The following is a 278,305-nucleotide window of genomic DNA, read 5'->3' on the forward strand; positions in this document are numbered from 1 at the left end:
ATGTGATATTATAATTATATAATTTTTTTCTGCATTTCATGTTTTATTATTTCTACTAATTTTAAAATCTTCACATTTTTATGTATTCTCATTTTTGTAGATTTTCTCATTTTATGTTTGAAACAGTTTATAGACATTACATATTGTTTCTGTCTTATATATTTCAGGACATGAACACAATTTTCATATTGGAAGATAACCTATATAAAAAAAATTGTTTTCAAATTATTATTTTACTTAGGGGAAACTATGAAGAGATCCACAATTGCCCTCCTTTAAACACTATATGCACTATAACAGCTTTATGAAGGAGTGGCAAAAATCATGGCATTACTGGAAGAAAGCCAAAAGAAGTCTAGTTTAAAGTTTGCCATCAGCCATGTAGGGGACACAATAAATTGTGGAAGAAGTTGCTCTTGTCAAATGCAAACAAAACTGAACTTGACACACGCTATGTCTGGTAGGAACTAACTCTGCAAAATACATCATCTCTGCAGTGAAACATGGTGGTGGCGTTATCATGCTGTGGTGATGTTTTTCATCAGCAGAGACAGGAAAGCCAATAATTAACAACCTCTAATGGCTTTACTGAACAGCTGTATATATACTGAGATAAAAATACATACCGATAAAAACAAACATAAGGACAACCAGGTGGACTCATTTGCACTGAATTTCATTTAGAAGTATCAGATTCAAGCGGGCTAAATAAATATTAACACATGAGGTTTTTGTGAAAAATATTAAAAGCCATCATTATTTCCCCTCCACTTCAGATTTACACACATGTTTGTCTATTATGTAACATGGTAAATTTGGTAATATGGGACAAAATTTGAAATCCCAGTAATATATTATTAATACAATAGGCCTGAAAAATCTGCAGTTTAACAATTTTTGTTTTTCTAGTCCAAAAGATATCAGCTAAGTCAAATGATCAGTTTACTGAGAATCTTCCTTCACATGTTGGAGATCATACAACAGGGAGAGAATGGAGCAACAAGTTTTGATGCTGAAGCATCAGCAAGGAGTTCCTGCTTGGCCGTTAGGTTTTAGCTCAGATATTCACCACAGTAGGAGGACATAGGGTTTCTAGCAGACCCACTGAAATCTTTGAATTGCAGGTGTACATAAAAATATGACCAAACAGATGAGATAACGTAAGTAAATACAAAATGCAGCTTTAAAAAACACAGACAAACAGACTGAGAGACAAGTTTTACAACAAGGCCACAGCCCTGCTAAATACAAACAGGTATACAACCCATAGCTGAAACGATACATGATCTTGTCATGTGTCGTTTCAGCTGCGGGTCATGTGCAATAAATAGATGTGCAGTTTTCAATTTATATAACAGTGCAATAGTTTTCTTACAATATTCGACAGGTATGTAGTCTTCATATTCATTTTTTTTTTATTTTCCCAATATGTCTCTGTTTAGTCTTGTCTGTTGTTTCTTCATTTGTATATAGTGTTGTTTTTTTATTTATTTATCTGGTTTTTATCTTTTTATAAATGCATGTCTAATGCAGTTTATTATTATTTAACATGTCTTGGACTGAGGAGAGTACTGTGCCACAATGTCATTGTGCTTGTGTACATTGTTCGCCTGTTCAATGAAAATAAAAACACTTCTTCTTCAAATGATGATTTCATGTGTTAAAGGAAAAAACGCTATTCAAACCAACTTGGCCTATGTGAAAAAATCTTTGCCCCCTTGTTCAATTTAACCGTGATTAACCACACTTCTTTTTTTTTCAGAAAGCAAAGTTTAATTTTAATAGCCACACCTGCAGAATCAAGAAACCAATTTCATAGAACCTGTCTGACAACATAAAGTAGGTATAAAGTATGTATAACAGAAGCAAAACATCATCCACAGATCATTGCCAACCTCTGTTAAGATCAGTGTTCATGTTTCAACAACAACAACAAAAAAAACCAAAAACTAAACTGGACAGAAATGCATAAATGGGAGAAATTCATGGTCAAAACCACTGGTGACCAAATTGGTCAATATTTGAGTAAAAACCGAACATCCACAGGTCTGCCTAAGATTTGCCAAAATGCAAATCTTGATGATTCAGAGTTAGACGGTGGGATACATGTTACTGCTTGGGTGACGGGCTTACCTCTACCCATGTCCATTTCTTTTTGCTTTGTTGATGTGTTGTTCAAATCCATGTCATATGGATGTCAAAAAATCCATGTTGTTAGTATTGCAAAAGATTAACAATACTGCTGAGAGCAGAGCAGGTATGATTTAACAGGATTTCACTTCCAGTCTCCTGTTCTAAATCTACAACAAAGGTCAGAGGAGGCTAAAGAGCTCCCAACAATTTAAAAGCATAAAAACACCAGGTCAATATCAAATAAAAGTTTAGATTTATATCGCCATTCTCCACCCATAGCAGTGACGTTCACAAGGCAGATGAATATGCTGGTATACATAATCACAAACCATTTGTTCAAGTCATCCTTCCCACTCTTTGAAACATGAAGGTGAAAGTGTTATAGTTGATTTTCTAACATGTTTCAATGTCTGCCATATTTATATTTGTTTACATGCTGGTCATGAAGTCTAGAATACAATTCACATGACAATAAAAGGTTATAGGAATAAGGTGAATCCACAACTGGGCAAATCAATAGCAAAATACATACTTCATTGTCCTGTCAGATTTGACATGAAATGTCTTTGATTTATTTACTATTTTAGATAAGCCAACATACAGTCATGTGAAAAGTAGGACACCTCATGACAACATAAATAAATGAATATTTATTATCAGGTTTACACCATAGAGAAATAGAAAAACATGTGTTATACCTTCAGAAAAGCAGGCTGTAACAGTCTGGTAAATTGATTAAAGAGAGAATTTAGGATCAATTATTCTACTGTATGGAAAAGAGTCTATAATAGGAGGATGTCCACATGCCATGGTCTGACCAGCCAAGCAGGTTAACACTGAAAGCAGACCACAGGATGCTGAAAGAGGTCTCCAAAACCCTCCAGAAGAGAAGGACTTCTCGACTATTGTTCTTTGGCCCGATGATTGAAACATCTAATCATTTAAACACCAGAACAGAGGACATGTTTGACATAAATCAAATACAGCATTCCAGGAAAAGAAACTCATACCAGCTGTGACGCATGGAGGTGGAAGTGTCAGGGTTTGTGGATGCTTTGATTCAGCAGGACCTGGTCAGCATAGCATCATAGAATCCACCAAGAACTGGCTGATAAATATCATAATAAAAATCTTCATTCTTTTTAATTGATATGGGGTGACTTGGAACAGGCTGTACAAGCAAGATACTGTTTAAATATCTCACATCTGAAAGACAGGAATGGGGCAAACCTTTCTCAAGTTATTCTGTGTTGCTAAATTTGTCTTTCTTACTGACCCCTACTGAAGCATTACTTCTTAAAGAAGCATATACAATTGTAGAGCAGTTGACAGTTTGTGTCACATTTTTAATTAGTTCTTCAATGCTTGTAAAAATGTCTTTGTGTATGGTTCAAAATAATTATAGGAAGCTTTTAAGGGTTGCCTTAAGCCCAAACTTGTTTAAACATCCTTGGCAATCAATTCCAAGTCACAAAAACTAACCTAGCCTAGTTTCCAAGTACTAGTTGTAAAATTTGGGAAGTAAGCAGCTGTTAACAGATGTGACCATAGTAATTTGGCTGACTGCGAGGCGTGTCCTTCCCGACATCACTTTAATTTTGATTCTTTAGCGATCCTGTTCAGTGTAAATAATACTCGTCAGCTTAAGAAGATCCGGACCTGTTAGATGGGAGCTGGTTTAAGCAATCCTATCAAAATTAGGGAGTAGGGGGGAGGAATTTAGCTCACTGGATAGCAAGAACGGCTACGAGACTGTCTGAGTAAAATTATTTCAACCAAAGGGGTTGAGAGTAGATAATAGGGTTGTTTGATGTACCTGTTTCCTTAGCTGCAAAACATTATTTTGTTAAATGAGTAAAACAACATAAATGTTTGTTTTTGAGTGCAATTGTCTGTTGCCTTGCAGCAAGAAGGTCCTGGGTTCAACTCCCAGCCGGGGGTCGTTCTGCATGGAGCTTGCATTTTCTCCCGAGTACCCCGGCTTTCTCCCACAGTCCAAAAACATGATGTTTTGGTTACTTGGTCTCTCTAAATTGCCCTTAGGTGTGAATGTGTGTGTGCATGGTTGGGACCTGTCCAGTTGGACGCCGCCTCTCATCTGTAGACCGCTGGAGGCACCAGCTCCCCCGGGACCCTCTATGAAAGAAGCAGGTGTAAAACAGGGATGGATGGATGGATGGAGTGCAATTGTCTTTGATGGGGTGTACTGATATTTTCACACAATTGTATGTGGCAAGATTTAAAACAGTATGGCAAAAGGTTTAGTTGACCCTGTAAATAGCCCATGCAGCAGCAGATCATGGGTTAACAGTCCCAAACATCTCTGCATGAAAAGCACAAAATCCCCTGTCGACAGCAGTGTGCATCACAGCATTCACTTCCTGCCTTTTTTATTCAGCTGTCTTGTATTCCTCAGAACCAGATGTTGCCTTAACTATTGAAGCTTTCTTCGTCTGTCCATTAAAAGCTTTCTTAGCCACTCGGGCGAAACACATCTGCCCTGCAGCTAACAGTTTCACGCTAAACTAGGCCAAGACTGGTCTGTGAGAGGGTGGATTGTATGTTTTAGAGGAGGGAAAGCGTACATTTGGTTTCCCTGCAAGTTGACTGAGGCTGCTGAGGAACAAGAATCACATGAACTGAATGAGCCATATGAAATAAAACTACATTCTTCAACATGCTTGATTACACTGATCCTGCAGCGTTGTGATTAACAACGAAGAAAATTGACTCATTCTGGCTAATCTTCTGGCCACATTGTGTGTTAAAGCACACATAGCACATCTGGATGGTGTCAAACAAACATGGATTTTTTTTGCCCTCTGCTTCCACAGCCCTCTTTCTTCCTTGATCCTGAGGCCTCCTGTCATCTGTTAGCAGCAGCAGGGGAGTTGACAAGCTGTGTGTGTGTGTATTCCATGTGTGAGTGTATATCCCCTGTGTGCAAATGCATGCTAAATTTGGCTGAGTGAGAGCAAAAGGTGCTGTGTAGCTGCTGAAGTGAGGACATGTCAGAGGGAGAATATAGACCTGTGCACAGCTCGGGGAAGCCTCTTGAGAAACAGAAGGATTTGTCATTAGGGGAACAGACGGCTTTTTGAATTATTTTGTCTGTAATTTTGCTATGTATATGCATTCATGCGTTTTAGGGTAACTTAAGAGGAAGGTACTTGCTGATGTGAGAATAATGTCATAATGTCAGCCTTGTGTTGCCTTTAAGCTGCAGTTTGTGTCTACACTTTTTTGAACTGAATAATATTTAAATTATACATTGCCCTTTTTAAGAGCTTGCCGTAGATGTGTTTAACACAAAGCTTTTCACAGCATGTTTCCAGTTCATTGCACAGCTCATGGAAGGTTGTTCTCAGGAACTTGTGCGAGGCTGCCATCTATTGAGTTAAAAATGAATTGCAGGAGTCGCATTCGGTCCAAACCTCGAACCAATTCCATGAATAGGCTAAGACTATTGTATGAAACGGTACAACTAATGCAAGCTTCGTAATTTCCTAAAGCACCAGTGCACTGTGGTATTTAGTATGCATTACTCTAAGTAAGATATATTTTTAGCTTTGGATTAACATACATGAGGCACAATTAATGTATTAATAAGTCACCCACAATTCATGTTTCAGTGAAAGGAAGAGGTAAATGACACATTTTGTCATTTATATGTCATGATCTGAAATGTATTTAAGATCAATTTGATGCAATCACCTACTTCCAGTTGTGTGTTTGATTCAATAATTTGCTCTTGCAATCATTTTAGGCTCATGTGCTTTTCTGTGGTATTTAGTTGCTTGAACCTTTTTTTTGTCAAAATGTTTTGCAGTTGTGTGTAACCCAAAGAAGCTACCAAAAACAGTTTTACGAATTTCTCATAATTATTTTTATTATCAAAAAGATTGCATGCAAGCTGTTTCTTCTTTGTAACTTTTTTTTTCTCTGACATGCTGTACAGTTGTAAACAGATATTTACATGCACTGTATAAAAAGACACAACATATATTTTTTACAAGCAAAAAAATTGAATTTTTATATGCAATATTATTTGGCAGAAATGCGTTTTAGTCCGTATGACTTTGACCAGATTTCTGGGTATCCTTCCACTTGCTCCTCACAATAGTTCTCCTGATAGAACTAGTATAACCAAGTCAATGTTTTGATCAGCTTAGGTGAAATAATGAAAATATTGACTTCATTGTCCTTTAACTACAGTAATTTGTTGGAATGTATAGGGTCATTGTCCAATTGGAAGATCCATTTTTACCTAAGCTTTTACTTCTTGAGATGTTGCTGCTTTTGTATAATGCATCTATAGCAAAAAAAAAAACACCTGTTGGGGTGGGATGTTGTTCTCAGGTTTGAGATCCCCCTTTAGATTCCCACACTTCAATTTTTCGAACACAGCTCCAAAACCTATGTTGCTTTTGAAGTCATGGCTTCTCCTGTCTGAGTGACCGGTCAGTTCCTCTTGGTATGTGACTCATGGATGTTTCTGTCTTCCTAGATTTGGCCACAAATCTTCACAATGCCTTTAGCTTTTTTCTTTGTGCTTTTGTTCTGGGTTTGTTACCCAAATTTTGTTCGAGAACACGTTCATTTCTGGGACACAGATCCATTGTCCTTGTGGAATGGAATGAAATTTGGACATTCCCATTGTGTTTATCGTTGGATAAAACTTTTTAAACAAAAAACAATGCACCTGCAAGTATCTGTTAATTGTACCCAAGGATGAACTAGACTTGTGGAACTCCACAGTTATCCACCTCATCTCTTGGGTGATTTCTTCTGCTTTTTCCATCAAGTCCTAGAAGGAAGCAGTGTGTTTAAAGTGTTGCCTTAAAATCAGTCTGACAGAGAGAGGTACCCCCAATCTTTGTGGTTTTTAGTAAAACAATGGCCACCAGTGGGCTCTAGATGAACAAACTTTATCAGTTTATTATTTTAATTAGTACCCCTACACATAGCCCATTCTAAAATGGCCAAACTCTCACACTCAGTAGTTTATTCTAACTTCCCCACCAACATTCCAAAACACTTTGTGAAGTGCCTCGAGACATGTGTTGTGAATTGACGCTATATAAATACAAAACTGAAACTTAAAATACATCCACAGTTGTGTTGTAATTATGAATATATTATTTAATATTTAATATTAATATTTTAATATTTTATTACATAATTTTTCGGTCTGTTAAGGGTTGTCCTGTGAATACCAGCCCAATAAGGCAATGGTATTAGGACAAAATTAAAAGGGATGAGCCAAGCTGTGACATTATTGAACAGCAAAACTCTGCACACACATGGAATGAATTCACACAATTTCTTCAAATACAAGAATTTATTAACATAAATAAGTCAACTCAAAGTCAAACATATTTAAATCAACAAACTCTTCATCATGCTAAAACAATCCAACTAAACTACCAAGCAGAATTAAAGAATAATGAAGACTAATGGGCTATTTACAATATAAACAAGTTGATTAAAGATGATTGGAAATCATGACCAAAAGAGTGATGCAACATTACCATGCAACGTTTATGTTTGAGAACCAAGGATTATCTTGAAGAACCTGGAAGTGAAGTTAAGTTAGTCTTGGAACCAACTTAGGCAATAATTGGCATATCTTTAGACAACCATTCACAATGTAAGATCAGATACAATATTATTTTAATAAAATAATATTTTAAGAATGATTTGCTGAATAAAACCAACTCTCTGGATGACCAATGCTCAACTGTGTTTAATTAGCTCCCTTTATTTATTAAAATAATATTTAGATAAATATTATTTTGACTAAGAACCAAATCTTTGAGGAATGGGCTTAATTGTGTTACTTAGTTATCAAGTTTAGTAAAATAATATTTAAGGAAATATTATTTTGAATAAGAACCAAAGCTTTCAGGAGAAATGGGGCTTAATGGTGTTTAGTTAGTTTTCAAATTTGGTGAAATAATATTTAGGGAAATATTATTTTACTGGATTGAAAACGAACAACCTTTTTGGGTAAATGATCTTTAGCAGGCAAGCACATGTTCTCAGCTGTTAGCAGTTAAAGCTAACAAAAGAAGCTTATAGCTTATCATCAGACTCGTACATATACCTTTAAAATACCACTAATGAAAGGGTTAAAATGCATAAGCGCAGATGGCATGTTATGGCCGATCTTCTGTGTTTAATATCACCCTTTAAATAAAGTTTGTCTTAACTTAGATTATTTCATTTTAAATTACTTCTCTCTGCCCAAACCTAGCCTCTTACGTGAACCGTGCTGAGTAAAAGTTGTCCAGGGCGACAAAGTTTGAAGAAAACATCCACAGTGAACAAAGGGTTAGTTGCAGCTAACCTCCGTAGCTGTGGGGTGGGGCCAAAACTGCACGTTGCAGCTGTAACCATGGTGATGCGGTCCCATTGTCCCTCTTTCAGACCAGGAAAACTGCTCCACTCGGCGTCGTAGAGACAGGGTCTCTGCTGGGAACTCTCTGGAACACAGTTTGTTTCTGTAGACCTCAGAGAGAAAGGTCAAGCCATGCTTGTACCTTAATTACCCCCGTTCATGAATGAATACCGGATACACTAACAGCAATTCATTCGTACTTAACTTAGTGCATATGATCGTATGACACTTGGATCCAGTTTGAAGAGTTATGTCTGTTTGCCAGCAAAGAGACATTAGCGTGCTGTGTCTCTCTGTCCAGTTCCTCTGGGGACCTGCATGGAAGAGATCAGCTTGTTGCAAAGCAGTGATTTTATTTGGACAGTGATGCGATTTATTTTGAAAGTTCCAGAAAAGTTCATACTGGCCTTTCATTTTGTAACCATGGCTGGGGTCCCAACAGTTGAGCCTCCAGTTATTGTAAATTTACCAATCAGAAGTTAAAAAGCAATAACAGCATTAGCTTGGATTTCCTAAAATGTTAAATGGCACAGTCTTACCATAACTTAGTTTATGACTTTTAAACCCCAAAATAAATGTATTTCTCTCATTATTCTGGCATTTAATAGATAGATATAATTCTGGGGGAGCAGCATGGTAGAGCATACAACCCTCATACAGAGGTGAACAGTCCTCAACGCAGTTGTTCCAGATTCAAGTCCTGACCCCAGAGACTTGTCCTGCATGTCTTTCCCCTCTCTCCACCCCACTTCCTGTCTGCTTACTTTTGAAAAAGGAAAAAAAATGAAGGCCACTAGTGCCGTTAAAAAATATTTTAAAACAAACCAAATAATTCTGATAATCTGACCTAAACTGACCTAAAGCAGGAAAACTTTAGCCTTATATAATGTCAGACAGTGAGCAAATAAGCCTTTTTATACAGTATATGTGGTTTCAATTGTATATAAATTTCTGGGTCAAAACCTGACTGATGGTGACCCATTCCTGTCATACAGGTCTTTCTCAAAATATTAGCATATTGTAATAAAGTTCATTATTTTCCATAATGTCATGATGAAAATTTAACATTCATATATTTTAGATTCATTGCACACTAACTGAAATATTTCAGGTCCTTTATTGTCTTAATACGGATGATTTTGGCATACAGCTCATGAAAACCCAAAATTCCTATCTCACAAAATTAGCATATTTCATCCGACCAATAAAAGAAAAGTGTTTTTAATACAAAAAACGTCAACCTTCAAATAATCATGTACAGTTATGCACTCAATACTTGGTCGGGAATCCTTTTGCAGAAATGACTGCTTCAATGCGGCGTGGCATGGAGGCAATCAGCCTGTGGCACTGCTGAGGTCTTATGGAGGCCCAGGATGCTTCGATAGCGGCCTTTAGCTCATCCAGAGTGTTGGGTCTTGAGTCTCTCAACGTTCTCTTCACAATATCCCACAGATTCTCTATGGGGTTCAGGTCAGGAGAGTTGGCAGGCCAATTGAGCACAGTGATACCATGGTCAGTAAACCATTTACCAGTGGTTTTGGCACTGTGAGCAGGTGCCAGGTCGTGCTGAAAAATGAAATCTTCATCTCCATAAAGCTTTTCAGCAGATGGAAGCATGAAGTGCTCCAAAATCTCCTGATAGCTAGCTGCATTGACCCTGCCCTTGATAAAACACAGTGGACCAACACCAGCAGCTGACACGGCACCCCAGACCATCACTGACTGTGGGTACTTGACACTGGACTTCTGGCATTTTGGCATTTCCTTCTCCCCAGTCTTCCTCCAGACTCTAGCACATTGATTTCTGAATGACATGCAAAATTTTCTTTCATTCGAAAAAAGTACTTTGGACCACTGAGCAACAGTCCAGTGCTGCTTCTCTGTAGCCCAGGTCAGGGGAATGCGGCACCTGTAGCCCATTTCCTGCACACGCCTGTGCACGGTGGCTCTGGATGTTTCTACTCCAGACTCAGTCCACTGCTTCCGCAGGTCCCCCAAGGTCTGGAATCGGCCCTTCTCCACAATCTTCCTCAGGGTCTGGTCACCTCTTCTCGTTGTGCAGCGTTTTATGACACACTTTTTCCTTCCCACAGACTTCCCACTGAGGAGCCTTGATACAGCACTCTGGGAACAGCCTATTCGTTCTGAAATGTCTTTCTGTGTCTTACCCTCTTGCTTGAGGGTGTCAATAGTGGCCTTCTGGACAGCAGTCAGGTCGGCAGTCTTACCCATGATTGGGGTTTTGAGTGATGAACCAGGCTGGGAGTTTTAAAGGCCCCAAGAATCTTTTGCAGGTGTTTAGAGTTAACTCATTGATTCAGATGATTAGGTTCATAGCTCGTTTAGAGACCCTTTTAATGATATGCTAATTTTGTGAGATAGGAATTTTGGGTTTTCATGAGCTGTATGCCAAAATCATCTGTATTAAGACGATAAAAGACCTGAAATATTTCAGTTAGTCAATGAATCTAAAATATATGAATGTTAAATTTTCATCATTATATTATGGAAAATAATTAACTTTATCACAATATGCTAATATTTTGAGAAGCACCTGTATTACTGTGTGGAACTGATCCCTGTTCTTGACTTTTGTTTTCTCCACATGCTTTTTTCAAACAGAGCGCAAGTTCTCAGCAGGGTTAGGATCTGGAAAGCTTCCTGGCTACAGGTCAGACATTTCATTGTTCTGAAATTGGGTCACTGCATTATAGCATTGGCTTTGTGACACAGGGCTCCATCACGGTGGAAAATTGATCATCATCAAAATCCACCAAGGTCTTTTGGAAAAGTTTAAATTCTGCTCTTCAGTGTACTGTTAGGTAGAATTGTGATTAAGCTTACACCTTTGGATGGGAAGCAACCCACATGTAGATTGTAGCAGCTTTCCATCACTGCTGGCTCAACCCAGACTTGGAAGTCCTTACTGTTTTTTCTCCGCTCAAATGATTTTCAGATGTCCCAAACAATCTAAAACATTTTTTGAGAAAAAAATGACATTGTACTTCCTGCTGGTTTTCAGGTTATCCTTTATTTCTTGGGGAAAACTTGTTTATTTGCTCCTTTCACAGGACACTTTGTTCACTGCAGCTGAACATCTCATCTTAAAGCTCTTTTCTGATCCTTCCATTATTGTACAGTTTTCTTAGCAGTATGTGAGGCCATATTGATGCAAGGTGACCATGACTACATGCTTCTGTTTAGAGGTACTTGCTGCTAACCCTAAAAGACAATTATTTAAATCACATCTCCTCCTCTTTTAGAACCAGCAATCTTTGATAACCATCCATAATTGTCCTTCTATTTCACAGTATACCTTATGTTGGTCCACACAAAATGTCACATTAAATACATTAAGGTTTGTGTGTGTAGTGTGAAAAAATTTGAAAAGTACCAACACTCTCCCAGGCTTTATTTGGCTAAATACAACGCCACATGCAAAAAGCTATTCAGAATTTAAAATTGTGTTATTGTTCTTTAAGGCCTAAATACATCTCAGAGATTCTGGTCAGAATGAACCATGTAGACCACTCATGTCTACATGATGCTTTTGATGTATTTTGTGTTATTTATGTAATTCTTATATCTTGGTACTTGCATTTCCTCATAAAACATTTTGCATTACCCTGTGTATTATGAAGGGAATATGCAAATAAAAGTACCCCGCCTTGCTTAACTGTTTTGTCTAACATTCATCTCTAAGATGCCGATTTCAAATGCTATACATCTGGTAAAACATACTCCGTTTACTTAGGTTTAATTCAGGCTTTGTACTTTTTGGTGCTGTGTTCAATGTTAGCCACCAGATGGCACTGTACTTCTTCTATTTTAGGTGATCTAGAACAGGGAGACGAAACTCCATGTTAAAAAGCCGTCTAATATCCCTTTAAGGTAGCTATATCCCCCCTCCCATCTACAGCAGGGCAAAAACGGTTCAGGCCAACATTCAACCAATCAAAACAACATGTGTTATAGATGCTGATGTGTCATTCCAGAGATTAATCATCAGGCTGTCGAGCTTGGCTGGGATTATAAATATCTTGTCTCTGCATTTAATGACACGTTGACCTTTGGATGTCAGGTGGATGCTGTGAGAAGGGAAGCCCATGAGTGAATCTGGGATTTTTACTGCAAGCTTGATAATGTTACTGTTGGCTCTTCCTCTTTTAGAATATTTTATGTTTCCTCTTAGATTTTGTGCTCCTTTCGTCCTTCATCACTTGAATTGAAAGAGAAATTGAGACTTAAGCCATTGTCAGAACCAATTTGAAAATGTCTTTTCTCATCACAGTAGGATTAGAAGATTGAAAAAGGTCAAGCCAATGTCAGGCATCTCCTGGTTTAATGTTGATTCATCAAACAAATACAAGAAAAACACAAAATTTGGGAAATAAAAAAATAAAAAAACTGTCTTTTGTCTTGTAAAAATACTTTTTAGGTAAACTCCAAAGAAGTGTTTTTGTTCATTTCTGATCTGTTCATTTCAAATTGTATAATTTTTTAACTTAAGCATTACACAATTACTGTAGTGCAGTCTTTCTCAGCTTGTGGGTCCTGATGCAAAAGTTAATCGCAGACCCGTTTTCAGTGGGATGCCAGCCTTTGTCTGGACAAAACAAAAAAGCCAGGAAAAAAAAGTCAAAGGAGTCTTGTCTATCCACGTTCTTTACAGTAGGAGGTGGTAAAATCATGTAAAGTGATTTGACAATCCTGGTTTTACGCCATAGAAGAAGACACTCAAAATTTGCTTAGTGAAACTTAGTAAAATGCTAAGTGTATGAGATGCTATTTTCCTAAGACACAAGGTGATGATGCCTTCAGGCTTAATATGGAAGTTGTTGTGTTGCCAAGCAACAAAGACTCGTGTGGTGTGGCTGCACACTGAAATTAAGAGATAAGCCTCTCTAAGTTCTGGTACCACACTGTGTTGATGTGTCCTCCCCTTACCCCTCAACCAGTAAAACTATACAACTGAAAAACAATACATTCAGCACGACCGATCTCTGTGGTTGTAGTGTCTCAAAGTTGGTTCAGCTAAGGATCCAGACACAGACTGGATGTTGAGCTTTTTGTCAACTATAACTCCAGGCTTTGAGCCTCGACAAGAGCAAGAAACATAGAATACAATACAATACAATACAAATAGATATTCACCCAATACAAAGTTAATTTCACTATTTAACTGTGTATTTCTATTTTTTGCTCTTCACTGCATATATTTTTACTGATTGTTAGATTTAGCTTTGTATGTTCTACTTTGTTTTCTTTTTACTTAAGTATTAAGCTTCTAAACCGGGACCTGAGTCTGAATTTCGTACCTTAACAGGTAAATGTGAGGCGGCATGACAATAAAAATCCTTAAATCCTCGAATCCTTAAATATTTTTTATTGTCTAGCAATGGCGAAATTCAGGTGTGTCAGCAGCAAAGTAAAACGCAAATGGAAGTTACAAGTACAGGTTTTGGAAAAAACTTGAAATATCAAAAATATTAAGAGTAGGCTGATCTGGAAAAAACCTATTAATGTATTCATGCAAATCCAAGATTGAACTTAGGTCTGCTTAATACTTCTTAGTATTTAGTACTACTTTACTACTGAGGCCTGGAAAAAAGAAACGTAAGTGCTTTTGGATTTGTACGGAACCCGGGAACAGACATGGGGAAAAAAAAAAAAAAAAAAAAGAAAATATATATATATATATATATATGTATATATATATATATATATATATATATATATATATATATATGTATATATATATATATATACATATATATAGTGTGCCCATGAAATACTAAAACAGTGAACTTTCTCAAACATACAAAGAAACAAAACAACTGGATGGACAGGGATAGTCTGATCGAGTTTTATTTTAGGCTGGGGAGGAGCTACAATGAGATTCTGAAAAGCCTGGGATCGCAAAGAATTCTCATTATTTGAGAGACTTCTTCCTCGGGCGCCGTCATGCATACTTTTAAAACACAACCAAACGCACACTCTTCTTCGTGGTCCCAGTGTGACAGCGCACAGCGTCACCGCACGTATGCACGCATACACATTTGCAACCCACCGTACACTGAGCTCCATCACTTACGAGTTACACATCTCCTGCAACACAGATCACTTGATGCCTTCTTCGTGGGAACGAACCAATACTTCGTGGGCACAAATTAGTATTTTGTGGGAACGAATTAGTATTTCGTGCGCACGCTATATATTTTTTTTTCCGCCATGTCAGTTCCCGGGGGCGTTTTTCATTTATTTTTATTTAGTATGTAGAATATAATTCCACAGAGAAAACTGATTTTTTTTTCTATGGTGCAGTATTGGTTTTACTTTTAGTGAGAGGGTTCTCTGGGTTTTTAAAAAATATTTCTCAGCGGTTGCACTGTTTTATTTAATGTATTATTGCCTATTTTGTGTATTATACATACTTATTGCTGTGATTTTTTTGTCAGGCTTATGGATTGATGAAAAAGGGGTGATGGTGGGTTCTAAACCCTAACTTGTTGACAGCCACTGGTGTTGTTTATAGTATAACCTAACAGGGTTGGGTAATGGGTTTGACCAGATGTACAGGGTTAGGTTTTCAAGCCAGAAATTGGTTAAAGTGACTAATGTTAAACCAACCAAACAATGGATCAAAAATATTAACACATAACACGAATCACCAAACAACTAAAAAAATTGTGCCAGCTCATTTCAAACATACTGTTGTGAGGCCTCTTAAGAAACCTTGACCCCTTGATTTTATCTAATTTTAGGCCAATCTCCCACTTGCCCTTCTTATCTAAGGTTTTAGAAAAGCTACAACCACAAAGAAAATGATACCAATGAGAAATTCCACTCTAGCTTTAGATCGCGACATAACACAGAGTTTGCCCTTTTAAAGGTGCACAACAACATTGCTATGTCTGTCAACGAAAGGTGTCCAGTTGTCCTGGTGCTGCTGGATCTCAGAGCAGCCTTTGATATTGTGGATCGCTCTGTCCTCTTTTCTCTTTTAAAAACTATGTTGGTATCCATGGCTCAGCTCTCAAGTGGTTCACATCTTATCTTACTGATAGAACTTTCTCAGTTATGATTAACAACTTGGCATCCTCCAGCATGCCTCTGTCGTGTGGGGTGCCACAGGGCTTCATCCTTGGCCCCCTTCTTTTCTCCCTCTATAAGTTGCTCAGACCTTGAGACAGCTATACACGCTTTTATCAGTTCAAGAATTGACTAAAGTAATGCTCTCTATGCTGGTGTCGGTCAGTCATTACTCCGTCGTCTGCAACTAGTCCAAAATTTAGCTGCCCGGCTTATTACGGGTTCCACCAAAAGAGAGCACATCACTCCTGTTTTATTTTGCTTGCATTGGCGTCCTGTCCGTTTAAGAATAGATTTTAATTTCTACTGTTTGTTCTTAAGGTTTTAAATGGTTTGGCCCCGTATTTATCTCATTTGCTGTGTCTTTGTGTGCATGGTAGATCCCTGTGGTCTTCATCCCAGTTATTATTAAATGTACCAAGGACTAAGCACGTGCATTGGGATGACAGGTCTCAGTAGCAGCTCCTAGACTGTGGAACCAGCTCCCTCCAGACCTGTGCTCTATCTCTGACGTGGGCTGTTTTAAATTGAAACTTAAAACTCTATTATTTAGAAAAGCTTTTAATTTCCAGTAGTTTGGTGGCACACAATTCCAGCGTTTGTATTGTTTATTGCTGTTTCTGTTGTTGGCTGTTTGCTAATTTATCTTTTATGCAATGTTTTTTTATTTTTATATATGCATTGTAAAGCACTTTGGTTGCCTAGTCGGCAGTTTTGAAAAGGGATACAAATAAATAAATAAAAATAATAATAATTAACAACCAATATTTTGGTTAGAAAAGAAATGATAACGGTAAAAAACACACTATGTCTTCTAAGACTTTTACTGACAAAACAACTTAATTTGGATTAAAAAAAATCATAGTGTATACACAAGCTTCAGTGAAATGTATCCTTTTTTTGCTTTCAGTGCAGCATGACGATGATTGAAAATATACCACCAAGCCAACTAAAGAATAATCCCATTAAAGTCATGAAGAGGCCTAGTCATGATCCAGACCTTAATCCTACAGTAAATCTTAAAGAGCAGAAGCTTCAGGCTGCTTATCACCAGGCAAGACAACTAAAGGATTTGGAGAGATTCTGGGCCCAAATCACTCCTTAGATATGTGGAAAACTGGTGACCAACTACAAGAGGTTCTGTCACTGTCACCATCTGCCTGCACATTTTAATCTCTGTCTTGTGGGAACCAATCCTTATTTTCTAATTTTCTGCAAAAAAGAGGGACCCCCAAAAATACAGCTTTGCCAGTGTGGTTCCTTATCATAACCTATAAATATGGCCAAAATATTCCCTGTTGAGACAGCCTTAAAATCCTTTTGGAGGACAGAAAAGCTTTTGAGGAACCTGCCAAGGCAGAAGTTTATTAAAGAACATGTAGAGTCTGACAGTGAATTTGAAGAAAAGGATGAGATTAAGGCTCAGCTAGTTCTATACTGATGAGAAGCCAAGTGACCAAACTGTCCCGTGCAGATGATTCCAGGACCAGAATAATCCCAGTAGCAGCTAGTGCATAAAGAAAGAAGTTGTAGAAGTGCAGAAGTGTTGCAGAAATATTAAAACATACATAAAAAATGGTAAATCTGAACAGTATTTTTGCCCAAGAAATAAGCCACCCCACATGGCAGCCTATCTGATAAGCACACAACTGTCTCCACCATTGATGGCAGCTACTCACATACAGGACATAAAGTCTTTCATCCCAGATTCCTTCTAAAAAAAAGTGGAAAGAGATGAATAGGCTGGTAGGACAATGTCCAGCAGTGTTGATGTGTTGCCTAGAATGTCATGGTTACAGTATGTATTCATCTTGTCTAAACTGACCTTAGTGGGCTAAATATCAAATGAAATTCAAATGAAAAAAAAAGAATAGATATGCTTCGTTTGCTTTGTTTATATTTCTGTATTTGTCACACACATCATCGAGTGAATTGTAAAAATATGAACAGCATTTAAGAGTTAATAGAGTTCAGTATGTGGAAAAAATATCACGATAGTGACACAGAAACAGCATCCAATATGGAGCTATGCTATTCTCTTTTCATGCTTCATGTTACTCTTTTATGTGATTTATTGAAGAGCCAGTGGTGAGATGATGTTCCTTTTATCCTCCCTCTGTACAGGAAGGTTCAGATGATCACAGGCTCCATGTTGGCAGTGACTTTGCCGACTGTGGGCCATCCGGACACAGGCCTTGTGATTTCAAATATACTCTCACAACATCAAAGACGTTTTAAAACTGGGCTTTGTGTTGAAATACAGGAGATATTCCCAGTGAGCAGGAAAAATACAAGCAAAACAATAGAGGTTGCCCATTAATGTATCTACGTCACACCACCTGAATGCGTACTTCTTTTTAGCATCGATTTCCTAAAGCTCTCAAACTATGAACGACAGAGTGGGTTATTAAGTGTACCAGCTTGCCTTGCTATAATCAACATGTTCTTGTGTGAATTAGTAGGTAGTTATCTTAGCTGGAGCTATGAAGCATCTCATTTAGTATCGTCAGACAGGCTTATTGATTCCCAATCAGAGACAACTGTGAATGTAGCAGTAATGAGAAGGCTTGTGGTTTTTGCATTTAAGCAGTTTTGAGTTGATTTGGCAGAAGATACAAAAAAGATTAAACTGGTTAAACTGCAACAAAAAATAAATAAATCTCTGGAAACATACTAGATGTAGAAAATGTATAGGATATACTGGTTGCAAGAATGATTGAATAAATTGGTTGCATTGTATTTTCCCAGGAACATATTGGTTAGACATCTAAGGCAATTCATTTGATCCAGACTGTGTCTTGCAGCAGAGCTTCAGCGTGTTTTATTTAGACTTTAAGAGATAGATCAATACAAAGTAGCACATTATAAAAAAATAAAAAAATTGGTATTAGATTAAAATCTGAACAGCATGGCATGCATTTGTATTCAGTACCCCTTTGAGTCAATGTTTCGTAGAACAACTTTTTGCAGCAATTAAAGCTGCAGATCGTTTGGGGTATAACTCTAGTTAACTCTATCTAAAAATATTCAGTCAGGCTGGTTTTAGAGAGTCTGTGAATAGCAATTTTCAGGTCTTGTCAAAGGCTGTCAACAGGATTTACCTTCAGACTTTGGGCCATTCCACTGTAGCACTGTCATGTTCACGGTTGTTGTTTTGTTGAAAGGTGAACATCTGCCCCTGTCTCAAGGCTTTTGCAAATTGTGTTCTGCAGTTCACATTTATTCAGCTGTATCCATCTTCCCATCATCTCTGACAGCTTTCTGTACCTGCTAAAGAAAATACTCCACAGCATAATGCTGCCACCACCATGGGTCACAGAGCAGATGTTATGTTTAGAAGTGAAGTCTTATACCCACATTAGGCTATTGTGTTTCTTACATGCCCTTCATTTGTGTAGAAAGATACACTGCCTTAGGTAAATAATGACTTTGACTATTGCTGATCTTTTTAAAACTGACACTCTCAAGTGTTATAAAGGTAACAATACACCTTCCATGTTCCAATCTTATTTTACTGAAAAACATTAAACAACACCTGAGAAACAATACTAACTTGTCTTAACTGCACATGTTACCCTGCTAAAAATCCAGGATTTTCTGACTTGAAAAAATGGCAAGATGATAAATTAACTGAAATGTTTTCAGTTGTGTCATGTATGAGATGAATTGTAACTCAGAAGCAAAAGTCAGAGACAACTGCAATAAATGTGTAAACTCAAATGGTTTCATTCTGAGGTTCCATTGATTGAACATGAGGTTGTTTACAGCTTGGTGGAATGGTGTGGAGGCAGGCAGAAGATTCCAGAGACCCAGGGCTGGTTCTTGGCATAGGCCACATAGGCAGTTGCCTAGAGCACCAGCTGCAGAAGAGGGCATCACTGAAAAAATAAAAAAAGAAGAAAACATTGTTGCTGAAATAAATAACAGCATGTGCAGTCCTGATTGTGTGTTTTTCTAATGCTGGGTATAGAAAATAAAAATTCAGAAAATACAACCCGCCCCCAAGCCGCTGTTGCTCCTCATTCTGATGGACCTCCTCCACTGTCAATCAAATGCTCCAAAAATAGAAAATTAAACCTCCCTGTCGATGCGACTGTTGCTACAAATCACAGGCTACCTTCCGTCTTATTTTCCACCTGAAACAGCTGTTTTATTACATATCAGCCCCAGTTTTTATTTATAGATTGCTTCCTGTTGTTGCCCAAAAAAGCTAAACATTTTATTATTTTAACTTTTAGTTTATGTGAGCAAGATGAAAGTCTCTGCTGAGTGTTAATTTCCTATATTTGCTCCTTTAACAAAGAAATCTGTTCCACTAGAAAAACCAAGAACACAGTTGGAATTGATTAGAAAAAGATAAGATGCTTAAGATGAGGCATTTCTTCTCTTGTATCTGTTTAGCTTAAATATATTTCACCAAATAATCTGATTGTTTGTCACATTCTTAGTATCAACAGAACAGGACAATTTAGCTTTGAATGAAATAGTGAAGAATATTTTTTGTTGTCAAAATATAAATATTATTAAAAAAATAGTCAACAGAATAAATTATTGGCTGCCTAATAATGCTACAGTAGATAGTGTAGCTGCTACGTAATCAAATAAATGTAGGGCAGCCTCTTGATTTTCTAAATCCATAATCTACACCAAATAATGTTACTTTAAAGACATCAAGTAACCTGTCTGCTGCAGTGGTATGTTTTGATTGTACTATTCAGCAACAGGTAAATGTAATCCAGATCTGTCCTGGAAAGATGCACTGGGGACATTTTTGCAACATCTCTCCCTACGATTGCTTTAAAAGTCTATTTTTATTGTGCCAAGAGCATCAATAAACCTTTAAACCTTTCTAAACCTACATAGAGATGGGAAACATTGTAAACTCCATCTTCCATGCTGATTTAATTTTCTTTTTATTACCGTTTCACCACATATTTGATCTTCTCCAAAGACCAATATTATGGAAAACCTTCAATATCTACTATTAAAAATGATCTTATAACCTTCTATTAATGTGCTAAAAGTTGTGAAATGATGGTAAATGTAGTTTACAAAGGAAATAGACTGCTAATATTAATACTTAACCACGATCTCGCCTATAGCACCAAAATGGCTGGAGCTGGCTCCAGGTACTTGGAGGGTGGACAGGTGATTCCTTTCTCTCTTCATGCAGGCATACAGTTAGTAACAATTGGTAATCTTTTAGTATGACCAGAGACTTCTGTGATAGTATAGATAAGTACTCGTAGTTCCAGGAACTCACAAAAAGAAATGAGAACTTAACAGGTAAAGCTGTACAAAGATTGGGTTCTTAATGCTGGGGTCATTTTCACTGATGCTACGTTACTGCAACCCTAATGGACAGCCTAACACTGAAATCTTCTTCTTAAGGTGTTTTATGGCAGTTGGCAGACCAACTATGTAAGTGCATTACCACCACCAACTGGACTGGAATGTGGGCGGGAAATTAACAAAAAATATAACCCTAGATTCTTTCTAATAGATGTGTTTTTACAAAAATGTTGCTTTAAGCCTTTATTTCAATTATATTATTTCAGAAAAGATTTTTAATTATATAGTAAATAATTTGTTTATTCAGTGCTCCTTTGAGCTGTCTCTTTTCTGGTTTATATCCATTGCACTCCATGAAAACATGCTGTACAGATTCAGGCGAATTGCAATCATCGCATAATGTTTCACAGTAACTTTAAATGTTTCGTTAAGACTTGTGTGATCTGTTCTGAGACGTGTAACAACTGACTCTGATTTTCTACTCTTTCCTTTTTTCCCCACATCTCTTGCAAATTTTTGAACGCTTTAGGATTTATTTCCCAATAATACTGATAATTTTTGGAACATAATTATTAGTGATTATTTTGCATTCAGCCTTTTTGCAGTGATTATTTGGAGAGAATTTCTGCATCTTTATTTCTCTCCCCTCTCACAAGCACTAACATCGAGCAGCGCGGTTTCCTAAATACCTGACCAGGTAATCAGCTGAAGAGCTTCAGCTGTGAGTGATCAGTGGCGCCAGATCCACCCACAGAATAACTACTGCAAAGGAAAGAAGGGAAGACAACACACGACAGGAACAGACATCCAAGAATCATACAAAAACAACAAAATGATCTTATTGTATAAGGGCAGCAATCAGGAATTGCATAACCAAAATCCACAACATTTTGTACAGTGAAGACAGTAACAAATAACTGAGAGAAATCTAGGAAAACAGTGACAATACAGAAGTTCAATGTTTTTCCAGAATGAAAACACAAAATGAAAACTGTTCAGAGAGGTTGCCAAGATGCTGACAGCAATAATGAAATAGTTCTGGTTATGCTCTGTGTGTGACAAAAAATCTCCAGTTTTCTCTACATGTCTGGACTGAGGACTAGAGTTGCAAAACAAATACACTTTGTTCCAAAGAAAAACTGCAGGCCTGACTACAATCTCCCAAAACTATTTGGAAGAATATGATTTGTTCTGATGAAACTAGACTTGAACCATAGGATAGTGAATGATGTGACTGAATAGAAATCTGCTTCAACAAAGCATTAGTTTAAGGGTGTACTCTAGTGCACAATATTAGAAAGTCATGCAATGCCATTATTATTGGGAAATATTGCAACAATGAAATCAGTTTTATTTTGTATAGGCTTCGCCCTTTAAGGCTATCGCTAGTGGGTTTATCCCCTCGCGCGCCAATTCTCGATCTGTCCCTGTTCAACAAAGTGATCATGGAGAGACGTTTCCACATGCTGACAGTCAGACAGGTGATGGAGAACGTTCACCAGAACGACTGGTTCACCTCCATAGATCTGAAGGATGCTTATTTTCACATCCCCATCATCCCGAAACACAGCAAATATCTGTGTTTCGCTTATCAACAGATCTAATATCAATACAACCGCCTGCCGTTCGGTTACTCTCTCGCCCCACACACGTTCTCCAAATGTGTGGAGATGGCGTTGCAGCCGCTGCACTTGGCAGGCATGAGAATCCTCTTTTATCTGGACGACCTGCTTTTGCTGGCTCGGTCCAGAGAGGAAGCGGCGGTACATACAAAGAAGCTGGCCGCACATCTGACAGTCCTGGGGTTTTTAATAAACTGGTAAAAAAGTTCTGTTCTCCCATCCCAGATGATCGTTTATCTGGGGATGGAGCTAAACTCAACCACAATGAGAGCCCGGCTCTCTCAGCCGAGAACAGACATGCTGTCGGCGCTTCTCCTCCGTGTCAAACCTCACAGCATAGTGGCAGCTCTGTCACTGGGAATGATGTTAGCGGCTCACGTGGTTGCTCCGCTGGGTGTGCTTCATATGAGACGTCTTCAGAGATGGTTCATCCGCCTGCGCATAGATCCTGTGCGTCAGAAGAGGCGGATGATCTCAGTCCCGCCTTCAATGGGACCCGACCTGGCCCACTGGGGAAATCCCCGCATCCTGTCAGATGGAGTTCCCCTCAGCACACCGGCGTCACACGTCTCGGTGTTCACAGACGCATCCCTGTCGGGATGGGGAGGAACATGTCAGTGTCGGGCGGTGGGTGCACAGTGGCCAGACCACATGTCTCTCCACATTAACGTGCCGGAGCTTCTCACAGTGTGGAAGGTGACACAGCATTTTGCTCCTCTGCTGCGGGATCAGCATGTTCTGATCCACACAGACAACAGAGTGGCAGCAGCCTACATAAATCGCCAGGGAGGTGTGTGCTCGGCTCAGCTGCTAAACATTTCCAGGCGGCTGCTGTGCTGGGCGTGCATGAACCTGCTCTCCATCAGAGCAGTGTACATCCCCGGCATCTTGAACAGAGGAGCGGACATCATGTCCAGAGGTGGTCCTCATCCACTGGAGTCTCCACCCTGAGCTGATTGTTCAGATCTGGAGCAGATTCAGGAAAGCAGCAGTGGATCTTTTCGCCACATGGGAGAATGCACATTGCCAGTTGTGGTTCTCACTGAGCCCACGGTAGGATCCACCGTTAGGAGTGGATGCCTTTGCTCACAGCCCGTGGCCGAAAACGCTCCTTTATGCTTTTCCACCAGTTCCGCTGATCCCGCGGCTCCTGGATCGAGTCTGAGAGGAACAGCTCTCAGTGATTCTTGTAGCCCCTGAGCGCAAAAGCGCGCCATGGTTTCCAAGCCTGCAGCAGCTGGTGTCAGGTCGCTCATGGCAGCTGCCGTGGAGAGAGGATGCACTTCTCCAGGCGGGAGGGGCGATCAGGAGCGTGCCAGAGTTAGGTCAACGTCTCTGGGTCTGGCTGCTGAACGGGAGCGCTTAGAAAGGCTGGGCCTCCCGCAAGATGTGGTGCGCACGATTCAGTGCGCACGAGCCGCCTCTACCTCTATCAATACACACAAGATGTAAACTAGGACACCCACTGAAGCTAACTCTGAAGAAGATCGTCCAGGATTTTCTAAATTCTGTTAAAGAGACACTAGAGACACTGGCACACTAAATAAGGCCAGAAGACATGTAATAATCCGAATCAGACATTCACAAAATGAACCTCCACAATGCATTAAACACCTGGTGATGCTATACCTATATCCTGTTCAAGTAAGTAATTTGAACCTCTGATTTTGAGAGCCAGTAGTTTTGAACAGCTTTCAACCAATGAATAAGAATGTAAGTAACCCTCTTTAAATCCTCCTGACCTCAGACTACATACCAGATGTAATAATGTATGTAGAATGAGCAAATAAATCAAGGAAACATTTAAAAATGAAAAATTCGTACTCGTCGTCTTCCACTTTATCCGGGACCGGGTCGCGGGGACAGCAGACTCAGCAGAGACGCCCAGACATCCCTCTCCCCAGATACCTCCTCCAGGTCCTCCGGGGGGAGCCCAAGGCGATCCCAGGCCAGCCAAGAGACATAGTCCCTCCAGTGTGTCCTGGGCCATCCCCTGGACCTCCTCCCGGTTGGACGTGCCTGGAACACCTCCCGAGGAAGGCATCCAGGAGGCATCCGGTTTACAGGTCCTTCTCACAATATTAGCATATTGTGATAAAGTTCATTATTTTCCATAATGTCATGATGAAAATTTAACATTCATATATTTTAGATTCATTGCACACTAACTGAAATATTTCAGGTCTTTTATTGTCTTAATACGGATAATTTTGGCATACAGCTCATGAAAACCCAAAATTCCTATCTCACAAAATTAGCATATCATTAAAAGGGTCTCTAAACGAGCTATGAACCTAATCATCTGAATCAACGAGTTAACTCTAAACACCTGCAAAAGATTCCTGAGGCCTTTAAAACTCCCAGCGTGGTTCATTACTCAAAACCCCAATCATGGGTAAGACTGCCGACCTGACTGCTGTCCAGAAGGACACTATTGACACCCTCAAGCAAGAGGGTAAGACACAGAAAGAAATTTCTGAACGAATAGGCTGTTCCCAGAGTGCTGTATCAAGGCACCTCAATGGGAAGTCTGTGGGAAGGAAAAAGTGTGGCAGAAAACGCTGCACAACGAGAAGAGGTGACCGGACCCTGAGGAAGATTGTGGAGAAGGGCCGATTCCAGACCTTGGGGGACCTGCGGAAGCAGTGGACTTAGTCTGGAGTAGAAACATCCAGAGCCACCGTGCACAGGCGTGTGCAGGAAATGGGCTACAGGTGCCGCATTCCCCAGGTCAAGCCACTTTTGAACCAGAAACAGCGACAGAAGCGCCTGACCTGGACTACAGAGAAGCAGCACTGGACTGTTGCTCAGTGGTCCAAAGTACGTTTTTCGGATGAAAGCAAATTCTGCATGTCATTCGGAAATCAAGGTGCCAAAGTCTGGAGGAAGACTGGGGAGACGGAAATGCCAAAATGCCAGAAGTCCAGTGTCAAGTACCCACAGTCAGTGATGGTCTGGGGTGCCGTGTCAGCTGCTGGTGTTGGTCCACTGTGTTTTATCAAGGGCAGGGTCAATGCAGCTAGCTATCAGGAGATTTTGGAGCACTTCATGCTTCCATCTGCTGAAAAGCTTTATGGAGATGAAGATTTCATTTTTCAGCACGACCTGGCACCTGCTCACAGTGCCAAAACCACTGGTAAATGGTTTACTGACCATGGTTTCACTGTGCTCAATTGGCCTGCCAACTCTCCTGACCTGAACCCCATAGAGAATCTGTGGGATATTGTGAAGAGAACGTTGAGAGACTCAAGACCCAACACTCTGGATGAGCTAAAGGCCGCTATCGAAGCATCCTGGGCCTCCATAAGACCTCAGCAGTGCCACAGGCTGATTGCCTCCATGCCACGCCGCATTGAAGCAGTCATTTCTGCAAAAGGATTCCCGACCAAGTATTGAGTGCATAACTGTACATGATTATTTGAAGGTTGACGTTTTTTGTATTAAAAACACTTTTCTTTTATTGGTCGGATGAAATATGCTAATTTTGTGAGATAGGAATTTTGGGTTTTCATGAGCTGTATGCCAAAATCATCCATATTAAGACAATAAAAGACCTGAAATATTTCAGTTAGTGTGCAATGAATCTAAAATATATGAATGTTAAATTTTCATCATGACATTATGGAAAATAATGAACTTTATCACAATATGCTAATATTTTGAGAAGGACCTGTAGATGCCCGAGCCACCTCAACTGGCTCCTCTCGATGTGGAGGAGCAGTGGCTCTACTCCGAGCCCCTCCCGGATGGCCGAGCTCCTCACCCTATCTCTAAGGGAGTGCCCGGCCACCCTACGGAGGAAGCTCATTTCAGCCGCTTGTATCCGCGATCTCGTTCTTTCGGTCATGACCCAAAGTTTATGGCCATAGGTGAGGGTAGGAACGTAGACCGACCGGTAAATCGAGAGCTTCGCTTTTCGGCTCAGCTCTCTCTTCACCATGATGGACCAGCACAGTGCCCCCATTACTGTGGCAGCCGCACAGATCCGTCTGTCGATCTCCCGCTCCATTCTTCCCTCACTCGTGAACAAGACCCCGAGATACTTAAACTCCTCAACTTGAGGCAGGAACTCCCCTCCAAACTGAAGAGGACAAGCCACCCTTTTCCGGTCGAGAACTATGGCCTCGGACTTGGAGGAGCTGATTTTCGTCCCTGCCGCTTCACACTCAGCTGCGAACCGCCCCAGTGTGTGCTGTAGGTCTTGGCTAGAGGGGGCCAGCAGGACCACGTCATCTGCAAAAAGAAGAGACAAAATCCTCTGGTCCCCAAACCAGACCCCCCTCCAGCCCTTGGCTGCGCCTAGAAATCCTGTCCATAAAAGTTATGAACACCAAACTCCTGCTCCGCTTGTACAGAGACCAGATGGCCCCTAGTGAAGGGCCCCCGATTCCATACTCCTGGAGCACCCCCCACAGGGCATCACGAGGGACACAGTCGAATGTTTTCTCCAGGTCCATAAAACACATGTGGACCGGTTGGGCAAACTCCCATGAATCCTCGAGTACTCTGTAGAGGGTATAGAGCTGGTCCAGTGTTCCACGGCCGGGACGAAAACCACACTGCTCCTCCTTAAGCCGGGGTTCGACTATCGGCCGGACTCTCCTCTCCAATCCCCTGGAGTAGGCCTTACCAGGGAGGCTGAGGAGTGTGATCCCCCTGTAGTTGGAACACACCCTCCGGTCACCCTTCTTATGTAGGGGGACTACCACCCCAGTCTGCCAATCCAGAGGCACTGTCCCCGTTCGCCACGCAATGTTGAAGAGGCGTGTCAACCATGACAGCCCCACAACATCCAAAGACTTGAGGTACTCAGGGCGGATCTCATCCACCCCCGAAGCCCTGCCACCGCTGAGCTTTTTAAACACCTCGGTGACTTCAGCCTGGGTGATGAAAGAGTCCAACCCCGAGTCCCCAGCCTCTGTTTCCACCAGGGAATGCGTTATGGCAGGATTGAGAAGATCTTGGGGAAAAATTAGGAAACTATTTTTTTACCACTGCAGGAGAATACCAGTATGGGTCAGACCTGCTTTCCATTGGACATTGAGATGGAAACTAAACAGGAATTCCCCCTGCTTGAATAATTAGCTGCCACTCCACTGACTCAGAGAGTCCCTCAGACCCAGTGTCCCCTTTATCATGCAATTAATTGTCCCTGCTATAGACAATCCAGAGACAGCAGCGGGAAAATTGGGTAAATAACATGGCTTTCTTCTGTCTCCTCTGGCTTTTCTCTTCATCCCACTCCAATTGCCCCCTTCATCTTCCTTTCTCCTCATCTCTGTCCTACTTTCTATTTTCTCTCTCTGCTGTCTTCTTGACCCATGAAAATTGTCAATTTCTGCCTGATCAGCTTCAAAATTGAATGGATCTGCAGCCAAACATCCAAGGACATGCAGCTGAGAGTAACATCTATTTATCATTATCGTTGTGCAACAAGGCTGGGGGAAACTTGATATAGTCACTTTCCCTCTCTGTTACTCGTGAACCATCCATAAATGTTTTGGACAATGATTTGACCGGAATCTTCTTCAGGTTATTGAGCTTCCCACTGCTTTTTTTTTTTTTACCCCATTTGTTTTTTTTTCTTTCATTTTAAACTTAACCCCCTACCGGTCTGTGTGACAGTAAACATCACCATTTCCTGTTCACACTTGCTTTTCTTCAATTTCTCTCTGTATGTTTTGGCAGGCTTCTTATGATTGTTAAAGAGCTGTGAGGCGTGGCTTTCCAAAAATATGCGGTTTCAAAGCGCAGCTTTGTTTCGCAATTGATGGGATGATGAGGTCTTCATGGGAGGCTTTAAAGAGGTTTCATGATACTTACAGGAGACCTGATTAATGGAAAATTGCTAAGTGAAGCAGCCTGTCCAAATTTAGAAGCTCAAACATCTCATTAGATGATGACAGCTTGGGTTTTCTTTGGTGCTAATTGACAGTGGGTGTGGAGGCTCAATTCTCTGTTCCAGTAAATATATACAGAAGGGCTATGTGTCCTTGTTTATCAAAGGCTAGTATTTTATACCCCAGGCTTATTTGCAATGTCTTGAACAACTATTCACACCCCCTTGAACTACAGACTCCAATGTGTTTTATTGGGGTTTTACCTGATACACCAACTTAAAGTAGAGCATAATTGTATGGTGGAAGGAAAATGATACATGATTTTCAAATAAACATCTGCATGGTGTGGCATGCATTGTTTTTGGCCCTGCCTGAAGAACCATCTTCTGCTGCATCTATACCTGTAGGTTTTATGGTGTATGTCTCTACCAGGTTTCTCTACAGATTGAAATGTTTGTCCATCCTCTGAAAAATATCTCAAGCTTTGTCCCATTTGATGGACAGCATTTGTGGACATCCGCTTTCAAGTCTAACAAGTATTTTCTTTGATCTAAAATAATCTGACTATATGTTTAGGGTTGCTGATCAACTAAAAGGAGAACCTCCTACTTCAATCACAAGTCTTTCACAATGTAATGAATTGTGTGGGTTGAAATTGATCAGCCGGATGTTCAAGACCTTATCTAGCTGTTCCGCAGCAAATACTGCGACGTAACAGTTGGAAAAATGTTATGGATGATAGAGAAACCTTAACCGATTGAAAAATATGACCCAAACAGAATTAAAAAATATATCTCCCAACATCTGGAGAGACTAAATTCAACTTTTCTGCACTCCTACACACTCCTAGTACACAACAAAATATATTTGGAGGCTACAAAAGTAGATTTTGCATGATATGTATCCTTTAACAGACCAAAATATTATTTAAATAAATGTTAAATAATATAACCATAATAATAATCACTAGAGCTCCATCCACATTTCCATGATCTCCTAACAGGCTTTCCGGTCTCTGCTGAAGAAAACAAACATTCCCACATTGCTGCCACTAACCTGCATTACCGTGGGGTCATTGTCTTCAGGGTGGTAGTTTTCCCAGATAAACTTTGTTTTGCATGTTTGCCAAGAAAGTCAAATTTTGGTCTCATTTGAGCAGAACATCTTCTTCCACATATTTGCTGTGTCCCCAACAAGGCTTGTGAAAAACTGCTAACAGGTTTCTGTTGGCTTGATTTAAACAATGAATTTCTTTTTTTGCCACTCTTCTTTTAAGATTAGATTTCCTCAACTATATATTTTTCTTTTAATCTCTGCAGCTCTTCCAGAGCAGGCCTTTTGTCTGCTATCTGATAAACGTTTTCCTTCCTACCATCTTTATCTTTTCTTTAGATAGCCATGTCTTGGGTTTGCAGTTCTGCCATACTCTTTCCCTTGTTGGATGATGGACTGTACTGTGCTCCATGGGATATTGTTTTATAACCTAACTCTGCTTTATATGTCTCCATTACTTCATCACTGACTTGTCTACTGTGTTCCTTGGTCTTTATGATGCTGTTTGTTCACTAATGTTCTCAAAAAACCTCCATGGCCATCACAGAACAGATGAGAATATCCCAATCACACAAAGAAAATGTATTCTAAAGATATTTGGTTTATTAAAGGACATTTAAAAAAAAAAAAAATACACGTGGAGCTTATTGTTTTTATTCGTAAAATGTTGTAAACCATTTATCATTTTTTATTCCAGTTCAAAATGATGTTCTGTTTTGTATTGGTAGATAGAAAAAAATCCAATAAAACACGTTGGAGTTTGTGGTTGTGCCGTGAGAGACTGTGAAAAAGCTCAAGGTCTATGAATACTTTTACAATTCAATTCAATTCAGTTTATTTATATAGCACCAATTCACAACACATGTCGCCTCCAGGCACTTCACAAAGTCAGGTACATACATTCCAATTAATCCTAACCATTGAACAGTGCAGTCAGCTTTCAACCAGTGAATAACAAGGCACTGTTGTTCTTAAAGCTTTTAATAAACTTCTAATAAATGTTTAAAATGACCTAATTTAGAATACCATCGACTAGTACCTAAAGCTGTGACAGTGGCATTGTCCCAGTTTTCACTTTTTTTTAGGTTTTGATCACATTTTTATTTTTATCCCTGTATTTATGGTTATCTTTCAAGATTTTTGTCTAATTCATCATTTTCTAAGACCTTTTGAAACACAGAATGCCCAGAAACATGGGTAAGCAGCTAAATGTGTATGTATATACATGAGCTTGTAAATATAGTTAATAAGAAAAATTGTTGCTCTTTGTGGAAGAAGACTGATTTTCTCCAATGTTCCAGAACAGTTATAAAGCAAACATTGATGAAATTTATAGTCAGTCTATAATAGCTAGCTTTCATGTGACGTCACATAGCTATGCCGCGAGAGCGTGGAATGCAGACGGAGGGCAGGAAGTGAAGTCTATACAATAAAGTATCCTTGGCAAAGGTAGTGGCTTTATCAAACACAGAGAAACTCCATAATGAAATCACATTTACAAAAAAAAAAGGAAAATCAATCAAGTAACAAGCACATAATCTCAGTGAAGTGCAGAGGATGAATTCAGTCGTCTCATAGAAGGATGAAAGAAACTACTGTGAAGTCTGCTGCTGCAGATACGTTTCTAATTTTCTTCCTGAAAGACGCAGGATGAACAGGCTGCTCAGCAGCTGTGAACCAATCATGTTCTGGGCACAGCCTCATGGTCCTGGATGATGCACCTCCATCTCTAGTTTGTGATGTTTCTAGTTGAGATCACGCCACAGAGAAAGTTAAGAAAAACTCCATCTTCAGTTCTTGAATGTTTTACTTTTGTTTTTGTACTTTCTTTACAAGAACATGTCTGCTGAGGTTAGGGCAAAGTGAAGATGTACTTGAAAGCAATCATTTTATAGAACAGGGATCATGATCATTCAAAGGAATTCACCAAATAGTAGATGAGTCAGAAAATAATTAACCCAGTTTTAATCTAAATAAAAGGCTTCGGGAAGCTTTGTTGAAGCAAATTTACCATAAAAACTTTAATAGGCTTATGTTAGAGACAGTCAGACATTCAGGGGAAAATGGGGCAAGATTGGTTTAGGATGTAAAACTGTTGAATTGACTGATTGCATTCTAGAGTGAGATCTTCAGTAAAATAATTTTCCTACAGCTTTATCATTGTTAGAGGTTGATGTGCAACACATGAAATGTTCTCTTCAAATCAGAAGGTCTGAACTAGGAAGGACACTGAATCCACACATTACCTAACATACATAAACTAAAGTACTGGTATATTCAGGCTCTGATTCACTAAAAGTCTGCTTGGCTTCTGCATGTGCAAAACTGTCACAAGCTACAGGTCCTTCTCAAAATATTAGCATATTGTGATAAAGTTCATTATTTTCCATAATGTCATGATGAAAATTTAACATTCATATATTTTAGATTCATTGCACACTAACTGAAATATTTTAGGTCTTTTATTGTCTTAATACGGATGATTGTGGCATACAGCTCATGAAAACCCAAAATTCCTATCTCACAAAATTAGCATATTTCATCCGACCAATAAAAGAAAAGTGTTTTTAATACAAAAAACGTCAACCTTCAAATAATCATGTACAGTTATGCACTCAATACTTGGTCGGGAATCCTTTTGCAGAAATGACTGCTTCAATGCGGCGTGGCATGGAGGCAATCAGCCTGTGGCACTGCTGAGGTCTTATGGAAGCCCAGGATGCTTCGATAGCGGCCTTTAGGTCATCCAGAGTGTTGGGTCTTGAGTCTCTCAACGTTCTCTTCACAATATCCCACAGATTCTCTATGGGGTTCAGGTCAGGAGAGTTGGCAGGCCAATTGAACACAGTGATACCATGGTCAGTAAACCATTTACCAGTGGTTTTGGCACTGTGAGCAGGTGCCAGGTCGTGCTGAAAAATGAAATCTTCATCTCCATAAAGCTTTTCAGCAGATGGAAGCATGAAGTGCTCCAAAATCTCCTGATAGCTAGCTGCATTGACCCTGCCCTTGATAAAACACAGTGGACCAACACCAGCAGCTGACACGGCACCCCAGACCATCACTGACTGTGGGTACTTGACACTGGACTTCTGGCATTTTGGCATTTCCTTCTCCCCAGTCTTCCTCCAGACTCTAGCACCTTGATTTCCGAATGACATGCAGAATTTACTTTCATCCGCAAAAAGTACTTTGGACCACTGAGCAACAGTCCTGTGCTGCTTCTCTGTAGCCCAGGTCAGGCGCTTCTGCCGCTGTTTCTGGTTCAAAAGTGGCTTGACCTGGGGAATGCGGCACCTGTAGCCCATTTCCTGCACACGCCTGTGCACGGTGGCTCTGGATGTTTCTACTCCAGACTCAGTCCACTGCTTCCGCAGGTCCCCCAAGGTCTGGAATCGGCCCTTCTCCACAATCTTCCTCAGGGTCCGGTCACCTCTTCTCGTTGTGCAGCGTTTTCTGCCACACTTTTTCCTTCCCACAGACTTCCCACTGAGGTGCCTTGATACAGCACTCTGGGAACAGCCTATTCGTTCAGAAATTTCTTTCTGTGTCTTACCCTCTTGCTTGAGGGTGTCAATAGTGGCCTTCTGGACAGCAGTCAGGTCGGCAGTCTTACCCATGATTGGGGTTTTGAGCGATGAACCAGGCTGGGAGTTTTAAAGGCCTCAGGAATCTTTTGCAGGTGTTTAGAGTTAACTCGTTGATTCAGATGATTAGGTTCATAGCTCGTTTAGAGACCCTTTTAATGATATGCTAATTTTGTGAGATAGGAATTTTGGGTTTTCATGAGCTGTATGCCACAATCATCCGTATTAAGACAATAAAAGACCTGAAATATTTCAGTTAGTGTGCAATGAATCTAAAATATATGAATGTTAAATTTTCATCATGACATTATGGAAAATAATGAACTTTATCACAATATGCTAATATTTTGGGAAGGACCTGTAGAGTTTATGTCTGTCTAACCTAGAAAGGCCTCGCAAAGGGAGATTTGCACCTCAAGCTGGACTGCCAGCAAACCATTTCTCTGCTATCTCCGTTTACAATCTTTAATCACACAAATTGTATTGTGTGAACAAGTTTTTGCTTATTGGTGTAAATTACAGCCATGACAAAAACAGCATGTACTGTCCATCCATCCATAATCCTGTCAGGGTAGTTGTGTCAGAATAGAAAACAGGAAATAAAGCAGCCTCCTTCTGTGCTGGTACCCAGCAATGTGAAATGCTACAGAAGGTAAAGAACAAACTTTCTTTTAGTGGTGTATGCCTAATATTGTTGCACGAGTTCGGTTTTCTGCAAATATTTTTTTTTCACACGGTCTCACATCAAAGCAGACTAAGCTTTCCCTGTGTTAGGTCACAATTATTTTTTTTTAGCTAAATACCAGAACGATAGGAGATTTGTAGATTTTTGCATTATTGGTTAGGGTTTCATTTGCACACTGCAACTGCTACAGTGCAGAATAAGCAAATTAGATTTTGACACAGAAGGGAAATCCCTCAGTAGATGATGACAGACACAGAGGGGAGAGATGGAAAAGGTCAAGTGAGTGTTTGAGTAAACACAGAAAATAAGTTACTGCTAGATGTGGTTCACAACTATACCGACCATCAACTTTGAGGTGTAATCAGCATAAGGAAGGCGTTTTAACGTGTGGAAAAAAAGGACACAAACGCGCCTGGAAATGAGAAACGAGGTGCACCTCGCCGTTGCTTCTGCAAGCCACCGGCGGGCGGCGCTCTCCTCCTTCCGAGCCAGCGCTGGGACAGACCCCGGGAGCGCAGCGTGGCCGCACATGACAGAGGGCTGAATGAACTTTAAATCTGCCTCCCAACTTTCAGCCTGTCTCCTCCTGTCGGTCTCCCCCACCCCAGCGCAACCCCCTCTTTCTCTCCCTCCTCCGCTGCACCGCAGGTGAAAACCCAGAGGCAGATCTCAGCCATGGATTTACTGCGATCACGATCCGAGTGCTGAACCGTCACATCTTTCCATTCGTCCAGATTTCCAGGCGGTTTCGCGGATGATCATTAGCACCGTGAGGCGAGATGATGGCTTCAATAGGGGAGTTCGACCCTCTGAACACCAGAGTTCCTGCAACTAAAATAGAAGTTACAGTATCCTGCAGGTGAGAGCAAATGTATTATTATCATAGAAGTCTGCTGTTGTTCTACCTATCTATCTATCTATCTATCTATCTACCTATCTATCTATCTATCTATCTATCTATCTATCTATCTATCTATCTATCTATCTATCTATCTATCTATCTATCTATCTATCTATCTATCTATCTATCTATCTATCTATCTATCTATCTATCTATCTATCTATCTATCTATCTATCTATCTATCTATCTATCTATCTATCTATCTATCTATCTATCTATCTATTTCCAGCTGCCTACTGTATGAACATCAAAGTGATTCAAAACCTTTTACTTTCTTCATCATATTGCATGGAGTCTGGCCGCTGAGTGGATTCCCACTGCTCTCCACAGCATCAGGCTGATCACTGAAAATATTGCCAATGTAATTTGGTCCACAATTATCTCAGATTTGGGATTATCGAGTAAAAAAAAAAATCAGCACTTGATTTCCTGCTTCAGTTGAAGGGTTGGAAGACTGAATGACAGACTGATCGATCTGTAAAACTCAGCGGGGGTTTTTTTTTTTTTTCCTGCCAGCCTGCTTGCCTGCCCAGTGGTGTGCTCACTGTCTTTCCAGCTTGCTCCTGAATTATGAATTGCTGCTGCTCCTGTGGAGAATCCTCCTGAGATTGATGAGATTGGAGATGGCCAGACACCTGAGGTAGATGGCCCCGGCCTGGAAGCCTAAACGGAGCTCCAAATAAGAGAACATTTCCGATTAGATTTTGCTGTGTTTGACACTGGGGTTTTCTCTACAGTGTGTATGTTAAATGCCTGGCTGTATTTCCCCTTCTTTACTTTCCAAGCACGAAATAACCAATGTGTGTTATATGATCAAGAATATGATATCAGGAAAGTAGTTCTTTGCTCTGAGAAGCAGATATGAAGTCATAATATATATCTGCCATTATAAGTGTATTTTTCCCAGTTGCAGATTTCATCTGCTTTTGCTTTTTTTGTCAGACTTAAATGTTTCAGATCAACAAATTAATTTTAATATCACACAAATACAAAAAGCAGTTTTCAAATTAAGATATAATTTCTTAGGGGATAAAACTATCCAAACTTACTTTTAAAAAGCAATTCCTCCTCATTTTAATAACTGGTCGTGCCATCTTTGTTGTGCCATAACCTGCAATGAGTCTTTTCCATCTCTGTGGAGATATTTTGGGCCACTCTTCTTTGTAGAATTGTTTTAATTCAGACACATTGGATTGTTATTGAGCAAGAATGTGCTATTTAGGGTCATGCCACAGCATTTAAATCAGATTAAAGTCTGGACTTTGACTAGGCCACTCCTAAACCATTATTTCAGCTCTTGCTGGTGTGCTTTGAATTATTGACCTGCTGTGTAACCAAAATAAGCTGGATTTTAAGATCCCAAACTGATGGCTGGAAATTCTCCTTAAGGATTTCCCGGTTAAAAACAGAATTTGGGGTTCCACTAAATTACGTGAGGTTGTCCAGGTTCTGATGGACCAAATCTGTCCCAAAGCATCACACTACCACCATCATGTTTGTTGTCAGTATGAAGAAACACTTGGTGTGTTTTTTCGCCATCTTTTGAAAACTGCATTTTTGTTTTTACTCTGGTTGTGTGATCTTAACATTTATGTGTTGATCTGAAACATTTAGGAGTAAAAAAAAATCAAAAACACAAAAACAATCTGTAAGCAGGCAAATAACTTTTTTTTCGAGCGATATTTTTCAATTAATCTCTTTCAAACAGCCCTAAATATATTCTTCACAACCACAGTTTTATCCATATTTCAAATTGATGTCAGTGACCACGCTACTATTGCTACTGCAAGGAATTTGTAGAAAAGATTAACAATGATGCCTTGTGGTTATAAATATTAAAGAGGACATACAAATATTTCTCACTGTTAATATAATAGTTTTTTTATATGCACAGAATGAAGTTTTATTTAGAATTCACAACACCCACTGTCATTTCTTTCTAATTTCAAGAACAATTGAGATCAGTGTGATGTCAAATCAAAATAAACAACACAGATCTTTGCATTTTCATAATTCTGCAAAAGCTAAAACCAGTCATCACCTAGAAATATAGCAGGTATTAAGCTACGCTCATGCACTGTGAAATATATACAAGAACCTCTGGTAAAGATAAGATTCTGTTTTAATGAACACTTTAATGCGTCTTGTTACTTGCGCACATCTCTCAGGACCAGTAATGAGAACTTCCTCAATGCTCACTGTAGTAATTTCCAGACAGAGTGTTAGAAGTGCATTAACACCTCGAAGTTTTAAACATCAGAAAACCAGCCAGTTGAGATCATTTGATGCCATGCTTTATAAAGACGGTGGCTAATTTTATTGTAGGTGGGAAGCCAAGTTTCTTTTGTCACCCACATCCCCCATTACTGTAAAAAGGGCAGTACAACTAGAGCACATTCAAAGTAATGAAGAGTTTAATTAAAGATGTTTAAAAAAATGAACGTACATTTTTTAAAAGTCTTTCCGACCCAGCAGAAAGCAAACCTATCTGGTTTTTGTAGTATTGTTCTATTCATTTTATTTAAAAAAATATCTGACAAAGGTCATTTTTATTTTTCATACTGCAGCTGTTAAAACCCATATAACGTAAGACCCCTAATGGACGTCACTTGTAAAAAGTTAATAGTATAAATAACTGCAGTTTCTTTTGAACGCTATTTTTTCATGTCAAACAGTGATGGCTGATGCAATGAAAAGGACTTAAAATTCCTCAAAATAGCTTTGGATTCCCCAGGATTCGGAACATTGCTAAGATGATTAAACTACAAACATTGTGAACAAAATGTCTCCTATTTCAGTTCTGAGGTTTGATGTACAAGGCAGAATAAAACTGATCTGGTCTTTACCACGTTCCTAAATTATTTAAATCTGGCCTGAAGTGTACAAAAACCCCAAATGATTCCACGGAGGCATTTGTTTCTGCATTGACCTCTTAGGGTCATAACACAGCGTTTTTGTCAGGTTCATCTAGACTTTGACTGGGCCATTGAAATTCTTTAGACCTGCTGCTGTGACCAAGCTACAGCCAAGCTTTAGCTTTCAGATAGATTTCTGCACATTTGATTCTGGAATACTTTGGTATACAGAGGTGTTCATGTTTGATGCTGTGACTGCAAGGTACCCCAGTCCTTTGGCTTTAAAAATAAACCCAGAACATTACCCCTCCTTCACCATGCTTGACAATTTGAGTAACATGTTTTTGCTCAAATACTGTTTGGCTTACACCAAGCATGCTGCTGTCCATCCATCCATCCGTCTGTCCGTCCATCCATCCATTGTCTTCCACCTTTCTAAGATTGGGTGACAAGGAAACAGGTCCACGAGTAAAAACCCGACAATCGTCTTCCCAGCAACATTCTCGAGCTCATTTTGAGAGATCCTAGGAATACCCAGACATGAAGGGAAATGAAATCCCTCCAGCTCGTTCTGGGTCTGCCCCGGGTCACCTCCTTTTGGTATATGTCCAGAAAACCTTTTAAAGAGGTTCCCAGAAGACATCCTGATCAGATACTTAAACCACATCAATCGAGTCCTTTCGACGGCTCTATGTCAAGCTGGATGAAAAGCTACTCACCTTATGTGTAAGGCTAAATCCAGACTTCCTGCTAGGGAAGCTTGTTTCACTTGTCTGTATCCAGGATTGTATTTCTTTTCAGAAAAAAGACGCTTTCCTCTGGCAACCAAGCCAAACAAGCCATGCTTGTTGGGTGATTTATTTCCGATTTTTATTAAGTTATTGAGTTCTTTGCCATTTCTCTGAGAAGAAAAAATGTACTATATAAGCATATAACGGGGTTGTCAAAATGAGGAATATTTTGATATAATCAATACTAAATGTTGAAGTCTTTGTAGATACTCCTTTGTGTCAAAACTGATATAAACTGAAGCATTTTCATCTCCCCAAGTGGACACACAACTTTACACAGTGGAACTGCAAACACAGCCTCCACCCTCCCCTGCAGAGGCTTTCCTGAACTATCATAATTGAGGATCAAAACAGCAAGCGGCTACTGAAAGTTTAAAATCTGTTAACATGGCAAGCACCTCTGGACAAGAGCCTTGGTTATTCATCTGTAGTTCAAAGGGCCAAGCCAAATCCCGGGCAAAGACATTTTCAGAGTTGTTCTGCCTATGAGGGAGCTGAACAGGAAAAGCCGAAAGATGCCTAGATGGAACTTTTACTTTTGTTTTAAATCATGTATGTGTTTAAATGCAACCAAATTGCAGAATTCATTGGAGTTAAACTGGTGCTAAGGTTCTTTTTATTCAAGCTTTTTGGTTTCAATACAGTTAACTCCACTGCATGATTGGCATTCACTTGCTTTGTGCTAAGGGACAAAGCCAATTTCATCACCTCCTTCCTGAGTGTATTATTGGGCCTTCATGATAGCCACGTTTTATTTTGTTCAATACTGCACTCATTTCATGGAAACACATTACATATTCTTTTTGATGGTTGGTTTCACTCATTTTGTGTCATTTTGTGGAAACATTTAAATGCGCTCATGAGTTCACTTTGGATGCTTAGCTATATGCAATACTGAAACTGTTAATAGATGAATCCATTGTCAGAACACAGTGAAGAACTTCCCATTTTTACTTTGTTTTGTGTTTGTTTACAGGAGTCTGCTGGATGTAGATACGTTCTCCAAGTCAGATCCTGGTATGTTTGAACCTTTTTACTCTCTAAAATGCTTGTTTTAATTTTCTATGTTTGCAGATCTTTTACCCTATAAACTAATAGGCTCAATTGTTCACCTTAGATGTGTCTGGATAAAACATTATGAATGGTTCTCCTCTCCCTAGTGAATCACAGACTTTTAAACAACCCCAGAGGTCAGCTTTTCATTAGGTGAGACAGTAGAAAATCCCAAATTTGGGGCAAGATATAAAAAATGTCAGGATGTAAAGCTTGATGGGCCTTAGTATGTAGGGCAGAACACAAATGAGCCAGGACTCAAACCTGAATTAAAGAGGCACTTGAGCAGAGATGTTTCTTTCATACAGGGCTGAACACCTGCAGTTATCCAACTGATATTAAACATTTGAACAAACAATTAAGTAGGCAATGCTGGACACAGAGTTCAAATGAAAACATACACTAATGCCCCTTTTCCACTAGTAATGGTTATGTGGAATTGTTACTATTTTTCATACTTGCTTTATGTGGTTCTAACCGTGCCAACCTTTGGAAAAACGTGAGGTCAGTCACTGATTGGGTAGGAGGCTGCGTCACTAGTCATAGCGCATTTCAATTTCTAATATTTTCCAGTGTTAAATTGTTTTATGCGGGGCTTATTGTGTATATGAGCACTTTTATAGCAAGCTAGCATTAGATAGCGTTATCTTATCCTCCTCTAGTTCGTATTCTTCTGTTTGATAAGGCATGGCTTCCCTCTCTTTTCTGTACTTATCCACAGTGCTTCAGTTCTCGCTGCCCAGAACCTTCTCTGGCCCTTTTCTGTCACTCTGAGTCTGACTACAGCTATAAACAGAGCAGCAGTCCAGGCTGTTGTTGTGTTTTTTGTGTCGTTATCACATCAGTTCGGACCGTGGGGCCGCCTTTCTAACAATCTAACTCTAATTCTATCTAATCTAATTCTAACCCTGTTAAACTGACCCAACACTGATAGATTAGGTACTAATGGAAAAGGGGCATAAGCATCAGCATAAGTGCTCAATTTTGGGCTTCGATTTGATGTATCTGAACTGTTGTTTTATCGGGGTTACCATATAATACAACATGAATAAAAAAAAACAACTAGATGAACAAATTTGAATTTTTTGTTAATTTTCTTCACAATTATACGAGCAGATTCAAAAAACTTATAAATCCTCAGTAATATTTAATTAATGATACCCAGTAAACAACACCTAAACCACAGGCTTTTTGTAATTATTAAGAAGCTTCTGGCACATTGCTTACTGGATAGTGGACCACTCTTGTTGGGAGAATCTGTTGATGTCGTGTTGAGGACTTGGTTGAAAAATTGTGCATTTCTAAACAGTTGGATCAGGGATTTGGGAAGATAATTCCAGAAGCTTATTGTTAGCTCATTTTATCCATTCTAAAACTAGTTTGGATGAGTTTTTTTATTTCCTTTTTTTTTCTTTTAAATTTTGGATCAGTATCCTGTTGGAACACCCAATTTTGTCTAAGTTCCCACCATCTAGCTATTAAGTTAATGAAAAATTGAAGAACTTAAATAGTAGTCATAGTTCTATGTTATTCTGACCAATGACTGTATGGCTCACCACCCAGGGACAATTCTGTTGGGTTGCAGACACAAAGGATGTTTCTCATGTTTATTTGCATGTGCAATTATTGTGACTGGTTAATGATGCTGAAGTTGGTAGCAGATTCACAGTTTCTGATTCAGAGTTAAGCAATATGGCTTTTTGCACTCTTTTTTCTGTTTCCAGATCAAAATCTGAAAAATGCTGAACATAGATGATTTTACACTGAATGGAGCTTCTTTAAAACATGGTTTGAGATTCGTGAAAGCACTCCAGTTTTACTGCTGTTTTGCATTAAAACTGGAGAGATAATGTGTGAAATTTGCAGAAATATAATTTGAGATGAACCTCTCTATATTAGGATTCTCAGGAGCCAGACACTCCAGGGTTTTATCTGATTTAAGAATAGACTTTAAGTGTACTTTCAGGACCAGCTTCTACACAGCTAAGTAATGCTGCTTACTCTGAAAATAAAAGGATAATACATTTTTTATCATTTTGAACATATAAGCTCCTCGACTTATTTTTTTTGTCTTACACTGGTAAAAGTTGAGTTTGCCGTTCTGCTGTTGTCCAATAACTGACAATAATGCGTAACCATACTGGTTTTCATCATCAAGAGATTCAGCCAGTCGATTCAGTGGGTTAAACTCCAGCTTCCTCCCCTGTTACTTGTTAATGTTACTTTTGGCAAGGCCCTTAACCCCACATTTTCTACCGATCTGCATCTCGATGTGAGACAGTGTATGGTGGGGGAAATCTAGCGTAAAGCGTTAGTCGGTCTGACTAGAAAAGTGCTATATAAAATTCAGTCCAATTATAATGCATACAGATACTTGCTTTCATCACTGTTGCTTACAAAAAATTCAGGCACTCATTAATCTGCTGCCTGTATTCAGTGGAATTAGCTTTATAATCCATCAGTGTGGCAGTCTGCAGCTGTGTTTCAACTAATTTATTCACAAAAATAATAAAAATGATGGACTTAAGAACTTGTTTAAGGATCGCTGTTGTGTTCAATATCAGTTAATTTAGAAATAATGATTTACAGGTCCTTCTCAAAATATTAGCATATTGTGATAAAGTTCATTATTTTCCATAATGTAATGATAAAAATTTAACATTCATATATTTTAGATTCATTGCACACTAACTGAAATATTTCAGGTCTTTTATTGTCTTAATACGGATGATTTTGGCATACAGCTCATGAAAACCCAAAATTCCTATCTCACAAAATTAGCATATTTCATCCGACCAATAAAAGAAAAGTGTTTTTAATACAAAATAACCATTAAGCACTTGCTCTGTGCTTAATGGTTATTTTAAACTCAAAACTCTGAAGAGAAAAGTGAAAACAGAATGCTGTGTTTTTTTTAGGGAAATTTGGTAATTCTGCGCATCTCAGTGGTTCTTTTCTGAATAAAGCCATGTGCATATAAATGCAGATGATGATCGGATTGATTGATTGAGTGTGTGCCCATGCATCTGATTATTTTTTAGTTTTTAGTCCAAATACATTTAAATCCAATTGTGAAATTTTGTGCATGTAAACATAGCTACTGTTTATCAGAAAAAGTCAGATTTGGACCCCAATGAGTCTTTCCACTGTAAAAAGATTTTTACTTATTCCTTAATTTAATTTGTTTGTTGTGGATCAGGCTAAGTGGTGAGAGGGGGGGTCTGATCTTGAAGATTTTCTCCTAAAAAGTTTTAAAATATATACTGTAGTTGGCTGAATTTTGGGCCCACCTTTATTTTTAGGTAAGAAGACACCAAGAGCTGTGTACAGAAAGTCACAGGGAGGGGATATTCTCTGTACCTGCCAATCTAAATGGCTTTATTTCAAGTTTTATGTGTTTATCCCTTTTAGCCTCTTGACATCAAAGCTTTCAGCTGACTAAATAAAGCCCAGCGGCATCTGCGCAAATAAGTAGTGCTCTCAGCCCAAAGGGTGCAAATTTGCTCAGAGAAACGATGCACAGGAATCAGACAGACAGTCGAGATTGAGTTGAGTTTCACAAATCACAGCTGGAGAGCACAGCTGTTAAAACCCTTGGTCTTGAGGCTTGGCTGATAATGTGTGTGACGGATCACAGATGTGAGGTCTGCCTGAGGAGCTACTGGGCTCCAACAAGTACAGACAGGAAGAAGTGATGCACCCGTTTCATAGTCAGTAGAACTTCAGCAGATGTGAGGTTTTGCTGGTTGTTCTCTCCAGTACAATAATGCGATTCAGTTGGAAGACTTCACAAAGTCTGAGTTAACAGACCTCACAGGCTGAGACAAACAGTTTAATCCTTTTTTAGACAATAAAATGTATTAAATTAAATTCAAATTCAATTCAAAAATACTTTATTAATCCCAAAGGGAAATTTAAAAAATTCTAAATCTGAAATTAGATTTGTGGCTGAGTCCTCTGATTTATGACCTGCTGAACTGGTTTTAGAAAATTACGATTTTACTGTAAGAACTAAATGAAACAGCATTAAAAACAATTGTTCTAATCCTCTACACAATCTCTATTGTGTGAGGAAAGGATCTGGGTGAGAGCAGAGTCTCTCTAAAATGGGACTCATTCAAATCAGAGCCAAAATTATTTGGACTTCATGTTTTGTAGTGTCTTTGTTGTGTTTTATTAGCAATAAGGCCATATAGCATGGTTAGCATGCTATATGGCTGTCTTAGTCGTCTGATAAATTACAAATTTTTATCTAACAAATAAGGCGGAACAATATAAGTACATAACACACGGTAAGGTCAGACAAAAGACCAATATAATTAAAGAAGTAAAACAGATCCTTATCTTATAAAATACCCTTTTAATATTTCAGTTAGATCTTTTGCTGAGATGCTTGCTAAGCACATTCCACAGCTAACTAGACTTAGACAACCCCCTAATGAGTTTTCATTTAAATAAGGTGAAAGCCTAACATCTGTTCTGAGTAAAGAGGGTGGAAAACAAATGTACACCCTACTTTTTTATCTGTAAAAAAATAATTTTTTGTCATAAGCAAAATCATGTACTATTTTGCGTTGGACTGTCACAAAGCATTTCAATAGAATACACAGAAAGGAGTGGGCAAGATGGCGCCTGTGTTTGGCCACGCCACTGCCGCTGCTCGTCTCCTTTGCAAGTTTTTATGTACTGTTACAGCAATATTTGTGGTTATATCAGCACGATTTTCACCTGGATATGTTTCTGCTCTACTGTTCTATGATCGTAGCTCTCTTTTTGGTATAAAGGAGTCTATGGAATCTCTTTTTGGTGATTGGGGAAAGTACAATCAAACTTTTCCTCCTTTTGTTGTTTTGCCCGACTCACCTGAGTACGTGTTCCTGTTTCGGGCACCTGGGAGGAAACGCAGGAAACGTGGCTCCAGGTCCGGCGTCCAGGTAAAATGCAGACATGCTTTACGACTATTTAGTCCCGGTCCCTACCAAGGTGTCAGGTGGATGCGGTGGATTCCTCTCCTCGATGTGTGTTGCGGTGGCACACCCCCACCGCTGTCATCTGTCAGCAGCTGATGCTCAGGAGCCAGTGAAATGCTGGGATTGCGACTGGTGGGATGCTCCGGGGACGTGCTTTCCCGTATCCACGGCAGCCATACAACAGCTGTTTTCCCGACCCAGCTGGAGACTGCGTGACAGTGCCGCGTGCCTTCGACTGATCCAGCTGTCCTGTTGATGCGAAGATTGTGACGTCATCATCGCCTCGCATTGGTTTTCTAAATGTCCGTTCAGTTGCAAATAAATCATTTTTATTGAATGCATTTTTTAGCAGACGAGACCTTGATTTCTTGTTTTCTTACGGAGACTTGGCAGAGAGAAGGGGAGTTCTCTGTCCTGATGGATGCTCAGTCTTCGGGTTACCCCGGCCCTCGCGCCGTGGAGGGGTCTTGCGGTGGTATTCAGAGACAGTTTCACCTGTAAGATGATGAATATGCAGTCCTTTTCTACGTTTGAATTCATGATGGTCAAAGTGGGCTCCAAAGACTCTTGCCACTGTGTGCTGGTCTATCGCCCTCCTGGCCATGCAGCTGTCTTTTAAAAGGATTTTAGTGACTTTTTATCCTCGATAATTAAGTTGGATAATGTTGTATTAATTGGTGATTTTAATATTCATATTGATAATAGTGCTTCTAGTGAAGCATTGGAATTTTTAACATTGACTGAAACGTTTAATTTTGTGCAACATGTCTCTGGTCCCACCCACCAAAAAGGCCATACCCGTGATTTAGTTTTTTCTCTTGGCCTAAATATTGCCAATCTATCTGTGGAGGATGTCCTTATAAGTGATCATTGTTGTGTTTTGTTTGATGTATTTTTTTCTCCAGATCCTAAGCCTACTTTAATTAGGTTGCAGAGGCGTATTATCTCTGACAATTCAGCTACTAGGTTTTATTCTATATTTGATCCAAAATTGTTTGTGGAATGTCATGATGTGGACAGTTTCCTTCTTACCTTTAACAGTCATTGTGAGGCCATTTTGGATCAAGTTGCTCCTGTTAGATCTAATTTGGTGACTAGGAAGACCATACGCCCTTGGATCAATGACACCATTCGGGAGCTAAAACGTTTATGAACAATTTATTGTATTCTTAGAAAATTTTGAGATTTTTGACCATTTTCAATCTGGTTTCCGTAAGCACCATTCTACGGAAACTGCCCTGATCAAAGTTTCAAGTGACATTATGATGGCTGCGGATGCTGGGAAATGCACTGTTTTGGTCTTGCTGGACCTCTCTTCAGCATTTGACACTGTAGTTCATGAAATCCTGTTGAGAAGATTGTGTGATCTGGTTGGTCTAACAGGATCTGTACTAGCATGGTTCTCATCTTATTTGTCCGGTGGGAGCTTTAGTGTCTCGGCTAATCAGTTTATTTCTGACTCTGCAGATTTGGTGTGCGGAGTGCCCCAGGGTTCTGTGTTGGGACCTATTCTATTTTTGTTATATGTTCTTCCCCTGGGTAATATTTTCCAAGAGTTTGTTGATGTCTCCTATCATCTTTATGCAGATGATATCTAGCTATATTGCTCCTTTAAGCCCACTGAGATTCATAAACTGGACTCTTTAAAGAACTGCCTTGTGAAAATTAAACAGTGGCTTGGCGATAATTCTCTGCAGTTAAACTCCGATAAGACTGAGGTGCTGGTGATTGCTCCAGACGATGTCGTTCCTGGAATCAACCAGTATTTGGGTGACTTGAGCTTGTCTGCTAAACCAAGCCTAAGAAATCTGGGTGTGATTTTTGATAGAGAGTTGTCACTTGAGCATCATTCAAAGCAGCTCACTAAGAACTGTTTTTTCCAGCTCAGGAATATTTCAAAACTAAGAAGATTTGTTTCCAAAGATAATCTTGAGCTGATCATTCATGCTTTTGTGTCTTCTCATTTAGACTATTGTAATAGCCTTTTTTCTTGTCTTAACAAAAAGAAGCTGTCTCGTCTGCAGCAGGTCCAAAATGCGGCGGCTAGGGTGCTGACTCGCACCAATAGAAGGGCTCATATTACCCCCAATGTTAAAATCTCTCCATTGGCTTCCAGTGGTTTTTCGCTTTAATTTCAAAATCCTGGTTCTGACTTTTAGAGCTCTCCATGGTCAGGCTCCCCGATACATTAGAGCCCTGTTGTGTCCGTATATCCCTTCTCGAAGGCTAAGGTCATTGGATCAGAATCTTCTTAAGGTCTCTTACACCCGTTATAAGACTAGGGGAGATCATTCCTTCCAGGCCGTTGCGCCAAAGCTTTGGAACGATCTCCCGCTCTCGTTACGTTCTCTTGATTCTGTGGAAGTTTTTAAGAGCAAACTTAAAACGTATCTTTTTGCAAATCTTTTTAACAGTTCCAGTTCGTTGGATGTAGTTATGCTACTATAGGCTTGTGACTATTATATTTACCACTACCCTCATAGTGATGGTTTTTATTACGTTTTTTGTGCCTTTATTGTTTTATCTTAATGTATAATTTTGCACTTCTGTAAAGCACCTTGTGACATTTAATTTCTGTGAAAGGCGCTATATAAATAAACTTTTACTTACTTACTTACTTACTTACACAGAAAACAAATGTAAAGACGTTGGAATACCATTGCTAGGCACTTTATCTGAATCTAAATGTGTCCTGTCTCATGTATTGCAGTTTTCATTTTAATTGGTGCAATTTTATTGTAATTCTACACTTCCTGACAAGCTTTCATCTGATAATATACCCAACAGGCTCCTAACAATTGTTAAAACTGAGCTAATCTCTTTCTGGAACTACCACTTAACACATCCTCTCTATTATAATGGGTTGAAATCCGCTGTTTGGGTGTTTTTGACTGCACTCAGAAATATGTCACAGGTGGTTTCCCAAGTCAAACCAGTTAACTGATTTATTTTCCATGTACAGCTGCTCCCTCTGTCAGGTCTGTCCAGCTTCCTGCCACTGCCAACTCTCAGGTGTTTGATATTTGGCTGCAAAGATGAGTGAGAGCAAATGCCCTGGCAGTGAGAAGAAAACAGTTTCGGGGAGAAAAAGAGGAGACTGCACTCAGCTCTCAATCAGTCATCTTCTTCTCCAGCCCTCACACAAATGTTTTAATCAAAGTAATCAGAGGTACATCTGTGGCAGCTATGCTGATTGTGAAAATGCTAAATATAGAGACTTGAATAGTCAGAGAGCCAAAATAAGAGTCTGCAATCAGGTCAAATAGTGTCTTATCATGACAAAATTGCAGGTGATTTAATCACTCTTAATTTAATTCAGAGCTAATAGGAGGCCCTGAGTAAATGGGTCAGCTGCGCTGCAGAAGGATCTAAGGAATTAGGAAGATGTTTTTGCTGTTTCTATTTTTGTGACATTTGCTAACAAAAAACAACTACTTTGATGAAAAGAAGGGTTGAGAATAATAATAGAAAGGCATGAAAAACACAGCCTGAATTTGCAAAATCCAAAACCCATTTCAGCGCATGAATTAATCAGCTAAATTCATGTCTCCATAGTTGTATCATCAGCAGTGGTGAAGCTGTGAAAATGTCCTGGTGAAATCAGTCTGTCAATCTAATTAGCAGACTGAGTGCTATAAAAGAGGAGCAGATGTGCTTGAGATCATTAGGAAAACCACATGGTCATCATCACATAGCACTCAAATTACCTTACCTATGAGGAAACTGCTGCTGAGAATATTGCACCTGATAGAACAATTTCTTGAAACATTAATTACTTCAGGATAAGAGGTTCAGTTTTAGTGAAGAAGGCTTCTGGACATCCACAATTGTCCAGCAGGAGGCTGGACTGTATGCTCCTGAGGAATTTGCAACTGAATCACGTTGCCACCAGTGCAGAACGTGGTCGTCATTGGCAGCATGGTGGTATGAGTGTATCTCGAAGCATAGCAAGCCGAAGGTCTTTGAACATGGCAGAAACACATCAAAGACAGACTGAAACTCTTCAGGAAGTACAAGAATGGACAGCAGAGCACTGGTGCGAGTTGGTTTTTTTTCAAAGCAATTGTTTGGGACATCTGGAAAATCCTTTGTCTGGAGAAAAAAAAAAGGTGCACACTACTATGAGTCCTGTGTGGCACCAGCAGGGAAGCATGCAATCTATGCTTGTAATCCAAAGAATTGAGCTTCCACACAATTTGGCCCAGGAACACTACCATGGACAGAGTGGAGTTCAAATGTTCCACAAGAGAAACTTCTTCCAACAATCCAGACATAATGTGGTGATGATCTTTGTATTTTCTAACAGGAGTTGCTTAAAAAGCATAACACTGAAGTTTTGGACCTTTAAACGTAACCATGCTGTGTTATGATTTGGGGTTGTTTGGTTTTTGGTTTCGGGTTTTTTCTTTATATGTTTTTCACAGTTGAAGTTTTGAATCGTTCTTCTGTTTATTATTATTATTGTTCTTGTTAGATTTTTTTAATCGTGTGTCTGTTTGTTTTCCTGGTCATATTCATGTTTTGCTAAGTTGTTTTCTTGGATTGGGTTTCTGGTTATGCTTTGGTTTCATGTTTTTCTAGTTTGATTTCTATTAGCTTGTATTCTTGAATTCCTGTTTTGCTCAGTCACGTTTGTTCTCTCTTGTCAATTAAGTTTATTCGGTTCACCTGCACCTAGTTAATCTGTGTTGCTTCACCTGGTTCAATCTCCATATATACACACCTGTTCTGTTTATTCTTTGCGGAAACATTCTCAGATCATGCCATGCGTGTCTCTCCTGCCCGTTTGTTGTTTTGTTCTTGCCTCCTGCTGTGAGTGACTTTAGTTTTTTTTGTCATTAAATCCTTTTTCACTTACCATCACGCTGCCTGCTCGTTTGCATTCTGGGGTCCCGTTGCTCAAAGCCTTAACATGCTGAGAATCTGTGGTTTGATCTCATAAAGAAGTTGGATAAACAGAAGCACAAATTGTGATCAACTCAAAGGACTAATAAGACAAGAATGAATCACCATAAGTCAGGATTAGGTTCAGAAGTTTGTATCCAACCTGTTGGATAGAATTCCAGAAGTTATTATGTATAAGGATAAACATTGTAAATCTTGCTTCTTTGTGTAAATGTAGAAGATTTCCAGATGTCTTAATTATTTTTTGTGTGTTATAAAAAACACACTTGTACATACTGTTTCTTGTCCTTATTTATTTAAGTGTTCATTGTGGTCGTTGTTTGGATTGATGTTGATATACAGTGTGAGCAATGAAAACAAAAATACATAATGAATAAAATACATACTAATACAGGTCAAATCATATACATAGATTATACTCAAAGACACTTATTCCAATCTGATCCTAGCTGGATTAGAATACCATTCAATTCAGATAATGATACCATTTGGTCAAACGTTATCTACTGTATGTAGGGAGGCCCAATTAAGTGCATTGAGTCACTGAGTTTGAAGCAATCCTTAATTTTGAGCAAGCATGTGGCAACAGTGGAAAGGAACTAGTTTTTTTTTTTTTTTTCTGATCACTCTCAAAAAAAACAAACACTGGTCCAGGAGCTCTTTTTATGTGAAAGAATTTTGTCTTAAAATCCAATTATTTATTCCAATTCACATCCAAATCCTTAGAAAAAACCTTCCAATTTACCAGTATGTAATCTGCTTCCTAATGAAACATCTAACATCAAACATGTAAAAGGCCAGTTTGGTTTAATAAACATTTCCTTAAACCATCTTTTTCAGATCAGTTGAACGGGTTTTGTGTGTGTGTTTTTTTTGCATTTGTAACTTCTATGTTAGAGATCTCTGTAACATATAAGAGATCCAAATCCAAGTGTCCAAGTAATACATTTTTGATGGTTAAATTTATATTTTGACCATTTATTTGACCTTCTGATGGAGGTTTAAAGCTAGAAACGAAATGGAAAAATTTAGAGACTTCAAATTGCTTTGTTCACATTTTGAAAGTTCAAAGTTAGCATAGACTAAATTTAATAACTATCCATCCCTCATCGTCATCCTACATTTCTTACATGGCTGCTTGTTTTTCATCAGTATCTCAAGGCCTTCTCAGCCTTAGCTGCATCCATCCTCGCTCAATCAAGAGCCTTCTTAGACTGGTGTGTTCTTTCCGCTGACAATTTATCATCATGCAAGCGACCTTCTGATGGCCATCAGAGCACTCTTTGTTCTTCTCTTCCTTTTTTCCAGAAGTTTTGCTCGGTCACAAAAACTGCTGGACTTTCCGCTCCAGTCTTCTTTCGAGCTGGAACGGTATCTCCTTCTCTTCCAGCGTCATCGTTCGCTCGGCTGACTCATTTTAAGTTTTACGGCCTGTCGCGTCCCGGTTTAAAGATGGTCTCTCAGCGGATGGTTCACAATCCTTTTGTTGAAAGAGCCTTGCATGTGATCTCATTGTAAGATTTAAGTAAATATGCAGAATATAAATACCTTTTAATAACTTAACATGCTGCTTTTAACCTCTTTGCCTCATTACTTTTCCATAAAAGACTTATTTATCTTAAATTATTACAACCCTTTTGTCAATGTCAATCTTTCCCTTGAGTGTTTTACCCCATTTCACCATATATACAAAATTGTACTTGAGTGACAAATCTTTGTCCATGATGCAGCTTTTATATGTAAGCACTTAATTTGTCGGAAGCAGCCAAGTTTTAGTTGACATGAAAGGCTTGTCTTAATGTCTAAATACGTTTAGGTGTTTATCATCTCAGTAACAAGTTGAGATGTTTCCTTAGTGCATGGCTAAGAGATCATTGAACATTTCTTCTTTCTTCCTGTCTGTGGCAACTGGCACCATGCTCCACCGTAACCTGCGAACAGGTGGATATGACCTGCCAGGGGTGGAGTTAAACATGTGCCTCTCATTGGCTACCGACCCTTATCTCCTGATGGTGGAACCCCAAGCACCCAGTCATTGATTATTATTTATAATATTTATAATATGTCAACCTTGTTCCCTTATCAACCAGGCGCTAAAACTATTTCCTGTTTCGATATTCATCATGACTATCTTTCCTGTGATGATTGTAAAGCACACTTTCTCTCTGCACATTGTATTGGCGCTGCTCTGTTCAGTGGTTTACAGCATCTCCCCGGACTATGCATTTCAACGTAAGCACTAATCGTGCTGCTGCCGTAGCAGCTTAACAAACTCTTATAAAACAATTTATGAACAGTCAATTTTTAGTAAGGTTATTTACACGGACGTAGCTCCGTCCGTCGGTTTTGGGGGGGGTTTTCTCAGGGTTATTCATTTCCGATATAAGGCCTCCTTACTTTCCCAATCTGAATCCCATGCTTTTTATGTGATCATCTTATCACCACAGCCCACTGCATCTGGGGCATTTCTGGAAGAAGCACATCACCGCTTCATCTCACCATGCCGCAGTGGTTGATCCCGTTAGTCAAAGCCGCTCGGCATCTAGGGCATTATGCCTTACCTCCGGAGCATCCTGGCAAGTCGTAACTCATAACTTCATCGTTCCTGCTCGTCATGTTCCAGGTTATTCTATTTAGTTCCGAGGTCTTCTGTTGTCTCTGCCCATCAGTCTACTCCAATTTCTCCTCTCAAAGTCCTAAGGTCTGATTGATTCCATCTCTTCATCCTTGATAATATCAACCCGCAATCTATTATTTATCAGGTTTAGCTTTTTCTACTTTCAAATGCTTTCCTTCGTATGCCTCCATTTCTCATGCTAGAAGGAGCCCCATGTCCGCACCCTGGTTCCTCAAATATTTTAGGCAGGTCTTAGTTTAATGCATCTTACCCCCAGCCAGTTTTCAGGCCATTCCTTCAGAATAGGAGCAGCCACTACTGCAGCGACCCAATGTCTCTCCCTCAGCCGCTCTCCAGCAGTTGGGTCGTTGGTCTTCTTCATCCTTCTCTTACTATGTTTGCCCGGATTTCCACTTTGTTTTATCTGCTCAATGTTTTATCAGCTCTCAGGTAAGAGCTCCCTTCAATTCCTGGTGGTGGTTGGCCTTTATCCATTATTGGCTTAGTTTAATCGTCATGTTTCCGTTTTGCAGGACTCTTCCCTTCAGCACCTGCCAGTCGTTTTTAATTTTCTCCCTCACTTTAGCTCACCTATGTTCTTCAAAAAGTACTTCTCTATTTGTTTTGCCCTTCTTTAATTGGAGGCTGATTATTCCTTGTCTTTTCATGCTTTCATTCAATTACTTTTATTCTCCTTCCTGCTTTTTACCTTGACGTTCAATTTAATCTCCAACCCCTACTAATTGACATTTATTTTAACTTTATTTCATATCTTCATCTGCATTTCTTTTATGGCATTTTTACCACTCCATAGTTTCCGAAATTTCTTCATCTCATTTTCTTTTTCCTCCTTTATCCAATCCTATTCCCTGTTTCATTTATACTTCTTCCCTCTCATTTCCTGTCTTTAATCCTTCAATACCCGTTCTATCTAGCATGTCACCACAGAAACAGATAGACCCAAGTGAAATCATAGTTAGTGCTTGGGATTGCCTGATGAAGTCTAGAAGCACAGATACAGCAGTGAAAAAGACAGAAAATTAAGAAGGTGTCACGGGTAAGAGGGGGTGAGAAAAATGTATGTTATGAAATATTTGTGTGTGTGTGAGTGTGCATGTTTGTGTGTGACAGAAAGAAAAAAGAGTAACAGAGAGGTGCGGTAGAAAGAGTAAATGAGAGGTAGATGACAGGAGACAAAAGGGAGCAGATACCCAAAATCCCAGCCTTGGCCCTGCCCACATCAAACAATGTAAACGTCATGCTCTGCTGTGCTTTACATTAGATTACATTTGCCAGTTATCTAACCTCTTATCTAACCAGTGTTTTAGATTAACCTGCTGTTGCTCCTAATAAAGCCACGGAGTGATCTCCCGGTCCCTGAACAACTGACCATTGACATAAAGTTTATCTACAGCCACTGTAGCTCTTATACCTTTGGTGATATATTTCCTTCTGATTGGGAAAAAAATTCGCCTTCAATCAAGGATCTCCTTTGGGAACTGGTCATTAACGCTCAAGTTTGTTCCCTTCAGCTCTCTGCCCCAACTTCTGACCTGCTCGTTTTGCTTATAGTGCTTGAATTTTGCTACAATTGCCTGAGTCTGGTTGTGATCGGGCTTCTTACCTCCGAGCCGGAGAACACAATGGAAAGTGATGTTTTTTACTTTGTCACTTGGGAGTTTCAGCTGACATTGGAGAAATTCACGGACCGTGTATTCAGTGTCCCCCTCTGGGATGCCGGAGAAGAAAAGGTTGTCCTGCATGCCCCGAGGATGTATATCCAGGATGTCGATAGAGTCCAGGACATTAGCGTAGCTTTTCTCTGGAGAGATAGTGGAGGTGCAGGCCGAGCACTCTGAACGGGTGTGTTTTGATGTTGGCGTGGCCATGGGTGGAGATTTTTGTGACTTGCCCATTACAATGTTATCAAAACATTCGTCCACATAGCTCTCCAGGCTGTCCAAGGTTTCCTTGTCCAGTTTGTTTTATTGGGAAAATATGAGACAGTGGTTAGTATTTTACACATCTCTATATTCGCCTTGGATTTATTGGCTTGTTTTACCTGAGTTTTGTTGTGTTGGTTTACAAGTATACCGCCATATTACTTACTCTCGTGAGATCTCAGCCGCTTATCACGCCCTCCTCCGCATTACTTCACTTACAAAACAAAACAAACATCCACCTTTGGGGGATGTAACACAGGTACAACAGCAGACTTATAACTTTGAACGGACATTTTTATATTTATAATAGTGAGAAAAATATCAAAGCAGAATTATACCCCTGTGAAATTGCTTATGCCTTTCATTTCAGTGGTTCTGACATCACTTTGCTATGCATTTGACACTATGGTGTTCACAATTTGATAACCAGATGAGCCTGGCTGCATAGAGTTTTTGGATTTGTCAAGAAAATTCAGCCACATGAATGCTGCAGCTCATAAATGTCATATGCATTAAACTTAAAGTGAAATAGATGGCTTGAGTAACTTTCTGATTTATTTGTAAGACAAAATAATCAGACCACCAGGGGGCCCTAAACTAGTATTTAAATTTCCTTCTCAGATGGTTCGCTAATCTTTAAATATGAAAAAAAAGTTCTGATGGTGACATCACGGCAGAAGAAACATAGTGTGTTAGCCCAGGTAACACAGTGAGGTTCACACCCTTGATCCCCGTTCACATGCACTATACAGATTAGAAGCACATTAAAAGACACACATGCTTATTTTCTCATGGTTAGATGCACGTTACATGTTTATCTATTTGCCAACACACAAGGGATCATAGGATCATAGGCAACTTTGGCAACTCACATTTAGTATATTACATGTAAAATAGTCAAAGATTGTCCTTGCATGAATGTGTTCTATTTAGCTTTGCCATCAGTTACTGGTTCACTGTGTGCTGTCTGCTGTTTTATTTTCTGTGTCTTTGTACAAAGCTGTGCTACAAATGTCAAACCTGGACTAATCTCTTCAATATCTCTTTTTATCAGATTTACTGTTGGTATAAAGTTTGTCCTTGGTGCCGTTGTGACACTATTCTTGGTTACTGTATGAATTAACTTTGAGTTTCTCTGACACCGCCATGAAATTACCTCATGCTTCTGTGTATCTGCCCACACATAGATGGAGGATGCACAGCTCCAGTCGATATGTGCTTCTTTGTGAGATGAAGAATAGCTGAGATGATTGTCAAAGGTGTTTTTTTTTCTTTTGCCTTGAATAATTGAACGCAATCTGTCTGCCACGACACATTTAACCTCAGCACATTTTGTCTTTGCAAATGAAGCAACATGTTTTGTTCTCTTTAACCTTCACTTTTGCATTTTTACTGCATTTTTACTTTATATTCTATATAAATACTATACTATATAAATGATGTCTCCCTTTTGATAAGCATAATTGTGTCCCTTTGTAATTCACGTTTTCTAGAAGGACCCTGACCTTCAAAGTAGACAGCAGTGCCATAAAATGAAATTAAAGAGATAGGATGTCTTTAAACGGTCCTGATGGAATAGAGTTAGTTGGATTGGATGCAGAGAAGAATTCCTTTATATTTGTGTTAACTTAAAAGAAACAGCAGTAAATGAGATATTAAAGGTATTGATCAATGTATCCCCAGGCTTTCCCCATTGACTACTGGAGATAGACACCATCCTACAACCCTACAAAGATGGATGGATGGATTTAATTATAGATACTTTATCTGCATTGAAAATATACTTTAAACAAAAAAACAAAAAACAAAAAAAAACTCATCACTAACCCTTTCTGTTTGATCAATTCTCTCTCAAGCTTGGGTCACATAGGAGCTTCACAGTGCTATTATGCACATCTCAACTGTTCCCAGGACTGCCCTTGTCTTGACAGAGGTCTCAGAGGTTTTTCCTGGTATCTGCTGAAGCCACTCTCACAGTTTGGCGTCATAGCCCAATTGACCACTGGCATCACTTATGCATTGATTTTTCACAACTTCAAGTGTTTCTTCTTCTTTTCGTTGGGATCCCTGTGTCTGGCACTACCGCCCCTCTTGTCTATGTTGTCAACCACCACAATGTCCTGCGTGTTAGCTATCAACTTTTTGTATGTCTGGAGTTAGAAGTTCCATGAGACCATAGTTCTGTCATGTTGAAGCAGTTACTGGCATCTTCCACTTTTTCCACTTTGACTGAGGGGCTTCTGGTCCATATTCTGCTTTACTGTACAGTGTTGTGCCAGTTCACCCTTAACAGTAACTACCTCTAAATAAGGTTCATCTAGCTCAAAAGAAATTATTAATGTTCTTAGTTCACCAGCTAAACACTCTTAACTAAGTTTAGTTGTCATCCATTTATGAAATTTTGTCTGAAATGTGTACAGGAGCGAAATTAGTGTTGAACACATCACAACCTTTCTCAGTTTAAATATTTTAGATGGGGGCCCATTGACACAAAGTTATCACCAGATGTTGTCAAGTAATCTACTTATAGAAATACATCAAAGCAAATCAATTTACACATTAAGGTATGGATAGGAAATTGAGATGAGACAAGGAATCAGTATTGAACACACTTAGAAAAATTCACTAAATACTTTATAGAAAAGCCAGTCTTTATAATGACAACCTCAATATGTCTCCTTGATGGAGAAACCAGTCATGTGCATTGCTCAGGTGTAATTTTGACCCACTCTTCCACATAAACTTCAAATCTTGAAGGTTCTGGGGGTCCTTTCTATACACTTTGACTTTCAGTTCTTTCCATAGATTTTCAATTTGATAAAAAACAGGTGTTGACTGGGCCATTCTAGCAGTTTTACTTTCTTTCTCTGAAACCAATTAAGAGTTGTCTTGCTTGTGTGTTCGGGACTATTGTCTTTCTTGGAAATAAACACTCATTTCATCTTCAGATGCTTATCAAGAATGGTACATTTCTCTAATTTGTCCCTCAGTTACATAAAGTGTGACACTACCATATGTTGTAAGACAACCAACACCATGATGTTTTCGTATGGTGTTTTTGGTTGCATGAGCAGAACCATACATCGTCCAAACATGGTGTGTGCAATGACATCCAAAGAGTTCAGCTGTGGCCTCATCTGACCTGACTGTATTCTTTAAGTATTTCTCTGGCTTGTCCAAATCCTCTGCAGCAAACCTTAAACAAGGTTCAGCGTGCTTTTTCCTCAGCAGTAGAGTCTTGTTCCAAGGGCAATTCTAGGCTAATTTTAGCACCCCTTGTCATGCACTCTACCCCTACGCCAAGCACCACGCACAAAACCCAACCAATTATGTGTTTTCAAGGGTGAATAAACAGTAACAGGTCCAAATGAACCTGGAAAATATGACTGTATTATTCAGATCATTCAATGGTCTTAATTCTGCACGCTAACTGTAATGTCCAGCTTTGAGTTTTGAACTAAACTTTTGAAGACTCCCCAAGTGCTTTTCTGTTTTTGGGTAGTTCTGCTCCAAGGCAATTGCCATCAGACTTGCCCACACATGAGTAAACAGGTTCTTCTCAATTACACAAAGTTTATGAGAAATTTGAGTTACTTTTAAGGAATATCACTGCACACTAAGAAGTAAGACTGCACATGAACATCTACGTTTTTATTTCTTGGAGTGAGTCAAAGCTCAAGTGGTCATCTTTTCTTAAAGATTGATGCTTTAACCTAGTTGGTAATAATTAGACTAAACACAGAAAAATGCAACCGCTTGACAAAAAAAGAAGAAATACAGGTCCTTCTCAAAAAATTAGCATATTGTGATAAAGTTAATTATTTTCCATAATGTCATGATGAAAATTTAACATTCATATATTTTAGATTCATTGCACACTAACTGAAATATTTCAGGTCTTTTATTGTCTTAATACGGATGATTTTGGCATACAGCTTATGAAAACCCAAAATTCCTATCTCACAAAATTAGCATATCATTAAAAGGGTCTCTAAACGAGCTATGAACCTAATCTGAATCAACGAGTTAACTCTAAACACCTGCAAAAGATTCCTGAGGCCTTTAAAACTCCCAGCCTGGTTCATCACTCAAAACCCCAATCATGGGTAAGACTGCCGACCTGACTGCTGTCCAGAAGGCCACTATTGACACCCTCAAGCAAGAGGGTAAGACACAGAAAGAAATTTCTGAACGAATAGGCTGTTCCCAGAGTGCTGTATCAAGGCACCTCAGTGGAAAGTCTGTGGGAAGGAAAAAGTGTGGCAGAAAACGCTGCACAACGAGAAGAGGTGACCGGACCCTGAGGAAGATTGTGGAGAAGGGCCGATTCCAGACCTTGGGGGACCTGCGGAAGCAGTGGACTGAGTCTGGAGTAGAAACATCCAGAGCCACCGTGCACAGGCGTGTGCAGGAAATGGGCTACAGGTGCCGCATTCCCCAGGTCAAGCCCCTTTTGAACCAGAAACAGCGGCAGAAGCGCCTGACCTGCGCTACAGAGAAGCAGCACTGGACTGTTGCTCAGTGGTCCAAAGTACTTTTTTCGGATGAAAGCAAATTCTGCATGTCATTCGGAAATCAAGGTGCCAGAGTCTGGAGGAAGACTGGGGAGAAGGAAATGCCAAAATGCCAGAAGTCCAGTGTCAAGTACCCACAGTCAGTGATGGTCTGGGGTGCCGTGTCAGCTGCTGGTGTTGGTCCACTGTGTTTTATCAAGGGCAGGGTCAATGCAGCTAGCTATCAGGAGATTTTGGAGCACTTCATGCTTCCATCTGCTGAAAAGCTTTATGGAGATGAAGATTTCATTTTTCAGCATGACCTGGTACCTGCTCACAGTACCAAAACCACTGGTAAATGGTTTTCTGACCATGGTATTACTGTGCTCAATTGGCCTGCCAACTCTCCTGACCTGAACCCCATAGAGAATCTGTGGGATATTGTGAAGAGAACGTTGAGAGACTCAAGACCCAACACTCTGGATGAGCTAAAGGCCGCTATCGAAGCATCCTGGGCCTCCATAAGACCTCAGCAGTGCCAAAGGCTGATTGCCTCCATGCCACGCCGCATTGAAGCAGTCATTTCTGCAAAAGGATTCCCGACCAAGTATTGAGTGCATAACTGTACATGATTATTTGAAGGTTGACGTTTTTTGCATTAAAAACACTTATCTTTTATTGGTCGAATGAAATATGCTAATTTTGTGAGATAGGAATTTTGGGTTTTCATGAGCTGTATGCCAAAATCATCCGTATTAAGACAATAAAGGACCTGAAATATTTCAGTTAGTGTGCAATGAATCTAAAATATATGAATGTTAAATTTTCATCATGACATTATGAAAAATAATGAACTTTATCACAATATGCTAATTTTTTAAGAAGGACCTGTATATGTTTATTTGAGGCATAGCACACTGCACATTAACACTACTTTTTAAATGCAGTATATGTATGTTTTTAAAACATTATCTCTATTCATTCTTCAAGCATGTCTTTAACTTTTACCATAAAAAAACTGACAAAACGTTTCAAAGAGTATATTGATGGTTTATTCATTTATAGGCTGAGAATAGTGGAAGTTTGTAGTTTTGTGGAAACTGTGAATTAACACATGGAATTATGTAGTAAACAAAAAGTGTGAAATAACTAAATATTTTTACATCTTAGAATTTTACAAAATAGCCACCCATTGCTTTGATGACTGCTTTGATCTCTTGGCATTCTCTCAATGAGCTTCATGAGGTGGTCACCTGAAACGGTTTTCCAAAGAGTCTTGAAAGAACTTGCCAGATGTTCACTGAGAGATGACCAGAGGTTATTTCAGTCAGTACAGCAAGGAGTGGCTGCTTTCAGGAATATAAAATATTACATATTTAAAGTTATTTTGCAATTTTTGGTTTGCTAAATAATTCCATATGTGTTCATTCACTGTTTTGATGCCTTCATTGCGAATCTACATACAATGTAAAAAGTCATAAAGCCAAATAAAACCATTAAATGAGAAAGGAAAGGAAGTCAAGGGAAGTTTTAAAGTCTATTGGTCGACAGTATCCAACGCTTTAGACAAAGCTATACAAATTTTTGTTTCTTTCAAGCACAACCAGAATGTCATTTATCACCTTTATTGCAGCTGTAATTGTGTGATTATTATTTTTTAAACCATTCTAATATTCTGCTAAAATGGTATTAGAATAAAAAAAATATTTTATTAGCTCACTAACAAGAGTTTTCAAAAAATGTAGCCAATGCTGATAGATTGGATTTTGGTCTATAGTTAGTTAAAATTGTTGGCTCAACTGCTTTGATAAAGGCAGAATAAAAAAGATGACTTCCATACAGGGGGAAATTCAAGGTATGCAAAAAGGTATGCAAGAGGCTCAGCTAAAATAATCAACTGCCAATTTGAAAAGTGTGAGTCAAATAAATCAGGGCCAGAGGCTTTTCTATTATCTAAACCTTTAAGGGCTTTTTAAACTGATTGGAGATGAGTACAATTGCTCGAAGGTAATTTATTGGAAAATCTATACAGGGCTTTACAAAAAACAGAACCCAAACAAAGAACCTGAAAATATAAAATGCTTGTTAAAACAATTTAACAGAATCATTTAGAACATTAGGGGGTAGAACCTGAGTGCTTTTACTTGTCAATAGAGATTTATAGCTTTCCTTGTGTGGGTTGATGGAATTTTCAGTAGAAACAGATAAACAAAACTCTGATTTGGCTTTCCTGATAAGAAAATTTATTTCTTAGTTGTCTGAAAACAAGCCAGTTATTGGTGAAACCTGTTTTCCTTGCCTTGGCCCAAGCCAGATTTTAAGGATGGATTATATTTGCCAACTGTATGGAGAACCATGGGTTTTCTTGCCCTCTAATGCTGTATTTCTATTAGTGGAGCATGGTTATTTATAATTTGCACAAAGCCATTCCTTTAAACAACCTTATGCTAACTTCACATGAAAGACCAGTTGTATTTTTTCCCAGTCATAATTTGACAAATCATGATGAAAATCATGTTTGTCAAAATGTTTCAAAATTCTCTTAAAGATTTTAAGAGCCACATCTTATGACTGAATTCCCAAAACAAATGCTGTTTTAATTCAAATGCATTTTAAAAGCTTTTATTTTCAGCTTTTATCAAAACTGAAATTTTGACTAAAAAGCAGCTCAGACCATGTAATTGTGGTCACCCTCCTTTAACTGTCCTGAATATCTGTTGTCTAGCTTAACACCTAACACTTTGTCTATGTTGTATATTATTTGGATGCATGTGAATAGTGTTACTGATATTTTAATGTAGTTGCTGTAAATCCTAGTTAGAGTATTAGTAACTTAATCTCATGTATTTCTTGGCACATAGCTTAATTTCAGCCAAGAACAAGTCAAGTAAAAGGTACAGTCTTGTACAGTCCAAGAAAATGTTTGGAGTGATAATAAAATGACTGGTACTTTCTGTATATGAACAGCCTTACAACAAAATGCAGTGTGACAAATATATAATTTTTGCTTTGTTTGGTTTGAAAACATTTTCATTGATTAAAAAAATAAATGATTTAGAAAAGAGAAGTGTAATAATCCTATCAATCAACCCTCAGCAGATTTGACATTATAACTAGTGCTTTTATGTAATTGTGGAAAAGCATTCAGGCCTATTGTTTGCCAATTTACGTCATCTATCAGTGTTTCAGAAGACATGTTTCTTAATAATTATCAATGCTGTGTTTTATCATAAAGCTCCTTCTGCACACTGCTTTATTAGGCATCTGAATGCACATACTAACCACTGTCGCAGTCTGATTAAGTCCAGTTTTGATTGGATATTAGCATATTCCAGGCATGCATGACCTCGACCATGTATCTGTTGTCCTTGGAAAGAGATACAGAGAACTTCTGTGTGGTTCGCTTAGCAGGTAAAGATTCTATCACTTTGTACAGCAGTGGCTAAGAACTCCTAAAGGGAGCTGAGGAAATTATGGGTTTGAAGAAATAGAAAAAGCTATGGTAATTAGCAAGAGAAAGAAATATTGCTGTGTGATACATTCTTTTGCACAATGACAGTATTGGGATTCATAATACATTTTTCTTTCTCCGGTGTTGCAGAGCTTTTCTGTCCATGACATAACCTTTTAATTTCTCAAAAAGCAGTTTCCCTCTTCCAATCCTATTCAAATGTGACATGTCTTTTGTTCAAAATGTCTCAGAAAACTGCTCACGTCCCCCTGAATCATTACAACTTGGAAAGCTTTAATAATAGGCAGTGTTTTTTGCTGTTCTCATTGTGCAGCCCCTAAAGCAACACATAAGATTGTGCTCGCTCTCTTTTATTTCTGTACACCATCATCCACGCTGCTTTTGGGCCTCCATATGAAACATCCCACTTATCTTATGTAATATCATTTTCTGGGGGAATACTGGAAGTTTCCATCCACACACATGAGTGTTTCACTCTGTTAAAATCTATATGAGAGATGGCTGTCCTATGCCCACCAGTTCAGGATCAGTTAAAAGTAAAATCAATGATTGAATAAACTACAGTATGAGAGCTTATTACTCATACTGTAATTTCAGTATAGTCTCAGTGATTGTTAGTCACTTATATGTCTTATATACAATGTGATATTTCCTGCATAGTCAATAAAGGATTGTGAGTCACAAGCATGTAGGAGTTGCTGTTTTTTGGAAGCGCACCAAATGTGGCATTAGTGTTAAAACTTTGTCCTAAGTTTTGCTTGACAAAAAAACAATGTACACTAGTAAATTTATGACTGCCCATGGATCTGACAATTCCAGTAGAACCTTGAAGGTGTGCTGGGGTAACTGGTACCAAGATGTTAGGAGCAGATCTTTAAAGTCATGTCCAGCACATCTAAGTGATGAATGAGACCAGACTCCCAATTACCCTTACCATTATTCTTTCCTTGGAGCTCCTTGATTCATATTGACCACTGGAGCTTGAGAACAGGCCACAAATGATGCAGCTTTGGAGATGCTCTGACCCTAGCACGGATCTACCGTAAGGGTGGACACTTGGCCTCTGGGCATGAATCCTGCGCTTAAAGGGTCTCTTTGCAATAGACGATTGTGATGATGGTGGTAGGGGTACATCCTGTGTCTTTGGGCAAAACACTTCACCCACCTCGCCTGCTGATGGTTGTCAGAGAGCTCGGTGGCGCCGATTGCAGGGTAGCCTCACATCTTTTGGTCTGGCCCAGGGCAGCTTCGGCTACAATGTAGCCTACCACTGGCAGTGTGTGATTGAGTGGATTCCTTTTAGCTATCGACTTCGCTAGTCTAAGACCAGTTTCATCTTATCAAAAAGAAGTCCATAGAAGAGTTTAGAGACAGCATAGCTGCGTCAATGGTGGTGACTTGATGCCTGATTTGTGAATTTAAATTACATGACTGAGATTAATGCTGAAATTAAATTAAAGGTGGCTGTTGTGTGAGCCATAAATGTTAAAACCTAGAAACTGTATAATTTATCTTATCCTTTAACTGTGCTGTTGGTTCATAGAGCTTATTCCCACCTGGTCAAATATAATTCAATAAATCTGTGATGTTTTAGGTGGAAAAAAGACAAGGCCTGTGTCATACCCTCTGAATAAAGGTCACTGGTCTCTAATTACCTTTGAGGTCTCCTAATGAGATCTGAGAAACATGTGAGCATCACCAGTTGAATCAGAGATTCACAGACCTCTATCAATCTCCCACTCCACTTAATAACCATGACAACTTTAAAAATCCAAAAAGGATATCTGGTTCGATGGTTGTGACAGAAATAGTTCACAGAGCTTAAGCGTTAGATTCCTCCTGCATTATAATCATGGAATTATCTGTATGCATGTTGTAAATGTATCATGAAAAAGAAAATATGATACCCAGTTATACATTATTAAAGACAGCATGAAGACATTTTTATAAATTAGCAATCAATTCATGCATAAGTCATCATACCCTCACTCGTGACTTCTTTCCTGTTTCAATCATCTCATGTATAAAAAAAATTTGACAGGTTGTGGCAAATCTATGAACAAGTCTACCCGGGTTCATTTTGAGTTTATTACAGATCCTGAAATAGTCTTAGCTTTCCAATGATATCACACTTGTGGAAATCTAAAAAGAACTGAAGAAGATATGACCATTTGATTGTTGGAACTCTCCAACTTTGTTCCACTTTAAAGAGGAAAAAGGCTTTAAAATGTTCTTGGAAGCTGGGCAGTAAGAAAAGATGTTAATTTGGATAACTTTGTATAGCTTGCTGCAACACCTCCCCCAAAAACTTTTGTCAGCAGAAGCTCAGTCATTGAACTCACAGCACTATTTTTCACTGCTTAGTTAAAAACCTTTAAATGGTTTTTAAGTAAGCAGTGAGAATCATCAGAAGCTGAGTTTGGATGCAGGTTATGTAGTATCTTTGAGAGTGTGTGTCCATAAGACTGGTGGGTTGTGTAAAATGTTCTATAAGAATAATTCGTTAATTAGGTTTGTCTTTCTGAACATTTTCTGTTAGCTGTTTTTACCTAATAGAGATATGGCTAACGAAGCAAAGTTTTTACCTTGAGTTGCTATTTTCTTACAAGATCTCCACATCATAAGTGATTAAAATACAGGACTGGAGTAATGATAAAACAGTACATTTCATTTGTTACCAAGTATAGTTTAGGCTACAAATAGAGGCCTTTAGGCCTATTAGTTAGACTTACAAGACAGCATGTGACTGTGATATTTTATGTAATCTACTGATATTAAATGTTCTGGTGACATTGACTTATAATTTGTGTTGTTTTTTTTGTGTATTCTGTTGTTGGACTTAGGATTACTGGTTATAAATATTTATCAAAAATTATATGTAAAAAATAATAATTAGAAGAAATAAATTCTAACCAAAAATCATTTCCTACAAATAAAGATCAGAGATACACTCTGGTGGTGTGCCTATTTGGCTCATAACACTTAATAATTACCATTAGTTAAGTATCAATAATAATTAATAATTGTTAACCAAAACCACGCTGTACGTCACTGTGTTATCAACCATTTCACAGAATGGTGTGATTCTAACCTTCTCTTGACAGAGAATCACTCTTACACAAAAAACAAATGCTGTCTCTATCTATATGAACATGTATTAAACCAATAGTCCCTCTTACAATCAAACCATTCTGGTCCAACAATGTTTACCTAATTAAGTATGCACTATTCTACAAAAGGCGTATATTAATAATCAAAAAAATAAGAATATGTGTGGGAGGATAGGTGGAGATCAGACCAGCAGTTTATGGACAAATAAGAACAACACAACAATTTGGATTAATTTGGAAAGATGAACAAAGGCGACTCAACATGTTCCACAGAGGCAGCGCCCCCAGGTGCGGCTTAGCTCCATATAATCATACATTTGTAAACCCCCCCAAAGCGGGAACTCCGTGAAACACGGAGGGCCAACTGTGAGACAATGAGATGAACATGAGGCTCAGTTCGTAGCCACAGTCTGCTTTAAGAATTTACTTTAAACTTAACTGAGTAAGCGCTCAGTTAAGAATACAGTAAATGCTTCTGGGTTCAGCAGTGTTAAACACCAATCAGAAAGTTTGGTAGAACTTCAATGAAGCATTTCATGTCACATACAACTCAAAGCACATTGAGTTAAATGAATGGTGATTCTAAAATTACCCTAATTACCCTACTGTACCCGCCCAGGCAATTTTTTTAGTACCAACAAAACGGAACGGGATTACTTGGTGTCGTCTTCTCTGAGCACCAAGTAGAGAGTGGAGCTTCATGTTTGTCAACTTTTCCAATTTCGGCAGAAAAGGGAAAAAATGATGGACCATGCACAGTAAACTGGAACAAAACAGAAGAGGAAAATTAATCTCCTTTGGAAAACCTTTGTGGGTTTTTCTAGATTTACATGTTACAGACGCGCCTTCGGTAAAGTGAATCTCCTGGTCTTCATATCCCAGTGAGACTTCTCATGAGATTGGCCAGTGATGGAGGATGGAAATGAAACCCGCCGGCGAGTTTTTGATTGTCCAGGGATTGCCCCCTTTTGTCGAAATGGAAAAGTTTGTTTGCTCAGCTTTTTATACCTCAGATAACATCAGCTTTGATGTCCATCACTGCGACAAATGCTGAGCTGTGCACGTCGAACTGTGCAGCCCCGTTGGTCCATCTGACCAAATTGGATGACCCAACACTGTTTTGTAGAACCCCTGGTACCTGAATCTGCTTATTAGAGCAGGTAAAGCATCACCTGGCCTGATCATTGACTTGGGGACATTTAGCCAGTGCATGCTCTGCTATCACCACCATAGTAGATCAGACATTAATCTTAGTTAATAGTTAATTTCAGTTAATGCATTTAGTTATGTTTAAAATTATGTTCATCCATGTATGTTAATTTTGTAGTTTTCACGGTGCTGGAAAGTGTTCTGGAGATGCTAGGTATATCTTGGATGTTAGAAAACGGAGAATAAATATTGGACCAGTCTCTCTTCTGTGATTTTTCTGATTTTAAGGGCGTCTACATGTAGGCTGTGAAACTTTAAATGTTCTTCAGTCTGAAATATAAATTTGTAGAAACAAAACAAAAGACAAATGGTTTTTGTTTTTTTTGTAGTTCTTCTCATCTTGTAATAAGAACTACAAAATCACAGCATTTTTCAAAGTCAGTCATTTGATTTTATTTTGGTGTGTCACCCAGATACTTTTAATGGTCCCATGTGGCCCTCCTTGTGAAAAATGTCTGGGGGTGCCATTGCCCAGGAGGAGTTACTAGGGAGAAGGATATCTTGGTGTCCCACCTTGACTTGTCTGTACAACCTGACCTAACATCAACAGATAAACGTGAGTGTATTGATATAGGAATGGGTGGCCTCAATAAATGCAAAACCAATGTTCTTCTGGAGCATTTCAGATGGCTTCTGGAGTGTTCAGTGTCTCAATTTTTGTTTGCTCTGCTTAATGAAATGTTATTTAATGCATCCAGAAGACTATTGTCTAAGAACAAAGTGGTACGTTACAGTTTAAGAGTTTTCTATTTTTTGTGCTTAAAAAAAAAAAAAAAACAAGTTCTGACATGTCCACTTTTGAGATTTATGGTTTTATTTTTTTTTATTTCAGAGTCAGTTTCTATTTAACCAGTTTCATGTCATGCTTGAAGACTTTTAATTCTCTGTTTCATATTCTTTTTTTTCCATCCCTGTAAAAGTGCCTGAAAGTAATAAAGTAATCTACCACAGGTAAATTTAAAAGAATAAACCTTTTAAAGTTAATTTATATTGGAAATCAAACAAAACAAACAGAGGTGAACTACTCATTTATAAAAAAAATAGATGTGGTTGACATTTACTAATAAGCTTTCAGGTAAATAAGTAATGAGTTGCTGCTTTCTTAACTATAACAGGTCTACTATATTACTGTATCATTTCACAATTTAAACTGTGAATGAGGTTGGAATGCCAGTGAAAAAAAAACAAAAGTGTCTCCTGCAGTAAATTTTCTTCAACCCGATACGGCAGGTTTGCCGTGGCCTTTCCTCTAGGGTTCAAAAATTGGGTTTCTGGTCTACTTTGCCTTATCTCTCTCCTGACAGCTTATCACTGGATTAGGTGGGATGTGACCACCCTCGCTTACCTAATTGCTATGTGAGGGGTGTATTTTAGAAAGCTTTCTGACAATCAGAAACCTTATAACTGCACCTTTACTTCAGATGAAATCTGCCAATGTTTAACTTGGATTTCCACTAATCTAGTACCCAAAACCCCTTCAAAGCCTTCCCTTCATAGCCTTTTTTCTTTTATCTGGCTTGTGACAACCAAGCTTTGGACTATTCTGTTTTTTTATTGCGTCCTGTAAATGTCTTCTTAATAAACCTCTATGTGGTTAATCAGTTCTCCCTCCATCTCCCAGAGCTCCATGTTCTTCCACCACCTGATCACCTTTGTATTTTACCTCACAGTGCACAGCTTGGGCTCTCAGCCTGCACCGGTGCTAAACGCGTCTTGTTAGTCCAAGGAATTGTGGTAGACACAACGATATCCTGAGTTAAAAATATAAACATATGTATTTATCAGGCACTTTATGCAATTCTTTATTCAAATAGTAAATCTAAAAATCCCAGGACAGCAACTCCATACATGATTTTAGATGTGGTGAAAAGACCTGCTAAAGTTCATATTAAGCATCAAAATGGGAGAAAGTAGTTTTAATGACCGAATGTGGCATGGCCATTGCCACAGATGGGATGGTTGGAGTTTTGAAAAAAAAAATAAAATAAAAACTGCTGATCTACTTGGATTTTCACTCACAACCATTTCTCGGTAAGATGTAAGATGTAAGAGGAGAATCAGCAGATTGGTTAAAAATGGTATAAAGGGCAACAGTATCTCAAATAACCACTCGTTACAACCAAGGTACCCGGAATACCATCTGTGAATGTACAGCATGTCAATATTTGAAGTAGATGGTATCTGATTTGTTTCAAGGGTCCACACTGATTGTGTGATGGTGTGGGGGGATATTTTCTGCACTCACTCTGCCTCTTATGGCCCTTTTCCATGAGCTCAACTAAGGCCGGCTCCACTCCACTCAGCCCGCTTTGTGAGCATTTTCATTACTGGCTTTTCCGGCCCCGTACCGGCTTTTTTAGTACGTTCTCCCAAGCAGGTACAATAGGGGCTGAGCAAGGTGCTCACCAGGAATTTTTATGAGCGTGGCGGAGAAGGGGGGACAGACACACCGCATGCGTTATAGCCCACATAAAAACCACACGGAGGGAGACCAGATGTCAAAGTGCCGATACGCTCATAAAAAATTTGCGTATAAGCCTAATTTCAGCGTAGCAGTGACAACTTTCAGCATAGCTGAAATGCGCTGGCCTGTGATGGGCTGACTGGATGTTAGAGTTGGCTTGTTCCTTGGTAGATAATTAAGAGATGAAATACCTCCTGATGTATGCTGGCATGTAAGGTATGTAGATGTTGGGTAGTAATTGATAAGTAAATCTTTTAGAATCCAGTTCTGTGAGATATTCATTTTTGAATAGTAGCACCTGCATTAAGAAATAAGTTGGTTGTCTGCGGATTTGTTTAGTAATTCGCTCTTTGTGAAATAACATTTGCATTTAGCTAAATATAATATGCATGGAGGTTGTAGAAGTAATTTAAGGAAAACATGATGGGAGGCACTGCTGTCTTACCTTGAGGCCCTGGGCTTCATTGCGCCACCACTGCCTATTCCTCTGCCTTGACTAGAACATCAGCAAAATGTACATCTATTTTATGTTTATGTTTATGGTATGCAAATATTCAATGGCAACCCTTAATTTATTTTTTAATTAAATTTATATGAAGGCAGGCAAAGAGAAATCCTTTGTACTGTGAGAAAAGGTGAAAGCCAGACTAGTGTTTGCCAGAGAGAATGTAGAGATAGATCAGGACTTCTAGAATGATGTTCTTTGGACAGATGAGTTTCAAACTATTATTTGGACACTGAAACAAAAGGACAGGAAATGAACCTCATACCACCTCAAGCATGGCAGTGGGATTGTCATGGTTTGGCTATGCTTTGCTGCAGCATGACCTGAATCAGATGGTGCTTAAAGAAAATGTAAGACCCTCTGTAAAAGCATTAAAGCTGAAGCAGAACTGGACCCTGCAACATAAAACACATACCAGTAGATCCACCAAGGACTGGCAGAGAATTAAGAAATAAAACGTCCTGGGCTGAGTTAAAGCCTAGATCTTGATCTCATCGAGATGCTATGGGGTATGTTCAAACAGGCTGTGCTTGCAAGACATCTCACAGTTGAAATTTGGGAGCTGGCCAAACTTTGCTCAGACCCTTGTCAGAGACTCATAGAAAGCTACAAAATGCATCTCACTAAATGTATTTCACCTGAAGGGGGTAAGACTCTCTATTAGGGGCTAGGGTGTCTTAGCCTTTTTCTTATTTTATTAATGGGTAAAAAAAGTTAATGTTTGTTCTTAAATTACAATTAACACCCTGTTTTGTCAGATATAAACAATTGTAAATGTTCTCATTAAGGAATCAGAAATTTAATGGGGTGTCCTTTTATATGACTAGTATTCATTGATGCCAGTCATACAGACAACATTTTATCTAAAAGTTTGTGTGTTTTGACAAATGTGATTTGGAGACTGGGAAAGGCAATGGATCAATAATACATTTGTAATACTTTCAATGAAAAGGGGGAAAAAGAGAGTGCTCTATGGACTATGCTTGTACCTTCCCATTTGATGGAAACCTATCTCCATACGGAAGACCTCCTATGCCATTAAGCCATGGAACAATATTAGAACTTAATATAATTTATGCCCCATTCAGAATCAGTCAAATCCCCTTTTGCAACCATGATGCAGACAGTGTTTCTAGGATTGGTTTCAGAGGGATATGGAATTGCCTTGTCGTTTAGCGGCGCAGATGTGCTCCTTCCTTTTTCTGTCACTTTCCATAAAATGCACAATCAGTCAGGTCCTTTAGGCTTTAACTCAAATGAATCTGAGTCCTCTGTCAGCCTTTACTGCCCAAACTCTGGATGCACCATGCTGTTGTGCTTTGAACTCTTGGAAATGTTTACGTTTTAGTATGGCATTAACAGACTACACCTTCCATGTGTTTTCACATATTTCCTCCTTTGTTCAATTTAAAAGCGAACAAGCAAATGATGAACTGATTAGCCTGTGCTAATCGGTTTTGCAAAACCAATTTAATGTGCCCTGTATGCTGCTTGCCGCATGGTTACCAATGTGACAAAGAAAATATTGTTTTCTAGTAAACACACCGGGCTAAAAGATTCACTCCCTGCTCCCCTATCTTTCTTATCTACCCTCTCTTAATTGCTCATTAAGAGGGCAACATTTGGTTTTAATCACTTCCCAATTTAGATGATCTGAAGTTCAGTATAGCTAATGTCCAAACTTCATACAGGCACAAAGTGGCTGATGGTGTCTAGACACAAATAGCATCACTGGACTTGAATACACACCCCATTAGAGCCTTAGTGATATATATATTTTTTTTGGCTTAAGCACAAATTAACCTATGTTTCAGCTAAACAGGAGTCTTTTCAGTTCGATGTTTTTAAAACATATATATAAAAAAAGCAATAAAAGGTAAGGGATTTTTGTTTTCTTGATTATTTTTTGTTTTAACAATGCTTTTTGATTCTAAATCCTATAACCTTGGAATGTCAGTTTTTTCCATTTAAATCAAACTCTGGTCATGTTTCAACACACCTGAATCACATAATTAGATCTTTAGCAGAACTCTGTAGAACTTGATAACATGCTGAGAAGGTAATTTACCTAACTGATTCAGGTGTTTTGAAACAGGAAAACATCTAAAAGTTGCAGAACACAAAATCTTGATGACTGAAGTTTTAGACGCTTGCTTTAAAAAGTGCCACATTTTTAAGTAATATGCTTTTGCGGACAGCAGAGTACACAGCAGAGTACATGGGCTGTGCCCATAAAGAACTTGCCAAAATCTCTCTGCTAATGCCGAGCAGTTGATTCTTCTAATAACTTATCTGGTGTCATTTATTGATTTGGATGGTTGAAGTTTAAAGATACTAGACTCACTGACAAATAATAACATAGTCATAAAACAAGCCAGGGCTTCAATAGTGTGTGTACACAACCATAGCAACTTCAAAGCTTCGTCTCATACTGGTTACTAGCTTAGTCACACACTGTCGGGGGATGATGTCCCATTTTTGTGGCAAGTCAGCCAATATGGTCTTCTGACTCAAACAGCACACCCAAGCTGATCCTACAAGTGCTCAGTGGAGTGGAGGTCAGTACTGCAGACAGGTCATTTTGTAATTCTGGAGGTAGTCTCTGGTAAATCCCACTTTGTGGGCGTGAGGACATAATGGATTACAGGGTTTGTCTCTAAAGGTGGATAAATGACATTGACACTTGTTGCAGAATTAATAAACCCCTCTTCAGTAAAATTACCTCCTATGGTGACAAGCCATGTCTTTTCTGTGAGTTATCACACCACACCATCATACTTCATCCACCAAAGGTTTTTACCCTATCAATGCAACAGTAGTGTTCTTTCGCAGCCTTTACCATACGCGCAGAATCTGGAAGTTGCCCTATGGCATGCCTGAAGCACTGACTGACCACTGTAGCAGTGTCCATTCTCTGAGTTGCTGCTAGTTAGGTGCACCTTGATTACCAGAAGCTCAAAACAAAAGTCAATAACAGACTAAGTTAGAAAACTGCTCAACCCAAACACTCACCTGTACTGCTGAACCCACAAATGCATTTTCTTACAAATGGGATTAAGGTTAAATGGACAGACTTTTGAAAATAAAATATTTCTTGGAAAGAAGTTTTGTTATTTAAAACAAAACCAAAAAAAAAATGTATCGACCAGACAAAAATGTCCTTTCTCTTTGTTTTCATCCTGATTGTGTTTCATGTTGTCCAAATGGTACCTGCTTCTTTTTGACATGTTATTAGGTAACAGCATATCTTAAAGCTTATTCCTTAAAGTGTGCTAGATTTTAATAAAGAATTGTTTACCCGTCTCCAGCAACATTGAATGTAATGAAATTGGAATTGAAAGCAAAAGGTGCCAACATGCAGAAACCATAACAGGCTTGCTGCCAAAGTTGAAACGTATTATTTTTAATCTATGTTTTCATCTCTCTCTTCTTTCTGTTTCTCTTCTAGTGGTTGTTTTATATGTGCAGGGTGTGGGAACCAAAGAGTGGAGAGAGGTAAGTTAAGAAACCTCACATCAATATCTTATATCATGGAATGCTTTGTATGTGTATAAATAATGCAAAGTAGGTGGGTTATTAAAACAGAGACCAGAGGTTGCCCCTTAAACCAACAGCTTTCTAACTTTAGGCAAAATAAAAAAATGCTCTTAATACCTACCCCGTCCAGGTGAGTTAAAAGCAAAGGTTGACAGATACTAAATAAAAAGGGGCCAATTTTATTGTGGTATACCAATTTAACTGCAATCATGACTTAAACGTAGGAAGAAAAATATAGTTCATTTCAGTCTCATAAATCTTTCCTTTTACTTATAGCTCTTTGTAGTCAGACACTGTTTCTTAGGGTGATGTCTGATTGATTTGTCTAATTTCTTCATCTTTTCTGTCACATATTTTTGTCTTAACTGAATTTAACTTTGCTTAGCCATCTGAAATCCAAAGTCTACCATAGGATGTCATTGCACTGTGAAACTGGACAGCGCAGGTGCGCTGGACTGGACAGTGTGTCTTTACCGTAAAGACACACTTGCGAGACACGGCGGTCTCCGAAAGTACCAGGAAGTTTCAAAACAATGGCATGCACATACAATTCAGAACACATTAGACTCTAAATGGCGACTCTAATCGCACTAAAATTTCCTACTCTATCCTGCACACGCTATTCCTAATAACGAAATAAAAATAAAAGGATGGGTTTTACTTTGTTGAAGTCTTCCTTCTGAGCAGAGGGAGAGAGGAGGAGGGGGGGAAGTTGGAAGTTAACGTGCGTCCACAGTTAACTTCGGGAAGAGTGGTCAATCTTCGTCCTTTGGCCTCCTTGGCGAAAAGGAAAAATATGATCTGACCGTCAGCAGTCGACTAGAACCAAGCAAGGAGGGAAAGTTGCTTCTCCTTGAAACTCCGTGGTTTTGGTTACGTGTTAAACTCACGTCTTCGATCGGCAAAGTGAAATTTCTGTCCTTCTTATTCCAGAAACCTCTTTTATGAATTTTTTGTTGGCCAACGAAGGAGAATAAATAAAATCCACTTGGGACTCTTCTCCAGAAATCGATGCGCTTCAGTTGCTGGTCCGGTTTCCAGCTTGAAACGCAGCTTCGTTCAAATGTTCGCCTTCCTATATTGCCTCCTGTAACGTCAGACCTGGGACGGCCCCGTCATATCAGCCGCAGTGGCTGCTGGATGTTGTAGGACAGACTATCCTGCGGTACAAAATGGCCGATGACGTTGGAAAGGCATAGTGGCGTCCAACAACGTGCAAATAGTCCAATATTCAGCAAACAAGTGGTCCAACAAATGAGTACCATTTCTGAGAGCGTAATGATTTGCTTTATTCAATTCAGTCTTATTTATATAGCGCCAATTCACAACACGTCGTCTCAAGGCACTTCACAAAGTCAATTCAATTGAATCATACAGATTTCAAGTCAAGTACTGTCATAATGGGTTTTCTTAGACTCCGAGATACACAACCACGAGGACAAAAACAGCGTTTTAACAGTTTATTTAGAAACACAGATAAAGGTCGGACTGGAACCAGGGCTGGAGCTGGTGGACAAACGCGGGGTCTCTCTGAAGGAGAAAGACAGAAGCTGGTAAACACTCGGTGGAATCGGAGAAACTGTGAATGTGTTCTTGTAGATGCTGACTTACAGGGGTTGGGTTCTTGGCAAGACCAGGGGAAAATAAGTACTTCTCCACGGTGGCTTGAGGCTGACAGGCTGTGAACAGTTTTCGGAGGATGAAGTGCTTTGTTTTTTCTCTTCCAGGAAACTCCACTGTGGTTGGAGAGTTTTAACATTGGAGGGTGGACAGGCAGGTTGACGGGTGGTTCTCAGGTGACTCCTGAGAAGCTGGGCTTGGAGTTGAAAGCAGAGAGGAGGCTCAGGGCTGAGGTGTCGAGGCTGGAATTCTCAAACTCCTCTGAACATGACACGAGTGAAAACGGAGAGCAGAAAGGTTCCACAACTTCCTTCAGTGAAGGGTGATCCGCAAGGCAGGGGGAGAAAAACAAGGAGCTCAGAAAAACTGCTTGGAAGCAAGACTGCAGAGAAGCAGAGGTCTAGCTGTTACCATGCCAAGTGAGAAAACGAGTTGACGCCTCCCTCTGGGTTTCCACTACATAAGTAGCCCAGCTGATTGTTCTCAGATAAACAACACCTGTGCAGCAGCACCTGCCAGTCAATTAATCCTAACTATCGAACAGTGTAGTCAGATTTAGTTATTTATTGATATTGGTTAAAAAGTTTTTCTATCTAAGGAAACCCAGCACATTGCATCGCGTCAGAGACTTGTAGCAGTCACATGTAGTGACTGTCCACTGTCACATGTAGTGACAGTGGACAGTCCCTGGCATTGACTTTGCAGCAATCCCTCATACTGAGCATGCATGTAGTGACAGTGGAGAGGAAAAAAAGTAATATCTGCAAACTTACTGGAAACATGCTCAGAGTAGAATTTAATTCAAAAGCAGGTTGCAAATAAGCAAGCAGCACACTGCATGATGAAACCCGGAAGGGGTTATGGGGTTGGGACATACCAATTGCGTAAATTGGGGGGTTATCTGTATTTAACACTAAATCAGATAAAAAGTCTGAAAACTGATAAAAAAATTGAGAGTAAGGGCCTGGTGGACAGTACAAAACAACAAACAGAAGTGGTTTTAGTGCTTTGCAATTTGGATGAGGAAAACTAAGGATTAAATAGTCAAATAAGTTGTTGCTACTAATTGTTCTGGGACTAATCAATAAATCAGACTGAAAGATGGTTGCTACTCCTCCTCGCCCAGTATTTCGAGGTATGTGAAAATTTAAATAAATCAGAAGGAGTTGAGTCATTTATAGTCTTTACTACTATAGTCTATTACTATTATGTTTCTATAATTTATAGTAACTACATTTGCTTGGGACATTGGGAACTGTGACCGAGGGGGCGTGGCCATTGATGGATTTGGAAATGAGGGCTTGGACCCCTTTCATAATTACTTGCAAGTCTAGTTTAGCTAAGCTTTTTACATTAACCTTCAATAGATATTTTTAGAAGACAAATATATATCCAATATTTTACAATATCTGTTTATCACTGAAAGCTGCCAATAAAAATAAGGACCCAAAATGTGGTGATTTGTGTGATTTTTTAAAAATTTATAGTTTAGTATTTATTTTCAGCATTTAACTGTTTCATTACATTTCACAGTGTGTAAAAATGTATTCATAATCACAAGTTGTATCACAAGCAATCGGCTTAGATCCCCTACTCAGGCCCACACAGTTTTTGAATGTTAAATACTTCAGGCAAATCTGTCTGTGGGATGTAAAACTCTAGCAAAAGAGCCACAGTGTCATTCTCTGTAATCTTAATATTTTCTAAGATCCGCTGTAGTTAATATGATTACAATCGAATCTTGGGACCAATTTGATTTTTGTTGTACATGCTTTCCTTGGGTACAATTTTACAACAGTTTAGTGATGTGTCTTACCATCTCTTTGCGGATGAAATTAAACTTTATTGTTTTTTTAAGACGTTTGAGACCCATAAAGTGAGCTCCTTGATGAACTACTTTTTACAATTAAAGCAATGGCTGAGTGATAATTGTCTACAACTAAACTCCAATAAAAGACTCTCATTATTGCACTAGATAGTGCTTTCCTGATATTAGAAAGCACCTAGGCAGCCTCAGCCAGGCATCAAGACCTAGCATGAGAAATCTAGGAGTCATATTTGACAAAGCAATGTCTCTAGAACACCATCTAAAACAACTTTTAAAGACCTGCTTCTTCCAGTTGCTCAATATTTTAAAGCTCCAAATAATTGTCTCAAAAAATGAGCTTCAGATGTTGATTCATGCTTTTGTTTCATCATGTTTAGACTACTGCAATAGTGTTAGCTTGTCTAACCTAAAAGGAGGTGGCCCGTTTACAGCTGGTACAGAATTTGGCTGCGAGGATCCTGACGCGCATGAACAGCAGAGCCCACTTTACCCCTGTCTTAAAATCTCTTCACTGGTTCCCTGTAGCATATTGTATACATTATAAAATTCTGGTTTTGACATTCAGAGCATTGCATGGGCAGGCTCCTCCCTACATCTATGACTTGATTCAGCCTTACACTCCAACCCGTAGCCTGAGATCCTGAGAGCAGAATTCAGGGATGCTCCCTAGCAGTTGCTTTAGGACCTAAGGAGACAGATCCTTCCAAGATGTTGGACCAAGATTGTGGAATGAACTCCCACACCACCACTGTCAATGCTTTTGAAAAGCAACTTTGGAAATTATTTGTTAAACAAGCATTTTGTTGCTGTGATGTATTTATAATTTTTATTAGATTTTATTTTTTTGAATGTTGTTTTAACTGTATTTTTACTGTGAAGCACTTTGTGACTGCAGTTTGAGAAAGTGAAACATTTTCTTACTTACTTACCTGGCATCAGCGAGCATATCGAGAGAGCAGCTTAGTTATCCTGACTGAGACATGGTTAACAATGAACACACAAACATGGACTGTGTGCGTGTTCAGAGTTCACGCACGCACAAACATGGACTGTTTTCATTTACTCTGTACTGACAAAACCAAAGAGAGCAGCAATAAGAGAGGAGGGGTCGGGCTGTCCTTCTGAATGATATATGACAATTCTGGGCATTTATATTATAAAGAGACACTCAGCAGTAAGGACATTGAGCTCACAGCTGTTCGCATGAGGTTGTATTATACAGTACCTTGCGAAAGTATTCGGCCCCCTTGAACTTTTCAACCCCTTGCCACATTTCTGGCTTCAAACATAAAGATATAAAATTCAAATTTTTTGTGAAGAATCAACCACAAGTGGGACACAATCGTGAAGTGGAAAAAAATTTATTGGATGTGTCAAACGTTTTTAACAAATAAAAAACTGAAAAGTGGGCGTGCAATATTATTTGGTCCCCTTGCATTAATACTTTGTAGCGCCACCCTTTGCTGCAATTACAGCTGCAATTCGCTTGGGGTATGTCTCTATCAGTTTTACACATCGAGAGACTGAAATTCTTGCCCATTCTTCCTTGCAAAACAGCTGGAGCTCAGTGAGGTTGGATGGAGAACATTCGTGAACAGCAGTCTTCAGCTCTTTCCACAGATTCTCAATTGGATTCAGGTCTGGACTTTGACTTGGCCATTCCAACACCTGGATACGTTCATTTGTGAACCATTCCATTGTAGATTTGTCTTTATGTTTTGGATCAATGTCTTGTTGGAAGATAAATCTCCGTCCCAGTCTCAGGTCTCTTGCAGACTCCAACAGGTTTTCTTCCAGAATGGTCCTGGATTTGGCCCCATCCATCTTCTCATCAATTTTGACCATCTTCCCTGTCCCTGCTGACGAAAAGCAGGCCCAAACCATGATGCTGCCACCACCATGTTTGATAGTGGGGATGGTGTGTTCAGGGTGATGAGCTGTGTTGCTTTTACGCCAAACATATCGTTTTGCATTGTGGCCAAACAGTTTGATTTTGGTTTCATCTGACCAGAGCACCTTCTTCCACATGTTTGGTGTGTCTCCCAGGTGGCTTGTGGCAAACTTTATACGAGACTTTTTATGGATATCTTTGAGAAATGGCTTTCTTCTTGCAACTCTTCCATAAAGGCCAGATTTGTGCAGTGTACGACTGATCGTTGTCCTATGGACAGACTCTCCCACCTCAGCTGTAGATCTCTGCAGTTCATCCAGAGTGATCATGGGCCTCTTGGCTGCATCCCTGATCAGTCTTCTTCTTGTTCGAGATGAAAGTTTAGAGGGAGGGCCGGGTCTTGGTAGATTTGCAGTGGTCTGATACTCCTTCCATTTCAATATGATTGCTTGCACAGTGCTCCTTGGGATGTTTAAAGCTTGGGAAATCTTTTTGTATCCAAATCCGGCTTTAGACTTCTCCACAACAGTATCTCGGACCTGCCTGGTGTGTTCCTTGGTCTTCATGATGCTCTCTGCGCTTTGAACAGAACCCTGAGACTATCACAGAGCAGGTGCATTTATACGGAGACTTGATTACACACAGGTGGATTCTATTTATCATCATCAGTCATTTGGGACAACATTGGATCATTCAGAGATCCTCACTGAACTTCTGCAGTGAGTTTGCTGCACTGAAAGTAAAGCGGCCGAATAATATTGCACGCCCCACTTTTCATTTGTTAAAAACGTTTGAGACATCCAATAAATTTCATTCCACTTCACGATTGTGTCCCACTTGTTGTTGATTCTTCACAAAAAATTTTAATTTTATATCGTTATTTTTGAAGCCTGAAATGTGGAAAAAGGTTGAAAAGTTCAAGGGGGCCGAATACTTTCGCAAGGCACTGTATACCAGAGTTACCGGTGTATGTCCCACCGACTGCTATGTCTCAGCAGCCTGTGATGCTATCCACACTGTCACACAGCATCATGGACTATATTAACTTCTTTGGGGATAACACTGATCCCCTAATCAAGGTACAGTGTTTCTCCAATAACAAGTCCTGGATTAATCCTGAGATAAAGGCTCTCCCCAAGGAGAAGAAGAGAGCCTTTAGATGAGGAAACAAAGAGGAGATGAGAGCTCACCCAGCCCCATGCTCAGCCTCTGCAGCTGCAACCTCTTTATGTTTGACACAAACTTGTTTTTTTTCCCTGGCCATCACCCACCCCCTCCACTTCAGAATACTCCATCCCACAACTTCCCTTCCACTATCTTGTCCCTTTTAAAACTTCAGATAAGGAACAACCTGCGAAAGATTAAGGTGCGAAAGCCTGCAGGTCCGAACGGCATCGGCTCCAGGCTCCTGAGATGCTGCACAGATCAACTGTGTGGCATCTCAGGTTTCTCCTTCAGGTTTCTCCTTCATGGAAAAAACTTGAGCCTGAAGCTGATTAAAGTACGGCTGTGAAAAACACCCTGTGTGTTACCAGTGTTTAAGGCTAGATCTGAAGGACCTCACAGCTACACTGCCTGTACCACTGACCGCATCTGATGAAGACACTCATTGGTCCTCAACCATCTTCACCCCATGTGATTCATTTGTTGGATCGACTGCAGTTCACCTACCAGCCTGGCTTTGAGGTGGATGATACCCTCATCTACCTCTTCCACCTAGCTCTGACCCACCTGGAGATGTCTGGAAGCACTGTAGCACTCATGTTCTTTGATTTTTCCAGTGCCTTTAAAACCATGAACCAAAGAGCTTCTTTAGTGAAAGTTGCATCTTAGTGCTTAGTTATTGCAGGTCCTTCCTCCCAACAGCTGTTAGATATTGTGTGTATCTCCATGCTTTCATTTGCCTTTCACTTTGCTGCTGGTATACCTGAATTTCCACCACTGAGGGACAATGAAGGACATTTCTATTGTATTGTATTGTATTGTATTGTGTTCTAAATACCTCTGTATGTGGGGTATCTGCTCTACCTCTATGTCACATGTCACCCCTCACACTACTGCTTTTACCTGTTAATGTTCTGTCCTTGCATAACAGAATGGATTCATTTTAGCTGTTGTGTTTTCATTCTTGGCTGGCTCCATAGGAACGTCTCTCAATACATAACTTTTTGCTCAGTGTTAACATTTTGCTCGGTGTTCAAAAAGACAATGAAAAGCATTTTCAATGGGGGCTGAAATCTTCAGAAATCCAGGTACCTCATAGAAGCAGTCTCAACGACATGCTCCAATGTCCTGGATCCAGTGTCCTGGTTGTGGGAAACGACATAGGCATAGCAGTGTGTAACATTAATCTGAAGATGTTACTACGAGTGGTGGCTGAATTAACATGACATAGAAGAGTTTGCTAGCCACATCAATTCTTTGTGGCTTCATATAATTATAATCTTACTCATTTCTTTCTTGACCATTATATTTTAAACCTGGAAATGTTCTGTTTAAGGAAAATGTTTGCTACACACGGCATCAAAAGGTAATTGTTCTATTACAACCAATTTTCATGCCCCCCATGGCACTAATACAGTACTTTAGTGTATTACATGAGTTTAATTTATTTGATTGAATTTGGTGTGGCCCATAATAACTCTAAGATGGGTAGGTGCAAACGGCTCCTTCAGCAAACAGCGTTTAGCCAGGTATGTAAGCAAATTTTATGAAATGATGAAATTATTTGCCTATGTTGCGAGACCATTTTTCAACAAATTTGATCCAATCAAATTACACCCACAATCTCTTGAAGCAGAACGGCTTTATAAGCACAACTCTTATTAAAGTGATAATCTAAAGTGTGACAAAAAAGAATAAAACAATTTTTAACTAATATCTTAGCCATAGAAATGGAAACCCATAGAAAGAAATAGAGGATGTGTTGCTATATAGCAACCCCTCTTAGTCTCACATGAATCTTTAAGTACCACAATCAACAAATATTAAGCGCTGGTGGAGTACTATGGCCAATCACGGCGCAAACAGATCAAACTAAGTTGTAAACACAATAGAACTAGTGGTAGCTGTCACTACCCGATCTGTCCCAGAGGCACGATCCGTACTGTCGGCTCATCTACACATGCACAAACAGGATTACTTTCAGGAAGCCATTTTTTCTTTTATCTCATCCTATATTTATTTTTTTTTTATCTTTTATTGAGTAGGATGCTTCTTTTTATATTTCATTGTGTTGGACCACTTGTTTGCTGAATATTGGACCACGTTGATGGACGCCACTATGCCTTTCCAACATCATCGGCCCTTTTGTACCGCAGGATAGTCTGTCGTACAAAACCCAGCGGCCACTGCGGCTGATATGACGGGGCCGTCCCAGGTCTGACGTCACAGGAGGTAATATAGGAAGGCGAACGTTTGAAAGAAGCGCTTTCATGTTGGATACCGGACCAACATCTGAAGCATCTCTCTCTGGAGAAGAAGAGGTCTCACATGGATTCTTCATTTATTCTCCTTCGTTGGCCAACGAAAAATGCATGAAAGAGGTTTCTGGAATGAGAAGGCCAGAAATTTCACTTTGCCGATCGAAGACGTGAGTTTTACACGTAACCAAAAACCACGGAGTTTCAAGGAGACGCAACTTTCCCTCCTCGCTTGGTTCTAGTCGACTGCTGACGGTCAGATCATATTTTTCCTTTTTGCCAAGGAGGCCAAAGGACGGAGATTGATCACTTTCTTGGAGTTTAACTGCGGAGGTGCCTTCAACCCCTTTTTTTTCCTCTCACTCCCCGCGCCAGAAAAAAGACTTTAACAAGTAAAATCCACCTTTTGTTTTTATTTCTTTATTATGAATAGTTCGGGCAGGATAGAGGAGATTTAGTGCGATGTAGAATCGCCACTTAGAGTCTAATGTGTTCTGAATTGTATGTGCATGCCATTGTTATTTTGAAACGTGATTATTGTTGTTGTGTGAGTCCGCCGAGTCTCGCAAGATTGTGCTTTTACTGTGCAAATACCTGAGAGCAGGTGCGCCGTGAAACTGGACTGCTATAATAACCTTATGGTGAAAATCAACCATTTTCATTGTCTTAAAGTTCATGTTTTACTGGTTTGCCGCCAAAAGGGTTTATGATCCTTTGTGTGGGCTGAGTTTTACAACCTTGCTGGGAGAAGGTTTATGACTGCCCGTGTCCTGCTGAGCTACATTTTGGGAGGGGCACACCCAAAGCTTCCTTCAACCATATTCCCCTTTTATTTTGCCATAACTGCCATAACTGCTGGTTTGATCTCATACACACCCACTGCTGTTTTGTTTTATTTTGTTTAGTTAGATATTTTACCCTTTTGTGTAGAACTTTGAGTAGGTGAAGATTATTGGATCGAAGAGCTAATTGTATCAGGCTGATTGGTTTAATAATTTTTCACGCAGATAAAGAGAAGACGTTTTGTGTTTATTTTGTGCAACTGTGATTTGTCAGTCAAAATAAGGTTAAAGTTCCACACGTTTTGGCAGAAACGGTTGATTAAACAGTGACATCTCTGGTAAGAGTTATCAATTATTACTGGGTATTTAACGGTTGTAATTATCAAAGGCGTTGAGCCACAATTACAACACCAGAAGACATCTCTGGTTTCGATTCATAAATGAGGATTTTTGGTTAAGAAATAAATTTTCTCAAATTATGATTTTTAATTATAATTATTGATAAATATTAATTAATCAATAATCATAATCCCAACAATTGTAATTGTATAAATAGTACATGAAAGGAATAACAAAAGTACAAGCAAAAATGGATGAATCGCATTTCGATAGACCGTTTTGACTGCTCTGAGCATGCGCAATGATTACGTTGCACAGAGCGAAAAGTTTAATTTGTTTGAAAATTTGATTCTCTCTGCACTGTACACTGCAACAATGTTGATCACAGAATGGATCCGTATGCAGTCTTCCGTCACCTGAATTTTTCTGGAAAAGAGGACGTTTTTTTTTTCTTTCTTTTTTTTAAAGATGTGGATTTTTATTCCAGGAAGAAAAATTAAAACGAGTGTCCACCAGAGGATGCATAATACGTTACAGTTCAATCAATATGTCTAATAAACAATTTTCTAGTAAAATATATTTTTCATACAAAATAATGACAATTGTTAATAAGTGAATTATAGGATTGTCTTGGAAAGTAGGTCCTTTTAATAGCAAGCAATCATATAATATCATATATATGTTTGCTTTATAGATCTACTTTTTAATAATATCAAAATGTGTACATATGTTATATTAAAGCTATTTACAGGATATAATATAGCACACCGTTATCATTAAGGATGGAAATACTTATTTCCAGTACTGTTTAAACGACTAAAGCACACGCAACAGTAATATGGAAGTAATTCTCTTTGCACATGCACAAATGAGCTGACAGTAAGGATCGTGCTTCAAGGACAGATCAGATAGTGACAGTAGCTTTAGCACTCTGCCGAGACACAACTTCCTACTGTGAACCATTGAACAGTGGGTTCAGCACATCTGATGGGCCAGGGTTCTGTGCAGGGTGACTGAACCCACAGCAGACCATACTTTACATTGGATCCAATGTTTTCTTAAAAGATGCAGTCTTTTGCTCGGCCAGGGAGCTCAAGACTTTAATGCATGTGTCCTTCCCAAAGCAGCCTGTGAAGAGCGAAAGAGAAATGCTGTGGGGAGCAGGGTTTTGCAGCTCTATGACATCACAAGAATTCCAGCTATGACTTCTCCTTCCTGAGAGCTGTCATGAAAAAGGGTTAATACTGTGCATTATGAGATTTTACCAGTTTCTGTGTGTAGTTCAGTCCTTGTCCCCTCCCATGGCTGGGTCCAACAGTGTTGCTCCTCAATTCTGTTAGTGATCGTCATGTTGGTTTTACCAAGTCTCCATAACAACTGTAGATGCTATATGCCAATTGGTTTCTTTTTGGAACGTACCCGAATTTTTTTTTATTTTTGTAGTTTCTTTCTGTTAAACAGTCACAAACATGAAGTGTGGGCTAAACTTTACTAGGATTTAACTGAGATTGTCTGCTTAAGTCATACAAAACTAAAACCAAGCTTTCTATCATAAAAACTTAAGGTGGATTTAGCGTGTAACAAAGGATGAAAATGTGGAAAAGTCCCCCATGTCTACTATTATATATAGTGGAGGATCAGTCATTTTGTGTGCTTGTTGCTCTTGTAAAGGCCAATGTAATTAGGCCCTTCAGTCCTCAGCACAAACCTTTATAAAAATAAAACTGGTGTGAGCTGAGAAGAAGAGAGTATGAGACTCTGAATGATCTGGAGAGATGCACCAACCCTGTGAAATGTTATATAATGTGGGTTGTAAAAAGTATCAACAGCAATGCCAATAATTGTTCCACACATAATCTTATTTAAAAATAGATTTACTAACATGGAATTTTTGTTCCCTCTAAAAAATATTTACAAGTTAGATTTTTCTGCTGTCGAGCTTTGAGGTGCCACTAATTGTGGGTGGAACTGCATTACTGCCAACAATTATTTATTTGATGAATTAAAGAAATACTCTGAGTTATATCCATATTAGAAAACATCTTGAGTTTTTCATACCAAACATGTTTAAAAACATGTTATTTTAATTTGCCTGTGGTATTGTATTCAACATATTATTGCATTTTCACCGTTACCAAGCAATGTAAAGACTCAACTCTACACAAATCCAGATATGATTACATACACATATAGTGGTGTGAAAAAGTGTTTGCCCCTTACAGATTTCTTCTGTTTTTGCTTTATTGTCACTCCTAAATATCAAAAAATAATCATTGGATAAGGTTAATCTGGCTAAATACAAAAAGCAGTTTTCAAATGGTGATTTCATTCAATAAGGGAAAAAAAAGCAATCCAAGTCAACCTAGCCCTAGCCCTCTGGGGAAAAAAATAGTCTCCTTTGTTAAATCATGAATTAACTGTGATTAAACTATATTTTTAGAAAGCTGAGCTCAATTTCACAATTGACCCATTCATAATTATTACTTGACCTACACATAAAACACATACACATGAAAGATTTCAGAAACAGTGGAAAAACTAAGTTTTTGACACCTATCAACCTGGAAAGGGTTACAAAACCAATTCTAAGACTTTGGGATACCAGCTAATCAAAGTGAGAGCCATAATCCACAACTGGCGAAAACATGCAACAGTTGTGATCCTTCCTAGGCGAGGCTGGTCAACCAAAATTACTTTAAGAACACATCAACAATTCAACCAGGAAGTCACAAAACAACCCAGAACAACATCCAAAACTCTGCAGGTCTCACTGTCTCAGTTAAGGTCAGTGTTACATTAACGCTCAGCTTGGACTCCTGCTTTACTTGCACTGCCATACTTGCACACTGATCATCTGCACTGTTGTACTGCTCTCGCACCCAATACTGCTCTATATTTACTCTCACTCACTTAAAACTGTGCACATATAATTATATTATAATGTAGATATGTTTATACTGTTTAATTTGTACTGTATTGCACCGACTATGCCAAAACAAATTTCTTGTATGTCCAAAAACGTACTTGGCAATAAAGCTTTTCTGATTCTGATTCTGATTCTGATTCTGTTCAATAAAGAAGAGAGACTGGGCAAAATGAACCCTATGATAAAATGCAAGGACAAAACCAGCAAAAAAGAAGACAAAGGTCCATTTCTCATTTGCCAAAAAACATATTGATTATCCCCAAGACATTTGGGAAAATATTATTCGCCCTGACAAAACAAAAGTGGAACATTTTGAAATTTGTATGTCATGTTATATCTAACCTAAAACTAAGACAGCCTTTCAGAAACACAACATCATACTGACAGTCAGATATGGTGGTGGTAGGGTGAGAGTTTTGGGCTGCTTTGCTTCTACAAGAACAAGACAACTTGACATATTTGATGGAAGCATACATTTTGCTCTTTACCTGAAAATCCTGCAGGAGAATGTTCAATCTATCTTTGGTTATGCAGCAGAGCAATAATCCAGAGCACAATCACAAGGCCAGCTCTAAATGAAGTTTTAGAGTGGCCTAGTGAAAGTCTGGACCTAAATCCAATTCAAATACAAAATAAATCTGTATGGAGGCAAAATCTTTTCACAGCACAGTATATATGTAGTTTGCATCCCCTGCTGATATTTTGCTGATACAGTAAATGCATTGTGTGTTCAAAAGTACAGGAAAAAAACTCTTTAATTTGTCCCATGTACATAGCCAAAGTAATAAAATATATTTGCCTTTCAGACCAGAATTCCTACCTTTGGATAACAAAAAAGTCTCCAATAGCAACAAATCCATTCCCTAATCTGCCTCAACAAGACACCGATTAACCAACATTGTCTCCGAAATTATTAACCAAAGGCCAAAAATAGACACAAAGCAAGCAAACATCATGGGATTTTCCCGCTGGGTTGATATGGCAGGTACTTCTGAGGTCCAATGCACTCCCCTGCTAGGGTTTGTAATGGATAGGCTGGGGACACAGTTGATAGCACAGATTATGTGTGCTGGCCTCTGAAGACATGAGTCGAGGCACTGAGGCTGTGGCGAGGCAGTGCGAAAATCAATAGCTCATTACATGGTCCTCTCAGGCCAGATCAAAGAAGGCAAAGCCAGTGGCCCACATGAGGATTACCTGTGTGATTGTCAGACTGATAGATAGATAGATAGATAGATGCCATGGCTCAGGAGGGAAGATGGAAGCGGGCCTTGTTGAACACACAAAGGGGGGAAGATGATTGCTCCGATGTACTGCCCCTGATTTCTCTGGGGTTAGAGACTTTTTTACAGACACCTTGGCATGATGCAATTTAGTCCCATTTCTGTAAAATACATTTGAAATGTTTTGATTATATTATCAAAGTTTTGAATCCAGCTTTTTATTTAACTATTTACTCATTTGTCAGTATATTGTCAAATATCAAATATTGGGTCAATGCTGATAATAGTTAATATCTTCTGTCTTTTCCATTGTTATAGTTTGGCAGGACAGAGGTAATCGAAAACACCCGAAATCCAGATTTTGTCCGAAAGTTTGTGCTGGATTTCTTCTTTGAAGAGAAGCAGAACCTAAGGTTTGATGTGTAAGTATATATTTGTTAATTTTGAAAAATTCACATGAAATCATTCACACCTCAAAAATTAAATGTAGCAATTAAGGGTGTAAAGGTACAGTTATGCCCATTATGACTTCTTCTGATTTGCGTTAATATTAATGCTTTGGAGTGGCCCAGTCAGGGTCCCGAATCTGATAGAGAATCTGTGGATGGAGCAAAATATTAGGGTGATGGCTTGAAGGCCTTTCAACCTTAAGGACCTTGAGTTCATAATCAAAGTGGATGATCAAAATACCACTGAAAATATATAAAATCCTGGCCTGCACTTATAAAAAGGGTTTTAAATAAGGCTAATAAAGAATGTTTTATTCACTGTTCGTCAGCTGGCGGAAAATAGGCCACTCAGCTTTTTCTTCACTAACAAGTCAGATAGGTTTTAATGGTTAGAAACATGACAATGTATTTTTTATAAAACACAGTCAGTCATGGTTGGGAAACTGCAGGCTCGCTACTTGAACAGACATCAAACTGAATTATTCGAACTGAAACGGCAAGAACTGAATATAAATGTACCCAATAAGAAGAAAAAACAAGCTAAAGTAGCATTTGAGGAGTCCGATGCTAACAATTCAGACCAGAATAAACTCATGACAGATGCTGTGGAAGTCTTTATAGCAGCAGGAATAGAACCTTGTCTTGATGTTGAAAACAAATTTTAAACATATGTCAAAAGTAATAGAGCCACATTAAGATGTTTGCTCTGTTCAACATCTTAGTTACTAGCTAGCAAACCTCATATATGAGCACAAGCTTCAGTTGGTTAAGACTTATCCAAATCTTCTGCTTTAGAGTATTTTCACATTTTTATCAAATGTCCTGTATGTTGGCCATATTGGAGGCTGTTATTAGTAAAGTGGTTTTATACTAACTGCCGATAATTTCTGATTATGTTTAAGATCTTTTAGGCAAAAAAACAAAACAAAATCTCAGATAAAAACACCAGACTAACTAGTGTTAAGACAAACTACAGTACAGACCAAACGTTTGGACACACCTTCTCATTCAAAGAGTTCTCTTTATTTTCATGACTATGAATATTGTAGCTTCACACTGAAGGCATCAAAACTATGAATTAACACATGTGGAATTATATACTGAACAAAAAAGTGTGAAACAACTGAAAATATGTCTTATATTCTAGGTTCTTCAAAGTAGCCACCTTTTGCTTTGATTACTGCTCCGCACACTCTTGGCATTCTGTTGATGAGCTTCAAGAGGTAGTCACCTGAAATGGTTTTCACTTCACAGGTGTGCCCTGTCAGGTTTAATAAGTGGGATTTCAAGCCTATAAATGGGGTTGGGACCATCAGTTGTGTTGTGCAGGAGGTGGATACAGTACACAGCTGATAGTCCTACTGAATAGACTGTTAGAATTTGTATTATGGCAAGAAAAAAGCAGCTAAGTAAAGAAAAACTAGTGGCCATCATTACTTTAAGAAACGAAGGTCAGTCAGTCCGAACAATTGGGAAAACTTTGAAAGTGTCCCCAAGTGCAGTCGTAAAAACCATCAAGCGCTACAAAGAAACTGGCTCACATGAGGACCGCCCCAGGAAAGGAAGACCAAGAGTCACCTCTGCTGCGGACGATAAGTTCATCCGAGTCACCAGCCTCAGAAATTGCAGGTTAGCTGCAGCTCAGATTAGAGAACAGGTCAATGCCACACAGAGTTCTAGCAGCAGACACATCTCTAGAACAACTGTTAAGAGGAGACTGTGTGAATCAGGCCTTCGTGGTAAAATAGCTGCTAGGAAACCACTGCTGAGGACAGGCAACAAGCAGAAGAGACTTGTTTGGGCTAAAGAACACAAGGAATTGACATTAGACCAGTGGAAATCTGTGCTTTGGTCTGATGAGTCCAAGTTTGAGATCTTTGGTTCCAACCACCGTGTCTTTGTGCGGCGCAGAAGAGGTGAACGGATGGACTCTACATGCCTGGTTCCCACCGTGAAGCATGGAGGAGGAGGTGTGATAGTGTGGGGGTGCTTTGCTTGTGACACTGTTAGGGATTTATTCAAAATTGAAGGCATACTGAACCAGCATGGCTACCACAGCATCTTGCAGCGGCATGCTATCCCATCTGGTTTGTGTTTAGTTGGACCATCATGTATTTTTCAACAGGACAATGACCCCAAATACACCTCCAGGCTGTGTAAGGGGTTTTTGACCAAGAAGGAGAGTGATGGTGTGCTGCGCCAGATGACCTGGCCTCCACAGTCACCGGACCTGAACCCAATCAAGATGGTTTGGGGTGAGCTGGACCGCAGAGTGAAGCCAAAAGGGCCAACAAGTGCTAAGCATCTCTGGGAACTCCTACAAGACTGTTGGAAAACCATTTCAGGTAACTACCTCTTGAAGCTCATCAACAGAATGCCAAGAGTGTGCGGAGCAGTAATCAAAGCAAAAGGTGGCTACTTTGAAGAACCTAGAATATAAGACATATTTTCAGTTGTTTCACACTTTTTTGTTCAGTATATAATTCCACATGTGTTAATTCATAGTTTTGATGCCTTGAGTGTGAAGCTACAATATTCATAGTCATGAAAATAAAGAAAACTCTTTGAATGAGAAGGTGTGTCCAAACATTTGGTCTGTACTGTATATTTAATCATGATTGAAGATACAGATGAAAGGACTGGTGATTGAAATTGAAATGTGGATTGGAATGAGCTTCTTCCCAACATGTCCACGTTCGGTTTTATGAATTCATGTAAAACACTCTACTGTCCTCACTCATTGCTAATCTGAATACAAGAATGGTGTTGGACAGGCAGAGGTCATGTTTCCAGATGTCCACTTTGTCTTATGTCCTACCCTTATGTTCTACCTGTCAGTCAGAAACATTAGTTTCTGACTGATATTTCTGAATAAATATTCTTCAATTATTTATTTTCTTTTAGCTTTTCTACCTAGTAAGAAATGTTCTTTGTTAAATACTTTCTTCAGGGTTATATTAGGTTAAAAAGAAATGTTTCGTTCCTTTAAAGTAAACAACCATGACTTGAAAATCGAGAGATGTACCAAACTCCTAAATAGCAATATCTTTTTTACACTCTAAAAATTAAATGACTTTAAATTATCCATCATTTCCAATTTCTGTTTTATTTCTACAATCCTTCTCTCTAACTGTCCTCAAGTTACTGATTTGTTTTTTGCAGGTACAATGTGGATTCTAGAAGCTGTAACATATCTAAACACGTACGTACAGTATGTCAAACTAGCTTTGAGTAAAAAGACATAGGGTGAGATCTCAATATTTAAAGAATTATCTTCTGTTAAAGTTTATTTCCAGTAAATGAACATAGGAGCAGATAGGGATTTGTTTAAAATTATATTACAAATATGTCCCTTTACACTTTCTCCAGCTGTTTGCTTATTTATATTTCTTCCTTCCAAAATAACTCACTTTGGGAAGCAGAAGGTGAGTATATTCACTTGCAGATTTATGATTTCAAGACACATTGTATTTTGTTCAATTTTGTATGCTAGGTCTATTTACCCATCTTTACCAGGGGTAAAAAATGTTTTTCATTTCTCATTGTATAATTTTGTGATGTGTCTTTTATTGTGGTTACATTGAATTTTCACCCATTCTTTCATCTTACCTATCTAATCATGGACAAACAAAGACACCTGGAAAGCTTCCTCTGTTGTGTTGTACAACATTTTTTCTGTCTGCATTCTCTCACTGGCGAAGGTAAAAGCAACTTTCAGAACTCTGCTTGAAAGCAGCTTTTGTGGTTTCTGGACTGTATACTACAGCATATCGTGCACGTCGGGTCATTCACAGAGGCCGCACACATTTAGTTTGCTGCGACTAACACCTACGATAGACCTTGTGCCCACGCAACACAAAATTCAACACTCTGTTCCTGGTGGTGTGCTGTATGTTTTATTATGCCACGTCAACTCTGCTTTTTATGTTACCACATGTTTTTCTCTGTAATATGCAGTGAGGTTGTAAACTTATAAATCGCTTACTCACTGAAAACACTGAACAAAGGTGACCCATTCTCTCCTGTTTTGATTAAATTTATATGGTGGCCGGGAGGTGCAAACCAACATTACAAAATCTGAAACACTTACAATGCTTGAGACAAATTCACATTTCAGAAAACAATTTAACAAGACATGAAACACTTTTACAAGTCCCGAAACAAATTTACACTTCAGAAAACAATTTAACATTTCAGAAAACACTGTAACAACATGCAAAATACTTTTACAAGTCCGAAAGTGACCCGGAAGTTATAAATGGAGTGCTCATGGTGACCCAAGATGGTAAGCAATCAAGTGGCGTTTGCCACGTTTTCGCAACTACCCCTTCAGTTGTTTAGATGCTGGACTGCATTAGATGTGGCAGGTTCAGATAGCACTTGAAATATGTTTTAAGGATGACTAGATCACAAATGATTGGACTATAAAACATGATTCCATGAATACGTTCGGTAACTTAGTAAAAGATAGATGGGAGATGTGGGACCTTGATGGGATCTTGATGAAATTCGATGAGTGGAATCATTCTCTTGTCATCCTGAAGTGAGAGTTATCATTTGAAACAAACCGTTTTTTTACAATAAACACAGAAACTTGGGGAAAATAAATGTAAAATGGCTTATTTGTAAGACCTTTAATTTGTAAGGCCTATAATATTAGAGGTTGATGAAATTTGATGAGTGAAATGTGGAGGTGTTCTTCTGTCAACCTGAAGTGAGACTTGTCACTCGAAACAATTTTGTTTTAATAAGAGTGGAAGCTTAGGGAATATAAATGGACATTCTCAAATGAAAACACAAATTACTACTTAAAACAGTGACAAAAATAAAAATGTTATATCTATATATTTGCAGGTGGACTTAAATACTTAAATATCTAATATAAATAACAGCAACAATGTAATCAACCACCATGAGTCAGTTCATTTAAAATAAATTGATTTCATTAAGATCTCAGCAAGCATCAAGTCTGTAATTCACGATGTTTTCGCGCACGGTGATTTGACCGTCATTTTCAAAGTGGAGGCGTAGCTTGAGCGCAGTCCAACAGACGCAGGTGCCGTGGCACCATCTTAGTAGCTTTTACCTTTGGTCTGGCACCCTCTGGCATCCTTGTGGCAATCTGTGGCACCCTCGTGACCAGGGATTCTACAGAGTGTCAGCGTGTTTTTCAGTAATTCATTTTATTTTCTATGAGTAACATCACAGTAACCATTCATTAACTATAATAAACAGACTGTTTGTGGAATGTCTCTTCAATATCCTTTCAGCACGTTATACATACACATAATGCTATTTAGGACATAGTTTCCATCTCACGTAAATCCAGCCGCCCTTTATTATAGGTCTAACACTGTTTAATAAATAATAACCCATAATGACATCATCATTTGAAAGTAATTACTAACTAACAGTCAATAGCGAATAACTATAATGACAACCCGTTTGCCAATTATTTTATTTATTTTCTCCTTTTTGTGTATTTATACATTTATGTATTATTCATTCATTTATTTATAAATTTTTTCATTTATACATATATTTATTCATACATTCATTTATTTATACTTTTATTTATTTATTCCTACATTTATTTCTGTATTTCTACATTTCCACATTTATTTATTTCTGCTTTTCTGTCTCCGTATGTTAATGAGGTGGGTGGTTCTAACATTTGTCTTCAGCACCATTGGTTAGAATTGTGCGTATGATCCCAATCCTGCTGCTACTGCCTAGACTCCGGTACCAAAGTTCTTTTGGTAGGCATGACGGAGGGTTCTCTTACAGCCATTGCCAATGATTTAAGGTCATTGGCAAATGATATTGACCAAAATGAACCCAATGACTACCTCCATTTTCGTTTTGCATGGGTCATGGAGGATTTCAATCAGCTCCAAGCTGAGATGGATGTGGAGGTTGACTCCACTATATTAGACAGTCTGGAGGAAGTTGGCCGCCAACTTACTTCGGTAAAGTTAGAAAGATATTCACAGAATCGGCTTTTCCGGATCAATCTGGCCTTTATGGAAGAGTGGCAAGAAGAAAGCCATTTCTCAAAGATATCCATAAAAAGTCATGTTTAAAGTTTGCCACAAGCCACCTGGGAGACACACCAAACATGTGGAAGAAGGTGCTCTGGTCAGATTAAACCAAAATCAAACTGTTTGGCCACAATGCAAAACGATATGTTTGGCGTAAAAGCAACACAGCTCATCACCCTGAACACACCATCCCCACTATCAAACATGGTGGTGGCAGCATCATGGTTTGGGCCTGCTTTTCATCAGCAGGGACAGGGAAGATGGTCAAAATTGATGGGAAGATGGATGGGGCCAATTACAGGACCGTTCTGGAAGAAAACCTGTTGGAGTCTGCAAGAGACCTGAGACTGGGACGGAGATTTATCTTCCAACAAGACAATGATCCAAAACATAAAGCCAAATCTACAATGGAATGGTTCACAAATAAACGTATCCAGGTGTTGAAATGGCCAAGTCAAAGTCCAGACCTGAATCCAATCGAGTATCTGTGGAAAGAGCTGAAGACTGCTGTTCACGAACGCTCTCCATCCAACCTCACTGAGCTCGAGCTGTTTTGCAAGGAAGAATGGGCAAGAATTTCAGTCTCTCGATGTTCAAAACTGATAGAGACATACCCCAAGAGACTTGCAGCTGTAATTGCAGCAAAGGGTGGTGCTACAAAGTATTAACGCAATGGGGCCAAATAATATTGCACGCCCTACTTTTCAGTTTTGTATTTGTTAAAAAAGTTTGACAGATCCAATAAATTTCATTCCACTTGACGATTGTGTCCTACTTGTTGTTGATTCTTCACAAAAAATTTGAATTTTATATCTTTATGTTTGAAGCCTGAAATGTGGCAAGAGGTTGACCAGCTCAAGGGGTCCGAGTACTTTCGCAAGGCACTGTATCTGTTACTGCTTGTTTGCTCCTCAAAATATAACAAATAACACATTGTTAATTTATTTATTAATGTATTATGAATCTACCATACATAAAAGCATAGTTTAATTTAAAATTCTAACTAGAACTAAAATACGTCATTCCAGTTAAATTCTTCTTTTGTCAGTGAGCAAGTTGGAGTGATGTGGAGCCTGCAGGCAATTCCCACTGCAGTCTCCCTCATTATAATGCAAGAAACAAGACAGAAAATGTTATTCAGGTCAACAGGATTTTGTGTGCAGCTGTCAGGGCTTCTTTAATATTGGGATTTTTATTATTCATTGTGGTTTTATTTTATGTCATTTTGCATGAACAAGCTGTAAGACTTTTTTGTGCGCTCATGTAATGGTGTCCGATCTCAGGCTGTGACACAATACAAACAGTAAAGGAAAAGTTTAATATTATTTGGTTGTCATACAGAGTTATTATCAGTATAAGCAAGTCTGCATCAATAAAGGCAATGTTATGTTTATTCAAAAGATTCAAGATGAGGTGCTCTCTGTGTGCTATGAGTTTGATGGCACTACAATATGCTATAGTGAAGTTATTGACCATTTTATACATATTTTATTGGTAAGAAATGACAAAAAAACTATTTAAGTACATTTTCTTAAACTAGGAGTTGTAGGATGGATCAAGATGAGGTGATCTATGTGTGCTATGAGTTTGTTGGCACTACAAAATGCTATAGTGAAGTTATTGACCATTTTATGCATATTTTACTGAATATTTGGCTATTTAGGCTATAGTCTTTGGGAAATTCCAATATTTTTAAGTATTAATTTCCAATCCAAGAAATGTAGTATGAAAAATGTGACATCACATACACATAGAATGATTTTAATGACAATACACCTCTCCTTGGCGACTTTATTGAATATTTCTCCATCATATTTTTTGGGTGTTGCAATTTGCAGATGGTCCCTGCAAATTTGAGGAGCAGCGAGCTCTGCATAGAGGCCAATGCAAGTCTCCCAGCGCGGTGTTAGGCTCATTTTGAGGAAAATACAATTGTAGCTCACTGTCTGCCTTGCTGTGGTTGCAGAGAGGTGTTGGTTTTCTAGAGGCAAAGATCCGCTGATGAGTTATTGATCCGGAAAAGTCGAATCTGTGAATATCTTTCTAACTTTACCGAAATAAGTTGGCGGCCAACTTCCTCCAGACTGTCCAGTATAGTGGAGTCAACAACCACATCCATCTCAGACCCGTGCAAAATGAAAATGGAGGTAGTCATTGGGTTCATTTTGGTCAATATGTTTTGCCAATGACCTTAAATCATTGGCAATGGCTGTAAGAGAACCCTCCGTCATGCCTACCAAAAGAACTTCGGTACCGGAGTCTTGGCAGTAGCAGCATGATCGGGATTATACGCACAATTCTAACCAATGGTGCTGAAGACAAATGTTAGAACCACCCACCTCATTAACATACGGAGACAGAAAAGCAAAAATAAATAAATGTGGAAATGTAGAAATACAGAAATAAATGTAGGAATAAATAAATAAAAGTATAAATAAATGAATGTATGAATAAATAAATGTATAAATGAAAATGTGGAAATGTAGAAATACAGAAATAAATTTAGGAATAAATAAATAAAAGTATCAATAATTGAATGAATAGATACATAAATACATTTATATGTGTATTTATTTATTTTTATATTTATGCATTTGTATATATATATATATTTATTTATTTATACATTTATATGTGTATTTATTTTTCATTTTGTCATTTTTGGTCCCTCATACACCATGAGCGCTCCCATTATAAGTCCTGGGTCAGCTTCAGGGTTGGTACATTCCCTCGCCGTTAGATTTTGTCATTTGTAAATTTGTTTCTGAACTTGTAAAAGTGTTCCGCGTGTTGTTAAAGTGTTTTCTGAGATGTAAAATTTTCTGAAATGTTAATTTGTTTTGTCAATGTAAATTTATTTTCTGAAATGTTCATTTGTTTTCTCAAATGTACGTTTATTTTCTGAAATGCTAATTTGTTTTCGCAAATGTAAATTTGTTTTCGCAAATGTAAATTTGTTTTGGGACTTGTGAATTTGTCTCAACCTTTGTAAAAGTGTTTCAGATTTTAATGTTCAGTAATGTTGGTTTGCCACCCTGCATTTGCCAAAAATTCCAACAGGCAGCTGAATTATGCAGCACTCTATAACATCTTTGAGCTTGACCTTGTTGGGTTAATGCATGCCTATATATATGGTGAACCTAAAAAGTTAATATTCAGTTTAATATTGCTCTTCAGTAAGATAAGATTGAACTTTAATGGCCGTAATATCTCAGTAACAATCTCCATCAATTTTACACTTGTTCATAATTGCTATTGAGCTCTTTATCTCTAGAATAAACCCTAGCGTGTTACTGGGATGATTCTCCTCTTGCTTACATTTTTTAGAAATACCATGGTATTGTGTCAGTGATGGACATTATTGATATTTTGTTTTGATTAGTTTGTTTTTGGCTTTGAACTTGCAAACTTTACTGGGGCTTTATGCGATACATCAACACAATGTAGTGCATATTTATATACAGTGAAGTGAAAGGAAGTGGATAAAAGGTTTTCTGAATAAAAAAAAAAATCTGGTAGGAATTTTGATTTAGCCCCCTGAGTCAATAATGTATTAAAATATTTTTATATCAAAATGCCAATAGCCAAAAATGCCACACTCCACAGAATAAATACTTGATTAAAGTTTTTTTCACATGTGATAATTCATATGTGAATTATTAAAAAGTAATTAAAAGATCATTTCAGTATTGTCATGACGTGTGGGTTAGGAGATGGACCAAAACGCAGACAGAAACGTGAAAGCATCGTGGTGAGTTGATAGATTTATTAATATCAAAAGACAGCAACTTACAGCATGACACAAGAACAGGACATGGAGCATGGAAAGAGCAACAGGCACAACAATGTGGAGGAACAGGCATGGTAACAAAAGGATCCAGCTGAGGAACGAGAAACAAAAAAACAGAGTCCAGACGGGCAATCGGAAGGTCGGTCCCAGAAGGTACAGAGGTCTGGCAGGCAACCGGAAGGTCGTCCAAAAGAGGCACAGAGTTCTGGTGGGAATCAGGTCCTGCAAAGGACCCTCAGAGTCCCACGTAGAAATGGCTGGAGCTTGAGATTGAGGATTCGTAATAGCCGACTTCAACAACAATGGCACAGGAGGTCTGGAGGCTGGCAGCAACAGCACAGAAGGTGAAGGGACAAAAGAGGTCAGGAGGCCACAGGCGGTGAAGAAGGTCTGGAGGCTGACCAAGGGACTGGGAAAACCCACAGAGAATCTTGTTTGGAGGCCCACCTGGGCATAGAGATCCCACGGTGGCGCTCAAGAGACTGGAAACCACAGAGAAGCTCTGAAGATTGGTCTACAGGATGCTGGAACCCACAGATGAGCTCTGGAGACAAGTCCACAGGAAGTTGGAACCCATGGAGGGCACTGGAGAATGGTGCTGGGGCCAGTAGAACCCTGGCTTGAGCCCTGGAGAGCGGCACTGGAGCAGCTGGAACCCTTGGAGGAGCCCTGGAGAGCAGCATGGAAGACAAAGGTTCCTTTGACGGATGGGATCAGGAGACGGAGACAACCCTACTTGGACACCTTTGGAGAACTTGGCAACAGGGACACAAGGTAGGTCCACCTGGACACCCTTGCTGGAGAACTCGGGAATGGCAATAGGAGGTGGGCCATCCCTTTTGAAGAACCCGGGATCAGGAACATAAGGCTTATTTGGAGCTGTAGAAGGCTGGAGAGTGCTCTCAGCAGACAAAGAGCAGAATCTGGTGCTGAAAGTTGAACAGAGGAAGTTGTGGGAAACCCTTTTTGCTGGAAACCACAGGAGAGCACTGAAGAAGCAGTGGAAGGTGCTGGAGAAATCTGGGCTCCCAAACGCTGAGGACTGACCTGTGAAGAAGAGCCGGTTTGGAATCTGAAAGGCCCAAGACCAAGTCACAAATGCTAGGACAGGAATGATGGCATTGCCCAGAACCTCTGGAACAGGAGTGGAGGAATCGGTCAGATCCTCCGGGACGGGAATAGATGCGTCGGCCTTACCTGCTGGAACTAGACCAGAGGCATCTCGATGGTGGTGTCGTCTGCACTATGAGGGAGAGAGAACGAGAGGTGCTGAAATAGGTAATGGAGAAGGTTGGACCAGTGATTGAGGAGTGGAATCTTGCTGATACTGGTGGAGGAAGTGTGAGCACGCGTTCTGACGGAAAATGGAGTGGTTTGCCGGCATCCTCAGTGCTGGGCTGAAGGTTGGTCCAGGGAATATGCTACAAAGTGGGATGCCCTTTGAAAGGATTATTTTGGAGGTAACATGAGGATCCAGCAGAGAACAATGAGAACCAGAGAGATTATATACTGAATTATGTGAAGGGAATGACATTGGATACAGGTGTGTCAATCAGGGGATATGTGGAGCAGCTGGGCAGTAGATAAGCAGGGAGACTGAGTAAAGGAGACTAACATCAATATGGCAAGAATATAAAACATAAATAAACAACAAGAAAATGGTGAGAACACAAACACAAATGAAAACCAAAACACCCAAGGATCATCCCATGCTGGTGCTGGGATGTTCATCAAGGAACATTTTAAACTGACTCTAAGGCTTGTCAATAGATCACAATATTTGACAGGCAAAGCTTTCTTTAATACTATGTATGCAACGGTGTTAGCCTGCCAACAGAGTTTACACTTAAAATTAATTAATTATGTGATGCAACATAGGACTAGGAAGTTAAAATAATTAATCAAATGTATTCTTATAGGTAATCATACAAATCTTGATGTATTTTACAGTTTTTTTTTAAATATTTAAATAATTATATACATTTATGTATTTATTTAATGTGTGTATTTCCAGTTGTATTAAATGTTCACATTTTATTTTGTTTGATATACCCTGTGTAAAATTACATTACTTACAGGTGGACTATTTACTAATTAGAGGAAGCTGAGGTCAATTGAAGATAATTTGGAGGTATTCGAGTAAAAAGTCCTGAAAATAAATTCAAGCCATACTTTTAATTTGTCAAAACAAATAGTAATTAAACCATGTATCATTTTTGTTTACTTCACCATTGTGTGCTATTTTGTGTTGGTCTATGACATGAAGTTCCAGTAAACTAGTAAGAAGGTTGTGGGTCCAATGTGAGTAAATGTGGAAAAATTCGAGAGATATGAATGCATTGGAAGGAAATGTACGTCCCATCTTTTTCTTTAGCTATGCAAGTAAGTCTTCTTTTTAATACCTCTTCTCAAGGACTTTTTGGGCCAGACGTTCTGTACACTTGGAGAAATAATTGGCTCAACAGGAGGACGGCTGGAAAAGACCCTATCGTAAGTCCTGAGCAACCTTGGTAATGTGTCAGTCTGGAAATTCCGGTTTTCCTTTTTTGTTTGAGTGTTTGGTTCATTTATTTTAATGCAAATTATGTACATACATAATCATTCAGTCACTCAGACTGTAATAAATCCCCCATCTGTCTTTTGTTCCATATTTATATTGGGTTACTGGTTACAAAAACCCTTGAGAGTGAGCTTTTTCTCTGCAAAGCAGCCTGAATACACTCAAACCAGGTTAAATAGTCTCATCTATTATAGTATTGCACTATTACGCAGTGTTTTTCTCTGGCCTTGTACAATGTGTTTTGTTTGTTACACCAAAATATTATAAGAAAGAAAGGATTAATGAATAGAACATAACCTTAAATTGTTACTTGCAGCCTTATAATTTTTGGATTTTAGATATAAATGTGGAGGAGTTTAAGTATCTCGGGGTCTTGTTCACGAGTGAGGGAAGAATGGAGCGGGAGATCGACAGACGGATCGGTGCAGCTGCCACAGTAATGGGGGCGCTGTGCCGGTCCATTGTGGTGAAGAGAGAGCTGAGCCGAAAAGCAAAGCTCTCAATTTACTGGTCGGTCTACGTTCCTACCCTCACCTATGGCCATGAACTTTGGGTCATGACCGAAAGAACGAGATCACGGATACAAGCGGCTGAAATGAGCTTCCTCCGTAGGGTGGTCGGGCACTCCCTTAGAGATAGGGTGAGGAGCTCGGCCATCCGGGAGGGGCTCGGAGTAGAGCCGCTGCTCCTCCACATCGAGAGGAGCCAGTTGAGGTGGCTCGGGCATCTATACCGGATGCCTCCTGGACGCCTTCCTCGGGAGGTGTTCCAGGCACGTCCCACCGGGAGGAGGCCCAGGGGACGGCCCAGGACACGCTGGAGGGACTATGTCTCTCGGCTGGCCTGGGAACGCCTTGGGCTCCCCCTGGAGGAACTGGAGGAGGTGTCTGGAGAGAGGGACGTCTGGGCGTCTCTGCTGAGTCTGCTGCCCCCGCGACCCGGTCCTGGATAAGCGGAAGACGACGAACGAACGAGATATAAATGTGAACAGATTGCATTCTTAGTGAGCTGAAACCTTTTGTTACTGCGTATTTTCAGTGTGAGATGGCATTTTGTATTCTCCAGAAAGAAAAGCTGGAATACAGAGAAAAGTGAAGCCAGGGAGGTCAGAAGTTACATTCGAACTCATTTCATTGTACACACAAGACTCTTCCCTCTACATTGTAAGGATTATGATTATTGATTAATTAATATTTATCAAAAATTATAATTATAAATCTTAATTCAGGAAAATAATTTCTTAACCAAAATCATTACTTACAAATAGAAATCAGAGATGTCCTCTGGTGTTGTGATTATGGGCTCAAAGCTCTTAATAATTACAATTAGTTATTTATTCATTAATAATGATTATGTCACTGTTTATTCAACTGCTTCACCGAAGGTGGGGGAACATCGACCTTATTTTGATGGATAAATCACTCCTGCGCAAAATAAACACCAACGCTTCTCTTAATTATATATGTGAAGATTTATTGCCATATGCCATATAAGCCATATAATTCTGATATACTACCATTCTTGTCTACATAAAGGGGACAAAAATTACTACCTAATAATAATAATAAAATAAAATATATATGTGCATTGAGTGTCTATGAAGATCAAACCCACAGTTTTATGGACAAAATGTGCAATTTGGGTTAACTTGAAAAGAGAAGCTTTCCTGGTGAGAAAAAGAAAGGTTTGAGAAAAAGTTTGCCTGCGAGCTTTTGTCTCTCCAGATATGCGCCTCCAAGACACGCTGGAAATGGCAACAAAAGTTTATTTTCCGTGAGTTTTATAATCCCGGGTGACGTCAGAGCTGCAGCGTCTGTTGAGGTCACTTTGCAGAATTCTTCAAAATGTCTACACATTATTGCTAAAGCAGCATAATACTCACAAGTCTTATAATATTAGCTCAATAACCGTAGGTGCTGTTGTTTTGCCCACTGACTGAAAACAGATAATTAGGCTGTTCGCTCTACTGCCCCCTGTTGGCGGTCAGACGCCTCGGAGCCCCACCGGTCCTTTGGAACCCCGAAAACGGTTACACACTCTATCTAAAGACTCTTAAAGGAACGACTCTCAACCAGTTTCTAACTTTTAGCTCTTTTTAATCTAAGTTAAGGCAGAGGAATGATTACAGAGATCAGCGCTGAGGCTCCCGTCTCGGACCGTCGCAGTCTGTTAGAGGATGATGTAGAGCCTCTATAGAAGGTCACATACAGTTTTTATATCTGGCACTCCAATGCAATGGATGTGCTCTCCCTCAGTGATTATCAGTAGACTATGTGTCACCATTGTGGTGTCATCTGTTAGATTGTGTAGTAGCGGGTGTCCATACTTAATCTAAGTGTGCTGTAGCTTTCTAATCAACCCAGTTATACCGGCTGCTCCACTATCTACCCCAGTGCCCCAGCTTCAGGTCATTTATGACAACCCTTGGGCCATTTATCCTTGTATTGTATGTTTATGAGCATTCTTATCCTGTTGTAACAAAAGGGATATGTTAGAACTTATATTTTATTTCACTATGGTATAAATGGGAAAAACAGCTATGAGCATATTAATAAAGGTTATTCCTAACAACCCCCCTGAGGTGTCATCCCCCCACCCCCCCACCCCAAGAAGGAACGCCATCTCTCTGCTAGACCCCTGGTTGTGTCAAGGCAACAGTTGATACACCTAGTGGAGACAAGTCTAACCCCCTCAAATCTGTATGTGTATGATTTAAAGAAAAGAAAGAAAGGACAACAGTTCTGCTGTGCTTCAGCACAGCAGAACATTCTGTCTAACATCATGTGAGTCAGTTAATGTAGACCCTAAGTGTAGATTAACTTCGTCCATCTTCTCTGCCCCCTGAGCGACATCCCTAAGCGTCCTTTGACAGGTTCAGCTACCTGAAAAGGTTAGTCTTCAAATGGAATATAGAATCATATGTTCATGCCGGGCAGATTACGCCCAATTGTAGGTAATTATCAACTATTATTATCATTAAAGCAGGCCACATAGTGGCTTAATCAAATGGATCTTAGTCAAAAATATTTCATCATTATCAAAAACAATGTACCGGTTTAACACAATTAGAAAACTTTTTACTTTAAAGCAGCCTCCATTTATTACTTAACACTTGTACTAAAAATCAATCTATGGAGTGGTGAACACATAACCAAAAATAACCTGTGAGGTCCTATTAATACTTTCATTCATGATATGTGCTTAACTAATTTCACTTAATCAATCTGTCATTAACTTTATCTGATTATCTGTACAGCATTCATACCATTAAATGAAATATTCTGATTCCTTTAATACCAACATTATTCATTAAGTCACAGAAATCACTGTAAAGGATATCGGGTCAGACGGCGGCCCCCCTTTTCACTTATGGGTTATCCTCTGTCAATCCAGTGAGCCTGATCACGGCCCCCTCTTTCATACACCCTTGATTTGAGGGGCCTGCCCTAAGTGTTTGCATCTGACAGGCGGTTTTCACTCTCGGACCCCCTGAGTCCATGGTTGTAGTTATTCCCCTAAGGATGAGAGCCTAAAGGGTGTCACCCTCTTGTATCAGTTTATCTTGTGTTGCATCTTATGTGATATCAACAGTTATGTTGTGTAAGCTGTAGCAGTGAGCGGTGCGGCAGATAAGCAACAAGGGCAGATATATTTAATTAAGGCAGCAAAGAGATAATTAGAAAAAGGATACAGAATCATACATTCATAACAATCCCCCTGTTGAGGTGGGAAAAACCTACCTCACATCAATCAATGTGTCTAGTGCATATGGACCTAAGCTACAATATGGGAGGCAGTTCCTTCCGTCCGTCACGTAACTCCAGCCCCCAAGCGGAGTGCCATTTCTCCGGTAACTGCCTGCAGCCCTCAGTGTGTGTGCCCCTTCTGTTTCCCATAGAACAAACGTATGCTGGTGTGTGTCTGAAATTTAAATGATTAAAACTTTGCAAACAGAAAATAATGCCCTGTTGAAAAATTTAAAACAACAAAAATAATAAAACCCTAGAAGCACAGCGGAAATGAGCAGCACAATGTGTATCAGTATATTGTAGACCCTGAGTTGTAAACCCTGCTCAATTATCTATTGCAGTCGTCTGGTCCTCCTCCTCATAGCACAGTATCATAATTTCTCCAGCACTTTGGTTTGGTTCCATGCGATCCACATCATCACTTGTGCTTAAATATTCAGTGGACAACATCAGTGTGTGCTCTGGCACCACATCCATTTGATATTCTGGTAATCTAAACCTCTGGTATCACTGGACCCAATTGCACGATCAATACACCTGAGGATGAGAGCTCAAATACAGGTTGCACAACAGCATACACAACTTGTGATCACCACAACAGTCAATGAAGTGAATATACTCACCAGTAGGTTTCCCCATTTTCTAAACCACGTCTCAAACATTCTTTGTGAACTGTTCATCGATTCCTGAGTACGATTTTAATTCAATGGAAAGTGATTACAATCATTTTAGGGCCTTTGTTAGAGATCCATCAGATGCTGTAATTGTTGGGAATAAAAGAACAAGCCTCTCCAAAAACACCACAAAACCGTTCTTCTTTGTTTTTTTGTTTTTTTTGTAAGGATCATATCCAAAGCTATTCTATTTTGACAAGAAATAATTTCAACATCCTGTTTACACAGCCTTCAGCTGTCTCTCCTGTTTTGCCGTGGTGTCATTTAAAAGATTAGAATTGGTTCTAACAGGAAGAAGCTTGTATCCTAGCAGGCATATCAAATTCAAAAACACATTTTCTGAAAGGTTCCCCCTGACGAAGTGGGCCAATCGGTGTCAGGGCATCCTGGATGGAGAGGGAAACCAGGGCACATCTTTCCTGTCCAGTCAATAGGTTGTAACCCCCAAAGCAATTATTACCCATAAATCAGTTCTGTTCAGCAGCAAGTAAGAGTTCAAGGCCTTGTATCAAGTTAATTTACAATCTAAGTTGCAAACAACATCATCTATAAATAAATAACTCAGAAGCACATGGGAAGTTATAATTTCTATTCAAGAAGTTATTCGAATTGATTAAATAGTTGAACACTCTTTTAACCCTTCAAGCAAATTATTCCACAATTTTCCACATTCACAGAAGTAAACATTTGTTTGGTGATTATTCACACAGTTTTACCTTAGAAATCCTTCTACCCTCTGTAATTTTTGATTTTGTGAAATTTACCGGGACATACTCCTTCAAGTTTTAACCCAACAAATATAATTTTTATTGTTTAATCTTTATCACGTTCCCTCTGTTGAAGTAACCCAGCCCACTCAACATTTATGAAACAGGTTCCACATAATTATATTTTGTTAGTTGATAGCAAAAAGATGAGTTAATCTTACCTTTTGACGTTATGGTTACTGGAATAAATTGATTTAGTTTCACAAGCACATTTTTCATGTGTTAGCTGAAAATGAAATGTTAAGTCAAAAGATATCCAATCGAACCTATTCATATGTTCTTCCTCAGTGCTTTCTGATTTCTCTGAGGTTTCCTTCGGAGGATGCGTCTCCCTTCCTGCTATATGATCTGCTTACCTTAGTTTTGTCCTCATCCAGAGCTCCATTTGTTTCTCCTGTTGGTTCTTTGGTTAGAGCCTCCTGTGAGTTATGAGACAAAAACTTCACAGCAGATTAAAATCTTTGAACATGTCAGTTTCTCTCTCTGTGAATCCAGACTGGGTGGACAACCCGACTGAAGAGAGGAGGTGAAAGGTCAGGGTATGGTTCTTCCTGTCAGCAGCTGATGGGGAGTTAAACCCATGAGCTCAGTGGGTGATGATCTGATGTAAAACATCACCAAGGGCAGCGCGTATTCAGCACACTTCATTTTTGTATTACTTTAGCCAATCGTTTCTTTGATTGTGTGATTAGCTCTCTCAGCCGACCTGGTGAAAGTGTCAAGCATCTCTACATCCTTTCACTCTGTTGTCAGAACCCATACAATCAATAACAGTTTCCTTTAGGGCTCGTTGGGAACAGGAAATGCTCCAATACCTGTTTTCATGAGAATCTTATATGTAGATAATATAATAGAGTCATCTTCTCACCTTTAACCCAAAATCATATTTATTTTGTAACCCAGTTAGTTGCTACTTTATTGCCTGTTAACTTATAGCCAAAGTTAGATTTGTTCAAACCGTCACTTTCCATGGAAACGTTTGAAATCATCCCCAGAACAAAGGATTCAGCCTACTTTTCAAGCACGTTGATATTTTGATTATATCTACCTAAATTAGACCTTTACGGTCCATCCCCGTAACCTCTACCCCCAATACTAGATAAAAGTAATTTGCATATTCTGTACAACCTTAATCATACCATTATTTAGGTAGTTATTCCTGTTAAACATTTGATCACTATAGCCAGTCATTTTTTCCCCAATATATTCATTTCCATTTTTTCCATCCTATGATTATTATTATTTCTTGTTGTTTTCTCTGAAGTCTAAAGGTTAGTCAGACAAACATTTGAGACAAACATTGAAACAGAAATTTAGACAAACACTTAAGACACACAACACATGCCGGCTTCAGTCTCCCCTCTTAAGGAAGTTTGGACGGCCAATTCTTTTACCATCAAATTATTCAATCAGAACCCTATGGCAGAATGACAGGTTCTATTTGGTTCTGTTCCCATCCCAAAGAGGATTTAGATCCAATTTCACCTCAAGAAAATTCATAAGAAATGTAAGTTTTCATCCTCTAAAACCCAGAAAAGTGTTCCAACTTGCGAGCATCTGAACACATATAGGGAACACCGACATTAGAGAAAAACTAATGAAAAACAAAACTTGGTGCACTCTAAAACGTTCATTAGTTGTCCGAACACAACTAGGAATCAAAACCCAAAACAAAAAATGAGCTCAGAGAAACTAAAACATACCATTCGATTCATGAACCTTTCACTCATGTGGCCCACATCATTCATCATTCATACCTTGGACCTTCATTCATTCCTGTCACACTCTTCTCAACCACACGCTTTCAATCCTCAAACACAATCGTTGGATTCCTATTGTTCCTGAATCCCAGAGATCTCATGTTCTAAGTAATAATGTGTCAATGGATCCATTTGTCAGGCCGGTCCCAGCCACCTTTTCAGGCCTTCTTCACCTAGGAGAAAAATACATGTTTAGGGTTATTGCTCACATCATCAGGCAATATAGTGGGACAACTCTTCATCAACCTTTCCAGAGAAATCATGATTATTGTGACCGGCAATGCCTGAAAATAAACAGTTTGATCATACAGCCATCACAGTACAACAAATTAACACGAACAACAAATCACAGACTTGGGTAGTGAAATCACCATTTTTCTTTCTTTCGCCATCTTCATTTCACCACACATAATCATATTTGTACATTGTTATTTCCATTATTATTGTAGACAAAGAAGACAAAAATAAACAACATTACAGTCTTGCTGTGTACCAGCATATTAAGGAGTAAAAGAAGATAAAAAGCAAATAGATTAGTTATAAACAGAACCCTTTCATTCCGAAAAAGGAAAGTATAGCCTATCTTTGTAGCACCTTGTGGTCTGACACAAAAACTATGGATACTTGGCCTCGTCACCATTTCTTTCTTTTTTTGCAGCATCAAGTAGTGAAAGATGATTAATTTGTACTTCTGCCTATCACAATGAACCTATTTATGCATAAATAATGACTCTGACATCTAAACATTATTAATTACGTTTTCAGTCCAACTTTCCTTTTCATTTTCTTATCAATCCTTCTATTCTTACCTCTGTTATTTGATTTTACATCACCGCAATGCCCCTCATTATGCACAGTGTCCTGAGTGCCTTGTTGCTGAAAAGTGCTATATAAATAAATTTGACTTGACATAAATCCCTATGTACAATACGCCTGGCATTTTATTGTTTTTAATTCCATCAATTAAATCAACTGTATCATTTAATGCAACTACTACTTTTGGTGAAAACCAAGTTTTAATATAGGACATTAATTTGAATCTTGTCAGAAGGCAATGGTAGATTTATTCTTTTCAAATGATATAAAGTTAACAGCCTTTTTCCTCCTGCTATAAGTCTTAAATGAGTGAAGGTTTTTCCATGTTCAATCACTGCAATTATTTGTTGTAAAGTTTTCAACAAATCATCCTTTGGAGTCAGATAAAATCTGAGTCTAACTGGTCAAGTTAAAATCCTAAATTTAATATTGTTTGAAAACCTGTTGCCTTAAATTTGTCACATTATCGTTCTGAGAATGTTTTTTCCTTCCAGCTCGCAAAAGAATTTTCCACAACTGGTGCTGCCAGTCCTAGAACACGCTGATGTTGTTTATTTCCATGCCACAGAAACTAATCTTCATCCCCTCAAACTTTGAAATACTGCATATTTAGAAATACTTAATCCAATTTAATTCACAATATGGCCTGAGAAATACTGATCAGTTATCTTTATGTGTTTTACACCAAGAATTGGGAAAAATCAGACGTTATGCATTTCCGTTGTTGGGACCATACAGCCATGGGTTTCAACACTAAAACTCCGGTACATACTTTCCTGGAACTTTTCAAAATAAAGTGCATTAACCTTCTTCCAGCACAGCCAGGAAAGGGGGTAACTGCGGACTTCCTGTGGCGCCATTACCCAAATAAAAGCCCCCACCTTTGCACAAGTCTTTCTCTTCCACACGGCCTTCCATAGGAACCGGTTAGGAGGGAAACACAGCGCGCTGAGGTCTTTTGCTGGCAAAAAGACATAAATTCAACTGGATCCGAAGCCATACGATCACCGATCATATGCAAAGTTAAGTAGAATGAAATACTGTCTGTGTATCCGGTATTTTCATTCATGAACGGGGAAATTAAGGTGTAAGAGTTGCTTACATTTTCTCTTCGAGGCCCCACAGAAGCAAACGGTGTTCGAGAGAAGCCCCGGTGGAGAAGCTGTTTCGACAAGCCGAGTCTGGAGGAAAGACTACGGCCCGCAACCGTGTTTACGGTAACGAACAGCTGGTCGACGGACCGAACGAGCCGTTTTGCAAGCCTAGCTCAACGGAGCTAACTCTATTGTTCACCTTCTGATCGGGAGAAACTGAGGAAGTTAGCGGGAAGCTAACTCTTTGTTCACGACTGATATCTTCTTCAAACTTCGCCCTTGGACAACATTCCCTCAACAGGTTCAGAGGTTGGGTTTGGGCAGATTAACAGATTAACAGTTAGGATGAAATGATCTAAACGTTTTCATGTTATGAAGTTTGTTTTGTGGAACTCGGCTATCTTGGTGCTAGCATGCTACCTGTAGCACACAGGCCGGTTCGTGTTCTTTGTATGTTTTAAAGCTAAGATAAACTTTATTAAAAGGGTGGTTTTAACCAGAACATTGCTCATAACGCGCCGTCCGCGCTTATGCATTTTAACCGTGGTATTTTAAAGGTATGTGTTGATTCTGGCGCTAAGCTATCTTCTAGCTTAGCACTTTAGCTAGCTTCTTTGTTAGCCCAACGGCCAGCTGGTAAGAACACGTGTGCTAGCATTAAGGCTAGTCAACAGAAAGGTTGTTAGTTTTCAAGCTAGTGAATAATAGTCCCTGAACATCATTTGCTAGAGTTGATAACTAAGTAAACACCATTAAGCCCCTGAGTTCTAGTGTTAAACAAAGTAAAAATAAATTTTTTGGAGCCTCGCCAAAAACCGTGCTAAATAAACATTGCAAAACACTATGAAAATCCTTTTGAAATCCTAGAAGAAGCGTTGTGTTTTCTCCATCAACATCTTGACTATAACTGCAGCAAATGTTTACTGAATCAGTTGAAGCATATTTGTTCCACAAAGATTTTAGTGGGCAATGTGTGAGGCTGTGCTAGGATAGCTGTGCAATTTAGCCAAATGTGCCTAACTGTGTCCAAATGTTTTTTTTTCACCTCTTACAAAGGAATCTGGTCAAATAAAAAAGCTGATTTCCATTGTAGGACTCCTTCTGCATATGACATAGCCTTTGGCCATGACATTTACCCTGCGTATCATCAAAATGTGCCATTTTGCAAAGCACAAAATCAATATAATGAAAATAAATCAAACTAAATTGTATTCTTTTGTCTCCAACTGGAGGAATTGTATTGTAAAAGGACAATCCATGATAAACTATGCAAACTCTGTAAACGTCCTGGTCTTCTTGAAAGGTGCTGGCTTTTTCCAGTATCACTGCTTGAACACAGTCTCTTATAAAAACTGTCAGAAGCTTTGGAAGGTCCAAACACCTCATATTTAATTATACCACCCTATACTAGTGCATCACCTTGCCTATATAAAGATTTGTATTACCAGCTTACATTTACATGTTAAGGCACAAAATTGGGACTCAAGTCCAGGTTAAGAAGCGAAATACTCAAGTAAAAATGAAACCAAGTATAACATACAAAGCTAAATCTAACAATAAATAGTAAACAGTAAAAATATATGCAGCGAAGAGCAAAACATAAATAAATATACACAGTTAAATAGTGAAGCTGAAATTAACTTTGCAAAGTACTAAATACACATGTAAAGCATGAGGTAGTCCTTAATATTGCACCTATAAGTAAGTGAAATATTTCATTCATCTGAGTTGAAGTGGAGTCCTGCACCAATTACTGATCCGGCCAAAGGCCCATCCATTTGGTCCATCAAGAGTTTGTCATCAGTTCATATAATCTTTGAAAAATCCGTCTCAACATATTTTCTTGGCCTGGTTTTGAAATGTCAGCTTATGTGTCTTGCTCAGTGTTGACTGGGTTTTCTGCTTCCTTACATTGGCCATGTCTCTGATCATTGGACACCTTGTACTTCTGGGCTCACTTGGACTCTGACCCTGACTATTTGCAATAAAACATTTGCTAGTTATGTTAATTAAGACCCAGCATCTTGGCATTTTAAAGAGTGCTGAAACCCTCTAAAAGACTTTTTAAAATGTTTGACTGTTTAGAATCAATAAAATTTCCTTTTAGTCTCTTTTACCCGAGGAATACAAGCTGCCTAATATTAATGCACACCTTTATACAGGGTGTGGATTTTCTTAGGCCACACCCTCCGTTATTATAAAGAGTGGGCAGAAGAAGTATTTGATTCACTGCTGATTTTGCAGGTTTTCCATTTGCAAAGCATGTAGATGTCTTTAATTTTTTATCAGATGTACTCTTCAACTGTGAGTGACGGAATCTAAAACAAAAATCCAGAAAATCACATTGTGTGATGTAAGAATTATGATTATTGATTAATTAATATTTATCAAGAATTCTAATTTAAAATCATAATTTGAAAAATATTTATTTGTTAACCAAAAATCATTACTTACAAATAGAAATCAGAAATCAGAGATGTCCTCTGATGTTGTTATTATGGGCTCAAAGCTCTTTAATAATTACAATTAGCTATTCATCATTAATAATTGATAAATTATTAACCAAATCCACAAAATGTCACTGTTTATTCAACAGCTTCACCGAAGGTGGGGGAACTTCGACCTTGTTTTGACAGATAAATCACTCTTGCACGAAATAAACACAAACGCTTCTCTTAATTATATATATGAAGATTTATTGAAGCCAAATAATTCTGATACACCATTATTCTGGTCCAAAAACCTTCACCTAACTAACAAGTACTATTCTACACAAAGGGGATAAAAATGACTACCTAAAATAATAAGAAAGATATATGCGCATTTAGTGTCTATGAAGATCAAACCAGCAATTTTATGGACAAAATGTGCAATTTGGGTTAATTGGCAAGAGAAATCCTCCTGGTGTGCTGATGTCTCGATTGCAGCGATCACCTGGTAAAACGGTGGGGCCATGCCCCTTTAGCTGTACAGCTGATTGCCCCAAATCTTGAACAAAGAGTCATAAAACTCTGAGGCGGGAACTCAGTGGAAAAACTCCAGCAATAAAACTGGAACAAAGGAATGGTAAGGCGAGGCCCAGACCGCAGTTGCTTTGAATGAAAAACCTTTAAAAGTCCAACTTCTAACTCCTGGCTGATTTGGGATCAGCCAGACAAAAACATGAATCGCACAATTCAGCAGCGCTTGCGCAGCAAACCAAAACACAGCTTAGCATAAAACACTTCAATCAGTATTGCATGCAACAAGTTGACACCTTGGATTAACTACTGGTGATTCTAAATCACCTTAACTATGCCTCATCCTGCCCAGACTTCTAAATGTACCTATCCGATTTAATATAAAAATACTGAAATAACTTTCTCTCCACCAGTCGAGGATGGGTCAGGTCTGAAGAAAAAAGAGGGAGGGGATCACGCGTCCACGATCAACTCAAGAACAAAAACGGTAAACTTCTCATCCGTCCAGGAGGGGAAAATATGAAGAACCGTTTAGTTGATTGAATCAACAAAGAGGAAACTCCTCTCCTTGGAAATAAAACCTCTATGGGTTTTCACCTGTGCCGGTTGTCAGTGTGGTCTTCGATCAGTATATGAATCTTCTGACCTTCTTGTATCAGACAGATTTCCAGCTTTCAAGCTCTTCCGGCAATGGCCTTGTGGAGCAAAAGTTCACCTGCAAGCTTTTGTCTCTCCAGATATGCGCCTCTGTTGCATCGTTCCGTGAGACACGTGGGAAAATGGCAACGAAACTTTATTTTCAACGGATTTATAATCCCGGTGACGTCAGAGCTGCGATGTCTGTTGGGCTGCGCATATCCAGCTGTGCGACCAAAATGGATGACTCCAACGGTGATTTTTAAGTAATTAATTAGAATTTTATTGCATGACATAAGTATTTGACAACAGAAAAAACATAATATTTGGTACAGAAACCTTTGTTTGCAATTACAGATATTACAGACGTTTCTTGTAGTTCTTGACGCAGCAAGGATTTTGGACCACTCCTTCATAGAGATCTTATCCAGATCCTTCAGGTTTCAGGGCTGATGCTGGGCAATACAGACTTTCAGCCCCCTTCAAAGATTTTCTGTTGGGTTCAGGTTTGGAGACTGGCTAGGCCACTCCAGGACCTTGAGATTCATCTTAAGGAGCCACTTTTTAGTTGCCCTGGCTGTTTGCTTTGGGTCGTTGTCATGCTGGAAGACCTAGCCAGCCCCATCTTCAATACCCTTACTGATGGAGGGAGGTTGTTGGCTAAGATCTCACATGGCCCCAACCATCCTCCCCTTAATACGCTGTAGTCGCCCTGTCCCCTTTGCAGAAAAGCATCCCCAAAGAATGATGTTTCCACCTCCATGCTTGATGGTAGGGATGAAGTTTTTGGGGTTGTACATATCCTTCTTTTTCCTCCAAACACGCCGAGTTGAGTTTAAACCAAAAAGCTCTATTTTTGTCTCATCAGACCACATGATCTTCTCCGATTCCTCCTCTGGATCACCCAGATGGTCACTGGCAAACTTCAGACGGGCATGGACATGCGGTGGCTTTAGCTGGGGGACCTTGCATGTGCTGCAGGATTTTAATCCATGGCGACATAGTGTGTTACTAATGGTCTTCTTTGAGGCTGTGGTCCTAGCTCTCTTCAGGTCATTGACTAGGTCGTGGAGCCCCAGACCGAGGGAGATTGACCATCACCTTGAACTTCTTCCATTTTCTTATAATTGCGCCAACAGTTGTTGCCTTCTCACCAAGCTGCTTGGCTATTTTCCTGTAGCCCATCCCAGTCTTGTGCAGGTCTACTATTTTATCCTTGATGTCCTTACACAGCTCTCTGGTCTCGGCCATTGTGGAGAGGTTAAAGTTTGAGTGTGGACAGGTGTCTTTATACAGATAACAAGTTCAAACAGGTGCAGTTAATACAGGTAATGATTGGAGAAGGGGAGGGCTTCTGTAAGAAGAACTAACAGGCCTGTGAGAGCCGGGATTCCTACTGGTTGTTAGGCAATCAAATACTTACAGGGGTTGGACAATGAAACTGAAACACCTGTCATTTTAGTGTGGGAGGTTTCATGGCTAAATTGGACCAGCCTGGTAGCCAGTCTTCATTGATTGCACATTGCACCAGTAAGAGCAGAGTATGGAGGTTCAATTAGCAGGGTAAGAGCACAGTTTTGCTCAAAATATTGAAATGCACACAACATTATGGGTGACATACCAGAGTTCAAAAGAGGACAAATTGTTGGTGCACGTCTTGCTGGCGCATCTGTGACCAAGACAGCAAGTCTTTGTGATGTATCAAGAGCCACGGTATCCAGGGTAATGTCAGCATACCACCAAGAAGAACGAACCACATCCAACAGGATTAACTGTGGATGCAAGAGGAAGCTGTCTGAAAGGGATGTTCGGGTGCTAACCCGGATTGTATCCAAAAAACATAAAACCACGGCTGCCCAAATCATGGCAGAATTAAATGTGCACCTCGGCTCTCCTGTTTCCACCAGAACTGTCCGTCGGGAGCTCCACAGGGTCAATATACATGGCCGGGCTGCTATAGCCAAACCTTTGGTCACTCATGCCAATGCCAAACGTTGGTTTCAATGGTGCAAGGAGCGCAAATCTTGGGCTGTGGACAATGTGAAACATGTATTGTTCTCTGATGAGTCTACCTTTACTGTTTTCCCCACATCCGAGAGAGTTACGGTGTGGAGAAGCCCCAAAGAAGCGTACCACCCAGACTGTTGCATGCCCAGAGTGAAGCATGGGGGTGGATCAGTGATGGTTTGGGCTGCCATATCATGGCATTCCCTTGGCCCAATACTTGTGCTGGATGGGCGCGTCACTGCCAAGGACTGCCAAACCATTCTTGAGGACCATGTGCATCCAATGGTTCAAACATTGTATCCTGAAGGCGGTGCCGTGTATCAGGATGACAGTGCACCAATACACACAGCAAGACTGGTGAAAGATTGGTTTGATGAACATGAAAGTGAAGTTGAACATCTCCCATGGCCTGCACAGTCACCAGATCTAAATATTATTGAGCCACTTTGGGGTGTTTTGGAGGAGTGAGTCAGGAAACCTTTTCCTCCACCAGTATCAAGTAGTGACCTGGCCACTATCCTGCATGAAGAATGGCTTAGAATCCCTCTGACCACTGTGCAGGACTTGTATATGTCATTCCCAAGACGAATTGACGCTGTATTGGCCGCAAAAGGAGGCCCTACACCATACTAATAAATTATTGTGGTCTAAAACCAGGAGTTTCAGTTTCATTGTCCAACCCCTGTATATCTTGCAATAGAATGCAAATAGATTACTTAAAAATCACACAATGTGATTTTCTGGATTTTTCTTTTAGATTCTATCACTCACAGTTGTAGAGTACCTATGAGAAAAAAAAAAGACTTCTACATGCTTTGGAAGTAGGAAAACCTGCAAAATCAGCAGTGTATCAAATGCTTGTTCTCTCCACTGTAAATACACATAATCTGATATATTTAAATCCAATAAGCATTTGAGTTTGTGCAGCTTGATCTTGAAGGGTATACATAAAAATGATGATATAATCAAAATACTCACTTGGCCAATAACTATGCACGCAGTATATTTGTATCCTATATGAAAAAGTGAGAGGTAGAATGTGCAGCCTTCTTTTATGTGTCCTGTGTTAACCATCCAATCTCAATTATAAGATAGAGGACCCAAATGAAGCAACTGAGTTATTTTGATGATTCTGTGGGGTGACAATGCCAAGCTCTAGAAAAATATGGAGTAAAATCATGATAATCTAACAGCCACGTGCAATGTTTGTAGTTCCATCAATTGTTGTAGAGCTAAAGTGTTGCTTCTGTTATTACCTCTTTGAAAAGACACTTTAAGTACTTGTATGACATCCTCGAATGACATATTCTAAGAGGGCAAGGAGTACTTTATTGCCTTAAGGTTTTAGCTCTACAATATTAAGGTGGGATTTGGAAAGCTACAAGCTGACATTTTCTCAGAACAAAGGTCTCATCACATAAAAAAAGTTCACCACACACTCCTTATCACTAGAAAGATCTTGTTAAAGTTTTATTTTTTTTTAAGTGACCCAGTCTATGTTATATTAAAAAAAGTCATGTATGCAATGAAGAAAAGATAAACGTTTTTAACAGATTTATGTTTTGGTATCTGCTGTGTGATCCACTAGTATTCATACCCCGATAACTTTTTTACTACCACATTCCAGTTGGAAATAAACACAGTGCATACAGTCCAGACCAAACGTTTGGACACATCTTCTCATTCAAAGAGTTTTCTTTATTTTCATGACTATGAATATTGTAGCTTTACACTGAAGGCATCAAAACTATGAATTAACACATGTGGAATTATATACTTAACAAAAATGTGTGAAACAACTGAAAATATGTCTTATATTCTAGGTTCTTCAAAGTAGCCACCTTTTGGTTTGATTACTGCTCCGCACACTCTTGGCATTCTGTTGATGAGCTTCAAGAGGTAGTCACCTGAAATGGTTTTCCAACAGTCTTGTAGGAGTTCCCAGAGATGCTTAGCACTTGTTGGCCCTTTTGCCTTCACTCTGCGGTCCAGCTCACCCCAAACCATCTCTATTGGGTTCAGGTCTGGTGACTGTGGAGGCCAGGTCATCTGGCGCAGCACCCCATCACTCTCCTTCTTGGTCAAATAGCCCTTACCCAGTCTGGAGGTGTGTTTGGGGTCATTGTCCTGTTGAAAAATACATGATGGTCCAACTAAACGCAAACCGGATGGGATAGCATGCCGCTGCATGATGCTGTGGTAGCCATGCTGGTTCAGTATGCCTTCAATTTTGAATAAATCCCTAACAGTGTCACCAGCAAAGCACCCCCACACTATCACACCCCCTCCTCCATGCTTCACGGTGGGAACCAGGCATGTAGAGTCCATCCGTTCACCTCTTCTGCGCCGCACAAAGACACGGTGGTTGGAACCAAAGATCTCAAACTTGGACTCACCAGACCAAAGCACATATTTCCACTGGTCTAATGTCAATTCCTTGTGTTCTTTAGCCCAAACAAGTCTCTTCTGCTTGTTGCCTGTCCTCAGCAGTGGTTTCCTAGCAGCTATTTTACCATAAAGGCCTGATTCACACAGACTCCTCTTAACAGTTGTTCTAGAGATGTGTCTGCTGCTAGAACTCTGTGTGGCATTGACCTGTTCTCTAATCTGAGCTGCTGTTAACCTGCGATTTCTGAGGCTGGTGACTCGGATGAACTTATCGTCCGCAGCAGAGGTGACTCTTGGTCTTCCTTTTCTAGGGCGGTCCTCATGTGAACCAGTTTCTTTATAGCGCTTGATGGTTTTTACTACTGCACTTTGGGACACTTTCAAAGTTTTCCCAATTGTTCGGACTGACTGACCTTCATTTCTTAAAGTAATGATGACCACTCGTTTTTTCTTTACTTAGCTGCTTTTTTCTTGGCATAATACAAATTCTAACAGTCTATTCAGTAGGACTATCAGCTGTGTACTGTATCCACCTCCTACACAACACAACTGATGGTTCCAACCCCATTTATAAGACTTGAAATCCCACTTATTAAACCTGACAGGGCACACCTGTGAAGTGAAAACCATTTCAGGTGAGTACCTCTTGAAGCTCATCAACAGAATGGCAGAGTGTGCGTAGCAGTAATCAAAGCAAAAGGTGGCTACTTGGAAGAACCTAGAATATAAGACATATTTTCAGTTGTTTCACACTTTTTTGTTCAGTATATAATTCCACATGTGTTAATTCATAGTTTTGATGCCTTCAGTGTGAAGCTACATTATTCATAGTCATGAAAATAAAGAAAACTCTTTGAATGAGAAGGTGTGTCCAAACTTTTGGTCTGTACTGTATATGAAAACATAAGGATGGATGCTTATCAACATCTTTTAAAAAAACTATTTTAAAAGTGTGGAGTGCATTTGTATGTGGCCCCTTTTACTCTGATACCCCTAAATAAAATCCAACATTTAGAAGTCAACTAATTCAGAAGTCAACAAATTAGTAATTTAATCTGTGTGCAATAGAATCTCAGTATAAATTCAAATCTGAATGCCTCAATTTGATTTATTTGATTGATAACCTGATTTATCACATAACATTAGTGAATAAAAAAGCATCATAAAGACTAAGGAACACAGCAGACAGGTCAGTGAGAAAGTTGTGGAGAAATTTAAAGCAGAGTTAGGTTATAAAACAAGGTCACAACATTTAAACTTCTCACAGAGTCACGGAGCATTGTTCATTCCATCGATATCCAGCATAACTGCAAATCTACCAACACCAGTAAAATGCAGTCAGGTTAGGCAGGGAAGGCTCTGCCTTTTCTAGGGTATTTGCACACAGTAATTTTCAACATCAATTTATATATGCCCATTTTATTTATGACATCGAATAATAATTGGATCACTTTAAGACAGCGTGGAAATCCCACAATTATGCATAACGTAATGGAAATAACTCAGCATTAGTTCCTTCTGGTAAAGCAAGCAGCTTGCTGCATATCAGCCCAGCATTTAGCCACTCTCAGAACAGAGACAGGCACTTGCCCTGGCTTAGACTTCTATGCCAACGTAATGCTAAACTTATAGTGTCATTGACATGCTTTTCCCACAAATCCGGAAACTGAACACATTCAGATTCAATATGTTCAGTTCAGAAACAAGCTCAGCATCCTCCTCTCCTGCTCACAGCCAAACAGACATTCCACCCTCCTTTGACCGACAGGACCCACAGCTGTCCAGTAACACCTCAAATGTCTTTTTTTCCACATCAGCCATGGGCCCTGCTGCTTCTACATGTTTGCCTTCAACCATGTCAGAAGATGCTGATGCTCCCTTTGCCTCCCCCGTTCCATCTGTGTCTCAAGAAGTCAGGTGAAGATGCAACTGGAGAGACTGAATCAGAATAAGGCTGCAGGTCCAGATTGTGTCAGCCCTAGAGTCCTGAAGGGCTGTGCAGAGCAGCTCTGTGGGATTCTGCAGCACCTCTTCAATCTTAGCCTGGCCCAGAAGAAGGTTCCAGTGTTGTGGAAGACCTCCTGTCTTGTTCCGGTATCAAAGAAAACTCACCCATCAGTCCTCAATGACTATAGACCTATTGCCCTGACATCCCACATCATGAAGGTCCTAGAGAGACTCCTGTTGGCCCACCTGAGTAATCAACAACAAACTATCAGGACCCCCTTCAGTTTGCTTATTGCTGTGGAGTTGGAGTTGAAGATGCCATCATACACCTGCTTCAACAAACCCACTGTCATCTGGACAAAGCTAGCAGCACTGTGAGGATCGTGTTTTTTGATTTCTCCAATGCATTTAACACAATCCAAACTGATTTGCTTTGTCAGAAACTCCAGAACACTCAGGTGGAGGCCTCAACAATCTCCTGGATCAAAGACTACCTGACAAACAGACCACAGTTTGTGAGACTGAGGGGTTGTGTGTCTAACTAGGTAGTCAGTAGCACCGGAGCACCATTCCTTTTCACTCTGTACACCTCAGACTTCCAGTACAAGACAGACTCCTGTCATCTGCAGAAATACTCAGATGATTCTGCAGTCGTAGGGTGGATCAGAGATGGAAAAGAAGATGAGTACATGAAGGTGGTGGACTGCTTTGTGGCATGGTGTAGAAACAATCATCTCATCTTGAACGTGACTAAAACAAAGGAGATGATTGTAAATTTTAAGAGAAACAGGAATAAGTCAAAAACTATTTCCATCATGGGAGAAGAGGTGGAGGTGGTGGAGGAATATAAATACCGTGTTGTTCACCTGGACAACAGACTGGAGTGGAGATGCAACTGTGAAGCCGTCCACAAAAAGGGACAGAGCAGATTGTACTTCTTGAGGAAGCTTAGGTCCTTCAATGTTTGCAGCAAGATGCTGCAAGTCTTCCATAAGTCTGTTGTGGAGAGTGTGATCTTATCTGCTGGGGAAGCAGCATCAGAGCCAGGGACATAAAAAAGCTTAACAAGCCGATAAAGAAGGTTGGCTCTGTTCAGGGGACTCCTCTGGAACCTCTGGAGATCATTGTGCAAAGAAGGATTCTTCATAAAATGAAGAACATTATAGAGAACCCTGAGCATCGTCTTCATGAGACTGTAGTACAACAACAGAGTGTCTTCAGTCAGAGCCTTCCTCAGATTTGCTGTAAGACAGACCGCTACAGGAGATCCTTCCTGCCCACAGCCATTAGCATCTATAACGGCTCTTTGAAGAAACCTTCATAATATGAGCTACAGTAACATTTAATTTTCCTTTGGGATTAATAAAGTATTTTTGAATTTAATTGACGGCAAGCATTCTGTATGCATGGGCGGTGATGATGTCAACGCATTCCATTGGTCAGAATGCTTTTTTTTAAAATAAAGCTTTACTAATCTGACCAAAAGCTGGACAGCTTCATGTTACACCCACCTTTCATTCCATGGACATAAGCTAGTGCTAAAAACTCCTTCAGCTCATCCACACTCATGGTCCAGGAATCATCTCCTGAAACTCTGTGGGCCTCAGCCACAATGCAGCCCTGAATGTGGATGAGCATTTCGGTATCCAGCAAGCAGACGAATATGGTCTGGGCATCTTGGATCTGGGGTTCAGTCAATGCGTTCTGGCTCTGATGCCTCCCTCTACTTTCTTCCTCCCCTACCATTGTCCACACAGTGCCATCCTTTTCTATCTCCTCCTCCTTCTCAGGAGTGCGCTCGTCTTGTGATGAAAACGCTGTAAAGCGCAGAATAGATCATTGTTTTTAGGCTACTATACCTATCTATGGCCCAACTTAATGTTTATTTCTCTGTCCATTATCAGTACCTTGATTTGTAGTTTCTTTCCTGCCAGTGAGCTGGATTGCTGGGTTTATAGCTGGGCACTGGGGACCTGGCTCGTCTCCCTGTCTCTGAACCTGCGCTGATTGTGGCCCTGTTGCTATAGAAATAGTATATAGATCATTAGTTTACAAATCTGTAAACTATAGCCTAAAATGTTAAAATTCTTACATAAGCTAGTCTTTTACTACCTTGAAATAATGCCTCATCACCTTCTGCTGATGGGACTACTTGTCCTTTTTTAGCCAGGGGAAGCTCACTCACTGACTCGTTGTCACTGGAACTGAATACTGACCAAAAGTCATCAGAATCCCTCTCACCCCCAGAATCAGATTCTTCTAGGAAACATTTGTAGGATGATAGTGATCTCCTTCTCAGACTGCATTCTAGAGTGGTGATTGCTAGGCAACGCTCGAGCGTATACTGAGCTGCAGCTAAAAAAAAATCAATGTCATTAATAGGGCCGTCAAAATATCGGCTGTGGTAGAAATACTTAGATCTTTTATTTACTTTGTTATTTTTTAAAAATGGAGACATAGGAATACACAAGACACAGGTTTAGAAAAAGTCAGGATGCCAGAAAGATAAGTTTTAATAAACCAGAGTTATGGCATGTCAAACTTTCAAAACTGTCACATTGACTGCCCTGGGAGTTCTAGTGTTAACTCAGAAAAGGTGTTATGTTCTTTAGGTGGCCATGGAAAGGGCTTTTTAGTTGAGGTTAGGAACGTGAAAGGAACAGCAACCAGACCAAAATCCCTGATGAAACATGTATAGAAATTGTTGGTACATAGAAAATGCTAGAGCTGTTTTCTTGTATTGGGTGTGGGTCAGTCTTGTACTGCTTTAATTTTTTGCAGATCTGACTGCACCTGTCCACCCTCAAAAACACAGCCCAGAAAGGTTATGGATGGTTTATGTAATTTGCACTTTTCTACCTTTACAAAAAGGCAATTTTCTGAGCCCTGGAGGATGTTGTTGATCAGTGCGTAGAAAATTGCAGGTGTGATGGTGAGACCGAAGGACATAACCAAATATTCGAAGTGGCCTATGTGGTATTTAGAAGTGGTTTTCTACTTGTCACTTTTTCAGAGATGATAAACATTGCAGAGATCCAGTTTAGTAAAAATGGTTGCTCCCTGTACAAGTTCAAAGGCAGAGGAGATGAGTGAAAAAGAGTATTTGTTTTTTATTGTAATCTGATTAAGACCTTTGTAATCAAAACAAGGTCTAAATATCAAGTCTTTTTTCTACACAAAAAGTACGCCGTTCCTACTGGAGAAGATAAAGGCTGTATCATGCCTGTGTTGAAGGACTCACCTATGTACAGAAATCAGCGATGTCCTCTGGTGTTATTATGGGCTCAAAGCCCTTAAATGCAATTATCATTAATAACTGATAATTAACCAAAACTGCACTAAATGTCACTGTTTAACCGCTTCACCGAAGGCGGAGGAACTTTGAGCTTTTTTTGACAGATAAATCAGTCTTGCTCAAAATAAACACAAGCGCTTTCTCTTTTCCTACATGGACATTTTATTAAATTCTACACAAAAAGGGGTAAAATAACTAACCAAACAAAGATAAACACAGAGTGTCTATGAAAGTCAAACCAGCAGTTTATGGGCAAAAATGGTAATGGAACAAAGCTTTAGGTTTACTTGGAATGTGGGGCATGTAATCAGTAGACAGCAAAACGTTCACATAGGCAGCCCCTTTTGGAGCTGCCTCCACCATCCTGCACTTATAAAACCCCCAAAGGGAGAGCTCAGTGAAACACAAAGGGTTGTAAAACCTACTGGTCTTCTTATCCCAGTAAGCATTTAGCTTGTTGAGCTTCTCATGAGTTTGGCCAGTGAGGAGAATGAAAGGAAACTCACGTCTGAATTTCTTCTCCAGAATGATGAGCGCCTCAGTTGCGTGGTTACTTTGTCTCAATTTCCAGAGGGAGAAAAAGCAATGGTGGAGCATCTCATGTGTTCTTATATAGCTCACTGTGACATTAGTGCTGCAATGCATGCCGGTGTAATTTTCATCGAGATAGATCTGACCCACATACAGAAGAACACTCAGAACAACTACTGAATCAGTAAAAGGTGTTTTATTTAGAAGAAGTGAAACTGGAACGTGAACGGTAGAATCGCCAACTGTATGAAAAGAGGGGGAAGAGAACTAGTGAATACAAGAACTATAATGTTGCGGAATAAATGAGAAGTAACTATGATTAACAGTTGAACGGCTTACTTGGTGAGTGTAGTCAGGTCACCAGGGGTAGAGGGAGTCGGGACGCACGTGTGAGAAGCGGAGAAATCCAGATGGTTTTACTTGAGCTGTAGAGTGAGTTCTGGTGAGTTCAGGAATTAATTCAATGTTCAGGTACTTGCGTTGGAGGGTGGACAGGGTACGCTTCTGCCTTGGTTCAGGAGACAGAGGATAACAGGAAGCTGCCAGCTTGGTACTTATAAACGAAATCCAAACGAAATCCACCAAACATAGGTAATCTTGATCATCCAGAAACTTCTGGAACCAAAGTCAAAGTTCAACGAAGAATGATCAGAAGGTTCAGGTTTCTGCCTGCAAAGGAACATAAACGACATCGGCTTAGAGACAAAGAACGACGCACAGTTTAGTAGTAGCTGAGCTTGTTACCACAGAAGGCAAACACTCTAGCATCTAAGTGCTGGCAGCCTCCTGCTTAAATACACCTCCAATGCAATCAGTAGATCAGTTGCACCTGTCACCCAGCACACCTGAGAAACTCCAGCACCATCTGGAAACTGAAAACAAAAGTGCAGACAAAACACAAACACACACACTGAACCTAAAACCCCGACAGCCAGGAGGTGTAGAAGCAGACGATACTGGGAGGCATAGTAGCAAACAATGGTCCACTTACCAGATATACCAGATATATATACTCTGGGGTTGTGATTATTAGGCTAACAGCACTCAAAAATTACAATTAGTTAATTTTCATTAATAACTAAAAATTATTACCCAAAACCACACTAAATGTCACTGTGTTACCAGCTGTTTTTTTGAATGGTGTGGAACACTAACCTTAGTTGACAGCTAATAACTCTTACACAAAATAAACACAAACACTGTCTCTTTATCTGTGTGAAATTAATATTAAATCAATAGTCCCTCTTACAGTCAACTATTCTGGTCTAACAACTTTCACCTAATTAAGCATGCACTATTCTACAAAGGGGTGAGTTAATAATCAAAATAAGGATGCACACTGAGCATAGGTGAAGATCAAACCATCATAATTCCATATTTTAAGCTATCCAATAATCAAACACCTTAATTAAAACGTATCTGACAACAGGGAGTAGTCTAAAAGCTCTCAAAAAGCAACACATCATGCCATGATCTAAAGAAATTCAGGTAGAGATAAGAAAAACGTAATTGACATTTATCAGTCTGGAAAGGGTTACAAAGCCATTTCTAAAACTCTAGCTAACCACTGTTGGAGAAAACTTGGAAATGTGGTGAACCTTACTAAGAATGGCCTACCAACATTAGTCCAAGAACACATCAATGGCTCAACAAGCGCAACACAAAAAAAGCCAGAACAACATCTCAGTTCCTCCAGGGTTGTCTATGGGTTGCACAACCAATTAGTTGGTTAAGGAGGCAATTACTTCTTCACAAAAGTCTATTTTGGTTTAGATAGCTTCCTACCCTCAATACACTATTTTTTCCAAACAGAAGATATCTGTTAGGTGGAAAATACTTTTTCACAGACATCTAAAAAATACAGGCTTAATAGTTTGTTTTCTGATGGCCTGAAACAATAGCGAAAGACAGGAATTATAGAGAGAGAATAACAGAGCCTAAAAATAAAAAGGGAAACAAAACAATAAAAGACCAGCAGAGCTCAATCACTGTTCTTGCCATATGGTCAGCCTCTCTGAAGGCTGCCTACAGGGAATAGACAGCTGTCTGGTTCTTCAGATAGATCAGACACAGCATACGCCCACAGGGGAAGAAATAAGGGGATGATGGGAGATGAAGGTAGACGGGGGATAGTGAGGGGACTGGTGGTGTCTCAGGGTGACAGACAGCATGATCAGTCAGAAAGGAAGAAGAGGGAGGAGAAATACCTTAGTTGAAGGAAAAGTGAAAGGAAGGAAGAGTTGGTGGTGGTAGAGGAGAGGAAGACAAACCTCAGCAAGATACAAGGTGACAGAATTGTGTTTACTATCTAAGCTGAAGCTCCCTGTGTGTGTGTGTTATCATTTAAAAGACCTGATTCACTTATGGAGAAACCAGTGAGACACACACAGAAGGCTTGGACAAAAGCAGTATTTACTTAAAAAAAAGCTTTCAAATATGCATGGATTATTGAATGTTTCTCTCCTGTTGGTGTTCCCGACCACTTGGACACAAATTCTGTACACGCACAACTCCTGCACCTTCCCTACGGTGCTGGGTGTTCATTTTTATAGGTCAACAGTTTTAGAAACGGGCTTCATGCTACACGGCGAACGAAGCACTCTTTTCCACTTACCTGTGTGTTGCCATGGCAACCCAAGGAGGCTTTTAGCAGAGGCGGCGAAAGTATAACAGTGATCTAAAATACACCCCTATATAAAAATGAAATAAAGAAAGAAATGTGAAGCTGAGCGATGTATGTTGTGTGGTTAGCCATCCTAAAAGTATTTTTGAACTGATACTGATGTTTTTCTAAAAAAAACCAACCTGTGATAGACAAATGCACCCACATAATCAATGTGTATCCATGTTTAGGAACTACAGCAACACTGAGCATGAGCTGTAACTTTGAATGTACCTATCATTTTCTCTTAGAGCTGACAAGTGAAGGAAAAAAAAAAACTGACAAATCATTCATTTCTTAACGCAGTCAGGAAAAAAATGAGGTCCATCCATCAACAGTCCCGCCCACTGCCAGATTTCTGGATCTAGAATGATGATGTGGACTCAATAAGCTTTTTATACAGATGCTTACAGCATTGCTAGCTTTGGGATGGCAAACCAGTCTGTGTCATGAAATTGTGCCTTTCTTGGTCTCTGCTGCGAGACAGCGGTTAATAGGTTGGCACAGGGTGTCAGAGGCCAAGTTGTGTTATTGGGGCAGTTAGTGGAATGACCCTCTGCTCACTATCTCGAGCAATAGACACAGGCCAATGGGTAAATATAGAACAACAACCATAATGAATGAATAGATTGTCAGCCAGACAGAATAACACATTTTCTGCTCTGTGAGGGGTAGCAAAAAGCTGCCAGACAACAGCAACTGTTATGTTACTATGACTGATAAGCTGCAAGCAGAGTTGCCTGATGCTCTGATGAAAGGCAATGAATTTTTCAGATTGACTCAAAAAATTAATTTATCCAGAAAGTATTTTATCTTATTACAGTACCATGGAAATGTTTTTTGTTACATTTAGTTATGTAAAAAAACAGAAACTTTGAATGCATTTTATTGGGATTTTATATGATAGACTAATACACAGTAGCTCAGAATTGTGATTAGGAAGATCACAATTGCACCTCGTGTCTGCTTCTTATTAATGCTCTTTTTTGGCTGGCTTTTCAGTTTAGGTGGACGGCTATGTATTGATAGGCTTGTAATTGTGCCATACTCTTTCTATTTTGAGATAATGGCTTAAGCAGCACTGCTTTAAACTTGTATGCAACTTTCTCATTGACCTGTATGCCGTGTTCCCTGGTTTTCATTATGTTTTTGGTCACTAATGTTCTCAAACAAACCTCTGAGGCCTTCACACTAAAGCCCAATTTACTGAATAATGGGATTAAACACAGTCATCTACTAAACTGGTGACTTTTACAGATAATTGGTTGCAGTGGAGCACTTTTGCCTTGCAGTAAGAAGGTCCTGGATTCAAATCCCGGTCTAGGGTCTTTCTGAGTTTGCATATTCTTCTTGTGCATGTGTGGGTGGATGGATGGATGGATTGATGGATGCATGGACGGACAGATGGATATTTATTATTATATTTGTATAGGTGTATAATTTTTGCTCCACTTCAGAATTTTGTGCTACCTTGATATTAAAATACTATCTTGCAAAGTGCTATCAAATTGCTGTTAGCTTGCATCCAAGCCCATGATACAAAACAGCCCAAAATAATACATGGAGAAGTGGTTTAAAAATGAGAAAATAAACAAAAAACATCCTGAAACAGGGAAGGTAGTGTTCGCTTCAAATGGTGGGGACAGAAAAAGTATTCCAAAAAGCACAGACCGTGCCCACAAGACAAGGAGTTCAGAAGAGACGCCTGGAGGCCAACAAAAAGGCTGGAGAGGTCACCAAGGGAGAAAAGGGCTCTGATGGATCCAATGTGGAAGACCATGTAGTTCTGTAGGAGTGGCTAGTTGGACGCAGAACTGGCCAGGATACAAAGCAGAAGAAAGATCATAGATGAGCCAGAACCACTTCAGAAAAACTCCGAAACTGTTTCTGGGTGAAGCAGGTCTTCCTCAAACACTTCCTGGAAAGCAGGAGCTTGAGAAGGCAGGTTTTCCTGGACCCCCTCTTACACAGAAACGGGCTGGAAGAGATGTGTTGATCTCAACCCTCTTTGGGAACACAGGAACAAAAGATGAAATGGGGCAAATGGGTCTTGGTTGGGGCGTCTCGTATTGAATAGAGCAGGTTGTCATGAAGATGATGATGCAAGCATGTGTGCTAATGATAGCTGTGCTGAAGACTGTGAAGAAGATATCTGCATCAGAGATAAAAGAGAACAAGATAGTAATAGACATGGTCAAATGATCCTGCAGATTCTGGTGACATCCCTTGATATTCTCATGATTGCAGAACTGATGAGGATACTGACGATGATGATGGCAGTTCTGATAGAGATGAAGGCTCTAAAGGTTTGAAGATGACACCTCAGATAATAAGTTGGGAGACAATAGAGATGGAGTGGGTGGACATGGTGGAGAGCTGCCATGCAACAGGCGAGAACTGGTAGCAAACAGCCAGAGCAGGGGCCATGGCTCTTATGACTGGAGCCAAGAAAGTGGCTGTGGGAACTGACAGTGCAGCCCAAGAGGTGATGGTGGAGATGTCACAGTAAAGAAGGAGGGTGATGGGTTGGGTTCTGGAAAACCTTGATTCAACTGGTAAATGCTGCTGTGCAGAAACATAGCTGAGTGTTGCTCAGGGTGCTTGAGATACAGCTGAAATAGTGGCAGTTGCTGGAGCTGGGACCTTTGCTGTGGGTGTGAATAGGTAGATCCAGGGTGTTGAATGTGAGCCTCAGTGACTAGAGAGGAACTGTCTGCCTGATCTCCCTGGGAGAGAATGCAGAGCCGGATACATTATCAGGAGTGACGACAGCAGAACTGACAAAAGTAATGGTAAATGGAAAACGGACTGAACTCATATCGCACCTTTCCAGTCATACTGACCGCTCAAAGCGCTTTACACTAGAGCCACATTGACCTAATCGCACTCATTAATGCGCACACATTCATACACCAATACACTGCTCTGTAAGCAACTTGAGGTTTAGTGCCTTGCCGAGGGGCACATTGACATGTGGCGGGAGGAAGTTGGAATCAAACTCATAACTTTCAATATTCAATTCAATTCAATTCAAAAATACTTTATTAATCCCAAAGGGAAATTAAATGTTGTTATAGCTCATATTATGTAGGTTTCTTCAAAGAGCCGTTGTAGATGCTGATGGCTGTGGGCAGGAAGGATCTCCTGTAGCGCTCCGTCTTACAGCAGATCTGAAGAAGCCTCTGACTGAAGACACTCTGTTGCTGTAGGACAGTCTCATGAAGAGGATGCTCAGGGTTCTCCATAATGTTCTTCATTTTATGAAGAATCCGTCTTTCCACAATGATCTCCAGAGGTTCCAGAGGAGTCCCCAGAACAGAGCCAGCCTTTTTTATCAGCTTGTTGAGCTTTTTTAAGTCCCTGGTTCTGATGCTGCTTCCCCAGGAGATGATGGTAGAAGAGATCACACTTTCCACAACAGACTTATAGAAGATATGCAGCATCTTGCTGCAAACACCAAAGGACCTAAGCTTCCTCAAGAAGTACAGTCTGCTCTGTCCCTTCTTGTAGATGGCTTCACAGTTGCATCTCCACTCTAGTCTGTTGTCCAGGTGAACACCGAGGTATTTATACTCCTCCACCACCTCCACTTCTTCTCCCATGATAGAAATAGTGTTTGACTTATTCCTGTTTCTCTTAAAATCTACAATCATCTCCTTTGTTTTAGTCATGTTCAACATGAGATGATTGTTTCCACACCATGCCACAAAGCGGTCCACCACCTTCCTGTACTCAGCTTCTTGTCCATCTCTGATCCACCCCACGACTGCAGAATCATCCGAGTATTTCTGCAGATGACAGGAGTCTGTTTTGTACTGGAAGTCTGAGGTGTACAGAGTGAAAATAATAATTGAGCAGAAGGACTTGCAGCATAAGTCACAAGGTGAGAAAATGAAACCCGGAAGACTGTTATAAGAACCAATACCCTCAGTATATGGGATGCCCACTCTACCACTATGTTATGCAAACTTTTATTAACACAAAGCCTTTTATGGTTTGTTCCAAAAAAAATAATTATTCACTATTTTTTGTATCACCCTGAAGGCATTTTCAGTGTCCCTGAACATCTGTCACCAGCACTAGCCTTTTCCTCTGAATATCATCACTAGGCCAAAACTAAAAAACCCTCTGACTGCAAACCAAAGAAAATGATTGGCTGATCAAAAAGTCAATCAGAATTTGTTTAGTTTAACGACTGTTGAATGACTGTAAGGCACAGATCCCTGACTCAGAATTAAGCTTGTTTTACATTGCTGTATGACTGAAGAGTCTTACTCTGATCAATTTAATTTATTTTAATTAGTGATATATTTTTTCAGAAGGCTGTTGTAATATAACAAAATAGGGAAAATTTCAGGCTACCTTTGCAAGACAATGAATTTGCCACTATCCTCTAACCATCTGCTGTGAAAATATTGTTCTTTGGTTAACTTCTTTGCGTTGGGACTTATTACAGCCTGTCATTTTTTTCAGTTTATCATCTATTTTAAGTTATTATTATTTTTTGCTGGACTCCCAGAAAGAAAGCCTGCGTAAATTTACAATCTGGGCTATAAAACTGCTAAATCTATCTCCTAATATTGTCGCACACCCGTGAACACATCTCCATGTCACCATCTGTCCCCTGTGGTCCTCATCCTCCAGTACTGTAACCTGCCATCTGGTACTGTGGTTCATCTTGCCTGCTCTGCCATGACAAGCAGATAGACCAAACACTTCTGCTGCTTCTCTGCTGGAATGAATGCTAAACTTTAGACCTGATACTAAATGTGTGAAATGTTATGGGGGGCCTGTTATGAATGTGGATCAACAACGTTATCCCATTGGGATGACATCTCCATATATTTTTTTACTGCAGCATTGCTGGCAGATTGTTATATCTTCCAACTGACAGTAATTAGTTACTTTATCTTGGACAGCAAAGACTTGCTTGTGAATGGCTTTGGAAAAGCAATATTTAGCTTTGAATTGGTCTGCTCTGCTTATCAGCTTTGAGAAACTTCGCAAATATTGACAATGTATTTATTCTCATTGATAGGTTTAAACAGTGATAACACTTGTTGAAACAGCAAAGGATTCTCAGTTTCAAGAGTAATTATTTGGACTGAAACTAGACAGTTTCAGTATAAATCCAGCTTCTCTGTGTTTGTTAGAGAACAAATAGTATCATGAAGACCAAGAAAGACAGCAGACTGGTCATGGATAAAGTTGTGGCGAAGTTTATAGAATATTGGAAAATGTTTTATTTCATTCTTATTGCATTTTCATTTTTTGTTGTAAGACATGTTGAACAAAGATGGAAGAAATATGGAATAACTGAGTTTTAAAAATAGGAAGTCTTCTATATATCATGATGTTTAGACAAGTCTGTTTAAGGCCTTGCACTGTTCATGCCACAGAATGACTTAGATCAGTTTGATTAAAACACTCCCCCACCTCACATTCTCTAGTGACCCCAGCATTGGTATTTACAACATAGAGTTTAGAACACACTGTTTTTGACCCTGTTGCTGAGTAGACAAGCTTGTTGCTTTGTGAATAGTGTTAATCGATCCTAGAGCCTTCCCCTAGGTTAGGGAGGGGTGTTTTGTGACCATGTCTTTTAATTCATACCCTATTTACTTTAAAATGACAAGAGAATCCTGCATTCTGCATACACTTTGGTGTTTGGTGGTTCTCCCTCTGCAAAGATGCAGTCAGGGACCGCTAGATAGTCTAAGACTGTAAGAGCTAACTCAGGTAATCTGGTCTAGCATCAGGTGTTAAATTATCTGGTCAAGGACCAGCTGCTATTTTTTTAATATCACAGTTTAAAGCAGGGTTAGGTTATAAAACAATATATCAAGCTTAGAACATAATACAGGGCACTATTTAATCAATCCTCCGATAAGCACATAAATGCAGCTGTTTACCTAAACTGACAGACTAAAGAAGCAGAGTATTAACTCTATAGTAACTCTAAAGGAGCTGTACACATCCACAGCTCAGGTGGAAGAATCTGTGGACAGGACAACTAATCCATAAACCTGACCTTAATGGAAAAGTGGCAAGGAAACAGCCATTTAAAAAAACAGAAGTGACCAGAACTCTTGAGACAGCAAATGAGAAAGAATGTGCTGTGATCAAATAAGATAAAACTGAACTTCTTGGCCTATGTGCAGCATTGTTGAAAACTGACACTGAAAATCCCTCTGAATACACAATCCCCAAGGTAAAATAAGGTGATTGCAGCATCATCCTGGGGATGCTTTTCTTGAGTAAGGACAGGGGAGTAGGTCAGACTTGATGGAAAAATGAATGGCTCTAAATTCAGGGAAATGCTTTAAGAAAACTTGTTAGACTTGACTAAAAATTGCCCAGTCAAACTCAAGCCCTAAATCTATTTGAGAAACTCTAGTAAGACTTGGAAAAACAATTTTCACAGAAAAATTGTTTTCTTTGTTCCAGTGTTATTGCTGGAGTTTTTCCACTAAGTTCCCGCCTCAGAGTTTTATGACTCTTTGTTCGAGATTTGGGCCAATCAGCTGTATGGCTAAAGGGGCGTGGCCCCACCGTTTTACCAGGTGATCGCTGCAATTGACATCAGCACACCAGGAGGATTTCTCTTTCCATTTAACCCAAATTGCACATTTTGTTCATAATACTGCTGGTTTCATCTTCGTAGACACTAAATGCATATATTTCTTTCTTTTATTGTTATTTTTAGGTAGTCATTTTTATCCACTTTGTGTAGAATAGTGCTTGTTAGTTAGGTGAAGGTTTTTGGACCAGAATAATGGTGTATCAGAATTATTTGGCTTCAATACATCTTCATATATATAATTAAGAGAAGCGTTTGTGTTTATTTCGTGCAAGAGTGATTTATCTGTCAAAACAAGGTCGAAGTTCCCCCACCTTTGGTGAAGTGGTTGAATAAACAGTGACATTTTGTGGTTTTGGTTAATAATTTATCAATTATTAATGAATTGCTAATTGTAATTATTAAAGAGCTTTGAGCCCATAATAACAACACCAGAGGACATCTCTGATTTCTATTCGTAAGTAATGATTTTTGGTTAAGAAATTAATATTTTTCAAATTATGATTTTAAATGAGAATTTTTGATAAATATTAATTAATCAATAATCATAATTCTTACACCGAGAAGAATGGCTCAATGGGGCCTTGAACCCATCTTGTCAGCATCCCATCAGATACTTTTTTCTGATGTATTTTTAAAAGCCATGTATCAGTTCCCATCCACTTAAACATTACACTTTGTGTTGGTCTGTCACACAGAAATGTAACAAAAAACATTGAGGTCTGTGGTTGTAACAAGATAAAATGTGAAAAAGTCCAAAGTGTGTGAATCCTCTCAGTTTCAGAAACAGTTTCGTTATGAAATGCTTTCTTGTTATTAGGTCTGTTCCAGTTTTGATGCTATCAGTTTTTGTAATACTTTCAAATTGTGAAAATAACACCTACATACTTGAGCCTTCACTTAACAGTCAATGTGTTGTTAGGTTTTATGCTGCAGGGATCTGTTCAGCACCATTTTAGTCATAGAGGTGAAGGAGATTGAGTAAATGTTTAAAACACAGACAAATTCAGCCTTGAAAGTCCTGAACTCACCCAACAGCCAAAATGAGATGCAAAGAGCCTCCACCAAAGAGTCTTCTACAGGGGTTAGACAATGAAACTGAAACACCTGTCATTTTAGTGTGGGAGGTTTCATGGCTAAATTGGACCAGCCTGGTAGCCAGTCTTCATTGATTGCACATTGCACCAGTAAGAGCAGAGTGTGAAGGTTCAATTAGCAGGGTAAGAGCACAGTTTTGCTCAAAATATTGAAATGCACACAACATTATGGGTGACATACCAGAGTTTAAAAGAGGACAAATTGTTGGTGCACATCTTGCTGGCAAATCTGTGACCAAGACAGCAGGTCTTTGTGATGTATCAAGAGCCACAATATCCAGGGTAATGTCAGCATACCACCAAGAAGGACGAACCACATCCAACAAGATTAACTGTGGACGCAAGAGGAAGCTGTCTGAAAGGGATGTTCGGGTGCTAACCCGGATTGTATCCAAAAAACATAAAACCACGGCTGCCTAAATCACGGCAGAATTAAATGTGCACCTCAACTCTCCTGTTTCCACCAGAACTGTCCGTCGGGAGCTCCACAGGGTCAATATACATGGCCGGGCTGCTATAGCCAAACCTTTGGTCACTCATGCCAATGGCAAACGTTGGCTTCAATGGTGCAAGGAGTGCAAATCTTGGGCTGTGGACAACGTGAAACATGTATTGTTCTCTGATGAGTCCACCTTTACTGTTTTCCCCACAACCGGGAGAGTTACAGTGTGGAGAAACCCCAAAGAAGCGTACCACCCAGACTGTTACATGCCCAGAGTGAAGCATGGGGGTGGATCAGTGATGGTTTGGGCTGCCATATAATGGCATTCCCTTGGCCCAATACTTGTGCTAGATGGGCGCGTCACTGCCAAGGACTACCAAACCATTCTTGAGGACAATGTGCATCCGATGGTTCAAACATTGTATCCTGAATGCGGTGCCGTGAATCAGGATGACAATGCACCAATACACTACACACAGCAAGACTGGTGAAAGATTGGTTTGATGAACATGAAAGTGAAGTTGAACATCTCCCATGGCCTGCACAGTCACCAGATCTAAATATTATTGAGCCGCTTTGGGGTATTTTGGAGGAGCGAGTCAGCCCCTAAGTTGCAGGGTCTTTAGGTGCTTTTATCCTTTCAGACACTCAGCTATATATTGTAATTTACCCTCAGACTGGTGGCTGGTAGCCATGCCTTTAAGTATTTAAATCACATTTAACCTTGTTTCTGTTGTCAACTTTTGTATCTTGTTTTCAGCAGTGCACAGTAAGATATAGCATTCAAAGACTAAAATAAACAACATAATATAAACTAAAGAAATTCCACATAGTTTAGAGGTTTACCTCTTTTTACTCCTTCTGTATTATAACTGGAGTCAATGAAAGCTGTCAACTTCCATCCATCCATCCACCCATCCATTTTCTGTACCTCCTTCTTCCGTACAGGGTCGCAGGGGAGGTGGCGCATATCTCCAGCAGCGCAACCATACACACACCTGTTTAAACCTATGGGCAATTGAGACTGACCAATTGACCTAACATCAACAACTCCATGTTTTTGTACTGTGGGAGGAAGCCAGAGTACCTGTAGAGAACCCACGCATGCAAGAAATGTATGGTACGGTCAGGTCATGCACTGCTCTGAACAGAAGAAAAAAACATAAAATCTCCACCTCAGACATTGCAGATGGTTCCGATACCTTCTTCTCCTGGCCAAGGGGAAAACTGCTTCGATTAGAGACAGTGTCCCTCAGGGCCTCTATGGCACAGCTTCCTTTTCTGCAGAGTCTCAAAAAGAAAGGTTGAAGACAGATTGTCTTAATTGTGCCTTTTTGCATGAATGCTGGAGTATTTGGAACGCATAACTTTGGTCGTGCTCGATCGACCGATTCACTAACATCAGATCATAGTCAGCTCTGGATCCAAGTTTGAAGTATTAGTCCAACTTGCCAGGATGTATGACATTAATGTGCGTTTCCTCCTCGTTGTCTGGAGTGATAAATTATGTCTCTATGTCTGGTTATCCAGTGGATGTGCTGACTGCCCAGCCTCTTTAAGCTCCTCCTGATGAGCAGCAAACAGATTGCGCCTGTCACCCTCTGGCACCGGCAGCTCTGGCGGCATCTAGAGACTAAACAGTGTAGGCTAAACAGTGTAAATAGCAGACAAAAAACACAAAAAAGCAAAATCCAGGCTCTGACATCATCCCCCCCCAATGGCAGCCTCCAGGCGGCCCAGAAGAGGTAGACTGTAAAGATGACAGGTAATCAGAGATCAATGAGGGGTCACAAATAAATGATCGGGGCACCCAAGAACGGTCCTCTGGACCGTAGCCCTCCCGGTCGATCTCGTCTTGAGAACGTTAAAGGCAGCGTGTGCTTTGGGTGTCCACTAAAATTGGATCTTGATAGATGTGAGGGTGGTCAGGGAAGCAGCTACTTGGCTGAAGTTTCTTATGAAACATTTGTAGAACTTTTCAAAGCCCAAAAAGCATTGAAGTTGCTTACGTTAATCCGGTACTGGCCAATCGAGTACTGCCTTGATCTTCTCCGGGTCCGAGCGAACCTGCCCAACCTCTAGGATGTAACCTAGGAAAGTCACAGAGCGCTGATGAAACTCACATTTCTCTGCTTTGATGTAAAGCCTGTTTTCCAGGCTCCTTTGGAGGACAAATCTGTCATGGTTCCGGTGTTCAGAAAGGGTTCTTGAGTAGATCAAAATGTCATCCAGATAGACAAAAACAGAAACATTCAGAAAGTCCCGCAGGGCATCATTAACTAGAGCCTGGAAAATTGCTGGGCCATTGCAGAGACCAAAAGCCATAACTAACTCTACTTACCTAATGTGGCCTCTTTTCCCATCTAGCAAGGGCAGCACCTGTGAGTGGGCAGCAAAGCCTCGGTGACCCGTCCCCCCCTTGTCTTGTGTCATGATGTATGTTTGGATGGGTTGTACTGGAATTCTAATTTCCCCTCGGGGATCAATAAAGTATTTTTGAATTTGAATTGAATTGAATTGAATAAATATTCGAAGTGACCAAGAGGAGTTTTGAACACTGTCTTCCACTCATTTCACTGACGAATGCGTACAAGATGGTAGGCATTTCGGAGGTCAAGTTTAGTGAAGATGGTGAAGCCCTGTACCGGTTCAAAAGCAGAAGTCAACAGAGGAAGAGGATACTTATTCTTTACTGTAATCTGATTCAATCCTCTATAATCAATACAGGGGCATAGCGTGCCATCCTTCTTCCCCACAAAGAAAAACCCCACACCTTGGGGAGAAGATGACGGATGGATTATTCCAGCGTTGAGGGGGTCTGAAATATACTGTTCAAGGGACTGACATTCTGGACGGGATATATTATACAGGCGGCTTGAAGGAAGTGGAGCTCCAGGAAGCAACTCTATGGCGCAATCATATGGGCGGTGAGGCGGAAGAGACAATGCTTTGAACTTACGAAATACTTGTCTTAAGTCATGGTAGTCTTCAGGGACACGAGATAAATCAGGAGGTTCGTGTTCTTCAGCTCCCTCTATAGGTGAGTGTGCAGAAACTGCAGACTGAAGACAAGATGATAAACCCTAAACTCAGCCCAGTTTAAATGGGGGTTATGACGTTGTAACCAGGGGAAACCTAACGCTACTGAGCTCTGTGAGATGGGAAACACATAAAAGGAGGTGTTTTCACAGTGGTTTCCTGAGATGACTATTTTCAGGGGTTTGGTGTTATGAGTGATCTTTTGAATGGTCTTTCCATCAAGAGCTAGTACTTGGTGAGGTCTATTGAGAAGCTTAGTTTCGATCCTGGCCTGTTCTACTAATTTTTCAATCGATCAGGTCTTGTTCACAACCAGAGTCTATGAGAGCCGAGAGACAAAGATGATCCTGGTTAAAAAACAGGGTGGCAGGCAGGGTAAATCGCGGTGGTCTTGGGAGAGATGATTGGTCCGCCCATCTACCCTCTACAGATGGCAGACCCTCCCTTTTGGCCGGATGGGACAGGTGGCAAAAAAATGGTCTGGTGAACCACAACATAGGCACTGATTAGATTATTTGCGACTACGTGGTTCCTCAGGGGTCAGGCATGTTCTACATAGCTGCATAGAAACTGGTTCGGGAGGTTTTGGGCTAGACTTAAGTGGGGGTGGAGATGACTCTTGTAAGGGTACCTGTGGTCTGACAACAACTCCTCTGGCCCGTGATTTCTTTCTTTCTCTCATTCTGTTGTCTATTCTGGTAGCTAAAGAAATGAGATCATTAAGGCTACTAGGTTCATCAATCAAAGTGAGTTCATCTTTTAGTGGTTCATCTAAAGTCTGAAAAAATGCAGTCTTTACGGCACTAGTGTTCCAGTTAGATGCTGCCGCTAATGTTTGAAAATCGATGGCGAAATTAGCAACAGGCCGATTTCTCTGTTTTAAAGCCCAAAGGCTATGAGCCACACTAGTCTGATCTGTGTCCTGAGCAAAAGTCTGGGTAAACTCCTGCACAAACTCATCATAAGCGGAACCAAATTGGTTGTAATCAGAAAACCTTGCTTCTGCTCAGTGGAGTGCTCTACCAGTAAGTAAACCTAGAATAAATGATATTTTTACGTCGTCATGAGGTAAAGACTGTGGAGAACGGTTGAACACTAGGGAGCATTGTAACAACAATCCCTTACAATTACTAACTTCACTGGAGAATTTCTCCGGATTAGGGGAAATAACTTCACAGGAATGCGGAAGCTGTTGTGAGAATGGACTGGCTGCGGGTACTGCGTTTCCGGTGGCACCCTTTGGAGCTTGGAAGGTCTGGGTCTTCATTACATGCTGAAATACAGAGGCTATCTGTTCCAACTGTTGGTTAGTGTGTCTCTGTTGTTCTACTACGGTCTGGAGGGTGGTTCCATGTGATTGGATTTGATGAGTAATCTGCGAGGGTTCTCCTGAGCGCCTCTGCTGGGTCAGATTGGCCTGAGTGTTCTGTCATAGTTTTATTAACACTTTTGACCGACATGCAGAGGAACACTCAGGAGATAGAGAAAAAGTTTAACAGGTTTATTTATGAGATGGTAAATTAATCTGGAACCGGAACCGGGGTCGTCACTCTGCACACAAATAGAGGTTTGATGAATTGAAGAAAACAGAGACTGAGAAGTACTGAGGTCTTGTGTTAGTTTGATGCTTACAGATGGTGGTGAGGAGTCCAGCTCAGGGAGTGAATATTCTGAGCCTGGAGAGAGAGAGGAAGGTTCTGCTGCTTGGTTCGGGGTAGCTCCAAGGTGAGCAGCCAGAATCACTAAGTGAGTCTTGGGTAGATCCAGAATATGAGCCACTAGATGCCGTCCCATGAGGGAAAGCTTTAGGTGCAGATGCCAGGGCGGTTGTTGGAGGGTGGGCAGGATTCGCAAGAGGCTGGTAAGGGTGAGAACCCGGGGCAGTCAGCTGATTCTTGATCTGGAAGGTATTCAGGTTACTTGGTGTGGTACATGGACAGGAACTGGAGAGAGGGCTAGGAATTAACCTGAGAAGGAACACAACAAGAAGTCAGGAACTACACTTTCAGTAGTTTGGCCGGTAAGGAGTTACCACGTTGGCAAAAACACTCAGGCACTGGAGTGCTGACTGCCCAGCGTCTTTAAGCTCTTCCTGATGAGCAGTAAACAGGTTGCACCTGTTGCCCTCTGGCACCGGCAGCTCTGTCTATTGCCTGATGTATTGCATCAAGTGTAAACTTTGGTATAGAGAGTATTATGGTGTTTTTCAAGTGTTGGGCTTGGCTCCATAATTCCAGTGAAAGGAACTCTCATACCCCTTTTCCTTCAACATGGTTCGGAGCCCGTTCCGGTTCCCGAATGTGTTTCGAACAGGTGACGCATGTTTCCACCAATGAAGTTCCAGGGCACGAACTCAGGCGTCACCAATGGGTGGGTTGAAGCTGCAGACAATAGAAACAACAAATACAGCAGCATACCATGTACATACCATTCTTCTTGCACGGAGTTGCCGTCTATTTTTTCCTGTTTACTCTAGTTTATGGATCCTCTCTTTTTGCATTAAAAGGAACATTGTGTGCAGCTCAGCAAGCACCGCTGTCCCCCTGCTTGTCCCCTGTGTTGTGTAATACTCACTGTTGAAGACTCATGCTGGGTTTCAAAAACTTGTGGAAAAGCGTGTCAGTGCTCAACAAAACCACAAAGTGTGAAGGAACGTGAACCAAACTGGTTCAGCAACGAGTGTCCTTTCGGTGGAAAATTGCTATGAAAAACTGCTCAGTTGTGCACAAAGCGAGGTCCATACAGACAAGGATAAGGACATTTGGTGTGGAGGACCTTGATTGGTTTGTACATCAACCTGGCAAAACACCTTTGGTATAAATTAGAGCAGAGACAGTGAGCCAGACCTTGTTGTCCAACATCAGTGTCTGACCTCATACATTTCCATAGACACACTCATAAACCATCCCAGAAGAGTGAAGCTGTTGTTACTGCAAAGATTAGGCCGACTGCATATTAAACCCTATGTTTTAAGATTGGGATGTCAACAAAGTTTATATTTGTGTGAAGGCAGATGAGGAAATACAGTATTTTGACAATATAGAGTGCCTCACAGTGATGTTAGCCAGTCTTTTGTAAATGATTTATTGTGTTCTAGATTACATCACTAAGATCAAATGGCAGCTTTGGTTTGTTGTTTCCTTGTATCTGTTTACAGCGTATGAAATATCTCACATATTCCTTAGTTTCATGCTCTGTTGTATAAGTTCTTACTAAGACTGAAAAAACAAACAAGCTTTGTCAAACCAATCATATTACTCAAGTTAATAGCAATAAAGACATCGGTATATAACAAATCTCAGTGGCCCCAAATGCCTCTCATGATGTCAGTGAATACAGGCAAAAATACAGGTCCTTCTCAAAATATTAGCATATTGTGATAAAGTTCATTATTTTCCATAATGTCATGATGAAAATTTAACATTCATATATTTTAGATTCATTGCACACTAACTGAAATATTTCAGGTCTTTTATTGTCTTAATACGGATGATTTTGGCATACAGCTCATGAAAACCCAAAATTCCTATCTCACAAAATTAGCATATCATTAAAAGGGTCTCTAAACGAGCTATGAACCTAATCATCTGAATCAACGAGTTAACTCTAAACACCTGCAAAAGATTCCTGAGGCCTTTAAAACTCCCATCCTGGTTCATCACTCAAAACCCCAATCATGGGTAAGACTGCCGACCTGACTGCTGTCCAGAAGGCCACTATTGACACCCTCAAGCAAGAGGGTAAGACACAGAAAGACATTTCTGAACGAATAGGCTGTTCCCAGAGTGCTGTATCAAGGCACCTCAGTGGGAAGTCTGTGGGAAGGAAAAAGTGTGGCAGAAAACGCTGCACAACGAGAAGAGGTGACCGGACCCTGAGGAAGATTGTGGAGAAGGGCCGATTCCAGACCTTAGGGGACCTGCGGAAGCAGTGGACTGAGTCTGGAGTAGAAACATCCAGAGCCACCATGCACAGGCATGTGCAGGAAATGGGCTACAGGTGCCGCATTCCCCAGGTCAAGCCACTTTTGAACCAGAAGCAGCACTGGAGTGTTGCTCAGTGGTCCAAAGTACTTTTTTCGGATGAAAGCAAATTCTGCATGTCATTCGGAAATCAAGGTGCCAGAGTCTGGAGGAAGACTGGGGAGAAGGAAATGCCAAACTGCCAGAAGTCCAGTGTCAAGTACCCACAGTCAGTGATGGTCTGGGGTGCCGTGTCAGCTGCTGGTGTTGGTCCACTGTGTTTTATCAAGGGCAGGGTCAATGCTGCAGCTATCAGGAGATTTTGGAGCACTTCATGCTTCCATCTGCTGAAAAGCTTTATGGAGATGAAGATTTCAATTTTCAGCACGACCTGGCACCTGCTCACAATGCCAAAACCACTGGTAAATGGTTTACTGACCATGGTATCACTGTGCTCAATTGGCCTGCCAACTCTCCTGACCTGAACCCCATAGAGAATCTGTGGGATATTGTGAAGAGAACGTTGAGAGACTCAAGACCCAACACTCTGGATGAGCTAAAGGCCGCTATCGAAGCATCCTGGGCCTCCATAAGACCTCAGCAGTGCCACAGGCTGATTGCCTCCATGCCACGCAGCATTGAATCAGTCATTTCTGCAAAAGGATTCCTGACCAAGTATTGAGTGCATAACTGTACATGATTATTTGAAGGTTGACGTTTTTGTATTAAAAACACTTTTCTTTTATTGGTCGAATGAAATATGCTAATTTTGTGAGATAGGAATTTTGGGTTTTCATGAGCTGTATGGCAAAATCATCCGTATTAAGACAATAAAAGACCTGAAATATTTCAGTTAGTGTGCAATGAATCTAAAATATATGAATGTTAAATTTTCATCATGACATTATGGAAAATAATGAACTTTATCACAATATGCTAATATTTTGAGAAGGACCTGTATACTTGAAGTCAAGAAGAACAGCAATATAATTATTATTCTGTACTTATGGAGCAATGAGGGCTCAGACGGATACTCCAGAGTCCAGGCAGTGTGTGTATCCGGTAGGCTGGCTGGCGGGTGTGCAGCTGGAAACATTGAGCAGGTAAATTCATAAATAATTCTCTCACTGTTGCTGCCTGCTACAGCTGGGAGTCAGCGTGAGTGAGAGAATCCATCGATTTGAAAAGTGCGTCATGCAAGGCTAAGGATTTAGGAGGCGAGGCATGAATAGCTAACGCAGTATTCTCCCTCTTTTCTCCATAACCTTAAGTCAGTTTTCCTCTGCATAGACTTCTTGTACCTCCGGCTTTCATCTTTTGTCATGTCGTCTTCTTGCATTGGTTATGCAAGGCTCTTATGTCTCTTATGGCATTGGTAATATAAATCAGTCAAGCTGTACATTATCTTTTGATGAAGGTATTATTTTCCAAACGATTCACATGTTAAACTGAACTGGGGAAAACTAAAATGCATTCAGTGTCAGTGGAAAGCACCTATGTCTTAAATTATTCATGAAAAATTCAGTTTGTCCTAAAATTCTCAACATGTTCCTAGAGGAAGCATTTCATTACAGAAGTACTAAAGGAAATTCTCATGTCCTTAGACCAATGACTTTTTGAAAAGAAAAATGTTAATCTTTAGTTTGAGAGTGAACATTTAATCTGAATGTAATAAATTCAATGAAAATCCACAGTGTTTAAAAATTGTTAACATTTTCTCAGATGAAAATACTTTTCATTTGGTAGACACTTTAGTAGGACCACGCCTGTGGACCAAAGGTTTTTTAAAGAAAAAATACCCCATCCAGTCCAGTGTATTTTAAGCTTATCTACATTGTATACCACCAAAACATCAAAAACAATACTTTTTCAGTTATATTCACTCGTACTCGTACTTGTCGTCTTCCGCTTATCCGGGACCGGGTCGCGGGGGCAGTAGACTCAGCAGAGACACCCAGATGTCCCTCTTCCCAGACACCTCCCCAGACACCTCTCCCCAGACACCAGCTCCTCCGGGGGGAGCCCAAGGCGTTCCCAGGCCAGCCGAGAGACATAGTCCCTCCAGCGTGTCCTGGGCCGTCCCCGGGGCCTCCTCCCGGTGGGCATCCGGTATAGATGCCCCTCCCAGATGGCCGAGCTCCTCACAATATCTCTAAGGGAGTGCCCGGCCACCCTATGGAGGAAGCTCATTTCAGCCGCTTGTATCCGGGATCTCGTTCTTTCGGTCATGACCCAAAGTTTATGGCCATAGGTGAGGGTAGGAACGTAGACCGACCGGTAAATCGAGAGCTTCGCTTTTCGGCTCAGCTCTCTCTTCACCAAAACGGACCGGCCACTTACTGCAGCAGCCGCACCGATCCGTCTGTCAATCTCCCGCTCCATTCTTCCCTCACTCGTGAACAAGACCCCAAGATACTTGAACTCCTCCACTTGAGGCAGGAACTCCCCTCCAACCTGAAGAGGACAAACCACCCTTTTCCAGTCGAGTACCATGGCCTCTGACTTGGAGGAGCTGATCTTCATCCCAGCCGCTTCACACTCAGCTGCAAACCGCCCCAGCGCATGCTGTAGGTCTTGGGTAGAGGGGGACAGCAGGACCACATCATCTGCAAAAAGAAGAGACGAAATCCACTGGTTCCCAAACCAGACCCCCTCCGGCCCTTGGCTGCATCTAGAAATCCTGTCCATAAAAGTTATGAACAGGACCGGTGACAAAGGGCAGCCCTGCCCTTTGCAGTTACCTTCAGTTGAGCCAATTGAAAAACATTTCATACAGAATGTATGCATACGATAGTCTTCCAAAATAAGTATTTTTTTAGTAATTATCTGTGGGTCAAAAAAAAAAAAAATGTTTTTTTTCTGATAACAGTTAATTATGTCATTTTTTTCTTGATGAAGAAGTTTATTTTGTAAGGTAACACATTAATATTGTTATTCCGACACTGACATCAGAACAGTGACGTGGACATCAATTTTAAACTAAAAATCAAAATGGATCCGTCATTGAGAGACACTGATTTCCATTCATATTAGTCTGTATTCTCCTAAAAATGATACCGAACTATGAAACTGGATGTAGCACAAGAAACCAATCATTTTTGCTCCATAATCAATCAGTGTTATTGTGAGACCATTTGTTTTTTAGATATGTTGTTATCCTAGAGAAACACATCAATCATTGAAAATTTGTTTGACGTACTTCCAGTTATGCAACCGAGCCTTGCTCTCTTGTTGCACTGGAGTCCATAGAGTATCATGAAAGACAGGGTCATAAAGGTTTACCAAGCCAAAAAATAAATGAATATATAAATAAATACTGACAGATGTAACTACCGGTTAATTAAAATATCTGGATGTGAGGGAACTATTACCAAGAAATCATCTCCTAAGAAAAACATGTTATAAGTCATTTGCTTGTCAGTTTAGGGTTGTTTATCTTGCCACCATGCACAGTGGGGGAAGGAGGGTACAAAAAAATCTTGTTGTTAGAAGACCGAAGAGTGGTATTTTGGGGTCAACAAGTCTCCATAACAGCACTTAGACGCTACGTACATGCAAACTGATTATTGGGGAGTAACGGCAGTAGAAATACCTTTTTTTAATCCTACCATAACAAACATAACCATGTGGAGTTTGTTAAACTCTGCTCGAACTTTGCCTGGTGCTTTGGTGAGATGAGACTAAGATTGAGCTTTTCAGGCACAAACTGGTAAGCTTAACATAGAGCTATACAATAAATTACATTGCATTCTTCACCACAATATCAATGTGTTCCATATCATCACCCAGCCCAAATTGCTGTGAAGCCAAGTCAAGAGTTAAAAATACCTCATAGGATTGCTATCTTTTTCTCTTGTTTTACTTCTTGCCCTCTTTTTCTGTCTTCTATCAATCCTACATTTATTCCTCCTTCAACTCTTTTAAAAATGATAATAAGGCAGCACTCAGGCTTGGCCCTTTTGTGCCCTGGTGTCTGTGAAATTATCCTCTCATTTTGCTTCTCTCTCTCCTAGTCTGCTTTTACTTCTCCTTCCACCATGTCTGCTCTTAAGGCGTGCACTTTTTCTTTTTAGTTGATGGTGTTGTATTTTGTGCTCTTTCCCACTCTTTGATGGATCAGTCACCTTGTACTTTCACTGCATTCTTTTTAAACTTAAGGCTTTACATTTAGTCTCATTTTAAATGGGACCCAAACAACCAAAAAAAGAAACAATTAAAATCTTGAGCCTGAAACACTTGGTAGAAAAGAAATACACCCTGTTATACAAAGGATGCATGCGTATTTGCACACACCTGAATAAACATATTTGTATTTTTGTGTATGACTCATTCTTCTCAGAAAATATATAAAAAAGCATGGTCCACCAATTTTAATCTGCTGTGCTTATGCAACAGTACCTCATTTGCAATTTTTAAAATATCACATTTACACTTATTCATCAGATAACCTTTTTTTTTTTACCACAAGGTTGCAGTATTTTAGCAGAAACACATGTTTAGGATTAATGCCCTGACATCTGATGCTCATCAGAAATTAAAATCTGGTTGAATTACCTTAGCTTAATGCAAATTATTTCCTTGAACTAGCATTTTGTGACACTGAAATACCCCACTACTAAACCACTAACCACATAAGTATTCTTTACGTGTGTGAGGGGGGGGATCAGTGATACCATGGCCGCAAGTCTTTTTCTTATTACAGCAGGCCATTTTCTTTTTTAAAGTGTGAAAAGCACAGTTGGTACCCTCAGCATTTACCATGTTTCAAACAGCCTACTGTCTCATCAACTGGCTATTAAAATGAGGAGCAGAACAGGAACACTGCCTAGTAAAATTATTTAAACCCATTGAACTTTTCACATTTTGTGTTGTTATGATTTCAGTGATTGAGTAGCTGTGTTACAGACCAACACAAATATAACCCTAACTTGTATGTGAATCTACCAGATTTATACATGTAGACTAGATGGAGACTATGAACATCAGAGGTGATTCTAGGACCCGACCTTTAGGGGCACTCAGCCCCCCAGCAAAAAGCTGGTGATGGCTCTTGATTAGAACAATAACAAAACAAGGTTTAATCTTGTTACAATATCTGTCAGAAAATTTTTTTAGAATAGCATATTTAAACAAACAGGATTCATGATTATTTACCCTGTGCATGCACTGATGTTTAACTGTCCTGATAATTCTGCGATTGCAGTGATTTAGCTTCAACCAGGGATTTGAGGATTGTGAAAATTGTGAACACTTGTGAAGGATTCACAGTGTTATCTTAAGTAACTGGGTATAGAGTAATACTGGATGGGAAATAAAAAGGAAACAAACATCATCACCCCTAACAATACCACAGATTCCTGTGAACATATTAGAGCAGCATTTCATGATGGCCAGGAAGTTAAAGCTTGGACACAAACGGGTTTTCCAAATGGAAAACAAAAAGCAAACTGCCAAATTAGTAACAAAGCAGCTTAAGCAGAACAAAGTCAGTATTTTGGAGTGAACATCACAAAATCCTGATCTCAAACCCAAAGAAGTTGAAAGTTTAATACTTCCTAAACAGATGTGTATTAGAAACCTGACCAATTCTGTCGGAGGAATTGGCCAATATTTTAGAAGACCATTGTGCGCAGCTGGTGAATGGATACCCAATTCATACAGTTTAATACTCAATTCTGCCAAGTACTAAGGAAATGTATGTTAACCTCTGACTTTAAAAAGAGTAATAAAATAATCTCTAAAACTAGACCTTTTTTCTTTGGCAAATGTAAATAATTTTGTAATCATAACTGACCTAAAACACAAATAAAGGTTTAGTCTGATTTCATGTCAGACAGGAAAAAAAAGTTTTTCCAACAATTTATGTGTATATCTGGTTTCAACTGTATGTCTTTGCGTGGTGTGACATGTTGCATGGTGTTGGTTAATTTCAACTTGTAGTCCATTTTTAGAATTGGCTTCCCCATTAGAGAGTAAGTGTGGGTCCCTGTGTGGGTTTCTTTGGAAAACAAGTAGCTACACGCAGGACTGTCTGCTGGCACAATAACAGCTTTTAGCTACAAATGACATCTGCTTTCCACTTTTATTATTCATTCCTCGATACAGTTACGGCATTTTTTTTTTGTCTCTTTCTCTTTATGATCTCAGTGGGATACCAGGGAAGAAGTGTGGAGTCATAATCTTGACTGCAGAGGAGCTCAGTAACTGCAGGGTCAGTACACACACAGACACAAACACACACACGTATCATTATACACACAACCCATATCCTATTGAATATTTTGCATTTTTATCACAAATTTATGATGTCACTGTAGTAGTTTGGTCTCCTCAAACATGCAGTAACAAATCCCAATATGCACAAACCTGGTGAGAAGGAATTTAAATATTTAATGACCAGATCAGATAAACAATGTGTGAAAATCCATCTCAGAATTCCCTAAGCCTCCTATCGCATCCAAGGTTAAACAGATCACATTTTGTTGGCAAGACATCTCCATGTTTCTCTAAATAGGTTTTAGATAAACTATCAAGATGGTTTTCTGCTATGAGGCAATATTCTTCTCCAATTTTGAAGTTTCCCTGACACAGTTATGTATTTACTCCAACCAGCCAGTCAGGTACTTGGAGAATTTCCACTGCTATTTTTGTGTCTGCATGTGTGTGCCTATATGAACTAGCTTATCTGAGTTGTGTTTACCATTGCTACTCTGGGGGATTTTACTCCTAACAAGATCCAACTAATGTCATTAACAAGCTTAGGTTTCCCATGATGCCCTCCCTCAGGAGAAATCAACTAAAAGGTCTAATTATTTATCAGTCTATCTTTAATTCCTTCCTTCCCTACTTCCTTCCTACCTCGGTTGTCCCAGGCATCTCAGCACAGAAGCAGGAAAAACACAGCTCCCCATTAACAGATATTGTCACTCATACATATGTATGAAGCAATCCCTCTCTGCCTTCTTGACTATATTGCAGACAGTGCCTAATATGATTTATTTTCTCTCTAATAAATTGTGTAATTCTTATAAAACAATTCAGAATTATGGCTGTTACAAGCACAGCAATTACCTATCAAAGTGTTCAGAGTATTGCCTTTTGGTGTTTTGGGCCATATTTAAGTCAACGATATGCATGCCTTCTTTACTCTGCCAATTACTTTCCATTAAGAAGGACTTTGAACAGTATTCTACCAAAGTATTGCACCAGGTTTATGCATGAGTTGAAAAAAAATAACTTCCTGAGGAGCAGTAGTTGCTCTGTTCACAAATAAATTGCATCAGAACCATTATATTGAAAACTGCATGTCTTCTCTGTCAGGATATTGCTACAATGCAGTTGTGTGCCAACAAGCTGGATAAGAAAGACTTTTTTGGAAAGTCTGACCCCTTCCTGGTTTTTTACCGCAGTAATGAGGACGGAACGTGAGTATGACTTTTGAGGGTGGTCGGCGCACACATGTGCCTTTTATACACATTTGAACAATGGGATTGCAGCAATTATATACAGTCACTGACAGAAAGAGTTGCGTACCAACTTAATTGCCCAGAAAGGGCTGGTTGAATTGGACACGAACGTGTATGTGTATTGACCAGCCATAGGTATTTAAGTGATTCAGTTTGCAAGGAACTGGCATGTACAGCAGTACCAAAGGGCATCCAGCAGTGGTGGTATTGTGAGTCTAGCGATGAGTTACCGGCAGTTGAGGGAGTGTCCAACAATCTGTGAAAACAGTACATTTTGTCACATACAGAGGAGGCCTCATAGATGCAATTAAAAGCCTTACCTTGAAGGAGTTTGATAGTGTTCATATTGTATGTATTTATTCCACACTTCTGAATCACCCCCACACATGTGGACCCAACAAGAAAACTCACTTGAAAGCCGGATATGCAATGGAAGCCATTAACATAGCCCATTCTGCTTAATGTCCCTGGGCTCTCCTGTAAGAGAAGATAGGATATGTGCGAAAAAGGTCTCCTGAACAGGATCCCCCACTTGATTTTCGTAGTTCCCCCTTACCACTCAGTTGAGTTTCGCAGATCTGTCTAGCAACAGCCCCGCTACACGATCTCACTAGCATGTAGTGACTAGTTGGCAGTTTTACCCTTCTCTCCACCCTTCTCTTTACCCTGGGTCATCTAGGTAGTCCAAGATGGCCAGGTAATCTAAATTGCTGTTTGGTCCATTAGCACAGACAACAGTAACAACCTTCTCTCTTGCAACTTCACAAAGAACTCACAGGGAGAACTCCAGCACAGAGGCTTCGTTGCCTGCCTTTGAAGTAACCCCACGGCTATCCTACGACCCTACAAGGATGCAATCCATGCAGTGCTTTATAAATCAACTTTTAACACTGGGGCCAGCAGGATTCCTTTCACTTTATCCACAACCACTGACTGCTCATCTCGGCTGCCTCTGACATAACTCTGATGGTTTGGCATTGGCCTTGACCTCCAATTCGCAAGTCTTTTGGGAGCCTGATGGTAGTTACTGCTACAAACCATCTGCCCCCCAATTCCAGGATAGACGTCATTGTTCCAGCCATGCTGTTGAGCATCTGCTGCAAGTTTGGCATAGTACAGGTGTTTACATTCATAGACTTCATCCACTAAGTCCTCCCAGGGGACAGTGAGAATGTCTTTTCTCAGAGAAGTAGACCAGGGGCCTCATGTACGAAAGATTGTGCAGCTTTCATACTAAACATTTGCGGTATGGAGAAATTCTGAAACTTGCAATGCACAAAAAAACAGATGTACGAAGCTGCATAGACATGTCACCGCACACATAGCCTTCATACATCCCAATTTGCAGTGGATTTGACATAGCTTTCTATATCAGGGCAACATACGGATGGGGCCAACCCATATGGGTGGCATGGCCCGGCTCAGGGATGACTGTTAAATACCTGACCTGTCAGTCAGCTCCCTCTGAAAAGCTCCGGTTGAATGGACCACAAAGTAGTGAGAACTTAAACTGGCACTGGCAACCTCATGGTTTTTTTCTGTAATACTGAGGCCAACTACGTGCAGCGTTCTAAAATATCTGCCCTGGGTGATCTAAAGTGGCTGATAAGTCATGCATTATTATGTGCCAGCAGGTCAGTATGATCTCTGAAAAAAACACTCTCTTTAACTTCTTCCATTGGCGATGTCCTCCACCTGTGCCAAAGCTGCCATCGTTCCACAATAACGTGCAACTTTACCCAGCTATTTATGGACATGTGTGATTATCTCCAGCTTGTCCACCTTATGAATCATCAAACCTGACTTGTTTGTAATTAATCTGCTGTTCTGACGCAGTTTTCTTCTCAGTGAAAATTAAAGTGCCCCTTAGATGATTCACACCCTCAGCGGATGGACCGATGCGCATTTCCATCTACAGGTGACAGAAACAGAGGAAGTTTCACAGTTCCAACTGAGGTTGTTTCCATCATTTTCTGAGGTGTGTTACGTTATTTTATGAGGCTGTATGTGATTCAGTTACATCTGGTTTAAACCATAAAAGCTCAAACTCATGAAGAAACATAAAATTTGATGCTCCAGGAATTAAATAAAACTGAACAGAGTCATATTTCAGTGTATTTAGGTGAGTTTTATTTCTCTGTGGTTTATTGTCGATTGAAAAAGTTTGCGTGGCTTCCATACGGCAGGTCAAAAGTTTGTGTGGATTTACGCACACTTTCATGTAACTTTAATTTTTGTACATTCCAAGTTGTGCGTAGAACATTGCGCCACAAGATTTTTGTGCATAATTATGCTTCGTACATAAGGCCCCAGAGCTCTATGTCAGGTCTGAGTGTTGTGACTCCAATCTCAATAGGAAAGACAAGCCACTGGCAAACATCTTCCGGCTTTTCCCAGTCACAGGCAGTTCGAACCCAATTGTGCTTCAGTTGTGGTTAGCTATTTATGGTAACGTTTAGCCACTCCTGGACAAAAGTTGTTTGCAAAGCCTTCTGTTTTATTGGTATCAGAGAGTTGGTAGGAGCTTTCCTCTCCTCCAGAGTGGTGGCATGGCTTTTGATGACCTGGTTGTGTTGCTAGGGCTTGGGTGAGGGTGACCTTACACGCGTCATGATGTATTTGAAGGATGCTGACCTGGACCATAAGGCACATCCTGGATCATCATCCAGCCACTGGTGAAGATTTGTTGGTGCTGGGAGGATGTCATATGCTGCTCTAGGAATAAAGCTAAGATTCTTCGCCTCCATGATCCACACCTCCTTCCAGCTAATCTTCCTCCTCTCCATAATGTCCCATCGTGTTCACTGGCCCTGCTTTCTAATTGAGACTGGGTTTGCCCACCTTGTCACCTCCTCCTGACGACACATATCCTCTATCAACATCTTCCTGCACTCTACGAATGTCGCTGAGTTCCAGGTTGACTGTCTGGCTGTTAGTCTAAAGCTTCCTCTTCCTTGGTGAACATGTTCCACCCAAAGTTGCTGCATTGGTGCTCACCACCACATCTGGAGACTCATTCGGTGTCATCTGGAGTCTTGTCTTAGCGCACTTAAATTCCTCTGTGAGACTGCTGAGGGGCTGTTTGAAAATACCATTGCCATAAAGGGCAGTGCTGGACCTCGGTGAGTGTAAGGGGCCACATTACCCAAGGAGTTGGGTTCCAGTGGCCAAAGTGTGTATGTGTTGATTCCAACATTGGAATACAAAACCTGTAACATTTGCTGTAAATATTCTTATGCCAATACAAATGAGCCAACTCCTTGCAAACTGAAACACTCACGGCAACCTCCCTGTTTTTCATGAGGACAAATTAGATCCAAATCCAAACATTCTGTGCCATTACTGGTTTGATCACTATGTATAAAAATGCTTCAAATGCCCTCATGCAGCACATACAATTATTATTGAATAGTTATTTGTAATGGGAACATTGACATAAATTTCACACCAGATGTTGGCAACAAATAAAGAATTAATGGGTAAGTGACACTAACCTACACATAATATCCAAAAAAGGAAAATACACAGGAAACATGTATTTAGTACACTTGCAGAAAGCAGTTAAATACCTTGTCAACATGCCCTTTATGGTGATGACAACTCCAAGATGTCTCCTGTATGGACAAACTAGTCACATGCTTTGCTCAGATGTGATTTTGACCCATTATTCCAAGCAACCTTTTTGTTAAATGTTGAAGGTTTCGGGGGTCTCCTCTTTGAACTCTGACTTTTCATAGATTTTCAATTAGATACACGTCTGGTGATTGGACATTCTAGAAGTTTTACTTTCTTTTTCTGAAACCAATTACATTTTTTCCTGGTTGTGTTTTGGACCATTGTCTTGCTTGGAAATTCACATTTGTTTCATCTTCATATTTTTATCAAGAATGTCTGGCTACATTTTTCCATTTATCCACCCTTCTATTGCATAAAGTCTGTTAGAACTACAGTACAGACCAAAAGTTTGGACACACCTTCTCATTCAAAGAGTTGTCTTTATTTTTATGACTATGAATATTGTAGCTTCACGCTGAAGGCATCAAAACTATGAATTAACAAGCTAAGACTTTTGGTCTGTACTGTATATGCTATAAGACAGCCCATTCCACAATATTCCCAAATGCGAATTTCACTTTTGAAATGGTGTTTTTGGGTGATGTGCAGAACATTTCCACTCCATACTTAGTGTGTGCAACAACATCCAATTCAGCTTTGTCCTCAGCTGACCAAAATATTCTGCAGCAAAGTTAAAATAAGCTTTAGCAAACTTTTTCATCAGTAGTGGAGTCTTGTGCCGTATGTGTGCATAGAGGCCATTGAGGTGAAGTCCCAAAAAACTATTTTTTTTTCTTTTTAGAAAAGCTGAATATTATTTACTGTTTTTTTTTTTTTTCTGATGCTCTCTAAGAGTGTTTGGCTTTTGGACAACCATTTTGATTATTTTTTTTTTTACTCTGAAAAAAGTCTTGGAGTATCCTGGCTATGGCTGGAGATTCAGATGCAACTTTTGCCATTAGTGTACTTTGCAACATTGAGCCTTCATTGTGAAGAAATCTTTGCTTTTACCTGTGGTACCATTCTAAGCAGTACTTAGGTAATGTGGAACCTGTTTTTAAGGCATGTAATATTAAACTGTCTGATATTGATTTGCACATAGCAGCAGGAAGCTTTACAAATTCTGCAAAATTGCAGCTGTTACTTGGCTTTCTAGGCCTCTTTGCACATCATGTTCTTCTTGTCTCCAGTATCTACTCCCTGTACCATTCCACTTTATACCATATAGCTTTGTTTGTGGACTAATCTATTTTGATTTCTGTGTATGTTTAGATTACTTGTGTTGTTGCAGACATTTGGTGTAAATTATATATCAATAGAAAAATAAAAAATATATTTACTAAGAAAAACACTGATGTGTTTAATACTTATCTGCTGAGTATTCATGGCAGTCCAACATTACAAAAGCTTTATGTTCAACATTTCTAAATGCATCCAATCTATCATATTCAGTTCAGCATTATTAACTAAAAGCTGAGGCTTATTCAACTTTAGGGATCACGACTTAGGCTGTTTCTAGAAACCTTTTTAGGCAATTATCCCAAAGTGCCACCATTACTAAAAGAGAACGTTGATGGAAGCACTGAACCTCTGCAGTGACACTGGTGTTCTGTAGTCTATGTTTAAAACTAAGAGGGATGTGCAGTGATTGCACTGGGAAAAGAGAGATTTTACATATAGGACATCCATCCAATGACAATTGGCACATTTGGTTCTTTGTTTACTTTTTGAACATAAATCAACTCAGCCTTCTAATTCAGTTTTTACCATCTACCAAGGCTCTTCTATTTTTTCCAGATTTTTACTTTCTTCAACAGATGTGCCTTTTAGAGATGTTTTGTAGCAATAAATTACATCTGTAAGTGTTCTATGCTTCACAAATATACTTATTCAAAAACAGTCACAAGAGCCTTGGACGCTTTGTGCAGAATTGCAGAGGAAAATACGGAAGACAGGATTATCTGTGCACAGTTTAAACAAGCACTCTTTTTAGGGCCTCATATCTCATATTTGTCTGGCAGGTTCACCATCTGCCACAAGACGGAGGTGATAAAGAATACTCTGAACCCAGTGTGGCAGCCCTTCACCATACCTGTTAGAGCTCTCTGCAACGGTGACTATGACAGGTCGGAAAAAATATTTGCACCACTTTATTAGCCCATATAATGCTGGAATTACTAATCTGTTGATGAATTTCAATGAAGAGAAAAGCAATTAAGTGTTAAAAAAATCTAATTAAGTGGAGACAGGTTGACTATTAAATGGATGACATCACCTGTTACTGGGGCGGTCAGAATAATGCCAGCAGTCGGTCATGGTGTCCCAGGGACCAGCACTGGTGTTATTGAGACCGACTCAGTATACACACCGCATTGTGTCATACATACCAAATCTGGCCCGACCGTGCTCAGTGTTGCAATAGCCACTTGGTGTTACATGCCGTACCATACATATTGCATGGTGCCACTCTTTAAATAATTACACCTCTTATCCACTTCTTATGCTTTTACCATTTAAAACAGGAGATGCATGTAAAATGTTAATTAAGTGATGTGCTTCTAGCCTTTATTGCAGGCTTCCATATGAAACTATTAAATGCTTAAAAAAACCTTGATGCTACAATCTAGGCAATTAAACTCTGCTTTTAGGAGTTTAGGAATGAAAATCATAGCTACACATGTGAATTTCCATTGTGCAATTATGATATAAAACAACACTACATGAATTCATGTTTGACAGTCAGCTTTCACGCAGCACACATTACTGCATTTTAGAATAAATTAAGTCTTCATACAAGTGAAAACCAGACTGCATCAAAGCTGCTCCCAACATTGGTTTATTGGAAGGATCAGGAACAGATGAGTACAGATAAATCCCACTTAGCCCTGCTTCACTAGGGTTCTTTATTAAAGTTATATGTTTCAACATATTTGTCATATTTTCTCATTGATATCAAATCAATCACCATCCACACAGTGTTAACAATCTCATAGCTACAAATAGATTGAAACTTTTGCATAACTGAGATATGGGAAGACATGGTTTTGTATATTACACTATTACCCTACAGTAATTCCTTTTTTTCTGTGAAATGTAGGGTGCTACAACTATAACTATAAGCAGACTTGCAAACCTATGCACACTGCCAGCACATGACTTGTTGTGGCCAGGGAGCTATTTTACTACCTCGGTGACCTCTTCCATGGTGATAGAATTGCCTTCTCTTAAGTCTCTGCATCCTTCACAGAGAACATGGGAATTCTTAAAGTGCTATATCCCCTAAATCCCCACAAAATCCTCAGTAGGCTACATATATAAACCTTTCAATCTGTGGTGATTCAATGGAGGGGTTATTTTAAAGTTCTCTATATATTTAACATGCATCTTTGTCTCTCCAAAACATATTCCTCTCTCCTACTGTGTCCATAACATAGACATGCAAATGGACAACATCCAAGAAATCAGTTAGCAAACTCACATTTATTTCTGACCACTAAGTTTGTATTCCTGGCAAGTGAACCCAAATCCGGTAGGCTGATTCACATTCATAATGCTAATGTAGTTTATAGATTTTCCTAGTACAGCCTCACAGAGCCAATGTTTTGTTGTGTCTTTAACATTTTTTTGCTAGCTAACAAACGTAGGAAAACTAGTAACCTGGAAGCTTTTACTTAAACTGTATCATTGTTGCATTTTATAATATTATCACACTGTGTGAAGTAATTTACATAAGTCCCTTAGATGACACACGGGGCCATACAGTTAGTCTGTACATGGAGAGATTTATGTAAACGTATTCTTGCTGCTATGTATGCAAATGACTTTCAATAACCTGCAATATTTTTGCCAAATAATGTGCTGTTCATATCATACAACTGAACAAATACATTCATATCTGACTGTTAACATGAGGCTGGGATAACTTTTATGGTAATGTATGCTAACTTAACATCATTTCTTCATTATTCCTTCCTACATACACAAATTGTTCTCTGTCTCTGGCTGCCGAATAGTTGGGCCCAGAGTTCAGATAATAACCAGTACCTACTGCGCCAACACTCCTCTTCAGTGTGATTTATCATTTATTCAATGAATGTGTAATTGTTCCATCTGCTGCTGCTATTATGAAGAGATTTTTTTTATTATTATTTTAAACCAGAACCTGCTGTTCTTTTTAACTGACAGGAGGCTGTATGCTAAGGAGAAAATTTACAAAAGTACGTTTTTATAATCGGAGTATTATATTTTCTCCCTTTTTTTAGGACTGTGAAAGTAGACGTGTACGACTGGGATCGAGATGGAAGGTAAAAGTGTTTTTCACTCGAAACACTCTAAAGCCTGATGATTCATACTTATCCCTCCTTAATGCCAGAAAGAAATGATATGCCACATGTACATTTTTGTCTTTGATTCCAATATTTTAAGATAAGCAAACTGTTTAAAAACAAAATGTGAGAGAATGTGGTCAACATCTGTTTGGTAAATTGAAAAGGAAATGTGGATGGAGTGAAAAATACAGCAACTTCTCTTATGTTATAAACACTGTTTTCTCCTGTATGCCTGTCTGAATGGGTATTTGTGTTTTTTGTTTGCAGTCATGACTTCATTGGAGAGTTCACCACAAGCTACAGAGAACTGTCTCGGGGGCAGAATCAATTCAATGTCTATGAGGTGAGAAATACATGTTTCTGTTTATTTTCATTTTATTCACATTGTTAATCCAATTTATTATATTTCTATGCTTGAATTTTTCAAAAACAGATAAATGTGTACAGCCCTTTGAAAGCCGAACAGAAACTGTTTTAGGATGACTGTATTTTAGGTGAAACAACAGCTTGCAAATATATAAATGTTATCCTTACCCCAAAGTTTTCAAAAGAAATGCAAAATCAGGCAAAACCACAAATTGGTAAAACATACTACTGTAGGTTGTCCTTTATAATAGAATTATACCATAGCAAATTGGTTATGTTTACAATGTAGTTTTGGTTTAGTTGTAAAAGCATAACTCTTGGACTAGGCCACACGCCATGAATTAAAACTTCAACCTTACTCCACTATGTTCAGAGTGCACATACAATGCTGTGAAAAAGTATTTGCCAACTTACAGATGATTTCTGTTTAAGCGTGTTTGTCATTCCTAAATGTTTGTTCCTAAACAAAGTTTAATATCAGAAAAAAATAAAATAAGTAAATAGAGAATGAAGTTTTCAAATTTCATTTATTAAAAAAAATATTTAAAGTAAAATAGCTCCCTGGTAAAAATGTATTCAAATTAGGCAACATGAAAAATGATACAATATCTCTAAAAGCAGAACATATTCCTTGATCTAAAGAAATCCCAAAACAAATTAGAAATAGTCACTTACATCTCTTAGCCTCGGAAGCATTACAAAGCTATTTGGACTCCAGTGTAGCACAGTGAGAGCATTATCAACAAATTGAGAAACAAGTCTATGGTGGTCAACCCCATAATTTAGTCTAGAGCAGGCTCTTTTCTGAGCTTTTGTCAAACCAGCTGCAGCTCAACATTTATCTTTCATGTCTTGATTTTAGCTATTAATGGAAGTATACTAACTACCAGCACCTCTGCCAGGGTGCCTCCAGAGGTTTTTAAAGGGGTGGACAGATGGGGGCTTCTGACAATATTAGGCCGGCTTTGGTTTAGGGGCAAGAGTAGTTGGCTTTCAATCAGAAAGTTCTTGGTTAGATTCCAGCTTTCTCCCTCTGGAGGAGCTCAAAATGGGAGAATCGGTTTTCATCTTTCAACTATTAGTTATGATGTAGTCTATGCCTTTGCCACTACCAGGCTTGACTATTGTAATACCCTTTATGCCGGGATCAATGAGTCTGGTGTCACCCGTTTGTAGATGGTGCAAAATGCTGCTGCAAGTCTTCTAACCAGCAAAAGGAAGTTTGACCACATTACACCTGTCTTAAAATCCTTGCATTAGCGCAAATCCATTTTAGAATTAGTTTTAAACATATTCTATTTGTTTTTAAATCTTGAAATAGTCTTGCTCTTCCATACCTTTTGGAGCTGCTACATGTTTACACACCTTCCCGTTCTCTCAGATCTGCTAATCAGTAGATTCTGAATGTTCCCAGAACCAGGTTTAAGCTCAGAGGAGATCAGGCTTTTGCTGTATTGAGGCCTAAGTAATGGAATGACCTCACATTACCTATCAGACAGGCCACCTCATTAGCTGCTTTTAAATCTTCACTTAAAACTAATCTTTTTACTATGGCTTTCTCTGCCTTTTATTAGTTTTTATGTTTTTTTTTTCTTCTTTATTTTATTGTTTGTTTTTATTTGTTGTTTATATTGTTATATTTATGTGTTAATCTTACTTCTACTGTATAGCACCATATTCCCTTTGAGGGCTTTTAAAGGGCTTTATACATAAAATTGGATTAGATTGGATTGGATATTAGTCATACACTCCACAGATTTAGCCATTGTGGAAGAGTGGCGGGAAGGGTCCAATTTGCAGTGCTGCAGGCCATGTAGGGGACACAGCAAACTTGGAAGAAGATCCTCTTGTGATCTGCACAAAAGTGTAGGTTGGTGACGTAAAATGGGAAAGAAATACATATATCTATAAAAAGAACTATAAAGAAAAAAACCTGACAATTTGCATTTGCATATGTATCCACTCTCTTTGCTATGAAGCCTCTACCTTCAAAAGTTACGTAATTAGTGAAAAGAAGTCCACTTGTGTGCAATCTTAGTGTCAGAAGATCTTTCAGTATAAACACACTTTTTCTGAAAGGCCAGAGAGGCTGCAGCACCACTAAGCAGTTCAGGGATGACGTTGTTGAGAAGTATAAGTACGGGTGAGATATAAAAAAGAGACCAAAGGTAACCCTGAAGACCTTGCACACAACAATAAGCCCTACACTCCACAGAGCTGGGCTTTGTGAAAGGGTAGCCAGAAAGAAGCCATTACTTATGGTTAAAATTTAAGAATGCACATTTTGATTTTGCCAAAGGGCATGTGGGCAACTCCCCAAATGGATGGAGGAAGGTGCTCTTGTCAGATGAGACTAACATTGAATGTTTCTGCCATCAAGAAAAATGCTATGTGTGGCGTAAACCTAACACATCCCATCACCCCAAGAACTGCTTGGGATATTTTTCAGGAGTAGGGACTGGGAAACTGGTGCGAGGTGAGGGAAAGATGGATGGTGCTAAATACAGGGATATTCTTGAGCAAAACCTGTCAGTCTGCCTGTGATTTAAGGCTGGGGCCGAGGGACTTACCAGCAACACAATTACCCAAAGCAGACTGCTAAAGCAACACTTGAGTGGTTTAAAGGTAAACATTTAAATGTGTTGGAATGACAGTCAAAGTCCAGACCTCAATTCATTTGGGAATCTGTTGTTAGACTTGAAGATCACTGTTCACAAGCTAAAACCATCCAACGTGAAGAAGCTGGAGCAGTTTTTTCTTGAGGAATCGACAAAAATCCCAGTGGCAAGATGTGGCAAACTCACAGAGACTTATCCAAAGCGACCTGTAGCTGTACTTTCCGCAAAAACTTTCTCTATATAATACTGACTTTAGGAGGGGGTGAACATTTCCGCGCTGAAATATTCTGTTATTTTGTCCTATTGTTTGCCTCACAATAAAGAAATAATACATCTTCAAAGTTGTAGGTATGTTCTGTAAATGAAATGGTGCAACCTCTGAAACAATGTTATTTCCATGTTGTGAGGCAACAAAACATTAAAATGCCAAAGGGGTAAATACTTTTGCAAGGGAGTGTACATATACATACCTCACCTCAGACCTGACCCTTTCTTTAAACATTTTTAAATGAGGATCTGCAGAGCTATATGAGAGTCGGTTACGAGAAAACAAAAGAAGAAACTGAATTATTCATTAAAGAGAACTTGCCTGTTTTGCTGGAATATATGTTACGTACACATGCTGAACAATTAGCTGTTAAACTCTTGAACTGCTAACTCCATTAAGACTCACAGCTCATTAAATTCTGCTCAACAGAAGAATGCTTGGTTCAGAGAAAACACATTTTATTAGGACTGCTGCAAATGAAGAGAGTTGGAGAATAGTCTATAAGAACCCTCCATGTGAAAGGGATGGATGGATGGATGGATGGATGGATGGATGGATGGATGGATTTTGCTCTCCACAGAGTAAAACATCACTTTCAGAATCTGCTGAGTTATTCATGCTCATTCTCTAAGTGCCCTTACAGAGTATAAAGTGTTTTTTACAATCGTTTTGTCAATCAGTAAATTAATTTTCCTTTCATTTGCAGGTTTTACATCCCAAGAAGAAAGGAAAAAAGAAGAAATACATTAACTCTGGGACTGTAAGTGCACCCTTATTGGTTGTAACTCTCTGTCCTTTGTTCTGAACCGCCATGCTCTTACTTCTTAAGAAATATTTTTTGACCTCCTGGATCTGCTCTTCTCATTGACTCTCATGCTGTCTGGCCACCTGTTTTGTCTCTTTACCTCTATCTCTTCCGGCACCCCATCCATTGTCCTCCTCTATTCATCCCTCTGCCTCCTGTGTGATGGCATGCATGTGTGCGTGTGTGTGTGCGCGTGTGTGTGTGTATGTTTGTGTTTGCCAGGTAACTCTGCTGTCCTTCAAAGTGGAGTCGGAGTATACCTTCGTGGATTTCATCCGCGGAGGGTGAGTGGAATGTTAATTAGCTTGTACTCGCAGCACGAGTCAATAGACCCTGTTTTTGGCTGTTTGAGCCTGTGTGAGTGTACATACATGTGCGTGTGTGTATTTGTGTGTTTGACGGAAGGTACTTGTTGGAATTTCTTACCTGTGGGCATAATATTTATTTCATGTTTGTTCAGAAATGATTTTGTTTTGAGGAACGTCTCATTGCTAAATGCAATTTGCAGTTCTCTCATTTATTTAGTTCAGCTTTAATTACTGCTTCCATTAGTTTGATCCAATTAAACCTACAAGATAGTGTAGAGGCTGTTGTCATGCCATACCAATTAGCCACCAACCAGCCAACCAGAAACTGATTGAATTACAGTGTATATTTTTAGTGTACTGTGTGTTGGTCATATAATCTTTGTCAAGTTTACTGAAGCTCATTATGTTCTCTGTTGTTCTCACTCTATACGCAACAGGACACAACTGAACTTCACAGTAGCTATTGACTTTACAGCGTCTAATGGTAAGTCACTGAATTATGTCCTTTCCTAGTGGGCAAAATGTTATTTTCATCCCCTGCTGACTTTGTAATTTTACTCTTATTTTCAAAGCAATAAACAGTGTTTAATGTTCATGGTAGTTTTATTTTAGTAACCATGAAATACCAGTATTTGACGTTTAGCCCAATCATCTTTAAAGAAATTCAAAAACTCTGGAGAGATTTTCTTCTATGTTTTAAGAACATTGATCCCTCTACAACCCATCTTTAGGGTTCTGGTTGAGAGGAGAAGATTATTTTACTGGTAGATGGGTTTGTCCACTAGTCCTTTGATGCAGGAAAGTTGTCCCGGAATCCCAACACACAATGGCTCCTCCGGTTGTTGTTCTTCTGGTCATAGTTTGCATTTTTCTTCCAAACACTGTTAACCCTATTACTTTTAATGCCAAAAAGCCAGATTTTGGTCCCATATCACTTTCTGCAAAGGCTCCTTTGAATCATTTTGATGTTTCCTAGCAAACTTACAATCTGGGCCTTCCATAGCAGGGAGCAGCCAGATTATGCAGTCTATTAAAGTGTGCTGCATTTTTCTAACCAGTTTATTAGGTACCACCCTGCTGACAGACATCTTAAATTATTGGAAAAGAACTTGTGTTAAAGGGGAAAACTATTTTTTGCCATTTTAACTGCATCATTTGATAAAAGATGTAACTAATTTGTCTTTCACTTTTTCTTGTAATATGACATGCTGCTTTTCAGTTTTTCTAAATGTAGAGTAGAATAAAAGTTAAACAGTGATAATGATTTAGATTGCAGCTACATGCAGAAATACTAGCAACTTGCTGCATTCACCAAAATTACTTTAAACAAGGTAAACAAATATTTTGTCTTTAATGAAACATTTCATAAGAGCAATTAAAAAAAGTAATTGGTGGCCCAGTCATATCTTAAGGGGCTGTGACATGTTTCAGTTGACTCAGCTTAGAATAAAAATCCAAAACAAAAATAAAACAGAAGGGTTACTAGTTGACGACAAAATATTTTTAGAAATGCAGACACCCCCTCCCACAAGGCCTATACTACCTCCCTTACCCTGTTCAGTGTAGCGCTGGACATGGAGGACGCACACAACAGTCTGCACGCAGCTGTCCATGCACAGCATTTGAGGTTTTTTATTCATTACAGTTGCAGTTTTGCTGTACAGTCTTGATTCTTTTATTTATTTATTGTATTTTGAATTTAGTTTTGTGTTTGCTGAGAAACTACTCAGTGTGTACTTATCCACAGAACGTATGGATTAAATTATGAAGGGTTATAAAAGGTGCATGAAGCTGTAGTGTAGGATAATTTCATACTGATAGCTATGAAAAAAAACTTTTTTCTCAATTTTTGTCCAGCAGCTACTGGTCACCTATCTCACATGATTTGTCTCCTCCAGACTAAACAGCCTTGTTCTACCCAACCCAAATCCCTGATGTTCTGGAGGGGTGCCAAAACATATTTTTAATTCTTGCTTACCATTTAAAAATCTGCATCAGTCAAACTACAGTCATTATCAATACATTAAAATATTATTTAAAAGTTGACACACATAGGTACCGTACTGGTGAAACACCACTAACCAAACCACAAAATGCAATCACCTTTGACTGCTTTGCAATTCAGGCTAAAAAATGCTACTGTAATAAATTGTTTATTTGCTTTTCTGAGGATTTGAATTTCATTAAATCCTTCAAATACATAACATTATATGACTTCCTTTAGTAAACATGTATAAAATGCAGAGAAATAAATTGTAAATTGCATGCCTTGCTAAAATAATTTATCCTGGTCAATGACCATAGGAAATCGGAGCGCTTTTTGAACATGGGAAAGTTGGGTTTGGTCTAATTTCAAGCACCATGATCTGACTTTAGACCCAAATGGAGCGCACCGTATCTACCTGATGATGTTTGTTCCTGATTTACCGTTATCACTGCAGTTCGTACAGACAGAATTTACTCCACTGCGTTTCCTGTTTAAGAAGCTTCTGATGAAGTCAAGATCAATCTGCTTGAGCAGTTCATAAACCTCTGTTTGGATAACACCAGAACCGTGAAATGCTTCCCAAATTACAATCCCTGAATCACCAGTGACCTGAAGGACCTACTTAACAAGAAAAAAAGAGCCTTCAACGAGAAAGACAGGGAATTATTGAGGAGTATACAGAAGCAAGTCAAGATAAGAGACAACAAGGTGTACAAGAAGAAGCTGGAGAGCAAGCTCCTGCAAAACAATATCAGAGATGTGTGGTCAGGGATGAAGAAGATAATAGGCTTCAAGCAGAAAGAAGGTCGGCTTGATGGAGGTCTGGACAGAACCAATGAACTAAACACATTCTTCAATAGGTTCAGTTTGAAACAAGTTCAGCACCTTCCTCTCATGCTCACAGCCAATCAAACATCCAATCGTGCTTTGACCCAAAGCTTTCCTGTCACACCTCAAATTTATATCTTCCATTTCAGCCATGAACCGTTCTGCTTCTACATGTTTATCTTCAACCATATCAGAAGATGCTTATCCTCCCTTTGCCCCCTCCTCCCACCTGTGTGTCTCAAGAAGTCAGGTCAAGAGACAACTGGAAAGAATAAACAGAACAAGGCAGCAGGTCCAGATCATGTCAACCCTAGAGACCTGAAGGGCTGTGCAGAGCAGCTCTGTGGGATTCCGCAGCACCTCTTCAACCTTAGCCTGGCCCAGAAGAAGGTTCCAGTGTTGTGGAAGACCTCCTGTCTTGTTCCGGTGACCAAAGAAAACTCATCCATCAGTTCTCAATGACTATAGACCTGTTGGCCTGACATACCACATCATGAAGGTCCAAAAGAAACTCCTGTTGGCCCACCTGAGTAAGTGAACAATAAACTATCAGGACCTCCTTCAGTTTGCCTATTGCTGTGGAGGTGGAGTTGAAGATCCCATTATACACCTGGTTCAACAAACCCACTGTCATCTAGACAAAGCCAGGAGCACTGTGAGGATCATGTTCTTTGATTTATCCAGTGCATTTGACACAATTTAGCGTGATTTGCTTTGTCAGAAACTCAAGAAGACTCAGGTGGAGGCCTCAACAATCTCATGGACAACCTGGCAAACAGACCATAGTTTGTAAGATTGAAGGTTTGTGTGTCTAACCAGGTAGTCAGCAGCACAGGGTACTATGGGAAGAAACTTGTGCCATCAGAAACTGAATTTGAATTGCTCTGACTGAATTTGTATTTATGTAATTTGAAATTAAATGCACTGGTTTGAAAATGAATTTCACGAAACTGAAACTGAATTTTATGGTTTGAAACTGAATTCATTTGCTTTTAAAATATATTTCGTTGTATTAAAAATGCAGTTTGACTACATTCACTTTCAGGTCTGTAATTCAATTTCAGTTCAAAAATTTTATTATTTTGTCACACATCCGGGTCCTTGAGGATAGCCACAGATTAATCAAACACAGATTCATCGATTTACGTTTCACATCAGGTTAAACTTCCTTGACGGCATGTTGAGCTGGAGCAGTGCAGCATACATGAGCTTGGCGGATGTCAATCACCAAGTCAAATGAGCATCTATAAGAAGTCATGTAAACAAATGATGGTCAAACACCAACATTTATGCTACCTGTAGCTGTTAGCTAAACATGCCAGATTAGCATAGTGTGCCGCCGGTGTTACGTCGGTCTGCGTTTCTCTTGCCCTTACCTCAGTGTAACTTTTGTTGCCTAGCAACCGTGTTACAGCGAAGCGCTGAGCTGTGAAGCCGAACAAATGGAGCCTGAAGGTTAATAATGCTGTCTCTACTGTAAATAACTACACAGTTTTTATATACCCTTTTACATATAGCTGATGGCTTATAATGCTGTTTTGTTTTAAAATGTTATTGTTTTATGATCTTGTTCATTATTCAGCCATTTAAAATGTTAAAAAAAATTTTGTGTTCATAGATATAAAAATTTAACACTAGATAAAATACATTCATGACAAATATAAACATTTGTTTAATTTATTTGTAAAGCTTTCAACAACTTAAATACTAACATATTAACTTTAGGAACAACGTTTAAATCAGTTTATTTGTAGAGCATAATAATAATTATTATTACTATAGTAAATAAACCAAAAACATTGATTTTAGATTTCATCTGACTGCATTATATCTGTTTAACTTCCACCCATTGGGGAAACCCAGCGGGAGTTTTGAAAACAATGTGCCGGGAGTCAGCTGTTCTCTTGGGGTTTAGCGCACCTGAACCACTGGTCAGCTGGCGAGGCGAGCCGGCAGCGGACGAACACATCGGCGCATTTGTGCAATTAAGCGATATCTTAATAAACTGATCAGATATTTTAGGTTTACACAACTACATTCTCGTCTAAATACATTGTAAAAGTTCAGCTGTTTCACAGAATGTGCAATATATCCAATTTTATTCACAGCTTTTCTCTCTTCTCCGGCCTTTGCTACTTCCGTTTGAACAATCTACTTCGACTCGCAATGAATCATGGTATAGGGTGGGACACGGAAGATACACCGGACCCATCCTTCAAATCTAGGGATAAGAAGGACACATTTGTTGGAACCTTGGAGATTGGACAGCATTCGTCGCCTCATCCAAAACGTTATCGGCCCACAAATGCGTCCTTCAAAAGAATGCAGTCCTGAATTTGGACACAGCAGTAGTGAATGACATCCATGAATCAGTAAATCTGTGTTTGATTAATCTCTGGCTTCAAGAACCCGGATGTGTGACACAAAAACACAGAATTTTGGAACTGAAATTGAATTACAGACCTGAAAGTGAAAGTAGTCAAACTGAATTTTTAATACAACGAAATACATTTTAAAAGCAAATGAATTCAGTTTCAAACCATGAAATTCAGTTTAGTGAAATTCATTTTCAAACCAATGCATTTAATTTCAAATTACACTAATACAGATTCAGTTTGAGCAATTGAAATTCAGTTTCTGATGGCACAAGTTTCTTCCCATAGGGTACTGTACTCTCACCATTCCTTTTCACTCAGTTCATCTCAGACTTCCAGTACAAGACAGACTCCTCATCTGCAGAAATACTCAGATGATTCTGCAGTCATGGGGTGGATCAGAGATGGACATGAAGCTGAGTACAGGTAGCTGGTGGACTACTTTGTGGCATGGTGTAGAAACAATCATCTCATCTTGAACGTGTACAAAACCAACTCGATGAAGATTTTGAGAGAAACAGCAATAAGTATAACACTTCCACACATTTCCATCATTGCAGAAGAAGTGAAGGTGGTGGATGAGTATAAATATCTCGATGTTCACCTGGACAACAGACTGGAGTGGAGATGCAAATGTGAAGTCGTGTACAAGAAGGGACAGAGCAGACTGTACTTCTTGAGGAAGCTTAGGATCTTCTGAGTTTGAAGCAAGATGCTGCATATCTTCTATAGTCTGTTGTGGAGTGTGATCTCTTCTGCCATCATCTGCTGGGGTAGCAGCATCAGAGCCAGGGACTTAAAATGTTCAACAAGCTAATAAAGAAGGCTGGTTCTGTTCTGGGGACTCCTCTAAAACCTCTAGAGATCATTGTTCAAAGAAGGATTCTTCATAAAATGAAGAACATTATGGAGAACCCTGAGCCTCCTCTTCATGAGACTGTGGTACAACAACAGTGTCTTCAGTCAGAGGCTTCTTCAGATCTGCTGTAAGATAGACCTCTACAGGAGATCCTTCCTGCCCATGGCCATCAGAATCTACAACGGGTCTTTGAAGAATCCTGCATAATATGAGCTAAAACAACATTTAATTTACCTTTGGGATTAATAGAATAAAACATTTTTGAATTTGAATTGAATTATCAGGTCAGGTAATACACACCATCCATCTGTAATTACCTTGCTACTAGCATTTCTTCTGAATACCACTAAACACAGCCCAAATACAATCAGTGGTTCTTTAAAATTGTTTGGGAACCATGTATGTAATGTGTTACAGGTGAAGTGTTTGGTCACTGTGGACACAACTGTCTGTTGTGGTCTCATCACTCACCTATCACTAGTTCATCTTCATCAAGCGACATCCAACGACAGTCCTTGCAATGAGCTTTAGACCAAAGGCAACAGATGGTTATTTCATTTTAGTTGTATTTCAGAATTATCACACTTATGGTTGTAAGCATCATGTTGTCCTGTTGATGGTCTTGGAGTCTATTCCCACCCTGCGCAGAACTTTCATCTTTTCACTGATCTCCTTGGGTATCTCTTTGACTTGCCTAAGGTGGTAAACACGTTAAAATTAAAGAAATAGATTCTGTGGACAGATGTGTTTTAGACACACACTGAACTAAAATCAAGAGTATTTCTAAGTGATTTATTGATTGATCTTTGTGCCTCATTGGCCAATAAGGCCTCTTTTCTATTAGTCTCTACACAGTTCGGTACGACTACTCGCTTTTTAGGCTTTTCCATTTGTAACTGTTACAGTTACTAATTTAATACCTGCTTGCTTCCCAGCAAGCCGACCAGTGCTGAAAACACAACTTCAGAAAAATATCGGTCACTTATTATTTAAGGGGCAGCATCACTAGTCACAGCATATTTTAATAACTAATATCTTCAAACATTAAATCGTTGTACGCTGGGCTTATTGTTAATATGACCACTATAGAAAGCTAGCATTAGTTAGCGATAGCTTACCCTCACACGTCCTCTAGCTTGTACTGTGCAGTTTGATACCACTCCATGGCTTCCCTGCACTTATCCATAGTGTTTTGTCTTGCTGCCGGTTCTCTTCTTTGTTGTGTCTGTATCACATACAAGTTACATCACATTAATTTTTTCGATTGTGGGGCTGCCTTGTAATGGATGATCCCACCCACATTCAGATGGTATTCAGTTGTAATGGACAACGAACAACCAGTGTGAACTGAACCAACCCAAGTTGAGAAGAGCAGGTATGAATGGAAAAGGGGCATAGCTGATCTGTTGGAACCAAAACCCTGTTTGGGTTGTCATAGATCAAGACCTTACTTCAACAGATGACAAGGAAATCCCTTAACTTCTATCATTTCTTTCTTGACTTTTAGTTCATATGTTGTTGGCCTTCATAAAATGAAAATTTGGTGAGTTACTTTTGAACAAACCTACAAAACCAGTATCAGAAAAACCATCAAAAAGCAAGGCAGATGAAGAACACAATGGCTGAGATGAAAGAAGCATACATTTTATATTGTTATGCAGTGTTCAGCAACACTACATTGTATTGGACAGCTAGGCATGGGCCCTTTTGAGATTCTCTCAATATGATAATTTAACTTTAAACACAGAATATTTTGCCCATAAATTGAAGTTCTAAATTCCAGACCTAGGTCTAAGGAAAGTTTGGAAGAAAGCAAAGATAGAATCGAACATCCAAGTGAACCAGCCTTAGCCCATTACCTCGGCCACCTTTATTCCACCATGATAAAACTGGTGGGAGGATTCCTCCAAAATCTGTTGTATCCAACCACATCTTAGATTACAATGTGCCTCTTGCTGGCAAAAGTTGTATATACTAAACTTTTTGCCACTAAAATCATTGGTACTAAATCCTAATTAAGTGGATCAAACGTAATAATCCTATTAGGCTTTTTTCTGGTTCTGTGTGTTCAGTACTCTTAGCAAACATTCAAACAGCAGGCCCCTTGTAATGTCATCAGGCACATTACTTTATCAAGTCAGAAATAGGGTCTTCTATTTTTAAGTTTTTAGGGAGAAACCGTGCTAAAACACTAGATACCAATATGTGTCTGGCTGAAGGCAGCAGTCTAATTTAAGTTTTAGATGTCTCTTCTAAGAATGAAAAAGCCCAAAATAGCAGACAAAAATAATTACTTTAAAGAGTATTATTGAACATGTTTTGGCATGCATCTGAATGTACAGTTATCATAACAGCTTCAGGGTCATATGCATTGCACTTGGACATGGTTGAGCCATCAAAACAACATAATCTGTGGAATAAAACGTGGTTTTAATGAAGTTTGGTCCCATAATGAAGCTCTTCTGCTAAGGGCTTGTTAGATGGGGGAGTATTTATTTATTTATTGACTTTATTTGATAGGGACGGATGCACAGTAACATGGACAAACTGAGAAAGCAGCAGTCCTATGTGTGCAACATGGTGCTTATAGCCTCGCTAGATGGGCTTTTGTGAAGAGTATATTTAAAATACTATAGTAAATAGAAAAATGATAAAAGAGTTGATAGTTATACCAGCAGTAATACCAATTAGTTGTAAAAACTTTTAATTGATAAAATTGAGTAAATTGAATGTATTAATACACTCTGTTTTCTTTATATTAAAATATATTTTCTGTAAACTGCAGTTTTTCACTGAATGCAGCTCAACTCTTACCAGACACATGAACATGGAGTCGTCAGGGAGGCAAATAATATACATGCTGAAAAGAATGGGACCTGAGATAGTTCTTTGAGGAATTCCTCTATTGATTTTGTGTTAAGAGGAATTAATATTGTTAATGACGACACATTGTTCACAATCTTTTAAATATGACGGATCAATACACCGACAATTAATTTAGCTAAAACTGTTTGACACTTCAAACAATGGAAAAAAGAACTCAATGTACTGAAGTTTATGTGCAATCAATTGTTAAATGAGATACAGCAAAGTGTTTGGATTTTTAAGGCACCAATTCTTTACATGACAACCAAACAAAAACAGAGATAGGCAAGACCAGACGAAAAAAAAAAAACAGAACTCCGCCCCCCTCACCAGGGGCTGTATTGTAAAGTGTTTTTCACCATGCTGTTCACGAGGTCAAGAACATCATTATAGCATTTTTCCGCATTTTAGTCCTAATCCCATGACTTATACTAGGATGTACGTATGATGTTTTTCTACTCAGACAATGTTTGACCATTAGCAGATAGAACAGTGACATAGGAGCGGACCCTCTGTAACAAGCATGGATATATTTTCTTGCTCATGCCTCTTGTGTTGTGTTTTGGGGTGTGTGTCTTCTAAGGTAATCCATCCCAGCCCACCTCCCTTCACTATATGAGTCCCTACCAGATGAATGCATATGCCATGGCCCTAAAAGCGGTGGGGGAGATTATTCAGGACTACGACAGTGACAAGCTCTTTCCTGCTTATGGTTTTGGAGCTAAAATGCCCCCTGATGGCAAAATCTCCCACGCTTTCCCTCTGGTAAGACACACATGCACATAGACGTACAAATTTACACTTGCAGAGCACGTCCGCACAGTTGGCTTGGACCAGGACGTGTAGCTGTAGTAAAAGCTGGGTACACAAATTGAGATGATGGCTCATCTGCCTGCCAGCAGGAATTTCCCAGCAACCTCTCCACTTCCTCCTCGCTCCCTCCGGGGATGAAGGCAGACTGTCAAAAATTGCTGGAGGATAATCTGAATTGAACTTAAGGGGTTTGTATTGTTAAATACTAGCTAAGCCTTGATAACTATTTCAAACCTTTTAAAAATTGGTGTCTTTGCAATGATAAGTAGACAAATAAACACATAAATCTAAAGGAAATCTTCAAATTCCGCAGAGTATTTTTTTACTTGTGTTACAGATGAATATGTTGTCACCCTGAGTACCACATTTACTTTGTCTCTAAGCTCCATACATGTTAGAAATAATTAACAATATTTCCTTTTAACTGCTCACCACAGGCTTTACAACCAGAGACAGTGGTGTATACATTTCTAGCTATGTGAACAAAAATTCCAAAGGTAAAGCACTCATGGGCCAAAAACATGAGATTTTTAAAAAAATTAAAACTCAAAAATAGTTGGATTTCTCTTAATACCTTAAAGACCCTGACAACTCTCCAGTTCTAAATTAAAAAGTTATGATCCCAACTGATTTTGTCTTACTTGAAATATGCAAAACTATGTTCCAAAAGTCTAAAGCATTTATTTTCCTGTTTTATTTATTTTGTCATATGTTAGGGTGGGGCAGCTGCTGTTGCTGCATCTCCTTTGTGGTGGCCCAAGGAAGCAGTATTTTTGGTATCTTGTGTGGTGCAAACTGATGTGGTGCCACAACACAGCATATGGTTGTCCAGGTTTTTCCTACAGCTTAATAAAACTCAAATAAAATCATCTTAATGTTATCAGACTACAAATTTAGCCCTCCTTATGCTATTTACTACATTGTATTTAGGACCAGCTCTTGGCATATTCCACATAGGCAGTTGCCTAGAGTGCCAACTGCTGAAGGGGTGCTGCTGTGACAACTCACACAAGCAAAAACAAAACTGAATGAAACAAGTAATAGGAACAATGTGCAGCTCTGGCTGGTGCATTTTTCTCATGCTCTATAGAAAATAAAAATTCAGAAAATATAAACATCAAATCTGCCCCTCGAGCTGCTGTTGTTCCTCATTCTGATGGAACTCCCGTTGCTGTCAATCAAATGCGCCACAATCAACTGATCCAACATAATTAGGTAACGAAATTTTTAAATGGATTACTTTGGGTTTAAATGAATTTGCAGAGTATAAGAGAGGGATTGCTAACCTTTCTAACAGGTTCCTTAAAGCTGCATTAGATAACTGTTGTAAAAAATATTTTTTTTATATATTTATTAATAGTGTCACTATGTCCTGACAGTACAAGGAGAAACGTCTTAGCGGTGTCAGTCACACTCGTGTATGCACTGCTCGCGCACCTCCCCCACCACATTGCTGGTGTGATGCAGCTGTGCTAATGGTGCTGTGCTAATAATTTTAGGACAAAGTTTGTAGTTAAAGTATGGGCAAGCCATATTCAATGTATAGCATCGGGTGGATGTTTCGTTCAAACCTGTGAATGTGCCATAGCTGTTTATCCGCCATCATCAGTGGCCCTGTTTACTAGCCTGCACATTTATGTCTGGTTCCACTGTGAATGGAAGGGTGTAGCAAAGCAAAGAGCAACAAAGTGAAAAGAGCAAGGGGGAGGGACCTGTAAGGTTGCCTGTTCAAACCTTCAGGCCAAGTCCACTGCAGCTTTAAGTTACAATGGAATTAAATAGCGTTAGCAGGTTCTTGTTGCAAGCTAAAGTTAGCATATGATTTGTAGATTCTGAAAGAGCTGTTACATAACAGTAGAATTGGAAACTACAATTGACAGGCTACCTTTAGCGTTGTGTTTTCCATCTGAAACAGCTCTGAAGTGATGTTAGAACAGCCTTATATAGGTTTAGCAGCTTGAACAGTATTTCTTCCTATGAATTGACCAAGTAGAGTCTATCAAGTTGAAAATAAATGAATAATTAAAAAAGAAACAACTGGAAAAATAAATTAGAAAAGTTGGATTTTTAAAATCCCATAAGTCATTGCTTTAAGAGTCATGAAGTAGTTTATGATCTGTTTATTGAGGTGGTTAATTTCCACCATGATAACATCAGTTATCCAAACACTGGATCAACATCCACATCCTTTAAAGACTAGTTAAGGTTAACTAAACATTGTCTTCTAATTTATCTTTCAATTTACCCCAAGAAATATGATTAAACTATGTTATTCCTATGTCCTATCCACATTTACTTGCAAAATTAGGCTCAGTTAAAACATTTGATCAAGCCTAAGAACTCATAATACACATTTACATTTAGAGAGAAACTAAAGTTGTTTTTTTTTCTGTAAGAGTAACATTTTTAGAAAATAAACAGAATAACTGCAGACAACCACCCTGCTCCAAATAGTTTCCTTTCTGTGTGCCTGTCTCCATATTGGAGATTTTGTGAATACTGTGTGCTCTCTGTTACAGAATGGCGACAGTGATCATCCAAACTGTGTGGGCATAGAGGGAGTTCTGGAGGCGTATTTCCAGAGCCTGAGGACAGTCCAGCTGTATGGACCCACTAACTTTGCACCAGTTATCAACAAAGTAGCAAAGTAAGTCCAAAACAGAATCTTACATTTTATCCTGAGAATTTACACATTTCTTTAAGATGGATTCCCACCACTTGTAGCTTATGGGTAAGTGTGACCTCAAAGAGCAGGATAGTTTGGGGAATGCTCTTGTTCTTAACATACACCTATGGTAAAACTCGACACATATTCAGTGATGTAGGGATCACCCTCCCCCAGGCCACCCAGCCAGGGTTGATCAGGTCCTGTAGCGTGTGTGTGGTCCACTGATCCCCCGCTTGATCCACATCCATCTTGATGCCTTTCTGGCAGCTTCTGTGGTATTTTTAGTGCTATGATTTATTGATTTAGGAATTAGTTTGTGAAACTTGAAGTATTGGGTTTGTGGGGTGTACCTATTTTTTCACACACTTCTCTACCTTGGCCTGTTCTTGTCTAACAAACGGTGGAATATGTTGTGTGTGGCTTTATGAGACTGTTTTGAATGAATTTCATAACTTTAAAAGTTTAAAACCTAATTCTGAACGAGGGTGTACTTTCTTTTTATGACTGCAAGCAGGATTACAGCAAATTATTGCATTATTTGTTCCTCAAACTGTGCATCAAAATGTGAATATGTACAGAAGAAGAAAACCCAAAGCCCCAAAATCATTCTAGAGACTCAAACGTTTTAAAGTAAAAGAGCTTACTGCCGATATTTAAAGAAACCTTAAACAACCGAGCTAAAGTTCTCCAAAACCTTTTAAAGTGAAAGATGTAAATAACTTTTAGAAACTTAACTGCTTTTTTCCTGCAAAAAATTGTTTGCATCTTAGGTTCATTTTTCACATTTTGTTACTGTTTGAAAAGTTAATTGGAGGCTTCTGAAAAAAATATGGACTTCACAGAGGAAAATAAAATTGTAGAAAGTTGTTTCAACTAGGGTCAGCCAATAAAACGATTACAATATTTGTATGGAGTAACAAAAAATGTCAGTAACAATGATAAAGTTAGGCTTTATATGTCAATAAGACAGAAAATACATGTAGCCTAACAGGCAATATGTGGGGCGCGCTATTTATTTTAAATACATATTTAGGATATTAAACATTACATCAATGGTTTTTTTTTATCAGTTTATAGTCTGTTTTTATTCTTGTTTACTTGTAATCTAAAATGTCCAAGAATGTTTAAGGGATTTGTGTGTTTAGATTATGGGAGTTTTTCAAAAGAAATCTTCTTAGTTATAAATAGTGTTTATTTTAGTTTGTTCCCTTAGTTCGTATTAAAAAAGGTGCTGTCTTAGAAATTGGTTTGGTAATTTAAAACTGTATAATGAAGGGGCGTGGCAGTGGCGGTCACAGGTTGGAGTTTTTTAATTCTCTACAGACCAACACAAAGGAGCACATAAGTCGAAGGAAACGGATACATGGTTTTTTTTTTGTTTTTTTTTTACAAATCGTAATCTGAAAGTGTTTTATACATTTGTCTTCTGTTCCTTTTACTTTGATAGCACTAAATAAAATCCAATGCAACCAGATGCTTTCAGAATTCACCTAATTAATATACAGAGTTCTGTTTCAGGCCTCAATAGTTTGTCAGAGAACATTAGAGAACAAACAGCATCATGAAGACCAAGGAACACTGCAGACAGGTCTGGGAGAAAGTTGTAAAGACATTTAAAGAAAGTGGAGTTATCAAACATTATCACAAGCTTTCAACATCTCACAGAGCTCTGTACAATCCATCATCTCAAAATATATGGCAAAGCAGTAAATCCACTAAGTCATTGCTGTTCACCTAAATTGACAGGCCAGGCAAAGAGAGAATTAATTAGAAGAACAGCTAAAAGGCCTGTGGTAACGCTAGAGGAGCTGCAGAGATTCACAGCATAGATGGCAGAGTCGCTTGACAGGAGTAGCACGTAAAAAGCCATTGTTGAAAGAAAGCCATCCGGAATTCTGTAGTTACAGGAGCTACAACAGAATGGTTTAGTACAAAGTATAGTCATCCTAAATCTCAATGAGAATCCATAGCCATATTTAAAACCTGATGTTCAGCTAGCTCTCCATCCATACTGACTAAGCTGAAGTTGAGAACGAACAAAATCTAAAGTCTCAAGATGTGCAAACCCAGTAGACATACCACAAAATATGTGCAGTGGTAACTGCAGGGAAATGTGACTCCTCAGAGTTTTTAAATTAAAGCCATGTATCATTTTCTATAGACATTAATTTTCAACCGTTTGTGTTGCTCTGTCACATAAGATCCCAATAAAATACATACAATTTTATGGCAGGAATGTAATGAAATGTAAAAAAAAAATGTGTATGTATATATATTATATCTTTAGTAGAAGTTTTGGCAGAGTCTCTTTCGTTGATAAAATCACCCCGAAGCTTGAAGACTGACATCTCAAGACAACATATCACCACTGTGGGTTTTCCTAAGTTTAGATGAAGAGGCAAACAAGACAATCTGTTTAGAGATATGAGTGCATTCTTTAACCTGTACAATTTATGTTTGAGTTGTGTCTAATTTATTTTCTGACTGCAAGGATGGAGTCCAAAATGAATCTAAGTCCCTGATGTTTTCTGTAAATCCTATAACAAATGCTTTTTCTGCATTTAAATCTGGATACAACATTCTCTCCCATTTGGGGAGGAAAGATCTTTTCATTATCCCTGAACATCGGAGAGGAGACTGCTCTGTGATTTGCATTCAAACACTGTTGTGTTGTGTTGTCTCCTAAGCTAGATTCTTGGAGCAAATACCATGTTTATGTCCCACAATCCTCTCTTTCGGAGCTTTGTTTGTTGACTGTTTGTTGATGTGTAGTGGACTATTACAATACAGCACATGAAAAATGTATGTCTTGGTGCAGAGATCTGAGTACAGTTTGGGTACAATATTGTGCAGTCAAACAAACACCCAGCACCTTAAACTCACAAGTCAATATAATATTATTGATAGTTAATTTTTCAAGTGAATAATATTGATAATTAAAAACAGACTGAAGTTTTCGAGTTTTTATTTCTATCAATTCCGATGATTTTCCGCTTATAGCTGATGAAAACACAACATTTAGGAATACAATGTTACATCAGTCTAATAAAAATAAAATGTTTTTAAGACATAAATGTGGAGGCGTGTGGTGTAGCGGTACAGAGGTCTCAACATTTATACAGAGGCTATAGTCCTTGACGCAGCCATTCTGGGTTTGATTCCCGACCTTGAGACCTTTGCTGCATGTCTTCCCCCCTTCTATCTGCCCATTTCCCCTATGGTAACTCAATAAAGGGCACTAGTGCAAAAAAAGCATGTTTAATACCTCCTTAAAGGTTGGTATTTTCAGGTACTGACAAACTACCCTTATTGGAACGGATATTCAAAATAATTGAGATTGACTGTAATCCTGCCAGGGATGTCAGGTTACTTGATGCAAGATTTGTCACAGGAAAGACGTAGAAGTTAGTGAAAGGTAGATGGAAGCACACAATTCGATACAGTAACATCCAAAGCACCAAATGAAATGTTGGGTTGGAGAAATATGTTACAAAAGGTCCTGGATATCAACGAGGGAAGACAGAGAAACAGAATGAGTAGGACTTACGGTTCTGAAGATGAGGCTTGGCTGACACAGAAGAAGGATTAGAGCTTCTGACATGTAGGAACGATGTCTGAGTGATGAATAGGTAAGAGGCACTTCCTTATAAAACCGATTTCCGTGGTCACCTGACCCCCCTCTCCAAGACCTGACCCTTACGGTCCTGGGGGACCACGATAAAAGTCCCTGATCAGGGAGTGATCCAGGATGAAACAGGATGGAATCCTGCAAAGCAAAATGGCCATAGCCAGCCCAGTTTACCAAGCACTGATATCCTCGGCCCTGACAATGTGAATCCAGAATCCATCGAACAGTATAGGCAGGACCTGCGTCAATTATCCTGGGTAGAGGGAAGATGGCGAAGCCAGCAGAGCTGTAACATGAGGCCTGAGCTGAGAGACATGGAAGACCAGGTGAACTCTCATGGAGTGTGGAAGGCACTAACGGTAGGTAACTGAATTGATCCTGGCAACAACCTCGTAAGGACCTATAAACCCGGAAGTGTGTTTCCTTGATTCCATATGGAGTTTGAGGTGAGATGTGGGGAGCCAGATTTGATTCCCGGGCTTAAATTTCCGGGCTGAAATGAGAGGTGGCGGCCTGTGCCTTGATTCAGGCCAACCAACATTGGTGGATAAGTTGTTGAGCCTTCGACACCTGAACCTCAGTCTTCTGATGATTGAAGAAGGAGTGTGGAAACAATGGCAAACTTTGAAAGGGACAGTCCCAGGGATGACGAGACATGGAGGTTATGAGACAGCTCCGCCCAATGTAGGTAGGGAGGCCACTGGGATTGTTGAGTAGAAGCAAAACATCAAGCGACCCAGTTGTTGGTTGGTTCGTTCTGTTTGACCATTCGTCTGCGGATGATAACCAGAGGAAAGGCTGGGAGACACCCCAGTTAGATGACAAAAAGCCGTCCTGAACCTTGTGGTGAATTGGGGTCCTCTGTCTGAGACAATGTCTTTGGGGAAACCATGCAATCGCACAACATGCTCCAGGAGGAGTTCTACAGTCTGTTTGGCTGAACAGAGGCCCCATAAAGCCACCAGGTGGACTGCCTTTAAGAACCGGTCCACAATGGTGAGAGTGGTGTCAAGACCATTCACTGATGGAAGAGCGGTGACAAAGTCAAGCCCAATATGGGACCAAGGCTGCCTAGGGACAGGAAGGGGTTGAAGGTCCCCTGCAGGAAACTGGGTGGAGGATTTAGCTCGAACGCAAATGTCACAGACCGAAACAAACTCACGTACATCATGACTCATAGAGGGCCACCAGAGAGTGCAATTGAGGAGGCAAAGGGTCCTACCCGGACCAGGACAACCCGAGAGCGGGTAAGAGTGGGCCTAAAACAAAGCCTCCAGTCGACACTGGGATAGATCATAAAGATGACCAGCAGGGGTCTCAGTGGGTTGCAGGTTCGGTTGGCAGGGCAGCCCGGATGAAGTCCAGCAATGGCCAGTGAAGGTGTGCCACAAATCGATGGGAGGGCAGGATGGGTTCCGGATCTGAGGTGGGAGTTGAATGGGAAAACTGTCTGGAAAGAGTGTCCGTCTTAGCATTTGTAGAACCAGGGCGATAGACAAGATGGAAATTGTAGGACTCAAAGAAAATGGCCCAACAAGGCTGTCTGGGATTTAGCTGTTGGGCGGTCTGGATGTGTATGAGATTCTGGTGATTGGTCCAGATAAGAAACGGTTCCTCTTCCCTAAACAGCCAGTGCCGCCATTCTTCCAGGGCAACACTATATTTCTGCTGAGTGAGAGAGAACTTCCTTGAAAAGTAACAGCATGGGTGGAGCCTCCCTTCGGTACCACGCTGAGACAGGACAGCACCTGCACCCACATTGGAGATATCAACTTCCACCATGAAAGGTTTAGTGGGGTCGGGGTGGAGCAAGATGGGAGCTGTAATGAACAAATGAACGAGGTGTTGAAAAGCGTGAACAACTTCTGCAAAAAGACAAAACGGTCTAGGCTGGTTAGCAGGTTTGGTGAGAGATGTTAAAGTAGCAACAACAGAGCTAAAGTCCCGGATGAAGCGGTGATAGAAGTTGGCGAATCCTTAAAAGCTCTGCAGTTGTTTAAAGCTGGTGGTTTGAGGTCAATGAGTGACGGCTTGAACCTTCTCCGGGTCCATGGCCAAGCCATCTGAAGAGATGGTGAAGCCGAGGAAGGTGGTGGAGTGCTGGTGGAAGGCATATTTCTCCAGTTTACAAAACAACTGGTGCTCGAGCAGTCTTTTAAGCACTGCTCTGATGTGGCTCACATGATCAACTTCTGATCAGGAGTAGATTAAAATGTCGTCCAAGTAAACGAAGACCCAGCAGCCAAGCATATATCGGAGCAAGCTATTGATAAGATGCTTGAACTGTTTACTGAAAACCTCGGAAAGATCGAGGTAGACAGGAGGGATCTTTTTCAAGTCAACAGGTTTCAGGAGCTGGGTCTCCATGGAGCACGATCTGTTCTTGGGAATGAAACAATGACATGGGCAGTTAGGACCCTAGTTGAGGATTGGACAGTAAGACGAGGAGATGTGGAGGTCTTTTTTAGAGAACCAAGGATAGCCCAAGATGAGAGGGGAAGAAACGGCAGAGACAACGAGAAACTGGATCTCTTCCACATGGTCCCCTATGGACATTTGTATTGCCCGAGTCTGGTGTTGGATGGGGTAGGGTTTAAGAGGATGCCCATCGACAGAGGTAACAGGGATGAGACGATCTACCGAGGTCAAAGAGGGACACCCAGTTAAGAGAATAGAGTCTGATCTATGAAGTTCTTAGCCGCAACAATTTTCAAGAGAGCCTAAACGGAAAATTGTTTAAGTCCCAGGTGAAGAACTAGGGAGGAGTCGTGCCAGGTAGTACTCCCCCAAGGTCTGCCTGGCTTTGCTGTATTCAGCAAATTATTCTTTAAAATATTATTTTATTAAATTGTTTTATCTGATCTTGCATATTGAATGGTGGTTTTGAAGTTGTACCAATTGTCTAAGTTAGTTCCAATACTAACTTAACCTCATTTCCAGATTCCTCAAGGTAATCCCTGGTTCTCCAACATAAATAACATTGAATGTTAATGTTGCATCAGTTTACTGGTCATGGTTTTTAACCATCCTTTGATTCACTTGTTCATATTGTATATAGTCCTTGGTTTTCCTTATTCTTTCATTTTGCTTGGTAGTTTTAGTTGGATTGTTCTGGTATAGTAAAGAGTGTGTTGACTGAAATATGTTTGACTTTGAGTTGACTTATTTTTGTTGATAAGTTCTTGTATTTCAAGAAATTGTGTGAATTTATTCCATGTGTGTGCTTTTTTCACCATTTTCATTATTGTCCTAATTCCACCGCCTTATTGGGCAGGTATTCACAGGACAGTACTTAACAGACTCAATTATAATTTAATAAAATATTAAGATATTAATAATAAATATTAAATAATCATAATCACATCAATGGTTGTGTTTTATATGACACATTACACTTACATTCCAAAAAGGCATGTTTGGCACAAAACATAAAAAGCATCACCAAAAGAACACCATACACAAAGTGAAGGTGGCACTTTGATTCAGACGGAACTAGGGTTTTTGTTCAGGTGAATGGAAACCGGGACAATTTGACATACCAATCAGTTTGACCATAAAATCCCTCTTTTCAAAATGAAGAGGGATTTTATTTTTCAATATCACAGTGAGACAAAGCATACATCTAAGTCAAAAATTATTCTCAAGAGAGAAAATTTTAAGTTTTGGAACTGGCAAGCTAGAGTCGAAAACTAAACCGAAATTCTGTGTGGTCACCTGAAGAGGGCTATTGATAAGAGATGGCCTTCTACTAAAGCCACAAAGAAACCCTTAAAATATAAAATAGTAAAACCAGAGAAATGGAGTAATGACGAAAATTCAATCTGGGAGACTCACCCACTCCTCCAGCTTCATCCAATGGCTTCGCCTTGCGTCTCCGCGCCAACCAATCAGCATCAAGCCTGCAGTAATCGTCAGCCAATGATCCTCCAAGGCTCCGCATTTAAAGTCTCCCATTAATGGATCTCTCAGCTGTCAGCCGAGCTTTGACCCTCCTCCACCCCATCGGCTCCATCGGATTTTCAGTTCCATTACCATCAGGCCTCATCTCCATCACCAGTACCAGATCCGGGGCAAGACAATTCTAATTCTAAGACGTTCATCAAGTTCATGCATTATCAGCATTCATGTCTTCCTCTGGGGTCTGAGCACCAAACACATAAACATCCATTGTGTAACTTCTCTAATCGCATTTTGTGTTTCTTATTGTGAGTCTCTACAGGATTGAATTAAATAAAATACAAACATGGAAGTTGAAAAATGTTTCAACGTGGGGTCTGCTATCCAGTTGATTCTTTTGGCTGCCCACCTTTAGTAAGAAAAACCGATAGATATCGCATTTTCAAATAGAAGATGTTTTTTAGTATGCACGCCACGTTTGTTTGACAATGGCTAGAAGAGCATCTTCTTGTTGAGTTTCCTCTAAGAAAACTGAATTTTGTCAGACAAGTGGTCAGGTGACCACGGAAATCAGCTTTATAAGGAAGTGCCTCTTATCTCTTCATCACTCAGACATTGTCCCAACATGTCATGAGCTCTGATCCTTCCTCTCTGTCAGAGGAGCCTCATCTCCAGAACCGTAAGTCCCACTCGTTCTGTTTCTCTGTCTTCCCAGTTGAAATCCAGGACCTTTTCTAACACTGTTCTCTTACCCGAGATCACATTTAGTGCTTTGGGTGTTACTGTATCGAATTGCGTGCTTCCATCTATCCACCGCTAACGCGGATTTCTGAGCCCATAATGGATCCCGCAGAGTTCAAACTCTTAAAGGTGGAGATTTTGTATCTCTGTGGTTGTTGATTGCCAGAATACCAAGCTGGAAGCCCTAACTGACATGATCATTCAGATTTTTGCATCTGTCACTGCACTGCCCCATCAATCCACAGTGGTGAGTGAAGAACAATGGATCGGATTCCCAGATAAGTGGAATTGAGTTGACAGTCAGCCTGATGGCTTGCTTGCTACTTTGGATATGATGTTTATGTGCCAACCTTCTAAGTATTTCACCTCCCGAGCTTCAGTGCCAATTTTGACCTTCCTGGCTGTGCCCAGGAGTGGGCAGCAGCCCTCTGTAATGCCTGCAGTCATCATACTAGCTTTGTGGAGGAATTGAAGAAAACCTTCGTTCCTCTTATTAGCGAAATGGAGGTGGAGACTCAGTTGCTTCACTTACGTCAGGGAGATTGACCAGTCTGCCATTTTGCTTCCGATTTTTGGACTTTGGAATTATTATTATTTCTAAACTAATCTTCTCTGTCCAAACACTACCTCCTACGTGAACCGTGCTAAGGAAAAGGTTTCCGGGCAACGAGTTGAGGGAAGTGAAGCTGTGTGGACTGAACTGTACAACAAAGGCCACTGAAGTTGCCGCAATGTCTCTAGGCTCTCTAGGGCCCTACCATTCTGCACATTTTAGATGTTTGCTCTTTTCCCCACACAGAGGGTTTTAAATTAATTCATCATTTGCAGGCCTCTACACCACTTTATGGCATGCCATGGAGGTAATGCAATAATTTCAGATTTGCTGATTGTCTAAAGGATGAAGATCAGTTAGCCCTGAGGACATTGGTTGGTGACAAATGTTGTAGAGCAGTGGGGTTTCTGTCTCAGACAGAAACTGCTAAGTTTGTTAGTGTGATTACAGCAGAGAGCTGTAGTCTGCAGAGCGGAGAGCCAACCAAAGGTATGCTGTACCTGCAGCTTGAGGCATGTTCCGCATGTGACAGACATGGTACTGTTTAAAGAAAAAATAGAACATGTTTTATTTATCTTAAATATCAGGTTTATATTTTTTGTCACAAATAGGTCTATTTTGAAATATATATAAAATGTATATTCTTGACTATAATCTTTTGGTTGGAGGGCCCAGTTCTGGAACCCCAACCCCCCCATGTTCCAAGCTTCAATGCTTGAGGTTGTACTTGGGTAACAGTACAAAAACAAGGATTTCAAATGTAATATTACATTATGTTGCTAATCAATCATTAATTTATTTTGTGTCAATTTGGAAATATGGTTGTGTATTGGATGACTAACATTTGCTAAATCTGCTGTACAGCTTTGTCATCATGACATTTTTACAATTCAACACCAATAAAAATACACAACAGAAAAAAAACTGAGTTTTACCGCTCACTATCAATGGGATTATTTTCATATCCTTACTTGAGTTGATGCACTTCATCCCTTTGAATTCTTTGAGACAAGGCCAGTCCAGAATATGTTTTTCTCAGTGTAGCAGAGTACATCTCAATCAAGAAACATTTCTATCACAATTAGGCCTTTTTCCTTTAAAACCTTGTTCCAACTGTAATACATTATTACTAAAGTAACAATCAGAACCATACTGTTAACCACTTCCTTTTCTGTAGATATGTATTCAGTTGACAGCTCACAGACATAACCTCCTGTTATTTCTGCTGGTAACTTGGAACAAAATTACAAACACACTACATTTTAGGATAACCAGGCTTTAAAAAACTAGACAGGCACTGAACAATTAAGCAGAAAACTAATGAGTGTAGGAACAAGTAAAAGAAAATTTGGTTTAATGAGACATGCAGCAACTCTTTCAAATCCCTGCAGCAAAACTGTTTGCTTACTGCTAGATCTATTCTTCAGTTTGGATTAATTTGTCAATAATCTCTATTTAGGTCAACAAAAGATTAATAGTGGTCATTGCCTTTCCTTTTACTGATTTTTTGGCCTTCTGCAAGATCCTCAGTCTCTCCAATTCAGCACAGCCTTGTTTCCCAAGCAGCATTTCCTCCAACCATTTAACCGCCTAAGCTCAATAAGATGAGTATTTCCAGCTGATGTCTTAGAAGAGTCAACAAATACAAGAATGATTTATATATATTATTTATTGCACACGGTGGGGCTGATGGAAGCACTGTTGCCTTGCAGCAAGAAGGCCCTGGGTTTCACTCTTTGCTGGGGGTCTCTCTGCATGGAGTTTGCTTGTTCTACCCGTGCATGAGTGGGTTCTCTCCACGTATTCTTGCTTCCACCTACAGTCCAAAAACACGATTGTTAGGTTAATTGGTCTCTCTCAATTGCCGTTAGGTGTGAATGAGTGTGTGTATGGTTGTTTGTTTTGTGTGCCTCTGTGTTGCCCTGTGATGGACTGGTGACCTGTCCAGGGTGTACCCCGCCTCTCGCCTGTAGAGTCCTGGAGATAGGCCCCAGCTCCCCCACGACCCTGTATGGAAGAAGTGGGTATAGAAAATGGTTGGATGAATGGATTATGTCTTATAAGGAGCTCAGATAATTGCATAACAATTTGATATATCTCTCTTCAGATTCCATTTTCACTATCACGGATATCATGCACAAGCATCTTCATAAACATAAATCATTAGTAGGTCAGCAAGAAGACCCTGAAGCTGTAAGAAACTGCAAAGAAAAGGTTCTTTGGCTAGAGATTCAAATATAATTGGTTAATGTTGCCTATATTTTTGGTCATGCTGTTTCTGTTTGTAAAGTTCCTTTTAGAGCCCTAACTCACAATATCTCTCAGTCCGCTCAACTGGAAAGCCTTTGACACAATCTTTGCTTTGTCATCTGGGCTGCCCAATAGGTCACTCTTGGACTCTCCACAGATGTCTGCATGCAGCCTAGAATATTTGGAATATGTTGCCTGTACATGCCGACAAGGACAATGCAAGTACCATTTAAAGGGTGGCATCAGTTACACAGCAAAAAACTACTTGAAAATGACACTAATCTCTTGCCGACAAAGGACTCTGAAACAAGCTTGTGTTACATCGTGTTATTAATGAAGGATCCCTTTGACTAATTATTCTTAAAGGTTCTAATTGTTGGCCTCTGATACATACTGATCATCTACCAATAAACCATTTTTTTTTATGATGTGAGGTGGAGAAGGCTTTGTCCGGAAAACCACTCAGACTGCGCAAACTCACATTTTAGTAACTTGTCAATCAAAAGGGGGCATGGCATGAAGCATGACCTGCTTCTCCATTATCAGATTCTAAATGGGAACATCATTTAAAAAATGAACATGCTCTATTAAGCATCAACTGTCTTATAATGTCAATGGCATCGCTGTTCAGTAGAAAAATCATTAATATAAAACGTTTTTAGTCATTTCAGTTGTAAATCTCTCCAGATTTTAATCAAAAGAGCCATTCATTTAAATAGAGGACTAACAATTTTCTTTAAATATTTGTGAATAACTGAGTGGCCTGAACCAAATAGGCTGCCTGCTCTGTTATCCATTTTATGATAGGAGAGCTGTCCATGTTCTTCTGTAATAGTAAAATTATCCTGCGTGTGCACAAAACTCAGGTAAGACTCAAATCATTTCCCTTCATGTTTTTTGCATGAATATTTGGAACTATGGAAAACATTGGACTTAACCAGAAGGAAATTTAAATTAAACAATTAAATTGCAATAGACCTTTTTGTGAGTGGACTATGAAAAAGGTTTTTACCATTTGCTTTCCTAAAAGTTATTGAATATCCTATTAAAATTCGTAATGGAAACTCTGAAGAGGAAAACCATCAGCCTTTTAAGTCATGTGGGAAAGCATTAGTTGTGTAGTTCTGCATAGAGGGGAGCAGACAATAGCTGCTGACGTTTGAACAGGACAGTTTTTGAGCTGTAAGTATTTCATGCATGCCCTATTTTTCCTCTCTGTTGTGTACAGTATTTGTTTCCGGCTTACCTTCTACATCAAAATGTGTCCAATCCCTTGATAAAACCAGCATCCTTTCTTTGTTTAACCAGCTTTTGCTGAATTTAAATTAAGCTTAGGAAGTCCTGGTGCATTAATTTGAGGAAGAGAAAAACAACACAATGCAGCTCTATAATAGTCTATTTTGTTCTTTTTACACAGACAGTAACATCTGAGTGGGGTTTTGAACCGGCAACCCACCGGTTACAGGACAAACTCCTGCCACCATCGCAATCTGTTTAATGTTCGTGCATTCCAGCCTGCCCAATATGTTTTCAGGGGGATATATCCTGCAAAATCCGCTTTTTTTCCTTTAAATATATTTTGTTGTGTACTTAGAGTCTGTAGGAGTGCGGAAATGTAAAATTTAGTCTCTCCAGGTGCTGCGGAGATATCTTTATATTCTGTTTGGGTCATATTTTTTAGTCTGTTCAGTTTTCTCTATCAGCTGTTACATTTTTCCAACTGTTAAGTCATAGTATTTGCTGCGGAACAACTAAATGAGGTCATGGACGTCTGGCTGATCAGTTTTGCCTATCTGCCATATTTATTCATCGCTGCTATTTTGAAGTCCAAGTTCAAGTATGCCTATGCTGAAAGTGGATAAGTTCGTTTCGGTAGTTGGGTGAATTAACCCACACAGTTCATTACACTGTCCCCCAGCATCAAAACCTCTTTGAAGTGCCTGCTCAGTTTTTTTTTTTTTCATGGCAATGTTTCTACATATGCGGGGAAAGTCCTATTTCCCCCACTTCCAGGACGAGTGCCTTCAGCAACCTCTGCCAGTATCAAGAAGGATTTGCAGACTTTATCTGATTAAGGGGTTAGTTCTTTCCGTTTATGGAAACTATGGACGCAGCAAAGCAGAAAGCTGCAAATAACGATAAAATGACAACAAACTTTATTTTAGACATGAATTTATTATGTGTTGATATAACATCTTGGCCATTGTTTTGATAGCAGTAGCATCATGCCTTCTGCTTATGTTAGTGCTGTGTGCTGCTTTTAGCTCTTTGAGGACAGAACTGCACTGCGTGTTTTGAATAGTATTATTACATAAAACGTTTTACAATGTTTTTTGCGGTTTTGTCTTGTTTCTGTGGCGCTAGATAATTGTTATCAAACTATAAAAATGGCTGAACGGCTAAAAGTGCAGCGCTTCTTGACCTGGAGGGGGGCGGGATGTGAAGTGCATCAGTAACATTTAAAGAGACAGCACCAAAGCGAGCTACTCTCAAATGCACCTCAGAACAGGGGTAAAAGAGGATCCTGTTGAGCTAAAATAACAAGAAGTTCGGACCAAAGCATTGCAGTTCCACTTTAAATAGACAACTGATTGATTTAATTGTGAAAAGGTAGAATTTAAAACCATGTTTTGCCCACTTTAAACTGAAGGCACATCAGGAACACTGCATCACATGGTGTGTGTTTTGTGCAGCTGGTATGCCTTTTCCTTTGCTCAGTAAGTGAGTGATGTTTGAATGTTGGGTTCGCTTTAAAAAAAAAAAAAAAAAAACACATATGTTTTCGAACAAAACTTGAAATCATCTGTATTGTAAAAAATCAGAAGATTTGATCTTATTGGACGATTTCCAAGCTTTGTACATTTTTCTGTAATTACATTAGATATCTTCATAGCCAAACATCAGCCCAGATGCAGTCTACAGTGTGTTTGATATTTAGAACCTGATTCAACCTCTGTCCTTTTCCAGAAGGCTGGCAGGTGCTCTTTGAGTTTCTGTAGCTCATCAGAATGTTAGCTTAAAGCCGTGTGTGTGTGTGTGTGTGTGTGTCCAGCTGTGCCGCAGAGATTACAGATGGCTCTCAGTACTTTGTCCTGTTGATGATCACAGATGGAGTGATATCTGACATGGTCCAGACCAAAGAGGCTGTGGTCAACGTGAGTAAACAAACACACATATACACTACACCCACACACAGGCAGACACAACAGAAGAAGAAGAAGTAAAAACCCAGATAGAAACTGATGGAGTATAGTCCTTTCCTCTTAGTAAGCATTGATACCTATGTGCATCGCTGCATCCCCTCCTCATGTATTTTGGGGTGATAGAAGAAGAGGCAGTATATCTCCTGATAAAAATGTTTTCTTATTTAGTTTAGATAAAAACTACTGCCTGCCAGGTTATGGGCCCTGCAAGGTAAAACTCCCTGATAATTGCTCTAAACCCCCAAAAGCTTCTGCTGTAAAACATTTGAAATGGAGTGTTGGCATCTCATTAAACCTCTGCAATACGTGTTTTCCAGGATGTTGCATCAGTTTAAAGGTCTTTCCTAAAGTAAGGCTGCAATACGTGCTTTAGAGCACTCACCCTATTTCTGAAAATTCCAAGAATTCTCCCTGATGGGCTGTACCTCAGAGTACAAACATCTCCACCACAAATGCTTGACACTGTTAAGAATCAACCCAACCCAGCTAGCTCCCAGCAGTTGGACTATGCCTGGACTATGTCTAGAAAGTTTGGAATATCTAAGATTTAAAACATCTGCTAAACTGAAAACATTAATAATCTTGATTATTTTTGTCTTTGTAACAGGCAGCATCACTTCCTCTGTCTATCATTATTGTTGGTGTTGGACCTGCTGAGTTTGATGGTAAGCAGAATTCTTTTTTCATTGTGATTAAACATGACAAAAAGAGTTAGGTTGCACCTAGCTTTGTTTTCTTTACTGCAGATAAAATGAGTGTAGCAGTTTTTGTCATTGGTTTCTTAACATTTTAAAATGGGATTTAAACAGTTGAAACTTGGCAAAATACCGTTCGTCTGTTAACTAGGATCTGGTGGAAGGGTCTATGTTCCAATAACAGCACATTTAACATATTTGTAACATGTATCTTTGGCATAGGCTTGGGGGGATATATGATTCTCTGGCAACCAAAAGATTGGTTTGATTAATCCACACATTTAGTGAGCTAGTGTGATGGCTAGTTGTATCTTAATGTCAACAAAAGAAAAGAGCTCTGGAAAGAATTTCCCTCTGCACATTGGCGCCCCCCTTTGGTTAGGGTTCAAAGCACAACATAGCTGGGGGCCTACATCTCTATAGATGTCTTTTGGACCAATACACATACACACTAAACTCTATGGGATGAGTTCCTCAGGAATGTGAGGCTCAGTCCCGTTTTTCTAATAAACATCATGCTGTTTCTGTCTTCTTCTGATGAAGATTCACCAACCTTGACATGCCAGATGATTAGAACTGATTAATTCAGCTAAACAATTTTAGGAACTCCTAGAGCACATATGTCAAAGTCAAGGCCCGCGGGCCGACTCCGGCCCGCAAATTAATTATCTATGGCCCGCTGGATGATATTTAATTACTATTAGAACCGGCCCGCAGGACACAGCTGCCCACTGGCGTTTTGTACGCACCAACACTACATTCCCCACAATGCAACGGTAGTCCGCGAAGTCACTGTAGCACTGTCACTCAACTAATTTCACTTAATCAATCTGTCATTAACTTTATCTGATTATCTGTACAGAATTCATACCATTAAATGAAATATTCTGATTCCTTTAATACCAACATTATTCATTAAGTCACAGAAATCACTGTAAAGGATATCGGGTCAGACGGCGGCCCCCCTTTTCACTTATGGGTTATCCTCTGTCAATCCAGTGAGCCTGATCACGGCCCCCTCTTTCATACACCCTTGATTTGAGGGGCCCGTCCCCTTAACCATTTGCTTCTGACAGGCGGTTGGCACTCCTGGACCCCCTGAGTCCATGGTTGTAGTTATGCCCCTAAGGATCAGAGCCTGAAGGGTGTCATCCTCTTGTATCAGTTTATCTTTGACTATGTGTTGCATCTTATGTGATATCAACAGTTATGTTGTGTAAGCTGTAGCAGTGAGCGGTGCGGCAGATAAGCAACAAGGGCAGCTATATTTTATTAAGGCAGCAAAGAGATAATTACAAAAAGGATACAGAATCATACATTCATAACAATCCCCCTGTTGAGGTGGGAAAAACCTACCTCACATCAATCAATGTGTCTAGTGCATATGGACCTAAGCTAGAATATGGGAGGCAGTTCCTTCCGATCGTCGGATAACTCCGGCCCCCCAAGTGGAGTGCCATTTCTCTGCTAACTGCCTGCAGCCCTCAGTGTGTGTGCCCCTTCTGTTTCCCATAGAACAAACGTATGCTGGTGTGTGTCTGAAATTTAAATGATTAAAACTTTGCAAATAGAAAATAATGCCCTGTTGAAAAATTAAAACAACAAAAATAATAAAAAGCTAGAAGCACAGCGGAATGAGCAGTACAATGTGTATCAGTATATTGTAGACTCTGAGTCGTAAACCCTGTTCAATTATCTATTGAAGTCATTTGGTCCTCCTCCTCATAGCACAGTATCATAATTTCTCCAGCACTTTGGTTTGGTTCCATGAGATCCACATCATCACTTGTGCTTAAATATTCAGTGGACAACATCAGTGTGTGCTCTGGCACCACATCCATTTGATATTCTGATAATCTCAAACCTCTGGTATCACTGGAACCAATCGCACGATCAATACACCTGAGGATGAGAGCTCAAATACACGTTGCACAACAGCATACACTACAGTCAGTCATTTTCTACTGCTTATTCCATAGTGGGTTGCAGGGAAGCTGGTGCCTATCTCAAGCAGTCTATGGGCGAGAGGCAGGGTACACCCTGGACAGGTTGCCAGTCCATCACAGGGCAACACACAAACAACGAAGCACACACCTTAGGGCAATTTAGAATGACCAATTAACCTAACAGGCATGTCTTTAGACTGTGGGAGGAAGCCAGAGTACCCTGTGAGAACCCACGCATGCACGGGGAGAACATGCAAACTCCATGCAGAAAGACCCCCGGTTGGGAATCGAACCCAGGACCTTCTTGCTGCAAGGCAACAGTGCTACCAACTGCACCACCATGCAGCCCACCACAACAGTCAATGAAGTGAAAATACTCACCAGTAGGTTTCCCCATTTTCTAAACCACGTCTCAAACTCCCTTCATGCAAATTATTCCAGAATTTCCCACATTCACAGAAGAAAAACTTTTTTTTTTTTTTTTCATTATTCACACAGTTCTACCTTAAAAATCCTTCTCACCTGTGATTTTTGATTTTGTGTCCTTATTTCAAATTTACCGGGACATACTCCTTCAAGCTTTAACTCAAAAAATAGAATTTTTATTGTTTAATCTTTATCACGTTCCCTCTGTTGAAGTAACCCAGCCCACTCAAAATTTATGAAACAGGTTCCACATAATTATATTTTGTTAGTTGATTGCAAAAAGATGAGTTAATCTTACCTTTTGACGTTATGGTTACTGGAATAAATTGATTTAGTTTCACAAGCACATTTTTCATGTGTTAGCTGGAAATTAAATGTTAAGTCAAAAGATATCCAATCGAACCTATTCATATGTTCTTCCTCAGTGCTTTCTGATTTCTCTGAAGTTTCCTTCGGAGGATGGGTCTCCCTTCCTGCTATATGATCTGCTTACCTTAGTTTTGTCCTCATCCAGAGCTCCATTTGTTTCTCCTGTTGGTTCTTTGGTTAGAGCCTCCTGTGAGTTATGAGACAAAAACTTCTCAGCAGATTAAAATCTTTGAACATGTCAGTTTCTCTCTCTGTGAATCCAGACTGGGTGGACAACCCGATTGAAGAGAGGAGGTGAAAGGTCAGGGTATGGTTCTTTCTGTCAGCAGCTGATGGGGAGTTAAACCCATGAGCTCAGTGGGTGATGATCTGATGTAAAACATCACCAAGGGCAGCGCGTATTCAGCACACTTCATTTTTGTATTACTTTAGCCAATCGTTTCTTTGATTGTGTGATTAGCTCTCTCAGCCGACCTGGTGAAAGTGTCAAGCATCTCTACATCCTTTCACTCTGTTGTCAGAACCCATACAATCAATAACAGTTTCCTTTAGGGCTCGTTGGGAACAGGAAATGCTCCAATACCTGTTTTCATGAGAATCTTATATGTAGATAATATAATAGAGTCATCTTCTCACCTTTAACCCAAAATCATATTTATTTTGTAACCCAGTTAGTTGCTACTTTATTGCCCCGTAGCCTCTACCCCCAATACTAGATAAAAGTAATTTGCATATTCTGTACAACCTTAATCATACCATTATTTAGGTATTTATTCCTGTTAAACATTTGATCACTATAGCCAGTCATTTTTTTCCCAATATATTCATTTCCATTTTTTCCATCCTATGATTATTATTATTTATTGTTGTTTTCTCTGAAGTCTAAAGGTTAGTCAGACAAACATTTGAGACAAACATTGAAACAGAAATTTAGACAAACACTTAAGACACACAACACATGCCGGCTTCAGTCTCCCCTCTTAAGGAAGTTTGGACGGCCAATTCTTTTACCATCAAATTATTCAATCAGAACCCTATGGCAGAATGACAGGTTCTATTTGGTTCTGTTCCCATCCCAAAGAGAATTTAGATCCAATTTCACCTCAAGAAAATTCATAAGAAATGTAAGTTTTCATCCTCTAAAACCCAGAAAATTGTTCCAACTTGCGAGCATCTGAACACATATAGGGAACACCGACATTAGAGAAAAACTAATGAAAAACAAAACTTGGTGCACTCTAAAACGTTCATTAGTTGTCCGAACACAACTAGGAATCAAAACCCAAAAAAAAAATGAGCTCACAGAAACTAAAACATACCATTCAATTCATGAACCTTTCACTCATGTGGCCCACATCATTCATCATTCATACCTTGGACCTTCATTCATTCCTGTCACACTCTTCTCAACCACACGCTTTCAATCCTCAAACACAATCTTTGGATTCCTATTGTTCCTGAATCCCAGAGATCTCATGTTCTAAGTAATAATGTGTCAATGGATCCATTTGTCAGGCCGGTCCCAGCCACCTTTTCAGGCCTTCTTCACCTAGGAGAAAAATACATGTTTAGGGTTATTGCTCACATCATCAGGCAATATAGTGGGACAACTCTTCATCAACCTTTCCAGAGAAATCATGATTATTGTGACCGGCAATGCCTGAAAATAAACAGTTTGATCATACAGCCATCACAGTACAACAAATTAACACGAACAACAAATCACAGACTTGGGTAGTGAAATCACCATTTTTCTTTCTTTCGCCATCTTCATTTCACCACACATAATCATATTTGTACATTGTTATTTCCATTATTATTGTAGACAAAGAAGACAAAAATAAACAACATTACAGTCTTGCTGTGTACCAGCATATTAAGGAGTGAAAGAAGATAAAAAGCAAATAGATTTGTTATAAACACAATCATTTCGTTTAGAAAAAGGAAAGTATAGTCTACCTTTGCAGCACTTTGTGGTCTGACACAAAAACTATGGATACTTGGCCTCTTGTCATCATTTCTTTTTTTTTTTTTTTTGCATCATCAAGTAGTGAAAGTTGAAATTTAATTTGTACTTCTGCCTACCACAATAAAGCTATTTATGTATAAAAAATGGTTGTGACATCTAAACATTTTTAGTTAAGTTTTCAGTCCAACTTTCCTTTCATTTTCTTATCAATCCTTCTATTCTTACCTCTGTTATTTGATTTTACATCACCGCAATGCCCCTCGTTATGCACAGTGTCCTGAGTGCCTTGTTGCTGAAAAGTGCTATATAAATAAATTTGACTTGACATAAATCCCTATGTACAATACGCCTGGCATTTTATTGTTTTTAATTCCATCAATTAAATCAACTGTATCATTTAATGCAACTACTACTTTTGGTGAAAACCAAGTTTTAATATAGGACATTAATTTGAATCTTGTCAGAAGGCAATGGTAGATTTCTTATTCTTTTCAAATGATATAAAGTTAACAGCCTTTTTCCTCCTGCTATAAGTCTTAAATGAGTGAAAGTTTTTCCAAGTTTAATCACTGCAATTATATTTTGTAATATTTTCGACAAATCATCCTTTGGAGTCAGATAAAATCTGAGTCTAACTGGTCAAGCTAAAATCCTAAATTTAATATTGTTTAAAAGCCTGTTGCCTTAAAATTGTCACATTATCGTTCTGCAGAATGTTTTTTCCTTCCAGCTCGTAAAATAATTTTCCACAACTGATGCTGCCAATCTTAGAACACGCTGATGTTTATTTCCATGCCACAGAAACTAATCTTCATCCCCTCAAACTTTGAAATATTCTGTATTTAGAAATACCTAATCCAATTTAATACACAATTTGGCCTGAGAAATACTGATCAGTTATCTTTATGTGTTTTACACAAAGAATTGGGAAAAATTAGACGGTTTGCATTTCCGTTTAAAGCTTCATCAGCTTGAATACTTTGGCTCACTTACTTGCTGTATTATTGTTATTCATAGATCTAAGCTGTCTTTACTTACTTTATTTTAAAACATCTTTTTCTTGCTTTCCGTAAGAATAAAGGTTAATTTATTCTGAACTTAATCCTCACAGAGATGCGGACAGGAACTCTGCATCTGTATGTATTGTCTTATTTTGTGTCTCGATGTTAAGTGTATGTGTCATGCAGTTGCTATGCTGGTGGTTGTGAGAGTGTGTGTTTGTGGGTCCTTGAGAATGTTGTGGGTATTTTTGTGTTATTTGTTTTCTCATTTTATTATACGTATTTCTGTTGTTGATCTTCTGTTCTGCAAGGACCCTCTCAAACATGAGATGGTGCATCTCAAGGAGTTACCCTTGAAATAATCAGTTGTCAGTGCTACCAATTATATTTTTTATTTCTTTCCTTACATAATATGTGTCATGATAGGGTTAAATAAAGTCAAAGTCCTTAATGTGAAGTGCTAATTTCCTTAGTTCTAGTGTTTATTTTAATCTCTTTCCACACCTCGATTGGTCTCTTTTTATGTGTAGTGTAGGCATCAAAAAGGGTCAGAGTATTGTATTCATTTAATTGTGAATATAAGTATTAAATCTGAACCATAGATACCATTTTTTTAAATCTGGTTTAATTACATTTAACTGTAACTGAGTCTTGTGGAAAAACCTATCCGTTTAGAAGGCTTAATGAAATTGATGAACACAGAAATGAAGGGCATGTTATGTCTTATACTCTTAGTTTGTCTTACCCAGTTTTATAAACAACCCATACAGTTTCAGTCAGTTATAAATTACACTTTATATTTATTTCAAGTAACTAAAGTTTGTTCCGGTTAACTCAAGTTTTCTCCATTTCAGTCCAGTCCAGTAATTCTGTTAAGGTGCATTTAATGCACCTTAACAAGTGCATTCTTGTGTTAATTTTGAGTCTAATTTGATCATTCTGATTGGAAAAAGTCAAACCATCTATTAAAATCATGTTTTGAGGGGAGAGATTGTCCCTTTCTGGCACTTCCTTTTCATGTTATCATAAAGAACTGACCTAATATTATTATGGTACTGCTGGATCAGACCTGCTCTTGTAGTCTCTAATTATTATTGTGATACATTATTTATTAAATAACACTGAGCGTCAGATAGTTTAAAATGTTTTTACCTTTCAAGCAGGCGGTCCATGGTCAGGACTGCCTCTCCAGACCTAAAAACTCAATATTCCCATTAGTTTCATATCAGACAACAATTTAAATTAAATGTATCCTGCCACATATACCCTCATTTTTACATAACATGAAACAGACATTCATTTCACAAAAACACAAACAAAATGGACGAACATTGGCCACATGAAAAGTTCGATTACCCTGTAAATACAGCATTTTAGAGTGGAACCACTTTGTGTTACTTGATGGTTAAAAATTGTTTCTTACTCTTTTCTGGTGACTCGACAATTATTTCCGGGACCCAAACAAGCTCCATCAAACTGTTGTTTTAACTTGTTAAAGCATCTTTGTGGTTGAAACTTACTAATATATGTCTCCTCCCCGTCTCCAAGCATTGCTCCTACAGAACAAGCAGGGAGCTCATTTTCTAGTGACGTCTCAGTCATTCTCTCACTTCACACACTCTGGCCAACCAGGCAGTACAGCACCGTTGACTGGTCCACATGAGAGCTTATGTTGTTATCTCTCAAACACCAAATCTCATCAGAGAATAGTTTATTTGTGAGATAGTGTCTGTTAGCTTAGCCTGTTAGCTTAGCATGTTAGCTTAGCATGTAGCAGTCAGTCAGTGTCCGTCAGTGTAATATGTCCCCCGTCACTTCCGTCTGCTCACTTCCGACTCACACACATCCACACTACCACTGGCCAGTTGATGTTATATTTCTATATTTATACAGCTGTTCATTCAAAAAGGAGCCAGCGGCTTTTAAATTGTTCTTATGGAAAAATTAGAGAGCTATCGAAACTCAAGACTCCCTCTCGGTGGTGGCTTTCGTGCTCTTTACGAGAGCAAACAGGAACCATCGAAAACTAAACGCGCATTTATCTCTGCATGTTTTACTCACAAGGACGTAAGCGGCTTTTTGAATCTTTTAAGAAGTTCAAGGAGCTATCAAAACCTAATTCTTCCCCCTTGGCAGCGCTTTCGAATTCCGTTAAGCGGAACTCAGGACCCTATCAAACCTTAACCAAGTATTAGCGTGCCCCATTCAGGGAGGTAGCTTTTATATTGTGTGCGAGGGAAACCGATCTTCCCTTGCATACAATAAAGGAACTCAAAACCTACACCCTTAGATTTTAGCTGTCTTTTAGAAGATTATACAGTTCTTCCCGGGCTGTCACCATTAAAATTGCACCGCTTATTAACACGTCTTATCACATATTAATGTGTACGCAACAATTATTCTGAACCATTTATCTGCCTCCAAGAATTACAAAAACAGCTCACTCAGGACCAACAACACAGGAAAAACACTGGAGATTTTTAATAGGAATATCCTTACCTGTTGCGGCCGCTGCTGTGATGTGTTGTCCTTCCGTGGCAAACCTATCCTATCCAAAAGTGGTTTTTGCTTCCGTGGCGCGAGCAGAAACACCAATTTGTTCGAGCTACCACACCCTGCTGGCGGTCAGACGCCGGAAACAGTCACCACTTCTATCTAAAGACTATTAAAGGAACGACTCTCAACCAGTTTCTAACTTTTAGCTCTTTTTAATCTAAGTTAAGGCAGAGGAATGATTACAGAGATCAGCGCTGAGGCTCCCGTCTCGGACCGTCGCAGTCTGTTAGAGCATGACGAAGAGCCTCGATAGTAGGTCACATACAGTTTTTATATCTGGCATTCCAATGCAATGGATGTGCACTCCCTCAGTGATTATCAGTAGACTTATGTGTCACCATTGTGGTGTCTATCTGTTAGATTGTGTAGTAGTAGGTGTCCATCCTTAATCTAAGTGTGCTGTAGTTTTCTAATCAACCCAGTTATACCAGCTGGTCCACTATCAAACCCAGTGCCCCAGCTTCAGGTCATTTATGACAAATCTTGGGCCATTTATCCTTGTACTGTATGTCTATGAGCATTCATATCCTATTGTAACAAAAGGGAAACATTAGAACTTATATTTTATTTCACTATAGTATAAAAGGGAAAAACAGCTATGAGCATATTAATAAAGGTTATTCCTAACAGTCTCATAAAATCCCAATGAAATACAATGAGATTTGTTGTTTCATACAACTTGAAAAGGCATTGTACAATTGAAATTAGTTAAAGATATCAACAGTGAGCCCTATAGATGAGTTGGAGGAAGAAAAAAGTAAGCCATGAAAAAAACAATAAAATCAAAAAAGGCTTTTAGTTAAAGCCATTTGCGGTCCAGCAACGCTGACTCTGCTAAGACACACATAAGTGATGCTTTATAATAGAAAAGTCATTTAACACTGACTTTGACTTTCACCTGATTCTGAGGGGCTCAAGCAGGGAACTGCTTCTTTTTGTTCACTAATGCTCTGACCCCCCTGCCAGGGAAGGTGCACAAAGTCAAGTGTGGGGCCGTCTCACAGCCTTTAGATCAATTAATTACTTCTCAGAGGGGACTGCTGGAGTGTGGGTGTGCACAATCTGCTACAGATCAACAGGGTGTAACAAGTTCAAAATCCATCACTCGGTTGGAAGCCCTATTATTTTCTACGTGTTTAAGTAATCAAGCAGGGGATGGATTGTGAAAACACCAAGGTATGTTGAAGGTCATGTGGTCAATAATACTTCACAGATTTTGTGTTTTTTCTTATTATTTCTAACCAGAACTTCATGCACTTAGGATGCTGCCAACCGATGTTTTCTGAATCTGTAGGAATCTTTGCCAATGCAGCTCTCCATAATGTATCACCGTCTTTTTATGGTCACACCACACCTTCAGGTCATTCAGTGCCTTTATAATACACACAATCATCTTTTGGGATGGGTACCGAATTCGGTACTTTTATAGGTACCGACCGAATTCCGTCGGTAAAACCGAGTACTGATCCACGTTAAACCAAAGTGTACCATGTTTCGACATCATTGTGACACTGAGGGACTGGAAGATTGGGCGATTTTCCATGCCGGACATGAACACAGCATTGTACGCACAAGAGCGTAATGATGTCAGCAGCCACTGGTACCGTCAACAAAGCAAGCATGGCTGAAAGAAAGCGCTCGGAAGTATAGCTCCACTTTTCAAAATGCAATGCAGATTACGCTCACTGCAATATTTGTGATGCAATGTGCAAGGCCAGTGGCGGGAATACTTCTAATCTGAGGAAGCTCCTGACAGCAGAAACATGCCACTAAAACCTAGAAAGCAGGCAAAGATACCTACGGTTTTAAAAGTGCCAAATTTAGATTTGATGAAAGTGCTTCCTGTCCTGCGAGCAGCAGGAGGCCTAACTCTCCTACTCCTGGTACATATGGCTGTGATACACAAAATAGGCCAAGTGTTTCATGCCCTGACCCTGACACCCAGCAAAAGTCCAGTCACCACCGAAGAAACGTTTTTGACCTGGCTCGGCTGTCGGAGGTGAACTTATCCCCCTGGATCTATAAGACTGAGCTTGGTAATTAAATACATACATGATAGATAGAGAAAGAAAAAAGAAAGAAAGAGACAGAAACAGATAAAAGATGTGATAAAGATACATAAAAATGGAGAAATAATAAGGATGGAGAGACAGTTAAAGATAAAAAATAATGATAGATATATACAGGGGTTGGACAATGAAACTGAAACACCTGGTTTTAGACCACAATAATTTATTAGTATGATGTAGGGCCTCCTTTTGCGGCCAATACAGCATCAATTCGTCTTGGAAATGACATAAACAAGTCCTACACAGTGGTCAGAGGGATTTTAAGCCATTCTTCTTGCAGGATAGTGGCCAGGTCACTACGTGATACTGGTGGAGGAAAACGTTTCCTGACACGCTCTTCCAAAACACCCCAAAGTGGCTCAATAATATTTAGATCTGGTGACTGTGCAGGCCATGGGAGATGTTCAACTTCACTTTCATGTTCATCAAACCAATCTTTCACCAGTCTTGCTGTGTGTATTGGTGCATTGTCATCCTGATACACGGCACCGCCTTCAGGATACAATGTTTGAACAATTGGATGCACATGGTCCTCAAGAATGGTTCGGTAGTCCTTGGCACTGACGCGCCCATCTAGCACAAGTATTGGGCCAAGGGAATGCCATGATATGGCAGCCCAAACCATCACTGATCCACCCCCATGCTTCACTCTGGGTGGTACGCTTCTTTGGGGCTTCTCCACACCGTAACTCTCCCGGATGTGGAGAAAACAGTAAAGGTGGACTCATCAGAGAACAATACATGTTTCACATTGTCCACAGCCCAAGATTTGCGCTCCTTGCACCATTGAAACCAATGTTTGGCATTGGCATGAGTGACCAAAGGTTTGGCTATAGCAGCACGGGTGTGTATATTGACCCTGTGGAGCTCCCGATGGACAGTTCTGGTGGAAACAGGAGAGTTGAGGTGCACATTTAATTCTGCCGTGATTTGGGCAGCCGTGGTTTTATGTTTTTTGGATACAATCTGGGTTAGCACCTGAACATCCCTTTCAGACAGCTTCCGCTTGCGTCCACAGTGGTTCGTCCTTCTTGATGGTATGCTGACATTACCCTGGATACCGTGGTTCTTGATACATCACAAAGACGTGCTATCTTGGTCACAGATGCGCCAGCAAGACGTGCACCAACAATTTGTTGTCTTTTGAACTATGGTATGTCACCCATAATGTGTGCATTTCAATATTTTGAGCAAAACTGTGCTCTTACCCTGCTAATTGAACCTTCACACTCTGCTCTTACTGGTGCAATGTGCAATCAATGAAGACTGGCTACCAGGCTGGTCCAATTTAGCCATGAAACCTCCCACACTAAAATGACAGGTGTTTCAGTTTCATTGTCCAACCACTGTATATCATATATACAAATACAGTTGGTAGAAGATAAACATTTCAGTTTTGTTTTTTTTGTAAGAATGTTCTGTTGAATATGTGGACAGCTTAAACAGACTGCATTCAGAGGAAACCATGGGCCCAGACATTTATATGTTCTTCTGAGTGTGTGAGTATACACACTGACCTGGTTAAGCACAAGATTTTTGTCAAGACGGAAGAGACAATTTTCGTCAGCCTCAGACCTACGGCTAGAACTCCTGCATTCACCACCGTTAGCATGCCTGCATTCGTTAGCGACTAGTTGTCTGCAACCAGCAACATGGCTGGGTTTTGATTTGTGCAACTGTGTAGTCAGTTAAGGGTTTTAATATTGAATAAATGTTTGAAACAACTGAGATGTTACAATACAAACAGCTGGATGTTGTTTTGATATATTTATTAAAGTTTTTATTGAGAAATAAATGTTAAATTGAAAATTTTGGAGATTTTATAATTAAACAAATTAACATTTATTACCACATAATCACGCACAAAAGTACCAAAAACGGGTACCGTTGACTACCGGTATCGATTCTCAGGCACTGAGTGTCGGTACCGTATCGTTTCAAATGTGAAAGGTACCCATCCATAGTCATCTTAGATTTATCTTTTCAGCTACAGTTTTTCTCCAGGTATTCTAGCCAAACTATAGGTTTAACCAAAAAAAACTAACTTTTTTTTTCTTCACAGGTGGCAGCTGAAAATCTCCAAAATATTGCACCTTGACTGTTATGCTCAAAAAAGGTTTTATCTTAATGTCTGTCTGCATATGGCTCTGTTTTTCCAATATTAGATAATCTCATTAAGAAAGTTTTGAAATTACCTACAATTTATTTATGATTAGTTGTAACATTAAATAATGAATAACATTTTAAACTTTTAACCTGCCTTTACAGTGTAACTGTAATCTGAAAACTGTAATCAATTTCAGGCATGAGATTGTATATAGCTTTCTTAATAAACTGCTCACTCTTCTGGTCTCTCTTAAGTGTAAAGAATGTGGCTTTTAAAAAGTCATAAAATATATTTTTTAACTGGCTGTGTAAGGTGACGATATATCTCACATCCGACCCTGATTGGTTGACTGGCCCTTGTGATGACTCCTCCCATGAAAGCAGATGCCTCAGAGAGGAGAGCTGACACTGGGGAGATTCAGAAGGAGGCCTGATCAACCTGCCCGATTCTGCTGTGATAAATGTTATTGTTGGCATTCTACAATTTGCTATGTTCATCTAATTTAGTGTAAAGTTCTTGCAAGATTGAGTCTTACCTTTGGTCCACACCATGTGTTTGCAGGCATCACTAGTCACTTTCTTTAAGTGTATCACCTGAGTGAGCTGACAGAGCAGAAAGATAGACTATCCCTCCAGAAAGAATTTAAGGAGGGGCAAGTGTCTGAGCAGAAACATGAGTTGGTCATGTGAAAGTAAACCCCCCAACTGAACCATCGTAGCACTGTTTTCTGTTCTAATGTGGGATTTTTGTTGTTAAAGCTGGTGAACCAGAGGTTGGCCTCCGACTCTGAAGTTATCCTTCCCTTTACTTTCCTCAGTCAGATAAAAGTGAAATATTAGCACTGAAATTGGAGGAATTGTTAAAGCAAAATTATTAAAAATGCAACTTTTAGAAGGTTAAGTATGCTTCGCAACAGCAATTAACTGCAGATTTTAGCCAACTATTGAAACGTCTGTTTCTAAGTCCAGCCTTGTTGAATATATTATTGCTATATATGACAAAAGAGCTAGAAACAAATAACATAAACAGTTTGGGCGTGACTGTGGGTAAAGCCGAATGTCTTAGGATAAAATTCTTCCGAAATGGCTTATTGCTTCCCTGAGACATGTAGTTTTGTGGTATAGCATAATGACACAGATTTTGAGGGAATGAGGGAACTGAATGATTTTGATAGATTGTAAAACTGATTATTTTATGTCCTGGAAATTCTTCAACTTAGGTTAATTTTGCTACGCCCTTGACAATTCCAAGATAAACTTTTGTGTGGCCCCCTCTGAGAGTAGCCTCTTGAAGATGCCTCTTCCTATATGCAGATGCCCTGAAACTAGCTGTCTGAAAGCACTGCTGCTGCAACAGTCCATAACAATTGAATGTTCCCAATGAGTAGTCAAAATTTTATATTTCCCAACCAGTGTGATTATGCCCCATATTTCCATGAGGAATTGCATTTTGTATGCACAAAGAGCTCTATCTGTTCACAGTCCCCATGATGTGTTCCACTTCAGAAATTATGCATTGACCATGCAAAATCAACATCTCGTAGCTTCTTTTATATTCTCCCCCGGTGGTTCTAGTATTGAGTCATTTTCCCTGTGCCGCTGTCTGTCCTTTCAGCAATGGAGGAGCTTGATGGAGACGAGGTGAGAGTATCCTCCAGAGGACGTCTTGCTGAGAGAGACATTGTTCAGGTACTCCTCAAGATTATATTTAAAATTGCAGATTAGTCACAACCGTTTTTCTGTGAAGAGAATATCCACAGGGGGTACATGCCCTGAAGAGGGTGGGTCACATTTACAACACTCACTCAAACACACAATAAGGACATAAGAACTGGGAAAAAATAAACAGACCTACATTAAGGTGTCAATATAATGTTGACTGTTTTCTCACAACTGATGTCTCAAAAACAGTCGGTATTTTCATTTAATCGTGTCCTTTTAACATATGGGAATACAGTAATTAAAACCCCAAGGTCCTACCATTTTCTCACAAGAAAAGTAAAAAAAAATCATGAACCACATTTTAAACAATATATTATTAGTGTAGAATATATTAGTCTAGGTTTGACTAGTCCATTATTTATTTTGTACTTTATATATATTTATAAAGAAGCCTAAAACAGAGTTATACCTTGGGACTTGAGCAAAGTGGACACATTCCTGTTTACTAACATTAATATACATTCATAAATCAATCTTAAATTTGTTATACAAATCTGATTTCAGTATTTAGTCTAAATTAATAACATCAAACAATATGAAAAGAAAGTGCAACCCCAAATATAAGAGCAGCTTTTGTCTCACTGCATTATGGAAGATGGCTGACTGTATCTCTTGTAGAAGCAAATACATCAGTCCATCAATGAATTGACACCAAGTTACAGGTTATAATGTGGTTATCATCACCCCCAGTTATAGCTGAGTGCTGAAAAGAGAGAGAGAAGGATGAAGGAAAGGAAAAAGTGTTAAAAATGCTAATGGTTGGCCAAAAGAGCACAAGAATCAGATGTTGGATGCAGAGGCATATACATTGCATGATTTTCCCCAAAAACACCTGACACCGCTCTATATTTGTCATAGTTGGATCATAGGAGCACTAAAAAGGTGGTTGGTGCCTCTGTCACACTGAACAACCATAGAACTCAGAAAGTTTGTTTTAGAAAAAGATAAAACCACAAACACATGGATGGCTGAGAAGTAAGGACATCTAAATTAAAGTTTTCTGAACTCTATATAAATGTGCAACTCCTCTTTCTATTAACTAATGCCATTTGCATACATGTTACCTTGATGTAAATTAAGAAGATATTGCAGGGAAAATAACTTTATGAGCACAACTCCACCCTTTAGACCCCCTCTGGTTGGCAAAAGAAAGCTATTCAGTGAAGAGATCTCAGTGACTTGCAAAACTGTGGGAGCCTTCACATTGTGATTTTATGTATCGGCTGCATTTTTTTATAATTTTGGATGAGCCGCAAAGTAAATATCAGTAATTATTTATCCTTGGTTCTAGCCTCATAAGTTGAGGATGTGCCTTGTGTGCACAGATGGATAAATGGAGTTTTAATAGTAGCTGCATAAAAAAAAAAAAACATTAAGAATGAAAACTACTGTCCAAAGGGCTCTGCAGACCAATTTACCAAGCTTTTCATCAACTGTAAACTCTGATTCAAATCCATCCATGCATGCATCATCAACTGTGATAAATTTCATGAATAAGTGCATCTTTATTAGTCGAGTTTGTCAACATAATAGCTACTTCCTGCTCCTTTTCTTACTTCAAAATAAAAGTTGCAAACATACAGTAAATACACGGTATCATGTCAAGTACACACACATCCAGGGCTCATAATGATAGCTTTAACTTACTTCACCTGATCTAGACACATGCTTACAGCAATTAACAAGAAAGATATCAGTTTGAACAAGACCCCGAGATACTTAAACTCCTCCTGTTCACGAGTGAGGGAAGAATGGAGCGGGAGATCGACAGACGGATCGGTGCGGCTGCCACAGTAATGGGGGCACTGTGCCGGTTCGTTGTGGTGAAGAGAGAGCTGAGCCGAAAAGCTCTCTATTTACCGGTATGTCTACGTTCCTACATTCACCTATGGCCATGAACTTTGGGTTATGACCGAAAGAACGAGATCCCGGATACAAGCGGCGGAAATGATCTTCCTCCGTAGGGTGGCCGGGCACTCCCTTAGAGATAGGGTGAGGAGCTCGGCCATCCGGGAGGGGCTCGGAGTAGAGCCGCTACTCCTCCACATCGAGAGGAGCCAGTTGAGGTGGCTCGGGCATCTATACCGGATGCCTCCTGGACGCCTTCCTCGGGAGGTGTTCCAGGCACGTCCCACCGGAAGGAGGTCCAGGGGACGTCTCAGGACACGCTGGAGGAACTATATCTCTCGACTGTCCTGGGATCGCCTTGGGCTCCGCCCGGAGGAGCTGGAGGAGGTGTCTGGGGAGAGGGACTTCTGGGCGTCTCTGCTGAGTCTCCTGCCCCCGCGACCCGGTCCCGGATAAAGCAGAAGACGACGAGTATGAGTACAATATCAGTTTGAAAAGAAATATCGCAAAATATCAAATCTATATGATTTTGTTACACCACTAGAAAATGGTGATAAAAGAGCACAAATTAGTTCAGGTGCATCTTTGGCTCTTTTATGTCCCTCACATAATATGTACCTTCAGTGTGCAACAGTATGGGAGTGGAGATCTGCCAAAGATTTGGCTATAGTAAAATTATGCTATAAAGGTTTACACCCTGAATTGACTTGCTAAGTAAACCACTGCTTGTAAGTAGGCACTGGCAAAGAAGAGATTCTGAGAGAATTAGAACCTTGATCAAGATTACAAAAGTTTTATGGCATTAGTGTTAAAAAAATAAAAACAATATCCATCCATTGTCTTCCAATTATCCAAGATCAGATCATTGGTGTAAAAGGGGCTAGAGAGGAAATCTAGATGTCTTACTCCCGAACGACACACTCAAACACTTATTCTTTGGAAATCCAATTCCCTTAATAGTCCCACCAGTATTTTCTTGGGTCTGGCCGAGAGATTCCTTCTGTCAGGACTTACCTGTAAACTTTCAAAGGGAAGGACTCAGGAGGTATCCTGTTTAGATGTCCGAACAATCTCAACTGACTCCTTTTGATCTGGAAAAGCACCAATTAAGACAATAAGTCAAACTAAAAATGGCAAGACACGGGCATAGCATTTAGAGTCAATATTAGCTAAAACATTAGTAAGGCAGCACACAGTTTAAATAATTATTTATATTTTACAATTGATTAATAAAAAATATATTTTTTTTACCAGAATAACAATGGTGGAAAAGCTAAATGTTATTGCAGTTCTAAATAAATTTGTCTATTGCACAATATGATGTCATTTCAACCTGGAAGGACTCACATAACGGAGAAACAACAAGAAGATGATTAAAGAGTTTATTAATGAAAGATAATTTCTTTGGCGCTCGGACCCCTGAGGAAGACGTAAACGCTGAGGATGAAGTGGTTTGAATAAACATCTTAAGATTATGATTAGGTACATCTTCCCTCCCCTGGGATCCGATCCTGGTGGTGGCATAGGTCTTGGTATGGAAGGAGTTGGGAGCCTATGGTGGAGAAGGGGTGGAGGAGGGTTGAAGCTCAGCAGAAGAGCGGTGTCTTCAATGCAGAAGCTCTTTAAAAGTGATGCCCTGGGAGATGATTGGTCGAGGAGGAGTGCGGATCTGCCATTGATTGGAGCAGCCAGTGAGGAGTGATCGGATGTGGCAGGGTGGTAAGTCTTCTATGTTGAATTTTTGTTTAAACTCCATTTCAACCTGGAAAGACTCACATAACGGAGAAACAACAAGAAGACGGTTAAAGAGTTTATTAATGAAAGATTATTTCTTTGGCGCTCGGACCCCTGAGGAAGACGTAAACGCTGAGGATGAAGTGGTTTGAATAAACATGTTAGGATTATAATTAGGTACGCCTTTCCCCAAAAGGGCCGAGGCCAGGCTGAGGCTGAACTGAAGGAAAAGGAAATTAGTTATGAATGATCTGAGCTGAGCGGGGAGTGAAAACTCAGACCAAAAATTTTTTATGGATTAGGCTCGAATGGGCTTACCTGACTTATGACTGAAGAGGCGTGGATGGCCGATGACAGGTCAGACGAAGGTGGGCTGCACCTGACGGGCGTCAAGGTGGGTAGATGAATGCCTGACAAGGCGTAGGATTGAGATGCCTGCCATGCCTGCCAAGGCATGTTTACAAACGCCTGCCAATGACGTGTGTGAACCCGAGAAGGCTGAATGAAACGTCTGCCAATGGCGTGAGTGAGCCCGACGGCTGAATGAAAAGCCTGCCAATGGCGTGAGTGAGCCCGACGGCTGAATGAAATGCCTGCCAATGGCGTGAGTGAGCCTGACAGGGCTGAATGAACGCCTGTCAATGGCGTGTGTGAGCCCGACGGCTGAATGAAACGCCTGCCAATGGCGTGAGTGAGCCTGACAAGGCTGAATGAAACGCCTGCCAATGGCGTGTGTGAACCCGACTGCTGAATGAAATGCCTGCCAATGGCGTGAGTGAGCCTGACAAGGCTGAATGAAACCCCTGCCAATGGCGTGAGTGAGCCTGACAAGGCTGAATGAATCGCCTGCCAATGGCATAGATAGTGACGAGCCTAAAGAGACTGGATTGCGATGCTGTCCAAGGCATATTTTTATGCACTTGCCAATATCGTAGATGGAGATGAGCCTGAAAAGGATGAATGAGGACCATGACAAGTCTTGGTTGGATAGGCCTGCCAGTGGCAAAGATCCAGGAGCGTCTGAAAGAGAGAAAACTAACAAATAAAACTGTCTAGAAACGTGGTATTTGAATCGGAATGGGAGAATAAAACATAAACATGCAGATTTAAGAGGTTAGATGTGAGAACCAGGAATAGAGAAGGAAGATTAATAATTAATCTAGCTAGAGGAAAGGAATGGATAAGGCCGACCACCACCAGTAAGGGTGAGCGTTCTTACCTAAGAACCGATAAATCGTTGTGCGAATAAGACAGATAGGAGGTCAGGACGGACATACAAAGAGAACGCTGAGGAGGACCAGCGGCCGAGTTGTTGGAGCGAAGTTGTCGAAACTTCTAGTGAGGCGGCTGTAGTGGCCACCCCGATTCGAAATGAGTGACCTGAGAACTGACTTGGGGGAAGATTGCATGAACTAAAATTAGTCTCAGATAGTTGAGGAACCAAGAAGGAGTCATGGGAACTCCTCCGGAGTAAGGAAGAGGGGCAAGGAGGTTGGCAAGAGTTGTGGTGTTTGATGGCGAATTTAAACATGATATGAAAAGGGCAGAATGGACCGAGCAATGAAGATGAAGCAAAGACCTCTTCCTTTGGAATGTTTAAGATACATTTTAAAATGATCGGGATAGAATTTTAGATCAGAAATAGTTAGATCTCTAGCAGGATCGAATGAGCTTGATGGGGTAGTAAATTCCCCTATTCTAAGGAGGCCATAAAAAGCTAAAAGCCAGGCACTGGAGAGAAGAAATGTTAGGTAGGATGAAGAAGGGCCTGAACGGAGCACTAGGAGGAGATCTTTTAAGATGGAAAGAGTGATAGGTCTCCTGGAATCTGGCTCAGGAATGCTATGATTTTTTAGACCTTGAGTAAAAGTTTGATGGATGATTTGAGAAAAGGCTTGGATTGGGTTCAAAAAGTGGCCTTTAGAAAAGAAATTTATGCCGGCTAGAAACTCTTAATATAAGGGAGTTTAAATGCCGGACATCAAAGCAATAAGTAATAAAAGCTAAGACGATAGGAATGCAAACGGGGTAAAGAGGAGTATTATGAGCGACACAAATTTTGAAAAGTTGGCCAAGAAAAGAAATAAGACCTGAGAGTGGAGGAAGCCAAGCCCGAATTACAATAATAATTGGCTGATTGGAGTAAAGGAATGAGGAATGAGTTTAGTCGAGTATCAGGTCTTTGACAGGTGGTAACTGTGTTGGATGAACATTGGCTGAAGGGCAGAGACGACGGAAGACCTGGAATTTTGAACGAGAAAGAGCATTGTAAGTGAGTTATGATGACTGGAAATATTGCGGGCAGTAATGATAAAATTGTGAGTTACAGCTTGCCAGGTGATGCGGCGCATGAAGGGCATGATTGACTTAGAAGAGGAGCGGCCTTTATTTATTACTTCGACTATGGCTGCATTGTCGCATAAAGCACTATGTGTTTTCTTTTCCATTGGTTTCCCCAGACGCATCATGCAGTGGTGATGGGGATTATTTCATAAGGGGCTGATGATTCGGATTGGGGAAAGAAAGGTGGCCGGATGCTAGCGAACCATACACCCTGAAGAAATCCCTCAAAACCCACGGACGAAGCTGCATCCATGAAAACTGAATGGGATCTGCTGACGTGACGACATCATCATAAAAGAAAGATATACCGTTCCAGTTCGGCAGGAGAGACCAGACCAGAAAGACAGGTCAGAGTGGCAACCTCATCTAAAGAAACCGAATCTGGCAGGGAGGGGATGGAATTAGCCAGGCGAGAAATAAAGGAGCAACCTTGGGGAATTATGCACATTGCGGAATGCAATGTTTTGAGATGCCTTTGAGGAGAAGATAATGCGTAATGAGTGAAAAAGCTCAGAGTGGGCTCAGAAAGATGATCTGTCGATGAAAATTGATGCCTGCTAAAAGGCTGCGGCTGTAGGGGAGCTTAAAACGATGGTGTTCAAACAATGAGTAATGAAAGCTAGGACTGAATGTTAACCAGGTACGATGACATGGTAAAATTTTCAAGGTTTTTCAAAGTTTTGCGAGGCGAAGGAACAAGGTTTGAAAGTAGATAGAGCTAGACCTGAGATACAGCAATGTTTGGCAGATTGCGAAAGAGGAAGGAGAGAGGAATAATCGGAGTACGGTAAAAGTAGGCTGATGGACAGAAACGGCAGAAGACCTGAAAATTTTAAACGATACGGGGCATGAGCGACTGATTTAGAAACCTGGAACATGACGGGCAGAAATGATGAAGTTATGACTTACGGCCAGCCAGGATTTGCCGTAGGTAAGAGCTACGTACGTGAAATTAACTTACTAATATTGACTGTACATAGATTGTTTAGTAAGAGTTTGTTATTTTGCTGCGGCAATAATGCAGTTAATCCTTAAATGTGAAAACACTTAGTCTGGGAAGGTGCTGTAAATCGGTGCTGTAAAACTGAATAACACAGCGCCAACCCAATATGCAGAAAGAAAGTGTGCCCCACGATTAGACAGGATAAGATATAGATGAGATGTACATTAAAACAGTAAATGGTTCCTTAGCGCCTGGTTAATAATGGAAGAAGATTGATATAAATGTTCAAATGCTTAAATATTTAGATATTCTATGGAGCAAACAAGTTACTTTTAAAAGTACATCCCCCCAGAAGAGGGAGCTAATACAAAGGTTTACTAGTTTTAATATAATAAGCTAAATAAAGTCACAGACAATTAAAATAATTTACGTTGAATTTAATTTATTGTACGGAGAAAATATAGAAGGCGATGGTTACAAATTTAATAAATATACGTGGTAAAAGCACTCAAGGGAAAGACAGTCAAGGATAAAAGGGGATTGTAAATATTTAAGGTAAACAATGCATTTATGGTAAATAATGAGGCAAAAGATTTAAAGCAGCATATTGTTAGAGTTACTGAAGGTATTTACGTTTTGTATACTTAGCTATTATGATGTGTTCACATGCAAGGCTCTGACAACGAAAGGATTGAGAACCATCCACTTGAGAGACATTCTTTTTAACCGAGATGGTGCGGACCGTAAAGAACTGAAACGAGGCCAACTGAGCCACAGGAATCAGAGGTAGCTTGCGTCATGACAAAATTTCAGTGGCGAGATTAAACCAGTCTAGGCAAACTCCTGATTGAGCGAGTGTGGATGTAGCTTTGGCAGAGAAGGATTTGTGATATGATAGAAAAATTTGGAAGCCATGTTTGAAATGTAGATCGACGATGAGAGGAGAATAGATATCACGCTTATTCTATGCTCAGATAACAGAGCAGAAGATGTCTCTGAAATGCTTAAAGGCAGCGGAAAGCTCGCCAAAGGGGATTCTTAGAAAGGTGGGGAGTAGATCATTTAAACACAGCATTAAAGACATCAGGGAAAACGATACAGTGGTCAACCTCGGGAGATAGTAAAATGAGAGAAACCAGATTAATGAGCTGCCCCTGCAGGATTTGCAGCGGAGCCTGAGTGAGATGTTGGAAGCATGGGAGTATATGATCTACCTGAATGTAAAAGAGGAGTGGGAAACACAGCGTGCTTACAGGGCATATGAATGAGGAAACGGTTGAGAAAAGAGAATGAAGTGATACATCTTACCCTTAGAGACGAGCCTGGACAAGCGTTGCGATGGTGAATGTCAGTGGGAGGGGCCAAGGTGCAGGTTGAACGTTGGCGGAGTGGAGAAGAGGAAATACTGATGTGACAGAATTGGAGGCGAACTCCCGGAGGAGCTGAGTAAAAGAAGATATGAAGCTCTGGACAGAATCCATGGACGAGATGATGGAAGCAGGGAAGATTGTGGGATGACCGGAGTAGAAGAAGACGTCAGAGCCTGGGGAGCGGGAAGATCGGTTTGAGAGACGAGATCGGAGGAGAACCACTGCAGAAGCCGGGCCAGGTGACGCGTCGGCGGGAGCTGGGGTGAAGGCAGGGCGACCTCGGCGATGCTTAGTAGGAGGATTGGAGGAGTTCTTAAGGTGCTTTCCACATGCCCGGAACTGAGACGAGGGGAAAAGGGGCCATCAAGGCAGGAGGCCAGTCGAACGCTCCTACAAGCGGATTTTTATTAACTAACCTTGTAAGTTGGAAAACTTAAACAAATGGATTTTGATTAACCAAGGAACAACTTCTGACTCAGTGTTCTAATGTTCGCAAGAGGACATTATTATCATAAATAGAGATTGATGAGGTACAACAAAAATGCTACGGCAAGGAGGAGCCATGACAATAAGTCAGCGGTAGGGATACAACATCATTCCCACCATCTGAAAATGGATACCAAGCCATGAGAATCCCAGACAGGCTGAATACAAGGTGAGTTGACCTGAGGGAAAAGATCATAGTTAAGTTGGAAACCTTAGAACTACGGCCTTGCTAAGGCTTAGTAATAAAGTACCTTCAGAAGAACTAATGGTAGATTATAATGAAACACTTTGGTTTTGAACCATGACAAAGATTATTAAGATGATGCCACAAAGACAGTGATCCTTGAGTGATACTTGGTTACAAGACCAAACACACCACCAGCCACAAGGGGCAGTGTCTCCCAGGAAAACAGAGGAACAGAGAAATGGACAACAGGCAAGCAAAGCTTTCTGACTCAAGTAGTACACTAGAGAAGCAGAAGGCTTGAGAAGAAACAGGATGTTCTCCGCTGCACTATCAAAGGTGTGCTCTCTGTGGCAGGGCAATAATATTAGACTGGATCCACATACAGATGAGAATGACCAATATTGGTATGGGTAACAGTAGGGAGAAAGAAACATAACTTAACACCCAATTGCCATGGCTAGAAAATCTGAATGGAGACCATAGCAATCTCCTAGGGCAAGACCCAGTACAAATCATTGTGGCAGACATCCAAAACCAAGACTGGACTGCACCAGGCCCTGACATGATCAACATCTACTGACTAAAGAAATTGGCGTCCCTCCCTTAGTGCCTAGCAGCACAGATTCACAGATGAACCATTGATTACACTGGACCCACCCAGAGTGGTTGACCCAAGGTTGGACAGTTCTTACAACATCAATAGGACAGATCCTTAGAGCCTTCATAGTAAGCTCCATGGGAATGTGGAAAACAACTCTGGAGGCCAACACAAAGCCAATTGCTCAAATCACCATCAAGTGCTGGATACCAAGGAGACTGTCACACAAAACCTCCCCATGCACCAACCACCCTCCTCTCCTCAGACCCCCTACCTGGATTTAAGATCTATGAGGACACTATAAATGTACTTCTTCAGCGTCAAAACATCAAGAAAGCTCCAGGACCTGACAATATTTCCCCCTTCATATCTGAGAACTTGGGCTGATCAACTGGAGCTGTGTGAAGTTCCCACATTCTTTAATTGCTCCACTATCATCCCCGTCCCCAAGAAACATACCATCACAGGGTTAAATGACTACAGACCTGTCCCCCTGATGTTTGTGGTCCTTAAATCCTTTGAGTGTTTGGTGTTGAAGCCTCTGGGGGACATTAAAAGCCCCCTGATGGACACCCTGACATATGCTGACCAGGCACACAGGTCCTCAAAGGATGCAGCCAACCTGGGACTACATTGCTACTTGTACCACCCAGGGACGTACACTAGGATCCTGTTTGTAGACTTCATCTCTGCCTTGAACACCATCAACCCAGGGATCCTCCATCAGAAAGTCACCCAGCTCACAGTGCTGGCCTCTACATGTCACCCTCCACACTGTCTCCCCTCACCATCCTCAACAACACTGTGTCTGCTGTGGATCACTTCCAGTTTTTAGGAACCACTCTTTCCTGGGACCTGAGATGATCCTCACACCTAGGCATTGTTTGTAAGAAGTCCATCCAGGACTTGTACAGGTCTAGGGTCAGGAAAAGGGTACCTAACATCTCTGTGGATCCCATACATCCTGCAAACAAACTGTTTAGACTTTTACCTGCAGGGCAATGCTAAAGAGTGCTATTTACAAAAACCCAGCTGCCACAAAGACAGTTTCTTGCCGAACAAATGCCAATCCCATTCCAACCTGTGATTTACATAGGAAACATATATTATGCATTACATATTGTTAAAATGCATACTACCCACACATCGGAAGCAATTAAAATCAAAACCCATTATTGAAAGATAAGTTTATGACAGAATTTCAAATAACTTCTAACCTATCTAATTTATTACTAGAACCATTCAATCATTTAAGCTCCTTAACAGAGGCACAACTGCATATAAATTATATATAAACAATGTATAAAAATATTGCTCAGATATCTTAGTTTATAAAATTATTTGGTTTATATTTGTTTTGGATACATTTGCTCAAGTTTAAACACTTTACGACACATTTCACAAGAAAATAGTACAATATATGAAACTATTTATATAATTTCAGATTCACAAATACTGTCTCTGGCTTCCAACTACTGTATGTGTTAAAAAAACTGGACGTTTATTGATTTTATGAGAACCACACAGTTGGTGATTTTACATGAGCTATAGGGATTGTGAGAGCTTTTTTGAAACATGTTTTTTTCTGTATGGATCATATCCTACCCAATTTATGGTTTTTAAGTACTTCTCCTTTATCTCGTTACCTCATGCATTAAGCATAATACTATTCTGATAAACACTTGAAAATACATTTATCTGAAAAAAATAGAAATCCTTTACAGCTGAATATAAAGAAAGTGGTCGAAAAGCATGTGAAGAAGTGTCCTCAGTACATTCCCCTCAAAGACATATCCATTCATCCATTACCAGTTCTAAAATCAGCCATGCTCTTTTGGAAAAAAATGTTCTGCTGTGTGTTTTATTATGAGAAGACAGTAACCCCCACAGGGTGATAAAACCACATCTGCCAGCAGTTGCTTTGGAGAGCCTTTCAGAGATATGAGAACATAAATAGGAAGCAAATACAGCGTAACAATGTGTTATTAAATATTCAGCTAGGAGTGGTGAAGACTGGCTTGAAAACTTGCATAGAGTACGATACGATGATAAATGAGTACTTACAAGGATGAATGTATGGTGACCAGATAGAGAGAGGAGGAATGCTTGGATTTCATATCGTAAACCATCAGTTCAGGAAGCTTCTTTGATTGCTTTTTGTTAGTATTGAATTCTTATTTTAACAATAATGTCATAACCTGCTCATTTCCATTAAATTTTAAGTTTATATAGAAATTATAAAGTGGTCTACTAATTAATAAAGAATAACAAAATTCTAAAGCTGAATGGATTTAAAGTATGTCATTTTTATTGTCCTGGTGATCAAGACGGTCCTTGAGGCTGTGATAATCACATTTAATCACTCAGGTGGTTTTAACCTCTATCAGTGACTTAAACAGGATATTTAGACTAACAACAAAAGAAAAGAGTGCAATTTCATAACACGTTTCACATGTAATTGTTCCATTTGATTACTGCCTTTCCTTTAGCAACACTTATTCTCAGTTTACATTTTTGGCATGGATGATGGAAAGCTGCCATCTCACGGTTCTTGTTATCAGGTCTCTAATTTCATATTTGATTACGATTTTACCATCTACGAATTAAAGATCACAGTCTATGAGTGCTTTCATGTGTGCTCAAGCCACCTACAGGTGCTGGTCATAAAATTTGAATATCTTGAAAATAATTATTTATTTCAGCAATTCCTTTTAAGAAGTGAAACTTGTATATTATAATTACTCATTACACACAGACTGATATATTTCAGATGTTTATTTCTTTTAATTGTGATGATTACAACTGACAACTAATGAAACCCCAAATTCAGTATCTCAGAAAATTTGAATATTACTTAAAATATATACACATGAAAAGTATGAGCATGTATAGCACTCAGTACTTAGTTGGGGCTCCTTTTGCCTGGATTGCTGCAGCAATGCATCATGGCATGGAGTTGATCAGTCGGTGGCACTGCTCAGGTGTTATGAAAGCCCAGGTTGTTCTGACAGTGGCCTTAGACTCTTCTGAATTGTTGGCATATGGTATCTTCTTCATAATACCCCATAGATTTTCTATGGGGTTAAAGTCAGGCGAGTTTGCTGGCCAATTACGAACAGGGATACCTTGGTCCTTAAACCAGGTACTGGTAGCTTTGGCACTGTGTGCAGGTGCCAAGTCCTGTTGGAAAATGAAATCTGCATCTCCATTACGCTGGTCAGCAGCATGAAGTTGAAACCCCTGTCTTGCATATGTCTGTGCGTGGTGGTTCTTCAAGCACTGACTCCAGCTGCAGCCCACTCTTTGTGAATATCCCCCACATTTTTGAATGAGTTTTGTTTCACAATCCTCTCCAGGGTGCAGTTTTCCATATTGCTTGTACACTTTTTTCTACCACATCTTTTCCTTCCCTCCGCCTCTATTAATGTGCTTGGACACAGAGCTCTGTGAACAGCCAGCCTCTTTAGCAATGACCTTTTGTGTGTTGCCCTCCTTGCACAAGGTATCAATGGTCATCTTTCAAACAGCTCTCAAGTTAGCAGTCTTCCCCTTGATTGTGTAGCCTACAGAACTAGACTGAGAGACCATTTAAAAGCCTTTGTGGGTGTTTTGAGCTGATTAGAGTGTGGCATCATGTGTCTTCAAAATTGAACCTTTTCACAAAATTCAAATTTTCTGAGATGCTGAATTCGGGGTTTTCATTAGTTGGCAGTTATAATCATCACAATTAAAAGAAAAAAACATTTGAAATATATCAGTCTGTGTGTAATGAATGAATATAATATACAAGTTTCACTTTTTGAATGGAATTGCTGAAATAAATACATTTTTTCCTGATATTCAAATTTTATGACCATCACCTATATATAGAGCACTAGTGTATGTCCTACTCTGTACATTTTACTGTATCCCATAGTAAGGTCTAAACAGACTTTGATAAAAAATCAAGTACCATTTTTGTTTTTATATTCCAACACATGCTTAAGATAAAATGTATTAACTGCTAGATACATAATGAATACAGTCACGCCTTTTGGAAGTAGCTGTACAAACATGTTTACATTTCTTCCATCCATAAGAGAGAGAAATTTCTAATAAATTTTAAATATAAGTGTTGGATTACCATGTTTGGGTTCTAAACCTACTGAAGAAAAGAACCAGCATATTATAAATTTAACAAAAAGTCCATATCTCTGCTTGATGCTTCAATAGCTCTGACAAACGCATAAGACAAAAGCAATCACTGAATGAACTGTAAGTGATTGATTTGAATCATGAATAAAGTCTTTGGCAGGTTGTAACAAGGGAATAAACTGCATCAAAGAAACACAGCATTATAAGATTTAAAGTCTACAATGCTTAATTGGTATACCCTTTTTTAGAGAACCCAGTTGGTTCAAACAACCTGATGTGCACAATTCAGGCTAGTCAAAGATTGAGATGCACAGTTTTTCTCTATTTCTGTGGTGGAGATGTTCATATTTTAACCAAATACCAGAAAAAAAAAACTAATTTAGAAGGTTTTGGTAAAAGATATTGGAAATCTAATTTAGAAAGATTGTCATTTTTACATGGCAAACTGTTGGCTTTCTGTCATTAATGTTTACTGTCATCTTACCCCCAGACAGCACTAGAACAAGAACTTCTCATTAAATTATTGCATTCAGCACCAAAGTCTACTTGCTGCTTTCCTTCAGTCATTTGCAAACATTCATAACTCAGCAGTGTTTGTCTCAGTAAGCTGCTTTTTTCCTTAATGGCACCAAATCATGACTTTAATTTACCTTAACTTTATTTTAACATTTTTGTGCAGTCATGCAGTTGAACACTAAACATATTTATTAATCTTCATTTAAATCATTGAATCCATTAATCTTAAACTGCATTAATATGCATAGCACTTCCCTGTTTTGTGGTTGATGCACTGAGACCTTTAAGTATTCAGATGAAATCATTATTTCATAAAAGCTGTAAATGATGAGAGCATTTCTGCTAGGATTAACTGGATGAAGGCCAGAGTTTTCCCTCATCCCCATAGTTGGCCTTAATTAAGTCTTCAGAGGGAAGGGCAGAATTGCAATCCATCACAGACGGGGCCAAACACATTAATTTGTCTGTATCATAATTTTATTTTTCCGCTTACTGTCATGTTTGGGGTTTCCTGTATCACACAGCTTACATAATGTAAGTTGTATGTTTTTGGTTGAGATGGAGAAAGGGAGGCTTAAAATACATTTCTGTCTAAGGATTATGATTATTTATGAGTTAACATTTATCAAAAATTATAGTTAAAAATCATAATTCAGAAAAATAATTTCTTAACCAAAATCATTACTTATGAATAGAAGTCAGAGGTGTGATTATGGGCTCAACGCCCTTAATAATTACAATTGGTAAATTAATAATTGATAATTATTAACCAGAAACCATGTCACTGTTTAATCAACCGCTTCACCGAAGGTGGGGGAACTTTGACCTTATTTTGACAGATAAATCACTCTTGTACATAATAAACACAAAGGCTTCTCTTATTATATATAAGAAGATTTATTGAAGCCATATAATTCTGATATACCACCATTCTGGTCCAAAAACCTTCACCTAACTAACAAGCAATATTCTACACAAAAGGGATAAAAATGACTACTAAACAATAATAATAAAATAAAATATATGCTCATTGAGTGTCTATGAAGATCAAACCAGCAGTGTTATGGACAAAATGTGCAATTTGGGTTAACTTGGAAAGAGAAGCCCTACTGGTGTGCTGATGTCTCGATTGCGGCGGTCAGCTTGTAGACGGTGGGCTGTGTTCTTAGCTTTCCACTTGCTGCTGATTTACCCAAATCTCGAACAAAGAGTAATAAAACTCAGAGGCGGGGGCTCAGTGGAAAAACTCCAGTAATATAACTGGGACAAAGGAGTGGTCAGGCCACGAGACCCAGACTGCAGTTGCTTTGAATGAAAACTTTAAAAGTCCAACTTCTAACTCCTGGCTGATTCTAAATCACCTTAACTACGCCTCATCCTGCCCAGACCTCTAAATGCACCTATCCGATTTGATCTAACAAAAAGAACGCAATTACTTTGACATCAATTTCTTCTCTCCAACGGTTGAGGACGGGTCAGGTCTGAAGGGAAACGGGAGGGGGGGGTCACGCGTCCGTGATCAGCTCAAAAGAAAACTGGAAAACTCATCCGTCCCAAAGGGGAAAATGTGAAGACCCGTTTAGTCAACTTAATTGCAAGGGGAGACTTCCCTTCTTTGGAAATAAAACCTCTGTGGGTTTTCACCTGCGCCGGGTGTCGGCGTGGTCTTCGATCGGTATATCAATCTTCTGACCTTCTTGTATCAGACAGATTTCCAGCTTTCAAGCTCTTCCTGGAATGGCCGTGTGGAGAAAAAAGTTTGCCTGCAAGCTTTTTTCTCTCCAGATATGCACCTCCGATGCGTCATCCCATGAGACAAACAAAAGTTTATTTTCCACGGGTTTTATAATGCCGGGTGACATCAGAGCTACAATCAGTCTGTCCAATAATAAAAATAAAATTTGTAAAATAGAAAAGGCATTCATGGTTTATATAGCTTCCAAAGCACGGTCACATTTACTGCCTCAAATGGTCCCAATAGAATAGACGGGATGTTTTTGGGACTCAAGGGCTAACACATTGTTTAAATCTGCCACGTCTGTTACTATGAAAGGCATCTCGCATCAAAATAGGACAAACTATCACTAGGGGTTTGTGCTCAGTCATTTCGGCCGATCATACCCAACTCCTGTTTACAAGTGTGCACAAATTCTAGAATTGCGCCGCTCAAGGTGTCAGCAGGTTGGAGTAGCTCTGTTACTTTTGATTCTGATTTATTCTTTTTTGGGAACTATTCCACTTGTGGTGGATACAGTTGATTTTTTTTGGGTGCAGCTTGGAAGATTTTTCTTAATACTTTCTATTTTTGGACATTTGTTATGATGCATTGCCATGGCAACGGTGTTGTTTCTTATAACCAGGAGCAGCTGATTAATATCTCAAAAGCTCAAATATTACTTCAACTACAACCCCAAATCCCTGATGAGTTGAAAAGGAGACGCCGTGGATGCAGAGCAGGAGCTAAGAGAAGAGAGAGAAGGAGGAAGTTCAAACCATCTCTTCCGTCGATTATGATGGGCAATGTGAGATCGTTGGGAAACAAGTTGGATGAACTCCAAGCCCTACAAAGGACCCAGCCAGAGTACTGGGCATGCAGTATCATGTGTTTTACTGAGACATGGCTGCAGGATCATATCCCCGACTCCAGTGTCTCTCTGCCGGGCTTTTTAACCATACGAGCAGACAGAGATTTAAAGAGGAGCGGCAAATATAAAGGAGGTGGACTGGCAGTACTTGTGAACAACAGATGGTGTAATCAAGGACATGTTACTCTGAAGTGTCAACTCTGCAGTCCAGAAATTGAACTGTAGGCCGTACGTTTTTGTCCATATTATTTACCCAGAGAGTTTACCAGTGTTATTTTGGCAACAGTTTACGTTCCACCTTCCGCTGTTGCCGACACTGCATGTGATGCCATCAGCTCAGTTGTTGCTAAGCTACAGACACAAAACCCCAATGCTTTTGTGGCAATTTCTGGTGATTTTAACCATGCTTCACTCTCTGCTACACTTCCAACGTTTCAACAGTTTGTCAGCTGCTCTACCAGAGAAAACAAAACATTGGATTTGTTTTATGCAAATGTCAAGGACTCATACATCTCTATAGCAAGACCTCCGCTAGGCAAATCAGATCACAATCTTGTTTTTCTCTGCTCGAAATATAAGCCCCTTGTTCAGAGGCAACCTGTAATAGAGGACTGTGAGAAAATGGTCACAGGAAGCTGAAGAAGCTCTGCAAGGTTGCTTTGTGGCTACAGACTGGGATGCACTGTGCCAGCCACATGGAGAGGACATCAATGCCGTGACTGAGTGTGTAACCGACTATATAAACTTCTGTGTGGATAACATCATCCCCACCAGAACCGTGAGATTCTTCCCCAATAACAAACCTTGGATCACCAGTGACCTGAAGGACCTGCTTAACAAGAAAAAAAGAGCCTTCAGAGAGGGAGACAGAGAATTATTGAGGAGTATACAGAAGCAACTTAAAGTCAAGATAAGAGACAGCAAGGAGGTGTACAAGAAGAAGCTGGAGAGCAAGCTCCAGCAAAACAATATCAGAGATGTGTGGACAGGGATGAAGAAGATCACAGGCTTCAAGCAGAAGGCTGATCAGACCGATGGAGGTCTGGACAGAGCCAATGAACTGAACACATTCTTCAATAGTTTCAATTCAGAAACAAGCTCAGCATCCTCCTCTCCTGCTCACAGCCAAACAGACATCCCACCCTCCTTTGACCCACAGGACGCACAGCTGTCCAGTAACACCTCACATTTTTTATCTTCCACCTCAGCCCTAGACCCTTCTGCTTCTACATGGTTGCCATCAACCATATCAGAAGATGCTGATGCTTCCTTTGCTTTCCCCTTCCACCTGTGTGTCTCAACAAGTCAGGTGAAGAGACAACTGGAGAGATTGAATAGGAATAAGGCTGCAGGTCCAGATCATGTCAGCCCTAGAGTCCTGAAGGCCTGTGCAGAGCAGCTCTGTGGGATTCTGCAGCACCTCTTCAACCTTAGCTTGGCCCAGAAGAAGGTTCCGGTGTTTTGGAAGACCTCCTGTCTTGTTCCGGTACCAAAGACAATTCACCCATCAGTCCTCAATGACTATAGACCTGTTGCCCTGACATTTCACATCATGAAGGTCCTAGAGAGACTCCTGTTGGCACACCTGAGTAAGCAAACAGTAAACCATCAGGACCCCCTTCAGTTTGCTTATCGCTGTGGAGTTGGAGTTGAAAATGCCATCATACACCTGCTTCAACAAAGCCACTGTCATCTGGACAAAGCCAGTAGCACTGTGAGGATCATGTTCTTTGATTTCTCCAGTGCATTTAATACAATCCAACCTGATTTGCTTTGTCAGAAACTCCAGAAGACTCAGGTGGAGGCTTCAACAATCTCCTGGATCAAAGACTACCTGACAAACAGACCACAGTTTGTGAGACTGAATGGTTGTGAGTCTAACCAGGTAGTCAGCAGCACAGGAGCACCACAGGGGACTGTACTCTCACCATTCCTTTTCACTCTGTACACCTCAGACTTCCAGTACAAGACAGACTCCTGTCATCTGCAGAAATACTCAGATGATTCTGCAGTCGTGGGGTGGATCAGAGATGGACAAGAAGCTGAGTACAGGAAGGTGGTGGACCGCTTTGTGGCATGGTGTGGAAACAATCATCTAATTTTGAACGTGACTAAAACAAAGGAGATGATTGTAGATTTTAAGAGAAACGGGAATAAGTCAAAAACTATTTCTATCATGGGAGAAAAAGTGGAGGTGGTGGAGGAGTATAAATACCTCGGTGTTCACCTGGACAACAGACTAGAGTGGAGATGCAACTGTGAAGCCATCTACAAGAAGGGACAGAGCAGACTGTACTTCTTGAGGAAGCTTAGGTCCTTTGGTGTTTGCAGCAAGATGCTGCATATCTTCCATAAGTCTGTTGTGGAAAGTGTGATCTCTTCTGCCATCATCTGCTGGGGAAGCAGCATCAGAGCCAGGGACTTAAAAAAGCTCAACAAGCTGATAAAAAAGGCTGGCTCTGTTCTGGGGACTCCTCTGGAACCTCTAGAGATCATTGTGGAAAGACGGATTCTTCATAAAATGAAGAACATTATGGAGAACCCTGAGCATCCTCTTCATGAGACTGTCCTACAACAACAGAGTGTCTTCAGTCAGAGGCTTCTTCAGATCTGCTGTAAGACGGAGCGCTACAGGAGATCCTTCCTGCCCACAGCCATCAGCATCTACAACGGCTCTTTGAGGAAACCTTCATAATATGAGCTATAACAACATTTAATTTCCCTTTGGGATTAATAAAGTATTTTTTAATTGAATTGAATTGAAATAGCACTTACCATGAAAAAATAAGCGCAAAGGTAAATCCAAACTTTAAGATTAAGTTTTGAGTGATTGTTTTTGAAATACATAAGGAGGTTTAGTTACTAGAATAACTAATGTCTTCAACCATTAAATTATTGTATGCTGGGCTTATTGTGAATATGACCACTATAGCAAGCTAGCATTAGTTAGCGTTAGCTTAACCTCACACCTCCTCTAGCTTGTACCCTTCAGCTAGATGCCGCTCCATGGGTTTCCTCCTTTTTTTTATTGCTTACTTTTAAAGTTTTAAATGGTCTAACCCCATCCTATCTATATGGTCTCCTCAACATCAGCAAATCTTTGAGAGTACTCCAGTCAACCAGCCAGTTTCTCCTTGATGCTTCTAGATCAAAGTTAAAACATAGAGGTGATCGAGCATTTGCTGTGGCCGTCCCAAGACTGTGGAATACTTTACCTGTACATGTCCGCAAAGCTCAGAGCATAGACTCATTTAAATGTCTTTTAAAAACGTATCAAATTTCCCTGGCCTTTGATTGATTGAATACAAGACACGAAATAGTTCTTAGAAATCTTTATTCTTCTGTGGTTTATTTTGTTTTTATTTCAGTTTTATTCTATTTGCTATTTTATAATTGTTGTTCTACTTGTCAAGCACTTTTGTCAACTGTTGTTTTTAAATGTGCTACAGAAATAAATTTGACATTTGACAACAGATTATATTCTTCTCATTCCATAACAAAAATGCAGGATGCCTTGCACCAGCAAGGAAATGTTTTTTTTCCTTCTGATAATTCTGAACTTTGCACATGTAGCAAATGACTGACTTTCTTGTCTGAACATGCTGGATGTTTAGTGACAGATCAGAACTCAATTTATTTAAACCGTCCAGTATTGAAAGTCTGAAGCATTTTTTTTTTATCTAAAAGCAGCTTTTTAGGCCTCTCTAAGACATAGATATTCAGGATACAGACGATTATGCAACCCCAGAGACATCACCGGTGTCAAACAACTTCTTACAGCTGGCTAATAATACACCTGATTTATCTGCTGGAAGCTTTCCTTAGTGTATCTTTATCAGACCAAGCTCATCATTATTATTCCAGGTTTCTCTTTTTGCAGACCTACAGAAACAACTGTCTGTAAAATAAAAAATGTTCTCTTTTAAATACCATCTGCCAAAAAAACAAGACAATTACCACCTCTGTTAAAAGGAGATAACACACTTTCAGTATTAATCCAAAGCATACGTATGTCTTGCTTCAGGTTGTACTGCCTACAGCTGATGAATGTACTCACACCACTTGATTTTTTTGACAATTTTTACCTTTACATCAAGAAACATGAATTAGGATTTTATATCACCAACCCAAAGTAGTACATATTTGGTTTAGAAGCAATGTCATGTATGGATTTCACAACTTTTACACAAAAAAAATATGATAACTGTGGAATGCTTTTGTATTTAGCCAATTTTTACTGTGATACCCCCAAATAGAATGCCATTCCAAATGAATTATCTTAGAAGTAACCCAATTATAAATGTGTGTAATTTTATCTCAGTATTTAATCTCAGTATAAATCCAGCTGTGAAGGCTTTAGAGGTTTGTTAGAGAACATTAGAGAAGAAACAACATCATGAAGACCAAGGACCAGAGCAGACAATTTATAAATAACACTGTGAAGTAGTTTAAAGCAGGGTTAGTAATAAAACAATATCCCAAGCTTTGAACATCTCATAAAGCTGTGTACATATGAAAATAAAAAGAGTATGACACAACTGGAAACCTACCAAGACATGTCCATCCACCTAAACTGACCTTATGGACAAAGAGAATTAGTCCCAGAAGCAGCCCAGATTCCCAACTTTAGAGGAGTAGCAAACATTCTCGGCTCAAGTGGTAGAATCTGTTGACATGACAGCAATTAGTTGTCCTTTCCAAAAATCTGCCCTCTACGGAAAAATGCCCACATAAAGGCCACTGGTGAAAGAAAGCAATGAAAAGTCCCTGTAAACTTTGTCACAAGCCATGCACACTTAAGCCCCAAATTATTCATGCTCGTGACAGATGAATTATTGAGGCAGGTGTATTTCAGTATATAATAAAACACTGTAAAAGGAAGAGGATTTAAAAAAAATCAAAGTATGTATTTTGGCTGCACTGTGGGACAGTTGGTAGCGCTGTTACCTTGCAGCAAGAATGTCTTGGGTTCTAATCAGAGCCTGGGGTTTTTCTGCACTGAGTTTACATGTTCTTGCTGTGCAATGTCTGGTTGCTCTCCAGGTACTCTGGCTTCCCTCTATGGTGCAAACATGACTGTTAGGTTTATTGTTATCTCTAAATTGCCCTTAAAGTAGAACTAAAGCCCAAATTAAATCTTATTGCAGATAAACTATATACATTGGGCCTTCATGGAGGGAAATTTGTCATTTTATTATTCAACCAAACAAAAAAGTTATTTCAACCAAAAATATAATTGAATCAAACAAAAAATAATTCCAATCAAAAATACAATTTGTGAAAAAAAAGCTATATATATATATATATATATATATATATATATATATATATAGGGGTTGGACAATGAAACTGAAACACCTGTCATTTTAGTGTGGGAGGTTTCATGGCTAAATTGGACCAGCCTGGTAGCCAGTCTTCATTGATTGCACATTGCACCAGTAAGAGCAGAGTGTGAAGGTTCAATTAGCAGGGTAAGAGCACAGTTTTTCTCAAAATATTGAAATGCACACCACATTATGGGTGACATACCAGAGTTCAAAAGAGGACAAATTGTTGGTGCACGTCTTGCTGGCGCATTTGTGACCAAGACAGCAAGTCTTTGTGATGTATCAAGAGCCACGGTATCCAGGGTTATGTCAGCATACCACCAAGAAGGACGTACCACATCCAACAGGATTAATTGTGGACGCAAGAGGAAGCTGTCTGAAAGGGATGTTTGGGTGCTAACCCGGATTGTATCCAAAAAAACATAAAACACGGCTGCCCAAATTACGGCAGAATTAAATGTGCACCTCAACTCTCCTGTTTCCACCAGAACTGTCCGTTGGGCGCTCCACAGGGTCAATATACATGGCCGGGCTGCTATAGCCAAACCTTTGGTCACCCATGCCAATGCCAAACGTCGGTTTCAATGGTGCAAGGACTGCAAGTCTTGGGCTGTGGACAATGTGAAACATGTATTGTTCTCTGATGAGTCCACCTTTACTGTTTTCCCCACATCCGGGAGAGTTACGGTGTGGAGAAGCCCCAAAGAAGCGTACCACCCAGACTGTTGCATGCCCAGAGTGAAGCATGGGGGTGGATCAGTGATGGTTTGGGCTGCCATATCATGGCATTTCCTTGGCCCAATACTTGTGCTAGATGGGTGCGTCACTGCCAAGGACTACCGAACCATTCTTGAGGACCATGTGCATCCAATGGTTCAAACATTGTATCCTGAAGGCAGTGCCGTGTATCAGGATGACAATGCACCAATACACACAGCAAGACTGGTGAAAGATTGGTTTGATGAACATGAAAGTGAAGTTGAACATCTCCCACGGCCGGCACAGTCACCAGATCTCAATATTATTGAGCCACTTCGGGGTGTTTTGGAGGAGCGAGTCAGGAAACGTTTTCCTCCACCAGTATCATGTAGTGACCTGGCCACTATTCTGCAAGAAGAATGGCTTAAAATCCCTCTGACCACTGTGCAGGACTTGTATATGTCATTCGCAAGACGAATTGACGCTGTATTGGCCGCAAAGGGAGGCCCTACACCATACTAATACATTATTGTGGTCTAAAACCAGGTGTTTCAGTTTCATTGTCCAACCCTTGTATATATATATATATATATATATATATATATTTATATATATAAATATATATATATATTTAAGACTCTTTGATAATGTGATTAAGAAAGTAAGAAGAATAATTTGTTATTACAGTCACTTCAGCGTCTGAGGTGTAAATTAACGTGGTCCCAATGACACACTGCCGCAGCATTGCAGTGTTTTCCAGCTTTAGCATCGCCGCTAGTTAGTTAGCAGACATTGATGCATCACAGAGCACACCTATTACATTTTGTTTCTTGCTAAATTCGGCATTCTGTCACGCTCAGTGCAGCTCGATTAAAGTGCACTAATCAATTAATTAAATATAAAGGCAGACGAACATTATACAAGTCTAGTTTATATACTTTACCAGCATGCTATGCTAACCAGCAGGACTGTGGCATACAACATATATCAACAGCTTCAGAGAAGTATTTCCACATGAGTTGTGTAAGGATATTCTCTAAAAATTACACTTTAGCTGTTGAATGGTGTGATTTTGTGAAGATTATTCACCACCAACCAATAAGGAAACATCTTACATCGTTCCTCCTTAGGATGTTCATGTTCTCAGCACTTAAAATTTGTTGAGTTCAACCAAAAAATGGGAGCTTCAATCAAAAAAAGGGAGCTTGAAAACCAAAAGATTGAGATTCATAACCAAAGATTTCTGACATGTTTTGTAGACAAAACTTCAGTTTTAAAAATAGATAATTTCATTGCATTTTTAAAACTTTTGATCACAAATATGTTTTATGATTGAAATGAATTTTTGTTTTTATTCAATCAAATCCGGTAGGGATGAGTGCCTTTAACATTTGATCCGGAAACGATACAGATGCCCAGTACCTGGTAATCGTATCAGCACTCAGCGGTACTAGTTTTTGGTACTTTTGTGTGTGTTTATGTAGTAATAAATGTCAATTGGTTTAATAATAAAACCTCAAAATTTTTCAATTTAATGAATATATCAAAACAACATCCAGCTGTTTGGTTTGTAACATCGTAGTTGCTTCAAATATTTATTCTCTCCCATGTTGCTGGTTGCAGACGACGAGTCCCTAACGAATGCAGGCTGCACGCTCTTGTGCATGCAATGCTGAGTTCATGTCCGACATGGAAAATCGGCCACTCTTCCTCTCCCTCAGTGTCACAATGATGCAATTAGGAACCGAAACATGGTACTGTTTCCTGTGGAGATGCTTTTCATCAGCAGAGCTACAATGGAATGGTTTAGATCAAAGCATATTCATGTGTTAGAATGGTCCAGTCAAAGTCCAGAGCTAAATTCAAATAAGAATTCTTGGCAAAACCTAAAAATTGAGGTGCGAAGCTTATAGAGACTTCCTGCTGTAGGTGCTGTGAAAGGCGATTCAAAAACTCATGGTGGCTGTATACAAATGCACAACACACTTGTAAGATTTGTCTCTGCAAAAAAATTAAATTGTGCTCTTGTATCATGTGCTACTCCATTCCATTCCACAAATAATAGAATGGAATGGCAAAGTTGATCTTTCCATATTTTAGTTTTTTTGGCAAACACAAGCATTTTGATGGCTGTGGTATGTGCCTGACATCTGCAATTCTGAAGCTCATCTGGTCTCTGCCTATGGGCCACAGCAAGCTACTGTAACTAACGGGGGGGATGACTGATCAGAGACACATGTGCTTGTGCCAGTCACCCTGCTACATCCACTGAATCACCTCTCTTTGGCAGATGATCTAAACCCACACCCACCACCAAAACACTATGTTTTTTTTTTTCCATGAAATAAAATTCCAATGGAATACATTAAAATCTGTGGTTGTGGCATTACAAAATATATTTGCATGACACTGTATGTGTATTTTCTTCCTTCTGTTTCTAGTTTGTTCCATTCAGAGACTACATTGACAAATCCGGCAACCAGGTCCTCAGCATGGCCCGACTGGCTAAAGATGTTCTCGCTGAGATCCCCGACCAGCTGCTGTCATTCATGAAGAGCCGAGGAATCGAACCGCTACCAGCCCTCTCCTCCTCCCCCCTGCCGGAGCTGCACCGGCACATTTGACCAGCACAGTCCCTACCCCACACTCCCCCATCCCCAACATATTCTCCATCTCTCTGTGTCTCCCTTTCTTCCTTCTTAGACTTCTCATTGCTAACGTATCTTACATTTCTTTGCCACTTTAAAAAGAAGGAAGGATCATCCTACTGCTTGCCCTTCTTGCTCTCTTATCCAGACTGAGTCTAAACTGACACATCCCATCTTCGCAGCGTGCATTCATCCACGACTCACCTGCTGCTGTAACTCATCTGTCCCTCTTCCTCCTTTTACTTTTCAATTACATTACTATAGAGCAGTGAGACTGACCCCTTACTCCAACCTTCTTGAGTTGACATTCAGAACTGGATGTTTAGTATTTGCTTTACCACTCCCATCATCAGGTCTTTATCAGACACCTCCAATGCAGAAGGTTTATCCAATTATCCACAACCAGTTTGTCTCATTTTGCCCAATTAGGTGCCCAATTTGGTATTTAATTGAAGCTAAATCAATTTCAGGCCCTTGATGAGCTATAAGGTGTCTTGTAACATCCTCTGGCATTAAGGAGTTTTAACACTAATTCACTATAGTCAGTTCTCACCTTACAGAGTGATTTATCCTCCTGAGCAATTTTAGTCTGAAACAACCTAAGCTGTTTTTGTGAAGGTTGCAGACGAGTGCCGGCAGATCCAGTGCAAGGGTCGGGTCAGATGTTGCATCAGCCGCAAACTCACACACACACACAAACACACACGCCTCTGTCTGCGACGCCACACCCACCCTCTCTTTGCCCAGCGTGGGCTGAGGCTGGGTGCAGATTCCCCCCCTGCTGTTAGAGAAATGCCAGTCTCTCCAGCTGTCCTGCGGAGAGGAGGAGGAGGAGGAGAAGGAAGGAAGGAAGGAAGGAAGGAACGAAAAGAGCCAGGGGGAGTAAAGAAAAAGGAAGGCAAGAGAGGAAGCAGAGGGGAAAGAGAAAGGAGACAAGGCGCAGGTATGCTCAAGGACATAATGATGAAGAAACGAAGAAGTGTTTAGGAGATTTGTTTAGTTTGATGTCAAAAGAGAAAGGGAACCAGATAAATTCAGGTGGCAGCATTCAGCAAAGGCTGCAGCTCAGTGCTGTCCCTACATTAGTTTGAAAAGTATGCATATTCAGATCAAAATAATGCTAATCTAGGATCAATGCACATTCTATGAAGAGCAATACGACTGACTCCTAGCGTAGTGTTTGCCTTATGCATGTACCGTCCTACTCTTTATTACTTTACATTTTAGTTGCAGAGTGGAACTGCTTTCAAAGTGGGAAAAGGCTGCCACCTAGTGCTCACCCTTTGTGTAGCTGGACGTCTATATTATGCATGACTGCTGTACAGCCCTATTCTATCTGAAACAGTATGTGTGCATGAACACATCCAGCCAAATTTGACATGTGACAATGACTGGGAATGGCATAGAATTTACAGACCTAGAAATGCAAATGTCTGTGTAAAATCTGTTAATGTCATGTCTGACTACAGTGGTCTAGAGAAGTCTTCAATGTGCGCTTTGTAAATATGTGGACTTTATAAAGTTATTTGTTTCATGATATTTCTTTTTGCATGTTGGGGAAAAATGCATAAAAGTATACCAGTAAATAGTGCCCCCTTAAAAAAACAAAAGCAAATATAAATGGATTTTCTTTCTGAGTCTTTGAAAACTTTCATGTGCAGATTTAATAGCTGACTCGTCTGCTTTGCAGAATCCCATGAAATGATATGTATTTTATTTTTTATATCTTGAAGGGTTATAAAACTAAACTGTGTGGATTCTTCTAAACGCCAATGAATTTAGAAGATGCTTCAAGCTCTGCTGGGATTTCTGTCTCTTTGTGTAAATTGTCAAAAAATGAAGATGTGATGTTTATTTGTATATACAAGTATGTGATAAGAAATGTTTTCACTCATTTGCTTAAATACGACATCTGAAACCTTTCTGCATCAGTCCTTTGCAGAATTATTCACTCCTTTTGAAATGTTTAACAATATGTCACCTTACAACGACAAACATTTATTGGGATTTTATGTTATGGACCAACACAAAGTAGCAAACAATTATGCAGTTGAAGTATAATTTTCCAAATTTCAAAGAGGAATCATAAAAGTAAAAAAAGTCTTAAGTCAACATGTTGAAGAACCGTCTTTGAATTACAGAGGCTAGACTTTTGGGATGTTTTGCTGTCATAGATAGTTGCATTTAAATTGGGTCTTATCTTACCTGGGAAACTTCTTCCACATGTTTGCTGTTTCCCCTTTTGGCAAACCAAAAACAGGACGTATTCAGATTTTCTTCTTGCCACTCATATAAAGACATCTGAAGGCTTTGTGCTAGATTTTATTTAGGGTTATCAGAGTAAAGGGTGGGGTGTACAAATTTTTCCGATTTTCATTTTTGAAAAATGTTGAAAATCGTGCATCATTGTCCTTCCACTTCAGCTTTACACTTCTTGTGTTGGTCTGTAAAATAATATTCTAAAAAACACATTGAAGTCTGCAGTTAAAAAGTGACAAAATGTGGTTCTAAAGGGATATAAATATGATTTTACCAATCACTGTACAATGTATGTTAAGATGTTATGAAGAATGTCCGATAAGAAGAATGTAGAGATTAGGAAAAACTGTTTTGACAAATATCTTGCTGTGTTTTAATATCAGATTTGTGTGTGCTCTTATTTCCTAAAATTGACATAAAACAACATAACCTAAATATTTTATGTTGTACTCGTTGATTTTAATACACTGCACACAGTGCTTTATGTGTATTTGAGATTAAAGAGCATATATATATAATGGTGATTTGTTTGTCTCTTACTGAGTTGTAGGCTCATCTCATTGATCGTAATCCCTCTGTATCTGTATCTGTTTTATCTTTTGCCTAAAATAAATCCTATAGCTGACAGAGAGCTCTATACAAATAGGAGCGTTAAAACCTTCCTCAGAAGGGTTTGGATAAGGAACTTTCTATTTTTAGGAAAAGATAAAGCAGTACCTTTAGCTATGAGCGCCCGCAAGACCAACAATCATACTCCACTGGAAAAATAATTGCTTCATCTGCTCTGTAACATCTCTAACACACAGTAGGGATTACGAGATATTTTTGTTGTTCAAAATCTCCAGACTAAAAGCCGAATTAACAAATATAGAGAAACATTTACTGATTTTGATCTGATCTGATCCGATCCGATCTGATAGCAGCAAAAAAAATAAAAACAGCCAAGACAAGACAGGGTGGGGGGCAAAGGGAGAGAGGGAGAGAGAATTTTTGTCTCTCATCAACTTGGCAAACTAAAAGAAGATACGAAGTTTAAATGTTTCTTGTTTGCTTTTATCAGCGTTCATGTCCATCACTCTCTGTGCTGGTGATGGGCAGGTTGACTTATGTGGTCTGCCAGAAGTCCCCATGGAGTCTGATGTTTGTCAGATCACACTGTGATCTGTGGTGACAGTAGTAATAAAATGGCAGAGAGGCTGCAGAGATGTGCTGAGCATTGGTAGACGCCAAATAATGTGTGTACATGAGGGAAGATCTGTAGAACGGTGAAGAAGCAAGGAGTAGATGTACTGAAGGTGGATTAGTTTGAGTACCTAGGGTCAACCATTCAAGTAATGGGCAGAAGGGAGTACAGGCAGGGTGGAGTGGATGAAGACTATGGTTGTAGGGGGTATTATATCAGTTACAGTGCCTTTTCAAAATATCCATACCCCTCAAAACATTTTCAGTTTTTCTAATGTTGCAGCAACGAAACCTTTAATGTATTTTAGTGGGAAATATGTGTTAAACATAAAGTAATGAATAACTTTCAAGTGTGAGGAAAGGATTTCCATGAAATGTTTTGTGCTTTTACATTCAGCCCTTTTAACTCCAATATCCTAAATAAAATCCAGAGTAAGAAATTCCCTTTAAAAGTCAACCTATTAGTAAATGTAATTCACATTTGTGTCACTTAATCTCAGTATAAACACAACTGGTCTGTGAAGGTCCTCAGAGGTTTGATAGAGAACATTAGTGAGCAAAGAGCAGCATGAAGTCCAAGGAACACAGCAGACATCTCACACCTAAACTGACAGTCCAGGTAAGGAGAGCATTAATCAGAGAAGCAGCCAAGAGGTTCTTAGCTTTTCTCTCAACAAAGCCTTGATGGATGAGTGCCAGGAAGAAAGCCATTGTTGAGGCACACAGAAAATGTGGAATAAGGTCCTATCATCAGAGAGGCCAAACTTGAACTTTATGACCTAAATGCAAAATGTTATAAGGATAGAAAGCAGCAGCACACATCGCCCTGAACACAGCATCCTAACAATTAAACACGGGGGTCTCAGCATCATGCTGTGGGGATTCTTGTCCCTACCAGGGATAGGGTAGCTGGTCAGAGTTGATGGTAATATACAAAAACCATCAACTTACTTCCCCCTTTAAAATTATTCACTATTTTTTGCTGGTCTACGATATAAGATTCTAACAAAATGTATGAATGTTTGGGGTTCAAACATATAAAACTTTGAAAAAGAACTATGTATACTTTTGCAAGACAGCGGATGACATGGAGATGATTTATCCATAATGGCGCTTTTATTATACTCTTCCTTCTTTTCCTAAATACCTCCTAGTAAGAGACCATATCACAGAAAGGCTGTTTGACTATATTTATGTCAAACTAAACATCTGTGGGAATATCTTATACGCATAGAATTATTGGGGAACAGGCCCATTTTTGTTTCACATTTTATGTGTTTTCTATTTCAAACCATCAACAAAAAGAAAAACATAGAGTAGAAATGGCTCAAGATGACAAGAAAATGGTGTAGAATGACAATAAGGAGACACCAGAAAAAACTGCAAAGACACTAAAATACTACAAAGAGATGTCACACAACAAAGGGAAAGATGTGAAATGATCACAACCAACCCTCAAAATAACTACACATAAAAATAATGGGTGCCAAGGCAAAATAAAAGTTAAATTATGCTAAATTATTAGTTTGAAAGCAACCTAATGTAAAAGTGACATGTCTGTCTTTGTTGTGCCAAATAGTGTAGAAAGAGATATATACTGATAGTATGCCGAAAGCATCAGTGAAAACCTAAACCGCATTCACAGTTATTTAAACCAGTCAACAGATCATTTGGACAACATTAGGATTCTTCTAAACAGAACATAACAAAGATGTTGGACACAGAGAAAATAAAGTGATTTTCCATAATAAGAAACATCACCCTATAATCAGAAACAGCTTCAAATATGTAGCTGCACTGTTCACTGTACTGTTGCATGTTGAGATCAGGGTATTTATTTACACATTTACTTTTTAAAAGATTAAGCTGTAAAAGTAAGATTCTTCAAGCCTAAGAAATCATTAAATTATCCAAAGTTCATTAAGTTATTAAAATTAACTGAGGCTACATCACTGAATTATGGTAAATACTATGCTGATTTAGGAGCAGCCTCTGTACCTCAGCATATACCCTCCTTGACCCATAAGGCCCCATTTAACACTGGATGTGGAAAAAAATTGAAATTATCTTTAAGTATAAAGGTAATGGTGACATGTCGGTACAGTCTGTACTCACCAAACAGGTGTGCTTCAGCTGCTTTCCAAGCCATCCTGCCACAAAGCCTCTACCAAAGGTATAACATCTGCTCTAGGAATCTGCAAAATGTCAGCAGAGATTCCCTATAAATATGCCTGGTTTCTGTACATCTACCATCACTTTAAGGCCTGCTATCTCAGAGGTAACACTATTTATAGATTTTACCCTTAAGAAAATGTGAAGGGACATTACATTGACAAAACCGAACAAACTTACCTATTAACCAGAGACAACGAAGATAGAAAGAAAAAACCTACCCTTGCACAACTACGCAGAATTGTCACAAATACTATCATCATCCATACCCGGTTGTCCGTGCAGGTCGCGGGGGAGCCAGCACCTATCTCCAGTGGTTATTGTACAAGAGGCGGAGTACACCCTGCACAGGTTGCCAGTCCATCAAATAGACACACAGGACAAACGTCCATGCACACACACAGTCATGCCTAAAGGCAATGTAGATACACTGATTAACCTAACAGTCATGTTTTTGGACTGTGTAAGGAAGCCAGAGTACCAAGAGAAAACCTATGCATGCAGGGGGAGAACAGGATTTAAACCCAAGACCTTTATGCTGTGAGGCAACAGCACTACATGCACATGGTGCACTTTGCCAAAATAAACCACTATGATCAGGTTTGTGCATACTCAAATCAGTTGGGAAACTCTCACACTCCATCATGCCTATTGGGGAGTGCATTGCATTTCTAATGCATCCCTCAAGACCTGTTCAAGGTCATGCAGAGACCGACATTCTGGCAGAATTATTAACCTAAGGAAGATTATGGTGGGTATTAAATAGATGTATTGACGAATGCTCAGCACTTGGTAGACTTAGTAATAAACGACTTTAAAAGGTGGACTGATTTGTTGATGCTTCCATTTTTTAAATGAGATTATTGTACAAAGTAATATTCAAATTGTTTTTTTTTTCAACATCTACAGGTCCTTCTCAAAATATTAGCATATTGTGATAAAGTTCATTATTTTCCATAATGTCATGATGAAAATTTAACATTCATATATTTTAGATTCATTGCACACTAACTGAAATATTTCATGTCTTTTATTGTCTTAATACGGATGATTTTGACATACAGCTCATGAAAACCCAAAATTCCTATCTCACAAAATTAGCATATTTCATCCGACCAATAAAAGAAAAGTGTTTTTAATACAAAAAACGTCAACCTTCAAATAATCATGTACAGTTATGCACTCAATACTTGGTCGGGAATCCTTTTGCAGAAATGACTGCTTCAATGCGGCGTGGCATGGAGGCAATCAGCCTGTGGCACTGCTGAGGTCTTATGGAGGCCCAGGATGCTTTGATAGCAGCCTTTAGCTCATCCAGAGTGTTGGGTCTTGAGTCTCTCAACATTCTCTTCACAATATCCCACAGATTCCCTATTGGGTTCAGGTCAGGAGAGTTGGCAGGCCAATTGAGCACAGTGATACCATGGTCAGTAAACCATTTACCAGTGGTTTTGGCACTGTGAGCAGGTGCCAGGTCGTGCTGAAAAATGAAATCTTCATCTCCATAAAGCCTTTCAGCAGATGGAAGCATGAAGTGCTCCAAAATCTCCTGATAGCTAGCTGCATTGACCCTGCCCTTGATAAAATACAGTGGACCAACACCAGCAGCTGACACGGCACCCCAGACCATCACTGACTGTGGGTACTTGACACTGGACTTCTGGCATTTTGGCATTTCCTTCTCCCCAGTCTTCCTCCAGACTCTGGCACCTTGATTTCTGAATGACATGCAGAATTTGCTTTCATCCGAAAAAAGTACTTTGGACCACTGAGCAACAGTCCAGTGCTGCTTCTCTGTAGCCCAGGTCAGGCGCTTCTGCCGCTGTTTCTGGTTCAAAAGTGGCTTGACCTGGGGAATACGGCACCTGTAGCCCATTTTCTGCACACGCCTGTGCACGGTGGCTCTGGATGTTTCTACTCCAGACTCAGTCCACTGCTTCCGCAGGTCCCCCAAGGTCTGGAATCGGCCCTTCTCCACAATCTTCCTCAGGGTCCGGTCACCTCTTCTCGTTGTGCAGCGTTTTCTGCCACACTTTTTCCTTCCCACAGACTTCCCACTGAGGTGCCTTGATACAGCACTCTGGGAACAGCCTATTCGTTCAGAAATTTCTGTGTCTTGCCCTCTTGCTTGAGGGTGTCAATAGTTGCCTTCTGGACAGCAGTCAGGTCGGCAGTCTTACCCATGATTGGGGTTTTGAGTGATGAACTAGGCTGGGAGTTTTAAAGGCCTCAGGAATCTTTTGCAGGTGTTTAGAGTTAACTCGTTGATTCAGATGATTAGGTTCATAGCTCGTTTAGAGACCCTTTTAAAGATATGCTAATTTTGTGAGATAGGAATTTTGGGTTTTCATGAGCTCTATGCCAAAATCATCCGTATTAAGACAATAAAAGACCTGAAATATTTCAGTTAGTGTGCAATAAATCTAAAATATATGAATGTTAAATTTTCATCATGACATTATGAAAAATAATTAACTTTATCACAATATGCTAATATTTTGAGAAGGACCTGTATCTTGTAATTTGCAAACAAAGCATTATCAACGATAACAAATCCGATGTTATTAAAAAGAGGCTGCAGAATAATAGAACGACAATTTGGTAGGCAAAAAGCCAATCCACAAGTTGATTACCACTAAGATTTGCTGCTATGAATCAGAAAAAGGCAGACCCAAGATTCAGCCAGACACAGTACTGAAAGTTTAAAAGGTTTATTCAGCCACAGGAAAACGTCACACAGGTAACACTCCTCACAGCTTCCAGGAATCACTGAGGCAGAAAGAGGGATTAGTAATCTCCAGATTTTGCAGGGATCAGAAAAGCCACTAACCTGCTTTTGTCGTGAGTGGAACTTGAAACCCAGAGGGGAAACCTCAGTGGGCGGCAGGCGGTGATCTCCACAGCACAGGTAAGAAGTGACTCCAGGCTGAATAATCCGAGGGCTAGGCTAGCTCAATAATCCAAGGACAGAAACAGGGTCAACGATCGGAACAAGAGGCGTCCACGAAGTCGGGGCTCCACAAAGGGCTTGACCTGAGAAACGTGGGGTGAATCCTCATGGAGTTGGGTAATCTCAGTCGTACAACGACAGGGTTGATGATCTTGGAGATTGGGAAAGGTCCAACAAATCGAGGTGCCAATTTCCGGGATTCTACCCTTAATGGGAGGTCCTTGGCGGAGAGCCAAACTTTCTGCCCCACCTGGTACTTAGGGGCAGGGATCCGTCTCCGGTTGGCCGTTCTTGACTGAACCAGTGACATTCTGATCATCGACCTCCTGGCCTTTGTCCATATTCTTTGGCACCTTAGGGCAGCCGCTTGGGCGGACGTTCTCTCTCCTGAACTGAAAACATGGGTGGCTGGAAACACAACATGAAAAGGAGACAAACCAGTAGCACTTGATTGCATAGAGTTCATGGCGTATTCAACCCAGGGCATATTTTGTGACCACTTGGTCGGGTCAATCTGTCAATTATGGTTAGTAGTACAGAGTGACCATTAGAAACCGGTAGACCTGTCACAAAATACATCGCAATATGTGACCATGGGCGAGGGGGAATTGGCAAAGGGTGCAACAACCCCGCAGGGGGGCGACGAGAAGGCTTGGCTCGACAACATTGAGTGCATTCAGCAACAAAGTCTTTGACATCCTTGACCAGCGATGGCCACCAAAACTGAGTTCGAACTGTCTGAAAGGTTCTGTTGATTCCTGGATGACAAACTAAACGAGAGCAATGACAAGACTCCAGTACCTTAGGCACAAGGCGTTCAGGGACAAAACAGCGGTCAGGTGGACATGATGGTGGGATAGGCAGATCTCTAATGGCTTCCTGGACCTCCCTTTCCACCTCCACTCGGGACACAGACAACCTGACGGTTTCAGGAAGGATAAACTCCTCTTCACCCGCAGACTGAGATTCTTCAGGCTCTTGAATCCGGGATAGGGCATCAGGTTTGCCATTTTTACTCCCTGGCCTGTAAGATAGGGAGAAATTAAAATGACCAAAAAACAAAGCCCACCTAGCCTGTCTGGGGTTTAGCCGTTTTGCTGATTTCAGGTACTCCAAGTTCTTATGGTCAGTCCACACCATAAATGGCTCCTTAGTCCCCTCCAGCCAATGTCTCCACTCTGTCAACGTCTACTTGACAGCCAATAACTCTCTGTCTCCCACGTTGTAATTCCGCTCAGCCTGTGACAGCGTCCTTGAAAAGAAGGCACATGAGTGAACACGATCATCCTCACCTCTTTGGCTTAATACAGTTCCGACCCCAGTGCTTGAGGCAACCACCTCCACAATAAACTGTCTCTCTGGGTCAGGAGACCGTAACACTGGAGCTGACGTGAAGAGTTCCTTTAACCTATTGAAAGCCTTCTCTGCATCCTTATTCCACACAAATTTCACCTTGGAAGGGGTAAGAGCGGTAAGGGGAGTAGCAACCAGGCTGTAATTTCTAATAAACCTCCTATAGAAGTTTGCAAAGCCCAGAAATCTTTGAAGCTGCTTGCGATCAGTTGGAACAGGCCATTCCAATACGGCCTTAACCTTGGAGGGGTCGACAAGCACTTGATCAGGAGAAATGATGAAGCCCAAAAAGGAAGTGGTAGTTATGTGGAACTCACATTTATCTGCCTTGACGAACAACTGGTTTTGGAGAAAATGCAGGAGAACAGCTCTGACATGTTTTCTGTGGGTTTCCAGATCTTGAGAATAAATCAGTATGTCATCAAGATAAACAAATACGAATTGACCCACCATGTCTCTTAGAACATCATTGACCAATGACTGAAAGAAAAACTGCAGGAGCGTTAGTAAGTCCGAATGGCATGACCTTGTATTCATAATGACCCGTAGGCGTGTTGAAAGCTGTTTTCCACTCATCTCCTTCTCTAATTCGGACCAGATGATATTCATTCCTTAGATCCAGCTTAGAAAATATCTTGGCTCCCTGGATCTGATCAAAAGCTGTGTTCATGAGTGGTAAGGGATATCTATTTTTAACTGTTATCTCATTAAGGCCTCTATAATCAATGCATGGTCTCAATGAACCATCCTTCTTCCCAACAAAAAAGAAACCAGCACCTGCAGGAGAGGAATAAGGTTGAATATGCCCTGGCTTTAATGCCTCATCAACATAACTCTTCATGGCCCTGTGTTCTGGACCAGACAATGAATAGATTCTGCTTTTAGGGGGTGATGTGCCAGGAAGCAAATCAATAGCACAATCATAAGGTCTATGGGGTGACAGAGCTGTGGCCTTGATTTGATTAAAAACCTCCTTTAAATCATGGTATTCTTGCGGTACCCTGGATAAATCCGGATAGGTCTCCTCAACCTCATTCTCCACACTGACCTCCGTAGCAGCAGACAAAAGACAGTCAGCGGAACATGACTCAGACCAACCCAAAACTTCTTTTTTCTTCCAGTCGATGTGAGGGTTGTGTTTCTGCAACCAGGAGGCCCCTAGGACTACAGGAAGTTCCGGTGAACTAATGATCATGAAAGTTACTTTTTCTTGATGATTACCTCCAACTGTTAAGGTAATCTCCTCCGTCCTGAGATGCGAATTGTTCATGCTGTGACCATCCAAAGCTAGCACATTTCTTGTGTCAGCTGACGGAATAGGTTTTATGCCGTTCTTATTTGCAAATGTTTCGTCCATGAATTCAGCATCTGCTCCTGAATCAATAAACACCTGGAGAGACAAAGAAGAGGTTTGAAAATGGGCAGGAAACAAGAAGGAGGAGGCAGATAGTTGACTTCGATTCAGTAGAGACCTCCCTTCCTCTGCTGAGCTTGTCCTTTTAGTGGACACCTGAGTGCTAAATGTCCCTTCTCTCCACAATAAAAACAGAGCTTGAATCTTCTCCGATGATCTTTCTCCTCAGGGGTAATCTTGGTTCTGCCCAATTGCATGGGCTCACAATTATCGTTTTCCTCAGTGAGAGGTGACCGACTCTCTCTGCCAGCCGAATATCAATGCGAGCAGCCAAATCCTCGAGTTGTTTCAGGGAAGAAGGATAGTCACGGGTCGCTAGCTCATCCTTGATGTCTTCGTTTAATCCTTTCATGAATCCATCCATTTGTGCTGCCTCATTCCAACGGCTCTCTGCAGCCAACAAATGAAAGTCAATTATATAGATCACCCTGTTTGGGGGACAATAATCCTCTTGCGGCCTCACGACTTGGAATGACCGGGTGAAAAACTCGAATGAGTTCCTTGGAAAAAGTTTCATAAAGATCACAAGATGCAGACCTGTTATGCCATTCAGCAGTTCCCCACTGTTTTGTCTTTTCTGCCAGCAGAGATATAACAAATGCCACCTTGGAACGTTCAGTAGGAAAGGATGACAGCTGAAGCTCAAAATAAATTCCACATTGAGTTAGAAAAGCTCGACATTGGTCTGAGTCTCCCCTGAACATCTCAGGCGGAGAGAATCGTGGCTCCCTTACCTCTGCTGTTGTCCGTGTTACTTGGGCGTGGATTCTTTATGACGGTGGCGGCTCGGAGACAAGTTTGCCAGAACGTAATGTGGAAATTATTTCCTCCATGCCGGAACCCAACCAGGAAAGGGTCTCATCAATGTGGGTACACCACTGTTGTGCTGGCGATGGGTCCATTTTTGGCCAGATTTTTCTGCTATGAATCAGAAAAAGGCGGACCCAAGATTCAGCCAGACACAGTACTGAAAGTTTAAAAGGTTTATTCAGCCACAGGAAAACGTCACTAACCTGCTTTTGTCTTGAGTGGATCTTGAAACCCAGAGGGGAAACCTCAGTGGGCGGCAGGCGGTGATCTCCACAGCACAGGTAAGATGTGACTCCAGGCTGAATAATCCGAGGGCTAGGCTGGCTCAATAATCCAAGGACGGAAACAGGGTCAACTATCGGAACAAGAGGTGTCAGGCAAGGGGCAGGCAGAAGTATAAACCAGAAGCAGGAAACAAGGTCGACAACCAGAATCCAAATAGTTCGACAGGGAGCAGGCAGAAACATAAATCCAAAAAGCAAGGCAAGGTCAAGAACAATGATCAGACAGGAAGGAACGCTGGATATCTACTCACATGAATGGCTTTCAAAAATCTGGCACCGTCTGCTTGTCAGAGTCAGTATATATCAGGGAAGACACAGGAGCTTGGCATTCCACAGATTGTACTACACTGCAGCAGCCACCAGGTGCATCTAATCTGCTGATTGCAGCCAGGGAGACAGGGTAGAGCAGACGTGCCAGAATCATAACATTTGCATGCTGGTAATTTAATAGTTAAACTTCTTTCCCAAAACCTGCTCCTCTGAAGATCATTATATCACACTGGCATGATAATAAAGATCCTTGCCCATTGTAGCAGTGAATGTGTAAGCATTTTCAGGCTAGGAACAATGAGATTACTGACATAACTTTGCGACTTTGTCATATATAGCACCAATCAGCTAAGAATTACCTAGAATACAACAGTACACATCATTTCATAAAAACCCTGTGGGGACTGCCTTTCCTGCACAGGCTCAACTGGTAAAATGTCCCCATGGCTAAAATCATAAATGAAACAGGTATGTTTTATAGGTAGAGCAGGGATCTACATCCAGTTTTAGAATTGTGGGGAACAGACATGAAACCGACAGCTAGGGGCTGTCATTGAACTGGACAGATAAGGGGCTGCACAGTGGCGCAGTTGGTAGTACTGTAGCCTTGCAGCAAGAAGGTCCTGGTTTTGACTCCTGCATGGAGTTTGCATGTTCTCCCTGTGGATGCGTGGGTTCTTACTGGGTTCTCATCGGGTACTCCTGCTTTCTCCTACAGTCCAAAGACATGCCTGTTAGATTAATTGGTCTCTCTAAATTTCCCTGAGGTGTGTGAATAATTATGTGCATGGTTGTTTGTGTGTCACCCTGCGATGGACTGGCGACCTGTCCAGGGTTTACCCCGCCTTTCGCCTATAGAATGCTGGAGATAGGCACCAGCTTCCCCATGACCCACTATAGAAGAAGCGGTATAGAAAATGACTGACTGGATAGGTAAGACTTTTGTATGTAGTAAGGTATATTCTACAACCTCCAAGTTATGAATATACAGTAGAGGCTGCATAGAAAGAAAGGTGGCATCTATATGCAGACCCTGTTAATTCTCTGGTTGCAGCATTCCTATTTGGGAATTCCAGTAGAAAAGTTGCCTCTACTTATCTTCATCTCAAATAGTGCAGAACTTGCCAAACAAAGGAAATTTAAATGTATTTCTGTAACAAATAAGGCAAAATCACAAGGTGCCAGAAATACATATCTTCATAGATAAATACTATTTGCATATTAAAAAATGAAGATATTCTAGTATAAATCCATTTAGAGATGGTTTAGACATGTGCAGAGGAGGGGTGGTGAGTACATCGGTAGAAGGATGCTGAGGCTGAGACTTCCAGGCAGGAGCCCTAGAAGAAGATCAAAGATGAGATTTATGGATGGAGTGAAGGAGGAAAGACAGGAAGGTGGTGGGTGTGAGACAAGAAGATGCAGATGATAGTGTTAAATGGAGGCAGATGACTCGCTGTGGCAATCCCTAAAAGTAAATTAATTAAATACATTACCTTTGAATGGATCGCTCAGGGAGATGTGCATTGTTAGCTTACATATAGCATTATTCATATAAAAAGTTCAATTCTGGTCTCATCTGACCAGAGCACTGTCTTCCACATGTATGCTGGGTCCACTGCATGGGTCTTGGCAGGTAACTCTACACCTTATTTGACCAACCTGGACCTTATCATTGGCTGAGACAATTTTTTTCACATAATGAAAGAACTCAAGGATTGAACTCCACATTGCCATTATTTTGAACATGCCCTTTTGATGAATGATTGAGTCATACAGAATCAGCATGCCTGTCATGATTATCGGGCCTGAAGATTTCCAACTACATTAATACACCTAATGCCTGGTTCACACAACAAGATTTAAAAGTTGTCAGCTTATTTCCAAAACCCGAGAGACCTCGCACATGACGGTAGAAAATCGTAGATATAACTGATTTGGTCCTACAGTGTGTGGTGTACAGCCACATGGCAAACACATCTGTTCATGTGCAGTGTGTACATGAACAGATTTCACCAATGAACATTCAGATGTCAGACGGGAAATCTCGCAAACCCTCTCGAAATCAAATGTGAGTTCAGAGTAATTCCCCTCCATTAATGTATCTGTCACCTCACTTTCTGATTGGCTACACGTCACATTCAACAGACTGTGTTCTCGTTTGTCCTCAGGGAACCCACCACACGGTAGGATATCGGGCAAAGACAATCCACCATATTGAATATGCCCGATTTGAGGTCGGAGTGGTTCCTACATCCTTCCAAGCAGACTAAATGACTCTCAACAAACCACACACAGCAGGACTATGTCATAAGATTATCTTAAGATCTTGTCACCTAAGGATATGTTTTGAAGCAGGCAATTGTCCCAGAAAAAGAGACAGAAGAGTTTATAAAAGGAGCTATGTAGCAGCCTTTCAGTAAAGGTGCACTCACCTATAAGTGATTTCATTTCAAATAAGTACCCCGCACCTCACTCTGCAGTGCCTCCGGACAACAACAAGGAGATCCTGATGTCATTTTAGTGTACCTCCCACCCTCAGCTCTTTCTAAACACTGGTTTTATGACTATGTGGAAAGAAACAAGGAACATCTGGCAAAAACTTCTGTTTGTAAAAGGACTTGAACAAATCGTTTTTTGTGGGACTTTGGGTAATAGGTCAGGGAGGCTTAGCTCAGGGAAACTTTGGGCAAATATGAATGAGGCCTTCCTGCTGGAAAAAAGGAAAGAACATGGTGGCACACTGGAAGTTTTTTTTTACTGAGGTGCTTAACGAGAGTTGGACGAGTTGTTGTTAAGATTCTTTGAAAAATTGCTTTAAGTGGTGATGACAAATAAAGTAGAGATCTCTAAACGTCTTCCAGAGTGGTTTCCTCAAACATTATTAGGAGCCAAGCTGAAAGTAGCCTTTTCAAAGTTTTATGATCTTTTACAGATGTATAGACTGACTTATTTGCAGATTCTGATGTACATTCACGCTGAGCAAATAAGGAGGCAATGGGTTTGCTGAATTTTAAATGAGTAAAAGCACAGGTAGTGTCACCGGTTAACTACAATGAATGCTTTCTGTTTTTCCACTTACCACACCTCCAAACTGCTTCATAAAACAGCTTCTTGTTGTTATTATGCTGTCACAGCTGAGAGGTGCTACAGATGGAGGCCTAAACTGAACAAAAACATTGCCAAAGTCGAAACAGTAGCTGCCTCTGTGAACATGTGTAATGGATTTCCAGATCCAATGACTCCAGTACCTGTAAAGAAATATGGGGAGTTTTGTTTTCAACATTCAGGTTTATTTTGTTTTCAGCCTAGAAACAAATGAAATGTAACATTTTAGGCCTAAACTTCTAAATGTACTGTTCAATCCAAGCTGAAGCTTTGATTTACTATAGCTTTACTTTTTTATTTATTAGGAAGCCAAGGAGAATCTCTTTTAGGTAGCTACAATATGATGTTTGCTCTTGTTGCATGCCTAAATAACTAAATAGGATTTTGTGGCTGATTACTTATCACCAATTTTGTAAAGATCTGACCTGCTGATACCAAATTTTACCCAATTCTGATTTCCCTTTAAGAACAATAAATAACAAAAATAGCGTTTTTTCTATTTTTTAGATAAAATGCGCTGTTTCACTCTGAATCACTGAAAAACGACAAATCAGCACAAAAAGGTCAACCTACATTCATTCCTTTCTAACAGAAAATCACTTGCTAACTTTTTTTCACACCTAAAAATCACAAAATGTTTTGGTTTTTTTCTAAAAGATAACAGCTATCTGAGAAAAAAAAAGATCTGATTTACTGGTAAGTCTTAAATAATTAAAATATTATTTCCTTGACTGTAACCCTTCAGAAACTGTCTGCTGCCTTTCTCTTGTAATCAATAATTAAGTGTTTATATAAGGACACAGAGATGATTTCCTTGCCATTACACACAGCTTTGCAGGAAACACCAGACTTCACAGTTTTTTTCTATACAAAGAGGAAATAATCACAGAGGTGACATTTTAAACTTTCCAAAGCACTTGCAACATTTCCAAATCCAACATGTCCTATGAGAGATAAAATTGCTGGTTTACTTTCTGCTTCTCCTATTTGCTTCTAATCTGCCATGTGGCAGCCTGAATCAACAGCTGACATGCCTCTGAAAGGAAACACAATTTCCTTTCTGAAAGCCTCTTACACCTGTAATACATCCTTTGACTATGATGATGTGTTCACTGATCGAAAAAAGCATGGATTTTTTTTTGTCTCTGACCGGGGTGATCAGTAATTAGGGTTAAGCAAAAAGCCTTCTGTTTCCTGTCACCAGGGAACTTCTTTGTGAAACTCTTTTCCCTGCCACTACTCTTATGTAAACATCACGTTTTGATAAAGCTGAACAAAATCAGAGCCAATCCATGACATATGTGTAATATGTAGCTGCTCAGGGCAGCCTGCTGGCCTGGGAGCCCCAAGAACAATTAAAGATAACACACAGGACAGGATGTCAAATAGGCTAGCTGTAAACACACAAAGCAAATTAGTGGATATATTATGATCCAAGTAAACAACAATTACATTTTTCTTCCAGCTGGATGAACTAAACGTGTTCCCTTCTGTAGTGCATGTTTCACATAGAGGATTGTAGGGAACAGACCACCTCCAGTATAAAATAATTACTGGCTTCTATGTTAATGAGCTTTGGAATAGATTAAAGTAGATGCTTACCTTTTGGCCCCAATCTGATTAGCTGGTACGGAAACTAAAACTTTTATTTTGTTTTCTACTAAAGGTAGAAAACTGACTGCTTAAAAATCTTAAATATGCAATTGCTGACTTATTAATTAACTGTAAAACAATCTGTAGTAAATGCAGAATGCAACAACAACAAAGCATGGAAAGCTTGTGGAACATCTGTAGTGCTGTGTTGGCTAACGGACAAGGAGCTTAACTTAACCTGGGCCCCCATATCAAATTCTGCCTCAGGCCCTGCTGAACCTTGGACTGGTTCTGCATAATGCATTTATACAATACCATGTTTTGCTCCTATCCTAGCTTTCTCTTAACTCCCTCCAGACCTGATTATCTCAGTGTGAGTACTTGCATACTAGAGCACTTGACAATACCTCTCTTCCTTATTATTCAATATCTTCTGCCACTGGAATCTGTAACTAGGCAGAGACATTATTGAAAGCCATTAAATCCTGGCTTGGCTTCTTTATACTGAAGTGAACCATTTGTAGATGAGAACAAACATGGGAGCAAGGGGATATATAATACCTCTGTTTTTGGAGTTTGAACAAAAGAGGCGCTTTGTTCTTTGTGTTTGGAAACAGTTGGGATTGGTACTACAGATCCAGGACTTGGAGGCATACTATTCTCTGTGGAGCCCCAACAATAGCCATGATAGCAGCTTGAAACAGAGCAACCTCTGTGTGTCTGGGAAGTCATAGAAAACAACCGTGGAGATTATGTATTTTATTACTCACCTTCATTGCATTGTTTTCCAGGAAGTAAACGTTTCGGCTTTGGAAAGCATGATTCCTTAGATTGTTGTTGTACCTTCATAATTTTTTTAAATACCATACTACTCAGACTTTCAGTGTAGATGTGTCTGGATGATATCCTGAAGATTCCAGTTGGTGACAGTTTTAAATTTCACCAGTAGATGTCCACACATACAACACACTGAGCCTTTAAAATAACAACAAAGAAGCCCTGGCAAATCCCAGATTTTATTTTGCAGAAAGAAACAATAAAACACAAATGTGACATGAAACTGTATTATTTATTCTGAACATTCCTTTGTTTGGTAAAAACACTCCCAAATAAACCTAACACTGTCGTGATTTATGGTACCTGTCAAAATACAGTCTAATACCATAATTTTCTCCCCACAAGTCAAGTCAAGTTTCTTTATATAGCAGTTAGAAATATTTTACTTGATCTGAAAATATATAGATCCAGTCTTAATTACAGCCATATAAAAGGTTTCTACATATTTTTAAGGAAGTGAGATTGTTCAGCTATGAAATAAAATGGTTCTGTTTTAACATGTTTTATTATTCCGTATTTTATATTTTTGTAAGGGTTTAACGTTATCTGCACTATTAATGTATTTAGCTTTAGTAGTTTTTTGTTAGCTTTTACCTTTTTATTACCGCTTGCTGGGGCTAATATAGAATAACCATCTTTTTAGGCTTAAAATATAACACAGTTATTATCAAATAAAAAAAAGTCCTGTTTTTGAATGCAAGAAAGCAGTTCTACTAAAAAAAAGATTAACAATCCATTACCTCTTTGTCGCATATAGTAAACTAACTTCTGCTTTGTGAAATGAATCCTCAGCTGAGAAATTCTGTCAAATAAGAGGAACGCAGTCTTTTATGCAGCTGATCAACTTGGCCCCCCAGCATGTTTAGAAAAAGCAGAGCGGGGACATGAATCTCTCAACAGACCTTTTGCATATTATCTCACCACCCATCGTGTTGAGTCTGAGTAAACAGTTTTTTTTTTCACATTAGCATCTGGTATTTATCAAACAGCCGCTCACAGAAAGAGATTGCTCCAATAGTTCCTCCAAGTAGAACATTTCATTTCAGATTTCAGACTCAGTAATGACTCATCTACATATTTAGACAGAGTGTGTCGTAGATACAAATGAGAAGCATTTGATGAAGTAAAATAGCTGAAGTGACAGTAACAAAAATATTACGTCTTTCAGAGAAATACAAACTCTTCAAAAAAACGTATCCTGAAGTAAGCAGACGAATGTAAAGGTTTGCTGACGACAGAATCATTTGATGACCTTGTTCTTTACAGGTTAGGCAAACGAAGGGGGAAAAAAAGCACACAACCTACAGATGTACAGGCTTTCTGTGACATTCCCCTGTTATGTCAGGTTAAGGGAGGATGCAGAGTGTTGCAAAAAAGCTTGTTTTTACATTAGATATTTCTAATATACTCCACTATTACATATGAACTGATCAGACATAACATGACAAGAACTGAATAGTTTGGTGAGAAAGACTAATGCTGTTATCAAGAAAATTAAAAGAGATTTGAAGCAATGTTATTGGATAAATTTTATGTTTTTGTTTTCACAAATAAAATAAGGACTTCTCGGATCACACATTTTGTTTTGAAAGATTTGTAGTCAGTGCAAATTATTCCAGTTTAGGTTTTACTTGCTCACATAATGGGGTTTTTATACTTACCTCATTCTAAGGAGGTGCTGATGCAAAAAAGGAATTGACATTCAATTCAATTCAATTCAGTTTATTTATATAGCACCAATTCACAACACATGTTGTCTCAAGGCACTTCACAAAAGTCAGGTACATACATTCCAATTAATCCTAACAATTGAACAGTGCAGTCAGAGTTAGTTATTTATTGAAATTTGATAAAAAGTTTTTCTGTCAAAGGAAACCCAGCAGATTACATCCAGTCAGTGACTTGCAGCATTCCCTCCTTCCAGATGAGCATCTAGAGACAGTGGACAGTCATTGGCGTTGACTTTGCAGCAATCCCTCATGCTGGGCATGCATGTAGCGACAGTGGAGAGGAAAAACTCCCTTTTAACAGGAAGAAACCTCCAGCAGAACCAGGCTCAGTGTGAGCAACCATCTGCCACAACCGACTGGGGGTTTGAGAGAACAGAGCACAGAAGCACTGATCCAGGAGTACTTTCTATGGGAAGGAAAAGTAAATGTTTATGGATGTAGCTCCTTTAATTGTTTCACCTAGAAAGAAAGAACAGATCAAATCAGAGCCAGTTTTCACATACAGTTAGTCACAGTTAAGCTCAGTCAATCGCCATGTCTAGGAGAGAGAAAAGGTTAAACACTGAAAGACAGGGCCATGTGGATCATTGGTAGAGGGTAAGCATTAAGTTGTTGCCAGCAGAAGCTTGGACGATGCCCCTCTCCAGAAAGGTGTCACAGGTAGACACAGAGTCAGGCCAGGTGTAGCTTCTAAGAAGAGAAAAGAGAGAGAACAAAGTTAAAAGCTGAAATAACAGCAAATAATGCAAAATTGGAGAGTAGTGTGAGAATGAAGCGAAGAGTATGAAAGAGGTCATTATGTCCTCCAGCAGCCTAAGCCTATAGCAGCATAACTACAGAGATAGCTTAGGATAACCTAAGCCACTCTAACTATAAGCTTTATCAAAAAGGAAAGTTTTAAGCCTAGCCTTAAAAGTAGACAGTTTGTCCATCTAGAACCCACTGATGGCCATTGTTATACTAAAAACCACAACTATTGGGATACCTCTCTGTCATAGTGATTATAACCACTGGAAAAGAGAAGGGGTCATACAGGTAGCAGAAATGGAGCGTGTGTTTACACCTCAACCATAACTGAGCCGGTTTAGGCTAAACCTGACTCCCCCTCACTCCATCCAACAGGGAGGGAAGAAGACGGAGGTAAAAAATAAGGAAGATAGCTCAGGATAACCTAAGCCACTCTAACTATAAGCTTTATCAAAAAGGAAAGTTTTAAGCCTAGCCTTAAAAGTAGACAGGGTGTCTGCCTCACGGACTAAAACTGGGAGCTGGTTCCACAGGAGAGGAGCCTGATAAAGAAAAGATCTGTCTCCCATTCTACTTCTAGAGACTCTAGGAACCACCAGTAAACCAGCAGTCTGAGAACGAAGTGCCCTGTTAGGAATGTATGGAACAATCAGATCTCTGATGTATGATGGAGCTAAATCATTAAGGGCTTTGTATGTGAGGAGGAGAATTTTAAATTCTATTCTGGATTTAACAGGGAGCCAATGAAGGGAAGGAGGAAGGCCACCACAGTATGCTAAGGACTGGGCAAATGTTTGTGTGTTCCCAAATAGAATAAAGATGTCAAAAATATGTTTTAAAGCATATTTGTTAAGTGTAGAGTTACCCAGTTCAGGTTTGATTAGTATAAGAACTGTGGAAACCAGATATTTTAGGTCATTATTTATATTTGCTAAAAACAACTAATTTATTTTCCTGCGGGAAAACACCCACACCACATGATGCTTCCACCACTGTACTTCACAGTTGGGATGGTGTTCTCAGTCTTGCAATCTTCCCCCTTTTTCCATCAAATGTAGTCATGGTCATTATGGCCAATTTTAGTATCAATATACCACAGAACATCCCTCCAGAAATTAGGGTCTTTGTGACTGTGTGTGTTTGCAAACTGCAATCTGTCTTTTTATGTTTATGTTTTTTAGTAATGGCTTCTTCCACACTGAGTGACCTTTCAGTCTATGACAGTACAGGTCATGTTACACTGTGGATGATGACACTCGCTGACCAGCTTTAACCACCATCTTCACAAGGTCTTTTTTTTTTGTTCTGGTGTGGATAAGTAGATCTTATACCAAAAGTCATATTCTGACCTGCTCTCACAACATGTGAGTTGGGTTAAATGGCCACTCTAAACTATCCTTAAGTGTGAGTGGTTGTGTGTCAGGGGGTATTGTCTATCACTCATTGGCTGCTTATAGGGTCCAGTCCCATGTGACCTTAAAGATATTTGAGCAGGTGTAGGGATGGATGGGTGGATAAATGTGTATATTAATTTGTGCAATCAGTGGGAAATGACCAGGAGGCTGAGTTTTTGTTTTAAATATATCATTTATTCATTGACAATGATACCTTTATGGGTCCGGATTATTTTGCTTTCAATGTAATTTTAAAAGCACTTTTTAAAATCGGAGTCTAATTTGGGGAATTATGGTAAAATGACTAAAAAGTTCACGCTTTTGCCATCAACCAGCAAGGGGTCACTTACAGGTTTACTTTGGTTGTTTTTGATCTGATCAAAGGTCATTTACTATCATATTTCAGAACAATTTTTTAGGCATGAATCAGAACAATCAATAGAAACAGTGTGCTGTATGATTTCTTGAGAACACAGTATTTAAGTGAATTAAATTAAAAGTAAGATTTGTGCATTGGTTATGGGATTATTTATTGCCAGAACTTCTGAAAAAGGTTTGTTTATGGTAAAAAATAATACAACTTGGAAAAGAAAAATCAGCAACACATGGGTGGAAATGGAGGAATGAATCACTGAAAGGCCAATCCTGGAATCCAGTTTGGACTTGGTATACTAGTGGAATTGTTTGAATTCCCTAAAAAATATCTTGAGCAACTAAAGAAAAAGGAAGATATCTTGCATTTTGCTCCTGTAACTAGGAGACTGCAATACTTTATCTCCACATGCTATGTTAGGGTATCTAGACACAGGTATCTATCCATCCAATCTGTGTATGTCATAGAGTATCTGAGGGCAAAAAAGACATACACTTAATCCAATAAATAGGATGAGACTTGCTAGTATAACTAAAAGCCAACTAAGCTGTCTACAAAGTGCATTGGGGGAGGAGTGTTTATACGAGGGGGTGTTTACGGCTGAGGCACGGACTGGGTGTGGGTGGAAAGGGTTAAGGTTCTTTATAGTTTTATCATAAACCTGTTGCATAACTCTCTGAGGGAATCTCTGTTCCCAACAACACTTCTTGAAGCAAGCATCTCATGTTTGTGTTGGTACTTTGATTTTCTCAAGAGATTCTTAAAATAGATATCTCCTTGTGTTTGGTACTTGTGAAAAACATTTTATTTTGTTTTCAGGTAAAGGGTCAGTGACTTACAATAACAAAGTTTCTTGCAAAAGCATTTGTAACATCTGGTAGGTGAAAAAGACTAAACAGGGTCATAATTGAGGTTATGTTGTTTTTCTAGCAACATAAGCTGATTTGATCATTTTTCTGCCATCGGCAGATAAAATGAATTTTGTTGTTTTGTTGTGCTCATACAGGTTTCAGGTTAGTATTAGAGGTGAGAGACTATAGGCTTGCTCTTATCACCCAGTGAACTTCTACAACTTCCTGTTTACACTGCAGGGCCTTAAAGCCTCAGGGATTTATTGGTCAGCTGGGGAGGCTTAAGCTGGTTACAGCATGAATACTCAGTCTGAGACAACAGTCAGGACGACATAAACAGAAAAGGTGACATCCATCTAAAATCAAAGTAACAACATATAGTTATCTTTTTATTTGCATTTATTTGTACAATTCCAATACTTAATTTTCATTTCAATTTGTATGTTAGTAAGTAAAATATCTTACAATGTATTGCAAATCATTCATGCCACATAAACCTTTTCACCTTTTGTGTATTCCCAGATTTCGGTCAGTTCTTGTGGCCCAGTGCCTGTTCCCAGCCTTTGGCCCTGTGAATGTGTCTATGCCTCCTTTGTTGGAGCTCGGCGAACAGGGGTGCCTATTGAGGTCAGCCGGGGAGCTGGCTCCATGGAAGAGCATTTTGCCCCCCAGTCCTTCCCTCCCCCATCCCCGGACACTTCACTCCGCCTGCTCCATCACACTACCACTCATGTAGGGCCTTGGACCTTGGGGTGCGTCATTGGAGTGCCACAGAAGTTTTCCATCTCCGCGGTCCCATGACAGCCTGTGCCCCAATTTTATTGTACATCTTAGACACTGTCACTTATAACATTTTCATGACATGTAGGGCCTTGGGGGTGGGCGCACTCAATGGCACCAAGAGGGAGAGGGCGCAGGCCATCTGGTCGGGATCTGGGCTGGGGTTGGAGTTCGGGTCTTGGGGGTTGTCTGGTGGTGGCATTTTGGCTCCCTCGGGGTGCCCTCTCTCAGGGTGCTTCGGTGCCCAGTCTGTCGGGTGGGGGGTGTCGGTTGGGGGGGAAGGGGGGGTCGCTGGGCTCCGCAAGGGGGTCTTGGTTGAGCAGTGTGCGGTGTTGATTGGGATGTGGCTTCGCTTTGGTTGAGGGGCAGGTCGTCCGGCCTACTTGGTGCAGCTGGGTGTACCGTGCGAGAGTGTGGGTGGCCGACATGCTGGAGCACCTCCGGTTTTTAGGTGTGGGGCAGGCTACCACAGCATACTGTGGTAGCCTGCCTCCAGTGCCTCCTTCTGTGGCTCTGGCCCCTGGTTGGGCTGCTTTTGGGGCGATGGAGCATATTTTGTGCCTGCACTAGGGTGGCTGGTGGGTTTGAGCGTGTGGGCTCGGGGGGTTGTGTCCTCTTACTGGATGTGGGGTCACCGGCATTTTGATCAGCTGAGTGGCGATGGTAGAGCTGAGCTGGATAATGTTTCTCCTTGGGTTATTGTTGCAGTGGGGGTAATGTGGTGTGTTTGTGTAGTTGCGGGGGCTGTGGTGGGCAATGCTGGCCCCGGGTGCTTGCCGCTGACCAGGGACCTCACACCGGGTGAGTTTGTCCCGTCTTGGTGTGGGGTCAGGGGTTCTGTTGTGGGCACGGTGCTCGGTGGTATCTGCCCTCTTGCACCTGTGGGTTCGGGGGCATGTGTTCAATATTTGTGTCATGGTTGGGGGTGGTCCTGTGGGAAAATTAATCGTGGGGTTCATTTGGGGGCTCATGTGGTTAGGATCGGATTCATTGGGGGGTTGGCACCATTTTATCCTGTGGCGTCTGGTTGGCGGGCTAGTTTGGACCGTGACAACCCCTCTTTTGTACATGGCCCCCTCTCCGGACGAGGACAGGGTTGTTGGCTCCCTCTCCTGAATCAGTTTAGGCCCCCCATCAAATGTGGAGCCTATTTCCTCCCCACCACACTAACTGCTGGTGGTTGGTGTCTCTGCCCGCTGGTGTACTTGTGGTTCTCGGTGTCCGGGGCTGGGTTCTTTGGTGTGTGCCGGTTCACTCCCGGTGGCTAATTGCCAGGGCCTGGACCCCTGGGCTCTGTCTGGCCTCTGCTTGGGGAGTGATTTGTCCAGGGGTCTCAGGTCTCTGGGTCCATGGCTGGATCTGCTCTTGCGTAGACGGCTGCTGGCGGGCCTGTGGGCTCGTTGCTGCAGCTCCCTGGGGCTACTGCACTGTGGCTGCTGGGTGGCTTCCCTGGGACTCTCCCGTGCTCTTCTCTGGGGGGGTTGCAGCAGTCCCAGCGATGGTTCTCCTGGGGTTCCTGTGCTGTGGGGCGCCTGTGGATGTGTACAGCTCGGATCTCCTCTGTATCTGTCCCAGGTCCAGGACTGCAGGTCTGTGGCTCCTCACACTCGCTATTGCATATTCTTATGGAGAAACCTTGTATACACAAGCGCACTCACACTCAGACCCACAGGTGTTTAGATTCAGGTGTTAACAGATACACAAATGTTCTATATTGAGCCGCATTTACCATTAAATACATCTTGCATTCATAAGTACCATGCACTTTTTGGTAATAAAAGCTGTTAATATGAATGCTTCTGCAGGTGTAGAAGCAAGCAGGGTGTTATCTTGTATTCTCTTCATCCTTCTTTCTCTCCTCCATTCTTTTCTTCTTCTTTCCCCTTTTCCTTTTTGCCCCACCTCTCTCTCTTTTTTTTCCTTTTATTTTCCATCTTCATGTCCGTAACAAACTAAATAAGCCCAAAGCAGTTTCTAATAAAGATTCTTTTATAAATATCAAGCGGACCTTTAAAGCGTTAGCTGTAATGCTCCACTTGTGAAAATAAATCTGTTGGGCTGTTAGGCACCGAGACAACAATTCTGAGCGTCACTCTGCCAGACAGGATGTGGTCAGTCAGTCATTTTCTATACCACTTCTTCCATAGTGGGTCGCGGGGAAGCTGGTGCCTGTCTGCCGTCTGTGGGTGGGAGTCGGGGTACACCCTGGACAGGTCGCCAATCCATTGCAGGGGAACACACAAACAACCATGCACACACTCATTCACACACCAAAGGGCAATTTAGAGAGACCAATTAACTTAACAGGCATGTCTTTGGACTGTGGGAGGAAGCTGGAGTACCCTGGGAGAACCCTCGCATGCAAACTACGTGGCATGAAGCTCTCCGTTCAGTCTGGCTGACTTTTAACAATTTTGCAGTGGTCTACATGTGCAAAGCTAGTAGAGATATACGCCAAAAAGACTTGCAGCTTTCCATTCAGTGGCTCTGCATCAGTGATTATGATACCACTGCAGAATATTACCATGACTATTTCATGGAAATATTCTGCAGTATCCTACTTGTTCTATTTGGCCTTTGTAATTGTAAAACTGCAAACATTATCACTGCAATGACAATTGCAATGTATTGTACAGCTCACAATTGCAGCAAAAGGTTGGAAACCATGCATTTTTTTCTTTCTTTCTACTTACAATACCTATGGTAAATAGACTGAACTTGTGTAACGCCTTTCCAGCCATACCTACCACTCAAAGTGCTTTACAATAGAGCCACAATCACCCAATCGCATGCACATTCATACACCGATCGGTAGGCAACTTGAAGTAAAGTGCTTTGTCTGGGGGTATATCAACATGTGGCAGGAAGAAGATAGAATCAAATAAACAAATTTCTGATTCCAAGGCAACTACTCTTCCCACTTACAGAGTTATAGTTGTCACAAACAATTACAAGGTACTGAGTGTTAGACTAATCAGAAAAAATCGAAGTAAAATACACTAAAAGTTGTATTCATTATACTCCAGGATAGTTTTCCAAAGCACTGTAGAAATGTAGCAAAAGGAAGAACCCAGAAAATGTTGGCACAGATGCAAATCATTTTCTTTAAATAGGCAAGATACTGACTTTGGTTTCAGCCCCTAACAGGCTCAGCGATATTTATCATACCTTTCTTACAGAGCTTCTTCAGTCAGAATGCCAGCTTTGTTCAGGACATTGTCTGGGACTAAAGAGACACACGTTGTCCTCATTTCACGTTTGTTGTAATGCGCCAGAGGAAATAAATCATTTTGACTCATTAAGTCCATCTGGGCTTACATAATATGCATATGTTTAGGTGTTTGTGAGTTTGAATGAAGCAGCTGAAATCAATTAGCTAGTTTGCCAAAGAAAAGACCCACTGCAGACATCATCAGGCTCTCAGTCCAACTCAGCTTCTCCAAAGAAATAATATATAATTAGATGAAAAATGTATATTTTTCTATGCCTTCAGTTGAATCAAACCTACCGAGAGAAGATGATTCACTAATACGATTAACAAAGGTAACCATGAAATGAGTGCCCGTGGGGGAGAAAAGGCAAATGCTTACAGATTGTTGTGACACTGTTTCTGTTTCTCTTGAAACATTTAATGTTCTTTAAAACAGCTATTTAAAAGACTGTGTGAGTCAAGCCTTTATGTCTTATAAGAGGCAACATTCTTGGTAAATAAGCCATGATCTGTTTTATTTGCAGGGAAAGCCAATGTTTTACAAATAAGTAATAAAAATTTGTTATCAATTATAAAATCACAACAGGTCTTTATAATATAATAGACCAATTACACAGGCAGCCCTTGTTTTGGAAGCATGTTGCACGAGGAAGTGATGTAGCACTATTAACTTTAACTCCCATACACAATTTAGGTCCACACTATGTAGCACTGGTGACTCCGAAGTTTCCCCAGAAGACTCCCATTTCAAACAAACTACTCACACTGAAAACAGGAACTCTTTAGTGTTGTGAGGGTTAGTAGTGATCAAATAATGTTAAGCCGATTAAAACTCTTGTTTAAACGGAATGCAGTTAATGAGCACTAGTAGTAGAAATAAGTGAAAAGATACAGCAGAGCAAGCTTTAATAGAAGGGACATTCTTAACAGAAATATCAGAGGACCAACAGGTTTCGTATTTACCCTACATTTGTAGGAATAATTCTACTATTGATTATAGAGACAGTAAGGAGTGCAAATTCATCATTAATAGAAGAGAACAAGAATAATCTTAGGTTTCTCTGTAGTACAGTTGCTAAACTTACACAGAGTCATAGCTCTGTTGAACCATCCATTCCCTTAGCTCTCAGCAGTCATGACTTTATGGGATTCTTCTTAAATAAATTTGATTCTATTAAAAATAAAATCTTTGACATACTCCCAAAGATGATTACTTCATCCTTAGCAATTGAGACAACATTGGAAGTAACTGCAGAAGCTGATCTGTGTTTGGACTGTTTTGATCCTGTGGAGCTTCCTGAGTTATAAGAAACATTAGCTTCATCTAAACCTTCAACTTGTATGTTAGACCCAATCCCAACCAAATTATTTAAGGAAGTGTTCCCTCTGATTACCAGTCCCATTTTAGATATGATTAACCTATCCTTAGTAAATGGATATTTACCATAGGCTTTTAAGGTAGCCGTAATTAAACCTTTACTTAAGAAACCTTCGCTTGATCGAGATGACTTGAAAAATTACAGACCTATATCCAGTCTTCCTTTCTTATCTAACATTCTTGAGAAAATAGTTGCTAATCAAATGTGTGAGCATTTACATAGCAATGACCTGTTTGAAGAGTTTCAGTCAGGCTTCAGAGCTCACCATAGCACTAAAACAACTCTGCTGAAAGTCACTAATGATATTCTTATGGCCTCAGATAATAGACTTGTCTCTGTACTTGTCTTCTTAGATCTCAATGCTGCATTTGATACAGTCGATCATAATATTCTCTTAGAAAGGCTGGAACATGCTGTAGGGATCAGGGGAACAGCGCTAGGCTGGTTTAAATCTTATCTGTCTGACAGATTCCAGTTTGTTCATGTAAATGATAAATCATCTTTAAACTCCAGGGTTAATTGTAGAGTACCACAGGGTTCAGTACTTGGGTCAATTATCTTTACTATACAGGTCCTTCTCAATAAATTAGCATATTGTGATAAAGTTCATTATTTTCCATAATGTCATAATGAAAATTTTACATTCATATATTTTAGATTCATTGCACACTAACTTAAATATTTCAGGTCTTTTATTGTCTTAATACGGATGATTTTGGCATACAGCTCATGAAAACCCAAAATTCCTATCTCACAAAATTAGCATATTTCATCCGACCAATAAAAGAAAAGTGTTTTTAATACAAAAAACGTCAACTTCTGGCATTTTGGCATTTCCTTCTCCCCAGTCTTCCTCCAGACTCTGGCACCTTGATTTCCGAATGACATGCAGAATTTGCTTTCATCCAAAAAAAGTACTTTGGACCACTGAGCAACAGTCCAGTGCTGCTTCTCTGTAGCCCAGGTCAGGCGCTTCTGCCGCTGTTTCTGGTTCAAAAGTGGCTTGACCTGGGGAATACGGCACCTGTAGCCCATTTTCTGCACACGCCTGTGCACGGTGGCTCTGGATGTTTCTACTCCAGACTCAGTCCACTGCTTCCGCAGGTCCCCCAAGGTCTGGAATCGGCCCTTCTCCACAATCTTCCTCAGGGTCCGGTCACCTCTTCTCGTTGTGCAGCGTTTTCTGCCACACTTTTTCCTTCCCACAGACTTCCCACTGAGGTGCCTTGATACAGCACTCTGGGAACAGCCTATTCGTTCAGAAATTTCTGTGTCTTACCCTCTTGCTTGAGGGTGTCAATAGTGGCCTTCTGGACAGCAGTCAGGTCGGCAGTCTTACCCATGATTGGGGTTTTGAGTGATGAACCAGGCTGGGAGTTTTAAAGGCCTCAGGAATCTTTTGCAGGTGTTTAGAGTTAACTCGTTGATTCAGATGATTAGGTTCATAGCTCGTTTAGAGACCCTTTTAATGATATGCTAATTTTGTGAGATAGGAATTTTGGGTTTTCATGAGCTGTATGGCAAAATCATCCGTATTAAGACAATAAAAGACCTGAAATATTTCAGTTAGTGTGCAATGAATCTAAAATATATGAATGTTAAATTTTCATCATGACATTATGGAAAATAATGAACTTTATCACAATATGCTAATTTTTTGAGAAGGACCTGTATATATGCTTCCAATAGGTCAAATTATCAGGCAGCATAGGATACATTTTCACTGTTACGCTGATGATACTCAGCTTTACTTATCCATGAATCCTAATGAACCCAACCAGTTAGATAGATTACAAGCATGTCTTGAAGACATAAAAAACTGGATCACTTTAAATTTTTTGCTTCTAAATTCAGACAAGACAGAAGTTGTCGTCTTTGGACTGGAGTCTTTAAAAAAGAAACTGCTTAGTCAATCACTTAAGCTGGATGGCATTTAATTGACCTCCGGTAATAAAGTAAAAAACCTTGGTGTTATTTTTGACCAGGACATGTCATTTAAATCCCATATTAAATAGGTTTCTAGGATTTCCTTCTTTCATCTCCGGAACATTGCCAAAAATAGAAATATCCTATCCAGGAGTGACGCTGAAAAACTAGTCCATGCATTTGTTACTTCAAGGCTGGACTATTGTAATTCTTTACTATCAGGATGTACAAAAAATGCAGTTAAAAGCCTTCAACTGATTCAAAATGCTGCAGCAAGAGTTCTGATGAAAATTAAAAAGAGAAATCCTATTTCTCCTATTTTAGATTCCCTTCATTGGCTCCCTGTTAAATCCAGAATAGAATTTAAAATTCACCTCACATATACAGCCCTTAATGATCTAGCTCCATCATACATCAGAGATCTGATTGTTCCATATGTTCCTAACAGAGCACTTCGTTCTCAGACTGCAGGTTTACTGGTGGTTCCTAGAGTCTCGAGAAGTAGAATGGGAGGCAGATCCTTTAGTTATCAGGCTCCTCTCCTGTGGAACCAGCTCCCAGTTTTAGTCCGTGAGGCACTACTTTTAAGGCTAAAACTTTCCTTTTTGAAAAAGCTTATAGTTAGAGTGGCTTAGGTTATCCTGAGCTATCTTCCTTATTTGTTACCTCAGTCTTCTTCCCTCCCTGTTGGATGGAGTAAGGGGGAGTCAGGTTTAGCCTAAACCGGCTCAGTTATGGTTGAGGTGCAAACACACGCTCCATTTCTGCTACCTGTATGACCCCTTCTCTTTTCCAATGGTTATAATCAGTCTGACAGAGAGAGGTATCCCAATCCTTGTTGTTTGTAGTATAACAATGGCCATCAGTGGGCTCTAGATGGACAATCTTTATCAGTTTATTATTTCACTTAGTGCTCCTACACATGGCCAGAAGCTCAGTGATGCCCTGGTCAGGATCTGGGAGGAGATACCCCAGGACACTATTCACCATCCCATAAGGAGAATTTCCCAACATTGTTAGGCATGCATACAAGCATGTTAGGGCCATACAAACTATTGAGTGGCTGCAATGACATTTCAGCAAATTGGACTAGTCTGCCGAATCAGTTTTTCAAAACTGTTTTTAAAGTCCTCTGGGGTTTTTTATTTTCATCACTTTTTATCTTCATCATTTAAACAATGATATCATAGCTTTATGTGTAACCACTGCAATTACATTCTGTCTTTAATCTGATCATTTAATAACTAAAGTTGTCTTTAATGACCGAACTTCTGTAAATAATGTAAATCAAACCTATCAAAACAAGAACATATCACTGTTACTTTTCTTGAAAGAAACAGATATTTTATGGTGATTTTATGATTCAGAGACAGGACATTAAACTAATACCTGCATTCTCGTTGCAACAAGGATCCCTTCACATAATCTTTTCAGGAGGAAAGTTGCTGCCAGTTGCGTGTTCTCTTCAGATCCTGTGTTGTGTTCAGGTAGAGTGTAAAGCAAAGACAACAATGGAAGAGCTAAAAGGTTTTTGTACACAGTGTTTTGCACAAAGGTAAACAGAAAGATTTCAAGTGTTTTTAAACCAGCTGTTTGACACAGCAACACCAGAGACTCGAAGAACTGTCAGCCCTCAGATATGTATTCTGTGTTATACTACAAATGTATTTTCTTTCATCTGTTATGATTATTCCGCTTGATTTTAGTGTCAACAATATCAGCAAGCCTGACAATATTGTTCGCATCTATTACATAATATAGATATCTGGTAATCCTAGTTTAGTCATTTCACTCCCCCACTTTGCACCCAGGGGGTGACATTGTGTTGTTATTATGTCTTTTTTGTTTTTTTTTTTAATATGCTTTTCTTATGGCAAACGACTTCTTTTAATCTCCAGACAAGCAAAAACATGGAGAGACTGAAACTACATGTGTCCTAAGTGGCAAAAGAAGATGTTAGCCAGAACCTGTTAGTCCCACATCATCTGAAACTGGGCATTCCAAGTCGGTTGGGGAAAAAAACAAACATGTTTTAAATTATTTTCTGATTTGTTAAGACAGTAAATTTTTTCATTAACATTTACTGAAATCTGATGTCCAAGAGCAGTTATTCCTGGGAGCTATACTGTAGATTCATATATTTGTGGGTCAACATGTAGTACTAAGCAACTCTTTAATTTTGTGTGCTCTGTACAGTGCTGTCAAAAACTATTCTGTGTTACATATATCTTCATTTTTTGTCACGTAAAAACCACAGTTTGTGTTTGCTTAAGTCATCTTAGTCTGATATTAAAACTGATTGGATAATATCAAGTATTTAGGCGTAACAAATAAGCAAAAACTGAAGAGAAAAAAAAATCTGCAAGACAGCAAACACATTTTTACATCAGTGCAGTTAAGGCACATTTCAATGGAAAGGTCTGTTTTATACCCTTCGATACCATTAATCCACTGATGACTTATGTTGCATTTAGCTAACTTATTGCAATGCAAATACAATTTCTGGGTGTTGTCAACCAACCACTGCAATGCACATGCATGGATATTTAGAAAAAAAAAAAAAACATACAATGAGAAAATGAGAGCTGAACTAAAAATGCATAAAAAAGCAACAAGTGTTTAAAGAATAAATCTGAAGAGTTATCAATGTTAACCAATTATAAAAACTGGAACTACAGGTTCTTTGGAAGCAAAATACCTATATGTATATAGAGTGTTTAAGCACGTCTGCTCTAGATACTAATGTAATAGCAGGAGGCATTTGAGTAGTTTTAGCAGCATTAGTAAATGTTCAGGCAAACATTTGCAGAAGGGGAAACAGGCATAGCAATAGTTGGAAATGCAAGGCATAAAGGTTTTCACCAGAAGTCCTCCACAGTGGGATATTGCATATCTTTTTACACAGCAGACTATTCATTAGCTTTATGGTTTATATTAGTACGCCGTCAAGCACTGAAGTTCACAAGCAGACTGAAAAGGAATCATTTATCCAGGACACTGAAAAGTAATCTAAGCAAGACAAGGAAATTTAATTAGGGTTAGGGAGAGTGAAGTTACTTCTGCCTGTCCAGATGTTCATATGAGATCTGCCTTACTGGCATGAATAAAAAAACTCTTTTTCTGATGCTCTTAGGTAGTGAACAAATGCATCCATGGACCACTAACAATGCTTTGCAAGGGTATTCATACCAATTTTATGTGATAGACCGCAACACAGCTGGATTAAAGGTTTCTTTTTAAACGAATAAAAACCTAAAGTGTCTGACATATATGTACTCTACCAGTCAAACGTTTGAGATAAACGTTCTCACTTAATGGGTCTCTTTATTTTCATGACTGTTTAGATTTTAGATTCTCACCAAAGGTGGAATTATGTAGTAAACAAAAAAGTGTATAAATAATATGTTTATGTTTTAGATTCTTCAAAATAGCCACCCTTTACTTTAAAAACTGCTTTATTCTCTTGGCATTCTCTCCATGAGCTTCATGAGGTGGTCACCTAAAATAGTTTTTCATAGAGTCTTGGAAGATCTTCTCAGAGGTTCATTGAGAGACAGCCAAAGGTTAATATTTCAGTCATCACAGCAAAGGGCGGCTACTTTAAGGAAGTTCTTACCCAATTTTTCTGTTTACTACATAATTCCATATGTGTTCATTCACAGTTTTGATGCCTTCAGTGAGAATCTACGTATAAGGTAAATAGTCATAAACATAAAGAAAACGTTTAATGAGAAAGGCGTTCTAAAACTTTTGACCAGTATTATAGCCACACACTGACAGGTGGTCAACACCAACATTGCACATGTAGACAAAATGTTTGGTCTTTTCATATTTAAATATGTTCGCTGTGCCCTCTACATGGTTTGCAGCAAAACATGACTTCAGGAAGGTTTTCTTTCAGCAATGGCTTAAGTTACCTCTGGAGGAGCTGTGATTCTCTGAATAATACTCTCACTGCCAAGTCAGTTTAGGAGAAAGCCCATGTCTTGTTAGGTATGCAGTTGAGTCATACTGAGTCAATGTTCAGTACAAAAGATGTGCTCTGTAAAATCTTTAAAGCTTGGGATATTTAGACACCTAACCTTTGTTTAAACTTTTCTGTTTAGTTTATTTACTAAACACTTGACTTTTGAAGGAAATTGGTTGCACTGGATTTAAATTAGGGATATCAGAGAGAAGGGAGTGTATATATAACAAATACACCACACTTTCAGGTTTTTATTTTTAAAACAAAATTCAAAAACCATGTCTAATTTTCCTTTCACACAGTTATGCACTATTTTTTGTTAGTCTGTCACACAAAAAAAATACATTTGAGTTTGTGGTTGAAAAGTGACAAAATGGTGAAAATTTCAAGAAGTATCAACCTTTGACCTTAACCCTTTCATGGCACTGTACCTTCCCTGCAACCTGTTCTGTCACCTATTTAGATGTGGTTATTTGTTGCAGGGAAATAAGCTAGGTTTGCTCTCTAGGTGTGCCAGTATTAAAATAGAAAATACATTTAACTTAAAGTATGATACACTCCAAGACCATTATATTTAAGATTACCTAATATATGCACGCATTAGGAAAATAAAACAGAAAAGGAAAGAACTCCAACAATACCATGGATGGTTCTAGATAGGGGCCAACAGGGGTCAGTGCCCCTGTAGAACTGGTCCTGGCCCCTGTAATTTCTTATGATGATATGCACTGGAACAGAAACCTTAACTGATTGGTCCCTTGGACCTATTTTATTTTTTATCTTTACAGTTTTACGCTATCAATAAATACAAAATTAGAGTGTTGCGCTTTTAGCTCAACCTTATTGAGATAGGATCATAGTTTTCACCTGTAAATTCAGGGGTCTGCAACATACATGAATGTGTCAGCACAGAATGCCACAGGTAAGTGAAGTATTGTAAAGTGCTGCACATGTCTCATGTAGTCTTTGGGGTTACAATAAAGACATTTAAATGATTCATGATATAAACCAGCTTTCACTCATTCTCCCTGTTGCACCTCCTTCTACCCTCCTTCCTGAGGCCTGCCTCCCTTTATTCTAAGCCAATTGTAACCCTCCAAGCAGGCGAGCCTTCACAGGGCCAATCCCCTGATTTGACGGGTTCTCAGCATGTGATCATGTGACGGCTAAGTGATCTGCCAGCCCTTCAAAGTGAGAGAGTACATGAATCTCTGTGTGTGTAAGAGAGCTAGAGAGAGGCAGGGAGAGAGAGAGGCATAAGGATATGCAAAGACCAAACCCTTGTGCTGGAGTATCACTGCCAACGCTGTTACACACAGAATCCTACATCCAGGACTGGAGTGCAGGGTGTAAAGGATCCGGGTTTAGTTTCCTTGCATTGACAGGTGAGCTTTTTTTGCTTTTAACCAACAATGCATGTTGTCATATGCACTGATGAGTAAATAGAAATACATGTCATCTCTTAAAATAGGCAAGCTTCAATATGTTTGAGTTCTCTTTACCATAAAAAAGAAACACTGAACACTGAACGATAGGTTTTTAATTTACCCAAAGTCTGACTGAGATTGTGGCTGGACTTGAAGTCTACGGCTGCAGAGTTGAACATGCCATGAATGCCAAGAAAAGCTTCAAGTCAAATCCTACAGTGTTGTTAAAGAGAGTATCCTGCTGCCATGTCAAAGCCCTATTTGATATTCCACAGTCATAGGGTTACTGCAGGACAAAATGATTTCAGGCTGTCCCCTCTCCACCCAAATGTTTTTCCTTCCATGAGGTATAGTCATAGGTGCAACCCCCCCCCCCCCCCCCCCCCCCTCGTGCTCCACGTCATAGGATGTAGGATGTTAATATTAACCACATAAGATCTCAAGTTATATAATTTGAGAATTCATACAAATTTATTTCAGTAAAGCACTGTGTGGTTGTGTCAAGTAATTGAATTTAACATGAAGTATGTGGACCATTGTATAGGATCCAGTTTTACTTTCAGTACAACAGTTACACATTTTAAAATTTCCTTGTGATTTCAGCCACATGTTTAAACATCAAGGCCACTCATTTCTTCCAAAGCTGTCTGATATCTAGTATTTTTAATCCATAGAAATGTAACGACAGTGCATTGTTCCTGAGCATAAAAATAGACAATAAATCCTTCACTCATCCATCATCCTACTGAAAGACTGTTTATCCTGAACTGATTTGACATAGAAATGCACTTCATGGTTAGTCTGCTGGACGTCGGTAGATTATGTGTTTTATTCTAATCTCACAGTGCTAAAATATCTTTGTTGCTCAGATTGGGATGAATTAAAGACCATGAGGGGAGATAGAGAGAAACGCGTTGTACGCCCATGTGGCTTTAATCTTAAAAGTGGCGAGAAAAGAAGACTCCACATGGTCAGCTTGAAGCCTGAACTAGCAGCTGCAAACTCTACATACACAAACATACACACATGAGCACACACACACATTCCAGTTCCCTTACATGTGGTTGACTTTGCTTTTGAAATGCAATGAGTTTGCAGAGCTCTTAAACAAGCAGCAGGTAATTGACAGAGACCAGAAATGTATAATAATTTTTAGTCTGATGGTTTACTGTGAAAGGGGACTGCCGTGTGAACATTAACCTCGCAGTTAGGGTCAGTATGACCACAGTCAGTTAGATGATCACTCGAGCCTAACTGAAACTAAAATATCTAAAGTCCACTAACCAGTCAAATGGGCTCTCAGTCGAATTTAACCAGATCGCAACATGGTTGTCAAAATTGATGCACCAGCACTATCAAGCGAGATCCGGGCCTTCATGGAATCATTTTTAAATACCTAGTAAGGCTAGTATCATTGTTAAAAAAATGTCTCTTTTACAGAAAAAAGAAAAGAAAAGAAGCTTCATCAACAGCTTGATCATCAGAGCCCAGCAAAGTCAGCAGCCATCAATCCGCACAGGAATGGTGGATCACTTGCCACTTGGTGAGGAGACCTTCCTGTATTATTCCTGCTCTCCAGGGTCTAACTACACTTGCGCCTCTTGCCACGCCAGGGGTGGTGTTTCGCAGGGCATCATGGTAACGGATGCATGCACCTATCAGCACCACCCTTACCAGGGGCTGACGCTCTCCTCCTCACCTTGCCTCTCTGAAGATGACCTCAGTGACTATTCCAGTCCACGCTCATCCCTCTGCTCCAGCCCCGAGTTTACATCATCAGCATCATTGAACATCCTCTGCTCTAGCTCTGAAAGCAGGAGCAGCAGGAGCAGTGGGTGCTCCAACTCATCAAGTGGAGAGAATCAAGAGAGTCTGTTGGATCTCCTTCTATCACAGGCCTCCCTTACCACCTCATTGAGTTCCAGTAGTGGCAACATTTCTGTCTCCTCTTCTCATTCCTTCTCTTCCCCAGCCTCCTCTACCTCCTCAACTCCAACATCCCCCTTTTTGCCCATGGGCCTAGCATTGGAACCCAAGAGGGACCAGCGACTTTGTGCCCAGCAGCAGCTGGCCAAAGAGGAGTGTTTCGAGTTTCCAGTTTTCCTTGATGAGCTGAATGATCCTGAATCACTCCTCTTTCAGCCAACTCTAGAGGAGATTGAGGAGTTCTTAGAAGAGAACATGACTGTGGCATTGGAGAAGAAAGAGAATGGAAGCGATGAAGAAATGTCACCTCCCATGTCTATGTCATATGACATTGAGCCAGAGGGTTCAATGACACTTGCAGCAGAACTTGAATCAACATCGCAGAACTCAGATCAGACTGTGCCTGTGGCCTCCAGTTCAGAGACCAAGCATGCAGCATACGCATCAGATACAGACAGCTCATCAGTGACAGAGGGTGATAGCTGTGTAACTACTGACAGTTATGTTGATGGGATCAAGCTGGAGGACTGCAGATCAGTGACACCTTTATCAGAAAGTGCTACCATTGCCTCAAGTGTGCCTGTCATCCTCCAAATCCAGCCAATACAGGTCAAACGAGAACCAAATTCCAGTGCCGTATCAGACATTGCCCCCCATCAGTCTCAGAAAACCCATTCCCAACCAACTGAATCCCCATCATCTATCAAAATTGCCCAGCTCTTGGTCAACATCCAGGGGCAGACATTTGCTTTAGTGCCTCAGTTGCTTTCCCCTGCAACAGCTAACTCAGGCAAAACAGGGGGCACTGCTCCGTCCAAATTCGTCCGGATTGCACCCGTTCCCATTGCAGCCAAACCCAATGGGCTTGGGGAAGAGGGATTAGGTCTAGGTGGTTCAGCGGTGGGTGTCCTTGCTGGAGGTCAACGGTACCAGAAGAGCACAGTATCAGACCTCATTAAAATGCACAAGTGCTCATTTCCTGGCTGTAACAAGATGTACACCAAGAGCAGCCACCTCAAAGCACATCTGAGAAGACACACAGGGGAGAAACCCTTTGCATGCACGTGGCCTGGCTGTGGATGGAGGTGAGCAGACCAAAAGTCCATATAATATAGCAAAGTGTTAAAGTAACTCATGATCCAAGACATACATATAATTAGACTGAAGATGAATAGGGAATGGGCAGTGTGACTCTACACAACACTACACAGCTATGAAACCTGCCAGGGATGGCGTAGTTACCAGTCATGCTAAGCTATGCTATGTTTGCCAGCTACTCTGTGTGGTGTGGCATCACCCGTCCCATTCCATTTAGAACCATACCAGAAAACATAAAGTTTGTATTTAAGCAAAGATTTTACCACCACCACCATTTGTATCATATCTTTATACTTCTACACTTCTGATATTACGGTGATCAAGGTTATCATCTTCCACCCATATGGGTCCATATAAATTGACTCGAAGACATCTGTTGTTAATGTGCGAGTCAATGATATTACATGCGATAAAGCATATCAACAATGCCCGATTTTGCTGAGTAATTATAGATAAGGAATGACAAACTGTTTTCCTGTCCTCCTGCTTTTACTTTTATGTAAGCTCTATTGCATCAGCACATTGTCATACGTTTCAAACATTCCAAGGCAGAGTCTAAAGAATGAACCATATTGTTTGACACAAAAAAATAGTTTGATAAGGACAAAATGGTTGGATTTAAATCAGGAGGCTTGTTTTATATGGAAGCTAAACTCTGGACGTTTCATTTATGATTACAGTTTGTTCTTTGCTGCAAGCTGTGTCTGTCCCCTGCTATCAGTGTGTTTTTGAACCATGGTAAAGTTGCAGATTAGATAGGGCACCTTTTGAAGTTGTTCATATGCAAACTTTGTCCCCTGTTAGTTTTTCCACCTGTTTGCTCACCGTCCACAACCACTGAACGCACATTCATGCATCAAAAAGACTGGATTTTTACAGACAAGTCTATGTATTGTGCCTGACATGGATATACATCGATGACACATTTACAAAGTCTCCTTTGCAAGAAACTGGTTCTTGTTGGCTTTCTGTGTTTTAATCAATGCCTCCATTCAGGTAAAGAGAAACATCTTGTTTTGAACTCTTTGGGGTAAAGTACAAATAGCAACGTCTGACCTGCTGGTCAATGAATTCAACCTCTAAAGCTCCACTTATGACTCAAGGTTGCACATAGAGCCTTGTGTATCTGGATTACAAATGACAGGATCAAATTAGGGCAGAAATCAGGATTTTGGTTAAGGACATGAGTTTAGTGTTAGCATATATTTTGAAAATAGGGTAGAAAAGTAATGCTAACATGTGTCTATTTCTGTTTAGCTTAGCTAAGGCACATCCAATGTCTTCAGTGAATAGGGATAATGGTGTCTTAAAAACTCCACATGATTTGGGCAGACTGCACTGCATTTGCAGCCTCCAGAAATTATAATTCACAATTTATAATATGTTTTATTGTCCTGCAACGAATCAGGGAAATACTGAGTTATCCAGGTCTGTCTTTGGCTGTCTAGAGATAATAGGTGAATCAAAAAGACAATGCGCAGTGAGGAAAGCAGGCAACAACTAGAAATTTCATAAAGTCATAGCACTTGACTCCAGTAAAAGGTTCACTACAGACTAAATAACTGAAATCTGAAGTTCTTATTCATAAGTTTTGGACTGGCTGGAGGGAAATGTCTTCACTTGTTGCTTTCCTTGTCCCCACTTCTAGTTTTAGACTTTGTTAAATTAGACCTGATATAACAGATGCAGCACCAGTGTTAAACAAAAAAGTATGAGTAAATGGCTTTTATGCATATATACTGTATATATCCACCTTTTGAACCATTACATTCTCAAACGTCAATGTATTTTACTGGGATCTTTTCTAAAAATGAAAAGAGAACAGCACAAGTGCCAAACAACAGGGACTGGGTCAGTTAAACTGAGAAAGCATTAATCAAAGAAGTAACCAAGAAGAGGCCCATGGTAGGATCTACACAGACCCACAGCTCAGGTGGAAGAATCTTTCCTCAAAGAAATTATCAATTGTGCACTCCACAAATCTGACCTTTGCTTCAGTTTTGTGCTTTATGTTGTGCTAGTGTATCTTGTAAAGTCCTAACAGTAACATGACAAAATATTATAAAAAATATCAAGGCTTATAAACAGATTTGCAGAGCACTGTAAATGCACCTTTGTGGCCATTTAATGAACAGGCTCAAATGACTCCAGAAACTTAATTACTGCTGTTGCAACAAATATGTTTGCTTGTCTGCATAATCTTAGTTTGTCTGCATGAAACATAAATCTAAACCTCTTATTCCATGTTAGCTAACATTGGAAATGTGGGACTTATTTACATAGAATGTAAAATGCTCTGTACTCAGTGAACGAGAAAGCTAAGTCGTCTCAGGAGTTTGTGTATCTGACCATGTCATGCATCAGTCGAGCACAAACCAACAGCATTATCCCTGATTATATGTGACCAACCAGACTGCTTGGCTCAGTGAAAAACACGGCATTAACCACCAGCAAATAGACTGTGTTAAGAACTTTAATTTTTCCATAAATCCAACCACACAGTGTCTGATTATGAGTAATGTAATCACATCTGTCAGCATTCATTTATTGTGTCCCTCCACCATTTTTCTGTATCTGGATTTGGTATTGATGTAACAATCATGGAGAGAAAGACTTAGTTTATTGCAACTAAAATGTTGAATCTCTGCTTTTTACTGGTAGAATTGGTGCATTAATGTAATTTTACATTGTTGGATAAAAATCTCTGACTGTAGTTTAATTATTGTAAAGCAATAGGAACATCCAACAGAGTAGTCAGAAACCATGTTGAAATGATTACCTTTAGTTAGTATTTTACTAATGGAATGAAAAACAGCAGAGAAAGTGCTACTGTAGTGATTATTTTCAGATTTAGCACATCCTGTTTTGTTGTTGCAGCATGTGTACAGAGTTGCAGATCTCTCGACAGATAAAATATGAATATAGAAAAATCTAACTTTAACTTTGCACATTATTTTAAATGTTAGAAATGAAAGGCCAGGGGGCTCTGGTTCAGGCACCAGCCCAGGTTCAGGTGCTGGGGCGATCTGCCTGTCTCCACCCCTGGAGGGAAGGGGACCACCTCCTGTGCCCATGGGCTGGTTGCCGCTATGGGCTACGGCACCTGGGCCTGGGATTATAGAGCATGTATGGGGAGTGTGAATGAGTGTACAAAGTCCATTGATGTTTGTCTTTACGTTGGGTGCATAGGTGTGAGTGTTTTTATGTATATGCATGAGGGTGGGAATGTGTGATTGTGATTGTGTGTGCCTGTTTTTTGTGTGAGGTTGTGTCTTGGACTGCTCCCTCTCCTGGATCAGTTTAGGCCCCCCATCAAATGAGGGGGCCTATTTCCTTCCCGCCAAACTACCTGCAGGTGGTTGGTGTCTTTGCCCGCTGGTGTACTCGTGGTTCTCGGTTTCCGGGGCTGGGTGCTTTGGTGTGTACAGGCTCACTCCCGAAGGCTGCTTGCCGGAGCCTGGATCCCTGGGCTCTGTCGGGCCTCTGCTTGGAGAGTGATATCTCCCAGGGTCTCGGATGTGCGGGTCCATGGCTGGATCTGCTCGGGCATGGATGGCTGCTGGCAGGGCCTGTGGGCTCGTTGCTGCAGCTCCCTGGGGCTACTGCACTGTGGCTGCTGGGTGGTTTCCTTGGGACTCTCCCCTGCTCTTCTTTGGGGGGGTTGCAGTAGTCCCGGCGATGGTTCTCTTGGGGTTCCTGTGCTCTGGGGGGTGTTTAGATGTCTATGGCTCGGATATCCTCTGTATCTGTCCCAGGTCCAGGGGGGCAAGTCTGTGGCTCCTCATGCTTACTATTGCATATTCTTATGGAGAAACCTTGTATACACATGCGCACTCACACTCAGACCCACAGGTGTTTAGATTCAGGTGTTAACAGACACACAAATGTTCTATATTGAGCCACATTTACCACTAAATACATCTTAGTTCATAAGTACCATGCACTGTTTGGTAGAATAAAAGCTGGTAATATGAACATTTCTGCAGGTGTAGAAGCAAGCAGGATCTTATCTTGTATTCTCTTCATCCTTCTTTCTCTCCTCCATTCTTTTCTCCTTTCCTCCCCTTTTCCATTTTGGCCCACCTCTCTCTCTTTCATGCTTCTTATTTTTTTTTTTTTCGTTTCTGTCTCTGTTTCCGTAACAATTGAAATAATCCCAAAGCAGTTTCTAATAAGAAAAGAAATTGCCCCTGGACTTGTGCTTCTGTGTCTTTTGTGCTGGTGGCCTCTTCCTCCGGGGTTTTTCTTTCCTCTGTTGCTACACACAAGCCCAGTTTGGCGAATTGGTGCAAAGTTAGCAAACCAATACTATCAACTATCCACTTCTACAACATGCTCGTTCAGGAATGACGACGCACCCAGGATTGCTGCAAATTCAATGTCTCTAAGTCATCCGCTGGGTTTCCTGAAGTCAGGGGAGTCGAACTCCAGTATCCCAAAACTTTGTTTTTTTTTTATAGCTTTATAAGTTTGTTTTATAACTTAACCACTACTGGTTTCTCCAGAACTTTAATCCTTGGTCTGCATGAAGCTGTCTGTTCACTAATGTTTTCTAACAGACCTCTGAGACCTTCAAAGAACAGATGGATTCATGCTGAGATTAAGTTACACACAGATGGACCCAGTTTACCACTTTGTTCAAGGGTTGAATTCGAATGCCTGCTGCACTTTCAGAGAATTTTCAATAAGTTTGAAGGTCGTTTTGTCATTCTAATTCCACTTCACAATTAATCATTACTTTGTGCTAGTCTGTCAAGTAAAATTACAATACAATCTATTGAAGTTTATGGTTGTAACATTAAAAGAGGTGCAAAAGTTCCATATGCATAATTTTTCCGTCCTTTTGCAAGAGACTGTAATGTACCTCACACAAGTGTAATTTAAAACCACTTACAGAAAAAATATAGTTTAGGCTAAACATATTGTCTCTAAATGTATGCTTTTATACATTTCAGATATTCGGGTAAATTTTGACCTGCAATTCTCTAAAAATGGCACCTGTACAGTGTTTTTTGTGACTGCAGCAGTTACTATATTATAAAGTTGCCCAGTCACTACCATTCTCTTGCTACAACAGGAAATGGACATAAACTAGTGAGGCAGGCAACCCTTACCCTCTGTAACTTTAGAAGAGATCCATATGTTGGCCCCTCTGAAGTAGCAGGAGTGGTATTTCATTGGTTGCAGTCAAACATGTTACTCATTTAAAGCTGTATTTCTGTTTTCACCCAACACTTTAACATTTTCTTTAACATTTGTTTCATGTTTAGCTACCTTGATCTGCCTAATTAATTGTGTTGATAGCCATGAACAGATCTGGATGCCCTGACATGATCACATGTGAACACTGGATTACGTACAGGCAACAACATACAGGAGTTTGCAGTATTTCGAACTCCCACCTGCTTGAAGGCACTGTATTTTATTCTCAGAGGCTAGGCATCGAACCAGAGTTTGCTGTAAAAGCACCGCTGCGTGTGTGTACTTGTCATGTGTCATCGGGTTTGTGGCTTGTCTTTGTCAGCTGATTCATCTAAGATCACAGCACCACAATGTGAGATGGTGACAGATCTATTGAGGTTTGATTCAACATTTGATTTGGACTCTTAGAGCAAATGTGAGATGTACAAAAAGAGGAGATGTCTCATTTTTTAATAAAAGTCAAGACATAGATATATGTGTACAGTATCAATACCAGCAGTTCTGCAATCATAACCAACCTGATTGCCTTCCTGTAGCTGCAGAGTTGGGTTTAACAAGCTAGAACAAAGCCTGCACATGTGTTTCCCACAGCACCCTCAATAGGTATGTGTACAACATGTTGTGCAGCAGCCACACCAAGCTACCTCCAGGACTCCAGCCCACAATCAAAAGTGAAAAACACATTTGGACGATCAACAGAAGTGCCCTCCACCCTTGCAGCCATAAACTCCTTGACCTTGGTCACAAGCCCTGAAAACTACAGATTGCAGAAACACCATAAACATAGGATAATGAATTATTTTGAATGAAACATTTGGTGAGATTGCACAACAGTGGCCACATGATGAGTCTAATTAAAAATGAGAACCATATGAGTTTTTCATGTTTCCTTAACCCAGTATAGCGAGTCATACTTGGACTCGGGCTAGTGTGAGTATGTCAAGGAACTGCACATGGTCTCTTTCATGCCCCTGCATGAACAAGGTTCTGCACAGCTCCAGGTTTTATGTGTGCATGTACTGTATGTCAGCCAAAGCTTACCATAAGCCAACATAGAGCCACATAAAGTACAGAATTTACCGGAAAGCTTTTGATTTTCATCATAGTAAAGACATGAGATTGTGGCATTCACTTTCATCCGAGGATTTGTCGCCTGTGGTAGAAAACACTTACTTAATCCTTTAAGGTCTGATTCCAAATAGGGAGGTACAATATTGACAAAATGTTTTTATCATAATATTTTTACCATTATCCCAAAAACAATACATTTAGATGTTGTTGCGATCCAAAATCCCAAATAGTTTGTGAAATTACACTTTTTAGATATTGCCACATTGCTGGAAAACAAGAACTAACAGACTATTTGATTAGTTTAAAAAAAATCTACCAAATCACAGTTTTGTTGGATAAGCAAAACTGCAGTGACGACGCACCCAGGAATGGTTTGCTTTATGTTCTCAACAGAAATTCTCACAACTGCCAATAAAATCCGTTTTTGGGGGGATAGCGCCAGTGTAATAACTAATCAAGAGTTTGTACAATCGTTGATAGTAACCTAATCAGGATTGCGCTGGCAGCCAATATGTGCTGCTATCTATTGTGAAAGAAGCCAAGCATCTCGTCATCGCTTATTCCAGGCCTAATGCAATAACGTCATCTGTGTGTTTGTCCAGATTGGATGTAGGATGTCTTCAAATAACCTCACTGGAGTTGGGTAGTCAGGTGTTAACTCAGTGTAGCTATTTTGGATTGTATCATAAAAACATGTATGGGGTTGGATTTCAAGATTTAGAGGAAAATGCCAATTTTTGCTTAAGAGGTAGGGGTCTCAAAAATATATGTTTAGCATCTTAGGGTTGAATGTAAAGCTGTAAGTGTAATTTTCTATCAATAGCCAATGCCATGTCTTTATGAATATTAAAACAAAATCATATTACCAACACACTGCTGTCCCCTTGGTTGAAAAGAGCATAATAACATGGGTAATACCGTGTAATACCCATGTTGTTTTTCGGGTGGAAACCTAAACATGGTGAAACAAGTGTGACTAGCTGTGCTCTGACTGCCAAGAACACTTAAGTTAAGTAGTAGAACACAACCCTTACTTTCAGATTTGTGAGATCATAAGGAAGGGTTGTATTCATCGGTGCTAGACTGCAGATTAAGTAAAATTAGCAAAGCATTAACAAAGTAGTTGATTGTACTGCTTGTAAAGCATTTGTAATGGATTCTGATAAAGTATAAAAATACTTTGGAAAAATAAATTAGTCTAACTATACAACTAACATTTACAAAGACTGTTCTTTGCATGCCAGAAGCACACTCAGGCTACTAAATTATTACAAATAGTATTGTTTTATGTTGCTTTACACTGGATGAAGCCCTCTGTGGAGATGTAACAAACGGGTCAGAATGTGTATGGTTCTTTCAAGGTGTTAAAGAGGACTTCCTGGGTGTATTGTGTTTAAAAGCATATTGAATTTGAAACAGCAGGACATGATGGCCTCAGGGCTTGACTAAGGTCGACCATAGCATCAGTCTGGCCTGATCTCCAAGCATGAAGCTGATACCAGATGGGATCACCATGGAAGAATGCTGCTGATGTATAAAGCATGCAGTGGATGTGCAAGACAATGTCTTTGAGATGTTGAAAACATTTTTGTCGAGTACTTAAAAAAACAGCTTCATGATTTTTTTTCATTCTGTAGAAGGAGTTTTCACTTTGTAGATATAGATCTACAGAGTCATGGTCTTGACCATTGCATTTTGTTCTTATTCATTCTGACCATTGCATTTTGTTCTTATTCATTCTTAATAGCTCTTAATTCTACACAGATATGCAAATACAAAACAATGAAGCTGCTTTGCATCTTTAATTTAAAATGGTTTGTTGTTGACATCTATTTGTAACATAAAGAAGCTGAAGCATTCAAGGAGATTCACTAAATGGAATGAATTTCATTTCATTTTTTGTTAATTTAATGTTTCTCCGGGGCTGCATGGAGGTGCAGTTGGTAGCACTGTTGCCTTGCAGCAAGAAGGTCCTGGGTTCAACTCCTTACTCTTTCTGCATAGAGTTTGCATGTTTTCCCAATGCATCCGTGGGTTCTGTCCGGGTACTCCGGCTTCCTCCCACAGTCCAAAAACATGACTGTTAGGTTAAATGGTCTCTCTCCGTTGCCTTCAGGTGTGTATGGGTGTGTGCATGGTTGTTTGTCCTGTGTGTCTATGTGTTGCCCTGCGATGGACTGGCAACCTGTCCAGGTGTACCTTGCCTTTGTTGTTTATTGTTGACAGCTATTTGTAACATAAATAAACTAAAACATTCAAGGAGATTTACAAAATCTCAGTCTACCCCACCTTTTGCCAGTAGACCGCTGGAGATGGGCACCAGCTCCCAGTACCAGTATGGAAAAAGCGGGTATAGAAAATGGATGGATGGATGTTTCTCTGTTGACTTTGTTTACGTTGTGTATTGCGTTGTGTATAAAGGATGCTGTATAAGTAAGCATGCCATACTTAGAAGCTGCAAAATATGTGACTGGATGTTTTTTCAAAACCAAATAGTAAGCACATTAAAGGTTTGCTCCATCTAGCACCATGGCAGTGGACTTTTAGAATTAGACTGCTGTCACACTGATTGCTACCTTGCCTTGTATGTTGGTGTTTTGAAGAATATTTACCAGGTGGGTCTAACAATAAAAAATTAAGGCTATTTTGTAGAACATCTTTGAAGTAGATGTGTGGCTTTTGATGGATCCATATTTAGTGAGTGTGAATTGGGATGAATGGTGTAAAATTCATAGGGAAGGAATACATTAAGTTTGCTCTGACGTTACTGTCCTTTTTTTCATATATATGTTTAAGGATCAGCTGATTTTGCGGAAGTGTTTGCTGAATTAATCACAAAGTCAGTTGAGCTGCCATTAGCAGAAGCCAGTCCAAAGGTGATAAACTCTTTATCAGAGCAGACAGAGCATCTGCATAGCACAATACAAGATTAAGTGATGTTTTTATTAGGTCTTTATTGCAGCATTTGAGCAGCGCTTATGTAAATTCTGTAGCATTGACACCTACGAGCATAAAAGAGTTGTGAAGCTTATATGACGGAACATTATGGAATGTCCCAAATATTTGAGATAACTGGGTTTAGATGGAGATCAAATTGCCTATGCTACAGCATCAGATGTGTAAGAAAGACAACACTAGACTGTTATTTACAAAAGGTGGCATATGTTTCAATGGCAGTGACACCCAAGACGGATCCAAAATAGTGTGATAGCTGCAGTCCCACAGCATGTTGTTGCAGATAGACCTTGGGTACAACGCTGACCTATAATTTGTTTTATTGAGAGATTGTCAGCTAAGATGAACACAAGAAATATTAGCCTAAACTACAAGTCAAGCAGGGGTGTTAGATTTGTCATTGTTTTCAGTTCTTTCAGCCATGGATCCTTCGAGTAAAGAGTAGGACATGTAATGCATGTCTGGAGTGGAACTAGGCAAACATAACTGTGTGCGATGTTTTTACACTTCTGTGAATTATCACCTTCATGTTTACAGTTGGCTGCTGCCACTGTGAAACTGATCTTTGTTAAAGATTAAGGCTTCATTAGCATATACAGATGCACATGTAGGTGTGGAGGCAATACTCTGTCATCCGCTTAACCCTTTGCTCTCATGGTAGCCAAGCTGCCTGGAGCCCATGGAGACCACGGCAGATCAGGCCAGGAATAGACCTGGCTTGGGTTAACTGTGCTCATTTGTTGAGCTAAATTTGGGGTGGCTCTTTGACTTCACAGAGTAGTCGCATGCAAAGAATTACACCTCTCAAATTACCCTCATCAGCCTTACATAACTTTTTATCTTCTTTAGCCACTTTAAACATGACTTCATCCAATATTTTATTTTCAGAAAAGGTTTTATAGAGAAAAACAGATAGATTTTTGTTGACATAGAGGTGGTTTACACCTTTTTAAAAGCTTTTGGTCAGTTATAACATAAAAAAGATTTCCAATTATGTTTAATATTATGTGGTGGATCTCAATCATCACTTATTTGGTTTCTTCCCGCAGGTTCTCCCGGTCTGACGAGCTTTCCAGACACCGCCGCTCCCACTCTGGGGTGAAGCCATACCAGTGCATTGTCTGCGAGAAGAAGTTTGCCCGCAGTGATCACCTGTCGAAACACCTCAAAGTTCATCGATTTCCACGAAGCAGCAGGACAGGACGCTCTGTAAACGGACCTCTCTGACCTCTGCTGTGATGGAGTGGCGCTGAGCAGAGGAGAAGAATGGGAGGGGTGAATGTCTGTAACGAAAGACTGAGTAGGACAGTCAAAACACCCTTAAAAGGACTCTGTAAAGGGCTGCAGGTGCATGTGACGCACATTCTTGGTACTGTGATAATTTATTGGGTGATAAGGAGAAGACTAGAAAAAAAAAAAAACAGGAAACTGTTACAGGTGTCACAGGTGGAATAAGCTTTCCTTATATAGCAATTTTATTCTCAAATCTTTTAGCTAATCTATTTTGAAGACAAATTTGCTATCTTTTCACTTTAAGGTGCATCCTATGAACAGAACATTCATATCAATCCATTTTATCTCAATATGGGATTTACTAGTTTTAAATCCCTCTTTTTTACCTTTCTGGATCCAACAGTAAAAAAAAAAAAAAAAAAAAACATTGTCTAATAGCATGAATTTGGAGCATAAAAGTGACATATGATAACAGAGTAGGTTATTGAGGCCTTGATCTCTTTCTCAAGGGTCTCAAAGTAACAAATGCATCAACATTCCTTAAGCTTTGAAAAGGTTTCTTCGACGCCCCTGAGTTTCAAAAGTGGAAAGAATATTGTAGGAGCTGCAAACAAGAACAAAGCTCAGTTTCATGTTGATTTACTGTTCACCATCATAGATCACCATACTGTGTAATTAGCACTAGCACACATACAATTTTCAGTGTTCTGTCCCAGTGGAGAGTCTCTGAGTATGTTGTGCTGTTTTACTGCGGTCTGAGTCACTTTTCATTTTGATTCATCTCAAAAGATTGTCTATCAGATTAAAATCCGTTTTTATGGGCTACTGTGAATTGAAGCTAAAGCTAATGATGGATCCAAATGATCCTGAGTTCTCATTACAACTTCTGATTTATGAATTTGTGATAATATCTTGTGAAATAACTGTAGACCTAATCTGAATAAGCTGAGACGAAGTTCAGTTTTTCCCTTTTCCTGCCACAGATTTTTTTCATGCTTTTAAAAGAGAGGATTTCGAATGTGAATACAGATGTTACTTCTCCTTTTGCAACTCTTTAAATTAATAGATTAACAAAATCACACCAGGTCCTCAACATAAACAGAACAAGTGCTGTGACTGTCAAAAGTGGACTTTAAGAGAGAAACTGGTAAAATGGAAAGTTCAATTTTTTTAAAGTGAGGTTTTGGGAAGTTATGATCAGTATTAGTTTCCCTGCGTTTCGTAGAAAAATGTCAAATCGGAAGTGTAAAGAAATGCTCAGAGCTGTGGAAGCTTAACAATTAGTAAGACAGACCTTTTAGACAACTACTGTATGTATTTTAAACAAACCCAAACAGAAAATGTCCAGAGCAATGGTGTGCAACGCTATATTATCAGGTATTAAGCATCTACACTTTGACATGAGACTGTTTTTAAGTTTACGACTGTTTTTCCAATACAATGCCTGTGTTAGCCTACTACACAAAGTTACATTTGCAGAGGGTGCAGGTTGTTATCGACCCGCCCCCTGAGCTGACCAACCACAAATGAAGCAAACTTTTAGATTTTGAGACAGGCTGTCATTTGTGTATGCTGCTGTGCTTTTGCAGATGTTGCACTTTTTGTTATCCAGGTGAACTCACAATCAGGTGATCAGGTGATCAAGTGGTCTGAAGCACCCGGGGAACATTAAGGAAGGGAATTTTGCATGCTAATACGGACAACTGAGACTCAGCAGCAAATTTAACAACTGTCTCTTGCAAATTCGGATCTGATTTAGCATCCACTAAACCATTGTATTGTGTTATGAGATATTTGAAATCGACAAATTAAGAAAAAACAGGGACTTTGTCTGACTAGCTGTGAGCCTTCCACTGCTGTAAGGACTTTTAGACTTTTTTACACACTTACTGCAATTAGGTATTTATCTATATAAGTAATATCATAGAATCTTACTTAAAAAAAACTAAACTATATCTAATGTTTATAGTAGAATAATGTTTTTTAGAAAAAAATGCAGCAATCAGGCTGATTAATTGGTCAATACTAATTGCTTTGAGATCTGAACTTCCAATTCTTTATTCAAATGTATTAATTAACACTGACATGAAAAGAAAAAAAACTCCAAAGAGAGTAATTTTGAATTCAACAGAAAATTAAGTAATTTATTACAAGAAAATCCCCATTTATGTATCAAATCATTTATCAAAAACATTGTATTTGATTTTTGCTAAACCAAGTACAAAGTGCATCAAAGTACCTAGAATCTTACATTTTTTTGTATTTTATTGATGGTCTGCACGGTGGTGCAGTTGGTAGCACTGTTGCCTTGCAGCAAGAAGGTCCTGGGTTCAACTCC

At 39.8% G+C, this 278,305-nt stretch overlaps 2 protein-coding genes across 4 annotated transcripts; both read left to right on the top strand.

The window, feature by feature from the left end:
* The first annotated feature begins 33,973 nt into the window (after positions 1 to 33,973).
* LOC124875959 (copine-9-like) lies at positions 33,974 to 229,242 on the top strand. Of its 3 annotated transcripts, XM_047378411.1 has the most exons (21): positions 33,974 to 34,352; positions 34,439 to 34,563; positions 39,229 to 39,269; positions 72,442 to 72,488; positions 86,880 to 86,983; positions 90,173 to 90,211; positions 99,251 to 99,331; positions 145,955 to 146,018; positions 147,128 to 147,231; positions 152,850 to 152,954; positions 155,091 to 155,132; positions 155,424 to 155,499; positions 159,115 to 159,168; positions 159,436 to 159,497; positions 159,959 to 160,005; positions 169,019 to 169,200; positions 171,768 to 171,895; positions 186,038 to 186,140; positions 186,796 to 186,853; positions 200,941 to 201,014; positions 226,259 to 229,242. In XM_047378411.1, exons 2-21 carry the CDS (start codon positions 34,484 to 34,486, stop codon positions 226,439 to 226,441), a joined length of 1,674 nt encoding a protein of 557 aa, XP_047234367.1. In that variant the 5' UTR covers positions 33,974 to 34,352; positions 34,439 to 34,483; the 3' UTR covers positions 226,442 to 229,242. The 3 variants fall into 3 exon arrangements, with proteins under 3 accessions (XP_047234367.1, XP_047234359.1, XP_047234375.1); XM_047378403.1 differs by having other exon boundaries at positions 33,974 to 34,563; XM_047378419.1 differs by lacking the exons at positions 33,974 to 34,352; positions 34,439 to 34,563; positions 39,229 to 39,269; ... (2 more) ...; positions 90,173 to 90,211; positions 99,251 to 99,331 and adding an exon at positions 140,860 to 140,910.
* A 33,065-nt stretch (positions 229,243 to 262,307) lies between these two features.
* LOC124880751 (Krueppel-like factor 15) lies at positions 262,308 to 276,908 on the top strand. The gene is made up of 3 exons (XM_047386117.1): positions 262,308 to 262,440; positions 263,923 to 265,493; positions 275,784 to 276,908. The coding sequence occupies exons 2-3, from the start codon at positions 264,004 to 264,006 to the stop codon at positions 275,959 to 275,961; spliced, it is 1,668 nt and encodes a 555-aa protein (XP_047242073.1). The 5' UTR covers positions 262,308 to 262,440; positions 263,923 to 264,003; the 3' UTR covers positions 275,962 to 276,908.
* Positions 276,909 to 278,305: the final 1,397 nt, after the last annotated feature.

Source organism: Girardinichthys multiradiatus, chromosome 1 (assembly GCF_021462225.1).
Source record: "Girardinichthys multiradiatus isolate DD_20200921_A chromosome 1, DD_fGirMul_XY1, whole genome shotgun sequence".
In the NCBI taxonomy this organism is placed as follows: Eukaryota; Metazoa; Chordata; class Actinopteri; order Cyprinodontiformes; family Goodeidae; genus Girardinichthys; species Girardinichthys multiradiatus.

Excerpts from the sequence above, each read along its gene's own strand:
- LOC124875959 (XM_047378403.1), top strand. The coding sequence starts at position 34,484 with ATGATGGCTTCAATAGGGGAGTTCGACCCTCTGAACACCAGAGTTCCT. Across the intron at positions 34,564-39,228 it reads GAAGTTACAGTATCCTGCAG|GAGTCTGCTGGATGTAGATA; the intron begins GTGAGAGCAAAT and ends GTTTGTTTACAG. Across the intron at positions 146,019-147,127 it reads AGGAGCTCAGTAACTGCAGG|GATATTGCTACAATGCAGTT; the intron begins GTCAGTACACAC and ends CTTCTCTGTCAG.
- LOC124880751 (XM_047386117.1), top strand. The coding sequence starts at position 264,004 with ATGGTGGATCACTTGCCACTTGGTGAGGAGACCTTCCTGTATTATTCC. Across the intron at positions 265,494-275,783 it reads TGGCCTGGCTGTGGATGGAG|GTTCTCCCGGTCTGACGAGC; the intron begins GTGAGCAGACCA and ends TTCTTCCCGCAG.